Source organism: Pangasianodon hypophthalmus, chromosome 27, assembly GCF_027358585.1.
Source record: "Pangasianodon hypophthalmus isolate fPanHyp1 chromosome 27, fPanHyp1.pri, whole genome shotgun sequence".
Classification (NCBI taxonomy): Eukaryota; Metazoa; Chordata; class Actinopteri; order Siluriformes; family Pangasiidae; genus Pangasianodon; species Pangasianodon hypophthalmus.
Genome location: NC_069736.1, coordinates 10,346,357 through 10,615,288, shown reverse-complemented (window position 1 = coordinate 10,615,288; position 268,932 = coordinate 10,346,357). Strand labels below are relative to the sequence as shown.

The 268,932-nt window shown below is 38.9% G+C and overlaps 7 protein-coding genes and 1 long non-coding RNA gene across 20 annotated transcripts in view; 4 read left to right on the top strand and 4 right to left on the bottom strand.

Annotated features, from left to right (window-relative positions):
• Positions 1-43,721: 43,721 nt before the first annotated feature.
• Positions 43,722-47,940, top strand: ungb (uracil DNA glycosylase b). The gene is made up of 7 exons (XM_026922417.3): positions 43,722-44,020; positions 44,154-44,323; positions 44,435-44,530; positions 44,665-44,762; positions 44,991-45,079; positions 45,351-45,529; positions 47,543-47,940. Exons 1-7 carry the CDS (start codon positions 43,861-43,863, stop codon positions 47,681-47,683), a joined length of 933 nt encoding a protein of 310 aa, XP_026778218.3. The 5' UTR covers positions 43,722-43,860; the 3' UTR covers positions 47,684-47,940.
• Positions 47,941-63,800: 15,860 nt separating this feature from the next.
• LOC113531306 (uncharacterized) lies at positions 63,801-75,447 on the bottom strand. Its single transcript, XR_003403244.3, has 5 exons — positions 75,324-75,447; positions 71,893-71,960; positions 65,653-65,802; positions 64,824-64,861; positions 63,801-64,496 (listed from the first exon to the last, which is right to left on the bottom strand). It is a non-coding gene; the product is annotated as an uncharacterized LOC113531306 (long non-coding RNA).
• Positions 75,369-94,075, top strand: ppp6c (protein phosphatase 6, catalytic subunit). Of its 2 annotated transcripts, XM_026921938.3 has the most exons (7): positions 75,369-75,511; positions 79,994-80,089; positions 80,201-80,266; positions 81,936-82,077; positions 82,177-82,256; positions 83,745-83,954; positions 93,153-94,075. In XM_026921938.3, the coding sequence occupies exons 1-7, from the start codon at positions 75,437-75,439 to the stop codon at positions 93,399-93,401; spliced, it is 918 nt and encodes a 305-aa protein (XP_026777739.1). In that variant the 5' UTR covers positions 75,369-75,436; the 3' UTR covers positions 93,402-94,075. The 2 variants fall into 2 exon arrangements, with proteins under 2 accessions (XP_026777739.1, XP_034156727.1); XM_034300836.2 differs by lacking the exons at positions 79,994-80,089; positions 80,201-80,266 and having other exon boundaries at positions 75,381-75,511.
• Positions 94,076-94,221: 146 nt separating this feature from the next.
• On the top strand, positions 94,222-174,264 carry scai (suppressor of cancer cell invasion). 7 transcript variants are annotated; one of them, XM_026921925.3, is made up of 18 exons: positions 94,222-94,572; positions 95,082-95,103; positions 113,952-114,063; positions 125,107-125,202; positions 125,917-126,003; positions 126,095-126,193; positions 133,946-134,042; positions 134,250-134,348; positions 138,459-138,611; positions 140,777-140,917; positions 141,011-141,112; positions 154,682-154,760; positions 155,287-155,386; positions 155,523-155,604; positions 155,998-156,070; positions 157,204-157,377; positions 157,535-157,635; positions 166,310-174,264. In XM_026921925.3, the coding sequence occupies exons 3-18, from the start codon at positions 113,957-113,959 to the stop codon at positions 166,454-166,456; spliced, it is 1,737 nt and encodes a 578-aa protein (XP_026777726.1). In that variant the 5' UTR covers positions 94,222-94,572; positions 95,082-95,103; positions 113,952-113,956; the 3' UTR covers positions 166,457-174,264. The 7 variants fall into 7 exon arrangements, with proteins under 7 accessions (XP_026777726.1, XP_026777725.1, XP_026777727.1 ...); XM_026921924.3 differs by having other exon boundaries at positions 95,040-95,103; XM_026921926.3 differs by lacking the exon at positions 95,082-95,103.
• Positions 174,265-174,716: 452 nt separating this feature from the next.
• Positions 174,717-187,400, bottom strand: arpc5lb (actin related protein 2/3 complex, subunit 5-like, b). Its single transcript, XM_034300544.2, has 4 exons — positions 187,059-187,400; positions 180,112-180,184; positions 179,813-179,989; positions 174,717-176,754 (listed from the first exon to the last, which is right to left on the bottom strand). Exons 1-4 carry the CDS (start codon positions 187,199-187,201, stop codon positions 176,692-176,694), a joined length of 456 nt encoding a protein of 151 aa, XP_034156435.1. The 5' UTR covers positions 187,202-187,400; the 3' UTR covers positions 174,717-176,691.
• Positions 187,401-197,548: 10,148 nt separating this feature from the next.
• Positions 197,549-205,631, top strand: zmat5 (zinc finger, matrin-type 5). 6 transcript variants are annotated; one of them, XM_026922337.3, is made up of 6 exons: positions 197,549-197,826; positions 198,242-198,396; positions 198,492-198,554; positions 200,954-201,034; positions 202,709-202,817; positions 203,822-205,631. In XM_026922337.3, the coding sequence occupies exons 2-6, from the start codon at positions 198,270-198,272 to the stop codon at positions 203,961-203,963; spliced, it is 522 nt and encodes a 173-aa protein (XP_026778138.1). In that variant the 5' UTR covers positions 197,549-197,826; positions 198,242-198,269; the 3' UTR covers positions 203,964-205,631. The 6 variants fall into 6 exon arrangements, with proteins under 6 accessions (XP_026778138.1, XP_026778137.1, XP_053086303.1 ...); XM_026922336.3 differs by lacking the exon at positions 197,549-197,826 and adding an exon at positions 197,833-197,989; XM_053230328.1 differs by lacking the exon at positions 197,549-197,826 and having other exon boundaries at positions 197,833-198,396; positions 202,712-202,817; positions 203,893-205,631.
• Positions 205,632-213,182: 7,551 nt separating this feature from the next.
• On the bottom strand, positions 213,183-233,592 carry cabp7b (calcium binding protein 7b). The gene is made up of 5 exons (XM_053230656.1): positions 232,794-233,592; positions 222,618-222,761; positions 221,500-221,654; positions 217,152-217,305; positions 213,183-214,310 (listed from the first exon to the last, which is right to left on the bottom strand). The coding sequence occupies exons 1-5, from the start codon at positions 232,900-232,902 to the stop codon at positions 214,183-214,185; spliced, it is 690 nt and encodes a 229-aa protein (XP_053086631.1). The 5' UTR covers positions 232,903-233,592; the 3' UTR covers positions 213,183-214,182.
• Positions 233,593-268,533: 34,941 nt separating this feature from the next.
• taok3b (TAO kinase 3b) overlaps positions 268,534-268,932 on the bottom strand; it is a 12,258-nt gene continuing 11,859 nt past the window's right edge. The window contains exon 8 of the mRNA XM_026922013.3: positions 268,534-268,932. This exon is cut by the window's right edge and continues 1,925 nt beyond it. The gene's annotated coding sequence lies outside the window, so the exon portion shown is untranslated.

Sequence of the window (268,932 nt, the reverse complement as noted above, 5' to 3'; positions counted from 1 at the left end):
CATTACAAGGTGTTGTGCTGCTACTTTACGAGCATGGTGAAGTCTGACGGAGGGACTGGACATAGTCAGGGATAGTCACGGGTGTCGAATGTTCGGCCAACAGCTGCTCACTCAACAATTTTAGTGGTCCTCGCACCACATATCCGAAGACAAGCTCTGCTGGACTGAATTTTAAAGACTCTTGCACTGTCTCTCTCACAGCAAATAGAAGAAATGGAAGACCTTCGTCCCAATCCCTTCCTGTCTCAATGCAGCTAAGGTAAGCACTGGATAACTGATGATTTATGCCAAGCTCCTTCAAAATCTGTTCAAACATTCTTGAAGTAAAGTTAGTGCCACGGTCAGTTTGGATTATTTTTGGCAGCCCAAAAGTGGAACAGAACTTGATCAATTCTTTCACAACTGCTTTGGCTTTCAGGTTACGTAAAGGAATTGCTTCCGGAAAGCGTGTTGCAGCACACATGATGGTTAGTACATACTGATGTCCTGCCTTGGACTTTGGTAATGGGCCAACGCAATCAATGATCAGACGTTCAAATGGCTCACTCATGACAGGGATGGGAGTAGGAGGTGCTACAGGAACCTTTTGGTTCGGCTTTCCTGCGAGTTGGCAAACTTTGCAAGCCTTGCAGAAGGCAGACACAGCAGACTTAATACCTGGCCAGTAGAAGTATCTGGAAACACAGTAGAATGTCTTCGTCACTCCCAGATGACCAGACATTACATGTTCATGAGCCAGTTTCAACACGTGTGCGATAACCATAAGGCAAAACAATCTGCTGGACCTCCTGACAATTCTCATCATCGATGTCTGGTTTCCATCTTCGCATCAACAGTCCATCATCCCAGAAATACATCACCCCTGATTTAGGTGCGTGCCCAAGATCTGCAGCTTTAACACACTTCGCTAGCGTTGGGTCTTCTCTTTGTGCCATTGTTAAGTGTTCTCTGCTCACTTTTAAAGGGGTTTTTGACTCTGAACTGGAATCAGGCTCAAGCTCTGTGGACAGTGTGCACTCCAATGGGGCAGATTCAGGAACTAGAAAAGAGTCATCTAGATCCACCACTTCCTTGAATTTTCGTGCCTGTGCACGAGTCACTGCACATGCAGGAAAAGCTGAAGGATACAAAGTAGCAAGGTTAGTCAGTTCTTTTACAACTGGGGTGTGTGTCACGATTGGGGTAGGGAAAACTTCACCACCTGCTAAATCATTCCCTATGATTAAGTCTATACCTTCCACAGGTAACTGTTTACGGACACCCAGCTTAACAGGTCCACTGACAAAATCAGACTTCAAGTGAACTCTGTGCAGAGGTACATTAACACAACACATCTCAATGCCCCGGACCAACACATCATGTCCAGTATACGTATCAGCAGAAAATGATGAGATGTTCGAGAATAAAAGATTGGGCAGATCCAGTGTCTAAGCATAACTACTGGCTTAAACTCAGTATCAGGGAAAATAGAAACCATGCCCTCTAGAAGAAACGGCTGGTAACTTTCTACATCAGCTGTGCTTAGTTTTGGTAAAAACGGAGCAAGGGCTACACTCTTAGTTTTAGAGTTCAAATTTTTCTGTTTCCACAGTTGACAGTCTGCAATCAGATGTTCAGGGCTCAGACAATAGAAACATTCCCACCTCTCACTATTCGCCGATTTAAATTTACGAGCACTCTTCAGGAAATTTTCTGCTCTAGCAGGGCACACAACACGAGGCGTCACATTCAGCGGGAAAAACAGCGCGATGCGTCAACACAAACTCAGCCACAACGGCCGTATTCGACAAACAAGCAACTTTTTGTTCATTCAAATGAACCACTAGATTTTCTGGTACACAATTCTTAAAGTCTTCTAGCAAGATCAACTCCTGTAGCTGTTCCAGGGTCGTTATCTTGCTAGCCAAACACCATTTATCAAAGAGAACTCTTTTCTCCCTCGCAAACTCAACATAAGATTGTCTGACTGTTTTCGCGTGTCGTCGGAATTTTTGCCGGTAGGCTTCAGGGACAAGTTCATAGGCGCGTAACACTGCCGTCTTAATTATGTCATAGTCGAGAGAAGATTCGACGGGCAGAGCCGAACAAACCTCCTGCGCGTTTCCAGTGAGGCTACACTGTAACAAGAGAGCCCACATATCTTTTGGCCAGCCTAACTTACCTGCGACTCGCTCAAACACGATAAAGTAAGAATCTACCTCCGCTTCTCGAAACGGCGGTACGAGCTTAATGTATCTACTGGGGTCAAAAGGAACAGCAGTAGATACCTGGGTATGCCCTCTAGGCAAGGGAGCTACTGGCGGTACAGGAGAGGAAACTGAAGAGATTTTGGTACGCGGTGAAGGGACTGGTCACAGCCTAATATCCCCATCAACCATCGCTTCAATAACTTTTAATTTGATCATTTGAGTTTCACACTCTTGCTTTTTTATTAACAGGTCCAGTTCCTTTAACCTCACAGCTAACATAGGGTCTTGCACAGCAACAGAATCAGTGTCAAGTGGATTCACATTTTTACCTCCTGCGAGTTCGAGTTGTTCTACCCCCTCACCATCATCGCTTTCTTTCGGCAAAATTCCCCCTCTTACCAAATTGGCATACAGCTCCTCTTTAATTACTTGTTTAGTAGATTCCCTGGGAACGTCAATATGAAATAAATCCGCTATTAAAAGGTATTTATTTATTTATTTATTTTTTTTTTTTACAGCGGCTAAAAACTTCGACAGTCGGCGCTGTAGGTAAAAAAAAAAAATTACCTACCAACACTCCCCTCCCTCACCCAAAAAGAAAACAGCCAGCAATCCAGAAGAACAGTATATCTATCAAAGTTGCTTTGCTTGCAAACGCATCCACTTTAGTAACGCGAAGCTAAATCGCCAGTTTGAATCAGACGCCGGGGAAGAAAAAATGAAGCGTATTACACAGAAGAATGCAAGGACGAGCCCCCATTTGTTACGTTCTCTCCTTAGTCTAGGGGTTGGGGAGGAAGTAACACGAAAAAAAAAATAATCAAAATGTGGCTCTAAAAAAAAAATTAGCCAACGAAAAATTTCAGCAAAACTCGCGTGGAGAAGTCTCCTTTTCCCCTATCCCAGCTCAAGTTTACACCTTCAACACTTAATTAACAGCACCCAAACACGGAATATACTCAAATGAAGTGGTTTATTTGCCGGCTTAGCAAACCAAGTAAATGACAAACAGAGATCGATAAACAGAAAACAGCAAAACCGTCAGGAGAGGGCAACGCCAAAATAATAAACAAAACAAGATCTTCCTAAAGAATTTAAACTATATAACTTACCTACCAAAAGAAAAGCAAATCAAAGACAGTTATCTTACCTCTCTCCCTGACTGACGTAAAAACAGAAAGGGTATAAAACCCAAATGAACAGGCTCCCGTCTCCCTACACGGTGTTACTGTTCAATTCACAAAAAGGTCAAATGACCACTTCATATACACACCACAGATTCACCGATTACACGTTTGCTCAACAGCAATTACACAACACGTTGTTTGGGATAGCAGAAAAGGGACTCTCTCCAAGCTCTGCTTCCCTGCCGCATTTATATCTGCTGTTACACCCGCTTGACAGAAGAACCACGCTCTCGCTTTATAAGCTTTATAAGTATAATTCAGTAGAAACTAAAATGCGTAAGATAATACTGATATACAGTCCCCCTAAGACAGGTTACATAATTTGTAAATTAAAAAAAGAGTAGACTGACATTTTAAAGGAACTAGTAAAAATTAGTAAGAACCTAAATATGAATCCGTGGTAAGTGAAGCACGTGTCTAGTGTAAATAATATTTAATGTCATATTATTTTTGTTATTTTTTACTGTCATGTTATTTTTATGTTATTGAAAGCTATGCAGTATGCAGAGAAGAATAGGACTTCTGTTTTTGTCAGACATACAAAATGTGCCACAGCTCTTAATGTAATTTAGCTTAAGTTGTTTAACATATGTGTAGATCTATGAGGTTTTCCTAGCATACAGACCTTGACCTTGGTGCGGCAGTAGTTGCTTGTCTGACTGTCATTCATTGTCTAGGAGGGTGCACAGTTTTATCAGTGCCATATGAAAACCATCTCAATTGTCACTTTAACTGTACTTTTTAAAAAATTGATTTCACTTTGTTTACATTTTAAATTATTTGTGTACATTGTCTTGTTGCTGTATTGCTTTAAGCTTCAAATACGCAAAAAGGCATGTGCAATAAGTGTAAACCAGAATAACAGAGGGTTATTGTTATAGAATATTTAGTTCAATTAGAATATTTAGTTCTAACCCTGTGGTATCTGGCACCACGACGCTAGCAGCAGATCCTTTAAGTCTTGTAAGTTGCGAGGTGGGGCTTGAATCGGACTTGTTTGTCCAGCACATCCCACAGATGCTCGATCGGATTGAGATCTAGTGAATTTTGAGGCCAAGTCAACACCTTGACCTCTTTGTCATGTTCTTCAAACCATTCCTGAACATTTTTTGCAGTGTGGCAGGGTGCATTATCCTTCTATTTGAGGCCACTGCCATTAGGGAATACAGATGCCATGATGGGGTGTACTTGATACATGTCAAAGTAAAGTCCACATGAATGCCAGGACCCAAGGTTTCCCAGCAGAACATTGCCCAGAGCATCACACTTACTCCGCTGGCTTGCCTTCTTCCCATAGTGCATCCTGGTGCCATCTATTCCCCAGATAAGCGACGCAAATGCACCCAGCCGTCCACAATGATGTAAAAGAAAATGCGATTCATCAGACCAGGCCACTTTCTTCCATTGCTCCATGCTCCAGTTCTCATGCTCACATGTCCATTGTAGTTGCTTTCTGTGGTGGACAGGAGCACTTTGACCGGTCTGCGGCTATGCACTGTGTGTATTGACACCTTCTATCATAGCCAGCATTAATCTTTTCAGCAATTTGTGCTACAGTAGCTCTTCTATGGGATTGGACCAGATGGGTTAGTCTTTGCTCCCCACACGCATCAGTAAACCTTGGGCGCCCATGACCCTGTCATCGGTTCACCAGTCGTCCTTCCTTGGACCACTTTTGCTAGATACTAACCACTGCATACCTGGAAGACCCCACAAGACCTGCCGTTTTGGAGATGCTCTGACCCAGTCGTCTAGCCATCACAATCTGGCCCTTGTCAAAGTCACTCAGATCCTTATGCTTGCCCATTTTTCCTGCTTCCAACACATCAACTTCAAGAACTGACTGTTCACTTGCTGCCTAATATATCCCACCCCTTGACAGAAGCCATTGTAAGGAAATAATCAACGTTATTCACTTCACCTATCAGTGGTTTTGATGTTATGGTTGATCGGTGTATATCTGCAAGACGCATACAATATATGTGGAACCTGGCAAGCCTTCTTGCAGAACAAAGAAGTTTGTGATACTAATGGGAGATGTAAGGAGTCATGTAAGGAGGCTGAGATGGATGTAATTGCATGTAATATGGCTTTAGTGAGAGATAGTTCAGCAAATCCAAACAACAGGTCAAACAACAGGCAGAGATCAGGCGATTGGCAAGCAGGATTAACTAGGCAAAGGCAAGAAACGTGAGTCCAGAAACTTAGCAAGGACAAACCAGAACAGTGAAAACACACTGCCTTACTCAGCTCCAAATTAAAGAATTATTTCTACCATATTTCTGTACAAATAAAGGAAATATGTTTTTTGAGCTGCTGCTCCATATAGCTCAGACAGACTATGTGCTGTGAACAGGGCATATTGTCTTTACCTCCTCCAAAAAAATCATTTAATTACTTTTAAAAATATTGTAAAACTTGTATATTCATTTCATGTGTTTTTCATTATTCCTTATTAAAAGAAGAGCTAATCAGAATATCATACAGGTATTATAATGAAATCCTGCTTAAAGGATCCAGTGTCCCAGCTATATAGTAGATTCTGATAGTGTGTCCAGCTAACTTTTCTGATCTTTATAGGATGTAACAACCCCAACATCTGACATAAATCTGATATAATTTTATTAGATGCCTACTGACTTCAACTGTAACCTAAAGAACAGTTTCTTGATTTCGGAAAGACAACACTGCTTTGAAGTTACCTTGCATACTCGGTCACGTTAGATAGAAGATAGAAAGATAGAAAGATAGAAAATTTTTCCTCTCTCTCTTCTCCCTCCCTCTCCCTTTCTCCACAGCTCTCTGCCCAATTGGTGGGCCGAGTGTCAGTCATCGTTACTGCTGGCCAATCAATCGGGCCATGCGCCAGAATGGGAGGATCCCTATCTTTAAAGCTTGGATGGAGACGACGGCGAGTTGCTTTGGGTCTCTCACCAACACATGCTGCTTATTGATTTAGTGCTCTGTTTGCAGTTTCTCTGTGTTTGCAGTTGTGTGCTTTGCTAAGCTCCTTTGTTAAGTTTCTGTGCTAAGCTTCTGTGCTTTGCACTAACTGTGCTGTTTCTGCTATTTGTTCTGTTTGCCTATGTGTTAATATTTATATGTTAGTATTGTCTGTCCCATAGCTACACATCATACAACCCTAGGGAGGACGAACAGGTCAGCAGGTACATACACAAGCGCAAGCACATACATAAGCACATGTAGGCAAGTGGGCAGGTAGTGTAGTAGCTAGTGTCATCTTGGCAGTTAGGGTGAATCCAGAGTAGGGTGGTGAAGCGTTTCTTTTGTTCCTTCCTTTGGTACCATCTAGTTCTCTCCCTAGGGGACAACCTGCTATATTGGTTGTCATTCAACATGTCATTTGTTAAAGCTGTTTTACAAAGTGTCTTGTGTGCGTAACTGTGTATGTGTAATTAAAACGTGGAATTATAAGTATATTTTAGGGCTGTGAATTTATTAAAAAAAAAAAAAACTAATTAATCACACAGGTTGTGGATCAGTCCATCTCAAGTGGTCCAATAATTGTAAAATAGGTTGCTTGACCATTTTAAATTTTTCACTTTTATTTGAGTGATTACCTCTATGTATTGACACTGCAAAACCACCAGTTTTTTGTTTTTTTTTAAATCTCACTTGGTTTAACCATGACGACCTTGTTTGTGTCATGGGACACAACAAATTTTGGTTAAACAGCCGTTTACTGAAACATCAGTATCTCAGCTCAGGATGGTCTTAGCTCCTTGGAAAAAAAAAACTGATCTCTATAACACATTACAAGGTACATGTAAATATATGAACATTTTGCACATTCTTGTTCCTTAGACTTATAACTCAATGTCCTAATGTAATGCTCAAGATTGCTCACAGTTCCACTATTAGGGTCAATTTATAATGGGAAGGGTTCAAGTCTCAGTCTTAATATTTATTAGGGGGTACTTAGGTAAGTATAGTGTGCATGCAGAATATTTCAGGTTTGAGACTTTTTTTATGCAAGCTAGAAAGTGCAGAAATCTTTTAAAATTCCCCTAGATTTTGGGTTGAATATCTTTGGTGGGGGACCTGATAGGATGCAATTTCCATAATGTAAATGTTAAGACATCATGAAGATGTGCTCAGTATGCATTATTAATGCTTTTAAAATTGTTTATTTGTCAATGTAACTACTGAACAATAATGTTTTTAATAAAATAATGAAAAAACAAATCATATTAATGCAAACAGTTACGAGGATTTTTTAAATGTTACATACTATCGAAACATTGTAACATTATTTTTTGAAGTATAATATCAAATATGCATTGCCATGGATATGGCAGAGGAGCTTTAACAAGTTGAAAATGATCATTTATTACCTTTAATGCAAACATCAGCCAGTAAACACATACTTGATAACTAAATGCCACAACTATATGGGAGAGCAAACAAGTTTCTCTGGAACAATTTTTATAGTTGATCATTCATAGACAGAAAAGGTAGAGCAAAGTAGTCAATTAAACTCATGCACATTGAATTTCCTAATATCATGAATGAGACGATCAAGAATATCTGTGATTCCTTGCCAGCCAGTATTCACATTCAATGACTCTAAGGTGTTCTTTTAACAGCTGTGTGGTAGGATTCCTTCGATGGTGCCAAATATCTGTTTTAAGTCTGCCATGCTCACTCTAGATGTTGTGTGTGGGCTCTTGTGGTAGGATGTACAAAATGTCTTTTGTGACACACAGTGTGATAGTTACAGCCTTCTTCTACCAGAGATCTATTTTCTCACCATTCATCAGTCACAATGCTTGTGCCCCTTCTAACATGCCAAATTATTATAGGCATCAGGTCATTACTTGAGTTCCCTCTTCCAATCTTAAGGACTAGTCTTCTTGTTGTTTGGCTAATTTCCAGGATATCCAGGACCCACTTGTTGCTTTTCTGCCAGGCTGGTCCAGTTTTTCCACGATTGTACTGTAAAATGATACAGTATATAGGATTCTCTCAGTTAAACATTTGTAAATGTTAATTATGAAATATCTAATCCATTAGCTTTAAACTGGGAAGATACTAACTTTCTTTTATGTGAAAACCTGCTTTCATCAAGCATTACAAAGGATAGAATAATAAAAATGAACAATATTTGTAATTATGTTTAATAATAGCTTAGGCTTTTCAGTGAGGTCTAAAATGTTACTACACTTGATATTGGCAACAGAGAAGCATGAACTATAACAGGGTTCTTCAAAACTGCATAGTTTAGTTCCAACTTCCAAACTCACCTGCCTGTAATTTTCTAGTAATCCTGAAGATCTTGGTTAGCTTGTTCAGGTGTGTTTGATTAGGGTTGGAGCTAAACTCTGCAGGACAGTGGACCTTGAGGGCCAGATTTGAAGAACCCTGATCTATCATGTTGGTACAGGTGTACAGTTGGTATGCGTGAATAGATTTTTATCCAAATATGGAATTACATTGTTCAGTTAAGACAGCAGCTAGAAGCAGAAAAGGAGAAAGGTGCTTTAAAAGATGAGATTTTTCACTTGTTAAAGGAGGACATGGCCTGTCTTCAGTCTGAATTGGCTTGTAAGGAAGAATTTATCTGGGAACTCATTTCTACCAAGAAGGAGGAAATCCCTGGTCCAAGTAGATACTCAGGTGGGTGGTGAAGTTTTTAACTTCATACGATGTTAATGTAATAATCAGTATCTTGTGGCCTTTTTAGGTTAAAAATGTTTGTTGTACCCAACAGATATGAATCAAACGCAACAAAAACGAAAGCGAAAGCCACTTGAAAAGTCTGATGAATCGGTTGATGACTCTTCTGTACTGACTCTTCTGATGAACTGCCAAAGAAGCCCACAATGCGGAAACACGAGGCAAACCCCAGTACCCAAAAGTCACTACTTATCAGGGATGCACCAAAATTTCCACAACTGAAAAATCACTGTCAATTATACGGTACTACTACCACATCAGATGTGGTATCAAAGTGAGATATCAGATATCAAAGTGTAATCACTGAGCAAGTTTACATGCATGTTATTACACCAAATATGCTTAATCTGCTGACAACGTGTGTGGTCATGTAAACACATTAAAACAGTTTTCCTTTATTAATGCAAGATACTATGAAACTATGGACACATTTAGGTTAAAGATGTATGTAAGGAGGAATGTTTTGTTCATTCAATTCAATAGAGCCTTAACCAGTGGCATAACTTTGCACCGTTTTACTTGCTCTTCGTCCTCCTTAGTGGACATTTCACTTAAAAATTGCAGTGATAGGTATAATAAATCAATGTTAGTTTGCAGGAGAGCTTTATGAAAGCTGCCTTTCAGGGCATGGGACTGGATCGAGCTACTGTTGCCCATACAGCGGTAGTAGCTGAACTGAAACTAGCTGAAACTAGCTGAGGTCTTTGACACCATCACTTCATGGAATGAGTATGGAGAAGCTACATGTTAGATGGAGAAGATAGATGTTGTGCTGCAATCAGCAGTGACATCAAAGAGACAATTTCCCAGATGAAAATTGATAGAGAACTTTTGCCAATAGCCAACACCTTCGGAGACACATAGTGTGTCAGCCACTTAATGTACTTGTTCATCTCTGGCATTTCTAGATGTCAGGAATTTGTCTGTCAAGCACTTGTTTGACTAGAAATTTTGACTTGTTAAAAGCTTGTTAAAAGTTGTAGCTCCTTTGACTTGTTAAAGCTCCTCTGCCATATGCATGGCAATGCATATTTGATATTATACTTCAAAAAATAATGTTACAATGTTTTGCTAGTATGTAACATTAAAAAAATCCTCGTAACTGTTTGCATTAATATAATTTCTGTTTTTTCATTATTTTATAAACCATTATTAACTACTGAACAATAATGGTTTATAAAATAATGAAAAAACAGAAATTGCATCCTATGCTTTCACTTTACTTAAAGCCATCAATGATGCATTTATAAAGGTTAGTAATTGTATTATCACTCTCAATAAGTATTTATAAGGCAGCACAACACAACTATCTACAACAATATAAAATAATTCACTTATTGGACATTGAAATAAATCTGCATTACTAATAAGTCAATATAACTATAATATAATAACAATATATTATATAATATAATAACAACACAATGCAAGCTTCATCTTTATAAATAGATTAATGGAGTAATGGAACAATAATATAAATCGAACTATAACTGTTACTATAATGAAGTATAGGTCTTGATTTGTCTTTATAAATGTATATATAGAACATGAATACTTGCTTATACATAATTATAAATGGGGCTACAATTCATTCTGAGCATGGGCTTCACAGAAAGTGTTACCAAAAAGTTAATTGGACTCTGCTAATGCACACACTGGGGCTGGAGTTGGTTTCCCTCCACTGTCCCCACCAGGACAGGGTTTCCCTCTGCAATATAGGCAGCTGCCTAGGGCGGGAATATGCTCAGGGGCGGCATGAGGTGCCACCCACACACACAGATTTCAGACACACTCTTCATTTCTTTCATTCTTTGGGACAGTTTCAAACAGGATTGCTCCTGGTCTTTGTTGTGCGGCTCCTTGTGGTTCACCTCCCCTTTCTGCTGCCCCTCACACCTCTGCTGCTGTCTGTCTGCTCATGAAAAGTCACCTGCTAGAAGCCTCAAATAGGTGTAATGGTAAACTAAGAATCTGTTTAGGCTGTATTAGTAATGGATAGTGACGTGTGTCCATGCGCAGTGGATATGGGGAGGGCAGAGCTCTGTCATACAGCAGAGTGCCGCATGTTGTTTCGCTGTTCAACAGTTGGCAATGAAAGTACTGGAAAGGAGCAGTTCATTTGCTGCCTCGTCCTTATGAGCCATTCTAACATTACATGGTGTCAGAAGTCAACGTGGCGACAATGCAATGTTTTCTCTGCCGAAACTTTTGACTTCAGGCATCCCAAGCTCTAGGCCAGAATGGAAACATCGATTCCACAGATTCTGCATAGCCAGGAAGTTAGATAAAGAGTTGGGTGAAGTGCAGGTCTGTACCCTCTTATATTCTCTCGGAAAGGAGGCAGAACACATTGTAGACAAAGACGATAAGAACAGGTATGATAAAGTTTTGGAAAAGCTGGATAGCTACTTCATGCCTAAAGTCAATGTGATACACGAGCAAGCAAGATTTCATCAGCGTACTCAAAAGCAGGGAGAAAGCATGGAGGAATTTATCTGCAGCTTGCATGAACTGGCTGAAACTTGTGCATTCGGAGATGATAAAAATGAAAATATAAGAGACAGACTAGTGATTGGTGTTCTTGATAAAGGTATATCTCAGAGACAAAAAATGATGTCTGATTTATCACTGGAATGCAGGCATGCACGTTAGTCAGAACAGATTAAAGGTCATGTCTTGGAGCAGAGTGACACCTCAAAGCTACACGAAGTAGTATGGAAAAATCTCAGCACATCAATTTCGACCAAAAGGCGCATTCAAGCCAGAAAGGAAGGATAAAGGAGGGAGACCAATTAGTCAGAAATACACAAGCACAAGTGACACATTTGATGTGAAATGCATGCGATGTGGCAAACAACATCCAAAGTATGTCATCTGCCCAGCAAGAAGAGCAGAATGTCACAAATGTGGTAAGAAGGCCATTATTCTATTGTGTATTGCACCTTGCATGTTAGTGACGTAAACACAGTACATAAAGAGCATGAAGACACATTCTTCCTCTGTGCAATCACAGTAAAAGACTCAAATGATGCATGGCCTATAACTTTAAGGATCCAAGACACAAATGTAGAGATTAAGATAAACACTGGCTCTGACATTAGCGTCATATCTGAAAATACTTACAAAGCCCTCAACACAAAGCCTAATTTGATGCAAGCAAATATGCCACTGGACTGCCCTGGAGGGAAATTGAAAAGCATAGGGAGATTTGAAACAAGGAAACAACTACTGCTTCAGTGTGTTTGTCATAGAAGTTCATTCAGTTAACAATTTACTAAGTTGTGAATTTTCAGCAGCCTTAGGATTAGTTCAGCGGATTGAGAATGTTGCAAGCTCACACTGCGAGTCAGTCGGACTCCTGAATACCTGAAATATTTCAGAGATAGATGAAGAACCTCTTAAAAGATCATGAAGGCACAGCAGCATACATGGATGACATAATTGTCTATGGTGAAACGCAGGAGGTTAAAGTTCTGAAAATGCTCTCCAATGCTGGACTGAGGCTTAATGTGGGAAAATGTCTGTTATGACAAATGCAGATACAGTTTTTAGGCCATGTCATTGATGCTTATGGTGTTAGACCAGATGTGAAAAAAGGTCAAAGCCATAATGAATATTCAACTCCCACAGAATGTAACAGAAGTGAAAAGGATACTGGGGATGGTTCATTATCTGGGATGATACCTACCTGGTCTGGCTGAGATAACATGGCCTCTCAATGATCTCCTGAAGGACGTGGGGCCATGCACAGGAGCAAGCGCTCACAAGAGTTAAGCAGCTCATGTCTGAGGCACCAGTCCTTTCTTTCTTTAATGTCAATAAGCCGAGCATTATGCCGATGTCAGTAGCTACAGGCTTGGAGGTGTCCTTTTCCAACAGCACAAGGGATGTTTGCGACACATAGCTTACTGTTCAGGTACACTAACTGAAACCGAAACAAGATACGCTCAGGTAGAAAAAGAGTGTCTAATCGTAGTTTGGGCGTGTGAATGGTTTTTCAAATACCTGTATGGCCTGGACAGCTTTATCATCCACATGAAACACAAGCCATTGATTCCATTCATCAACAGCAAAGAGACTGATATAGTACCACTTAGATGAGATTCAAGGCTAAAGCTGAGTATGTACCTGGCAAGTTGTTGGTTGTTGCTGACATCCTTTCGAGGCATCCATTCTCAACCCCACAATTGAGCAGACAGTTACCACAGTTGAGCTGACTGATGACATCACAACCCTGGAGGAGTCCACATAATAGGCTTGGCCGATGTCATGTTCACGACTGAACAAGGTTATACAAAACACAAAGAGTGACCCTGAGTTACAGGTGGTAATGAAGTACGTTACACAGGGATGGCCCAAGTACGCTTCCCAAGTCCTGGATGGTATTAAGCCATATTTTGCTGTGAAGGACATGTCTGTATGTCATGACGTGTGTCTGTATGTCGCTATTCCATGTGTCATGCATGCTGAGATCATGAAACAGCTTCACAGTGGTCACATGGGAATCGTCAAGTGCAGGGAACGGGCTAAACAGAGAATCCAGGTATACACAGAAAGCTACACAGACTGTCAGACAACTAAACCAGCACAAAGTCGAGAACCTCTTATGACTACTCCATTACCAGACAGACCCTGGATGAGAGTTGCTGCTGACATCTGTGAGGGTGACAAAAGAAACTACCTCATAGTGGCTGACTATTTTTCAAGGTTCACTGACATTGCTTATTTTCAAGACATGTCAGGAAACACAGTAAGATTGCGTTTGAGCAACATGTTTGCTAGATGGGGTTGCCCAAGTGCCCTTATCACTGACAATTCACTGGCCAACAGTTTTGAGACTTCACACAAGCTTATGGTTTCCATCACATCACCATGAGCCTGCATTTTCCACAATGTTGCAAAGCACATTCCTAGGCAAGAGGATCCTTTACTTGCTCTTCTGACAACAGAGCGAAAACTAACTATAAACTCTATCATGATATGATTATGATAGGTCATGTCTGCTGACCATTGCCTGAACTTAAGCCTGGAGATCCCGTCACAGCCAAAACATTTAGTGGGAAAAGGCTGTATCAATATGGCTATAGTCTAACAAAAACAGTACCCCAAGATCACACATAATTCACATGGAAAATGGAAACGTAAGGAGAAACAGAAAACATCTGCATTTCTTCTTCTCACCTTCACATCAACTTGAGCCTGTAAAAGAGAAGAGTGTGGACAAAGAACAGACACAGGCTGGCCATCAACAAACTGCTCAGCAAGAGCAAGAGACCCCAGAACCATCCAAAACTGTCATCATGTCCAGAGGAAGAGTTGTTAAATAATCCCCATCTATGCATCTATGTGAAAAAACTGAATGCTGTTATGCCGTTTATGTTTACAACTGCGTACATTGTTAAACATTTGTGTGTTTAGTATTTTTTTATGTTGCTTAAACTCAAATGGGGAAGATGTAATGGTAACCTCAGAATCTGTTTAGGCTGCATTAGTAATGGAGAGTGATGTGTGTCCTTACATGACATGCGCAGTGGATACGGGGAAGGCAGAGCTCTGCCATATGGCAGAGTGCCACATGTTTTGCTGTTCAATAGTTGGCAATAAAAGTACTGGAAAGGAGCAGTTCACATGCTGCCTCATCCTTACAAGCCATTCTAACATTACAATAGGGGAGGGATGATTTTAATAGAGCCATGCAAAAAACTACCTGAAATTTCAAAATACTCCTGATGTATATCCAGTGATGTACAGTTGTAATTTCCTTGGATTATTGTAAAACATTAATAAATGTGTAAAATAATAAATGTAGAATGGTTGATTGACTGTTGATTGGGGCAGAATGGGATGGGTGATGCATTTACAAGCACATTATGGACGTTTTCACCTAGGGTACCAAGTAAGCCAGAACTGCCACTGCTGCCATCAAACCTATTGGTGGTCCTGTAGCTTAGTGCTGCTAACATGGTCAAGTGGGTTTTCAGCACTGTACCACAGGCTGTTCAGTGCTGAGTCTGCTACATTACTCAGATCCACAATCACACAACACTGGGGCTGGAGATGATTATAGATGAACCATGCTGCAAGCCAGCTTAGAAATGCATTGTCTGGCTTGGACATTCTCTGTGCTATTGATACTGAAATTGCATGCCCAGCTGGCAGATTTAGACTTATAATTGTTTCTGATCCAAAAGCTGCAGCCTAAACAGCTTGCAACAACTAGTCATAAATGCCCATGTACAGCAGTAGCATAGTAAGAAGCCAAGGAAGCAGTGAAAGTCACTTTTTAGGCACACAGATGACCTGTCAACAGACATACACTATATGGCCAAAAGTTTGTGGACATTTGACCATCACACCCATTTGTGGGCCTTCCCCAAACTGTTGCCGCAAAGGTGGGAGCAGACAACTCTAGAGAATGAGTCTGTATGCTGAAGCATTACAGTGTCCTTTCACTGATACTAAGGGGCCTAGCCCAAACATTTTCCAGCATGACATTGCCCCAGTGACCAAAGTAAGGTCCATGAAGACATGGTGTGGCCAGGTTGGTATGGAAGAACTTGAATGGCCAGCACAGAGCCCTGACCTCAACCTCACTGAACACCTTTGGGATGAATTGGACAGCTGACTGTGCCTGAGGCTGACTGACACAAGTGCCTGACCTCACTAATGATCTGGTGGCTGAATGGGCAAATGCAAAAAAATGTCCTACGTGAAATCAGACATGATGCCCCCAATCCCCCCACCAACGCTTTTATTGCAGAACTATATATAATAAATAATAATAATGCCCTAAAACTATATATAATAAATAATGATGCATGTATTGATTCTGCAATTTAGGTTACTAAAATTGTTATAATGCACAATCCAAATTTGGTCTCACACCTGTTGCTGACTATTATGGCCTTAGCATAGCTAGCACCAAGATCCAAGATCCAAGATGGTGGCGCGGCAGTAGCCACTCCGGATACAAAATGGTGCTATTTTTGTCTTTAGCCCGACTTTTAACTGCACGTGGACATCAGAGCTACTGGTGTTTGTGTATACCACCGCCAGACACTCACAAATTTCAGAAACAACACTACAACTGTTCTGCATGATGATCTGCTGGAGAAGCTACGCGATCTCAGCTTGCTGCGGGGACCAGGCCTCCAGCCCTTCGGCGTCGCCTAACGCCGGTGGCCGGGGGAGGGGACATCGCAAGCAGCGCGCGAGAAAGCAGAAGTGCGGCAAGAGGGCGGGGGTCCGTGCTAGGCTAAAAACAAACCCTAGCCGGCCGGCTCTCCTGTCCATCCTGCTCTCCAATGTCTGCTCCTTGGACAATAAATTGGACTACATCCGACTCCAGCAAACTACACGGCGTGAGTTTAGAGACTGCTGCGTCTTTGTTTTCACGGAGACGTGGCTCAGCGACAGAGTTCCGGACGCTGCCATTCAGCTAGATGGGCTAGCCTCATTTCGAGCCGACAGAAACACAGCTCTGTGCGGGAAGGCTTGCGGCAGCGGCTTGTGTGTCTACATCAACACGGAATGGTGTAAGAACTCGGTGCTAGTTTCTAGTTACTGCTCATCGCTGATGGAGTTTGTGACTGTTAGATGTAGACCTTTTTATTTACCACGGGAATTCACCACTGTTCTCATAATCGGTGTATACATTCCCCCCAGCACTAATACTAAAGACGCGCTCTGTGAACTTTATGGGGCTATTAGCGAGCTGCAGAATTCAAACCCTGACGGACTGCAGAATTCAAACCCTGACGGAGCCCCGCCCCCACCTCGGCTACTCAGACGGCTACATCTCTGTTATGCTAATCCCAGCATACAGACCGCTAGTCAGACGCTCCAAACCAGTTCTGAAGCAGGTGAAAACCTGGCCAGCAGGAGCCATCTCTGCTCTTCAGGACTGCTTTGAGCACACTGACTGGCACATGTTCAGGGAAGCAGCAACTGACGGCGACTTCACTGACTTGGAGGAATACGCGACATCAGTGACTAGCTATATCAGCAAGTGCACTGATGACGTCACTGTCTCCAAGACCATCACCACATGCTCCAACCAGAAGCCGTGGATGACTGCAGAGGTGCGTGCGCTGCACCGCCTTCAGAGCAGGAGACAAGGCGGCCCTAAGAACAGGGAGGGCCAAACTGTCCGGGCCATCAGAGAGGCAAAGCACACACGCTCAGACAATCCACAACCACTTCAAGGCCAGCAGAGACACGCGGCGCATGTGGCAGGGCATCCAGGCCATCACCAACTACAGGACATCACCACCTGGCTGTGACAGGGATGCCTCCCTCCCAGATGCGCTAAACGACTTCTACGCCCGGTTTGAGGCACAGAATGGCATGACGGCAAGGAAGACCACCCCTCCTCCCAATGACCAGGTGCTGTGTCTAACCACGGCCGATGTGAGGAAGGCTTTACACAGAGTCAACCCACGGAAGGCTGCTGGACCAGACAACATTCCTGGCAGGGTGCTCAAAGGATGTGCAGCCCAGCTGGCAGATGTTTTCACAGACATCTTCAACATCTCCCTGAGCAGCACCGTTGTTCCAACATGCTTCAAGGCCACCACCATCGTTCCCGTGCCAAAGAAGTCTCCAGTGTCCTGCCTCAATGACTACCGTCCCGTTGCACTTACACCCATCATCATGAAGTGTTTTGAGAGGCTCGTCATGAGGCACATTAAGACCCTGCTGCCCCCGTCACTGGACCCCCTGCAATTCGCTTACCGCCCCAACCGCTCAACAGATGACGCCATTACCTCCACCCTCCATCTGGCCCTCACCCACCTGGACAATAAAGACACCTATGTTCAAATGCTGTTCATAGACTTCAGTTCAACATTCAACATTCATTCCTCAGCACCTGATTGGAAAGCTGAACCTGCTGGGCCTGAACACCTCCCTCTGCAACTGGATCCTGGACTTCCTGACTGGGAGACCTCAGTCAGTCCTGATCGGGAACAGCATCTCCAACACCACCACACTGAGCACTGGTGCCCCCCAGGGCTGTGTGCTCAGTCCACTGCTGTTCACTCTGCTGACTCACGACTGTGTAGCAATGCACACCTCGAACCACATCATCAAGTTCGCCGATGACACGACCGTGGTGGGTCTCATCAGCAAGAATGACGAGTCAGCATACAGAGAGGAGGTGCAGCAGCTAACAGACTGGTGCAGAGCCAACAACTTGTCTCTGAACGTGGACAAAAGAGATAGTTGTTGACTTCAGAAGAGCACAGAGAGACCACTCTCCGCTGAACATCGGCGGCTCCTCCGTGGAGATCGTCAAGAGCACCAAGTTTCTTGGTGTTCACCTGGCAGAGAACCTCACCTGGTCGCTCAACACCAGTTCCATAATGAAGAAAGCCCAGCAGCATCTCTACTTTCTGCAAAGGCTGGGGAAAGCACATCTCCCACCCCCCATCCTCACCATGTTCTACAGATGGACTATCGAGAGCATCCTGAGCAGCTGCATCACTGCCTGGTTTGGGAATTGCACCGTTTTGGATCGCAAGACCCTGCAGCGGATAGTGAGGACAACCGAGAAGATCATCGGGGTCTCTCTTCCCTCCATCATGGATATTTACACCTCACGCTGTATCCGCAAAGCCACCAGCATTGTGGATGACCCCACACACCCCTCTCACACACTCTTCACCCTCCTGCCGTCTGGTAAACGGTACCGAAGCACCGTAATGTCTGTCCCAGTAGTCACTGTACTGTCTTGTACTGTTTTGTACTGTCTTGTGCTGTCTGCACATGTTTGCACTTGTGCACTTTATTGTATAATTTATGTAGCACCTTGGTCCTGGAGAAACGTTGTTTCGTTTCACTATGTACTTGTATATGGCTGAAATGACAATAAACTCCACTTGACTTGACTTGACCACAAAATTACGCATTAATAAAGTTACTGCAAAATGTTGTATGTTTCTCATCATCCTCCTTTCTCTTTTTCCAAAATTGAAATCCTGATGGCTTTGATATTTTCATTCTCAGATGTTTTTATTCTTATTCACAGTTTCTCTTTTCATCATGTCACACACACACTTGTAAACATCACCCATCCCATTCTGCCCCCATCAATCAAAGGTCAAGACTAAACCATTCCACACTTGTGGTGTGCCGTGTATCAGTCTCTCATTGTCATTTATTAATGTTTTATAATAACCCAAGGAAATTGCAACCGTACATCATTGGCTGTACATCAGGAGTAGGGAAGCATTTTATTTTGTGATTTCCCTTAGTTATTTTTTTTTTGCATGGTGCTATTAAAATATCATCCCTCCCCTATTTGAGGCTTCTAGCAGGTGACTTCATGAGCAGACAGACAGCAACAGAGGTGTGAGGGGCGGAGGAATGGGGAGTTGAACCACAAGGAGCCACTAAATCATTCATTTTCAATGAGTGGGGCGTGCCCTATGCACCGCAATAAACAGAGAGTGGGCACAATCCTGTGTGAAACTGCCACAAATGATCTATAAAAAGGTGAAGAGCGTGCCTGTAAGCTGAGTGCACAGGCGGTGCTCCATGCTCCCCCTGAGCATGTTGCTGCCCCAGGCGGCTGCCCATATGACCTATGCCAGGATCCACCACTGAGTGAAAATTATTAATCACTCAGTGAAGGTTGTTACTGGAATGGGATGTTCACATCTATTTCTCACATGTGCCACTGACAGACTCTAAACTAGCTGTGACAGCCATCCTCAATAACATTGGATAATAACCTGCATGAGCTCTTTTGCACAGGGTCAGTTGCTCAACCATACCCAGGATCTGTGGTATGTGCTTTGGCTATTATGATGGATCATAAGCAGGTTGATCTGTGTGATATGCCTGCCATTTGGTGCCTGTTTTACATTGCTGGTGATCTTACCAGACAAAGCACTATGTCCAGATACTTCCTGCCCAAGCACTGTATGCAGATACACTAATGATGTTCTAGTGAGAACCTCATTGCCACATGTATGGCACACACTGGCAATACGTTAACCAATCTGCAGATGTTGATCCCTCTGTGGGTAAGCTGATTGACACCCCCCTCCTAATGGTGGGACATCTAGGTCAGGACATGGGGCAGTTCTGTGCCAACTGGGTTTACATACACAATCAAGTGGGGTAATGTGTGTCAGATAAGTGGAAAATGTGAAAAAAAACTTTCCTCTGTGTGTCAAAGAACTCTCCTGGAGTGGAGAGTGCCGATTTTACAATCATAAAACCTGCATGACCAAAAGGATCCGTTATACGGCACTTTTAGGTCATTGCTATGCGCTGTTTCTGTGTTCTAATGCCCACAGAGGTTCTATCAGCCTTGTGTAAGCCCTAGGGAGTGATGCACAAAAGCACCCTGCACTCATCCATTATGGTGGACTGTAAACAGCATCCAACCCCATCACTGCAGAGTACATGCATGAGGGGCACCAATGGGGTGGATTACAGCTAAAAACATTGCTCATTGGACAGTAACTACATCAGATCAGTAGGTCCTGATGACAGTGTTGCAGGGATACATGCTCCAGTTCCGGCTTCGTCAACAAAGCTGTGACTCTGACTTAAGAAGTTTATTCCCTCTTGGGCAGAGGTGGGATCAAAAAGGTAGACTCCATGGTCAGAACAAAGAAGTCTACACAATGTAGTTTATTGTTCAGAATAAGGATGGTGATTTTTTTCCAATTCTAGATAACAGTTGCAATCCGTGGCATGCAGCCACAGGACTGGTTCTTGACCACTGGTTCAGTAGATTGTGTGATGCCTATTCTCATGTTCCCATTGCACCAGAACGCAGATGCTTTCTCAGATTAATCTTCCCAGCACCAACATTACGGTTCTATCCTTCAGCATCTCTAGAGTAGCACAGGTATTTTCAAGATGTAATCAAGCAGCCATGTCTCCTCTGAGAACTGTGGATCACTGTGTACTCAGAAATGAGTTCACTAACCCAGAAAGAAGTCAGAATATTCATCTGCATGAAGTGCAATTTATTGAATATGATAGCCACCCTATGTAGCTAGTCATTCCAATGTGTGGCGGATACTCATCAGTCACATTCAGCCAAGTGGCTATGTATGGTACCACCACCTTTTGAGGTTGTGAGGACAGTGGGAATCCCCTGTCTACACTAATGGTCTTTTAAATAAATCAATTGACCTTGCAGCTATTCATTAAGGTGAGCCTATACTGCATTCCTTTTTGTGCCAAGTATGTGCCCTATGGTACTATGTGGACCAAACGTTGATCAACTGATCCTCAGACCTCAAACTTCTATTCTGTCATGGATGAAAGACACTGCGGGCTCCCTTTTCCAAACAGTCTGTGTATGTAATCCTTAATGTCATAACATTTCTATATGACTCAGCAGATCTGACATATACAAATTGAAACAAAAAATCAACCCTGTTACATTTTTGTGAAAACATCTTTAGTTGTAAATAAGACATTACAGCAAGACCAGATCAGTCATAGAGTTACACACATAACTAATTAGCATTGATGTATTCCAAATTATTCGGTGCTACTTATTCACTAGTTGCCAAATTGTGGACACTGTTTCTTACACTGCAATAAAAGTTTTTCTGTACACCTGGAAGCCAGTTCATGAAATGAAATAGGAAAAATGTTTTTATCAAAATAAGAACTGATTTGTTCATCTTATCTCCTATAGAACAGTCCTCTGCCATTTTGTTCTATTTTTGTTGGGTGTATATTTAAATTATGATTTTATTTGCACTGCACATACTATACTCTGTTGATGCATCTTGCACTTTTTTTGTAATAAAGTATTATTAATGAGAAATAAATTGTCTATTGTCTGTGATAGCAACAAACCTAAGTCTTGAGATCAGAACTGTAATGATTATTGCGATCATTATACTTTCATGGGAAAAAGAAAGTATACTATCCTTCAATTGTATGTTTTTTTGTGTGGACCCCTGTTTATTTCTATAAATAAACAAATAACCTCAGGTGACAACAAAAAACACAACATTTTCCCCCAAAAAGTAATCCAACATTCATAAACCAGGTGGGAAAAATAAATGAATATGTATAATACAAAGGAGAGTTGAGGAAAAGTCAAAAAAGGTGGAGTCTTTGAAGCCAGACACACCAGCTACACTGACAGGAACATATGCCTACTTCATCCATCTTTTATCACTGATAAAAAAAGAAGAGGGACTACAACTGGAAGGAGATATGATGATTTAAATGCTTGGAAAGACCTGTCCTAGGCGACTGTCTGAGGGGCAGGCCAAGGTGACGTGAGATCAAAAAGAGAACAAACCCCACCCTCAACCTCTCCATGCCAGCAGGAGCGACAGGATGTCAGCTGCAGAGAAACTACTGTGGGAACATGCTGTGTCCAAAAGCAACCACGATGGCATCAGAAGACACCGCTGGTGAGGGTGCCTCTACAGATGATACAGAAGTAACAAATGATGTATGGCTATTGAACATAATCTACTTTAGTAATACTAATCACCATGAAAGAAAGGAAAAAAGATTTAAAAGAAAACTTTTAATATGCACAGGAATGTATTGTGGGATGTTATAAAGGAACAATACCCCACTGAAAGGGACCCATCAAGACTGGAACACTGCAGGCTGGCAGAACATGGAGACAACCTGGAATTCAACAAAGCTTTTCAAACCAAATGGAAACAATTGACTGGTGAGCCATGGGACCATAGCAACACAATGAGAGCACTGATCTTAATGTCCTTAATAATGTCGGTAAATAAAGTTTAGGAGGACTGAACCAAGTTGTGGGCCTGAAAAAGAAACCATGGCCTGAAATTAAAGAACACATCATCCATCATGTCAACAGATACAGACAGAAGAAACAGGAAGAGAAAGATAAGAACTGAACTGTTAAACTCACTGCTAAAGAAACAGCTGGCTGAAATGAAGGAAAGTAAGAACCACATACCCCATCACCAGAGGAGTTGCATGTGTCAGTATCCCCAAATACCACTCCAGTTACAGCTGCTTGCAGATTTGAAATGGGGAAAACCTGTACCAAACCTGTTCCGGGTACGTCTACTATGTTTGCCACACAAATGCTGCCATATGGGCTTCAAGAGGTTTCCACACAGTTCAAGACAAGCCCATAGCACATCTGAATGAAATCCAAGAACTACTGTCAGCCATTCATGAACCTTCTCAGTTAGCAATTGTGAAATGTGTCACACACTGTACTGGAGCTGATTTTACCACAAGAGGTAATGCTGCTGCGGATCAAGCTGCAAAGGCCAACACTAGACATGAATCTGTACCTGAAATGGTTGCAAGAGCTGAAAATCAGATGCCACCCAGTTACCCTGGCCTGTCAATCCAAGGCTTAATTGACCAGTTGACAGTGGCTACAGAGGGGGGTGGCCTCAAACCCACAAATGGGCCTGTTTAGTAGCATAGTGTCAGGAAAAGTGGTAGTGCCAGTGAAATTGTTGCCTTTTCTTTGCAGAATGGCTCAAGTTGTGCCCCAACGCCACTGTTGCCTAGCTCCAACATTTCATGTCTCCAGGTTAAAGCCAGTCACACCAGGTCCCCTGGCCGAAGGCCTCCCCCCTCCTCACCCCCAACACCCCTCGACATTGAGGGAAAACCTGCCTATACAGTCAAGGAAATCCTCAACTCTAGGAGGTACTCTGGTACCTCACAGAGTGGGAGGGCTACAGACTAGAACAAAGATGTTGGATTCCAGCCAACAATGTTCTTGACTCACTGCTATGTCAGGAGTTTCATGCTCTCCACCAAAATCACCCAGGGCCAAGGGGTTTCTGTCACGTCAGTGCTGGAATGGGTATCACACTACATCTCCCAGAGAATAACACAGCCTACAAACATAGCCATCTTGCTCTACAACACCCAACACCCACAAACTCTGTCACCTTCCTACTGATCAAAGACACCTGGACTCAATAATAAACCATGCTGTATACACACACAACCCAACAGTTCATCGTGAATTACACACTCTGTGTTTTTGTTACCTGTCAATACCAAGCCTTTGTATTTTGTGATTCTGACATTCTGGTTTTTGAATCCTGCCTTGCTTAGTTTATGCTGTTTGCTGATCGCCTGACATCTGCCTGTTTCCTGTTCCTGATTTTTCTATATGTATTGGATTTGTTGCAAGCTTTGCAAATAAAGCTTTTGTGTACTTGCACTTGTGTCCATCCTTGCTGCCTGACAGTATTTAGGAGTATATCTGGAAAATTTAGTTGTTCTGAACTGGGAAGAGACTATCGAAAAAGTAAAAGGTAGTTTAGATAGATGGAAATCCTGGTAACTAAAATGTTTTGGTGGGGGCACACACTGGTAAAAATTCAGCCAATTTTATTGGATTTTTTGGGACAAGCTACACTGCGTACCTCACAGTGTTTTATATTTACCTCAAGAAGAGCAAGGCCTTCTGCATCTACAGATTAGAACTGCTGCCTTCCATTTACAGTTTTTATAAAGGTTTTTAACTAGTTCAATTGTTTTTCAGTTGGAAATCTTTGACCAGTGTTACCAGATTAAACACCTCCAGACTATCTGTTTTTTTTATCATAATTGTAGGCAGAGTGTATTCATAATTATAGGCAGAGAGTATTCCCAAGTCTTGACTTACCACCTGGGACGCTTTTGCGGACGCTTTGTGGACCTTCAAAATGCTGATAGAGTAGTTGCCCAGCTAGGACTGAGGTCTATAAGGATATAAATACTCTATAACTACTCTAAAATGGAATTCTGTCCTTTCACATAAGGACAAAGAAATGATTGTGGAGTATTGTGCAGAAATGGAGAGGCTTGATGAGGAGGATCCTTTCCCTGCATTGACACTGCCTCCAATCCTGGAAGCACGGGTCACTTTTTTAGAATGGAAAAATATCGTGAATATGAATTTGCATATTATTTCTGGCAATTACTAAGAAATGGTTGAATAAGTTTTTAACAAGAAATCACAATAGAGAGCACTGTATAAGCCACCATTAACTACATGAATCTTGCATGGAATTAGCACTGTTAATGTATTTCTTTCCATTCTGTGTATTTTCTGTTGTTTTAATGAAGGTTTATCAAACTACACGTCAAACTACAAGGCAAACTACACGTCTAGTTTTAGACTTTATTTTTGAGTCAAGCAAATGTGTACGTTTATATTGCATGAAAAATAAAGTTGAATATAAAGGATTTGGTACCATGGAGGAGCACGGCTGACGCAAGAAATGAGAAGTGAGGGGGCACAACCCAGAATGTAAATGCACTAATTTCAACTTTTTGCTGGATAAATGGTTGATCAGCTATTAAAATATTAAATTTGCAAAATTTCCCCTTTTGAGCTGATCTGCTCAAAATGTGGGCAGCTTAACCCAAACAGCTAATTTCCTACACAAGAGTAGATTGAAATGGGATGAGCTTGGTAGCAGAGTGCCAGAGAGAGTTTTGGGCATACTAGGCCCATGGCAGGAATCATGCCCACCCCCCAGTACGCAGGACTTGAATTGAGCTTTCTCGTCACTCAATATGTCCTCCAGGATGCCAAAGTACCTGAATACTTGGGTAAAGATCTTGAAGACAGAAGGAAGTCAACTGCCAAAAGTGAAGGGACTTGGAAAAGTGGCCTACTACCATAATGACTGTGTTGTTCGCATACGCGAGTACTGTTCCTCTCACACATAGCTGCACAACCAACCTGGAGCTCTTGCCTGTCTAATGTCACTGTTTCTACCTTCCTCAGAAGCCATGGGTGGATAAAACCATCCACAATGCTCTGAATTCTCGCACCGCTGCCTATAACACGGGGCTTGCACTGGAAACATGAATGAGCGTCCTACAACATGCTCAGAGCAGTGAAGGAAACAAATTGGCAATACGGGAGGAAACTAGAACACAGTTCCAACAGGGTTGTGGTACTGATCTCTGATAATGACAAGAAGGCCTACCTGGAGGAGATTAAAAGCCTGAAGAACTGGTGTCAGGAGAACAACCTCCTCATGAATGTCAGCAAGATGTTCTATTGACATAATTCCTGTTTTCAAATCATTTTCTGGGAGTTTCTTGCCTGTGTCTTTGTTTAAACTATACCTTTTTTGTTGTATTCTCACATCCCACATTTCACATTTTCTGCCACATTTTCATTTTCCTGAAGAACACTTTTGTTTTTTTTTGTCAAAAGACAGCAAGTGGAGGCCATACATTTTGTCTAAAATAATCTCAACAGTCTTTGACTAAGGTAGGTTTAACATTCAACATGGCAAACATTTAGCTTGTTCAGTGTGTTGAGTGCAGGATGGTTCGTCATTCTTCCTCTGTCATTAGTAGTAGCTTTATTTGTGAAAAGTGTATATCAGTTGGCATTCTGATGGAGAATATTGCAGCATTAGAGGTACGCATCCAGCCTCTAGAGAGGGTTAGCGAGAGTGAGAGCAGCGTAGTTTCTGTAGGGGAAAGTCTGGATGCCTTAGGCTGACTTAGCAATCCCCCAACATCAGAGCCTTCAGAGCGGGGTGAATGGGTGACAACTAGACAGCATAATTGCAAAGCCAAAGTTAACACTAAGGCTCACCCACTGGAGCACCACTCCTCTCCGCTTAATGTGTCTAACAGGTTTACATAGATTTTCAGCATCGATTCAGCATAGATAGCATAGATTTTCAAAGATTGTGTTTTACATAGAAGCTAACGATATATGCCTTCGTCAGTCAGAGGTTACTAAGAGTAATATTGTAAAGGTGTGTAAATTAGTGAAGGCGACAGCGATGCAGTAATATGATCTGGTGTGGCAATGTAGCTTACAGCAGGTTATGGTCGCTGAACTGCTGGATGTCCAGGTGGTGCTCTGAAAAAAGTGTGGGCTTTATAGATGAATGGAATAGTTTTGAGGGTGGCCTCAAAGCAAGGCTGGCCTGTTAGGGCTGGACGATATCCATCCAACTTGAGAAGGTGCTGCTCTCATTTCTTGGTCATAGACTTAGAACAGGCCTAGTTAATCGGTGACAATCTAGAGCCAAGGCCAGGGAGCATAGAGTGTTTTGGTGAGCTGGGATGTTTGGATGCTGTCTCGCGTGTGCTACCGGTGTGAGTGAGCTTTCTCCCGTTTATTCTTAATTTTCACTGTTGGTGTGGACATTTTGAAAGTGTTATTATTATATTCTAAGAAAGCAGGTTAGGGAGTTTTTTTTTTTTAGGTAAAAAGAATGCCGCTATCCAGAGCTTGCTGGTTGGCAATGGCATCTTCGGAGCGGGTGAGTCTGGACTGGTTGTCATGCAGACATGGTATCAAACTCACGCCTTCGATTAATGTTTCAGTGGCTTGGCTGTAGAAAAAATTGTCGGTTTCGACAGCATACTATCTGCTTCCTGTATGAACAGTGGTGTTGTTGTTTTCCTTGACACTATTGAAAAAGTAAACAATTTCGTACAGAATGGAGTTGTTATACAAGATACCTTCACCCCCGTAATGCCACTACTTTAACTAGCGAAAAAGTTATTCTGTCCAATGTCCCCCGTTTTTCAAAGACGAACTCTTGATTAAAGAGATTTCAACGCAAGTAGTATCCCAAATGAAAAAGGTCAAGTACTCAAGCACGTTGTTTGTTTTAGATGCCAAGTGTATATGATTTTATAGAATGATGTAGATGAATTCAAGATTCAAAATTTTTATTTGTCACATACACAGTTATTTACAGTTGTGGAAGCGGCGGCGTGGTCGAGCGCTGATTTGTGAATGGAGGGCGGGGTCGGAGAAGGTGGGAGGTAAGGAGTGCGCACCTGCAGGGAATTTGACTAACGAGCATTCTGTGTTGCAGTGAGCGGAGGCAAGGATAAGAGAGAAAGAGAGAGAGAGAGAGAGTGAGTGAGAGTGAGTACACGAACCAGCCCAGAGCAGTGTGCCTGCGGGTATACGGGTGTGTATAGGTGGGGAACAATACGTGGCCGCTGAGAGCGGGGAAAACAAAAGCGGAAAAAGGTTGCGAATAAAGAGCCTCTGGGTTGTTCTAAGCATGTCTCCTGCTTCCTCATTTCAACCCAACACAATGAGCTTGTCACACTGGTGCCGAAACCCGGGAGAATTGAGGAAGACGCCGTCATGGAGTCCTCACTACTGGCGGACATAATCTCGTCTCTCGCCAGCCTCCACCAGACTCAGCATCAGGCTCTAAAACTGAACCTGGTCATGCACTCCCGTGTCCAAACAGCTTGTTGTTATAAGGGAAGTGGTAGCTCAGTGGTTAAGACGTTGGACTTATGATCGGTAGGTTGAGAATTCAAATCCTATCACCACCAAGCTGCCACTGCTGGGCCCTTGAGCAAGGCCCTTAACCCTCGATTGCTCAGTTGTATAAATGAGATAATTGTAAGACGCCCTGGATAAGCGCGTCTGCCCAATGCCATAAATGTAATGTAAATGTATAATTGTAGTGTCTAATTGATCATTTGAATCCTAACAACCCCAAGAATTAACTGATGTGTGTGAATTGTAATCATTTACAATACCACTGTAGAATGTTTTCAGGATCACTGTGGAGACCCTGAATTTACTCAGCAGTCTCAGAATTGAATGTGGCCTTTAGCTTTGATGGTTTTTACTATTTGGTTTTTGCTACATCTTATATAATGAAATGAATAAATAAAAATATGTATGTATATATATATATATATATATATATATATATATATATATATATATATATATATATATATACATATATATATATATATATATATATATATATATATATATATATATATATATATACTCACACATACATACATATATTATGAAGGGCCAAACAGGAAATAATTATATGAAATCTGAATATAAAGTTATAATTGTGAATATATAAATGTAAATCAGAATATATATTGTCTACTTCTAAATATAAATATATCTTTATGATCAGGCATGTCAATAGACAGATGTTCTTATTGAATTTTTTATGAAAACAGTAGGCCTATACATCCTGTAAACATTTATAAATGCAAATATTGTACTATTATATAATTATTTTAAGTGCACATCACTTATCTGAACCAAAGGGAGTATGTTCCTCTGCTTTATTAAACGCTGGCCGTAGAGCCAAAGGGTCCTCACAGTCCGTGAACAATGTTAATGCTATGTAGCTTTTCTGCAGAATTCAGCATGACTGAGAGGGCTAGAGAAATTGTCAACAATCTGTTGACAAACAAAAACAAAAACAAGCATGTTTATTGGTTTAGTCAAATATGGAAAAATTAAGAGGTTGTCTATCAATATGGCTTATAAAATATATTAATATATAATCAGAGTTTATAACTATATTCAGGATTTATATATACATTCATGATCTACAAATATAAATTCAAAGTTGTAACTATATATTCAGGATTTACATTTACATATTCAGGATTTATAACTATGTATTCAGATTTAGAAATATATATTCAGATTTATTAATTATTTGCTGTTTGGCCCTTCATTTTATATATATATATATATATATATATATATATATATATATATATATATATATATATATATATAAAATGAAGGGCATTATATATATATATATATATATATATATATATATATATATATATATATATTATGTTTATATTATACATTATAATACATTATATATATATATATATATATATATATATATATATATACATATCTCAGTCATTATATATATATATATATATATATATATATATATATATATATATATATATATATATATATATATATATATATATATAATCATTCACCTGTCAAAATATCGGTTGTTTTGGGCTTCCAGTGACATGGGCTAACATACAGTGCTTCTAGAATATATATATATATTATGTATATATTATACATTATAATACATTATATATATATATATATATATATATATATATATATATATATATATATATATAATCATTCACCTGTCAAAATATCGGTTGTTTTGGGCTTCCAGTGACATGGGCTAACATACAGTGCTTCTAGAAAGTTTGTGAACCCTTGAAATTGAAATGAAACCTTTGAATTGAAACCGTTGAAATTTTCTGTACTTCTGCATAACTTTGACCTGAAATGTGATCAGATTGTCATCTAAGTCCTAAAACTAGATAAATAGAACCCAATTAAACAAAAATTAAATATCTTTATTAGACAAAGGATGTGAATCTCTAGGAGTATGAGTTAATTTAAAGGAGTAATTGAATTCAGGCGTTTCAATCAAGGGGCTGGCATTCAGGCATGAATTTAGCAGGCCCTCCCATGTTTCATGAACATAAACTTGGATCTTCACTATCAAAGTCTGCTCTTCACCACAAAGATTTATTGAATTGTGACATGCCTCAATCAAAAGAGATTCCTGAGGACCTCAGAAAAAGAGTTAGGTTACAAAACCATTTCTAAAGAGTTTGGCCTCCACCAATTCACTGTGAGGCAGATGATATACAAATGGAGGAAATTAGTCCAAGGGAAACAATCAGTCCAAGGGCATGGTGAATAATATTATAGGAAGTCACAAAGAATCCTAGGGTAACATCTAAGGACCTACAGGCCACTCTTGCATTGAGTAATGTCAATGTTCATGAGTCAACCAACAGGCAAACACAACAAGAATGGTGTGCATGGCAGGATAGCAAGGAGGAAGCCACTGCTCTCCAAAAAGAACACCAAAATGTTAAATTTCTTCTTACATACCCTGACATTCTCCTGTAGAATTTGCTGGTCCAATCCAGGATTCATAGGTCCATCAATAATGGCAAGCCATCCTGGACATGAGGCAGCAAAGCAGTCCCAAACCATGATACTGCCACGCCCATGCTTCGTGGTTGGGATGAGGTTCTTATGTACCAGCAAATTCTACAGGAGAATGTCAGGGTATGTAAGAAGAAATTTAACATTTTGGAATGTCAAATTCCAGACCTTACATGAATAGAAATGTTGTGGAAGGACCTGAAAAGAGCAGTACATGCAAGGAAGCCGACCAACATCACTGAGTTGAAGCAGTTATGTTAGGAGGAATGGGACAAAATTCCTCCAACCCATTGTGCAAGATTGATCACCAGTTACCATAAATATTTGGTTGAAGTTGTTGCTGCTCAAGGGGGTCTCACTAGCTACTGAAAGCAAAGCTTCACATACTTTTTTCAACAAGATTTTTTAATGTTGGATTGTTTTGCTCAATAAATAAATGTAAAAACTATAATGTTTTGTGTCATTTGTTTAATTGTTTTCTCTTTATCTAGCTTTAGGATTTAGATGAAGATCTGATCACATTTCAGGTCAAATTTATTCAGAATTACAGAAAATAGTAAAGGGTTCACAAACTTTCTAGTGCCACTGTATGTGTTTCATAGGCTGCTGGATTACCAGTAAGATGATGGGAACAGACATAAATCTCCAGCTCTGCCAACACTGGCTGCACTGAACACCACAACTAGAAGCAATAATGACTGAAGAAGCATCACATCCAACAGAAGTGACAACTATGGATCCTCTAAAACTGAACCTGGTTATGCACTCCCCTGTGCCCAAACAGCTTGTTGTTATAACTGTAGTGTCTAATTGATCATTTGAATCCTAACAACCCCAAGAATTAATTAAACTGTGATCTGTGTGAATTGTAATCATTTTAACCATTCCTTTTTGAAAATATATTTAATACAATTAAAAATATATATTCAGTCTTATTAAAATTTTGAATGGTAATGGGTACTGGGGTTTGGTAGAACTGTGTGAAGTTATCCCTAATGAGCAAGCCAGAGGCGACGGTGGCAAGGAAAAACTCCCTGAGACGATATGAGGAAGAAACGTTGAGAGGAACCAGACTCAGAAGGGAACCCGTCCTCATCTAGGTGATAACGGATAGTGCATTTATAAATAAATCCCCTCTAGAATTGTGTCCTACCTATCCACTGTCCACTGATGGAGACCTGAGTGCAAAACTGCTTGCAGCAACCGCAGCCCCAAAGCCACCACAGCAATCGCAGTCCCAAGCCATCACAGTACAACTCCCCATATAAGATCCCCAAGCCATCTCCACAGCCCACAAGCAGCACCAATCCCAGCAATCCCATGATGTTCAGACCATCCATGTGGGGCCACCCCAAGCAGCAACAAGTGATCTCCATCTGATGAGACCTCCAACCAGATGTAGGGCATCAGGATGGATCAGGAAGGTCCGGAGAGCAGAAGGGGTCAGGATCACTGGTATCTCAGGAGTAGCATGTGTAGCTCAACAGAGAGAGAGAGAGAGAGAGAGTACTTTGCATGCAGAGTGCAAGCAGGAACTCTGGCAAGACTAGCTGTGACAGCATGACTAAAAGGGAGAGCCAGAAGCTAACACAGACATGACGGCACCCTGAGACATAAAGCAGCCAGCCACTCCACCGTCGACAAACTTGAGTGAACGCGTGGGGGGGGGGGGGGGGGCAACAGCATCCAAAATTTGATTGGGAGCCAATGCAGTGTGGATAAGATAGGGTTGATGTGGTCATATCTTCTGGTTCTAGGAAGGACTCTTGCTGCTGGATTCTGGACTAACTGGAGCTTGTTTATGCACCTACTGGAACATCCACACAGCAAGGCATTACAATAATCCAACCTAGAGGTAACAAAAGCATGAACTAATTTTTCTGCTTCTTGTAGTGACATTATATTTCTTATCTTAGCGATAATAATATTCATCATGTGAAGAAAATGATCCAACTGAGTGCAGATTGAACCTCTTGTTGGGTGACCGATCTAAATGCTACCATGGACGTGGCAAGAATAGAGTCTGTGGAGTGCTTTAGTGTTGGTCAGAGAGATGTAACTAATGATCCAACTGTGGAATGTGGAACTGAGTGGGATGGAATGACTGTGTTTTAGGAAAGTTCCAACAGTCTATCTGATCTGTCCACATCTGTATTTTGTGTGATGTTTGATGATTCTTCTGTGTTGGCCGTTCTAAGTGATGAGTATTCTTCCAAGATTGGCAAATGTGACGGCTCTACTGTTATAGAGACACCTATGAGGGACACCCTTGAGTGTACAAGAACCTATTAATAACAGAGTACCTTGTGTACAAGAGGTAGACTCATTAAGCCAGTTACTAGACTAATACAGACTGTGTCTATGCAGAGATTACAACCTTCTTGTGAGGGCTGAACGTTAGTAGGAGAATTATGGAGGGTGTAGAGTAGAACTATGTAAAAGGCATGGTTTTCTATGGGTAATTTGGGGATTAGCTACCCCTGGGTTACCTTAATCTTAAAAGAGATAGTTTGATGCTGAACAGCTCTTAAGTCTTCTCAGAACATTTGAATCAGTAAGAAATCAGTAAGAACTTGAATGTGGTTTATAATCTGGTGGAAAACAGTGGGGGAGGATGATATGTTGTTACACCAGGTTAAGAATTCATTTTGTTATTATTTGTTATGAAGTATTTTATTTTGAATGGGGTTTGCTGCGTATTACTGGAGGTAATGATCACAGCATGCACACTGGCTGATGGCATGCGTTGAATAGAGTATTGAAGCTGTAGCGAGATCCAGGTTCGGCCTCTTTCCACCTATACCATCAGAGAGGAGAGGTATGATTCCGCTGGCTCGGCTAATTTGTTGTAATGTCACTTCTTTTAATTGTTCATTTAATGTTTATATGGTTACATGTGAGAAGGGGTTACATGCACTGTCATGTTCGATCATTAGTTTACAATTTGCTATATTGATTTTATTCAAGTTTTACTGTGGGGGAATGTCTTATTGCTGTAACACTGTGAGGTGTGTGCTGTATATATATATATATATATATATATATATATATATATATATATATATATATATATATATATATATATATATACATGACACAATATATAATCACGTAAACAGTGTATTGTGTGTTTTATAATTATCTTTTTGGTGTATTAAAATTGTATATTCTGTGGTTAACAGGCAGGGCAGAGCGAGCATGTAAATGCTAATAGAGAGGTATGCTAATATGTATTTAAGGGACACTGTATTGTTTGTTGTTCTTTTGAATGCATTGTACATGTGTATTTTGTATGGAAAAATGTCACTTTTTTTATCATTATTATATACTGTATGTGTATGGCTTTGGCTCACACTCTTTCCAATGATGCCATTACAGGGGAGAGGCAGGGCAGAGCAAGCACCACTGATGTAAATGCTTGTCCATTTATGTTTTTTGCTACACAGGCTTTAAGAATAAATCAGGAGAAAACAGCTTTGTGTGGGAATCCCTTTATTAAATATCTTTAACATTCACATCACAGAAGAACAACCACTACACACAGAAGAATTCACTGACATTAAGTCTTGAACAAAACACCACGCCCCCAACGAAGTATTGGAGAATTAGAAGAAGTCTTTATTTGTCACATATGCTGTACATTACAGGACAGTGAAATTCTTTTCTTCACATATCCCAGGTTGTTAGGAAGCTGGGGTTAGAGTGCAGGGTCAACCATGATACAGTACCCCTGGAGCAGCTAGGGTTAAGGGCAGCTTGGCAGTGGTGGGGGTTGAACAGCTGACCTTCTGATCAGAGCCTTTATAGGTCTGAATAGAGGGGGAGAACCAGAACCTTTTTGCACTGAATCACACACATAACACTGTGCAGCATATTCATTGTGCGGGTGGAGGATTCTGTCCATGAGATGCTGAACCATCTCGGGGGTCCCAAACAACCCAAAAGGAACTGTGACAAACTGGTGTAAACTATACGGTGTGGAAAAGGCTAGTTTTTTCACGAGTCAAGAGAATCTGCCAATACCCCTTGGTTACATCCAGTGCCGAATAAAAGCGAGCCGCACCTAACCAATCGAGCAGTTCATCAATGCGAGGCATTGAATATGCGTCAAATTTAGACACCGTGTTGACTTTTCTAAAGTCCACACAAAAACAGACCGACCCGTCGGCCTTGGACACCAAGAACACCGGGCTGCTCCAGTCACTGTGGGACTCCTCGATTACCCACATGTTGAACATAGCCTTGAATTCACCCCTAACCACATTTTTCTTGCGTTCGGGTAACCAGTATGTGAGCCAACACCCCTGGAGGAGTCTCAATGTGGTGCACTATAAGGTTTGTCTGACCGGGTAGAGGTGAAAACACATCTGAAATTTCCTCCTGCAACCTGGAAACCTGTGCTCTCTAGAACTTTTAGACTTACCTACCCGCTTACCAGTCCCAGCTCCTCCCTTTCAAGAACCACCATTGCCAGACCCACAGGAACCACCTCTCCACAGGTTCAGGAGATTGAGGGTGGTATATTTGAACTGCATCACCTCTACCCATTCGACTCTCCTCATAGTTGACTTCTCCGACTCACCGTGTGACCTAAAAGGGGACCTTGCCACTTTGCGAGTAATTTAGAGCTTAATGTGGGTAGTAAAAAGAGTACTTTAACTCTCGGTGCAAATTCCCATAGCTGAGTACCCAAGTCGTTCTTAGGCCTGATGCAGATTTTCCTGTGTTAGCCGACTTAAGGTGTGGATTTTGCTCTCAGGTCCAGAATGTACTGAATTTCATTTTTGCTGTTAGAAGGTCCCTCCTCCCAATTTTCCCTAATGACATCCAAGACACCATGTGGCTTGACACCAATAGGCTATGGCAATTATTTGAGCTATACTCTTGCCCTTTTGTGTTTTTGAAAAATGGATGCAACATTTTTTTGATGATAAGGACATAATGCCTAACATAGCAGTGAGATTTTCTTTTTCTCTTCTTCTTTCTTTTTCAGGGGAAATATATGAGGGAAATATATGAGGGACATCATGTCAAGACAAATTCACAACCTGACAAAGCAGCTTAATTGTAAGTGGTGTCTTCTAATTCAGGTGCCTACTATAAAATCTGTCATAATACCTAGCTAGATAAATAAATGCCACAATCTGAAACTGGTGTTAAGTTTGAGCGTAATTAAATAATTAAGCATATTTACTATGAGTTGTGATGGCTCTAAGGAAGATGATTCTTCTGTGTTGGCCGTTGGAAGGAAGAAGAAGGAAGCTGGCAAAACGTGTACAGAATTAATAAATGCACGCAAATGCATACATGCCGCACACACCAAACAGTGCACTCTTATGTTTAATAAAGGTATTTTAACGAACATGACCTTGTCTGTCTTTTTTTTTTAATTAAATTAATTTAAATAATCTCAGCACTGTTACCAAAAAAGCAAATGGCCTAGCACTCTAAAACTGACTAAAACTGAAGAATAGGAACAGTTAAAATATCAGTTTGTGCTCAGTCACTTGACAGGTTTAGCCTGACGGGCTGGGCTGACATTCTGTTTTCTGACTTTGGTCTGACACTGATAGAGTCAGAATGCAACTTCACATCAGCTTCATGTCAGAATTACTTATAACTACCACTTATAACTACTAATACCTAGCTAAACAAATAACCATTACTGAGGTATTGTGGTATACTGTGTGCACCATAGATACCTGTCTCAGCAGCTGCATCACTATAATCTGGGCTTGTTACTGTCGCAAACAAGTCTGTAAATTTGGCTCATTTACTTGCATCTTCCTCTAACTCCTGTCTCTTCTGTAATCTTTCCACTTCTCCTTTTCTTTTTTGGTGTCCATATTGATTAAAGACTAAGAGGGAACTCTGGTCTAACTGTAAACCCGTACATTTGGCACGTGAACAGCCTGGAATCAGTTGACCAAATAGGTCATCCTGTATGAGGAGGCAGGGGCGTGATCGATAGGCTACCAATGTGTGTGTGTGTGTGTGTGTGTGTGTGTGAGTATGCAGCTCAGAGCCTAGATGTCTGCAGCCTATGCTGCAACAAGTAGTTCTGAGTTATAACAATAAATTTATTGCATCACCAACCCGCGGCAGACTCGGAACAGGACTTTGCCCCAGCATCACTCCAGCACTACTTGGCTATCTGGGTAATTTGTCCCTTTTCCCCATCCATAATGGTGATGGCTCAAAAGTAGGAATCACGCCATGAAGACCTGCAAACAAACACTCAAAACTCAGAAATATTCACCAAAGCTAATGGCACTGTTCACTTCAGGAGATTCACATGGTCATCTGTTAGCGCCCACAATTCCTTGTGGACTGAGCATGTGCTTATATCTCCTTTCATTGGATTTTCTGAATATGGTGTTTATGTGCAACAAATTTCAGATTAAAACAGGCATATTCCAGGGGTGGGAATCTGAATTTGGGGAATCAGAATATTGTCTTAATCTGAATTGGGAAATCAGATTGCGGCATTTACACAATTCAATACTAATTAGAATATTGCCAAGTTCCGATTAATATTGGAATATTGATGTGCATGTAAACCTAGTCAGTGCTTCTCTAGACTTCTGAATTAATTCTGCTGCTACCTCATGAGTTAGATCATCAATAAAGATTAGTGAGCCCATTCCTAAAGCAGCAAAAAAAAGCCCCAGCCATGACACTATCTCCACCATGCATGACCAATGAGCTTGTATGTTTTGGATCATGAGCAGATCCTTCCTTTCTCCACACTTTGGTAGAGGTTAATCTTGGTTCCAGAGGTTTTGTGGCTCACCCAATTCTTACTGCTGATGAGTGGTTTGCATGTTGTGGTATGGCCTCTATATTTCTGCTCTCTAAATCTTCTTTAAATGATGGATTGTGATACCTTCACCCCTTCAATTTGTTGTACTTGCTATGCTTGTGCAATGGCTCTGATCAATTTCCCATCTTTTCTCATCTTCAAAATGGCTTGCTTAAAATCAATTTCCCCTCTTTTCTAAGTTTCAAAATGGCTCTTCCATAGAAAGCTCTCTATTCTTCATGTTTATCCTTTTTAACAACAATTTGTCTTCACATGTGAAACAAGAGTAGACATTCAGCGTTATTGATTGTTTATACAATCAATCTAACAGGGCACACCTGAGCAACAAGAAACACCTGTGAGTCACATGTTCTAGTATTTTTGATCACTTGAAAAATGGATGAGTTCAAACAAAAGGTGGCAAGTTCTAAGTTATTTAATACATCTAGATGTAAATATCAGGAAATGGAAACTGAAATTCTGATCTATTGTCTCAAATTTTCAAAATCTTTTGATCTCAAACCCAAATATCCTCAATGTACTGCAAAAACAAAAGAATTGACCTTGCTGTTCTAAGGTCAAGGAGGGGACTTTATATGACAATTAATATAATATCTATAAACATGCGTGTGTAAAATCAGAGAAAAATAAAAATAAGAAAATAGCTATTTTAAAATCTAAAGAATGTCATATATGTTCACAAGTACTAAAATTAACAAACTTAAATCCCTTTCAAGTGAATGGAGAACAGATGAAAATTTCCAAAAACTTTACAGAAGCACACTTCTCCAGATCAGACCGGGGAGTTTGAAGTTGGTTTGGTCTAGCTTATGCTTCCGAAACACACAAAATAATATCAGAACAATTAGTGTGTTGTTTCAGCAACACATTAAATAAAATTGGAACACACTAAATACTACTACTACTACTACTACTAATAATAATAATAATAATAAATTGGAGAATAATTGGTGTGTTGCTTCCACAACACACTAAATAATAAGAAAACACCTTCGGTGCTTGGCCCCCTAATAAGAAAACATGAAATCACTATTGGGTACCTATGCACCTTTGATATTTGGCTCCTTAATTATGTCAGACGTTTTTCCATCTTTAATGTAGCAACATAGCAATCAACAAATAGAAATGTTTTAGGAAGAAACAGAAGCCAGTGCTTTGGTGACTTGGATTTCTGCTTGTGTTTTGGGTTGTTTTCATGCTGGAAGGTGAATTTTTTTTTTTTTCATCTTCAGCTTTCTAACAGAGGCCTGCAGGTTTTTCCAAAGTAAATTGGTATTTGGAGCTACTCATGATTCCCTCTATCTTGACTACACTCCCAGTCCCAGTTGAAAAGAAGCAGCAACATAGCAGTATGCTGCCACCACTATGCTTCACCGTGGGTACAATATTCTTGGCAGTATCTTGGTTTTGTGGCAAACATATCTTTAAGAATTTTGCTTCAAAATTTTTCCCTTGGACTTAACACATTTTGCCACATAGTTTGGGATGATTTAGACAGGCCTTGCAAGATATTCCTGCAGCTCCTTTAATGTTTCCTTAGGTCTCTATACAGCTTCCCTGATAAGTTTTTTTATTGCCCTTTTGTCCATTTTGGACAGGCATCCTGTTCTTGGTAACATCACTGTGGTGCCCCATTTTCTCCTCTTGCTGATAATGACCTTTATAGTGTTCTATGGTACATCTAATGTTTCGGAAATTCTTTTGTACTCCTCTCTGATTGATACATTTCAACAATGAGATTATGCACATACTCTGCAGATCATGGCTTCAGCAGTTGGATGAAACCAAGAAGATGTCAAGAAATTCAGCTGATTTTAATTAGGGCTTAAACAGAATCACTTAATTGATGGCAGGTGTATGACAATTACTTTTGAACTTTAGAGTTTGAATGTGTTAATTCTGAGCACTTTCACATGCCCCATTATCAAAGGGTATGCACACTGTGCAACCAGGTTATGGAAGTTTTTTCTTTGTTTCTAAATTATTTCACTTGGCAAGGCCAGTTATTTTGGTTTAGCTTAAGACATTTGATGTTGAGATCAAAGATGAATGAGACGATAGATCAAAATTTCAACTTTCATATACTGATATTACATCTAGATGTGTTAAACAGCAAGAATATGGCACTTTTTGTTTGAACCCACCCATTTTTCAAGTAATGAAAATATTGGAACACGTGACTGGCAGGTGTTTCTTGTTGCCAGGTGTGCCCTGTTAGATTGATAAACCAACATGAAGATCAGAGAGCTATCTATGGGGGGGGGGGGGCGGGGGGAGACAGCGATGAGCCACAAACTTTCTGGAAGTTTATCCTCTAAAAATGTGATGGAAAGGCCAGAGTGTGGAGAAAGAAAATAGCTACTCATGATCCAAAAACATACAAGCTCATCGGTCAAGCACAGTGGAGGGTAGTGTCATGGCTTGGGCTTGTATGGCTGATTCTGGAACAGGCTCACTAATCATTATTGATGATGTAGCATGATGATAGCAGCAGAATGAATTCAGAAGTCTACAGAAACAGATTGTCTGCCAATTTACAGAGAAATGCATCCAATCTAACTGGGAGGAACTTCATCATGCGGCAAGACAATGACCCAAAACCCATGGCCAACACAACAAAGGGTGTGGCAGGTGGGGACATGCTTATGCGGGAGTCTGCAGAGGAAGCATGGGGGGAGGAATGGGCAATTAACGTGGCACACCTGTGCTTATCTGTGTGGGCTATATTATAAGCTGTTTTCTTTTTTCTATAAAAACAAGCTGTTTTTGGAGCCCGATATGGATGCTGGGAGGAGAAGCGGCGTGTCGGAGTGGAGAGCATGGCACACGGGCAGATCCAGAAGTCCTCCACCTCATCTAATTTTATTTTTTCCTTTCTTCCTTTTCCCCCAGGGTGCCACGGAGGCCTAAATAGCTGGGCTAAGCAGGTCTGTCAGGGCTGCAGAGAACTGGGACATTTCCAAGCAGTGTGTCTACGGAAGGATGTTGGGCAGAAGCACTGGATCTCTGTGGTCCCTAATCTGGAACAGACATACCGAGTGCCAGTTAGGACTCAAGGGGGTATACATCAGGCCTTGGTGGATTTGAGCAGTGTGCAGACCTGCAGTCAGTCCACCAAAGCCTGATTCAAGACAAAGCTTTGGGAGAGATGCTGGGAGGTGATGATTCAGGTGTATTCACAGGGGATGTGCACACATATCTTATGGTCCCTGTCGTCATCACTTATGAGGGACAAAAGCATAGTCTAAAGGTGATGGTTAGTCCCCATCTCCCCCACCCAGTAAATTTGGGCATGAATTGGCTGGGGTTTAGGGAATTAATGGCGGATTTAGGACTGGGTGGGTCCCGGACTTTAGCATGCTGTGAGGTCTTTGCTGCCTTGGCTGGAGAAGCACTTCAGGTACGTCCATGATCAGGCAGGGGCAAGCGGCACGATGGCGGGTCCATCCAAGGAGGTGGACCTGCCTCCTCTCCTTGAGCCTCTAGCGGATTTCCCTTTGGAGCATTCATATGATGATATATTAAAGCATGCATTCAAGCAGGTGGTGGTGATTGACAGGTAAAATGTTCTGTAGACTATTCAATGGGATATCCTGAAGCAGTGCTTCTGAGGACAATCTCTGCAAAATACATAGCAGAGCACTGTTTTGAGTCTCCTGAGCTTGGATCCCAAAAGAGATCCTAACTGACCAAGGCACATCATTTATGTCATGTACACTATGCAAAGTGTATGAATATTGGGGATTAAAGCAAACTGATGGGGTTAGTGTTATATTTTAATTAAGAGACATGAATTATAAGTTCATACACAATGATAGCCAGAATTGGGATAAATGGTTGGAAGCCCTATTATTTGCAGTTCCGGAGGTTCCCCATGCCTCCACAGGGTTTTTCCCATTTGAATTATTATACAGTTGGAATCCCCAGGGCATGCTGAATGTCATTAAAGAAAACTGGGAGGATGGTCCCACACCCAGTAAAAATGATGTGCAGTACATTCTAGACCTGCAACCAAAACTCCACACGCTGGGCCACTTATCACAGAAGAATTTGGAGAGACAGAGAGACATTCCTTCCTGATACAATTTGTACCAGAAGAAAAAGTCCTTGCATTGCTTCCACCTCTAGCTCGAAATTACTCACTAAGTGGCAAGGGTCCTTTGAGGTCACATGGCAACAGGGAGAAGTTGACTATGAGATTGTGCACACAGACGGGGAAATGCACGGCAGATATACTGCCTTAACCACCTAAAAGAATGGAGGAAAGCGTCCCTGTTGCTCTGGTGATGGCAGTGGCAAGAGAAAGCGTGTCCAAACCAGAGTGTATCGTTCGCTTTTCAGTGTTATTCCTTCAACAAAAACAACATACACACCATTTCATGCAGCTCAGCTCTCTCCCCACGTTTGTGTCATTTCCTCCTTTTATCTCCTCCAACTCCTTACTTTTAACACAGAACAGTCATTAGTACGATTCCCCCCCAGGTGCATGCACTTTCAAACCACTCATTCCCCCAACTCCACCCTCCAATTACAAACCAATGCTTGGCCACAAATTAATAAGACTGCTGCCTGTCCGAGACCAAAGACTAAAAAGAAGGTGAGACAGTTTCTGGGTCTGGTGAGAATATTATTGCAGGTTTGTACCTAATTATTCAGACCTCACCAGCCCACTGTCTTATCTCGCTAAAAAGGGGGCACCAGATTCAGTCCAGTGGTTGGAGCAGTGCCAGCAGGCCTTTGTGAGTGTTAAAGTGGCTTTCTGTGCATCACTCCCCTAACTTTTATACCTTTTGTGCTGCAGCTCAACGTGTTGGACAGAGGGCTGGGGCCATTCTGTCCCAGGTGGTGGGGGGGGGGGGGGGGGGGGGGGGGGGGGGTACGTCAACAGGAAGCTCTCAGTGCAGGAGTCGAAATACAGCATTGTGGAGAAGGAGTCTCTGGCCATCAAATAGGCAGTCTTCACATTCCAATATTACTTACTGGGGCACCTACTCACTCTCTGTTCAGACCATGCCCTCCTGCAGTTGCTCCACCGCATGAAGGATGCCAACACGTGGATCACTCATTGGTATCTGGCATTACAGCTGTTTAAGTTCAGTTAAGGTCCACAGGCCAGGGGCACAGATGGTAGTGGATGACTTTCTCTTCCCAAAAAGTGGAAGGTTTTAGACTGGCTAAGTTAATAACCAGATCTTAACCCAAATGTGCATACATTTCACCTCCTGAAAGGAGAAACCCCCAAAACAAACAAAATAAACTGAAAGAAACTGTGGTACAAGCCTGGAAAAGCATCACAAAAGAAGAATGCAACAGTTTGGTGATGTCAGTGGGTCACCAGCTTCATGCAGTTATTGCAAGCAAGGGATATACCACCAAATATTCATATAATTTACATTAATTTACTTTAAGTCTATCTGTTCCTATACTTTTTCTCACCTACAAATTGAGTGATATGCCACCAAAGGTGCCATGTTTTAAGTTGTTTAACACATCTAGATATAAATATCAGGAAATGAAAGCTGAAATTCTGATCTATTATCTCATCTTCATCTTTTGATCTCAAACCCAAATGTCTTCAGTGTATAGGAAAAACAAAAGACTTGGCCTTTCCATTCCAATACTTTCAGAGGGGACTGTGTAGTACATTAAAGGCAGAAAAATAGTCTTAAATGATTTATCTTGGTTTCATTGTTTTACATTACAAAAACTTGCAATTTTAACAGTGGTGTGTAAATGTTTTGTATATACTGTAGTTTTTGCTTTAAAAACAGGAAGCAGCATCAAGTGCTGTAACACTTCAAAGGTTTTGTGGTCTCTGAGGAAAACAGGAAAGTGAATAAGATATAATATGTTTTAATAAGCACAAAGATGCTCTCCTATAACTTGGTCAGTCAGTAAACTTACTGACAAATTCTGACAAATTATTTTTAATATCAGTATACACCCTCACATGAAACTGATGGCAGTTTCTACAGAGAAAGTGTTGTAGATGCAGATCTGAGAGTGTACTTTTTGATGCATAGCTGCAGCATTTCATAAAATTGTGTGGAAACAGAATTAAAAGCCAGAATATATACTTCAATAAACTCAGTATATACACTCTGGACAGAAAGCAGAATGTCTAATTTGTTCAGGTGACACAGGAACACTTGCAAGCTAATACTAATTCTTGCACGTTAATGCTGGTAATTTGTATCCCACTCTTTAACATACACAAAGCAGGTAAGAGGGTGACAGATGCAGCTATGGTTTAAATCTTACTGCTATTTCAGGGTTGGCTTGAAGTTTCACTTTCGATTCTGTGACTTGCAGAGCATATATATTTGCATGACTCATGCAGAGTGCAGAAAAATTTCCAGCTCAAATATAACACTCCTTATGGAACTAATGTCACAAGGTATGGAAATAAATATGGACATAGATTAAGTTAAGCTGCACTGGACATTATAGAGAATGGTGATTTACCTTAAATCAATGTCTTTGATATATTTGATGTTTTTTCTTTGTGGAATAACACTCTGTATCAAAAGAAAAAAATTGTAGCAGTGGCCAACAGCTAACTGTTGAGCAGCTGAAGCGAATAGAGCAGAAGAGATGTGAAGCTATGAGGAGGCTTGCTGCTCGTAATGATCCTATGCCCATTGGAGAGAGCTGGCGCAACCACATCGGGACTGAATTCACCAAACCTTACTTCACTGAGGTATATGACAGCACACGCTCAACAGACACTTCACATTCAAAGTCATGAGCCATTGTACTGTTATGAGTCACAGTGTCAGAGTTCTTATATGTAGTGGCTTCTCTTCTTTAGCTGATGTCTTTTGTTGCTGAGGAGAGGAAACATTTCACTGTCTATCCAAGCAAAGAGCAAGTCTTCTTTTGGACAAATGTGTGTGCATTTGAGGCTGTAAGTTTTTTAATGAATATATATATATATATATATATATATATATATATATATATATATATATATATATATATATATATATAAGTTGCATATGAGTTCATTAGGTTGGTAAATTGTTTTGCCCTTGTATTCAGGTGAAAGTGGTCATCCTTGGCCAAGACCCGTATCCCAGAAAAGGTCAGGCTCATGGTCTGTGCTTCAGTGTACCGAAGCCTTCACCACCACCTCCAAGGTACACATTTTACACACAAAATAGCCAATAATTCATTGACAGTCAATAATTTTTTTTTTTTGGAGATGAGTTCATTTAGAGTACATTCTTTCATCCCTTGAAGTCTAACTTTTCACAACATTTTGTGAAAAACAGCATTTTGTCCTTTCCATAATTTTCTTGTTAATGTATTAACCAACTGGATATAGCTCAAATCTGTATTCACTGTTTACTATCCATTTGTTTCAGCTTGGAAAATATATTCACTGAACTTGCAATAGATATCAAGGACTTTCAACACCCTGGCCATGGGGACCTGACAGGATGGGCTAAACAAGGTTAATGACATTACATTCTGTCATTTACATCTGTCACAAGATAATGCAAACATAAATACTTCACATCTAAATTAGCATACCAATATTAATGTGAGTGAAAATTGTGTAATAAAGTGTTAAAGTATTTAATTGGGGGGGTAATAGTAGTACAAATCAGAAGATTTAAAATATGCCATTTTCCAGTGCTAAACTAAAAACCTCAAAGCCTTTCCTAAAACTCAATGTAAAAGATGTTACAACTCTATGAAAGTCATTTTTCTCCTGCTGCCAGGTGTTTTGCTTCTGAACTCCGTCCTGACTGTGAGAAGCAGAGAGCCGACATCCCACCAGGGTTGGGGATGGGAGGAGTTTACTGATGCTGTGGTTCAGAGCCTAAGTAGGAATTTAAAAGGCCTGGTCTTCCTTCTGTGGGGATCATATGCTCAGAGAAAAGGCAAATTCATTGATAGAGTAAGTATACAGAACCAGATAAAACCAGATAAAATGGTGTCCATGTTTTACTAACTTCTACAATTCAATTTTTGTTCACTCTTGACGTAGATTCCACCAAGTGTTATCTAGAATTCACAATTTAAGTGACATAATGTTACTTTAAAAAAAAAAATTCTATTTTTTTTAGGCTTCTTGTCCCCAGTAATGGACTGATCATTTCATAAAATTCAGTTGCCATCTAGTAACTTTGGGCCACATTCTGAGTTGTTGACTTAAGTCCAAGAGTTACACCAATATTTATGTGGGGAAGGTTACTTATACAGAGAATGCTGATGCATGCTTAAATCAATGTTCTGGGTGCCCCATTAATATGTGCAAATGATCTGCATGTAGATCAGACCTCTGAGGCTGCCACATTTTAGAAGCATCCAAGACAAGGTTTTTAGTATTATATAAACCGCTCCTTTAAAAAACAAGTGCTTACCTTTAAACCCAACAAACCCAAAAAAAATTAGGGTTAGAAAATGCAGACTGAAGAAGCAGATCACTTTTTTCTTTCAAATGTAAAAGAAAGTGTAATAAAATACTAATAAAAAGACTAATAAAATTATGTACGAATGACAAGATGGCAACAACTTAGTAATGCGAGGGAGCAAGAAAATAAAGTGCAGCCACCTAGTAATAAGGTATGATCATTACGGGTTTTGCGCAAACCACCACTCACTTGGAGGAAATGAACTACCGTGTATATTACGGAAACCACCACACGCTTGGAGGAAATGAGCAGCCACTTGTCTTTTGGTTAAGATTCAGAGACTAGAAAAGTTAAATTTGTTATTAATTACTGAACAGAACATTTTTTCCTGTAACATTTTTAAATAAAACTATCGTTTTTGTGTGAATATAATATACTAAATGAACACATCAGTTCTATCATTTACAATAACTAGATAAAACAGACTCACTAGTAGTAATGTTAACTCTCTCTGTTGTTCTTTAATATGAAGTCATACAAATTTTATTGAAACATAGCTTTTTATCAGCCTTAACACTGTAAAATATCTTTATTCAAAACTATATTTTCCTTGCATGTTGTTGTTTTGGCTGCTCCCATTAGGGGTCGCCACAGCGGATCATTGGTCCCTTTTGGACCCTCCCATTTTATCCGGGATTGGTACCGGGCACTGAGAGTATACTCTCAGTGGCTGGGTTGGTTCCATGTACATCGTCTATTTTATTTAGTTATAAAAGATAGAACTGAGAGGTTAATTGGTTTGTATATTATATTTATATAAAAATCAGTTGAACAAACGTACGAAAACCACACATTCTATTCCAGGGAAAAAAGATGTTACGTTCAGTAATTAATAATAAACTGTGCATGTAAATTTTTATAGTATCTACATAAGACATGAGACGAGCTTTAGCACACACTCCCCCCAAGCGTATGGTGGTTACCGTAAAACCCGGGAGGGGAGTCAATGATCACACCTCATTAATGTGCAGCCGCGCTTAATTTTCTCGTTCCCTCACGTTACTAAGTCGTGGACACTAATTAATTTTTTCGTTCTCTCGCGTTAATAAGTAGTGGCCACGACTTAATAATCTCGTCCCCACGCATAAGTAGGCATGTCACCAGCGGAGCTGTGTAGAATTGTGCGTAACTGAGACACCTCACTGTTTTAGGAAAACTCCGCCCCGCACACATAGCTGTCCGTTCCCAGATAGCAAAATTGGTTGTGGGCCTTATCTGGTTGAATTTAGGCCCACATACCACCATGGCCCACTTCCCCCATTGGCCCTTAAGCTCCAAACTCATGCCAGAGCTCAGCCTACTGCTGTTTCACACAAGACTGTGAAAAAAAACTGTGCCAGAATTAAACCAGAAGGGCCTAAAGTAAGCCAGATCTCGCCCAGATTTTGTTGCTATCTGGGTTATATCTGAGGTCTGAATATGCTCACTATGCACGCAACACTGAATAAGGTCCTTTGCTGTTCAACTGTGGCTAATAATATTTCTCTTATTTACAGTCGCAGCATCATGTCCTTGAGACAAGCCATCCCTCACCATACTCTGCTCACATGGGGTTTTTTGGATGCAGACACTTCTCAAAGACTAACATCTTACTTAGGGCATCTGGAAAGACACCAGTTGATTGGAACGCACTGTGACCAGAGTACTTTTTGAAATATTTTTAAATGTTACTATGGGTAAAAATGTAAACATTCAGTATAATCATAATGTTAAATGTGTGGGAAAATGTTACTGATGGTATATACAGTGGATATAAAAAGTCTACACACCCCTGTTAAAATGCCAGGTTTCTGGTGATGTAAAAAAATGATACCAAGATAAATCATTTGAGAACTTTTTCCACCTTTAATGTGACCTATAACCTGTACAACTAACCTGAAAAACAAACTGAAATCTTTTAGGGGGGAAAAAAATAAAAAACCACAATAATGTGGTTGCATAAGTGTGCATACCCTCTTATAACTGGGGATGTGGCTGTGTTCAGAATTAAGCAATCACATTCAAACTCATGTTAAATAGGAGTCAGTACACACCTGCCATCATTTAAAGTGCCTCTGTTTAACCCCAAATAAAGTTCAGCTGTTCTAGTAGGCTTTTCCTGACATTTTCGTAGTCGCATCTTACAGCAAAAGCCATGGTCCACAGAGAGCTTCCACAGCATCAGAGGGATCTGATTATTAAAAGGTATCAGTCAGGAGAAGGGTACAAAAGAATTTCCAAGGCATTAGATATACCATGGAACACAGTGAAGACCATCATCATCAAGTGGAGAAAATCTGGTGCAACAGCGACATTACCAAGAACTGAACATCCCTCCAAAATTGATGAAAAGACGAGAAGAAAACTGGTCAGGGAGGCTGCCAAGAGGCCTACAGCAACATTAAAGGAGCTGCAGGAATTTCTGGCAAGTACTGGCTGTGTGGTACTTGTGATAACAATCTCCCGTATTCTTCATATGTCTGGGCTATGGGGTAGGGTGGAAAGATTGAAGCCTTTTCTTACAAAGAAAAACATCCAAGCCTGGCTAAATTTTGCAAAAACACATTTGAATTCTCCCAAAAGCATGTGGGAAAATGTGTTATGGTCTGATGAAACCAAGGTTGAACTTTTTGGCCATAATTCCAAAAAGTATGTTTGGCACAAAAAGAACACTGCACATCACCAGAAGAACACCATACCCACAGTGAAGCATGGTGGTGGCAGCATCATGCTTTTGGGGCTGTTTTTCTTCAGCTGGAACTGGGGCCTTAGTCAAGGTGGAGGAAATTATGAACAGTTCCAAATACCAGTCAATATTGGCACAAAACCTTCAGGCTTCTGCTAGAAAGCTGAAGATGAAGAAGAACTTCATCTTTCAGCATGACAACTACCCAAAGCATACATCCAAATCAACAAAAGAATGGGTTCACCAGAAGAAGATTAAAGTTTTGGAATGGCCCAGCCAGAGCCCAGACCTGAATCCGAAAATCTGTGGGGTGATCTGAAGTGGGCCGTGCACAGGAGATGCCCTCGCAATGTGACAGATTTGGAGCGTTTTTGCAATGAAGAGTGGGCAAATATTGCCAAGTCAAGATGTGCCATGCTGATAGACTCATACCCAAAAAGACTGAGTGCTGTAATAAAATCAAATGGTGCTTCAACAAAGTATTAGTTTAAGGGTGTGCACACTTATGCAAACACATTATTTTGTTTTTTATTTTTACCAACCTAAAAGATTTCAGTTTGTTTTTCAATTAAGTTGTACAGGTTATAGGTCACATTAAAGGTGGAAAAAGTTCTGAAATGATTTATCTTGGTCTCATTTTTTTACATCACAGAAGCCTGGCATTTTAACAGGAGTGTGTAGACTTTTTATATCCACTGTATATATGTAAGCCTACAACATGCCAAAGAAATAATGTTCCTTCTATGCTGTGCTACACTATTGTCAAGAAAATCATTTTATTAAATAAGCAGTGTTGGATAAATTGTACGATTTGGCTGCAGGTTGCCTTAGTAGTCTGCCCTGGGAAATTGTTAAGTAATTACCAACTTTCTTTTTTGATTGAGTGGTTTTCCTTCCTTCCTTAATGTGTATATAAACATAGTCTTTTTCCTCTGCACCATGTCTATGGCAAGTTTAAACATTTACAAAATATTTACCATAAAATATTTGTAATGAGACGCTAAATCAATAATGCACACGGAAAAATTATACTAATAAAAAATGTAAATACTTCATATCAAGAAACTGAAAAATAGAAACATTTGAACACTTATGTAGAGTTAGTCTCATGTACTACAAACAAACACATGCTTTATAAACATAACTACAAAAGTGAAAATCAAAAATGCATACACCACTTCTTTCTATCAAGTTTGGATCGGTGATGTCATGTAAGTTCTTTATAGGAAAACTGTAAGCTGACACAAATCATTTATTTATTATAAGGATTAGTATAATTTTTTGTGGGCCTCTCTTTAATTATTATAACTACTCATGGGTTTCATGAAAAAAGATAATGATAGAAAAATATAAACTTATTCATACTACATCATAGACATTTCACTGTTAACACATTGTCTCTACATTTTATCTACTTACAAATGATAAAACCGAGATGTTAATTGTTTTGTATATTATATTTACATAAAAATTGATTGTTTTAATTGAACAAACCGCACATTCTCTTCCAGGAAAAAAAGATGTTACATTCAGCAATTAATAATAAATTGTCCATGTAAACTTTTTCGGTATAGACACTTCTCAAAGTCTAATGTTGCAACTGCAAAGTTGTAAGCTGCAAGCTGCAACTTGTATTTCCCTGTCCACAACAAATAAAACACCCCCTCAACATGAAATTTCAAACTGTCAACTTGGCGTAGTCTTCTCAACTACCAGTTTTCCTCACTGTTTATGAAGTGATATTGTCATGGCAAAAACTTCTTCAATTCAAAATAAGAAAAAAGATTTCCAAAGACAAGGGGTTCTGGATACCAAAAATTAATAGACTTTATTGAGTCAAACAACAAAGCTGAGATGGTCTGCAGAGCATCTGATTTACGTAGTCGTGGCTCATGCTTTTATACAATTCTAAAACAATGATCTCATTGGATGGAGTTGTCTCTTTTTTCTTTTAATCACACACCTGTCTCACGCCACAATTATTCCACTTTCCCTTTACCTTAATTTTAACCGTGGAGAGGGGTCTGTCAGTTTATTTTTAAAAACACTAGCCTTCAGACGCTAGCCTTCAGACACTAGCCTTTATCTTAAAAAACACCACCTGCAAGGTTACACCAGTTTACACCAGTTTGTTTTCACAGAAATATCCTTGTAAAATCACATGCACAGAGATGATACAGTGTAGTGTATAAAAGATCACAATACTGTTGCATAGATACTGATTGACACAATACTGATTTCAAATACTGATTGACAAACATATTGATAAAGACAACAGAAAAATTCCTTCCATAATATCAATTTAATATGGCCATGAACAGTGTAACGCACCCATTCTCTACTTTTAAATTAGTTTATAACAGTATTGGCTTTAGATCAATTAATATAAAGACACAGTACTTGGTTAAATCTATAACAATAACCATACTAACAGCTGTTTTGAAAACTGAACAATCAACGTTAGAGCTATCATGCTACATTAGCCGGCTAGCTTGTTGCTAAAGCTACACAGTATTGTCCGCTGGATGGTCCTTCTTCTTCCTCTTCTGTTGTTTATTGGCGGTTGGCAAACATTTTATAGGTGCATTACTGCCACCTACTGGAGTGGAGCGTGGATCAGGATGGCAACCTACCACTAACTACTACTAAATCCTTCTAGAGAGTTCAGTACTTTCTAAAAACTGGAAAATAGCTTTGTAAACTACATCTCCAGAACTCCTTCTTAGGATTTCTTTTATATCGAGTACCATTTTATTTGTTTTAATACAATTCTTAAGTCTCTCTCTGTCCTCCCTATATTTGGGACAAGGTACAAACACATGCTCTACAGTTTCTGATGCTTCACAGTAGTCACACTTGCCATTAGCATGTTTCTTCATTATTTTAAGTGTACTGTTCAGTCCTGTATGACCAAGCCTCATTCTAGAAATCATATTCTCCTCCCTCCTATTTCTATAACTATTTCTTGTTTCACCTACTTTCCTTTGGATGATATAGTAGTTTCAACCCTTACTTTCTGCATCCCATTCCTCTTGCCATTTCCTTTTGACTCCTGATTTGATTATACTTTTAACCTCAGATTTGCTATATTTTACTGTTAGTTCTATTTCTTCATGCTTAATTGCACTTTTTGCATTTTTGTCCGCTAGTTCATTGCCTTCCACTCCTATATGTGCCGGAATCCATATGAAATTGATTGTTATACCTGCACGTTTGCACCTAAACACTGTATTAATAATATCAGTCACTATGTCCTGTCTTGAGTGAGACTGCATATTTTTGACACTAACAAATGAACTACTGGAATCAGAGCACAATAGAACTTTTGATGGTTTGACTTGTTCTACCCAGATCAGAGCAATTAGAATAGCTAACAATTCACCTGTATAGACTGATAAGTTATCATTTACTCTCTTGTTTGAAACTATGTTTATCTCTGAAATAATAAATGCTATGCCTACTCTGCCATTTTCTGTTTTAGATGCATCTGTAAATACTTTCATATATTCAGAGTAATTCCTCTCTATATATTTATTTACTTCATCTTTATCATTATACTGATCTTTTCTTTTTTCTAATAGGGTCATATCAGCCCTTACTTCCTCCAGGATCCATGGAGGGACACTAGAGAATGGCACTGTTGGACTTAATTCTTTGTCACCCAAGCCTGTAATTATTTATTTTATTCTCTATTGTCCAACCAAAACTTCTTAAGCTTCCCTTTTCTTTCTCCTGACATGGGTTTAACACTGTCAGAGTGGGATGATTTTGATCATGGCCCTCTAAGCTGGCCCAGTATGTTAATGCTAGTTGCGTTTTTCTCAACTTTAGAGGCATTTCACCCATCTCCACTTGTAGAGCTGGAACTGGAGTTGTTTTAATAGCACCACAGCACAGTCTCAACACTTGATATTGAATACAGTCCAGTTTTTTCAACAATGTTTCCGATGCTGATTCGTATATCATACTGCCATAATCGAATGTTGATCTGATTAAACCTATATAAATGATTTTCAGGGTTGATTTATTTGCTCCCCACTCTCTGCCTCTCAAACATCTAATAATATTCATTACCTTTTTACATTTTTCTACCATTTTCCCCATATGTACTGACCAAGTGAGTTTCTTATCAAACCAGATTCCTAAATACTTGAAGTTATTTACGTTTTCTAAGTTTTTCCCATATAATTTAAGGTTGAATTGATTATCAGTTTTCCTTTTTGTAAAGAACACAGCTTTTGTTTTTGCTACTGAAAACCTAAAACCCCACTCCAGTGCCCATTCCTCTACCTTCCCTATAGCTTCTTGTAATTTTTTGACTATATATTCTATATTTCTACCCCTTTTCCACATAACTCCATCATCAGCAAATAAAGCAATCCTGACAAATTTTTCTATATTGCTAAATACTTCATTTATCATTATTGAAAACAATACTGGACTTATTATACTTCCTTGAGGTGTTCCACTCTCTACTGGATAATTGCCACTAATGTTATTCCCTATTCTTACTGAGATTTTCCTATCAGTTAAGAAGTTTCTTATCCATTTATCCATTTTTCCTTTTATTTCTGTATGTAATCTTATTAATAAACCTTATTTCCAGAGCATATCATATGCTTTTTCTACGTCAAAAAATATTGCTACCACACTTTCCTTGTTAACTTGGGCTTTTCTGATTTCGTGTTCTAAACATAGAGCTGGGTCTATCGTAGTTCTTCCTTTCCTAAATCCACTCTGATAACATTTTAATATACCTTTAGTCTCCAAATAATAAACTAGCCTTTCATTAATAATTTTTTCCATACTTTTTCCTTATATGGGATGTTAAAGCTGTCGTTATTATCACAGTTATTATTAAAGCTATAGGAATAATCACAGACTCTTTCCATTGTGAGGGCAAAACCCTTTTTTCCCATATTTTATTGTACATCATTATTAATATTTCTTTACTTTTCTCACTAAGATTTTTAAGCATGCAATAACTTATTTGGTCTTTGCCTGGAGCTGTTTTCCCAGATTTCCTTAATGCATTTTCCAGTTCAGTCATTGAAAACATCACATTCATTGTATTTCCATATTCCTTTTCATCTTGCAGTTCCTATATTTTCTTTTTGTTTTTTCTCTCTCCCTTTTTCTTTCAATACTCAAATTATTTATACTGTGTACTTTAACAAACGTTCACGCCAATAATTCTGCTTTATCTTTATCGTCTACAGTCATATTTGTACCATCTTTCATTATAGGATATCCATATTCTTTTCTATTTCCAGACATTCTTTAAATCATGCTCCAAACTCTTTCTAATGGTGTTTCTCTGCCTAATGAGTCACAATACTTTTTCCAATATTCTTTTTTAGTCTTCTTTATTATGTTCCTTACAATTGCCTGTTTCCTTTTATAATAAATTAAATTCTGACAGCAAAGTGTTCTTTTTTAACTATTTGAAAGCCTTATTCCTACTTTGTATTGCTTCAGTGCACTCTTCTGTCCACCATGGCACTATTTTCTTCTTTGACTTACTGCATTGTTTTGGAATCGACTCTTTTGCTGCTTCTAATATAGCTCTACTAATTTCTGAATTAATAACATTACTCGGGTGTTCTATATCTATGGTTTGTACCTTTTTCTCACTGAGTATTCTACATTTATTCCAATCTCCTTTCTCAAATTTCCATCTGCCTTATCTTTTTTCCTGTTCTATTTCATTTATAATTCCTATATTTATGAATACTGGATAGTGGTCACTACCTATTGTGCTCTCCCTAGATACATCCCAAGTACTTATCCCAGCTAGTGATTGTGATACAAGCGTCAAATCAAGTGCTGACTCTGTGCCCTTCCCCAAATTCACTCTTGTGCCTGATCCATCATTTAAACACACCAATTCTTTTTCATCCATTAACTCTACTATTACTTCCCCATTTGCATCTTCTTGATCCCCCCACACTGTGCTGTGCGCATTAAAATCTCCACACCTGATGATTTTCCCTCTCCAATGTTCCAGAATCCTCTCTAGTTTTTCTTTCTCTAATTTCTTGCATGGGGTGTAAAAGTTTCTTATTTTCACATTTCCTTCCTTGGTCCAGATTTCAACAACTATTAGTTCTAAGTCTTGTGTTGTTTGCACCCGTGAATGGTTTATTCCTTCTTTAATGAATACAGCACGTCCTTCTCCGTTCCCACTGTCTCTATCTTTGCGATTTTGGTTTAAGCCAGGTTTCCTGTATGCATATGATGTCCGGTTTCCCTTTCAACTTGATGAACCCTTTGAATTCTTGACCATTTGCTAATAGACTTCTGGCATTCCACTGAAGTATTAACCTTATGGTATTAATTGAGATCAGCCTTCTGAGGTTCCTTCTCCTGGACTGAGATCTGCATGTAATTTCTCCCAGGATAATTCTTTCATGTTCAAAAATTTTGCTGCTGCTTTCACTATTACTTTAATTTTGTCAGTTTTGGTTTTTGCTTGATCAGAGCAGTTGATAACATATGCTAAGAACAGCACTAATTTATCCATTGAGATTCCAGTTTGATCGTTCTGCACCAGTCCAGATCCTGCACTTGTTACTTTGCACTGGATCAAGTTCTCATCCCTTTTTCCAGTATTATAGATCTTCACTGCCTCTGCATACCTTGTTTTCCGCTCCGATTTTAGTTGCTGGATTTCCCCTGCCTGCTTTCTGACTACGCACCCTCCATATGCTGCTGTGTGATTACCCCCACAGTTACAGCATTTCACTGCAACATTGCTCCCACATTCTCCATATGCATGCTCTCCTCCACATCTTCCACATCTTTGCTTTCCCTTACAAACTCTGGCAGTATGATCATATCTCTGACATTTATAACATCTAATGGGGGAGGGATATATGACCTTACACTAAAACTCAGATATCCCACCATCACCTTACTAGGGAGAACATCTTCCTGAAACTCCAGCAGAACAGATTTGCTGTCAACTTTCTCTCCATTTCTGAATGCTTGTAGTCACCTAATTCCTGTGATTGTTCCTCCCTTCAACCCTTTTTTGAGTTCTTCTAGATTTTCTCCTACAGGTATTCCCCTTATTACTCCTTTCACTCCTGTCCTTTGACCAAGTACTCTTTTATCTACAATTTCCTTTTTACAGACACTTTGAAGCTTGAACGACTTGTTTCTTTGCTCTGCACTTTCACACTTTACCAACAGGCTACCGTTTTGCAATACTTTAGCCATGTCGATATCACCAAGTGCTTTTCTCAATCCATTTTTTAGTGAAATAGGACTTAGTGACAACACTTCACTTCCTGCCTTGAATTTTAGAATGATTTTATACTCCTCCATCATTATTTTCTTCCTGGTATCATACATTTCCTCATCTTCCTTAAGTGCCCTTTTACCTGACTGTGTTGCCTGTGTCATCTGAGTTCTTTCCTTCCTTCCTCCTCCTTTCCTATTATTCACAATTCTAGTCCATTCAATATCCATATTATCATCATCGTCAGACAAACCAACTGAAACCTCCTCTGCACGACCACGACTCTCGTGAAGGCAGAAATGTTTTCCATCATCCTGGACAATGTTACTAGCCAATAGAAACATTCAAACACTTGTGTAGCGTTAGTCACATGTACTACAAACAGACACGTGCTTTAAAAACTGTCATGATATGTCCTAGCACTACATAAGGACTCACCCAGCATGTGCTCATCGCCAGATGGTCTCTTTGGTTTACCTTGCGTACCTGAATAGCTATCCTGCCCTGTTTCCTGTGTCAGTCTTCCCGATTTTGACCCTGCCTGCCTTCAGTATTTCAGTTAAGTCTGCCCTGTGTTATCGTTTGTCTGCCTGTCGGTTTTGGATTATTTGGAACTATTCGTACTTGGATTTCTGCCTGCCCTTTCGGATTTGTCTGTTTTCGGAAATTAGCCTTGTTATCGCTAGCGAGTCAGTCAGCGGCTGTCACAACTGGACTCTGTAATCCGTACAAACAACTCGAGTATGTTGAGCATTCTGTTAGTGAGTAAAGACTGTTGTGACTGTGAACTCGCTATTGTTTATCTGCCTGTTCCTTGCCCTTCGCATCTATTCTGACACCATTGACTGTGTTTAAAACGCTGTGCTCATTAAAGACTTTTATATTTGAACCTCTGTCCATGTTCTGCATTTGGGTCCAACTCGTCTCTCTGACAAAAACATTATAACTGCAAAAGTGGAAATCAAAAATGCATACACCTTCACTTCTTCCCACCCAAGTTTGAATTGGTGAAGTAAATTCTGTACAGATAAACTAAACTGACATAAATCATTTATTTATTATTAGGATTAGTGCAATCTTTTATGAGCCTCTCTTTAATTGTTTTAACTTGTCATGGGTTTCCTTCAAAAAAGGAAAAATAAAAATAAACACATTCATACTACATCATAGACAATTCACTGTTCACCTGCTGCAAATAGAAAATAATGTTGCATTATGAATTTACATCACAACCAAGTGTAGTTTGCCTTGAGCATTTGGGAATGAGGACTGAGGAATGAGGACACTGGATGAGGAATGAGAAATGAGGCCACTGATACCCTTTCTGCAGAGCCTCTTTTATGGGACATCCATAAATCCAGGTGCTAACAGCATAGCAAGCCATGCCCAATTCCGCACTTCAGAGACCTTGCTACTCTATGCTGCATTTCTGCTACCTGAGCCTCATTTATTGGTGCTTATCCACCTGATCTAGACCAGGCTGAAACATTATGCCTATGTCATATCAAAAGATGATCTGAAAGTTAGGAATATTCAGCTCTTTAGGTAAAGCTCTACACACAAATAAAAGTCAGACCTCCTTCTTCACATATGAGTTTTGACCCTAACCTATTTTTGTTTGGTCAGACTATTTTCTGTATTCCAATTTTTACAATTCTGATAAAAGGTAAAAAAGGTCTGGAGTTGATTCCAAGCATTGAATTTGCATCTGGTAGCTGTTCATGGGAACTTTTAATATGCAGTCCAAGGAGGTGTCGAGGCAAGTGAAGGAGACCATCATTAAGCTGAAAAATAACAGACCTATCAGAGAGATAGCAGAAACTTTAGGAATAGCTAAATCAACAATTTGGTACTTTATTAAAAAGAAGGAATGCACTGGCGAGCTCAGCAACACCATGGAAGACAACTAAAGTGGATGATCGCAGAATTCTTTCTTTGTTGAGGGAAAACCCCTTCACAACATCTAACCAAATCAAGAACACTCTGGAAGAGGTAGACATATCATTGTCAAAGTCTACGATCAAGAGACACCTTCATGAATGTAAATACAGATAGTTTACCTCAAGATGCAAACCACTCAAGAACAGAAAGGCCAGATTAGACTTTGCTATTAAAAAAACCCTCTAAAATGCCTGACCAGTATGGGAAAGATGGGAAGAGAAGAGTATTGAGAAGGGAAGGAAGGGCTCATGTTCCAAAGCATACCACATCATCTGTCAAACATGTGAAGGAAGTGTTACGGCATCGGCATGTATGGCTGCCAAGGGAACTGGGTCACTGGTGTTTATTGATGATGTGACTGCTGGTAGAAGTAGCAGGATGAATTCTGAAGTGTATAGAGCTATATGTTCTGCTCAGATTCAGTCAAATGCTGCAAAACTTATAGGACAGTGTTTCACAATACAGATGGATAATGACCCAAAACGTACTGCGAAAGCAACCCAAGAGCTTCTTAAGACATAGAAATGGAATATTCTTAAATAGCTGAGTCAATCACATGACCTCAACCCAATTAAACATGCTTTTCGCTTACTGAAGAAGTGAAGTGAAGGCCAAAAGACCCATAAACAAGCAGCAACTGAAGGCAGCTGCAGTAAATGCCTGGCAAAGCATCTCAAGGGTGGAAACTCAGCATTTGGTGATGTCCATGAGTTCCAGACTTCAGGCAGTCATTGACTGCAAAGGATTTGCATTTGTAATTCCTAAACGGTTAATGCAATATTTTTGTTAAACCCCTTGAATTAAAGCTGAAAGTCTACACTTCAAGCACATATTGAGTAATTCATTTTAGATCCATTGTGGTGGTGTACAGAGGCAAAATTGTGCGACTTTCCAAATGCTGCAGTGGAAGCATTTCAGCATCAGTAGCATGATTCTGAATAATGATGGAATCCTACAATTACAAACACTGGGATTTGTGAAAAAAGTATTTTCTTCCACATATCTACACTCGTGTGATGACCTTGAACCCACCTGAAGTCTTTAAAAAAAAAGGCACAACAGTATGTCTTTCAGAGTTACCCAGCACTAGGTGAAATATTTAGCTATGCTGGCTATGAGGGTGGCAAATCAATGTGATAGCTGACAGTGTAGTCCAAATACAATCATGGAACACTTTATTAGGAACGCCTGTACACCTACTCATTCATGAACTTATCTAATCAGCCAATATCAGTGAGTTTGACCCTGGCATGACTGTTGGTGCCAGACGGGTTGGTTTGAGTATTTCTATAACTGCTTATCTCCTAGGATTTTCTTGCACAACAGTCTCTAGAGTTTACTCAGAATGGCGCAATAAAGAAAAAACATTCAGTGAGCAGTAGTTCTGCAGATGGAAACGTCTTGTTGATGAAAAAGGCCCATGGAGATTGGCCAGACTGGTTCAAGCTGACAGAAAGGCTACAGTAACTCAGGTAACCACTCTGTACAATTGTGGTGAGCAGAAAAGCATCTCAGAATGTAAAACCCATGAATGGGCTACAACAGCAGAAGACCACAACAGGTTCCACTTCTGTCAGTCAAGAAAAGAAAGCTGAGGCTGCAGTGGACACAGGCTCACCAAAACTGGAAAAGACTGGAAAAACATAGCCTGGTCTGCTGAATCTTGATTTCTGCTGAAGCACACAGATAGTAGAGTCAGGATTTGGCACCAATAGCTTGAATCCATGGACCCAACCTGCCTTGTGTCAACAGTCCAAGCTGAGGGAGGTGGTATAATTGTATTGGGAATGCTTTCTTGGCACACTTTGGGCTCATTAATAAAAATCAACCATCACTTGAATGCCACAGCCTATTTGAGTATTGTTGCTGCTGACCATGTGCTACAATATACCCACAATTTATGCTTCTGGGCCACAATTTACCCATCTTTTAATGGCTTCTTCCAGCATGATAATGTACCATGTCACAAAGCAAAAGTCATCTCAAACCGGTTTCATGAAAATGACGATGAGTTCAGTGGTCTTCAGTGGCCTTCCCAGTCACTGGATCTGAATCCAGTAGAACACCTTTGGGATGTGATATAAAGGGAGATTCACAGCATGAAAGTGCACCTAAAAATCTGCAGGAATTGCATGATGCAATCATGTCAACATGGACTAGAAACTAAAAGGAATGTTTCCAATATTTTGTGAAATGCATGCCACGAAGAATACCAATGCCCTTCCCAGTATTAGTATAGTGTTCCTAATAAAGTGCTCAGTGGGTGTATATTAGCTAATACTGTCTGCCTAACGATAGCTTGGCTGCTGAAACAAGATCAACAATAAAAGCCAAGTCAGAGTTGTTCTGAGAGTTGAATTTTTGAGATTTGAATTTAGGTTTTTGATGTTTTATAATCTAAAAACCTGTAACCTGTAAGTTTGAATTGCATGTATTTAAAGCCAAATCCTACTCCTAGCAAGTTCAAAACAAAGAAAAAAACACTGCTAAAATGTACACTCTGTTTAAATATTAAATACTCCAGAGAAATTTTTTTTAATGTGACCTGTACATAATTCAATTATACATTTTTTCCCAAATACTTTTGTCAGCTTTCAAGCTCAATAGTTTCATGAATAAGGTTGGGGAATGATGGTGTATGAAATATCTGTTAAGACGTATGAATGGCAAATGCTAACAATAAAAATTTTGATATATTTAGAAGGTGCTCAATTAATAATGTTATGTAAATTTTTAACAACGTTCATTCCAGTGTGTGCTGGAGCACAGAGTCCATTTGCCTTAATAAATTAAGGATTACGACCAGGTGATATTTTTCCAATCTTCACCTGTCCAGTTTCGATGAGCCTGTGCCCTCTGTAGCCATAGATTCCTGTTCTTGGCTGTTAGGAGTGGAACACAATCACACAGTGTGGTCTTCAGCTGTTCTAGCCCATCCACCTCAAGGTTCAGCGTGTTGTGCATTCTGAGATGTTTTTCTGCTCCCAGGAGATCAGCAGTTTCTGAAAAACTTAAACCAGCCCATCTGGCACCAACAATCATGCCACTGTCAAAGTCAACATGATCACTGTCTTCCCCCATTCTGATGTTTGACGTGAATTTTAACTGAAGCTCTTGACCTGTATCTGCACGATTGTATGCATTTTGCTGTATGCAATCATGCCACATCAACTAATTATATATATATATATATATATATATATATATATATATATATATATATATATATATATATATATATATATACAGTTGAGGTCAAAAATGTTAATTATTTTACCAAAATAAGAGGGATCATACAAAATGCATGTTATTGTTTATTTAGTGCTGACCTGAATAAGATATTTCACATAAAAGATGTTTACATATAGTCCACAAGAGAAAATAATAGTTGAATTTATAAAAATGACCCCGTTCAAAAGTTTACATACCCTTGATTCTTAATACTGTGTTGTTACCTGAATGATCCACAGCTGTGTTTTTTTGTTTACTGATAGTTGTTCAAGAGTCCTGAACAGTTAAACTGCTTGCTGTTCTTCAGAAAAATCCTTCAGGTCCCACAAATTCTTTGGTTGTCCAGCATTTTTTGTGTATTTGAACCCTTTCCAACAATGACTGTATGATTTTGAGATCCATCTTTTCACACTGAGGACAACTGAGGGACTCATATGCAACTATTACAGAAGGTTCAAACGCTCACATATGCTCCAGAAGGAAAAACCATGCATTAAGAGCCGGGGGGGTGAAAACTTTTTGAATTTGAAGATCAGGGTAAATTTAACTTATTTTGTCTTCTGGGAAACATGTAACTATCTTCTGTAGACTCTGAAGGGCAGTACTAAATGAAAAAATATGATATTTAGGCAAAATAAGGAAAATGTACACATCTCCATTCTGTTCAAAAGTTTTCACCCCCCAGCTCTTAATGCATGGTTTTTCCTTCTGGAGCATCTGTGTGCGTTTGAACCTTCTGTAATTTATATAGGCTGAGTGTTAGTTTATAACTGGTGTAACTGGTGTTGAGGGTTGCCAGGTATCTGCAAAATTCCCACATCTCAACTCAAACACTTCACAAAAGTCATGAAGCTAGCCAAAAATGTTTGGCCATGGGAAAAGGTATACATATTTTTCTTTGTTCTTTCCATCTTTTCAGGGGAAAGTATCTAACAGTGGTGTGTATGTCTAATTTGTAATATATCTGTAATACACTGACATTATGTGTGGAACATTGCAACCCTGCTCAGAGAACAAGTTCATTAACATGGTATGAATGAGAGATGCACTGTTGGGTTTTAACCTGACTGAAACACTGCCTTACTGAGCTCCAAAATAAAACCACAATATTACAGTATTTCTGTACAACCAAAAGAAATATGCTTTCATATTTGGCACTGTTGCTCCAGTTCACAGAAACAGGGTGCTGTGAAAAATACCAAGTGAAAAATGTTATATTGCAAAAAAAATAATCTGAGAACATGAAAAAGTATGACCACTGAATTTCTTTGACTCTGTAGGTGGGTTGGGCTTCAATTTCTAGGGGAGCTGGGGGTGATGCTACCTTAGCCAGGGGACCGGAAATGATGGGCTTGAGGTGTGATACATGAAAGGAGGGGGCTAAGCGTCAGTAATGTGGTAGATTACAAGTTACCTTATTGATGCATCAGAGGATCTTGTATGACCCTTGAGATCTCTGGTGAACAGCCAAACTCCATCCACTGACGACACTGGGGCTCATCATCCTCGTTGTTACTTTGGGCCACTTGTTCAAGATGTTGATGTACGTTCTCCCACACTTGTTTGCACCACCTGAACAACTCTTCCACTGTAGGAGAATCTGTGGGGTTCATGATCCATGCGAACAATGGTGGCTGATGCATAAGGACACATTGGAAGGGAGTGAGCTGGGTGGTCACATGTCTCAGTGAGTTTTGTGCATACTTGGCCCATGGAAAGAAACAAGACCAATCTTCCAAGACTAAGAGGTAGTAGAGTTAGGTGCTAAGTTGGCAGAATCTGACCCGGAGTGTGGAAGGTTAAGAAGGAGTGTTACGCCTTAATAGCCTGCTGGCAATAGATGGCACTGCAACTCAGTTGGTGTGGATAGAAACAGCTAAGAAGTCAGGCTTACCCACTATGGAAAGTGGTGAACTTCATTTAGAGAGACCTCACTGCCTACCAGAGGCCCTGCACATCATGATTCCCTTTCACATGGTGTAGAAGGTGAGGAAAGGGTTGTGTCTCTGGCCTCCTGAGTTTGGGGAACGGAACCAAGACCAGGTCATAGGCATATACTAGCTGAGATCATGTGGCAGTTGTGTGAACTTTGCACCCTAGGGGTAATGTTTTGACAAGTTTCTCCTTTATATTTTTTTCTCCTCCTGGGTCTTTGGGATTTTGAGTTTCTGCAAAAATTGGCTTTATGCTTTCTGTTTTTTTGCTTCAATTCTTCAATTCTAGAAAACATGGCATAATTTGGAGGTGTGAGTTCAGTTACCAAATGGAGGCATGTCCAGAATATTCTTCATGAGCTCCAAACTCCACAATAAAGCAACATTGACCCCAGTGTCACCAGTCCCTTTGAATCTTGTTGGGCAAATTGTGAAGAAACACATGATGAAAACATGACTTGTGATACCATCCCAGTAACTGAAGACAACAATGACAATGACATAGACAATGGCAGTGACATCGACAACGATGACGATGGCTATGACAGATTCAGTGACTGTCTTAGCAACTGCAATGATTTTTTCAGTGACACTCATGACAAAAGAACTGCGTCAGTGGGTGGTACAGTCTGGAGTGGCACAAAATGCAGCTGACAGCCTACTTAAAATGTTAAATAAACACATCCCCACACTTCCAAAAATGTTCAAGAATTTTAATGAAAACATTACATTCACATGAGGTCAAAGCAATTGATGGTGGGGAGTATGTCCATTTTGGCATACTGGAACATTTGCTCCAAAACAAAGGGGGACTGCTGTCACAAACTGATACAGTCACATTGGAGGTGAACACAGATGGACTGCCATTGTTCAAAAGTTCTCTAAAGCAACCTTGACCAATTTTGGGTAAATTCCCTTTTGAAAGGGATCCATTTGTGGTCACACAATTTGCGCTAGACTATATGCATGTTGTTTGCCTTGGTGTTACAAGGTAGCTGTTCACATTTTGGATCATACAAATACAGACTGGGCTCCCTTAAGATCAGTTCCATCTTAGAAAAACGTTTAGGGATGTCACAGTACTTACCTCAGCACGAAGGCCGAGATCTGTCTCAGAATTATACCCCTGGAAAGCTACCAAGTTTAGGCGATTTCTTCTGTACACTGGTCCAGTGGTACTGAAAGGAGTCCTCCCAACTCCACTTTATGTTAACTTCCTTACACTGTCTATCAGCATCTATTTGATGCTTTCTCCTACCCTGTGTGCCCATTACTGCAATTATACAGATAATCTGATTTGGTACTTCCTTGAACAGTTCAGGACCTTGTATGGGGTTGAGGAGATGTTGTACAATGTTCACTGTCTGTGTCATCTGGAGAAGGTTTGGTCCATTAGATCATGTGTCTGCATTTCCTTTTGAAAACTTCCTGGGCCACTTTAACAGAAAGGTCAGAAAGTCATAATACTCCCAAATCACATTTTTATAGGTATTTGCAACTTCGGAACTTTATAGCATTGAATTCTAATTATTTTCCGTGAGGCCCTCCAATTTCTTTATTAGACTCAATTTTTGAATGTAAGTCAGTCCAAAAACAGGCTATAAGCAGGATCTATGAATTACTCAGCATGTATGATTCAACTCCTTTAGATCTACTCAAAAATAATTGGGAGACAGATTTAGGTGAACTAATTTCAGTGGAAGTCTGAAATTCCATGTGTGGTTTCTGAAGTTCCATGTGTGGTTTCAACAGTAGCTACTTACGTGATTCAGTTTTTCAGTTGTACTATGTTGGACCTCACCTGATTTTGTGCAAATAAATAAATAACAAGATAAAATTATTAAATAGGCTGAGAAACAGAAATGACTACAACATACACAGAGTGTATATAAATATGCAATAAATATTTAAATGAATAAATTCTACATTATTTTGTTTTAAAAACATGTACACTTCACTCAGCTAAATCCTGACTGACCTCCCCTATTTTGACTTAAAGGACCAGTGTGTAGGATCTGGTGGCACCTAGCGGTGAGGTTGCAGTTTGCAACCAACTGAATACCCCTCGCCTCACCCTCCTCTTCCAGTCGTATAAGAGAACCTACGGTGGCAGCTAAAAATGCAAAAAAAAAAAAACGCAAAAGGCCCTTTTTAGAGCCAGTGTTTGGTTTGTCTGTTCTGAGCTACAGTAGAAACATGGCGGTGCAACATGGCAGACTCTGTGGAAGAGGACCCACTCCCTCTGTAGATATAAAGGGCTCATTCTAAGGTACCAAAAACACAATGATTCTTATTTTCAGTTGATTATACATTAATGAAAACTAATTATGAATATTATACTCCATTTCTGCCAATAGATCCCCCTAAATCCTATACACTGGGCCTTTAACAAATCATCTACTCACATAAATCTCAATGACTTGACTCATCTATCCACGCAAGATGCCAATCTAAGCTGGTTTAAAATTCAAGCTACTTATTTATCAGAAGTTATTCTACTTTTAAATGTTTGCCTTTTTAAATAATGTACATTAAATAATCATTCTAATTAACAATGCCTTATCATTTCTTTATTACATAAGATGAACTCACCCTTTTCCTATGTCGTGGATTTCTTGGGACAGGGAGAGGTGGAAGTGGTAAGCACTATGTGGATGGCTGGAAAGGATGCCCACTATTGGCCTCCATATAAATTCCCCAATTACATAAAGTGAGCTCAGCTGCAGCATGAGAAACCAGGAGCTGAGTGGGAAACATACAAAGAGCGCTCACTCTACAAAACACGTAAGTCATTTAGAAAATGTTCCTGTTACATTTGAGGTACACTCACTGCAGCAGTACCCTTTTGAAGTAGTGCCAGTGCCATTTCAAGCTCAACTTGTACCCCTACCATAACTTAAATTAGATATGGACATGCTCCCACCTGATTGGGAAATAGGTGCATGAATTTTATGTCAGGGTACAGAGGTGGAGTATGGTATGTACAAAACAGGGTCCCTGTGTGTTTGACTCAAAACAGAGGCCCCTGATCATATATGGCGAGTGGTATTTGTGCCAAACTACAGAGCAGTTGTTAGGGTACACAGTCAAGGGGTCCACAAACAGCCATTTACTGTAGTTCATCAATGATAGAAATATGTTCTGTATGTATGTATAGTTGAATGACCTATTGTGACCATTTGCAAAACTAGGTAACAGCTTTTAAAATTTATCTTGCTCTATCTTAGAGTATCTAAAAGTGTGTGAAGAATTTTTCATTTCTAAAACATGATAAAAAAAAGTTCAGCTCAACATAGTGCCAATCAAAACAACCCTGAAACTGTGCATATTTTTCTTCTTCTATAACCGATCATGAGAAAGCCAGACAGAAAGCCAAAAAAGGCTGAGACAAGTTTTTGTCTCAATTCTGAAAGTGACAGCATGCTAGGGAAATATGATTGAATAAGGCAGTGAGTTTCTTTGTTTTTGCAATGATTATTTAAGACTAACACTTGTGGAAGATGTACCCAGATTCTTTACTTAAGTAAAAGTATAATAATACAACATTGTAAAAAGAAGTAACAAGTTAAAGTCCTGTATCCAAAATTATATTATATTATTGGATTATTATTAATATTGCATCAATGTTGTACTATTGTGAATGTTGTGTCGAGGTGGAGAGAGCTGTAAGTAGTTGTCCGAGTAGCATGAGGGACAACTCATGGGGATACACCCCTCACATATTCACAGAAGCACTTATTCTGTTACTCCAGCCCTGAATAGCTAGCAATGTGCATCAGGGCCCTGCACCTTTATATATGACCGACACAGCGTTCCAGTGGCTGGAAAGAAAAGGCATGAAGCACTTGAAGTTCAACAATCTGGCAAGGAGTGAGTGGGAAGGAAACTCTCTCATCGCTACATTGGGCCATTCAAGATTCTACAGAGAATCAAAGAGATAACGTACAAGCTGGACCTACCCTGTCATAGTTGCCTAGCCCTGATATTTCATGTCACACATCTGAAACCAGTTACACAAGGGCCCCTCGCCAAAAGCACAACCCCTCCCACCCCTCCAGCACCCCTCAACATTGAAGGAGAGCCAGCCTATCCAGTGAAGGAAATCCTGTATTCATGGTGCAGAGAAGGCAAACTCCAATATTTCAGTGAATGGGAGGGTTACAGACCCGTGAATTCCAGCCCATGATGTTCTCGACCCCATACTTTGTCAGGACTTTCATGCTCACCAGGAGGCCCAGGAAGAACCCCAACTCTAACTCCCATCACACACGGTCTCTAACTCCCATCACACACGGTCCTTCTCACCTGATTACTGATCGACACATCTGAACTCTATCACACACAGTCTCTCAGGTTTTTTGATCCAGTGCTATATTGTTGATTCTGATTTTTGCCTTGCCCTGTTCATGTTGTTTGCACATCGCCTGACCATTGCCTGTTTTTTTTATTTTGTCTCTGCCTAACATTTTAGGATTGTTTGCAAGCTCCCTCAGTAGAAATACTGAGTACCTGCACTTGCATCCGTATCTGCCGCCTGACATAACCATAACCAAGTGTCTGTCATTCTGAGACTATTTTTGTCCTTTTGGACTGGTTCCCCACTTATTAGAATTATTATTATCAATAATAATAATTTCTAATATATTAATTAATAGTGATAATTCACTCGTAACCCCTACAAAAATAAAATTTAAAAAAAAATCTATGAAGTTTGTGAAAACTCACAACTTTCTGAGCAAATGCCTTTAGCCCTGTACTTAGTCTCTGGAACGATGAGCTGCTTTCAGCTAAATAATTTACATAAATGCCACAACAGGGGGTCTGCTACAAAAGCCCATATTCAGAAAGTTGGATTTGATTCAGAAAGCCAGGTTTTTTTTTTTTGTACATTTATTGGCTCTTTTAGATTTTCAGTACATGGTCCAGCCCCAGCTTTAGTGTGTTTAGAAATACACTAATGTGTTCAGTGTTTCATTGAACTGTACCTCTATGCATTACTAAAACATAATTTAATTTTTTTTTTTTTAAATGTTTACAATGTTTCTCAGCCCCCTCCTATACTCTCTGTTCACAAACAACTGTGCTGCCAAACACAGTTCCAACATCATCTTTAAATTTGCTGACAACACATCAATCCTGGGTCTCATCACAAATGGAGATGAGACGGCCTACAGAGATGAGGTGAGAGCACTATCACAGTGGTGCAATGACAACAACCTCTGCCTCAACGTCAGCAAAACCAAAGAGATGTTTGTGGACTACAGGAGGACATAGGAGGTCAGCCACGCCCCCTTATGCCGGACTCATTGTGCAGGTGGATCACAGACTTCCTGACAGACAGACGGCAGTTTGTGAGGCTGGGGAAGTATGTATCGGACTCCCGGATCATCAGCACTGGATCCCCCAAGGCTGTGTCCTCTCTCCTCTGTTATTCTCCCTGTATATCAACAGCACATCTGAACACCAGTCTGTTGAACTCCTGAAGTTCGCAGATGACACCACCCTCATCGGCCTCATCTCTGATGGAGATGAGTCAGCCTACAGAAGTGAGATGGACCGTCTGGTGTCATGGTGCAGCATGATCAACCTGGAGCTCAACGCTCTCAAGACAGCGGAGATGATAGTGGATTTCAGGAAGGACCCAGCCCCCCACCCACCCGTCATCCTCTGTGACACTCCGGTGACCTCTGTTGAGTCCTTCCGCTTCCTGGGAACCACCATCACCCAGGAGCTTAAGTGGGAGCAGAACATCAGCTCCCTCACCAAGAAGGCTCAGCAGAGGCTGTACTTCTTGTGGCAGCTGAAGAAGTTCCACCTCCCTGTGAAGATGGTCAACTTCTACACTGCCATCATCGAATCTATTCTCACAGGACCCGGAGACATGCAGCCAGGATTGCAGCCGACCCCTCTCACCCCGGACATGTACTCTTCCAGCCCTCCCCTCTGCCACAAGTACAGCTTCTTCCCCGATGCAGTCAGCCTGCTGAACAGTGCCCCAATTCCCCCGGGTGACAACCCCCCCCCCCACCCCCAACCGACAGTCACTCTCCCCTCTGAAGCTGCAATATTTTTTCTATTTCCATGTACACTCACTTTTTCTGTACATAACTATTTATATTTTTATTTAATATATCTTAAATTAAGATTCTATCTTGTTTACTGTTTACATATTTCATACTTATATATAGCATGTTGACTTTATATCTTTGATTCTGTGTTTGCACCTGACATCAAGACAAATTTCTAGTACTGTAGAGTGTCCATTACTGTAAGGGGCAATAAATTGTTTCTGATTCTGATTCTGATTATACATCAACGGTTCTGCAGTGGAAAGAGTTAAGAACATCAAGTTCCTTGGTGTGCACCTCTCCGACGACCTGTCCTGGTCTCTGCACACATCAGTAGTTAAATCTGCATGCCGGCGGCGCCATTTCCTACGGAAGCTCAAAAGCTTTGGTCTCCCTCCCAATATCCTTACAAACTTCTACAGATGTACCATTGAGAGCATCCTGACAGGGTGCCTTACTGTATAGTATAGGTGAAGTCATCATCGGCAACAAACTTCCATCCCTTCAGGACATCTTTCATCTGCGATGTCTGAGGAAGGCCCGAAAAATCACAACTGACCCTAGTCGCCCAGCACACAGTCTGTTTATCAAACTGCCATCAGGCAGGTGATACCGGAGCATTCAGTCCAGAAACAGCAGGCTGAAAAACAGCTTCTACCTGCAGGCTATCAGAATCCTTAATAAACTGTAAAAATTGTCTCTAAAATTGCACTATTATCCCCCTTCATATCATATCAAAGACTACAAAAACATCATGTCTTTTTTGAATCTTGCATACTTTGCACAACTACATTACACTACCTCAAAGCAAAATCTCCACCTCAACCTTGCACCTGCGCACTTTCTATTTTTTTTTTTACTTTTTTTGTTATTGTATTGTATTGTGAATCTGTTGCAATCATTATTCTACATTTCTGTCTCTTAAATTTCTCTCTTGCTTGCCCCTTTATTATTTATTTCTGTTGTTATTATTGTACTGCTGTAGACTGCCTAAGCCTCAAAAAAATGTACATTGTTACTGACACTTGTATATATGACAAATAAACTTGAAACTTGAACTTGAAACATAGACTATAGAAGATTTTCAATCTTAGTTTTTCACAACTCCACACAGTTCATGTTACCATACAATGCTTTTTGCAAGTCAATTAGCATCTACTTTGTTCACGTCAAAGGTTTAATATCATATCAATGTCATAATTAGGAGTTAATTAGGAGCACAGCAGTGACTGTAAAAGATCCTACCTTTAGAGACAGAGCCCTTTTCCCCCTTAATACAATTGGAAAGTCCAAGCAACTAAGCCTAGACCTCAATAAAAATTGTCTCCATAAGTCCAATTCTTACTTAGGAGCAATTTCCAAACAACTGAAGATACCAAAAGCATCTGTACAAACAATTGATTTAACAATTAATCTGAATTAATCTGTGAAGCATTTGGGTGGCAGCTTCATGTTGTGGGGGTGTTTTGCTGGAAAAGAGACTGGTGCACTTAAAAGATAAGAGGTGGCATCATGAGGATGGAGTATTATCTAGAAATACTGAAGCAACACCTCAAGACATCAGCCAGAAAGTTGATCTTAAGGCTGTGTTCGAGGCAAGGTTGCAATGAGTAATTCCCAGTCTACAACCGGTAAAACCACCAAAAACAGCCCATAACTTGCAATTTTGTTTTGTCAACTTGGGGTAGTCTTCACATCTACCAGTTCCTTCCTTGCAGAAACTTACAGCAAAGTACTGTGAGAAGCCCCTTGAAGGCTATCCCAAGCATTTGAATAATGCTCATGCAATTAAAAGCAATGCCACCAAACACTAACAAAGTGTATGTAAACTTTTGACCCACTGAAAATCTGATATAGTAAATAAAAGCTGAAATAAATCTCTCTTAGCTATTATTTTGAAATTACCTCTTACAGAAATAAAGTAGATTCCCTAATTGACTTAAAACAGGAAATGTATGCAAACATGAAATGTATGGAATTGTGAAAAAAATAATTTTGAATGTCTTTAGCTAGGTGTATGCAACCATTCGGCCTCAAATGTACATTTACACATTTGCTTATTTTGTATTAAAGCATACTTTAAAAGGAATTGCTTTAATATATATATATATTTTTTAAATAATACACATAGGTTAAAATGACAATTAGATATACTTCAGCAGGGGCGGCTGGTAGTGATATTAGATGAGAGGGATAAAATCTAATACCTGTATTTATCAAAAGCTTGACAATTAAACTCTTAGAGTTGACCAATACATTATATAATAGTAATAATAATAATAATAATAATAATAATATAGACTCTGCATTCATGTTTACTTACGCTGATCAGCCATAACATTAAAACCACCTGCCTAATATTTTGTAGGACCCCCTTGTCCCACCAAAACAGCTGGCACCAAGATTTTAGCAGCTGATCCTTTAAGTCCTGTGAGTTGCGAGGTGGGGCCTCCATGGATCAGACTTGTTTGTCCAGCACATCCCACAGATGCTCCAAGTCAACACCTTGAACTCTTTCTCATGTTCCTCAAACCATACCTGAACAATTTTCGCAGTGTGGCAGGGTGCATTGTCCTGATGAAAGAGGCCAGTGCCTTTAAGGAATACCATTGCCACAAAGGGGTGTACTTGGTCTGCAGCAATGTTTAGGTAGTTGGTATGAACTGAACAATAGCTATGGTTTTTCATTATAGCTCTTATAGTTCGTCTTACTTTTCATATTATCAGCATAGTATGGTATGTAATTTTCAGACTTAATACTTACTTTTCACTCTTAAATCCTCAGCTTTGCATCTTGGTGCCATCTCATCCTCAGGTAAGTGACGCACCCGGCTGTCCACATGATGAAAAAGAAAATGTGAGTCATCAGACCACGCCACCTTCTTCCATTGCTCCATGGTCAAGTTTAAAAGTTTGGTGATCTTAGAACTTTCCCTGAGCTCTTACGTTAAAAATTTTCCTGAGATCTGATGTTAGAATCTACAATGAGATCTGACTTTAGAATCACCCCTGACATTTGATGTTAGAATCTCTCCTGAGATCGGCTGATAGAATCTCCCCAAGATCTGTTGTTAGAATCTCTACATGTAGTATACAGGATATATATGGAAGTCTCCCCTCTGAACTGAAAGGTTGCAATCTTATATACATCTGATCCTACTCTGAATCCCTATGTTGTTATTGATTAGTCCATCCAATGGGAACCACACATCTGGATAAAAATTAAAGAGTTTCTAATGGCACTATAAACTCAAGACTCCTAGAGAGGAATTCCCAATGTATGATCAATTGACTGGGAATTGAACTTTAGGGCAGCCCATATGGCTTTGGCATACATGTGTTTGGCATAAAGTAGAGTATAATGTAATATTCTGGAGATGGTATTTCCTGAATCCATAGGACCTTACAGAAATCACCACATTGTTCACCATGAAAGAAGTATACACATGATACCAGACATACCACAGAAATATACAGATATAACATAAGAACAAATGAACAGATTTAAACCTTGAATTAGTGAACCTCATTCTCACTGATCCACATTCCTGATTGCATTGTTCTGACCAGACCAGTTCCAAATTAAAATCTTATAAACCAAGTACAGTATGCACTTTCATTGAATATTATACAATTAGTATACATGTTAATAATATCATTATTATAAAATGTAATTGCATTTGGGTCCCTGGAGGACTAGTGGTTAGGCCACAGCGCTCTCACGTTTGATTCGGCCAGGGAACTAGCCCCAGCCACTGAGGTTGCGTGCAACAGTGCACTCTCAGTGCTCATCCCAAGCCCGGATAAAATTGGGGAAGGTTGTGTCAGGAAGGGCATCTGGTGTAAAAACTGTGACAAATCAAATATGCAGACCAATGATCCGCTGTGGCAACCCCTAACGGGAGTGGCCGAAAGAGGAACAATAACAACATATTATATAAGTGCATTCCATCACCATCATCAATGGTTTTATATGCTAATGACATCAGATTTACATTTACATTTATGGCAGTTGGCAGATGCCCTTATCCAGAGCAACTTAGAAAAGTGCTTTGAAGTCTCTATCAATAAATACATTCTGATACTGGTTTGCTAGGTCAAACTAAAAATACCATCAGTCCAAAAACTCTGTTGGGGAGGTAATATAGTAACAAGCACTCAGACAATACAAAGTTTTTTTTTTTAAGTGCTAATATAAGTACTTTAGGAAGACGTAAGTCTTTAGACGTCGTTTGAAGACTGCCAGTGACTCAGCTGTTCAGACATCTAGGGGAAGTTCATCCAACCACCTAGGTGCCAGAACAGAGAAGAGTCTCGATGAATGCCTTCCTTGTACCCAGAGAGATGGTGGGACCAGTCGAGCAGTACTAGAGGATCGGAGGGAGCGTGGTGGAGTGTGGAGTGTGATAAGTCCAAATTGATTGCAAGTCCAAATTGATTGCAAAGATTTACGATCAATTTGGTGAAATTGCTTATTTCTTCAGACAAACAAGCACGGCAAGAGCCTGGAGGGGCACATAAATGCTACAAATTCAGAAAGTAGGACACAAAAGAAAATCAATCACACAACTACTTAAGTTGCTTGAGCCCAGTTCAAATGCGCTCTGCAGGGCTCCATCTCTCATTGGCATCTCAGTAGCCTACTGAAAAAGAGAGAGCACATAAATAGGCTACATATGTAGACACCTGATCATCACACCCATGTGTGGGCCTTCCCCAAACTCTTGCCACAAAGCTGGAAACACACAATTGTCTAGAACGTCTTTGTATGCTGTAGCTTTAAGACTTCCCTCCACTGAAGGGACCTGTTCCAGTATGAAAATGCTTCTTAGCAAGGTCCATAATGACATGGTTTGCCTAGGTTGATGTGGAAGAACTCCAGTGGCCTGCAGAGAACCCTGACTTCAACCCCATTGAAGACCTTTGGGATGAATTGGAACACTGACTACATGCCAGTTCTTATTGCCCGAAATCAATACCTGACTCCACTAATGCTCTTCTAGCTGAATGGGCACCAATTCCCATAGCCACATTCCAAAATATAGCATAAAGCCTTCCCAGAAGAGTGGAGGCTGGAATAGGATGTTCAAGCACATATAATGGTTAGGTGTCCATATACTTTTAGTCATATAGTATATCTCATCTGTTCAGAGTCCATGGCACTACTCAAAAGTGGTAACACCACAAAACATATCCACTTCAGATCATCTTATTGAGACCAATAAACTAATCATTAATAGTGTCATCACCATTCATGTTAGCTGCTTAATCAGGCATTTGTAAGCAAGGAGTTTTATGTGACTGGACTTTCACAATTTTTTTGTTGAATATCCATGGCCTAGTCCAACAAAAAGACCGCATTCCAGGAGGCATATTCATTTTCAAATACACACTAATTGCTATAGGGCTAACTACATTGAGTAGCATGAGAAGGTCACTAATATTTTTCTTCTACATTGATGAACTTGATTGGATGGTAATCTGAAATGATTGGATGCTAAACTGAGCCCATTCAGTTGATATATAGCATACAATAATTGGCTGGATGGGAGAATGGGGGAAAAGAGGCCTTCGATACTTGTAACAAGTACTTTGAAAGTCTAAATAGAATTGTTAGGAGTAAAAAGTAAGTTTTTTTTTCTTGGAAATGTAATTAAGTAAGAGTACAAGTATTCAATTTCAATAATACTAAAGTAAAAATATGCCAAAATAATACTTAAGTATAGTAACAAAGTACAATTACTCAGGTATTTTCACCTCCTGGTTGTCAATTATATAAAACAAGCCGCAATAGTTCAAAAAAGAAAGGAATTTATTTGCTACTGTGTCTACATGGGTTTTATGGTTTCCCCCCACCTCCCAAAAACATATGAAATGGTGGTGAAATGGCAGAAGTGGCTACCCTTAGGTGAGAATGAGTGTTTGAATGTGTGTGCGTGGTGCTCTTCGATGGACTGGTATCCTAGCCAGGATTCCTGTCTAGAGTCTAGTGTTCTCAGGATAGACTTTGACCTCAGTGACCCTGACCATGATGGGGTTACTGAAGATGAATGAATGAATGTATTTTTGTATTTCTCATAACAATTCTGTCTGCAATAGCCATGTATGCATAATAGGTATCTTTACATGAAATATATAAAATAATGGCTTTTAAATCGTATTTTATTGTGCACTATTTAGTGTATGAAATAATACCTTCTAATTCCCATCAAATAGTCTACTTTATGTCCAATAGGGCGCCAGATCAGCCTCTGAGTTGTGACGTAGTTGCACTTCCGTACGCTGTAGAATGAGTTGTTGTTCTTAAAATGGCGCCGTTGGACCTGGATAAGTATGTTGAAATTGCAAGACAGTGTAAATATCTTCCAGAGAACGACCTAAAGGTTAGTTGAACCTTCGTATTGTCTCGAGCGTTTAATAATAACCGTACAGCCATTAAAAATCAATCTTCAATCTAATCGTGGGTAAAGCATGCCAGACTGCTAAGTATTAGCTAGGGTTAGCTAGCTAACCGAGCTAACAAAATGCTAGAGTAGGGATGTTGCTCTCGCAGCATTATTTTTACCCCACTCGTATTCTTACGTATAATACCGCCTCTAACACTAGATATACAATGCGCTTGTTAGCTTATTGGATGTTGTTCTTGAGTAGCCAATCTCACCGCAGGGGCGGAACACTTGTAGCCAATCTAAAGTAGAAGGTGGATTTCACGGAATATGGTTATGGAAAAAACTAGCAAGTTAGTGTTCCAATGCGTTTTTTTTTTTAAATGATTGGTGTTGCTTAAAATTATTCCACCACGAGCATTCCGCTACGAGCCTACAAAATGATGGCTTACTTTTAACAAAACAAAAGTGTTAGAACTAGACAATGGTGTCCTGTCTTACCTATTTTTATTTTTATAATAGCTACTTCATGTTAGCTAGCTAGCATTAGCTAGTAATGTTAGCTAGCTAGTTAAAACGTTGGATCCTGACGTCTTTCAAATGTATGGTCACGCAGCTGCGTAGTTTTGTGTTAGCATTGCCGATTTTTTTTTTTTTTTTCACTGAGCTACAGGTAAGCCAGCATTGTGCTTTTGGCCGTCTAGGTAGCTAGCATTAGCCGTGTAATGGACTACTGACACACCTTCTTGCTACCTTCCTGATACACAGCATCCCTGACCCAAGACAATAATCTTTTTTTTCCTCCCAAAAACAACAAGTGTTGAAAAACGAGGACGGTTTAACGTCTGAATGCAAAAATAATTCGAACGGAACACACTTTTTGTATGCACTAACGAATCTATTACAACGGGATATGGCTAATGTAGCCTGTCGTTAATATTGTATTTCCGAGGTGAGCGCACATGAACGCCACCATAATGTCGTAATTACAACTCTGGAACTTGTCTTTTTCGATATGCCCCCACTTTCCGAGTTGGGGGTGTTTCAATCATGGTGGCCCCAATGAATATGATGTCTAGAGCAGATGGTAATGCTGCGTTCACGACTAAGTGGGAACTGGGAAATTTCCGACTTCCCAGTAGGAAAGATTGGTTTGAACAGCTCTGTAACTCATACTCGGAAAGTTGGAGTTTTTCGAGAGCTCCGAATTCACCGAGTAGCGATTCCGTGACGTCACGTCAACATGGCAGCGCTCTTTGAAATTACAAAGAAGAATTAATAGCCAGATTTAAATTTTTAATCGGTCTTTTAAGTTTGCGTATATATTTGAAATAGCCAATGATAATGGCAATGGATAGTGATACTTTGATAAGTAAAATGTTAATTCGCTTTCTGTAAGTTTATCAGATTGCTCTTTCATGTCATTTTTGGCGCTAATAACTGCACTATTACGTCCACTTTAAAAATAAATTGAGCACTAACCAAACAACTCTTTAATTCGGTGAGTATTAGTTGTATTTGCGAATTCAGACGGCTGAGTTCGTGTGAACACTAATTTGGGAAGTACACTGATAGAGGAACACTGTCAGTGCACATAAAGCTAATAAAAAGCTTCTTTAAAAGCTTGAACTTGTTCAGAGTTACAGGCTACGGCTACGGTTCTCATGTTGTGGACTGAATTTGCAATAGCAAGTAGCTTAGCAAGTAGCTTAGCAACAAGCTAGCCGTACGGACAATAGTGAATAGCTTAGCAATAAGCTAACCGGCTAACGTAATTGATAACTCTAATGTTGATGATTACCTTCTCAAAACAGTGATTAGTATGGTCATTGTTATAGATTTAACCAAGTACTGTGTTTGTATGTTAATTGATCTAAAGCCATTACTGTTATAAACTAATTTAAAAGTAGAGAAGTAGTACTTTACACTGTTCACAGTGTGCGTGGCCATGTTGAACTGATGCCACTTCATAAACGGGGACGGAACTGGTAGTTGAGAAGACTACCCCAAGTTGAGGGGGCACTTTAGGTGGGTTTTACCATTTGTAGGTGGGGAATTACAATTAAGCAATATGATATGTTGCTGTACTGAATATCAGCATGGCTGTGATTTGGCTGTAGGCGCGAGGCACACGTGCTGATATTCAGTAAACCGTGGTTTTGCTCATGTTATATTGCTTTTATACAACAGCTCCATAAACTCACTGAAACTGGACATTTGACGACTAGAAAAAGACTAGTTGATTTTTTTTTCTAATTTTCAGCTGTCCAGTTTGGGTGAGCTTGTTCCCATCTTAGCCTAAGATTCTTGTTCCTGGCTGATAGGAGTGGAATCCGATGTGGTTTTCTGCTGTTGTAGCCTATCCACCACAAGGTTCGATGTTTTGTGCAAGCTGAGATGCTTTTCTGCCCACCACGGTTGCAAAGATTGATTATGAGCGTTATTATATCCTTCCTGGCAGCTCAAACCAATCTGGCCATTTATTTCTGACCTCTCTTATCAACAAGGCATTTCCGCCCACAAAACTGTCACTCCCTCAACATTTTTTTTTTTTGCACTCTTCTGTGTAAACTCTAGAGATTGTTGTGTATGAAAATCCCAGGAGAGCAACAGTTTATGAAATACTCAAACCAGCCCATCTGGTACCAATATCCATGCCATGATCAAAGTCACAGAGATAACACTTTTTCTTTATTCTGATGTTTGATATGTACATTAACCGAAGCTTTTGACCAGTATCTGCCTGATTTTTTTGTACTGCACTGCTGCCAAATGATTGGGTGATTAGAGAAGTGCATGAATGTACAGGTGTTCCTAATAAAGTGGTCAGTGAATGTACATTACTACACGTACTTATGACTTTGCAAGTGGCAAATAAGGCATGGCACATGAAATATTTAGTGTTTAGTTAAATTGAAGACGATGTCAAAAACACAGTTTTTAGTTTTCTAAGGTTTTGCTATAACAAAGAGCCAACAAAAATGTGGCGCCACATTATGCAAAGCCACAAGTTCAAAGATAGTTGAAATTCATCTTTTACCAAAAAAGAATTTAAAGTAAAATAAGGAGAAATGAAACACTTATCAGATTACAGTGTTACAGTGCGCAGCAGTGGAATTATAAAAGCATCAACACCTGACTATACTGGCGATACTTAGAAAGGAGTGTAATAATGTTAATGTAATATAGTTTAATATCATTATAATATTATATTGTCCAGCTGTATCATCCTGCAAGTAACAGGTTTTGCTCGTATCTTGCAGTCCTACTTCAAATCAGTGGCTGCAGTGATAAAGGTGTAATTATAAAGTTTTTGTTTTCATGTGCACTGCGAATGTTAGGTACTTAACTAGCTTGATTTGTTTTGGCGTCTTCCTAACATTTCTCCTAATGTAAAAATTTACATAATGTAACCAGCAGAGAACCAGGGTTTATGGCCTAATCGTGATCATAAAAGGGTCAATCCATGTGAAATCACTGGAGGCCTTCCAACTGGCCATCTCAGATTTGCTTCATATTTTCTGGAAAAATTTCACTATTCTCAATAAATAGTGTGCAAAATTTCAGGCTTGTGTCTGCATTAGGTTTTGAGATATAGAGGCTTAAATTAAAACTTAATGAGCCTGTACACATACAAGGTAGACATAAGTGGGCAATATGCATTTGAAATACAGGTGAAAAATGATTTTCATTCTAGACACCATGTAAATGAGAAAGTTTGAGTTCTTTTAGATATCTACTTTTTAAAAAGAACTACAACATGAGTAATAGCTATGACAGTTTGAAACATATGATATGCTTTTTGTGGAGATGCAGAGAAAAAAAATTTTTTTCACCAGGCCATAAATTGGCAAATATGAAACTGTGAACCTTCTGTTTTAGAAGGCATTTTATACTAGACAACAGTCCTGGAAAAAATAACATGCATCAAGCTTTAATAGTTCAAAAGTAACAACTTGCGGGACTATTTTCTGCAGTACTCCTTTTTACAGGGCCTGTATACCTCAGAAATTAAGATGCAAGCCTGAAATAGTGCACATTATTTTTTGTAAATAGTGACATTATTTCCAGAAAGTATGAAGCAAATCTGAGGTGGTCAGTCAGGAACATTTATAAAATCTAAATAAATAGAGAATTGCTCATCGCTGAAATCATCCATTTCTCCTTGATGAAAGAATAGTAATATGTTTAAAATTATCATTATAATTACAAAGTTGTATTTTGTATTATCTGAAGAGATGCATCACTTGAAGATATGTAATTATCACTTTTTATAACAATTTGTATGTTAAATTGCTTGAATGTAACTAGAAAAGTGGTTACTGAAGATGAATGAAATAAAATAAATCTTTGATTGTAATCTTTCAAGCAGACCAAACTTTGCATTAGTGCTGAGTGTAATGCACACCAGAATGCCAGTTTTTGCCATCAGTTTATACAAATTTCTAAATTAACCATAATTTTTATTTGCCTTTACAGAGATTGTGTGATTATGTATGTGACCTACTACTAGAGGAATCAAATGTACAGCCAGTGTCCAGTCCAGTCACTGTTTGTGGTGACATCCATGGACAGGTGACCACAATAAATATTTTGTATCATATCCTGCTTAGATTTTTGTTATGCCTATCTGTTTGTGATTTCAATGACCCTCATGGTGAAACTCTCTCTTCTTGCACCCCTTAGTTTTATGACTTGTGTGAACTTTTCAGAACTGGAGGACAAGTACCAGACACAAACTACATTTTCATGGTATGATGACAAAGGAAATATCAGTGCATGTTTTTAGTAGTCACTACTACATGAGTAATCATATTGGTATTTGAGGATAAGTGTTCACATCCTATAATGAGTTACTGTATTTTCCAGACTACTGAACACTTTTTCTACTTCTATGAGCAGTGACTTATGCTGTGATGTGCCATATTTGTTTGCATTTTAATCTGCCTCAATCTGTGAATGATCCAAGTGAACTCGGATCATCTTTGGAGGTGGTCTGAGTAAGGTTTGTTTCAGGTCCATGTTGTGGTTTTGTTTTTTTAACACATGGTCAATGAATAGTGTAGTTAGAGGAGGAGACAATGGCTCTCCAACATTTGGAGTGAGATTTATATAAAGAACCAGTAAGTGACAACTCATAAAACATCAAAGTGTTTGAACAATTTTCTGGAAAAAAATGAAGCGAAGGAGTTTGATAGGAGCAGAGGCAAAATGTAGAGTTTGAGTCTTTTTGTTAAGACGTCTGTGTATAGATGACAACTGAATCATGTATACAAGCCTGATGGGTTGGTATGAGAGGTATGTGATCGGAAACTTGGGTGTTGTATCTAATGACCAGTGGGAAAATGGCACAAAGCTAGCATGCTTCTGGGTAGTTACATTAAAGGAAATAAATATTGCAATTATATTTAGCGACATGAATAACAAACCTCGTGAGCCATTTTTCTTCACACACAAAAAAAGGGGGCAGTCGTGGCCTAATGGATAGAGATTGGGCTTGCAACCCGAAGGTGAACCTGAAGGTCGTAGGTTCGAGTCTCAGGTCCGGCAGGGATTGTAGGTGGGGGGAGTGAATGACCATCTCTCTCTTCCACCCTCAATTCCTCCCCGGGCGCCGCAGCAAAAAAAGGCTGCCCACTGCTCCGGGTGTGTGCTCACGGTGTGTCTGTATGTTCACTACTGTGTGTGTGCACTTGGATGGGTTAAATGCAGAGCACAAATTCCGAGTATGGGTCACCATACTTGGCCACAAGTCACTTCACTTTGCTTTTTTAACATAGTGTGTTGCATAAGGTAAATAGGAAACATAGCTGTGGTAGGCCACATGTCGATAATGTTCTGCTCATGAACTCTATGCACTTCATTGTGCCAGTGCAGCTCATATACAAATAAGGAATAATGCACAATGGACCATGCTGTAATACAAAAAAAATAATCTTCACTGGGATGGAGTGAAAGGGCCCAACACACAAACAAGACATGGTGGACATTGAAAATTGTGCCAGTTGCCTCACTTGCAGGTTTGGTCGGAGAAATCAGAAAGTCAGAAAGCTCTCAAAATCCACACTGTTAGATTAATGTGAACATTTTTCTGAATGAAAGGGTGATATTAATTGTGACTTCCACAACAAAACATGTGAACTAGGAAAACAGGTTGCATCTTGGACTCCATTGCAACTTATTGTCAGGAAAATATGTTGCAGTGGATTACAGGATGCATGAAATGATTTGACAAATGTGCTGTGCTGATGTTATCTTGTTGTTAAATACCATTTTCTAGTTTCAGTGTTACTTCAGTTATGTACACCCCATTGTGCATTTTAGATTATTATATTATATAAGATTATTGTGTATATATAAGATAAGTTATAAGGATATATATAGATCTTTATGGATATAATATGGATCTTTCTTTCCTCAGGGTGACTTTGTGGACAGAGGGTATTACAGTTTAGAAACTTTCACATACTTGCTAGCACTTAAAGCGAAGTGGCCGGACCGCATCACACTGCTGCGTGGGAATCATGAGAGTAGGCAGATTACACAAGTGTATGGCTTTTATGGTGAGTATTATAAAAAAAAAAATAATCATAAATGCACACTATGTAATGCTTCATAGTCATTACATTCTCATTATTTACTTTTTTTTTTTCTTTCCCTAGATGAGTGCCAAACTAAGTATGGAAATGCCAATGCTTGGCGATACTGCACAAAAGTGTTTGATATGCTGACTGTTGCTGCCGTAAGTACAGTGTTTTCCCTGTTTGTCTTGTTTTGTTGACTATAATTAACTGGCTGTTTTAAAATTTATTTTAAATCTTAAATGGACTTGTAATGCCACAACTCTAGGTAAAGTGCATCTCCTTATTTTAAAAGTATTTTCACTTATGATTGGCTGATAGTAGACATGGTTGGTTGTTTGCATGTCAAATGCCTCTTAATGTAAAGTAGACCATGTTTAGTGACTAAAAATACCAGACCATGTAGTGAAAGCTAAGTCTGTCTTGTGAGTATAGAGGTTACATAAGGGCATGCTTTTGTCATTTTTTAAAATTTTACCAGTTGACAATTCACGGCACAATATTGACAAAGGTGGAATACTGCAGTTATATCGCAATATGTGGTAATGTAATATGCCTTACACTATATCAAAAGAAACTGGTAAACCCATGGTGTTGCTCATGAGGTTTTAATTTTCTTCAATGCCACAGTTTAATAAAACACCCACAGAGTTTAACAGAACACAATAACAAAATGTTGCAATCAGTATGAAACAGGTATTAAAGAGATAAGGTTGTATATGAGTAAATGTATAGGTTATACAGGGCAGAGAAATAGTCTGCTACATAGTAAGCGAGTTCACGCCAGTGCACACTACACAGTTTTAGCCCTGTCATACAACAGGAGTTATCCCATACATGCCAGTAAATCAACACCTGAATGGCTAAAGAAAATTGAGGTGTTGGAATGGCCAATTCAAAGTCTAGACCTCAACACCTTTGAGATGCTGTTTTGGGATCTTAAGAGAGCTGTGTATAAATGAATGCCCTCAAATATCACTGAACTGAAGCAATGTTGTAAAGAAGAGTGGGCCAGAATTTCTTCAGAATGATGCGATAGACTGATAAACTTACACTTCAAGTTATTGTTTGCTAAAGGTTGTTCTACATATTACTGAATTATAGGGTGTACTTATTTTTTTCCCCACCTGGTTTCTGAATGTTCGTTTATTATTTAGGCACTGGTAAATAAAAACATAGAATTGATTACGACTATAATTACAGAGTGGTTAGAACTCTGTTTTGCTGTCCTGCACGAATCAGCATGGACATGTTCAAACTGCTGTAGTTTCCAGGTGGTCCTGATATGTATCAATTTTTTTTTTTTAAATATTCCATGTATTCTGTCTATTTTTCTGCCACTTTGTTTGCCATCCCTGAGCTCACCAATCCTTTCTTTCCCTCTACACTCTTGTTGTTTATAATGTAAAATGTGCCCCAGAAGAAACTATAATTGTTTAATGTGCATTATAGTGCATGATAGTGCTAGTCATTTGTGAAATTTATGTGTACAGTACAAGTGGCCATCTGAAATGAGTGAAAATGGGCTTCCAAATTTAAATTAAAGTGTGGCCATCATTCTTATATGAACTGAAACAATAAAGGCTATACATATTTCCCCAATCCACTGTAAAAATTCACACTGATTATGTGCTTCACTTAATTCACAGTTGATAGATGAGCAGATCCTTTGTGTGCATGGTGGCCTTTCACCTGACATCAAGACTCTGGACCAGATTCGCACCATTGAGCGGAACCAGGAAATTCCCCACAAGGGGGCATTTTGTGATCTCGTCTGGTCTGATCCAGAGGATGTTGACACTTGGGCTATCAGCCCGAGGGGTGCTGGCTGGCTCTTTGGCGCCAAGGTCACCAACGAGGTAACAATATTAACTTCATTAGACACCTATGTGGTTTTTTCTAGCTTTAATGATAGTACATAGGTTGATATAAATTAGTGATTTCTATTCAGTGAACTCACTCACAGACATTTTGACACCAAAACACACTTTATACAGTTTAAATTCCTCAACTGCTGTATAAGGTGGTGTTAAAACCTTCTTTTAAAAATTGCCAGCATTTTTTGGGGCAGGAAATAAAAATGCTTTATAATATGATGATTTTGAGCTGCTGAGTCGCCCTGACAATCCTGTAATGATAATTCAGTCAGCGGTGTGTTGGGGGTTGTGGGGGAGGAATTGGCAGGAAATTTGTATGCATACAGTACTGTGCAAAAGTCTTGGGCAGATGAAAAGCAATGCAAAGATAACTTCAAAAATCTAATTAAATGTTAAATGTTTTTGACATTAGAAAGTATTTTCTATAAAGAGCAGTGGACAGTAATATACTAAACAAAGTCAATATTTGGCATAAAAACCCTTAGTCTTGAAAAAATGAATCAGCAGGCTCGGGTACACTTCATTACATTCTCTGAGAATATTGGCTGGTAGAGTTTTCTAAGCATCTTGGAGAACCTGCCGTATTTCTTCTGGAGACTTTGTGTCACATTTCTGTTTTTTCAGGTAATCCCTGACATTATGTAATGAAGACATTACAGCCTTCATTATGTTTTTTGTCTGAAAAGACATTGAAATATGTTACCACCTTTAGTGACGTACAAACATTTTTCTGTAACATTTAATATTTTTTTCCAAAAGTAATGTTTGGAAATATAAAATGTCTTTTTTTCTCACAGACCTTATAATGCAGATGTCATAAAATAAACATCTAGGACATTTGTAATTAATGTATTGATTTGTATTTAAAAAATTAAGGTGCCCAAGACTTGCACAGAACAATCTTATGCTAGCCCAAAACGCCAAACATAATCACACCCTAACTTTAGACATGAATGAAGTGGGACTACATGATGTGTGAGGGAGTAAAGTAATGGGATTCAGAGTGTGTGTCAGTGTGATACTGGTTTATCTTTTTTTCTGGAATTTGTATTGTTAGCCAGTTTTTAAGTTGTATTAGCTGTAAAACTCATGATAGCTGGCTGGTGACTAATGGAAGGGGTTAGTGTGTTTCTCCTATATTTTTGTATTTCAGCGAAGTGAGTCATTCGGGGCATCTGCTCATCTTGGTGTGTGTATTTATTACTCTGTATTTTAGCTAGAGAGCTAACACTGCCCGGCTTGTACTGAAAAACACATTGGACCATGTGATCCATCAGCCTCAAGGCATGGAGCCATTTCTGATTCAGATAGACATGAGCCAACACAACTGCTTGCTGTCAGATTACAGCAGTGCAATCAAGAGGTTTTGCTCTTTTTAACCTTGGTACTCAGTAACTGACAGTCAAGTTTATGTGCAAAATAAAGTTGTTTTAACGTTCATAATTCTTTGATAATTTTGAGGAAACAGCAGATAATTATACACTATATTTCCAAAAGTTTGTGGACACCTGACCATCAAACCCATGTGAGCGTTCCCTAATCTGTTGCCACAAAGTTGGAAGCACAGAGCTATATGGGATGTCTTTGCTGTAGCATTGCATTTTCTCTTCACTGAAACTAAGAGGCCTAACCCAAACATTGTCCAGCACAACGGTGCTACCGTTCATAAAGTAAGATCCATGAAGACATGGTTTCCCGAGATGGGTGTGGAAGAAATCTGGTGTCCTGCCAAAGCTCTGACCTCAACCCCGTTGAACACCTTTGAGATGAACTGGAATGCTGACTGTCCACAAGTTTTTGTCCATGTAGTGTGTCTTCAAATTTGCGAATACTTGAGCTGTGTCCCAAACTGCATACTACCGTGCTAAATAGTTTTTCAGTACACCATTGGTGCCGGTATTATTTCAGAATAATAGATAGTGAATATACCACATATAGATAGATATGTGGTTTGGAATGCAGCCTTAAATTCTTTCTGAATCTGTATTGACTTGGCACTCATAGCTGTGAGAGTAACTCACAAGGACGGCCCACATTATGAAATTTTCTTACGCAAGTAACTTGCACTTGCAATTCTCTCTACCAGAAAATGTGAAATATCAAAATATCCAGTTCATTTCATGAAAAATCTAATAAAATCATCATATCTCTTAGTTCATATTATGTTTTGTGACTATAAATAGAAGTAACCAAGTTAGCAAAGACCCCTTGCTATGGTGATACAGGATACACCTGAAAACTATGCTTTCCTGCTCATTTCCTGAGCTTTGATTTTACTTAGCATATAAATTTTCCCTCTTGCACAACTCAAGGTCACTCTTTTGACCTTGTGTGCTCACTAGGTATTTCACCTCTTAACCTCTGTGGGACAGATTTTATCATCACTACTTACAAGGCTGTACTCTTTGATTTACCTCTTCCCTTTCTGTCACACAGACATCTAACACATTGAAATATTACTTTCAGGAACATTAGCCTTCCTGCCTTAATAATCATAGTTAATCAGTTTCCAATCTGGAGTCACCAGCTCCATCTCCAGAGGCCCAGGTCAGCCACTGTAGTGATATTCTCTCCTACCTAATAGGGGTTACATAGGGTAAATGTCTAATACATTCACTAGTCACTGCTGTGGAGACTTCAGCTAGTTAGGGTGATTTGGGGGTGGTTGGGGGGAACAGTGAAGCAGAAGGTAAAGATTTTATTTTTAATTGTACATTTAACTTTAAATATACACTAGTAAAAATGAGTAGTCATGCAATCCCTACTATCTAAAATAGCTCACTCACCTCAGAACATTCTGTGACCTTCACTCATCCTGCCCCATGGTTTACTCCTGAGCTCTGAGGTGTGAAAGCTAGTGGTTGCCAAGAAGTGCTTCATGAAGAAGATGGACTTGACTGTATATGCTTGCCTTCAAAGATCATGTTTTACAGTACAGTGAGGCACGTAAGAAAGCAAAGACTGACTATGAAACCACTGTATCAGTATGGACCAGAGAAACACAAGAGCTCTTTTTCCCCCCCTGTCAATAAACTGTTGCAGCTTACTAACAGTTTTTCTCTCCGACTCCTCTTCCAGATCACTGTGGTAATTTTTTTGATAAAGTAGAAAATATCTATCTGCAGTTCCAGCAATCTTCCACTCCTGCATTCAAGCCTATTTCATATCCCCCACTTGGTAATAGTAAATTCTCTAGTTTTGTGTTTCTGGAGGAGAATTCTGTTCCAAAGTTGATCAAGGCTTCCAGAGCTACCGCTTGCCACCTGGATCCTGTACCTACTCTTTTGGTAGAAACATTTCTTCCCTCATTATACCCTCTCTTAACTAAGGCTAAATGCTTAATTTTGTTTTAGTTCTGTTCCCACCAACTTGAATCTGGTTGCAATCACTCTAGTTCTTAAAAAGTAAGGGCTTTATCCTTAGGAGCTCAGAAACTACAAATCTATTTCTAACCTGTCTTTTCTGGGTAAGCAACTCAAGCAAACTCAACTGTAAACTATTTAGCAATTTCAAGCACAGTGACTTTAAAAAGACTGACAAGCTCTGTTTGTCTTTAAACTTTCCACTGTTGCTGGGATTTTGTCATGAGCTATGTCTCAAACCAAAAATTCTGACTTTACCATCAAAAGTATTTATTAATTTAGGAACTTCAGAAGACTGGTATGCGAAACAGACCTTTTGATATGTTTGAAGGCTACATGAGAGATTTTTAAAACCTGTAATAGGAAACCCAGTTCTCAGTAATGGTGTAGAATAGTGTGTGCGCGATTTGAGACATAACCCTAGTTTGTTTAGTGGAGGTAGATGGATGGGGAAATTTTTATTGTTGAATTCCTAAGCTGCTGTGTGTCAGGATAGTGGAAAGACTAAAGATTTAAATGTGACAGTTAAATGTGACTCCCAGTGACCTTTCAGTATAGTCACACACAATCTGTCTTGGTAGTTAGAGCAATATTTTTAATATTAATTTACATAAACCTAGGGTAAAGATACTCAAGCTAAGTTTTTCACAACTCCACACATTTCATGTTACTATACATTTCAAGTTAATTTGTATATCTACTTTGTTCACATCAGAGGTAATTTTAAAATAGAGACAGATTTATCAGAATCAGAAACAGTTTATTGTCTGAGTTATGCTCACAGGAATTGGTTTTGGTTTGGTGCTAGTGTGCAACATTAGACAGTACGTCAAACATACAGTGCAGTAGCAACAGACAATGCAACAAACAGTGCAGCAGGTAGACAGTGTAGTAGACACAAATGATTACACTGAAAGGACAAGAGACATAAGACATGGTGTCAGTGTTTGCAAATAAAATTTTCATGGTTCAGTAAGAGTTGCCATGGACTGGGGCGGTTGAGTAACTGGATAGCGTCCTGGCATCTAGACTGGGTGATGATAGATCTGTAGCGCCTTTGTGATGGTAGCTTGTAAAGAGGTGGTTGCTTGGATGTTTGGTGTCAGCAGCAATTTTCACTGCCCTTCTCTTTGCCCTGATGGTGTATAGGTTTTTGATTTTGGCAAGTTTACAGCTGATGACCTCTGCTGAGTGAACCACACGCTGCATTCTGGTCTTGCAGATGGAAGAGGCAGTGGGGAACCAGACTGTGATTGAGATAGTGAGCACACTTTCTATGATGGCTGAGTAAAATCTTTTCAGGACCAGTTGAGATACATTGAGCCTCCTGAGTTGTCGAAGAAAGAACAGTCTTTGCTGTGCTTTGTTGAGGATGGTGGTTATGTTGTTGGCCCATTTCTGTTAGTTGGTGATGGTGTTCCCTAAGAATTTGAAAAACTCAGCCTTGGACACAGCTAAGCCTTTGATTGTCAAGTGTTGGCAGGTAGAGGGATGCTTGTAGAACTCAACCAGCATTTCAACCATCTTGGCAGCATTAAGCTCTAGGTTGTTATGGGCATACCATGCTACAAGACGGTCTGCTTCACTTCTGTAGATACTTCTCATCATTGTTGGAGATGAGACCCACTGCAGTTGTGTCATCCACAAACTTGATTTTTATGATGCAAAACTCTGTTGTGGTTCAGTCATTGGTATAAAGGAGTGGCGAGAGAACACAGCCCTGTGGTACTCTTGTGTGGATTGTCATGAAGTCTGAAAAGTGGGGGCACGACTTCACATACTTCTTCCTTCCAGAAAATTAGTGGTCCACTGACGGGTGTTGGAGGGTATGTTTAGCTGGATGAGTTTGCTGTGGAGTAGCTCAGGAACAACAGTGTTGAAGGTGGAGCTAAAGTCTATGAACAAGATTCTAGCATAGGTCATAGAGTTTCAGCTATAATCACTATATCACAATTCCAGTGGGTCAAATGTACACAAAGCTGACAATCTAATTAAACAGTCTGGACGGTGCCTTATTGCCCTTGATACTAGTGCCTTATTGCCCTTGATATCATGGGAAAATCCAAGCACCTCAGGCAAGAACTCGGGGAAAAAAATTGTGGACAAGCAATTTCCAAACAACTGAAGCTACCACAAGCATCTTTACAAACAATTGTATGCAAATATGAAAATCTTGGGACCATACAGACACTGTATCATTCAAGATGGAGGCACAAATTTAGATACACAAGTATAGATACACTTTTTAGTATTTGGTGGCATTGCCTTTAAATTGCTTTTACTTAAAGGCAATGCCACCAAATACTAAAAAGTGTATCTAAACTTTTCACCCACTGAAAAGCTGAAATAAATGTCACTTAGCTATTATTTTGAAATGACCTCTTATTATAATAAAGTAAGTACCATAATTGACTTAACACAGGAAATGTATGAAATGTGTGGAGTTGTGAAAATTTGGGTTTAAATGTCTTTAGCTGTATTTAAAAAAACTGCAAATCAATAAAACAAAAGAGGGAGATTCAGAGTTTCTCCCACAGCCCCATTTGTAAATCCAGTGACCTAGGTGTGGCAACCCCTAGTTTGAGAATTCCTGTTTTACATGTATTCATATTGCTCACACTGCAATACGTTACATTTCCATGTTCCAAAAATGAGGGACTTTCTTACCATCGCAGGTTTTGTAAATGTGATGTGGGCAGTAGAATGTAGCCATAAAATTAAAAAATATAACTTTTGTATTTACTTCTTAGACAAACGACTTGTACAAGTGCCAATTTTTTTTTGTTTTGTTTTACTCTACTTTGTGTAACAGTATCTCTACTTCATTGTCAGTGAAGTTCGTCTTCTTAGATCTTTTGTCATACTCCATGTTATCAACATGCAGTACAATGAGCAGGCTATTGGGCTTTTTAAATGGAAGTTTCTACAATAGATGGTGGGGTGTTTCTTTATGTAAATGGATGCGACCATACATGAGCAGAGCAATTTTCAATGTTTGGGATACATCAGCGTCCACTGTGTACAGCTTTGTGCATGTAAGTGTGAACTTACCTGAACGCACTTGAATGTTCAGACATTCACCTGCTTGCTGCCCCTTCTTCTTGGCTCAACACCACAGGGGCATAGGGCTTTTAGTATTGCTGCTCAAAAACTGCAGAAGACTCTTCCCCTATTTCTGAGCCTGTACCTCCTTTCCCCATAGTAAACACCCACTTTTTCCACCATGGTTTTTCATCCACCTAATAAGCCTCTGTCATATTGTGTCCTCTACAGTTTAGTTTGCTATCTGTTTTACCTCATAGTTACATACATGTAGTTTTCTTTTAGCGTTATTACTGTTGTTTTAATATGCATTATTTGTATTGTTGTTTATTTATTATTATTTATTGTCTTTATTGTTACTCTATCACTTTTATTTAGCCATGTCAAATGATTCTTGTTCTTATTTGCACACTTTCTGTGTTTTACTTTTCACACAATTAATTGCATATTTAATCACACTGAGATTTCATGAAAAACCGTAAACTATAGCAGTGTTTACCAGCAGGAGCATTACTTATTCTTAACCACAGATCTTAGAGACCAACATCACAGAAAAAGTAAATACATATATAAATTAGGGGTCGTTATATGCGTTATTGGATTGCTTGAAACGTCGATGATGCATTGAATACAACCAACCAACCAATAGTTCTGTAGTCTGTCTCTATGTCCCACTTGCAGCACTATTGGAGTGATAGAAACGTGGACCACATGTTGAGTAAATCCAATCAAACGTGCTTTTCAGTGTTTGTGAGAAACACGAGAATTAAGCAGTGCCCATGCTCCACAGTGAGAGCAAAGGTTGAACAACGCAGTTGGCAAAAAGCACAATGCATATAATTTCACTCACTCAATCTCGCGCACACACCTTCAGATGACTACTGTCGTCAGTATACATTTCACCCAGTTTTTTCTTCAAAGCACTTTATTTTTTGTGTTCTAAGTTTTATGTTTTAATGTTCTAATATGTTCTAAATTTATGGTAAATGAATATCGGCCTCGAATATCAGTTATCAGTGTCCTTGATTACTAATAATTGCTGTCGGTATTTGCCCTGGAAAAACCATATCGGTCGACCCCTAATATAACATTTTATCTAATATACATTTTCAGTGCAATAACATAAGTGTTTCACAAAGGTATTTCCAGTGGTAGAAAATAATGTATAACTACACTGGCAGATTGTTGTTCTGCAGTTGGCTCTGACATGATATGCTGATAATATTCACTAGTGCAATAAATAACATGCACAACATAGGGTTCCAATCCTGGTCATGGAGAACCCCCTGGAAACGTTTTGGAAACGTTGACATAAAGACATTAAACACATGCATTTCCATGGCTAGAATACCCAGTTCAACTATAGGGAATCTAGTCCAGGATCCAGTTACAGAGCAAGGTGCTGAAACCTAGCAGGTCCAGTTTATCAGTCAGCTGCTGGGGGATAATGGTGTTGAATGCTGAACTGAAGTCTGTGAACAGCATTCTGACGTATGTATTCTTCTTGTCAAGGTGGGTTAGTGCCAGGTGAAGAGTATGAGAGATCACGTCCTCTGTGGAATGTTTGGGGTGGTATGCGAACTTCAGAGGGTCCACTGTAGTGGGGAGTTCTGATCTGAGTTATGACCAGCCCCCTCGAAGCACTTCATGCTGTTTGGTGAGAGTGCTATGAGGCGGTAGTCATTGAGGCTTCACACCGCCTCACTGACTACAAATAAGATGTTTGTCTTGCAATTTGTTCTGATATCCAGCAGCATCCAGTGATCATGGATGAGTTGATGGCCACTTCTGACGCACATTTGCTTCTAGACGACATTCACGAACGCGTATAGGCAACAAAAATAGCACCTTTTGTTGGATCCAAAGTGGCTGCTGTGACCGAATGTGCCACCATCTTGTAGTTAAAAAAAACAAACAAAAAAAACTACACATCATGTAGTGTTAATATAAATATATAACAGCTGTAGTTCATTATAATAAAAAGTTTAATCACACATTTTAATTTTTCTTTCTTCAAATAGTCTCCTGTGTAGGTGACAGCAACCACAGCAACTCAATAAAAAATGAAAACTAAAGCTAAACTAAACCATGATCACTTGTTGAATCAACCACTAGATATGTTGATACGAGATATGCTTTGATCCGTGTTATCTTCTATTTATTGTTCCTAGAGTGAAACACTGAACCCGCATTGTTTTCAGCCCTTCACTATGTAATTCAGTAAATTCTGGTATGGTTCTTGTGACAACACCTCCTAGAGGACGTGCTCACATTACATGCAAGCATGAATACTTCACCTAGTACGAGCATCCACACATGACGTCCTGATGTGTTCAAAGTGACGTTCTCTCAGAAGTATAACTCAGCCCTAACATTCTTGGAGTAAAGCGCTATCTGCTCTCTTCCACATACATGAGCTCACAGATGCCCACGGTTGGCTAATGTCAGGTTAAAGCTCAGTGGTTAAGTCGTTGGACTATTGATTGGTCATGAGTTCAAATTCCAGCACTGCCAATCACTGCCACTGCTGGGTCCTTGAGCAAGGCCCTTAACCCTCAACTGCGGAGTTATATAAGTGAGATAAATGTCCTTTCACTTTCAGTTTTTTTTATTATTATTTGGACATGGACTAGACAGCAAACACCTCTGACTTGATTCTTAGTAAAAATGAAGTGGGGTATTTTTGATGGATACCAAAATGATTTTAAATGCACCCTACAAGCAGTGTAAAATGTATTTGAGTAATATGCATGTTTTTTTGTCCCTTTTTTTGCAGTTTGTCCATATTAACAACCTGAAGCTGATTTGCCGTGCACATCAGCTGGTTCACGAGGGCTACAAGTTTATGTTCGATGAGAAGCTTGTGACCGTGTGGTCAGCCCCCAACTACTGCTACCGTTGTGGCAACATTGCCTCAATTATGGTGTTTAAGGATGTGAATACACGGGAGCCCAAACTGTTCCGTGCCGTGCCTGATGCAGAGCGAGTCATTCCGCCCAGAACCACGACGCCCTACTTCCTCTGAGGGCGAGATCTTCAGTGCCCACTGTGTCCACCCTCCCCTCTTTCTCATCTTGGTCAACCTCTCTTTTTTTTTTTTTTTTATTTTTTTTTTTTATATATATATATATATATATATATATATATATATATATATATATATATATATATATATATATATATATATATATATAAAATATGCATCCCCTCTCACCACCCCTTCCCCTGAGATTAGATTATGAGGAACCCTGAGCATGTTGCTAGCCATTTTCAAGAGAAGTGCAAGCTTGTCATGTAGGAATTTGGTGGAAAGTAAGCAGTGCTCCTCTTGGTGCTGTTTTTTGTTATTTAATCATACATGGATTAATCATATGTGGTACTACAACTCCTATAAAAAAAAAAAAAAAAAAGTACACCACCTAGTCAGACCAAGAGTTGAAGCCTTTGAATTTTGGTGTACTCAGATTGTTTAATCTGGCCCTGTTGTCTTGAAGACTGAAGTGCGTAATGAAATTGCAAGATGGGAGTGAGGTTGGACCAGGTGATGAGACAGAGGAGGCTGTGATTATTTTGTACATTTAAAAATTGTATTGATAATTTCATCTTTTTTTCAGATTTGTTGTATTTTATTATTGTAGAGATGGTGACCTACATACCAATTAAATATTGAAAAATAAACCCCTTTATTATTAATTTAAATATTTGGTGTGTTTTGTGTGACATTTTCTTACCAGGACTTAGACGTGTATCATAGTGCGTGTTAGTGTGTATGTCTCTAATAAAGTGACTCAAAGTGGTCATAAGGTGGCGTACGTTAACATGAAAATGGGTGTATCCAAATAAATATCTGCCCCGCCCCTTAACGGTGTTGTTTGGTTGGCAACACTGAAAGCCAATTAAATGCTTGGCTTTATACGACGTCATCAAGATCGGCTGAGCAGCACGTTAGTGTGAGAGGTGTTTTTCAATGGAAATTGTACAGAAACGACGGGAAGTCACCGACAGAGCGGTAGTCACAAATGCACTGACGGAACAAAAAAAAACTAATTTTGTCTTGGAAATAAAAGCTAAATGAGGTTGCTTTTAAATGACACTGACGGAACGAGTGTGGTATTTTTGAGATTTTACACAACTGCATCAACGTAGAAGAATTTTTTTCCCCCTTGAGGGTTCGAAGAAGAAGATACAATACACAGGTGATGTAACGTTAACGGTTATCTCTCTACCTGTCTGTTTAAACGGGGTTTTCTTTTCTAATTGCGGTTATCATCCTAAAATGTATTCCAGTTTTTCGGCTTGTATTGTAGAGTTGTGCAGATTAGACTGTTTAGTTAGCTAGCGCTACCTGTGCAGCATTGCGTTAAATTGTCCAAGCTTTTTAAGGAGCTGTCTTAGCTGAGCATTAGAAATTTATTCTCCATTAAACCTGCACAAACAGACTTTCTTATTAATTTATTAACTACATAAATACTTAGCGAGCGTACTAATATAACACAGTGTAATATAATAACAGTGACAGGAGAAGCTCTACCTAGTTAGAGTGACTCAAATAGCGCTTTATACCGTATATAATCCCCATAGATCTCTCTCTCTCTCTTTTTTTTTTTTTTTTTTTTTTGCTTAATTTACACTTTTCCTCTTCCACATTTTCCGTCTTTGACAGAACCAGAACCTCAGGGGCATTGCCACTGTGATATCGTTGCAGGCGAATTGAAAAAGGCATAGAGGCAAGTCCATTTTATTAATATTCATTTTATTAATCTAATATTTCTGTGTTGGTTTGTACCTAGTATACTAGGTATCCTTGGTATACTGAGTAAATAGTACCGTAATAACAGCTCTGAACTATACGATAAAACGGTTGCTTGACCATTGGGTTAGATTATTAGTTTAACTTTTAATGGTTGGCTTGCTGGTCCTGCATGTGACCGTGTGCACGGATCTGTGTGTTTGAAAAGGGAATTGTGAATGTTGAGACCCAAACAGCCTCACGACATGGCTACGTCAAGACAGTATACTATTGTACTAAATATAGTAAAATAGTACGCCACAAAAGGGACAAAGTATTTATTGTGATGCTATTTATAACGTATAGTCATGGAATCAGTGATGGATAGTGGCGTTATATACCGTAATGTTGTTTAGTGCGGTAGTATGCAGTTACCTGTGGTGGCATTCTGTCTGAAGTATCATTTAGTAGGAAGCGGTATGGGATTTATCATTTGAATCGGTTACGTATGGTAGCGTGCTATTTTGACCTCTTCTTTAGTACTGTGGTATGCAGTTTGGGATGTTAGACTACTGCGTGTGTCCTGTTTTTGTACTATTATGGATATCAGCACGGTTCGAAAAACATTTAACCTTTTAATGGGACTCATTTTAAGGTCACCGCATTGAAATAACAGTACAGGACTGAATAAACCGTTGTGCTGCTCGGGGTGTTTATGCATTACGCGGGATTTGGATTAAAGTGATTCTAAAGATAACGCATATATACAGAGACAGCATGGGATTTATCTTTATTTGAAACTAACATAAATCGGAGATTCGGTCAGGGCATTTAGTAGAGACTTTGCTAAGTGTGTGTGGATTTTTGTTGCAGAAAACGTGATTCAATGACGTCATCCACTCTGACTGGTTTATTGTGGAATTATTAGCTTAATTTTTTAAAAATTGAACATTGCATATAAATATATACACTATATGTAATGGCCAAAAGTATGTGGATACCTGATCAGTCGGTGGTCCAATTCATCCCGAAGGTGTTCAGTGGGGTTGAGGTCAGGACTTTGTGCAGGCTACTTGAATTCTTCGACTCTAACCTTGGCAAACTATTCCTTTATGGACTTTGCTTTGTGCACAGGGGCATTTTCATGCTGGGACAGGTTTGGGCTCAGCCTTTTAGTTCCATTGAAGGGAAATCTTAATGCTACAGCATACAAAGACATTCTGAACAATTGTGTGCTTCCAACTTTTTGGCAACAGTTTGGGGAAGGCCCACATGTGGGTGTGAGATTCAGGTGTCCCCATACTTTTGGCTATATAGTGTACATATATACACACAGTCAGGTCCATAAGTATTTGGACAGTGACACAGTTTTCCTGGTTTTGCATCTGTACACCACCATAATGGATTTGAAATGAAGCAATCAAGATGGGATTGGAGTGTAGACTTTCAGCTTTGATTCAAGGAGTCTAACAAAAATATTGCATTAACTGTTTAGGAATTACAGCCATTTTTTTTTACATCATGTCTCAATTATTATATGTCTCATCATGACAATTGACTGGTAGGCCACACCTGGCCATGAAACTGCTTGTTTCCTTGTTATTTCATGACAAATTATGGAGATAAAAGGTCTGGAGTTGATGCCACGCGTTGAATTTGCATTTAGTAGCTGTTCATAGAACTCTAACTATGCGGTCCAGAGAGGTGTCGATGTGAAGTGTAGGAGGCCATCATTAGGCTGAAAAAACAAAACAGACCTATCAGAGAGATAGCAGAAACTTTAGGAGTGGCAAAATCAACAAATTGGTACATTCTTAAAAAGAAGAAATGCACTGATGAGCTCAGCAACACCAAAAGGTCTGGAAGGCCATGGAAGAAAGTGGATGACTGCAGAATTCTTTCCTTGGTGAAGAAGAACCCCTTCACAACATCTAGCCAAGTTAAGAACAATATGGAGAAAGTAGGTATATCATTGTCAAAGTCTACAATCAAGAGACACCTTAATGAATGTAAATACAGGCAGTTTCCCTCAAGCTGCAAACCACTGGTAACACTCAAGAACAGAAAGGCCCGATTAGACTTTGCTTAAAAAAAAAAAAAAAAAAAAAAGCCTAACCAGTTCTGATGCAAAATTAATTTGTACCAATATGATATTAAGAGAACTGTATGGAGAAGGAAAGGAAGGGCTGCTGATAGAAGTAGTAAATGTAAAGAGCAATACTTTCTGTGCAGATTCAGTCAAATGCTGCAAAACTGATAGGACAGTGCTTCACAGTACAAATGGATAATGCCCCAAAATATACTGCAAAAGCAACCCAAGAGCTTCTTAAGGCAAAGAAACAGAATGTTCTTAAATGGCTGAGTCAGTCACCTGACCTCAACCCAAATGAGCATGTTTTTCACTTACTGAAGACAAAACCAAAGGCAGAAAGACCCGCAAAAAAGCAGCAACAGAAGGCGGCTGCAGTAAAGGCCTGGCAAAGCATCTCAAAGGAGGAAACTCAGCATTTGGTGATGTCCACAGGTTCCAGACTTCAGGCAGTCATTGACTACAAAGGATTTGCAACTATTCCAACTATTAAAAATAATCCTAATATTTATGATTGTTAGTTTGTCAAATTACTTTTGAGTCTCTGAAAATGGAGGGACTATGAAACAAATGTTTGCAATTCCTGAATGGTTAATGCAGTATTTTTGTTAAACCCGTTGACTTAAAGCTGAAAGTCTTTCTTGTTACATTGGCACCTGTCAGGGGGTGGGATATATTAGGCATCAAGTGAACAATCAGTTCTTGAAGTTGATGTGTTGGAAGCAGGAAAAATGGGCAAGCATAAAGATCTGAGCTACTTTGTCAAGGGCCAAATTGTGATGGTGACTGGGTCAGAGCATCTCCAAAATGGCAGGTCTTGTGGGGTCTTCCTGATATGCAGTGGTTAATACCTATCAAAAGTGATCCGAGGAAGGAAAACCGGTGAACCGGTGACAGGGTCATGGGCGCCCAAGTCTCATTGATGCGCATGGGGAGCGAAGGCTTGTCCGTCTGCTCCGATCCCACAGAAGAGTTACTGTGGCACAAATTGCTGAAAAAGTTAATGCTGGCTATGATAGAAAGGCGTCAGAACACACAGTGCATCGCAGCTTACTGCGTATGGGGCTGCATAGCCACAGAAGCCTGTTCACTGCCGAAAGTGGCTACAATGGGCACGTAGGCATCAGAACTGGACCATGGAGCAACAGAAGAAGGTGGCCTGGTCTGATGAATCACGTTTTCTTTTACATCATGTGGATGGCTGGTGGTGTGTGTGTCACTTACCTGGTGAAGAAATGGCACCAGGATGCACTATTGGAAGAAGGCAAGCTGGCAGAGGCAGTGTGATGATCTGGGCAATGTCCTGCTGGGAGTCCTTGGGTCCTGGCATTAATGTTGATGTTATTTTGACACGTACCACCTACCTAAACATTGTTGCAGACCAAATGCACCCCTTTATGACAGCAGTATTCCCTAATGACAGTGGCCTCTTTCAGCAGGATAATGTGCCCTGCCACACTGCGACAATTGTTCAGCAGTGGTTTGAGGAACATGACAAAGAATTCAAGCTATTGACCTGGCCTCCAAATTCTCCAAATCTCAATCCGATTGAGCATCTGTAGGATGTGCTGGGCAAACAAGTCCGATCCATGGAGGCCCTACCTCGCAACTTATAGGATTTAAAGGATCAGCTGCTAATGTCTTGGTGCCAGATAGCACAGCACATTTTCAGAGATCTTGTGGAGTCCACGCCTCAACGGGTCAGGGTTGTTTTGGTGGCACAATTTGACACAATATTAGGCAGGTGGTTTTAATGTTATGGCTGATCGGTGTACATATGTGTACTATATTTTCTTGCATTCATATAGTGAGCATTACAGTATGTGCCAAAATCAAATAATGACAAATGGTACTACTTACAAAAATATAAAATAAAAATTAATATGATAAAGAAGCATAAATTATAACGTAAATTTAATAAGAAAATTTTAAAAACCATGTACAGTAAAACAAATTGTAATTAAAAGTATTAAATGATGGTTCAATAATGGGTAAAAATAACCATGATATAGGGCAGCACAATTAATTGATTATTCTGTGATGATGGTGAACTAAAGTTAGCTAATAGGTCCAGTTTTCTTTCTCTTATTGGTGGTACATTTTCTTTGTGGCCACCGTTTATTTATTTATTTTTAATCATACTGTGGTGGATCATTTACCAATTTACTCTAATTACATTCATATTTAGGATTAATATTAAGGATTCATATTAAGAATAAAACCTTTTTTGATTAAAATATTTATACTTTTAAAGAATTAAAGACTTATGTATGCTGTGAAAGAAAAGGCTAATCTGTTTATTTAAAATAACTTAAAATTATTTTCACAATAAAATAATAAAATTACTTTTCCCTACGTTAACTATATTATTGTGCTCAATAATCATAGCTTCAGTTTTAAGCAAAATTGACTTAGCATTTTAGCCACTATTGTGCCATATTATTATTATTATTATTATTATTATTGTTATTATTTATATGCTAAAGAAAAATATCTGTTTAAAAATCATTTTATTAAAATAATAATAATAATAATAATAATAATTTGTACTATGCTTTTATCCTAGATGTATTATACACATTTTTTTTTTTTTTGTTTCATGAAAGTGTTTGTTTGTATCCCCTTTATGATGTATGATTAATTGTTCCCTTAATTGTATCCCTGCATAATTGTATCTTGCAAATTGTAAATTGTAATGCAAATCGTTTTGTGTTTTAGTTGCATAACATTATGGAGAATTTTTAAAATCCGTGTGTTTGTGGTATATGTGTTTAGCCACTATTTGAGTATGCTGACGCTAAAAGGTAGATTTGTTAGCATTAGCAATGTAGCTCCCATTTAATTAATTGCGTGCTAATGCCAATAAAATAATTATTTCTTCCACAGACAACTCATTCATGGTTGCAGTATTAAATTATTATTGTTTTAGTTTGTGTCTTTTTCCATCACATTTGTGTACCCATTTTGATGTTTGATGTGAACACTAACTGAAGCTCTTGACCTGCAGCTGCATGATTTTATGCATTGCGCTGCTGCCACATAATTGGCTGATTGGATAATTGCATGAATGAGCAGGTATACGGGTGATCCTATTACCGGAAGTAAGCGAGACTTCCTTGCACTTGCTTGTAAATGTAGTAAAGTAACAAAAGTACTGTGAGTTATTGCTGTGAATTGTTGTGATGATTACTGTTATTAGGGGCCAAGCACGTAGTGCTTGTAATCCTTTTTTTTTTTTTTTTTTGTTTAGATTCTTCTTCTTCTTCTTCTTCCTCCTTCACCAAAACTGTTCATGCAACCATAGGTACTACAGACATGAAACTTTGCCAGTATGTAGTACTTCCTCCTGTTACTCAGGCAAGAGAGGTGAGCCCTATCAGCCTAATGGTGGTGCTATAGTGAAGTATTTTATGTTTTGTTTCATATCTTGAATATCGTAAGTCCTACAGTGAAGATTATTTTTGCTAGTTATTCATTGGGTTCTCCCGAACAAAAAAGCCTCAAGAACCATTTAGCTCTGCCCACTTTGGTTTTTAGCTAATTTGCATAATATGCCAAACCTACTTTTGAAACAATTACTTTTTTGCGGAGTCTAATTTACTTAAACAGCAATAAGATAGGTTTATCATTGAAATATTGCCACTAAATTTGTTAGTTAGGTCCCATATCCCACCCCCTGCTCAGGTAAATGAAATGACCCATACCTGCCAGGAGTGGGCGCTATAATAAATGAATTTACCTTTTCGTTTATATTTTCACACCTGACATCCTTTCTGCCCTTTTTTTTTTGTTGTAATTTTCTAAAAAAAAAAAAAAAAAAAATCTTTTTCAGACTAGTCTTAGGCCATTCATCTGAGCAGCATAAAATAGGAAATGTATTGTATTTCATATTGTATTGATGTATTTCATCAAAATAGAGACTTTGATGAAAAAACATACTAAAACAATTTTGATTGGTCAAATCATTTGGCTGCTACAGGTTAGTTAAATTTTAGGCCATTGTATGTATGTACTAAAAGAGCCGTATTGCCTAAATGCAAAGTCAGATTTATACAAATATTTTTACAATACATTGTCAGTAGGACACTGTCTGGCCACTCTTCAAATCCTAAAACAATTGGCCCATAGGGGTTGAAAAAAAATGCATATATCTCCTCAACTGTTTGACATACTAAGATGAAATTTTCCCTAGTTATTTTTCTAAGTAATACATTTGGGGAAGTAGTATAACTTGCCAAATATTGCATTCTGAGAAAAGGACAGACATTTGGAAGTGCGTATGTGCACCACCAGGAAAAGCGAGAGATGGGAGTCTATGGACATGTTTGTTCTTAGCAAGACAGAATTTGAGTTTAACAACCATGGTTTATATGGATCCTAATCTAGACATTCTATGTAAAATCTGTGTTTTTTGTATGTGAAGCTATTCAAAATTATGTGTATGCGTAGAGCAAGCTTTAGGAACATTTTTATCTGAATCAGATAACACTCTGAAAGTCAGATAGTATCATTCTAGGAAAAAGAAGAGTCTGGTGAATGCATTGACCTTTTTAACCATACCAGGGTTTTAACAAGTTTTAAATTCTTTGAAAAGTTATCCTAGTGTGATTATTAAATAGACAGCCATGTAAAACATTGCATCAAATTCTTTTCACAATCCCAGTCAGCATGTGTGACCTGCACATATGTGTTTGAGTCATGATGCACTCCTACATTACAATAGTTGTATAAGAAAACACAGTTCATCTTGCAGACTTTAATTGGGGCGGGATAAGATTCAAATAACTGTTTCTCAGGTCATAAATCCAATCAAGCTAAAATCTGTTGTGCGGCATTGTTTTGCTAATCTGGGAAAGGATTTTTACTGTTGACTAGGTTACTTCAACAACATAGCGGCCATTAGCCAATCACATTGCAGCACACATTTCACAGTTTTAGCATTAAGCTACCTTCACAAAATTTTAATAGTATTTTCAACTATGATTGCTTTAGTGTTCTATGCAAGTTAGTGAGAACTACCTGTGGTGCAGTCTGCAAACAGTGCTTGGCCACCGTGGGTCGCCACTTGTGGCTATTATTATTATTATTATTATTATTATTATTATTACCGAAGGTGCATAGACACCCTATTATTATTCTATGTTTTCTTCTTTTTCTTCTTCTTCTGGCTAGGGTGTCTATGGCAGCCCATAGAACCGTCTGGTAAAAAGTTGTGAAATTTGGCACACTGATTGCAGAGGGTCTAAGGGACATCCTGACCAAATTTGCTCTAGCACCACCATCGGGTCAAATTTGGGCCTAATTTGGAAGTACATTTATGGTCATAACTTTTGAGCCGTGTGTCCAAAATTTAAAATCACTGGATTCCGTGGGTCACAACGAGTTCAGTGCACCCTGTGACGTCAGTTTCTGCCTGATGAGATTTTCCGCCATCTTTGATTTTTCAGACAGTTTTTTCGCTGCTCCTCCTACAAATTTTGTCCAATCATCACCAAATTTGGCACACATCATCTTCAGAGAAAGCCTCATAAAAGTTATCAAAAGAATTTTGAATAATCCAAAGAGTTTGCCCGTAATGGGACAACGATTCTGATGGCGAAGCCTCCAAACAGGAGTTGAGGCTGTATCTCAACAAAGACTTGTCTGTGCGCTAACAGAAAACTTCTTCAGGACCATGATCTGAGGCTATGCAACAAATTTCGTGCCACCACCACCTGCTGGTCAAATGTTACAATAACATGCCATCTAATTGCTATTTTTGCTACTTCTCCTCCAAATCTTATCCAATCTTCACCACAATTGGCTCACATCATCTTGAGACCTGTCTGAACAAAGGTTGTCAAAGGAATTTTGATATTCAAGCCCGTTCTGCTGGAACATGCTGGCAAATTCAGAAAACAGGATGTGATAGTGTATCTCAGCAATGCATCTACGTATCATCATGAAACTTGATGATTATTTTCAGGACCACGCCCTGAATGTACCTCAGAAGTTTTGTGACTGCGTGACCTTCTGGTCAAGAACTGTAACTTTCATTTTTTCCCTTATATCATTTGAAGAGTTTGTGATAAATTCACAGTTATTTTTTCCCTATAATTCCCTGGAGTATGCAGAAGTGAATGCACACCAATATCTGAAATTCAAGTGTACTTCCTGCCAAACATCTAACTGCCATTTTTGCTACTCCTCCTCCAAATTTTGTCCAGTCATCACCAGATCTTGACACCTGTCTAAACAATGCATTTGTTCATCTAGACCTTTTCTCCTACAGTCAGAGAATTCCACACTGTCTGTGGTCAAAACATACACATCATGAGTGAAACTACAAATCACTCTTGAATCCCTTTGGATCATGGCTCTGTTTTCCCGTGATTGCTTAGACAACAATTGTAGCGCGTCTGTGAATGTGTGGCTCACCGAATCTTGGTACTTGGCCCCTGAAAATCCTGCTTGCAGCTTTAATTATTATTGTTTTTTTGTTTTTTTTCCTGTTAAGGAGACTTGTGTGGGGAAGATATGACAAGCTAACTCATGCCTGCAGTCACTCAGGTTAATAGAAACTGTCCATTAATTGCAATAAATCACAGTACTTTATGTTTGGATTTGTACTGACATTTTCAAGTATTTTTAGACATTGATGCATGTAGAAAAATTAATAGATAACCTCTACATTTTTCAGGTACAAGATTTTTTTTGCCTTTTGTTAGCTGCTAATTCTGAACTGTGATCATAGCTATTTGACCATGCAAGCTACTGTTATGAACAGACGTACCTAATATTAGCTTGCTAGCAAGCCAGTCCCACGGTTATATCCCAGAACAAATGACTCATAAAATAATTTAATCCTTGTTTGCATCAGTTGCTGTTTAGGGACACTGGACAACTTGGCTATCAAACAACTAGCTAATCTCAATAACATTTAGCTTTGTGCACGCACAGTTTACTTACAGTTATATGCTAATATTCACCTGACAAGACGCCTCTGAGTTTTCACTGGAGCATCAGAGCCCAAACACTTCTCTGGATACAGTACTCCTCCCTGTATCTTGTGTCCAAGTGAAAAGAGCAAATATATGGTCACTTCTGTGTTTTCTTTAGATTCAAAGCTTATAGCTAAAACTGAAGAGCTTCTTCATTTTGGGTGAGCGCATGGAGATTTTATGGTGTCTCACATACCCTCTACAGAGCTCTGGTGAGCTGTTTATGGTCAAAACACAGCTGTTCTATGAAAACCTTTTGTTTATTGTCAGTTATTAATGCAACTCCTAACTGCACACACAATACCAGTTTTCCGCCAATCCATAATTATTAACTATGAGACTTTAACTGACAGTGTTGATAAATGCTGTGATGAATACAAACAAGTCAACTGAAATAACCAGAAATGGCTGCCTGGAAGTTTTACACAAAAACCTTCAAACAGGCCGAGTCCATTGGAATGCTGAAAATAAGGTGGATAAAAGTGGCCAGTGAATGTATACTGTGTGTAGTCTATAGATATTGCAAATCCATTTTTGTATGCCTCTGCCACTAGGTACTAGTTCTGTTTGATAATTTGTATTGTATCAATTCAAAAGGCTTGTGCTGTGCATCATAGCACAGGGGTAAGATGTAATAGCTTGTGATTACCATTTGAGCTTCAGCTATGAGTTATTAGATTAATCTATGTGGTGCTTACCATGCAGTTATAGCTGGGGCAGCATCCCTTGGCATGCCAGGCTTTCAGGGTATCACAACATGTCAGAAAGCCATCCACTCCACCACACTCATGGCCGTGTAATTCCACACTCATAATGAGTCACTAAGTTGGTGATCTTCTTTAACTTGCATATAAAGGTTTGAGTGCATCACCCTCCATTTTCCTGTGTCAATGCAGAGAGAGCAAAGCCTTCGAGGCAACTTCCATTTTGGGGCTTCAATCACTTGTAGCTGACCTACTTCAGCATGGGATCTTTAGCAGCAAATTGAGTTTGAAGACATTTCTGAGTTTATTCTGGTTTGTTCAGTGATTGCTTCAGTCATGGCAGCCTACAGATTAGATTAGCAAGTACAGTAGCAACACTGTGTCTTTCTTCATCAGTGCTGCATTGCAGAAATGATTGCCCTCGGAATAGCTTTCTTAATAGTGAGTTGTAGAACTACTGACTCCACTATTTATAGTACACTGATTTTCTTATTTTTGCTGCATTGCTGAGAGGGTTGCCCTCAGAATTGCACTTTTAGTGTTGACTCATGGAATTGCAGACCCCAATATTCACAGTACGACTCCGAAAAAAAAGGAAGTGTAATATGCAGGGCTCATGCTTGTGTGGACTATATCTAAGCTCTCAGTTGTCTGAATGGACATTTCATGCACAGTAAAGCCAATACCAGCACATTGCACTCACCAGTTTGGAGTCAGAGATGGCCTGAACACCACAGCCCAGGAAGGATGACATCCATAGTAAAACACTGAAGGTGAGCTCGGAGGCTCTCAAGGCCAGGGGGATGGTCTAGTGTCAGATGTGGCTCAGCTGAAAGCTGTCATGTTGAAGCAGAAGTTACGCAGATGAAAGAAAGCTCACAGCCAAGGGTGAAGCAAATGATGAAAGCTTTGAAGCCAAGTTCTCCTCCTGTTTCTCATCTGAAGAGGAGGAGCTGTCAAAAAGGAGACAGATGCCCTGGCATCAGAAGTGGCTTAGCTGAAATTACTGATGTTGAAGCAGAAGCTACATACAATGGAAGCTTGCACCTGTTGGCAGAGTGCTGAGTATAGCAGGAGCAATTTCTCTCTCTTGCTCCATTCTTTGTTTGCTGAACCATTCTACTAGCACAGTGGGTACCAACAGCTATGATGGGCAGCTTTGGTTACAGCAGTATCTGCTGAGCCACACCTGAGCTCACAGCATGTGCTTACAAGCAGCTTGGTTTGGCTGTATACCTGACATAGTTGCTCACAGCATGTCACTTGTGGCTTCAACAGTAGAAGCTCTATGTTTAGTCATACAGTGCCATAACATTGAATTGCCTCTCGCACAGCACACACAAGTAACTAACTACTGCTACTTGCTTTGGAGTGGTTATTTCAATCTGAAGCCATGGATCCCTCTCTTAGTGAGTTGATCAAAGCCTTTTTCCTGGCAGTGAGATACCTAGGATAGGTGGCAAGACATATTGCCACCAATATTTACGTGATTTATGGATGATGCCAGATGTGTGGTTTTGACCTCACTGAATCACTTCGTTCAGGCATACAATGCCAAACCACTGAATACGGATGTACTTTCAATATCCTGGTGAGGTCTTATGACTTGATTTATGGAAGACACCAGGTATGGTTGGCACAGACTGTGCCAGGGCCGTTCATTAGCCTTACAATCAGTGGAGCCCTGGAAGAAGGAGAACAGGCATCAAGGTCAAAAACCAGTGCATCCAAATGAATAGCACCCTTGAGTGACCACCATGTAGCTTATCAACTAGGTGCCCACATAAGGTTTGTTGGCTTCATAAGAGCACTAAATGGACAAATATCATGCTCTCTGACTCCTGACAGTCATCTGAGCATCTGTCTACTTAACCGAAGGTGGACCTTCCATAGATGCCCCCACCTCACACCCCCATCTGGGCTGCAGATGGGACATTTATGGCCCAAAACTTTCTTTACAGGCATCTGCATCAGACAGGAGAATTCTAACAACTAACTGCCATCAACCCAGCTGTTGGGGCTTAGGGCCAAGCCATATTCCAATCAACAAACTGTGTGTCCCAAGAAGGTTGTTTTCCTCTGGACAGAAACACAATTGGAAAGCTAGATCCCAAATTCAGAACAAGGGATTCTACTCCACATGCTTCCATAAGGAAAGTGGTCCTCATCTTCAAGGCTTTATGCACACTTCATGCCCTCATTGCTCTGGAACACAGTTCCTTTCGGGGTTGACTTTTCAATGACTGGGATTTTGAGGCATAAGGTTATGGTACGGCCATAACCTTATGCCTCAAAATGCCAGTCATTGGCATTGGATGGTGGGTTCCAACAGGTCTCCACCAAAGAGCAGGCCATCCGAGATTTCTCCACCTTTCTCTTGTACATTATGGTGCTCATTCACAAGGCGAAAACAGGAGACTGTTAATACTGAAGTAGCTCATAGGATTCATCATGTGGAAACTTGATTCAGTGGGAATACTAGCCACCCCATCACCCCAACGTGTGGGAGACATTATCGCTCCATTACCAGTTTAGGTAGGCCACGGTGGCTGCTTGGACTGTTAACTGCATTTGTGGCAGTAACCCTCTGAAGAGTGACTGAAATTAAACAGCTCTCAGAAGTAGTTGCAGTTAACCCCAAACACCACAGACATGCATATATTCTCTCCCAAGGGGGAGAAGGGCATGAGTGCGAACTGTCTGGAAGCATGAGGTTTTTTTTTTCCTCAGAAAGCAAAGAAAAAGCCAGATCAGCCTGTTGGAATTTAGGGCAGTTTGGATGCCCCTCAAATATTTCCTACATTTTTGTGACACTGACACGTCATGAGCCGTTCTGACAATGTGGTGACTGGTAGGTCCATAAATCATGAGAACGGCATAAGTTTGAAGAACGTTCTGCCTTACTTAGAACCTCTACAATTGGACTCACCAATGGTTAGCCTCACAACTTACCCACCAGATCAGTATAATGGTGCAACAGTCTTGCTTTCAGGTAAGCACATATGCCCAGGAGAGTGGCGCCTGTACCCTGAGGTGATGCGGCAGATCTGGGAAATTTTTCAAGACACAACTGTTGCTATGTGAAATATGGATTTTTGAAATATGGTTCTCCCTAGGGCTCTCTACTTGGTGTACTCGGTGTGCAACAATGTTTAGGTAGGTTGTGCTTGTCAAAGTAACATCTTCATGACTGACAGGACCCAAGGTTTCCCAGCAGAACATTGCCCAGAGCATCACACTCCCTCTGCCAGCTTGCCTTCTTCCCATGGTGCATCCTGGGGCCATCTCTTCCCCGGGTAAGTGACGTGCGCCCGACCATCACCGGGATGTAAAAGAAAATGTGATCATCATCAGACCAGACCACCTTCTTCCATTGCTCCCTGGTCCAGTTCTGATGCTTACGTGCCCTTTTGGCGGTGGACAAGGGTCAGCATGGGTACTCTGACCGGTCTGTGGCTACGCAGCCCCATATACAGAATGTTGCGATGCATTTTCAGGGCTCTACGCTTACTTTATTTTTTTTATTTTTTTTTTAGGAGGAAAAAAAAAAAAAAGAATTAGGAGTTTAAGTTTTTTAGAGGCTGCAACCTTAGTGTGCCACAATATAACATGCACAAGTAGGGGTGAGAAAATTGAACTTATCAATTATGACAGAGTTCAGGAACATAGTGTGAGTCATGACAAATCCGTTTACCTTCTGATAAACCAAATTTTATATTTTTGGTATAAAAAAAACAATTTGACAGGCTGTCTGCAAAAACAGCCACCCATGTTAACCTGTTTCACCTTGTAAACATAAATGCACAAAAACACAATTTTCAGTCTTTGATGTGTAGTGCTCAAATATATTTAAGAGCTCTAAATTGGCATCTGCACTGCTAAACCCAATTCATGTTGCTGTCACACATTATACAACAATCAGATGCTGCATATTTCAGTTGGTCAGGCTTTCTAATATGATCTTTTGCTTGAAGACAGCCAGTTCTCTGCACATTTGCTGGAATCAAAACTTTCCAGAGAGGGCCTCTCTGTGCTGAATCTAATCTGATTTTCTGTTGTGGATACGTGCAGACTGCTTCTCATGGAGTTTTTGACGCGGTTCTGTGCTGAGAATCCTCTCTCGCACTGTGCAGCTGATATAGGTGGAATCAGCATCATCTGGACAAGGTGCAGTATGTTCTGGAAAAACAGCAACAAGTGTACTGATTAAATTCAACCTGAGTTGGCAAACTGTTACATTAAGAACTGTAGAAATGGGCAAAAGAGTAGTGTTACCCACTACAGCTTCCGTGATTTCAGGGAAAAAAAGTGGTACTTACCCTCTGCATGGGCATGTTGAAGCATCTGCTGGCCAACACGGTTTGCCGTCTTCTAGAAATAGCACAATGAACTACCTCACACTCTGTATTGGAGATGTCTGTATCCCTGTCAACAAGAACAGACAGGTAATGTGCAACTTGAATTGTTTCAGCAAACTTGCCCCTGATGTCTTCAGCGATCTTGGCTATCATTTCTGCACATCTGATATCATTGTCATAGGTAGCGTTGATATCCACACCATTTTTATTCTGAAGTAGAATTAGTGGCCCAAATTTGGTAAATGGGATCTCTTCTTTCGCTATCAAGTATGCAATGTTGAATTTGTCGCTCAGATCCTTACGCTTGCCCATTTTTCTTGTCTGAACACATCAACTTCAAGAACTGACTGTTCACATGCTGCCTAATATATCTGACCCCTTGCCAGGTGCCATTGATTCAAGATTTTATTTGTCACACAGTTATATACAGTATATAACTCGCAGTGAAATGAAAGCCTGGCCTACTCTATAGAATGTGCATTTAAATACTAAATTAAAAAATCAGAAACGAATTAGAAATAAGAAGAATGAACAAGAAGGGATGTACAGAAAGCAAGGAATGTGCAAAAAATGGATGTACAAAATATGCGACTATGTTATGTGTAGTAACAATGCAAAGTGCAGTGTGTGGAGTTTCATTGGAGTGCAGAGTGACTGGAGAGTCTTTATGGAGACTTACGGGATCTGTATGGTGGCCTGAAGCTCCCCCTGAGCCTCTCGGTTTTAGCCGTTAGACTAAGGAAGCACTTGTGTGATTGCAGCAGGCTGAACAGACATTTACCGGGGTGGGCAGAGTCCTTGATTTTAGCAGCTCTTGTACTGCATCGTCTGATGTAGATGTCATGCAGAGAGGGGAGAGCAGACCCAAAGATGCCCTCAGCTAAATGCACCACTCTCTGCAGGGCTTTGCGGTCCTGGGTTGAGCAGTTTCTCTACAACGCTGACATGCACTGAGTCAATAAACTTTCTATAGCCCCAATATAGAGCATTTTCAGGATAGCTGGGGAGACCCTGAATTTCCTCAACAGTCTCAGGTGGTACAATCGTTGTCTGGCTTTGTTCTCCTGCACTTGGATGTGATGAGTCCAGGTCACGTCCTCGGAGATGTGTACTCCAGGGTACCTGAAGCTGCTCACTCTCTCCACGGGGGTCCCATCAATCTCGAGTGGGGTGTAGTTCCGCTGCTGCCTCTTCTGGAAGTCCACAACCATTGTAATGAGATAATCAATATTATTCACTTCACCTTTCAGTGGTGTTCATGTTATGGCCAATTGGTGTAAAGAGTTAAACCTATATAGTATGTACCATATACATCTATAACTATGCTAAGTTGCAGGAAGTACAGTATATCGTGTTGCAGTTCTATACAGTGTAATAGTTATGTATTCAGTATTATCCACAGATGAGGTAGTATCCACAGATGAGGTTGTTACATTTGCCATATTGTGTCTGGTGCAGATAATGCATAGATGTAAAGTGATGCATGGATAAAAAGATGGATTAGAGTGCGGAGGTGTACAGTCTAATGGCTTATGGGAGAAATGCCCTGCGAAAGCGTTCCTTCCTGCAGTGGGGCAGGAGCAATCTGCTGATCAGTATACTCCTGTGTAACTGTAGTGTTTTATGCAGTAGGTGGGAGGGGTTCTTAATGATCACTGATACCTTTGCCAGCATCCTTCGTTCTGCCACTATCTCCACTGTGTCCAGTTATGTGTTTTAAACCTATGAACCAGGTGATTGTCTTTACAATGTCCTGAAAGGGTCAATTTGCAGAACGTACCCTGTCGTGTCCAATACACACAATGTCTGTGTAAGCAGAGTTTTTTGAGACCAGGTGAATGGCCCCATTATGCTGTGGCAGGATCTTAAGAGAGCTGCGCATAAACAAATGCCCTCAAACATCAATGAACTGAAGCAGTGTTGTAAAGATGTGTGGGCCAAAATCTCTCCAAAACAATGTGAGAGACTGAAACTCTGCAGATAAAATTTACTTAAAGTTATTGTTGCTAAAGGTTGTTCTACATGTTACTTATTTTTCCCACCTGGTTTCTGAATGTTGGGTTACTTTTTGGGGAAAAATAAGTACATGTTGAAATCTGTTTTGTTTTTTATTGTCACTTGAGATTACTTGATTAAAGAAGTTGGTGAGGGCCACACAATTGTTATTTAGGCCATGAAAAATAAAAGCATAGAATTGAAGAAGAGTGTATTTTCTTTTTCCCATGAACATAAGTATGCATACTCCTTAACTGATACTTTTTAAAGCACCTTTTGCCTGTAGTACAGCACTCAGTGTTCTGGGTAAGAGTCTGCCAACTTGGCACATCTTGGCACAACTTTATTCCACTGTTCCTTGCAAAATTGCTCCAGATCTAATTGTGTGGGGATCTCCTGTGCACAACCCTCTTCCTCCTGCTGCTTTTGTCAGTATTCATATCAATAAATACAAGGGAACCAGTTCCAGTGGCAGCCATACATGCCCATGCCATAACACTACTTCCACCATGCTTTACAGATGCGGTGGTATGCTTTGGATCATGAGCATTGCCTTCCCTTCTGCATGCTCTTCTATTCCTATCATTCTGGTTCAGGTTGATCTTTGTCTCATCTGTCCATAGGATGTTGTTCCCGAACTGTATAGGCATTTTATATTATTTTTGGCAAACTCTAATCTAGTCTTCCTGTTTGTGAGGCTTACCACTGATTCTCATCATGTGGTAAACCCTCTGTATTTATTCTGGTGAAGACTTCTCTTGATTGTTGACTTTAACACAGATACGCGTACCTCCTGGAGGGTATTTTTGATCTGGCCAACTGTTGTGAAGGGCTTTTTCTTCACCAGGGAAAGAATTCTTCTGTCGTCTACCACAGTGGTTTTCCGTGGTCTTCTGGGCCTTTTGGTTTTCCTGAGCTCACCAGTGTGTTCTTTCTGTTTAAGAATACACCAAATAGTTTATTTGGCCACATGTAATGTTTTGATCTTCAGCCTAACAATGGTTTGCTTCACTGACAGTGACAGCTCCTTGGACTACATAATGAGTTTACTGCAACGGATTACAAATGTAAATTCCACGTTTGAAGTTAGCTCTAGACCTATAACTGCTTATATATAAGTGAAATAATTAAAGAATAACACACCTGGCCATGGAACAGCTGAGCAGCCAATAGTCCTATTAATTTTGGTCCCTTAAAAAGGGGATGGGGGGACCACATATAAAAAGCACTGTAATTTCTACACCATTCAACTGATTTGGATGTAAATACCCTTAAATTAAAGAAAGTATGCACTTTGAGTTGATATTCATTACTTAATTTCAACTCCAATATACTGTGGTAGACAGCTAAAATAACAGTAACTTTGTCCCCCAGTTGTATATTATTTGTTGACAAAAACGAAGATGAAAAATGATTGTTAACTAGGTCTGGACTAAAACAAACAAATACCAAATGACTAAAATATTTAAAGCTATAGTATGTAAGATTATGGATTTTCACCATCTCTGGTAGAAAAATGCTGTTACAAGCTACTAGTGGAAGAACATGTTGTGGGTTGTCTCCCACATGTGTGCACATATTTAGTTAGAATTACGGCTATGTCCTAAACAGACTAATGCACAAGTAATATGCCTAAATACTAATGACACCAGTGACTATTTAGTACAGTTTTATGTTTTGGATGTAGTAAAGGTGTTCAGGACATGTGATTGCTCAGTATTACAGAAGTGTTATGACAACTGTTTTTGCATATCAGCGTGACCATCACAGCTACAATGTATCAAGTGGAAGAGCAGAATGTCTTGACAAGAGCTTGTCTTTTACCTACTGTCAACTGGTTAACTGTTACTGCCTGTTGGTTGGTTCAGTTTGTGGATCATAATCTGTTTATTTGGAAATATGAAACAATTCTAAACCCATATCTTACAGAGGAACTGTGTTCAAACAAAAAAATCTAAATCAGAACATTATGAAGAGATATTATTTAAAGATATATTATCATATCAGCATGATTTCCACTGATGCCATTAAGTTTATATTGGCTTGTTGTATCAGTCAGACCTAACGCAGATCTTTCACATACAGGCACAATTTTGAGTTTTATTCCACCATGTCAGTGACAGATTGACATGAGTCAGTGTAGAAGTAAAGGCATTGTGTATTTATTTATACATAATGCATAACACATAACTACTTGTAGTTGACATGGTTACCATCATGCTGCATGATTTTGATAAGGTCAGTTCTGTCATTCTACAATAGACACTTATTTATCACAGTACACATAGACTTTACACAAAAATAGGAAAAATTAATTTTTTTCACTTTTGCAGTGGTTTTGCTTCCTTTATACAAAACATGTAGACATTATTTGCTTGTCTATGTCATGTAGACATAATATCACGCCTCGAAGCCTAAGCAGGAAACAGTTAAAAATATCTAGCATCAAGCTGAAGTGATATACATACAGAGGCCACCACCATATGTCCAGCAAACAATTTTCAAAGAACCATCCTGCAGCCTTTTTGCCTTCTTTTTCTCTAGAGTCTGAGTCTAGCTTGTGCTACATTTAGTGTCTGTGTCTTTCTAATTGTTTTGCTGCTTTTGATTACAGCTCTGTAGTCTGCAGTGACTCACATGTCTGCATGCTTTAACAGTCACTGATGATGCTTTGGTGACAATCTCCTTTGAAAGTGAGTTTCTCTCCTTTAATATCACAGCTGTCATGACAGGAGTGGGAGCTGATGATGACATCCCACTTGGTGAGAGGAAAACTGTGACGGACTTCTGCTATTTGCTCGACAAGTCCAAGCAGCTCTTCAATGGCCTGAGGTCTGTATGATGGGGTACTTAATTTTTCTTCTGTAAGTACTTTTGTCCTTCTGATTGAACATCCAAAAACATAAAGGGAAAACCTATGAACGACTTGACTATTAATAATTTTAATTAAATTATGATCCTCGGTAGTGTCCAAGTCTTATTTTGTACTGAAAATCTGAGTTAACTGTTAGTTTAAACTAATTTCGCTGACATTTGTCTATTTTCACTTTGGTTAATGGTTTCCTATATTACCCACAATGCTGTTCAACTACCTGCTGATAGTGGTGCCTGTCTGTGCAGCTCTCTCATTTCCTCATCTGTACACTCTGCTCAAACAGATCAGGTCCCAAAGCTTCAACTTTCATAGTACTATTGCCGTCAATACCACTGAGCTCGTCATCTCATAGATTGCTAACTAGCTGAGTCGAGTCTCTGCCGTAACTTGTAATGCTGTATTATATTCCAGAAATTTGAGTCCAACATTTGCTTTATCCATCACTTCTATGATGAACTGGAAAATGGTGAGAGAACAGAAGCAATTGCTCTTTTGTTTTTTATTTTTTTGGAATTAACAGTGAAACCTGCTTGTTATGCCTTATGCTTGAGATGTTAAAATTTTTTCTCCTGCTTTACAGCGTTACTGCACTAGCAATGTCCACCTGTGACGTCAGTGTGGTTCACAACCACAGTCACTCTCATGGGAATAATACAAAATACAGTATCAACCAACAAATTTTCACTGGAATTGCTAAGCACCTCACAAATGTTTCAGTATCAATACATGTAATGTTTCAGGCTGGAGTTGTACTTTCAGCCTAAACATGGGTCTGAAGATTGTTCATTATTTCATTATATATTTGTTTTTGTGCTTTCTGAGACTGTATGGCACAGTGTTATCTATAAAAATGAAGAAAAAAAAAAGAAAACACATCACTGATTCATTCATTAATTCATTCATTTTCCTTCCATTTTTCCTGGTGGGGGCCATGGTGGCGAAAGTCCAGACTTTTCTATCTTCAGCCACAGACATCCTCAGACATTCCCAAGCCAACTGTGAGATATAGTCTCTTCAGTGGTTCCTGGGTCTGTCCTGAGGTCTCTGTTCAGTGGGCTGTGCCTGAGACATCAAGAAGCATCCTTGTAAGGTGATCAAACCACCTCAGCTGGCTCCCCTCAATTAGGTAGAGAAGCAGCTCTATTTCTAGGAGCGTAAGCCCAGCAACCCTGCAGAGGTACCTCATTTCTCTCATCTGTACTCACAACATTAGACTTTCAGTCAGTGACCATAAGTGAGGATAGGGCTTGTAGATTGACTGGTAAAAAGAGAGCGTCATCTGTAAACTGAGCTTCTGCTTCAATTCATTTGTCAATCTCATACTTGCTTTTTCCATACCTCCTGAATAAGATCCCAAAATACTTGAACTCATTGACCAGGAGCAAGGTCTCTCCTTGCACCTGAAGGGACCATCCCACTGTTTTCCAGGAAAGAACCATGGCCTTGGGCATGGTGGTGCTGATTTTCATCCCAGTTGCTTCACTGAAACGTTCATGTGTGTGTCAGAGGTCCGGTTTGGGTGGTGCCAAAAGAAAGAAAAACATAATGTGGAAATAACAGGAATGTTATTTCTAGCTCTCCCAACTGCATAAGTCTCAAAGCTTAGCTGTGTTTTGATATCCTGTCCATGAATAACATACAGGAGTGGAGACCAGACCCACCCTTGACAAAGTCCAACACTCATATTAAAGATTTCGAAATAGCTCCAAGAGTGTGGCTACACTCGTAAAGAGACAAAACTGCACAAAGTAGCAAGCCAGGTGATCCGTACTCCTGCAGTACCTCCCACAACAAATGTTGAGGCACATGGTCATAGACCTTCTCCAAATCCACAAAACACATGTAGACTGAATTTAGCATACTCCCATCACCTCTCACCAACTTTGCAAGAGTGAAGAACTGGTCCAAAGTGCCCTGGCCTGGTTGGAACCTGCATTGTACCTCTTGAATTCTAGGTTCAACAATAACTGAACCATACACTCTGTCCCTCCTTTTTAAAAATTGGGACCATCATCCCAGTTAGCCAGTCCGAGGGCACCGCCTCAGATCTCACATGCTACATTGAAGAGGCGGGTTAACCACACAAACCCAGCTTTGTCCAGTGCTGAATCTCATCTATCCCTGCAGCCTTGCTTCTATGAAGGTTTAGAAATGCCGTAGAAACCTCAGCCACAGAGCTGAACGTCAAAATACCAGAGTTTTCTGGTGTTATCTCTTAATGGGAGGCCATGTTCACTGGGTTAAGGAGTTCCTCGAAGTGCTCTTGCCGTCAAAGAACAGTTTGCCAAAACATTTTTGGGGCTCCTGTGAGCATTACTCTGATGACCTCCTTCTTTAATTTAATGGATACCCTCAGCATTGGTTTCACCAGTGCATCCAATCACCATGACAGTCTTCCAGCCACAGGCACCATCAGCCTTGCGGCCACAACTTCTTGCAGCTTCCTCTATTGTTTGAGAAATTTGATCCATAAAGCCTTAACGTCCCTGACCTCACTCAGTGCATGTCATTCAGAGGTGCAAGTAAGCACTGGAAGGCTCTCCTGGGTTTACTAGGTAAATCTGGCTGATGGCCTGTGCAATGAATGCAAAACATATGGTCTCATGTCTGATGATATACTCCCAAAATTGATGACTGACCTCTAGCCCATGGTGCTCTGGTGTCAAGTACACATATGAGTAAACTTCTATTTGAACAAAGTGTTTGTTATTGACAATCTGTGGCTTACACAGAAGTCTAATAATATTTTGCCCCTTGGTTCACATCCAGGAGGTTGTTCCTCCCAATCACACCAACTCCAAGTCATTGCCATAATTTCCAACATGAGCATTGAAGAGACCCAGAAGCACTGTGGTGTCAGTAAGAGGTACCCTCTCAAGCACCTGCTTGACCTGAATACTCAGAACTGTTATATGGTGCATAGCCACAGCAACAGCAATCAGAGTTTTCCATCCTGAGGCTCAAAATCTCATGGAGGCAACTCTATTGTCCACAGGGAAAAACTCCATCTGTGAAGCCCTCAGCCTGAGACTGGTGAGTATCCCTATACCCACCTGAGACTTATCTGCCGTGGGAACTCCAGGAGTAGGAGATAAACCAACAGTAAGGAAGTACTGAAGGCATCCTTACTGTGTGTGGATTTAAGGCCAACAACATCTAGTCCCTACTTTTCCATCTCACATACTAACTCAGGCTCTAGCTCAAGTGGTGGCTGTATATTACTTATTCTGCTATTTTTATGAAACTATTTATGAACTTATAACTCTAAAAAATTGGCAGTGAATTTAATTATTGATTAGTTGAACTGTGTTATGAAGCAGGATGCATGATGCTATGTCATTCATATAGAGTTTTGATAGAAATGGCAGAGCAAGGTACAACAGAAAACAACCTGAGAACGATTAATGCTAACTTACCTTAACTAACTTAATGCTAACTTAATGGCTTACCTGCTTGAATCAGGCTTCTTAACTGCCACTTAATGAATAAGCTTATCGAGTTTTCTAGAAATATCATTTATTGTCATATTTATGAATCTTTCCTGCCCTAGAAAACATTATTTCATACTACTTTTGCCAAAAGTCAGCAGTTTGTATACCAGTTTGCTGGGATGAAAATGAATATTGTCTCAAATGATCAATTAGTCTATGATACAAATGTTTTCTCATTTTAAAACTCCTGCCAATGTGAGTTGATAGCATGTGTCAAAGCTGTTTGAATCAATTAGCTTCTAAAGAGTTAAAAAAAAAATAGTTTAACCCAGTAGCATTGATAAATGCTACGTTGGGTGTCTCATTTGATAAGTTTTTTTTTTTTGCTTTTTTTTGCACAGCTCTCCTAAGATCCTGCCACAGCATCTCAGTGTGATTGAGGTCTGAACTTTGACATAGTCATTGCAACACCTTGATTTTTTTTTTTTTTATTTTGCCATTTAGATGTCAGTTTGCTGGTGTGCTTGGGATCAGGGTCCTGTTGCATGACCCAGTGTTTGGCCCAGCTTAAGCTACTGAACAGATGGCCTCATATTTGTCACAAGAATATTCTCGTATAAAGTGAAGTTCAGTGTTGTCTCAATGACTGCAAGTTTCCCAGGTCCTGTGGCTGCAAAATAAGCCCACCCTCTACCACCATGCTTGACAGTTGGTATGAGATGTTTGTAGTGATATGCTCTGTTTGGTTTTTGCCAGACATGGTGCTGTGCATGATGACCAAACATCTCCACTTTGGTCTCATTAGTCCAAAGGATATTGTTCCAGAACTTTTGTGGTTTGTACAGATGCAGTTTTGCAAACCTAAGTCATGCTTCCATATTCTTTTTGGAGAGAAGGGCTTTTTCCTAGCCACGCTTCCATGGAAACCATACGTGTTCAGAAGTTAAACGTTTAATGTGCTTACAGTGCCCTGTAGGTTACATGATGTCGCTCTTGGGTTTGTCTTTATATCTCTGAGCATTAAATGATCTGACCTTGGACTGAATTTGCTGGGATACCCACTCCTGGGAAGCTTGGCAACTGTCTCGAAGGCTCTCCATTTGTAAACAATCGTTCTTACTGTGGACTGATGAATTTCAAATTGTTTGGAGATGGCCTTATAACCCTTCCCAGATTGATGAGCAGAAACAATTGTTTCTTTGAGGTCATGGCTAATGTCCTTTCTTCTTGGCATGTAGACACTGTGACAATCTGTCACAGCATGGGAATATTACCTAGTGCTTATGTCAATCAAATGAGACACCCAAACTAACATATTGTGATGGTATTCTGTACATTTTTACTGATTGTTTTGCAACTACAGTCATGGGAAAAAGAAGGTACACCCATCCTATTTCCGCAATCATTAACAGAGTAATTAGCAGCCAGGTGTTACAAATGCACAAGATTAGTTAATCATCAAGAAGTGTGACTACCTCCACAAAAACTGAATTTTGGCAGTTTGGTGTTCTGGAGCACTGATACTCCCAGGATGACAAGGGGCCAAATCTGTTAGTGACTTAGTCCATAAGCATGAAGGAGTATGGGAACCCTTTGGCCTGCAAAATCATCAGAACTAAATCTCGTAGGTCTTTTTGTTTCCACATACCTGCGTGAGTGGAGCAAGAAAAGGGGAGCAGCTGCCTTTCTTCTATTAACAGCCTGAGCACAAATGAAATGTAACTAGTGAAACCAACCCTCTCTAACATTAATGTTCGTTAACAGAGTCACATAAAATAATTTAAGTCAATAATTGTCAAGCTAAATGAAAATGCAATATTTGTGTGGAATGTAAAACAATTGCATTTATTATTATACATTACTGTTATTGCTCTCAAAACAAAAAACAAAATCACCACAAATGTAAATTCACCTACTTGTGATTGAATCAAATAATAGAGTTGCCAAAACAGATTAAAATTAAGTGCGCTGCTGCATTTTCTCCTGCTTGTTCTTCAATTACAAAACTAAATTGAATATTCCATTTAGCATTGTGCTTTAGCTAAAGACCTAGAGGAATGGTTAAGTACAAAATGAAATGTACAAACCCTTTACCCTAGCCAACACATTTGTGCTTCTTTATTTTTGCACTGGTGATACAAGGCTGTAGAGAAGAAGTAAAGGATGTTTCTCACCCAAACTCTTTTCTATACCTACATGGCTAAAGTCATACTGGCTTAAAATGACATTGTTAGACTACTGGCAAAATATCAGGGATGGTCTTTCATAGATTAAAAACCATCTACATTCATCTTTCAAGCTACATGGAGAAATGTTTATGCTCATGTTTATAGATTTCAGTAAGTTATAATGTGTCGTAAACCACATCAGAGAGTCTGTGTGATGCTACGTAAGCCCCTGTCAACTTATTTTCATAAATGGCTTTTGAATATTATCTGTAGATTCTGCTGTAAAATTTTATTAAAAAAATTTAAAAAATAGAATAATGTTGGTCAGTTTCAGTTGAGAATTGCTTTGAGTTGGGCAGAACTGTCAGTAACATTAGATAACATCATGTATGAGTGATCCATGACTATGCTTGTGTCATCTCCCAACTTTGTCCCAGCACACAGAAGCTATTTCTAGGCCTGTAAAAGGCAGTGTATATTTAAGAGCACCATGCTCTTAAAATACACTATATTACCAAAAGTATTCGGTCACCTGCCTTGACTCACATATGAACTTAAGTGCCATGCCATTCCTAACCCATAGGGTTCAATATGATGTCGGTCCACCTTTTGCAGCTATTACAGCTTCAACTCTTCTGGGAAGGCTGTCCACAAGGTCGAGGAGTGTGTTTATAGGAATTTTTGACCATTCTTCCAAAAGCGCATTGGTGAGGTCACACTGATGTTGGACGAGAAGGCCTGACTCTCAGTCTCCGCTCTAATTCATCCCAAAGGTGTTCTATCGGGTTCAGGTCAGGACTCTGTGCAGGCCAGTCAAGTTCCTCCACACCAGACTCTGTCATCCATGTCTTTATGGACCTTGCTTTGTGCACTGGTGCACAGTCATGTTGGAAGAGGAAGGGGCCCGCTCCAAACTGTTCCCACAAGGTTGGGAGCATGGAATTGTCCAAAATGTTTTGGGATCCTGAAGCATTCAAAGTTCCTTTCACTGGAACTAAGGGGCCAAGCCCAACTCCTGAAAAACAACCCCACACCATAATCCCTCCTCCACCAAATTTCACACTCGGCACAATGCAGTCCGAAATGTACCGTTCTCCTGGCAACCTCCAAACCCAGACTCGTCCATCAGATTGCCAGATGGAAAAGCGTGATTCATCACTCCAGAGAACGCGTCTCCACTGCTCTAGAGTCCAGTGGCGGCGTGCTTTACATCACTGCATCCGACGCTTTGCATTGCACTTGGTGATGTGTGGCTTGGATGCAGCTGCTCGGCCATGGAAACCCATTCCATGAAGCTCTCTGCGTACTGTACTTGGGCTAATCTGAAGGTCACATGAAGTTTGGAGCTCTGTAGCAATTGACTGTGAAGAAAGTCGACGACCTCTTTGCACTATGCGCTTCAGCATCCGCTGACCCCTCTCCGTCAGTTTATGTGGCCTACCACTTCGTGACTGAGTTGCTGTTGTTCCCAAACTCTTCCATTTTGTTATGTTAAAGCTGACAGTTGACTGTGGAATATTTAGGAGCGAGGAAATTTCACGACTGGATTTGTTGCACAGGTGGCATCCTATGACAGTTCCACGCTGGAATTCACTGAGCTCCTGAGAGCGGCCCATTCTTTCACAAATGTTTGTAAAAACAGTCTACATGCCTAAGTGCTTGATTTTATACACCTGTGGCCAGGCCAAGTGATTAGGACACCTGATTCTGATCATTTGGATGGGTGACCGAATACTTTTGGTAATATAGCGTATGTACAAAATACACCAATTTCTCATGTAACAATATTGTCTTGTGATGTAGGCAAAAACAAAAGTTCATTCCACCATCTGGATTCCAGGACAGAGAAGAGTCTTCTTGCTTGTCTTGGTATGGAGGGTGAAGTTGAGACATGCTAGAGGCTAATAGGGAATGTGGTATAGAGCGGGGTGTGATGAGTGCTTTTGCATAGATGGGGCTTTGTAGGTGAGCATCAGTGTTTTAAATCTGATGCAGGCTGCTGGACATCAGTGGAAGGAATGCAGCATTATGGTGATGTGGGAAAAACCTGAGAGATTGAAAACAAGTCATGAAGCTGAATTGGATCAGTTCGGATGTAGGGTGGATGGCATGAAGGAGAAAACTTGCTGGTGGAAAGTTATAATAGTCCAGTCTCGAGATGACAATGGACTGAACAAGCACCTGAGTGGCATCCTTGGAGAGAAATGGTTGGATCTTTCTGATGATGTGTGAACGTCAAACTGCATGAAGAAGTCAGATTAGCAATGTGGGGAGAGAAGAATAGTTGGTTGTCCAGAACTACATATAAAAAGTGCTTTAATTCCTACATTGTTCACTCACTTTTAAATGTAAATATCCTTAAATTAAAACTGGGTAATTCCGTGTCAACTCAACCAGAGGTCCCCAGCAAAAAAATTTGATTTTGATCATTTTATTTCTGTTGAAAGAAATACATAAATGAAGTCAAAATATTAAATGCCATGGATGAATATCTGAGTAATCCACTGTTTTGTAGAGGGGGGTCAAAATGGCAATTTTCACCTATGATTTTGGAGCAAAACCACAGATAAAATATAACCTTAGAAAGCTGGCAGCATCATTTTATTTTTACACAGTGATAGGCAGGTCTGTTAATAAAATCTGTTGATTTTTAGCAATCCTTGTTGCATTATATGCAAATGGTGTGAGTCCAAAAATTGGACAAAGCACTTTTTTGTGATCCCCCCAACGTTGGCATGCATGTAACTCAAGAAGTATTAAAGATAGATTAATATCCTTCCAGATTCTGGTTCTTAACAAGCTTTTCTTTTGGTATCTTCATTTATAAAGCCCTATATGGTTCAATCCCAGAGATATGGGAATATCAATGTGGCGCCATGTGCAAATTGTTGAATTTTACCAATTTTCAATGGTTGAAAAACAAATGTGGGTCACTTTGTATCAATCTGATACTTATTGTATTTAAAGAGGAATGTCTGAAGAACAAATAATGCTGAAACTATAAATGTACCTTTAATTATTCACATAAAAACAATAATGTCAATATCTTGATTTTTGAGAGTCAGAAAATACAGTTATTAAGAATTAGGAAAACATAGCTATTTAGCTGATGCAATACCTTTATTTCACTTTTTTCTTCCAAATGTACATCTACAAAGCTTTAGAAGGCATAATTTATCTATTGAATATCTTCTTCCTCCAAGTGATTCTGCCTACCAGTGGTGGTTGAAGGCACAGGAAGATGACAGAATGTGGCTGACTGGTACATAGCACTCATCAGCATGTCCTGGGCACTTGAGTGATGTGGCAGTACCCACTTGGGTCATGAAGGACACAAGAACATCCTGCCTCTCATCACACTCCACAATGCTGCCAGTTCTTCTGATTCACTTTTGATCGTACGCTGCAGCAATGTATTGCTCAGGCATATACTGCTTCATGTTGGGCAGATCTTCAGGAATCTGGTCTAAAATGCCAGTGGTGTCAGCAGAAATTCAAAGCATGTGAAGTTGACCTTTTGCATCTGGCATAAAACAGTGGTGACCTCTTATCCCTGGAATCTTCTTTGCTATGGCAAAATGAAGTTCTTGAGCCTCTATCGTTTACTCTACTTGCTCCTTGGAAACATAGAAACGTGATCCCTTGGATATGATTTTCAGCCCACTGGAACAATTGGTGGCTCATGATCAGTTTCAGGAAGATAAAAAAAAGTTTAGTAAGTCTACAATTTCTGGTTAAACTCTTGGTGTGGCACTCATCATCTTTATACAAGTGTATTCCAATGCTACAATTGTCTCTAGTGAGGTGTTGAAAATATGTTTCAAAGTTTGAGGTGATATCAATGATTCCATTAAATATACCCCTTAGCAGTGGATATTACTTGATATAGCGTGTCTGACTGTGTGTCACATTTCATAACCAGAGCAATTTCTAATTATTAAACAATCCAGGTGAGGCAAATCTTGGTTTATTGAATACACATGTGTGGAGAGAGCTACCACACTGCCCTAAGAGGCATGCAGTTGTTTCAAACGTGTAGCTATGATGCTGCGTTTTTGAACTCTTGATAGCTCCAAAAGCAGTTAAAATGAACAAAATCCCTTCTTCCAAATTTCTCTGAAACAGATTGAAATATAGAAAGTTATGAATACATTATTGAGTGCAAGTGAATGTGTTACAGCTTGACCATTTCAGTTTAATTGTGGCACTCAGATATTGTTAAATATAGGTGTGTTCTATGCAATTGTTTTGATAGAGGGAAACAAGATGTAGTTCTAGTTTCAACATTGTTCTTCAGACATTATTCTTTAAAAGAAAAAAGCTATACGCAAAGTGACCCACATTTGGTGTTTGACCACTGAAAATGCATACAATTTAACAATTTACTCATGGTGCCATGTTGAGATCCCATATGTCTGGGACTGAAGAATATAGAGCTTTAAAATGAAGATACCAAAAGAAAAGTTTAAGAATCAAAATCTATAAGGCACACCAACTATGGTAAAAGAACACAAAAGGTGCTTTTTCCCATTTTTTAACTGTCACCATTGGCAAATAATGCAGAAAGGATTGCTAAAGTCAGCAGATTTTACTAATAGACCTCTCTGTGTTAAAATAAAATAATGATGCTGCCATCTTTTCTAAAGAGTTCTCCACCATTCTCCTTCAGATGACCCTCATATGTCTATCTGTCTGTCTGCCTGCCTGCATCCACCACCAATGTGTGTTGTCATAGCAACTCTGTGACCATTCTGGTGGAAGGAGAGAATGGGAAAAAGAATGAGATAAGATCAGAGAGAAAGAATGGAAAAGAGAGAGGAGGAAAATAGTGGTAGAGAGAAGGGAATAAGAGTGACTAAGGAAATGCAAATGAGGGAGAGAGTGAGCAAGTGAGAGCAAAAGAGTGAGGGAATGTTGAAAGTTATAACTAGTAAGGTTCCATCACATCACAACTATGAGTCACCACAGCTTTAGCTTTGTCACCCATCCACACTCTTACTCATCTCTCTCTCTCTCCCCCTCCCCCTTCACCTGCGCCTCTTCTATCAGTCTTCCTGCACTTTTTATTTTCTTACCTTTGCTTTACTGCCATGTTAATAGGACTGATAAAAATGACAGTTTATTTACACACCCACCGTTATCTGCTGTATTGCCTCCTCCACAATGCTATGTATTTTTAAAAAGGAAAGAGATAAGGCATTTCCCAAACCTGGCTCACAATATGAAGTAAATAAAATAGATGAAAGAGGGAAAATTTGATACAGAAAGAAATTCCTGCTTCCTCTTTCACTCTCTTATTGCTTATACCCAGTTTACAGTCTTGACTTCTTAATAAAACATGTATGCTGCATAACATGATTAACGTCTGTTGTAGACACTCATGTTTTTTTTTCAACTTTAGAGATCTTCCTCAGTATGGACACAAGCAGTGGCAGTCCTATTTTGGCCGTACCTTCGACGTCTACACCAAACTTTGGAAGTTTCAGCAACAGCACAGGTCAGCCATTAATTCTATTTTATTAATTAAAAATAATTTAACGTAAGAAACTAATAATAATGATCATGTGCAGCAAATACTTTTTTCTGTGATTTTCCAAAAATGCATTTTACAAAAACAGCTTGAACATCTCTATGTTCTTACCCTAATTAAAAAAAAGCCAGGATCTTGGATACAATTTGGGAGCAATGCCTGCCGTTCCCAATTGCTAGCCAGTGAGCTAGCTGCTAGCTAGCTTGCGTTTGATAAAGGTGGATTGCACTATCTGAGTGTAGATCATCATATGTATCATCATAATGTGAAACACATTGTTCAAAATATTTTGAACAATGTATTTCACAGTAGCCAAACCACAACAGCCAAATTTGTTTTATGATTGGCATTAGCTGACGTAACTAGTTAGCTGACTTAGCACATAGGTTTTGCTGTGCAACATTTCCTGATACCATGTCATTCTCTAATATTGTAGTTTGTCCAAATCCATAGAGCTTAGAGATATTTTGATATATATTATATTTAATATTTTGGCTTATTTTGTGAGCTCACCAGCTGAGTTCATATACAATGCTCTCGATGTTAGTTTTATATGGAATTACTGAGAATATTGAAATAAAGTAAAAATAATAATAAAAAAAGATGTCTCTGTGTGTGCCCTCAAAGGTTTTGTGTGTGTATGTGTGTGTGTGTGTGTGTGTGTGATAAATGGGAGAACAGACAGGTGCTGGACAATCGATATGGCCTCAAGAGGTGGCAGATCGGCGAGGTGGCCTCCAAAATCGGCCAGCTCTACTACCACTACTAGTAAGGCTGCTTTTCCTAAAAGCCTTGGTTTGTTCATTGTAGGACCTCAGAATGCTCTGATGAGTGTATTCCTCATGCTGTCCTCCCTCAGCCTCCGTACCTCAGAAACAAGCTACTTAAATGAAGCATTTTCCTTCTACTCAGCCATCCGCCAGCGCTCATATTACTACCAAGTCAACAAGGAGGACAGGTGAGAATGGACTTGTTGTTAAAAGAACAATCAGGCATAAAATGAAATATACAAAATGTGTATATTTTTTATATATGTATATATATATATATATATATATATATATATATATATATATTAATTATCATCTGAATGACATGCTAACAATCAATAACATACCATTCTACCTTCAAACCTTTGGCAACACCCCCTACCTGAGACTGAAGTTTAAAAACTGTCTGTCCATTTTTATAGAAACCACATATACTCACCATCCACTTTATTAGGAACACCTACCAGTGTTTGTTACCTGTGCCCACTGTAGCCTCAGATTCCTGTTCTGTTATTGTAGCCCATCTGCCTCAAGGTTTGGCATGTTGCACATTCTGAGATGCTTTTCTGCCCACCCCGGTTGTATAGAGTGTGGTTATTTACTGTAACCTTCCTGTTAGCTTGAACAAGCCTGGCCATCCTGATCTCTCATCAACAGGGCATTACTTACTGGATATTTTTTTCCTCACCTTTATATAGGCACATAGGTAACAGGATGAAACCATGTTAAATCATGTCATATCTTTTTCCATTTTTAGTATTTTATAGCAACCAACAAAATTCAAGTGAAAAACAAATCTGCCAAGAGACCTATATCTACATGAATGGACCTGGCATTATTTTGGAATGGCCCAGTTAGAACCCAGATCTAATCTAATGTCTTATCAAAAACCTGTGGAATAACTTGAAGAGGGCTGTGCACAGGTCATCCCCTCTCAATTTGATAGACCTGGAACATTTTTGCAAGGATGTGAGATGAAAATTGCCAAAACAAGATGTGTAGTTGGTAGACTCTTACCATTTGTTGGTAGACAAGCCAAAGGTGTTTAACAAGTTAACAGGAGTGAACAAATGTACAACCAGGTAATTGTATTTAAAAAAAAAAAAAAAAAAAAAAGAAACACTTCTGCTTGTTTTTCCCCTTGAATTTTGTTGGTTGCTATATTACATTAAAGGTGGAAAAACAGCTCACATGATTTATCTTGGTTTAATTTTTTACATCACAAAAACATACACTTTTAACAGGGGTGTATAGAATTTTTATAGCTACAGTTTCTCTGCTGCTTGTGGGCATTATTGACTGTATGTAATGCTGTAGCTCAAATCACCAGGACTGCGCTTATAAGCTTATGATTGTATAAGTTTTCCTCATAGTGAAACTTGAAAAAAAAAAAAAATTGAATCTAATCTTTAAAAAAAAAAAGATTCAAATATTATGAAAAATAGATGAGATTCAAACAGACAGCCATTGAAGGAACAGAGGTGGGACAGAAGCAGCATCTTCAACCCTATACCAAAAAAGGGCTGTTTCTGTGTCATGTGATTTTCCCCCTCTGTGTGTGCAGCTCTCAGCATGTGTTGCGGCTCCGAGCTTCTCTGTTTAAGGGTTTGTTTACATCACGTGATTGTGTCTGGCCATATGCATCTTGTTTTGAAATGTGTTTGGTGTTCGTACGGTCCTGTTATTGGTATAGATCCTGATTGTTCTCACCTGTTTTCAGTTCACCTTTAATTAGTTAATTTCCGTTTTTCAGTATGAAGTCTGATCATGCATTTCATGTCTTTATGTCCGAACCGTTGTTTCCTTGTTCTCCTGTTTCCCATTTCTCTGTTACTTACGTAACTATTTTTGTTTTTACTGATTATTAATTATGCTTTTTTCATGCTGCCTACCTGTGTTTTGACCAATATTAAGGAATATGATTACGATTTTTGGATATGCCCAAATAAACACAACAATGACTTTACGCACCTGCTTCTTGTCTCTAACACACAAAACATATTTCATTCTGGATGAAGTGACCAGTGTACAATCAAATCCCTCTCTGTCTATATGAATAAAATTCCAAATGAAGTCCTTTGTTATCTTTTTAAATTACTTGAAATATGACAAAGGAATTTGTAACAGGATTTAGTGATATAGATCATTTTGGTTAATTTTCATTCCCTGAGATGGACAAATATAGAGTGACTATCTGTTTGAATTTTGAAATTCATTCTTATTAAATCATTCAACAGTGGTGGGAATGGACATGCATAAAATGAGAGAGAGGGTAGTAGCATTATGAATTATTGGTCTTCAATAAGTGGGGCACAAGTGATCTAACTGGGCCAGCAACAACAACAACAAAATAAATCAGCATGAGTTTATGCATGTGTTCATCCACTGAAACATCCGGGAGATTTCTTACAGTAGCTTATAGTATAGTAGAAAAAACTTCCTCTTAAAGCTTTCCACATTACTCCTATCTATGACACTGAAGCCAGATTTGTTCAACATAAAAGTTTATTTGTGTCTATAATGTTCCCCTGAATGTAGAATCTGGAAGAGATTAAATAAAACCACCACCTATGTCAGTGTATTTATTTATTCCAGGGTACTGGCTCCAAAACAAACACAGCCATGATCTGAAATAAAATTAAAATATGATGTTTCTATTATTTTAACTGCATTATTTTAGCACTTTGGAATAAGTGATTTTAATATTAAGAAACAAAATTATCTCGGAATATATCTCATGTACCACTGAAAAAGGTGCAATCATATCAAGATAGATGTAAAAGCCCATGCATCCTCACATTAATCTTGCTTTCAGTGTTCTTGATAATTGATTGATTACTGCTCTGAAGACTGAATCCATTAACAAATAGAAATTCCCTCCATAAATACTATCAGGAATTCCCAGTGCTTGTATCTAACAATCAAACTCAGTTTAAAAAAAAAAAAAAGTTTGTCCTGACTGAGTGCATAAATACTAGCCAGAATCGTTGTGTTACATTCCAATTTTTATGTGTAAGACTAGACATAACTTTCTTTCTTTTTGTAGGGTGAGACAGTCCTTTAATGTTCCAAAAAGTGTGAATCATACTTTGCTCACATTAAAAGATTCTACACCCTGAACTATAGGTGTACAGAACATCAAGCAATACACTGACACATGGGAGCCCCTTTTAACAAGAAAACAAAAACAATGTGCATGAACCTAGCACACAAAAACCCTTTGACCAACAGGCCTGCCCTATGTATTTGTCACTACTCTCCTCACTTCTGATGCTACAAAATTATTGTAGTATATTATTAATTTTTAATTTTGTGTTAAACTAAACCCTCTAGTTTCCCCCAAAAGTATTAGAACAGCAAGAACAGTTCTTTTCTTTTTGCAATTTGGGTTTGAGAGCAAAAGATGAATATGAGACAATAGATCTTAGAACATGGCGCCTTTGGTGGCAGACCACCCAATTTTTAGGTGAGCAAAATTATAGCAACACTTAATATTTGGTTGCATATCTCTTGCTTGCAATAACTGCATCAAGCTGATGACCCTTTGACATTATCACACTGTTGCATGCTTCTTTTGTGATGCTTTTCCAGGCTTGTACTGCAGCTTATTTCAGTTGTTGTTTGTTTTGGGCACTTCTCTCCTCTTCAGGAGGTGAAATGCAGGTGTAACACTTTCCCAAGTTCAGGCAGATAATGGGGAAGTGGGAGGCAGGCTTGAGAGAACTCAGAAAGCACCTTATTCTTTCTATCCTTACTTTTGCTTTTCAGTGAAGACACAAACACACACACAGCTCTGTGCTGGTAGCTCTCTCTTTAGGCGCTCATCTCTCCCCTCTTTATCCTTGTCATCGCTCACTGAAATACATAACAGTCATTAATGCCGAGATGTTATGGAGGGGCACTGCTTCCGGGTATCGCATTGCGTAGTCCACTAAAACTAACACAAAGCGATGTCCTCGTGCAGTCCAATCTAATGGCTTGACGAGGTCCATACCAATACTTTTGAAGGGGACCTTGATTAATGGGAGGGGGCGGAATGGCACTTTTGGGGTGGCTGGCAGATTCACCTGCTGACATTTGCAACAGGCTGCACACCACCTGCGAACATCGCCACTAATGCCCGGTCAATAGAAATGGGCCATGAGTCGGGTTAGCGGTTTTTTTTTTTTTTTCTGTTCTAAGTGCTCCTCCATTGGATTATGGTGAGTCACCTGGAATAACAATTCGTGATAGCTCTTTGGGACCAACAACTGGGTCATTTCCTCTTGGGTTTGAGTGTCCTGAGTCACTCGATATAGTCTGTCTTTAATGATTGCAAAATTGGGGTGGAATAGCGCAGCATTGCGATGGACACGCTGACCATCGATTACTCTTACTTGGTAGAAGGCATGCTTTAGGGTCTTGTGGCACGACTGCTCCAAGGGGAAATCCCCGAGGGGATGCCCTCCAAGAGTGGAAGGGCGGAGCCCTCCCCACTGTCTGTGTCCCCGTGAGTTGGCATCAACGGCCCTGGCACCACCTCCCCAGCCAATGCTGCGCACATTCCACTCCGTCTCTTGCTACTGCAGGACCCATTGGTGAATTGAGGTCTGGTTACAGCCTGAATCCACCAATGCATGGTATTTACCCCCTTGAACACTCACCGGTATAAGGTACGTCCCTGCTCGATCCGGGGAGGACAAGAGAGAGAGAGAGAGAAGATAGGGGTTCTCCTGCCCCCGAATACGCCGCCAGGTGATCCTCTGCCAGCTGGACCACCTTGTCGAGTGACGCCGGTCAGTGGCACTGGACCCACTCCGCCATCCCTTCCAGTAGTCAGACGATAAAATATACCAGCACCATGATCGATCACTTCTTCAGCTTCGTGCCCCTTAGCCAGCAGCCATTATTGGCAGGTGTCCCTGAGCTTCTGGGTGAACACGAACAGGTGGCTGAGCTCGCAGAGGGTCAGTGAGCCAAAGTGCTGATGGTGCTGTTTAGGGGTGCGGCTGACCCATTGCCAGTTTCAGGTCCAGGTACTCCAGCATGTTGGTGACCGGCAGCTGCTGGGCCACAAGTTGGGCTTCTCCGGTCGGGAGCGGCAATGTGCGGGCCGCCCACTGGGCAGTATAGCTCCAAGAGCGCTTCGGGATCATCCTGCAGTCTCATTTTCACTGGGGCTACATGGGCTGCGGCTGGCGTACCCGCCTGTTGGACTAGGCTCTGGAGAACCTGCTGATCTGCCACCTGGGCATTGAGCAGGTCCTGTATGTGCTGTTCCTGGTCTTGGTGCAGCTGGAGAAAGGCTTGATGCTGGGTCTGGTGGAGGCTGGCAAGGGACTTAATGATCTCGACCCACGGTGAGGACGCTGACGGCATCTCTTCCTCAATATCCCGGGTTTCGGCACCAGTGTAACACTTTCCCACATTTGGGCAGATAATGAGGTCCTTGCTGCATGATGTCTTGCTGCATGATGAAGGTCCTCCCAATTAGATTGGATGCATTTCCCTGTGAATTGGCAGTCAATGTTTCTGTAGACTCTTGAATTCATTCTGCTGCTCCCATCATGAGTTACATCATCAATAAATATTAGTGAGCCTTTTCCAGAAGCAGCCATGCAAGCACAAGCCAGGACACAACCTCCACCATGCATGACTTATGAGCTTCTATGTTTTGGATCATGAGCAGATCTGTTCTTACTCCACACTTTGGCCTTTCCATCACTTTGATTTAGGAACTTTTGTGGCTCTTCTCTGTATTTCCTTATGAATTCCAATGTGGCCATTCTTATTGCTGAAGAGTGGTGTGCATTTTGTGGTATGGTCTCTATTTTTTCAAATGGTGGATTGAAATACCTTCACCCCTGCCCTGTGGAGGTTGTTGGTGATGTCATGTCAGGGCATACCTGGGCAACATGAAACACCTGTCAGGCACATGTTCCAATATTTTTGATCAGTCATGGGACAAAGTACACCTCCTTCAATGCTATCTTTCAGGGCCTAAAGAACAAGTGTATGGTTCTCACCAACATCTATAAACAAACAAATAACATCAAGTTGCAACAATAAAACACAACAGATTTCAATATGTAGTTATTTTCTCCCCAAAAAGTAAATGAACATTCAGAGACCAGGTTGGAAAAATAAGTACATCCTTCCTACTTCCACAATCATTAAGAAAATAATTAGCAGCCAGTTGTTACTAATGAAATGCCTAAGATTAGTTAATCAAAAATAAGTGTGACTACCTCTATGAAAGCAGAACTTTTGGCAGTTTATTCTTCTGTCTATTGTACAGCATGCCATAAAGAAAGGACATCAGTCATGACCTCAGAGAAGCAACTGTTGCTGCTCATCAATCTGGGAAGGGTTATAAGGCCATCTCCAAACAATTTGAAATTCACCATTCTACAGTGAGAAGGATTGTTTACAATTGGAGAGTCTTTAAGACAGTTGCCAAGTTTCCCAGGAGTGGGTATCCCAGCAAATTCAGTCTGTTTAATGCTCAGATCAGACTGTTTAATGCTCAGACATATAAAGAAAAACCCAAGAGCCACATCATGTGACCTACAGCTCTCTGTAAGCACATTAAATGTTTATGTTCATGACAGCACAATCAGGAAAAGATTGAACAAGTAGGTCTTTCATGGAAGCGTGGCTAGGAAAAGCCCCTTCTCTCCAAAAAGAATATGGCAGCATGACTTAGGTTTGCAAAACTGCATCTGAACAAGCCACAAAAGTTCTGGAACAATATTCTTTGATGAGACCAAGGTGGAGATGTTTGGTCATCATGCACAGAGTGTTTCACTACAAACACCTCATAAACAAACACTGTCAAGCATGCTTGTCCCATGACAAGTATGGTGACCCATACTCAGAATTTGTGCTCTGCATTTAACCCATCCAAGTGCACACACACATTAGTGAACACACACCCAGAGCAGTGTGCAGCCTTTTTGCTGCGGTGCCCAGGGAGCTGTTGGGGGTTTGGTGTTTTGCTCAAGGGTCTCACCTCATTTGTGGTATTGAGGGTGGGAAAGAGTGCTGGTCATTCACTGCCCCTACCTACGATCCCTACCAGACCTGAGACTCGAACCCACAACCTTCAGGTTCCAAGTCCGAGACTCTAACCATTAGGCCACTACTACCCTCTTCAGTTCTGGTTTTATTTATCAGGGGCTAAATAACAACTGTGTGGTCCTCACCAAATTCTATAAACAAACAAATAACCTCAGGTGACAACAAAAAAAATCACAACAGATTTACTGAATTATAGGGTGTACTTATTTTTTCCCACCTGGTTTCTGAAGGTTGGTTTACTTTTTGGGAAAAAATGAATACATATTAAATCTGTTTTTTGTTGTCCCCTGAGGTTATTTGTTTGTTTATAGTTGGTAATGAGGACCACAAAATTGTTATTTTGGCCCTGATAACATAGAATTGAAGGAGGGTGTACTTTTATGTTTTTATGTACTTTCTTTTTCCCATGAAGGTATATGCTGTCACATCTGGAGGGTTGCTGTTGGATTATTCTGAGCCTGTGCCGTTGCTAGCATTAACATGGTCAGAGCCCTGTGAACCCGAGTGCCTTTTTATGTCTCTTTAGGATTTTAAATTGTCTTGACATCATTCTCATTTAATGTATAGAAAAAAAAAAAAAAATCAAAACTGTTGACACATAAGGAATTGTTAGTCTCTATCCCTTTTGTCTGTCCTTTTGATTCTGTTTGATGTCACCTTCTCTCTGTCTTTCTCTCATCTCTGTCTCTCTGGTCTTTGCTCTTCATCTTTCTCTTTCCCCCTTTCTCATTCCCTTTCCCTGTGTTCTTTCCTGGTCCCTTTTCCCCATTCCCTACTATCCCCCATATATTTCTCTGATCCTATTTCTCAATCCCTTCTCCTATCCAACTCATTCTCTCTTTCCCACCTTCTCCTTTCCTCTCTGCTTGCTTTTCCCCCAGGCCTGAGTTGGTGGTGAAGAAGTTGAGGTACTATGCCCGTTTCATTGTGGTGTGTTTGTTGCTCAACAAGATGGATCTGGTGAAAGTTTTGGTCAAGGTAATTTCCCAACTGTGGGCCATTTCAGCATCACTCTGATTCAAATGTAGAGACATTTTTTCCATCGTTTTTAGCAGCAGTAGTGCAGTGTTAATCACATTTCATGGATTAAATCTCATCATCATCATTATCTTGCTGCCCTCACACTCTCTGCATTAGTGTTGGTAGAGTTCAAAATATATGACACAGGGTTCAACGCTTGTGCAGGAGCTTTCTGAAGAGATTGAAGACTACACACAACGCTTCAACACGGAGGACCAGTTAGAGTGGAACCTGGTGCTGCAGGAGGTCGCTGCTTTTGTGGAGGTAAGACTTTTGGATAAGGACGCAAAACGTTATATAAAGGAAGTCTGTTTCATTGAAAACAAATCATTCAATTTCTTTCAATGTCTACATTTAGATGTAGTGTAATAATTCAATAATTCATTAATGACTATCAATTGTAATGAAGAATCTTGATGTGCAGCTAAATGTGTAAGTGTATGTAAGTGAACCAATTGTGGCCAGTTTGAATTAAATTTCTATTCGATCCGACTAACCAGACTGGATTATTGAATAATTGACATGTAAATTGGAATCACTGCCTAAAGTAATTTGTGTCATTTTGCTGGTCAACATGACAGCTACGAAAAAACAAGGCTCTTATTTCAAGAATTAAAAATATTTGCACATTTGAATGGGGGTCAGAGTGGTGGGAAAACTAGCATTTTGATATAGAATTATGTCAGATTTCTTCTGGCTTTCTTCTTTTATATTTCTTCAAATTGTGAACATTCCCCCCTTCTTAAGGCTACCAGACAACTTGAATCTTGAAATTAAGTATTTCCATATGTTGTGTACTACTTAGTTCTTTGAGATACATTTGTAGCTGGAGAATACAAGTGTAGCTGGAGAATCGGATTTCCACAACATTAATGTAAAGCTTTTAGCAGTTATCATACCATATGTAATGGTTGATTGTACAAAGTTGGCAAAGTTTTGAAATGACATTATCAAATAGTGTCTTTTCTGGATCAGGGATTATTCTGAGATTATGCAAATATGAATATATCATCTAAATAACATGATTATATGAACAGATAAAAGCATTGAATCGGGATTTTAGTAGAATAATGAAATCGACATATTAACTTAAACTGAAGAAGCTGGTGCCAAGTATTAACTAAATGTGTGTATTCTTTGAGTTTAAAAATCTGAGGCTATCATGAGCACAGGCTCACCAAAACTGGACAGTTGATGACTGGAAAAAAATTAGAAAAAAACCTTTTTTTTCTAATCTTCAACTGTCCAGTTTTGATGAGCCTGTGCCGATGATTCCTGTTCTTGGCTGACAGGAGTGGAACCCAGTGTGGTGTTCTGCTGTTGTAGCCCATTCACCTCAAGGTTTGATGTTTTGTGCATGCTGAGATGCTTTTACATTTACAGAATTTGGCAGACACCCTTATCCAGAGCGACTTACAGAAGTGCTTTGAATCCTCTATCAATAAATACATACTGACAGTCCAAAGTCCAAAAACTCTGTTTGGGAGGAATTATATTTAAAAAAGCACACAGACAACAATGTTTTTAATTAAAGTGCTAATTTAAGTACTTCAAGAAGATATTGGCCTTTAGTCATCATTTGACATCTGCCAGTTACTCAGCTGATTGGACATCTTGGGGAAGTTCATTCAATCACCTAGGTGCCAGAACAGAGAAGAGTCTTGGTGCATGCCTTCCTTGTACCCTGAGAGATTGTGGGACCAGTCTTTTAAATCTGATATGGACAGCTACTGGAAGCCAGCTGCCTTCCTAACAATGGGAGGATGTGGAAGAACTTAGGAAGTTTGAAAGCAAGTAATGCAATTACATTCTGGATTGGTTGCAGAGGTCAAATGGCACTCAGAGGCAGACCTGTCAACTGCAAGTTGCAGTAGTCCAGTCTCGGAATGACAAGGGACAGAACAAACACCTGAGTAGCTTGTGTGGATAGAAATGGACGAATCCTTCTGTAAAGGAGAAATCCTTCTCTTGTAAAGGAGAAATTGGTATTGGCGTATCAGATTAGCAACGTGAGAGGAAAAGGACAGTTGACTTTCCATGGTTACCTCAAGGTTGCTTGCAGTGACAGATGGTGTGACCTGAGAGTTGTCCAGGAAGATCACAAGATCCTGACAGGGAGATGAATCACCTGGGATGAACAGCAGTTGAGTTTTGCTGGGATTAAGTTTTAGCTGATAAGCTGCCTTCCAAGATCTGGGCAGAAATGAGGGAGGAAAGGAGAGGATGAGTTGAGTGCCATATACATAACAGTGGTATGAAAACCCATGTGAGGATATGACCTCACCAAGAGATCAAGTATAGAGGGAGAACAGGAGAGGACCAAGTACTGAGCCTTGTGGGACACCAGTGGAGAGTCTGCATGGAGCAGATGTGGACATCCATGTCACCTGACCGACCCTCCAGGTAGGAAGCAAACCATTGCCATGCTGAGCCATGAATTACAAGACTCATGAGGATGGACAAGAGAGTCTTGTGGTTGACTTTCAAAGGCTGATGAAAAGTTGAGGAGGATGAGGACTGATGACGGTTTGGCTGATCTAGCAGTATGGAGCTTGTCAGTGACGGCCACAAGGGCAGTTAATGTGGAATGTACCACTTTGAAGCCAGACTGGTTACGGTCTTGGAGGTTATTCTTTGAGAGATAGAGACAGTTGATTGTAGACAGTGAGCTTGAGGATATTAGAAAGAAAAGAGAGAAGTGATACCGCTGGGTAGTTGCTGATGTCTGAGGGATCCAGAGTGGGTTTCTTCAGGATGGGAATAACCCTTGCTGTCTTGAATGCAGTTGGTACCTGACCTGATGTTATGGAGCCAGGAGATCTTCTGAGATGGTCTGGAGCATTGTGGAAGGGATTGGATCCAATGGGCAGGTGGTAGGATTGCAGGACAAGATGACTTTCAGGATCTCTTCTGTTGCTAGATTAGACAAATGTGCCAGTGAAAGAGAATCCTGAATGTCTAATTTAGGATTTGGGGTAGGAGTGAAGGTCTGGCATATTTTTTCAATCTTTGCATCATAAAAATTGGCAAAGTCTTCAGCAGTTAGAGAGGAAGGAGCAGAAGGAGCCGGTGGGTTAAGTAGTGAAGAAAAGATGTTGTGGAGCTTGCGAGGATCTTTTTTTTTAAATTTTTTTTTAGAGCTTGTCCTTGTAGAAGGCAGTCTTATCAGTAATCATTTCAGATGAGAATTTGGACAGGCTAGCACAGTAAGAGACAAGATCTGTGTTGAGATGGGGGGGCATTGATGTCTATAGCTGGAAACAAGGTCTAGGACATTTCCTCCCTTGTGTGGGGGAGGGCAGCTGTTGAATGTCAGGGAGAAGGAATGCAGAAGAGGGAGAAGGCAAGAGGAATGGAGCTTGTCGCAGGAGAGGTTGAAGGTTCCGAGGACAGTAAGAGGGGTGCTCTTTTCTGCTCACTATAGTTTTAAGAGTGATTATATGAGTTACTATATCCTTATTGGCAGCTGGCCTCTCTTATCAACAAGGTGAAAGGTTATTGTTCCAGAGCTTTGTGGCTTGTTCAGATGCAATTTTGCAAACATAAGTCATGCCGCCATATACTTTTTGGAGAGAAGGGGCTTTTTCTTATCAACTCTTCCATGAAAGCCATACTTGTTCAGCTTCTTTTTCTGATTGTGCTGTCATGAACATTTAATGTGCTTACAGAGGCCTTTAGGTCACATGATGTAACGCTTAGGTTTTTCTTTATATCTCTGAGCATTAAACTGACATTGGACTGATTTGCTGGGACACCCACTCCTAAGAAGATTGGAAACTTGCCTGAATGGTGAATCTCAAATTGTTTGGAGATGGCCTTATAACCCTTCCCGATGGATGAGCAGCAACAATTGCTTCTCTGAGGTCATGGCTGATGTCCTTTCTTCTTGGCATGATATAGACATACACCTGCTCCAGAACACCAAACTGCCAAAAGTTCTGCTTTTATAGAGGTTGTCGCACTTGTTAATAATTAACTAATCTTGTGCATTTCATTAGTACCACCTGGCTGCTAATTATTCTCTTATTGATTGTGTAAGTAGACTGGGTGTACTTATTTTTTCCCCACCTGGTTTCTGAATGCTGGTTTACCTTTTGGGAAAAAATGACTATTGAAATCTATGGTGGGTTTTTTTTTTTTTTTTTTTTTTTTTTTTTTTTTTTTGTCACCTGAGGTTATTTGTTTGTTTATAGTAGTTAATGAGGATGACACAATTGTTATTTAGGCCCTGATGAATAAAAACATAGAATTGTAGGAGGGTGCACGTTCTTTTTCCCATAAATGTATATGGAAATTTTAACTGTGTGCTTTATAAAATTCCATGGTTTATTTTGTTTGTCTTTTTAGCTAAAGAGTTTTTGCTTGGTTCTTTAGGCAGATCCAGTTATGATCCTGAATGACGACAATGCAGTGGTGGTTAAGTCAAATCGAATGCAGGAAGGGGGTGTGCCCCAGCTTGAGCCAGGGATGGTGGTTGGTCAGCTGACATTGGCCGACGCCCTCATTGTTGGCAATTGCAACAGTCAGGTACACTGTAGGGACTGAAACCTCTTACATTCTGTGCATTAAAAGACATTGAAGCAATCTGTGGAAAATTTCCTCTTGTTTTAGTGGTTAGAAATATACACTATGGCCAAAAGTATCTGGACACCTGACCACCACACCCATATGTGGGTCTACCCTAAACTTTTGATACAAAGTTGTAAGCATACAATTGTCTAGAATGTCTTTGTATGCTATAGCATTAAGATTTCCCTTCACTGGAAGGAAAGGGCCCAAACCTGTTTCATCATGTCAGTGCCCCTGCGCACAAAGTAAGGTCCATAAAGACATGGTTTGATGTGGAAGAACTCGAGTGGCCCAAGCCCTGACCTCAACCCCACTTAACACCTTTGGATGAATTGGAACCCTGACTCTGCACCAGGCCTTGGCACTTGACATCAGTGCCAAACCTAATGAATGCTTTTGTGGCTAAATTAGCACAAATCTACTGGAAGCCTTCCCAGAAGAGTAAAGGTTATTATAACAGCAAAAGGGGGCCCAACTTCATGTGAATGCCTGTGGTTTTGGAATGGGCACTTATGGTTTTGATAGGTAACCATATACATTTCCACATCCACATACTTTTGGCCATATTGTGTCGAAACAAATATTATTTGAAATATAATTATTTATTGGAAAAGTGAATTTTCTATTGTGGAAGTTTGTTCAAGTCATGGTCCATGGAAATGTAATTCTCTGAAGCAGCTGCAGTGGTTCATACAGTGATTAGATGTGTACCTACTAAAATGTGGTTATCCATCTTATTCTGCAACGTGGAAATAAGTAATCACGTGTTCTTCCTCTTTTTGTGTGAGACTTCCAGGTTGATTTGTAAGCAATTGCTTGTAAATCTAGTAAAGTAAAAAAAAGTACTGTGAATTTTTGCTGTTATTTGTTATGATGATGCCTTTATTGTTATTATTCTTTTTTTTTCTGTTAAGGAGACCTGTGTGGGGAAGACACTACAAGCTAACTCGTGTCTGCAGTCACTCAGGTTTCCTTAATAGAAACTGTCCATTATCTCCAATAACTCACAGTACTCTATGTTTCGATACCTAAGGATATTTCCAAGTATTTTTGGACTTCAATTCAAGTAGAAGTAGTAGAAAGCCTCTACTTTTTTCAGGTACAAGATTTTTTTTGTGTTTTGCTAGCTGCTAATTCTGAACTATGAGCTTTTTGACTACACAAGCTACTGTTATGAACAGACCTACCTACGCAAGCCAGACTCATGGTTATCTCAGAGAACAAATGACTCATGAAATAAATTAATCGGCATCAGCTGCTGTTCAGGGACACTAGTTTAACTTACATTTATATGCTGATATCCCCCTGAAAAGATGCCACCTCTGAGCATTGGCGCCCAAACACTTCTGTGGATACAGTACTCTTCCGTAGGGCTTCTGTCCAAGTGAAAAGAGCAAACATACTGTCACTTTTGTGTCTTTTTTTAGATTCAAAGCTTAAAACCAAAACCGAAGGGCTTCTTCATTTTGGGGGGGTGGATGGAGATTCTATTGCAGAATCTCACAGCTGTTTTGTGCCATTTATTAAGGCAACCCCTAACTTCACAAACAATACAGCTTTCCATGAATCCATAATTATTAGCATTAACTGTGAGATGTTAAATGGCAGTGTTGATAGATGTGATGAATACAAACTAGTCAGCTGAAATAACCAGAAATGGCTAACAGGAAGTCTTGCACAAAAACCTTCATCGGAATGGTGAAAATAAGGTGGATACCAATGACATTATGTTTTTATGTGATTGTTATTTGTATTATTCTCATAATGAAAAATATAGTTCGTTTAGTTGTATAGTTTTAAATATAATAATCTTTTTATTTTTATAACGTGTGTTTAAATATTTTAATTTAATAATTTAAATATTTCTTCATTACTACTACATAGTGCAGATTGATTTTTCTCTGAATGTGTATCACTTACAGCAGTGAGATTAATTCTTCCTTTAATTAGGTAATTCTTCCTTTAATTCTTCTGAGATTAAAGTCTTCCTCAAGTAGCTTGATACAGCATTTTTTTTTTTTACCAGAGAGAAATTCCAAAATATTATATTTAGCAGCTTTAACACACAAGCAATTATATTTAAAAACACAAGCGATGTGATTTAAAAAAATCTCTTTGCTCAGGTGAAGTTCAGCGAGTTGACCATCGACATGTTTCGCATGCTCCAGGCCCTCGAGCGAGAACCAGTGAATCTTGCCACCCAAACCACCAAACCAGGGACACTTGTAAGAGAAGACTCTTGCACTCTCCCCATCTCTCTCACCGTTGAGTGTTCTTTTTCGTCTCTTTTTTCCTCTCCCTTTCATCACTTTCACTTTCTCTCACTCTCTTAGGCTTTCATCTCTCTCTTTTTCCAGGAGCCCAGTGAAAAGCCAGCCAAGCGGGAGAACCCTCACAAATACCTTCTATACAAACCCACCTTCAGCCAACTTTACACCTTCCTTTCGGCCTCCTTCAAGGTCAGCACACATTTTCTGCACACACGACCTTTGTTTCTGTCTGTCTTACAGCCTGTCTGTGTACTTGATGCTTACATAAATGAACCAATCAAACTAATACAAATCTACAGTGAGTTTGGAAAGTATTCACACCCCTTCAGTTTTGCACATTTTATTGTATTGTGTGGACTGGAGTCCCCTTGTGGCAAATTCATTTGATTGGACTTTATTTAGAAAAGCACACATCTGTGTGTATAAGGTTCCACAATTCAGAGTGCATGTCAGACCAAAATCTAAGCCATGATGTCTTTGCAGACCTCCACGATCAAATTTTGTCAAGATACAGATTTGGTCAAGGATATAAAGCTTTCTAAAGCTTTTTATGTTCCCAGGAGCAAAATAGGCTCCATTATTGTTAAATAGAAGATTTTTGGAACCACCAGGACTCTTCCTAGTAGTAGAGGGAACATTCCAGGGAGTGGTCACAAACCCAGTGGCCACTCTAACAGAGGTTTAGAAGTTCTCTGCACAGGTGGGGGAACCTGATAGAAGGACAACCATCTCAGAAATGCTCCATCGATCAGGGCTTTATGGTACAGTGGCTAAAAAAACAAGGAAAAAAGCAGGTGGTGCTCATCAGTTGGCTAATACTATCCCTACGGTGAAGCACAGTGGTATCAGACTCATGCTATGGGGGTGCTTCTCAGTGACAGGGATGGGGAGACTGGTCAGATTTGAGGGAAGTATGAATACAGCTAAATACAGAGACATCCTTGAAGAAAACCTGCACATCTTTCAGCACACCAACAATCCAAAGCATACACCCAAGACACCTCTGGAGTGTCTTTAGGTTCGGTGACACCGACTGGCATCCTTGGACGAAGCCATCCAGCTACCGGAGGATCACTTGTTGGTGTCCGCAGTGGCAGCCGGCTCTCCTGTTTCTCTCTCTTTGTGTCTCTCCCCCTCCTCTCTCTCTTCCCTCTCTAGTTCCAGCTCCTCCCTGTGACTGAGGTACCAGGACACCAAAACCGGCCCCCAACCCAGTTTTCGTCCTGCTTTTTGTCCCTTCCTTCTCGTCCAATCCTTCTCCTTCTTCTCAAAAGTCTTCCCCAGCTACCCCTCTCTCCATACAGGTAGAACCTACCATGCCCACTAGGACCAGGGCAAAGCCCAGGCAGGATTGCTGGTGTGGTGGCATCAAAGCCTGATTCAATACGGGGCAATGAGAAATGAATGGTTAAGGTGAGGTGTATGCACGGAGATGTTCAGGAGTATCCACCACGAGCCAGTCTTGATTACATTCCGGGGCAGAATCATAGAGAGTAGAGGTGGTGGTTAGTCCTCGCCTCACCCATCCACTAATTCTTGGGACAGATTGGCCAGGGTTTTGGGCATTTGTATGAGAAATGTTTGTGGTTGGGTAGTGCAGTAGTGAGGCACAGCATGGCTGGGGAGGCAGTGACCATCAGTGTCAGCTCTGCATGAGTGGGACACGGAGGGTGGGGAGGGCTCCGTCCTTTCACCCTATGTGGGGATTCCCTTGGGGATTTCCCCGTGGAGCTGTGAGAGTAATTGATGGTAAGCAAATTCAGCCTAATGTTGTGCTATCCCACCCATATTTTTCAGTAATTAAGATTATATCAAATGATGCAGGACACTCAAACCAAGGAAGAGAAGACCCAATTATTGGTACCAAAGAGCCGTATGAAAATGTTATTTCTTGCGGCTCGTCATAATCCCATGGCTGGGCATTTCGGGCAGGATGAAACACTAAACTGTCTCATGGCCTGCTTCTATTAGCCGGGCTTTCGTGGCGATGTTCGCAGGTGGTGTGTGGTATGAGTGTTAGCTGTTGAACCCCCAGCAGCAGTGGGCGATCTCAACCGATGAGAACTCCAACCAGAAGTAGGGCATCAGGATGGGTCAGGCAGGTATGGCGAACAGAAGGGGTCAGGATCACTGGCATCTCAGGAGTAGCATGTGTAGCTCGAAAGAGACAGGGAGAGAGAAGGAGAGATTGTTAGGTAGGCTTTTGTCCTCTAATGGTTAAGGAGAATGTACTTTGCATGCAGAGTGCAGGCAGGGACTCTGGCAGACTAGCTATGACAGCATAACTAAAAGAGAGAGCCAGAAGCTAACACAGACATGAGGGCATCCTGGGACATAAGGCAGCCATCTACTCCACCGTCAACAAACCTGAGTGAACACATGAGAGTGGGGGGGCGACAGCATTCAAACATTCAAACATTCCAGTTCACCACAACACTTTATGCCTGTGAACACTCCAGACCTGCTCCTTTGCCTAAGGAAAAGCTATTCACAAAAGGCTTGACTAAACAAATTTGTTTTCACTCTAGACTTAAACACTGAGACTGTGTCTGAGTCCCGAACACTAAGTGGAAGGCTGTTCCATAACTGTGGGGCTTTGTAGAAAGCTCTACCCCCAGCTGTAGCCCTCACTATTCAAGGTACCAACAAATAGCCTGCACCTTTTGATCTAAGTAGGCTTGGCAGATAATAAAAGACCCAAAGTTTGCTCAGTTACTGTGGCGCGAGACCATTTAATGCTTTATATGTCAATAGTAGTATTTTATAATCAATACGAAATTTGATTGGGAGCCAATGTTGTGCGGATAAGATAGGGGTTATGTGGTCATATCTTCTGGTTCTAGTAAGGACTCTCGCTGCTGCATTCTGGACTAACTGGAGCTTGTTTATGCATCTACTAGAGCATCCAGACAGCAAGGCATTACAATAATCCAACCTGGAGGTAACAAAGGCATGAACTAATTTTTCTGCATCGTTTAGTGACAATATATTTCTTATTTTAGCAATATTTCTGAGATGAAAGAAAGCAATCCTAGTTATATTATCTACATGAGCTTCAAAAGAAAGACTAGAGTCGATAATCACACCAAGGTCTTTTACTCCTGCACATGATGAAGCAGAAAGGCCAACCAGAATTATGTAATCAGAAAGCTTACTTCTACCTGCATGTGGTCCTAGTACAAGTACTTCTGTCTTGTCAGAATTAAGTAAGAGTAAGTTAATAAGCATCCAGTTTCTAATGTCTTTTACACATTCCTCAACTTTATTAAGCTGGTGTCTGTCATCTGGCTGTGCTGAAACATACAACCGTGTGTCATCAATGTAACAGTGGAAGCTAATACCATGTTTAAGAATAATTTTGCTCAGAGGTAGCATATATAAAGAAAAGAGCAGTGGGCCTAAAACAGAGCCTTGTCACCATTTACGTCTACAAACTGATAACAATTAGTCAAATAAGACCTGAGCCAAGAAAGGGCCGTTTCCTTAATGCCTACTACATTTTCTAGTCTATCAAGGAGAATAGCATGATCAGTGGTATAACCCTGATCAGAGGCCAGTAGTAAGTCATTTACCATTTTAACCAGTGCTGTCTCTGTGATGAGGCCTAAATCCAGACTGATACATTTCATGAATGTTATTCCTATGCAAGTATGAGCATAGCTGCTATGCTAGCTGCATAGCTGCTGTGCAACTTGTTCTAGGATCTTAGAAATAAAGGGGAGATTTGATATTGACCTAAAGTTAGACAGCTGACAGGGGTCAAGGTCAGGTTTTTTAATCAAGAGCTTGATAACTGCTAGTTTAAAAGATAGGTACATAGCCAGTGCTAAGGGAAGAATTGATTATCTTTAAAAGAGGTTTGATTGTTTCAGGAATTATCTGATTGAAGAAACATGTAGGTAAAGGATCTAGTATATAGGTTGATGATTTTGATGATGAAATTAGTTTGGTCTCTCGAAGGGGAGTAAAACATTGTAATTGTTGATCTGATATTATTATATTATCATCTACAGGGTTAGTTTTAAAACTGTCTGGTTTTAAATTAATAGTCTGAATTTTTTGCCTGATATTTTCAATTTTACCATTGAAAAAATTAATGAAGTCATCACTGCTATATAATGATTGTGTGCGTGTTTGTATTGTGGTCTTATTCCTAGTTAATTTTGCTACAGTATTAAATAAGAATCTAGGATTATTTTAGTTATCTTCAATTAGGGTGGAGAGATACATTGATCTAGCAGCACTAAGAGCTTTTCTATAGCTCAAAAGGCTCACCTTCCATGCTATTTGAAATACTACCGATTTAGTTTGACACCATTTACGTTCTCATTTTCGAGTGGTCTGTTTTAAAGTTCGTGTGTGATCGCTATACCAGGGTGCTAGCTTTTACTCTCTAATTATTTTTCTTTTAAGTGGAGCCACCTTATCTAGCGAGTAGAAGAACATTGATTCTAAGCATTCAGTTGCCTGGTCAAGTTCTTCGGGATCAGACGGTGATCCAGTCATGGTTGATAAATCTGGGAGATTACTGTTTAAACTTTGTGCAGTTGCTGATGTGAAAGTATGTTTGACGCGGTGCGTATATTATGATTAAGACACATTTTAAATGAGACGAGGTAATGATCTGAGATAGCTTCAGACTGTGGAAATGTGACTATATTTTCTATATTTAATCCAACTGTTAGTATTAAGCCAAGCGTGTGACCACCACTATGAGTGGGTCCTATTACATTCTGATTGACACTTACTGAATCGAGAATGGACACAGCTGCTGTTCTCAGAGGGTCATCTGGATTATCAAAATAAATATTAAACTCCCCAAGAATTAATGCTTTGCCTAAGGAAACAACCAGGTTAGAGATGAAATCCTCAAATTCACATAGGAATTCCGAATATGGCCCTGGGGGTCTGTAAATGATAATTAGTGGAATCACCTGGGTAGACTTATTTTTAGTTGCTACGTATGTTATGTTAGTATAAAGAACTTCAAATGCATTGAATTTATCACTAGGTTTTTGTGTGACGCCTAGATTATCATTATAAATGACTGCGACACCTCCTCCTCTGCCAGTTAGATGGGGCTGATGTATGTAACTGTACCCGGGAGGACTAGCTTCATTTCATGCTGCATACTCGCTTGGTTTAATCCACCTTTCTGTTAAACACAGTACATTAAACTCCTGATCAGTAATGGTTTCATTAACAATAAGCGCTTCAGACATAAAAGATCTAATATTCAACAGTCTTGGCTTCAGATCAGTGGTGCTAGCTACGTATTCGGTTTGAGTTAATTTTGTGTTAATTAGGTTACTAAAACAAACTGTCTGAGTATTTCTACATTTTTGTTTAGCTCGGGGAACAGACACAGTCTCAATACAGTGGAACATAATTGCCGACTCAGTGCAGCTGGCAGAAGGTCGCTTTAGCCTGCTTGTCTGCTCCCTGGCCTTGGCTCTGGATTGTCACCGAATAACTAGGCCTGTTCTGAGACTATGTGCTATGCTGCAACAAATGAGAGCAGCACCTTCCCAAGTTGGATGGATACCGTCCTGCCCTAAAAGGCCAACCTTGCCTTCAAAACTAGTCCAGTTATCTATAAAGCCCACATTGTTTTCGGAGCACCACCTGGATATCCAGGCGATCATAACCTGCTGTAAGCTACATCGCCACACCGCATTGGGATGGGGCCAGAGCATACTACAGCATAAATGGCACAATCACCTAAATTAAATGCCTTTTTGGGCAGTTTGAATAATGTCTGCACAACAGTAAATGGTTAAAATTGCTCTGGTTAAAATCAGATCCAAACCTCTGCTGAACGTCACCCTTGGAAAAATATCAAAATCTTAAATGCAAAAAGAGAATGCAGACATGCAGAACATAGGTGGAAATACTCAAGACTCCAGGTCCATTATTTACACATAAAAGACTTGCTGTCTTTGTACAACGACATGGTTTCTGTTTTAAAGATTTGATTTCTTTTAATATACACAACCCTAATTTTTTTTTTAAAGACGCAATTGATCACCTAATAAATGGCACCCCCTCAGCTGCTCCTGGTTTAACTGTGGACGCATTTTGAAGCATTTTGTTAGTAAAATTAGTCATATTCAAGCAAGGATTAAACCTCTACTTGTTCACTTGAACTTGTTTCCATAACATGGTCATGTGGACACCCTCAGTCATTACAGTCCTATTTCCTTGCATAAACTAACGATGACTGTACTTTTTCCACCATCCTGTCCTTATGACATCATCCCTGCTACATTTTCAAAAAAGGTTTTAGAAAGTATGGCCTTTCTTTTTTTTTTTTCTGACCATCATGATTGCGTTTCTGTCATCTGGTTTTGTCCCTGACTTCACCAAACTGTTTAGTGTCCAGCCTGGTCTGGATCCCAATGACTGTATTAATTGTAGGCCTATCTCCAAAAATGACATTTCATTCATATGGTTTCCAAACAACTATCACATCAGGTGGCAAATAACCTCTTTGAAAAATTCCAGGTTGGCTTTTGTAAATGGCACTGCACAGAGACTGCACTTCTTAGAATTTTAAATGATATTTTAATGCAGGCTGATCAAGGGGACATTTCCATCTTGATGCTGCTAGATCTGAGTGCAGCCTTTGATACTATTGACCATCATGTGTCAATAGAAAGGCTTTAACAATTTTTTTTTGGGGGGGGGGGGGGGGTTGACTTTTTATAATCTCAGAGGATGACAAGACATCTCTGACTGATCTTAAATATGGGGCTCGCCAAAGGTCTATACTAGGCCCCATTGTATTTTCTCTTCATATGCTTCCTTTAGGTTTTTTAATATGACATTTTAATATTTTCTTTCATTTTTATGCTGAAGAGACACAGTTATATTTATATTAAAAGGAACAACTTAAACAATTTAAACCTGTTAACTGAGTGCCTTGATGTCTCTTAGTTTCCTAAGACGACGACTAAACAGAGGTCCTTGTCATTGGTTCTAACAATGTTTCAGATGGGTTGCACCCTGTCTTAGTTTCCTTAGCAGCTAATGCGAAAGCTTCCATTAGGAGCCTTGGTAACATTTTTGACTCCTGCCTCAATTTCTCTGTCAATACAAATGCTCTTGTCAAAACATGTTTTTGTTATCTTATTAGGACAGTGAGACATGAATCCATGCTCTTCACCAAATGAAGGGCTAGTATCTTGGCTTCAACTTGCAGTTCAAAATAAAGCTGCACGTCTGCTCACTAAGACCAAGCACAGGGAACGCATCACACCGGTGCTGGCCCTTCTTCATTGGTTTCCAGTGCGATTAAGGATTGATTTTAAAATCCTGGTCCTCACTTAAAAGGCCCTATGGTGAGGCCCCAGAGTTCTATCTGAACTGGTTTCCTTGCACAGCAGTGAGAAAGGTCTTTGAGGTCGTCTAACCAAGGTATACTATCTCTGCCTAGGAATTGGCTGAAACTAAAAGGCGATCATGCTTTTTCAGCCTATGCTCCAAATTTTATATATTAGACTTGTCAGCTCAACTGAAATGTTTAAAAAGCAGCTTAAAACCTATAAAGCAGTTTATGGATACTTGTGTGTATTTTTTATGTATATATATTCTAAATTATTTCACATTTTTTAATTCTACATTATATAATTCTAATATAGTATTATACAATTCACTTTATTTTATCCTATATTACTTTTTTGTAAGCTTTGGTTTTGGACAGTGCTATATACACTCACCATCCAATTTATTAGGAACACCTGTACACCTGCACATTCATGCAGTTATCTAATCAGCCAATCGTGTGTCAGCAGGGAAATGCATAAAATCATGCAAATACAGGTCAGGAGCTTCAGTTAATGTTCACATAAAACATGAGAATGAAGAAAAATTGTGATCTGTGACTTCAGTCATGGCATGGATGTTGATACCAGAAGGACAACAAACTGGACAGTTGAAGATTACGGGGAAAAAAAATCACCTGGTCTTTTCCAATCTTCAGATGTCCAGTTTCGGTGAGTCTGTGCCCATGATTGTAAAGAGTGCTTATTTGAGTTAAGAGAGGCTTCCTGTCAGCTCAAACCAGTCTGGTAATTCTCCTCTGACCTCACTCATCAGCAAGGTGTTTCAGACTGCAGACCCCTCCACTCACAGTATGCTTTTTGTTTTTTGCACCATTCTGTGTAATCTCTAGAGACTGTTGTGTGTGAAAATCCCAGGAGATCAGCAGTTTCTGAAATATTCAAACCAGCCCATCTGGCACTAACAACCATGCCACGGTTAAAGTCACAGAGATCACATTTTTTTCTTTATTCTGATGTTTGATTTGAACATTAACTGAAGCTCTTGACCTGTATCTGCATAATTTTATGCATTGTGCAAATGTGCAGGTGTCCAAGTGTTCCTAATAAAGTGGATGGAAAGTGTATATATAGGTGTACTTGGTTACTTATTTTGGGACAAGTCTCTGAATGTCATTGAATGACCCAGCCAAAGCCCTGACTTGAACCCCATAGAACATTGTTGGACAGACGTGAAAATTGCAGTTCACAGATGTTCTCTATCCAGTGTGATTGAATTTGAGAGGATCTGTCAGGAACAATGGGAGAAACTGTCCAAATCCAGGTGTTCATAGCTGGCAGAGACTTATCCAAGAAGATTCAAAGCTGTAATTGCTGCCAAAGCTGATTCTACAAAGTACTGAATAAAGGGTCTGAATGCTATATAAATTAGATTTTTTTAATTTATTTATTTATTTTCCAAAATCTTGTTTTTGCTTTGTAATTATGGGTTATTGTGTGTAGACTGATGGGCAAAAAAAGTTAATTTAATCCATTTTAAATGAAATTTGTAACACAATAAATGTTAAAAACTGAAGTGGTCTGAATACTTTACAAACCATCTCCATATGCAAAACATCTTATAAATATGATGATCCAAGCTGTGCCCATATTTTACAATTTGATTTCTGTGTTTAGTCAATAACAATTGTAGTGAATTCCATGTTTTCATTGACCTATGTTTCAGGAAATTAGTTCTTGCTTTGGGGAGTGAAATCCTGCCTGACTGTAACTCTAAATTCAACTTTAATTGACTATACTGCTGTGATGGGACTTTATATTGTAAAACTTTCCATGTTGCTAGTAAAACTGGCAGTCATCTTGTCTTCCACTTTCAACCAGTTAAGGTGGGAATGCATGCTACTGATATTTGTGCTATGCGGACACTGAAGAGTAAGCCGCTGACGTTTACTTAAATCTTTTTTTTTTTTTTTTTGCAGCATTAGCCCAAATTATCTGGCAATAATCTAGCTGTGAGAAAAAAGAGTACCTAATACAAGTTTCAATACCTCAGATGTAAAATATTTTCTGCATCGTCTTACTACCGCTAACATGTTGTCCATTCTATTAACTGTATTGTCAGTGTTTTTTGTCCAGGACAATTTATTATCAAGGATGATGCCCAATAGCTTAGTTTCTTTAACTTGCTGAATAGGTTTATTATTTATATAAAGTTTAAGCTCAGGTTCACGCCTTAATGAATAATTTGAACTTTCTATAATATCTAACTTCTGGTTCAAAATAGCTGTCAAATCAGCAGATGTTGTGGCAGATGCATATATTGTAGTGTCATCTGCATACATTGTTAATTGTTAATTGTTAAGCTTTATTTAGAACGAGAGGTAAATCTTTTGTAAAAATGATACATAATGGTCATAGGCAGCTCCCTTGAGGAACTCCACATTCTACAGCCATTCTGTCTGAGTAGCTTCCATTAAAAAAATACTCTTTGCGATCTGTTTACCAAGTAACTCTCCATCCAAGCAACTGCAGATAATCTAAATCCATAACACTCAAGATTTTCTAGAAGAAGCTTATGATGAATAAGATCAAATGCTGCCATAAAATCTAATAGGACTGCTCCACATATCATTTTATTATCCAAATCCCTATACCAATCATCTGTCATTTGCACTAAAGCTGCACATTCTCTTGGCCTCATCTCACTGAGACATATAAGCCTTTAACTCCTTATCAACCCACGGAGCTCTACAGTTCCTCATTGTCAGTTTCCTAATGGGTGCATGCTTGTCAATAACCGGTTGAAACTTTTTAAGAAATAATTCAAGTGCACTGTCTGGTTCTTTTTCATTATGGATATTTGACCAATCTATATTACCAACACCCCTCAGAAAAGCATCCTGAGAAAACCTCCTATATGACCTTTTATACACAACTCTTTGCTTAGCTTTTGGTATTGTATTTTTCCTTGCACTTACTACATTACTACATTATGATTACTACAACCTATTGGTACTGATACAGCTTTGGTATAAAGATCATCTTCACTCAAATAAATATGATCTATACAAGATGATATGCTGTTTCCCTTGTTATTTGTACTTATTCTAGTTAGTTGTCTCACCATTTGTTTCAGACATCATGCACTGGTAATAGTAACTAACTGATGTTTTAAGGGACAATTTTATAGTAGCCAGTCAATATTCAAATCTCCTGTAACAATAACTTCTATATTCAATTCACAAAGCTTATCCAGCATCTCACTCATAGCTTCTAAATATTTATGATTTGAGCTTGGTGGCCTATAACAGCAGCCGACTTGTAAAGATTTACTATGAGGTATATTAACTTGAAGCCGTAATACTTCAATTTCATTACACATAATATCCTCCCTGATTTTCACTGGAATATGATTTTGAACATAAAAAAGCTATACCTTCCCCCATTCTTAGTTCTATCCTTGTATGGACACAGATTCATTATCAAATGTTTCATCGAAACAGGTTTCAAACATTTTATTTAAAAACAATAAATCATTAATTTAGTGCACTTTGTTCCTCAAACTACAAATATTCCAAAGAGCAATCTTCAAACTTTTTTTTTTGGAAGTAGAACAGCAATAGACATGATACATCAAAACATGTCCATTTCCAACAAGCTTCTCAATCTTTCTCAGTGCCGTTTGTGAACAATAAGTTTGTCATACCTTAAAAAAAGCAATGTCCCCTCTCTCTCTTGCAGCTTTCTTAGGAATCAGCTATTTTCTCTTCTGTCGAACCTCATTTATAAAAATTTTCGAACCTTTCAGCATTTTTGCATTGCCCAATACTAATATTACCTAATGTCTCTGTCATTGAGGCTTGAAAACTTCACCATTATTGGTCGAGGTTGAGGTCCACCACTAGAAACTCCATCCGCTGCTTTAGATACCTTGGATCCCTTTCCAACCCGTTGAACTCTCCCTATCCCAGTGGTATGGGGATCCACATCCAATTTGTCCTTAAAGAAGTCAGCACCCTCTCCTCTGATTCTGACCACCTTTTGTTCTCCTTCTCAGGAATACCATCAATAATCACATTTTGCTGCTTGGGTCTGAGCATCCAGAAAGTCTGCTTTGGCATCTATTACTACCATTGATTCTGCCAGTTTGTGTATGTCGTCTTCATTGGATGACAAACTAATACTAGAAGCTTTCAGGTTTCATCAACCTCCTTTTGTGTAAATTGGAGGCTAACTTTCAGTTCTTTCAAAATGGCATCCATCCTTATATTTGTTGAATCCATAAAGGTGCACTTACAAACTTTAAAACTGCTTTCTTGTTGTTGCATCAGTTCTTTATAAAAGGCTTTCTGTTGCTCCATTAATTCACGCACCTGCTCCTTTGAGATATATTGTACATTGTCTTTTTCTTTCTCCTTGCGACCCACCATCTTTTGAGATTAGAAGAGCCTTTTGTTGTAGACTGCAACTTCACTGAAGGAACAAAAATCTGACTCAATCTATTTTCAGTCAAACAATTTCACTTTTATATATTACAGAAAAATAACGAAAAATAATCAGGATTAAAAAGATAGTAGATTCTAACTGAGGGGTGTAAATCAGATAAAGGTCACTGGTGAAATGTTTCCCCAATTTGGTCAGCTGCCAATTTCCACTTACCAGCCAGCTTACCCCTATCATACAACAGCTATCAAACCAGGCAGGGTGAAGGCTAATACATGCTTCCTCCAAGAAATGAGAAGCCAGCCAACTGCATCCTGTTGAACTGCTGCTCCTGCTGTGTCTTAGGGCAGCGTAACACACTTGAAGCAAAGTGCTGTCTGCCCTCTTTCACATACATGAGCTCACAGATGCCTGTGATTGGCAAGTGTTTCTGTGATTGACAGGGGAGAGAGAGAGTATATCATCCTTCCCACCCAGAGAGCACGGCTAATTTTGCTCCCTTGGAGCAACAGATGGCTGTGGTATCATCAGGATTTGAATCTTCCAGTGATAGGGTGAATATTTTCTGTTGCACCATTTGGGAGCCAGGAGTTATCATTTTAAGAGATTATTCTCTTTTGTTAAAAAAAACTCAGAGTGGATTTTCTCATAACTTTACTAAGTCTAAAATTACTTTATTTGCTTACAAGTAAGAAAAGTGAAAGTCATCTTGTGAGCAACATTTGTGCTGATGTTAGAGTGTGTGTACGCTAGTGTCTTAGCAAATTAGTATTTTAATATGTTAGTATTGTAGATTGTTGGTATTCTGTGTGCTAGTATATTCGTATATACAGTATGTTGGTACACTAGTGCAACATTATTGTGGTGTGGTAGTACACACACACTAACCAAAGTAACATGATAGGACAGATTTCCAGCTAATCTGGTGATGGCATGCCATCATGTCAGCCTGTTGCCTCTTGCTCATTTGCAATGATATATGTGTGGCGCAGCTAGAGAGGTGTTAGCGCATTACTAGCCCTCTTGTGTTGGATCATTGCACCTCTCTTGGAAGACCAGAAGAGAGTCCTGTGCATGTGTGACCCACATGTTTGCAATTACTAAGCCAGATCTTTGCACACAATACTGTATCTCCTCTGACAGTGCTGTTGGAAAGTCTCTCACTTCATCCATTGTGTGGGTGTATTTTTCCTTTCTTTGTGATTTGTCATTATCTATACAGAGCCACAGAGAGCTTGCTCTGGTCATGTTTTGTTATCACTGTGTTCACAGATATGTGTATATGAATTTGTGTAATGCATCCTGCTTTGGCATGAAAATGGAATCTCTTTTGAAGTACCTTCTTTGTTGCCCTATAGTACTATAGTAAAAGCTGTTCTGAATGAAAAAGTCAAACTATCAAATGTATAAGGTACACAGGAATTTGACTTGGCAAATCTTCAGAATATAATACAATGTATGTAACAGCATAAAGCATATACTAGAGCTGTCTTATTTCTTTGTTTTTTTAATTTGAACTTGAAATATTTAACTGAGTTTGGATATAAATACATTAAATACCAATGTGTCTATAATTTTATATTGCAACAGAGAGTGCAGCAGCACTACATTAGCACTACAGTATGTGTTCATATCACCTAAATGACGGAAGGTGAAAACGGTGTCATTTTAAGGCTGAGAAAGTAGACCATAGCAGAGGGTTTTACTTTAAAATATTAATAGATTTAATATTATAGATTTGTTTGTATTTATTTTAAAACAAATGTAATGGTAGTTGCTGAGATCCACCTAAACATGAGCTATCTTCAACTCATTTTCATGCAGGGATATTTAAAAAAAATACTGTTCAGGAATGGGGGCTTAGGGCCCATGACTCCTTTTAAGAAAAAGCATCTCAGAAACCTAAATGTAATGTGATTGACAAATGTTTTAGGGCCTGAAATGGTCAGCTGTTTTTTAGATATTTGGGTGTTTATCTATGTGTAGTTTTGTGTGTTCTATTTGCTGATCTGGTCATTTTTGGTTTATTTAACAGGAGCTACCTGCCAATAGTGTTCTCCTGGTATATCTGTCAGCTACTGGGGTCTTTCCCACTGGACGTGTTGAATATGAAGGTATGTTCCTTCTACTGTTTTCTAGTCATTCTGTTTGTTGCTTTCTCTGAATAGCCCTTCATTTTAATTATTGTTTGTAAGATAATTTCCAAATTCACTGTTCCACATACACTGTAGTTAAATGAAAAGACAAGTGGGATAATGTTTCTCTGTAACTCAGTGATAATGACAGCTCATAAAAGGTTAATGCATTAACTACCATCAAGCTTCTCATTCCTGCCAGCCAGCCAGCCAGCCACACAAACACACACAATGTCCCTCACCCACTCATTCAGCTTATGATCAATAAAGTTCCCTTGCTTACATTAAGTAGACAGTGTTACGAAGAAGTACTGTTCACTCTTCTTACTAGGCTGTTCTGTAACATAACGAGGTCAGAGTCTTAAACTCCTCAGAGACCCATCCTCTTTTGTGACCCAAAAAACTCCTCCCAAAATGCTGCTCTGAAATTAAGGTCTCATGAGCCACAGGAAGAAAAGGTAGGCTGAGTGCTTTATTAATTCCTTATTATTTGTGATCTCCTCAGGACCCTATGACTTTGGAGGAGTTCTAACTAACACTAATCGTGATGTAGTAAACGGCGAGGCGGTTCAGAAGAGAAACCAGGCCCAGAAAGAGATGCACTGGTAAACAATCCCACCCAGTCACTGAATACAAAACATGAATCCTTCAGCAATCTTTTTTTTGGGAACCTATGCCTTTTTAACATTTCTTTCATGCAGTCCTAATAATGCTGTTTGTGTTTTTATGCGCAACCATCAGCCTTCACCCTGGAGACTTGTACCCCTTTACCAGGAAGCCCTTGTTTATTATTGTGGACTCATCCAACAGCACGGCCTACAAGGTAAATTTAATTCATTAATACAGACTCAAAGCCAACCACATGTACCTAGTTTATTTAAACTGGTGACCTACAGTATCTCTAAACCATTTTTAGGGATCATATGGAGATTTATAAATATTCGTAAAGGTGCATCTAAATAAATAAAATAAAATATCATTAGTAGAAAGGAGCTAGCAGTAAAGTGGAAAGCTTAAAAATAGGGAAAGAATTGCCTCCATCTTTCATTGATGGTTTGACAGATACCAACAACTGCAGAAGAGTGCCTCCATGTGGCTGTTTGAAAACATCATAAAGTTGTTTTAAATATGAAGGGTTATTGCACTGTTAAATATTTCTTAATTAATATTTTTAAACAGATACTAATATGTTGTTTTTCTTTGTCTCTCTCTGTAGAATTTCTGTAATCTGTTTGGCCAGCCTTTGGTGTGCCTACTTTCCCCTACTGTGTATCCAAAGAGCATGCAAGGTTCTGTTCCATTTTATTGTTTTTTTTATTGTTATTTAGTTTTATCATGTATCTTATTAGTGCTATATGTGTTGTTTTCTTCTCTGATAGTGGGTATGCATCGAATGTTAAACAAGCAAAGGGATTTTTCAAATGACTTCCAAATAATTGGAAATAAATGTTAAGAACTGCTTAAATGAAAGATTCAGTGAAAAATCTAATTTACCTCTTACCCTAAATGTATGTAATCAGCCAGAAGATGTATGGTGATGTATGTATGGTTTCGCTAATTCCTCAATCCCCATACATTTCTTCAGTTGTCTCACAGACTTGCTGATTATGAATCCTTAGTGCAGTTTGGTATCTCTTGCCCACCTAGACACTGCCTCCCAAGTGTGAAGAGTTGAATTATACTGTATGTCATGAAACTACACTAAATAGATCATATATAATATTGAAGTGGGAAAATCAATATTTTTTGAAAACTTATTTATAAATAAAAAATGTACAAGTGAAAGTACAATTTATTGTATACATATTCAGCTTCATTGCTGAGAAACCTCTAAATTATTTCTGGTGTAACTAGTTGTCTCTATATGAATACACCTGTTCCTGGAAGGCCTAGGTCTGGTTCTGGTAAAATATCAATCAGGGTTTGATTCTAACAAACTTTAAATATCCCATTAGAAATAATTAAATCCATTATTAAACACCGGAAAGAATGTGACATGACTGCAACTCTGCCTAGATGAGGCCGTCCACCAAATGTCACTGAATTGGTTAAGGATGGCATTCATCACAGAAGCAACCAAGGCACTGTAATTCCACTCTGAACTTAAATTTGTAAAAAACAAATTCTCCTTGCTATTTTGTAAAGAGATTCCATAGCTTAAGGATGTCATTTGAGATTAATTTGACAAGGACTTCCATTATTGTTAGTTACATGATCTAAATAATGAAGGAAACATCAAACATGAAACATATCTCAGCTGATTGATGTCATTTGGGGCACATGTAAAATTGTATAAATTAGATTTTTCACCTTATTGTTTCTTTAAGGCTGAGTGGTTAATCTTCATTATTATCTTGGCATTTTGATTTCAGCATAATTAAAAAAAACTTATTCACCCCTAATGTTGTCATCTGCATTTTAGACCAGTCTCAGCGTGGGAGTGTCTTCACTCTTTTTCTCTACAGTCCCCTAATGGGCTTTCTGTCTGTCTGTGGGCTGACCAGTATGCGCCAGGGTTTATGGGAAAAGGCCCAGGAGTTTTTGCGCAAAGTTTCTCATGACATTGGCCAGATGCTCACCAGCTCTCGAGCCATTGGTAACCACAGAACATCAGAGCTTTGTTATTTTCTTATCAAATTATTAAGGATTTTATGTAATAAACTGGAAAATAAACTGCAGCAAGTTCTTTAAGCAAGTGGATAAATGCAGGATAAGGGCATGAATTAATGTTTATTATTGTGTTTTCATCCCAGATCAGGCTTTTTTGCAGTTCTATGGTGATGAGTTTTTGAGGCTGCTGATGATCAGGTTCGTGTTCTGCTGTGCCACTCTCCGACTACACAAGCTCTTCCGGGTAAGACAGCACTCCAGTTTGGATATCCATCTGAACACTCTATAATATTTACCTGACTATTTTTTTATATGCTAGCTAGATCTGGGCCTAGACTCAAAACAGACTTAAAGAGGTTCTCAGGATGCTTTCACTTTCACAGCATTTAGTCCTGTAGGTTGGAAACCTGGTCTGTTTTCCCCCTCAGTGCGGTTTGTTTAGGTAGGTGAGAACAAACAACCAGAGTAAATGCTGGATGCAATATACTAAATGTTGTAACTTGTTATTTATATAGAGTACCAGTCAAAAGTTTGGACACACATCCTCCTTCAGTGGTTTTTCTTTATTTTTATTATTTTCAGCATTGTACGTTAATACTGAAGACATATAAAACTATGAAAGAACACATATGAAATTATGTAGTAAACAAAAAAGTGTTAAACAACCCAGAATATGTTTTATGTTTTAGATTGTCCAAAGTAGCTACATTTAGCTTTGATTACAGCTTGGCACACTCATGGCATTCTCTCATCAGATTCACGAGGTAGTCACCTGGAATGGTTTTCAGTTCACAGGTGTGCCTTTTCAAGAATTAATTTGTGACATTTCTTGCCTTCTTAATGTGCTTTAGACCATCTTTAGACCATCTTCCTCTTGTGCAGAGGAAGGGTGAGCACAGACTCAATAGCCCTATTAGTGCTACTGCAACTACTGTACAAATCCATATTATGGCAAGAAACACTCAGTTAAGTAAAGAGAAAAGACAGTCCATCATTACTTTAAGAAATGAAGGTCAGTCAATCTGAAAAATCTCAAGAACTTAGAATGTATCCCCAAGTGCAGTCGCCAAAACCATCAAACGCTATGATGAAACTGGATCTCATGAGGACTGTCCCAGGAAAGGAAGACCAAGTGCTACCTCTGCTGCAGAGGATAAGTTTAATAGAATTACCAGCCTCAGAAACCACCAATATACAGCACCTCAGATTACAGCCCACATAAATGCTTCTAGGAGTTCAAGTGGCAGACATATTTCAGCCTCCACTCTTCAGAGGAGGCTGCGTGAGTCAGGCCTTCACAGTTGAATTGCAGCAAAGAAACCAGTACTTTGGAGGAACAACAAGCAGAAGAGAGGCTCACTGGTGTTTATTGATGATGTGACTGCTTTATTGATGATGTGACTTTTGATGTGATGTTTATTGATGATGTGACTGAAGTAGCAAGATTTATTCTGAGGTGTATAGGGCTATACTCTCTGCTCACATTCAGCCAAATGCTACAAAACTGATAGGACACCGCTTCACAGTGTAGGTGGATAATGACCCTAAACATACTGCGAAAGCAACTCAAGACTTTTTGAAGGCAAAGAAATGGAATATTCTTCAATGGCCAAGTCAGTCGCCTGATCTCAACCCAATAGAACATGCTTTTCACTTACTGAAGACAAGACTGAAGAAAGACCCACAAACAAGCAGCAACTGAAGGTGGCTGCAGTGAAGGCCTGGCAAAGCATCTCCATGGAGGAAACTCAGAATTTGAGTTTTGAGAACATTTTGAGACTTCAGGCAGCCATTGATTGCAAAGGATTTTCATCCAAGTATTAAAATTATGGTTATATTTACAATTATGTCACTTTGTCCAAATACCTTTGAGCCCCTGAAAATGGAGGTACTTTGTTGAAAATGGCTGTAATTCCTAAATGGTAAATGCCATATTTTTGTTGAACCTCTTAAAATAAAGCTGAAAGTCTATATATATAAAATACAGATCAGTCATAAATTTAAAATATTTTGTAGGTCCCCCTTGTGCCACGAAATTGGCTCTGACCTGACATGGACTCCACAAGGCCTCTGAAGCTGGTGCTGTGGTATCTGGCACCATGATGTTAGCAGCATATCCTTTAAGTCCTGTAAGTTGCGAGGTGGGGCCTTGATGGATTGAACTTGCTTGTCCAGCACATCCCACAGATAATCCATTGGATTGAGATTTGGTGAATTTGGAGGCCAGGTCAACACCTTGAACACTTTATGTTTCTCAAACCATTCCTGAACAATTTTTGCAGTGTGGCAGGGTGCATTATCCTGCTGAAAGAGACCACTGCCATTAGAGAATAGCGTTGCCATGAATTGGTACACTTGGTCTGCAACAATGTTTAGGTAGGTGGTACGTATCAGTGTAGCATCCATGAATGCCAGGAGCCAAGTTTTCCCAGCAGAACACTGCCCAGAGCATCACACTGCCTCTGTTGGCTTGCCTTCTTCCCATAGTGTATCCTGGTGCCCTCTCTTCCCCGGGTAAATGATGTACATGCACCCAACCGTCCACATGATGTAAAAGAAAACTGGTTCATCAGACCAGACAACCTTCTTCCATTGCTGCATGGTCCAGTTCTGATGATCACATGCCCATTGTAGCTGCTTTCTTCAGTGGACAGGGGTCAGCATGGGCACTCTGAACGGTCTGCAGCTATGCAGCCCCATACGCAGCAAGCTGCAATGCACTGTTTGTTCTGACACCTTTCTATCATAGCCAGCATTAATGTTTTCAGCAATTTGTGCTACAGTAGCTCTTCTGTGGGATCAGATCAGATGGGCTAGCCTTCACTCCCCTCACGCATCAGTGAGCCTTGGGCTCCCATGACCCTGTCACCGGTTCACCAGTTGTCCTTCCTTGTACCACTTTTGGTAGGTACTAATCACTGCATACTGGGAACACTCCACAACATCTGCCGTTTTGGAGATGCTCTGACCCAGTCATCCAGCCATCACTTTGGCCCTTGTCAAAGTCACTCAGATCCTTACACTTGCCCATTTTTCCTGCTTGCAACACATCAACTTTGAGAACTGACTGTTCATTTGTTCACTTATATCCCATCATTTGACACGTGCCATTGTAACGAGATAACGTTATTCACTTCACCTGTCTGTGGGTTTAATGTTAAGGATGATCGCTGTGTGTGTGTGTATGTGTGTATGTACATAGGTTCACTTTATCTGAGATCTGATGACTCAAGGCCAGTGTAGTATAGTGTAACTTTTCATCATTTTCATACTTCAAACCATTCAGTGATCCCTCCTGCCTGTGGATATGGGGTCATCCTAGAAGAGACTATTCCCATCAGGATAGAAATTTTAGGATAATGGATAAAGGTGATCAGTCAGAATGACTTATATTGATTTGCAGTGACTCTTCGTGTTGATTTCTGGTGACAAGTGGAGCCAAACCATGCCAGCAAAATGCAGCATAACACTATAATGACAGGAAATTCAGAAACATAACAGCAAAACCAAAAGCACTATAGCAAATTAGAAACGCAACAGCAAATTTATAAACATGACAGCAAAACCAAAAAACACATCAACAATACTTCAAAACAGAAAGGGTATGTCCTAATTGAACAACACATGCTTGTGGCTAATTGGCTACAGCATGTGTCAATCTAAGAGACCATGGAAAATGGAGAGCTGGAGGATGTTTACAGTAAGAAGAAACATAAGCCAAAATGAATCTAATAATCCATTTTTGTATGAGTGTGCTATCTTTGAAACCTCACCTAAATAAAGCTAAGTTATTCAGAAGAAAGAATTACTCCTCTCTATAAAAACATAAGTAATTTCCTATTAAATATTTTTCACTAGGCTAACTAGATAACAGACTAAAAAATGATTTTCCATTGTGATCATCATACTCTGTGTCCAATCAGTAATGAGCATGTGTTGTTCAATAAGGACCTACCCTTTTAATGTGTAGCTGAATTTGCTGTAATTTGCCATTGCATTTTTTTGTTAGTGTGTTTGCACTTATGGTCCATATTACTTCACCAAAAAGCAGACATTTAGTGCATAAGTATTCACTCCTCTGGGTGATTTGCATCTTTGGCTGCAGTTAGAGCTACAAATCTTCTGGGGTATGTCTCTATCAGCATTGCACATGTGGATTTCTTCACATTTTTGGGGGGCAAGATTGATTAGGCTCTGTGCATAACTTTGTCCTGGAGTTGTTTTTTGATAGCTCTGTGGTCTTCATTATGCTGTTTGCCTAAATATAGGTATGTTTCCCAAAAACTCTGGGGCTTACCATAAACAAGTGCATATTGAGATCATATGACACTTTAATTGCACACATGTGGACTACATTCTGTGACTTGTTGCACCAGTACTAATTTAGGGATTTCAAAGTAATGGGGGTGAATACTATCACCACATTTTTTTATTTGTAAATAATTTTGCAGACTATACTGACCTTCCCCTGACTTTTCTATGTAGATTCATGACATATAATCCCAATTAAGTCCATTTCACTTCCAGGTTGTAACCCTACAAAATATGGAAATGTTCATGGGGAGTGAATACTTATGCAAGGCACTTTAAATGGCAGTAATAGCTTAGTTGGTTATGGCAGTAGGTTATTGCAGCCAGTTGCACTAGCTAAACGTAAGCATAGTTGAATGTAAGTGGCCACTACATTGGAGTTTATACTACTAAAAAAATTTGGTAGTTTTGTGCAGGCATTCAGGAAGAACAGCTGTTTGAGTAAAAAAGCTCTGCCCAATTTAGGCTGATTGGCATGTGTCGGCCATACTGTTTACAAATTTCAAAAGGTTTTTTAAAAATTCTAGGACTAGTTTGCAAAAGGAGGTTTCACATATTATGCAAATGATCATAAATTGGAGTGGGCAGGGCTTAATGGTTCAAATGGCAAATGGCAAACTTAGGACTAACAAGAAATTTCACTGTGCCTCTTATTTTCCAAAAGAAAATTATCTCCCAGGTGGGAGGCCAATTTGAGTAAAATTACAAATGATAGTAGTGATACCCTACCAAAACCTACTATTAGAGTTTTGTGAGGATAACTTAATGGTAACCCTGTGAAATGCACATCTTGGACCCCTAATAATCAAAATCTGAACAAAATCAATAGAGTTCAGTGCTTGGACCCCAATAAGAAAAATCCTAACAATTCCATTAGGGTCAAAAGCACTTTCTGCTTGGACCCCTAAATATAGCTGCATATAGCAGTCTTCGTGGTAAAAGCAAACTTTGCAATTAGCTCCCCAAAGTGCCCAGTGCTTGCCAATTTATAAAGAATAAACAGATAAGAGATGGTTGACATAGTTATGAAGTTCTGTAATGATGCATCAGTGGTAAGCCAGTCAAATGCCTGCTGAAATCTGACTGGCCAATGGTGAACATGTTTTTTAAGTAGTCAGGTCATCAACAAAATGTAATATTTAGATTAGCATAGGCGCAGCATACCATTTCAGCTTGATCAGACTTACGGTTCCTGAGAATCAGTTATCTGAGCTTAGCTCTACCTCCTGGGTATGGCCATGCCACTAACTATTCATAACAGCTCACAGTCCTGTCTATGCCTTTCATGCTTTGTCCAAATACATGCAAGCAATAATGAGTTACAGCTGTTTGAGTAAATTGAATTGTGGCAGCTATATTGTTTACAAATGTCAACACAATTATTGATGTTCTCACTCTCTTGAGAAGTTTGCTGTCAATTTTGTGAAGACTGGCCAAAAAATCCTAGCAGAGTTTTCAAAAGCACTGTGTGCTTGTACCCCTAAAAATCCTAACAAAAACAGTAGGGTTCCAGCACCTTCGGTACTTGGACCCCTAATAAAATATTTAGATGTCCTCAGAATTATTTGAAAATAAAATCTATCTATATGCACTAAATATCTAAAATTTGCTTAACTGATAAGTATTCACCCACTCAGTGTGAACTGTTCTTTCACAGCAATTACAGATTTGTGTTGTTTCAGCTATGTCTCTATGAGCTTTGCACGTTTTGATTTTGGGATTTTCTTCCATTCCTCAAAGCAAATTCTCCCCAACTCTGCAAAATTAGTTGGACAATGTTGGTGGACAGAAATTCAAGTCATGCCACAGATTTTCAGTTGGATTTAAGTCTGGGCTCTGCCTTGGTCATTCCTTTGTAGTTGTTTTTTTTTTTTCAAGTGATTCCTTTGTAGTTTTTACCCTGTGCTTTAGTTCATTGTTCTGTTGGAACAGATATTTTCACCCTAAATTCAGATGTTTTGCTGACTGGAGCAGATTCTCTTCAACAATTTGCTTACATTTGGCTCCATTCAATTTGCCTATGATGGCAACAAGCTTTACAGGTACTCCTGCTGAAAAGCAACCCTAGAGCATGATGCAACCACCAATGTGCCTGATCACAGGAATAGTGTTACCTAGGTGTTGGGCTGTATTTGGTTTAGGCCAAACATTATGCTTTGGCTTTAGACCAAATGGCTCAGCTTTAGTCTCACCAGACCACAAATGTTTTTCCCAAAAACTTTCAGATTTTCTAATATGGCCTTTCTCAAAGGTGGGTTCTGTCTTGCCACTCTCCCATAGAGGCCGGATCTGTGAAGAGCTAATGATATTGTTGAGGCCTGCACAGGTTCTCCTATTTCAGCCAGTAACTCTGTAAGCCCTTAAGTGTTGTAGTTGGACTCATGGATACTTCTCTGACAGTTGCCCTTCTTGCCCAAGCACTCACTTTGGATAGACCTTGGTAGAGTCTGGGTTGTGCCATATTTTTTCCAGTTTGTTATAATGGATTTCACAGTGCTCTTAGGAAGGTTTAAAGCTTTGCTGATCTTTTTATAACCTTCTCCAGCTTCCTTCTTCCTAAAAACTTCATCTCAAAGCATCACAGGCAATTCCTTTGTGCTCATTACAGCAAGACTAATCTGATCTACTGTTTTAACTGTGAAACCTCCCAAAGTCAGTGATATTTATTGTGCAACCATACAATTGGACACAGGTTGGTTTGTAATTAACACAGATGTCCCAAGTTTAACACATTGTGTGAGTGCTCAAGAAAATTAAATGCTAATCTTAATTTTGAATACTTCAATTAAGCAGTTTTTAGGTTTAATCTAAATCTAGATAATTTATTTAATTTTATTTCTGAGTCACTTCAAAAGGAGCAGAAAAAACTCCCATTCAATATACTTAAATTTGATGTTGCAATGCAGCAAAAAGAGAAATAATCACTCCGGGCTAAAAACTTTCTAGAGGCACTGTATATCAATCATCATTTTATTTACATTTCTGTTCATCACATCCAGTCAAGTACATAAAAGTAAAAAAATGCTAATTTATCATCTGTGGTGACCTTCTCATGCTACACAAGGTAGTTAGCTCTATAGATACCGGCGTGTTTGAATATGGATAAGCCATTGAACTGTACCAGATTGCTTGTGGACGAAAACCCCTGCCCCTATCTCAGTAAAATTTCAATATGCTGGAATAAGCAAAGACTTATATAAAATGGGATGTTTGCCTCCATAGAAGGCATGAACTCTACTTGGTAAGTTTTGCTAATTTGCTAACATTAACTGGCTATATTTAGCTAAGTTAGCCAGTTTTCCTTGCTAAAGCCAGCTTAGCTTGGCATTGGTTCTAGTAGCTAAAGTAACTGGCTAGGCAGCAAATAAAATTCTAGTTAATGGTAAATATTGGTTATTTAGAGGATATTTTACATTTTTTACATACTGATTAATTCAGTAGCAAAATATTTAGCATTATTCCTGCATACATTTGGGTTCAAAAGAGACTACTACTGAAAATGCTTCTATTTAGCAGTCTTTTCTAATTTAATACAACAATTTTCATTACAAATTATATTACTGACAACAACTTGAATGAAAAGTAAAATCTTTGAAATAACTACATGAATTTCAGAATGTCTTAGTATTCAATATTCAAGATATTGAACATTTACTTTCTTTGTTTTAAATATTCCAAAACTTTATTTCCAATTTTAAATAAATAAAAAAAATCCCAGATTTTCAGTGTAGTCTCAGACTTTTGGAACCCACTGTATGAGCAGTAAACTTTGAGATTGGATGATGTTTTCAGGCAAAATGGTGTAGCAGTTTTACATAAGTAATAAAAGTTAGTTTTCACCTGAAACATGACTTATTTTCACCAGTTAAAATATTGACTTTTTAATACTTGAGTATACTTAAAAGTAGGGACCTTTTTATTTTCACTTGAGAACATTTTTGCCTAGATATTTCCAATAAGACTTCTCATTGTACTTAAGTGAAAATGTTAATAACATCTCAGTACTGTTTCCACCCAAGTACTGAGGAATGTAAACAATTCTGCTGGAAAATGTGAGAGCTACACTATTTCACAATAGAAAATACAAGTAAAAGAGAGGGTCACCACTTTCTTACAGATTTATTACTTATTTATTACTTACATATTTATTTATTTATTAGTTTGTGTAAAGCACAATCCTTTTTGATTTTGTTAATTTATCTATGGTTAAAACACAACTGATTTGAAGTAAATAGATTACTGAATTACTGAATAAAGGTGAACATTAACCACTTCCCTGCATGTCGACATGTCTTGATCGTGGATGTAGTACGTGGTGTTTGTCGGATTATGTTAGTGATTGGCTGCAGATGTTGAAATACATCACTCTGGGCAACAATCACTTTCTGCACTACTAGTTTGAACATACTTTAACTGTCTGTTGTGCAACCAAAACTTCTCTAAACATATGTTTTAGGATCGACTTTATAACTTGATTTTTATGACTGAAAAAAAAAAATTGGATTTCAAAAGATGCTTTGTGTGACTTAAATAATGTAAGTGTTTAGGTTCAAGCACAAACTGTGAAACTTGTCTTTATTTTGGCTGTGTGTTTTCTCTGTAAACAGGAAGCACAGAGTTTTCCAGAATCGTACCCCCAGCTGCCCAAACAGGAGATGGTGGAGAGCAACCTACTGCAGAAACACGTAATGGAGCTGGCAGCCATGCTGGACGTGCAAAATCTCTTTGTTGATGGCATGCTGGATAACTACTGACTTCATTGTGGCACAATAGCACTGTGCCGACATACATGCTTATATGGGCACACACACACATCTGGTTTGTAGGTCCTCCCAAATGAAGTTGCTGGTATTTTGTTTAACTTAACCTCTGTATATTTAGATCTAGATAGTTTTTAACAATTTAAGAAGTGTCTCATCTTTGTGGTCAGATAGTTAAAAAAAATTTTCCACATATATTGGAAAGAGTTACACAACTACATGTCAAAAAGCTCCCATAGTACAAGATTGTATATTGTTTTATACCTGCATGTGTTATTCTGCAGCTGCAGAGACATAAAATCTGATAAAGGCAGCTGTTGGTTTTAGAAAGGGAGACCGTAGGAAGTGAAATACAGAGCACTTAAGCTCAATCAAGAAAGACTGAATAACTTCACAGTAATACTGACTGGTAGTTTGCTTCTCAGATTCTTCCACAGAAAACTACAGCAAGGGCTGGGAGACATGACTAAAATATCAAACTGCAATACTCAAAGATATTTTCACAATACATGATATTTATCACAATGTTTAGATTTGCTAACAAAACTGCCAGTGAACATTTTAAAAACTGCTTCAATTTTTTTTTTAATCTACAAAGCATTATTTAACAAAGAAAACGAAGAAAATTTAAAGATAAAAAAAACCTTAACTTGTTATTGTAACACTGGAGTCAGTCAGAGTTACTAAAGTACTGAGGATACCTGCAATATCTCAGTAAATCCCATTGTGATGTAGTTTATTGCAGTATGTTATACTGCACAGCCATGATTTCCTGTTTTGTCATTGTTCAAGTTATTCTTCTGAAACTTTCATGTGTTCTGTCAATAGCGCAGACCACACATGCAGTTTTAGATATCTTGACTTGCTTATTGGGATGTTTTGCTTACAATCTACCTGCATTATTTGTGTCATGTGTACTGTGAATTCAAGTCTGGCCTTCTGAAGCTGGTTTGAAACCGAATGCCTTTTTTGGGCCAATAGCATTTTAACAAATTAACAATTAACAGTTTTGCATGTCTTAGTAGTGTGTGGTCCGTATAGCCTATACTTACAAACTGATTTCTAAACTCGTGTGTGGCGGACACCTATAACACTCACTGTGTGTGTGCGCGTGCGCAATCAGCCATAACATTAAAACCACTGACAGGTGAAGTGAATAACATTGATTATCTCCTTGTGGGGTCTTCCTGGAATGCAGTGGTTAGTACCTACCACAAGTGGTCCAAGTCCGATACATGGAAGCCCCACCTTGCACCTTACAGGACTTAAAGGATCTGCTGCTAACGTCTTGGTGCCAGATACCACAGCACACCTTCAGAGGTCTTGTGGAGTCCATACCTCGACAGGTCAGAGCTGTTTTGGTGGCACAAGGAGGACCTACACAATATTAGGCAGGTGGTTTTAATGTTATGGCTGATCAGTGTGTGTGTGTATACACACACATATATGCACTCAGCATCCACTTTAATAGGAGCACCAGCTATGAACACCTGGATTTGGACAGTTTCTCCCATTGTTCCTGACAGATCCTCTCAAATTCAATCACACTGGATAGAGAACATCTGTGAACTGCAATTTTCAGGTCTCTCCAACAATGTTCTATGGGGTTCAAGTCAGGGCTTTGGCTGGGTCATTCAATGACATTCAGAGACTTGTCCCAAAATAAGTAACCAAGTACACCTATATATACACTTTCCATCCACTTTATTAGGAACACTTGGACACCTGCAAATGGCAGCAGCACTATCCATAAAATCATGCAAATCCAGGTCAAGTGCTTGAGTTAATATTCACATCAAACATCAGAATGGGGACAAAGTGCAATCTCTGTGACTTTAATCGTTGCATGGTTGTTGGTGCCAGATGGGCTGGTTTGAGTATTTCAGAAACTGCTGATCTCCTGGGATTTTCACACACAACAGAATTTACACAGAATGGAGCAAAAAACAGAAAACACTAAGTGAGCAGCAGTTCTGTGGGTGGAAATGTCTTGTTGATGAGAAATGTCTTGTTGAATGTCTTGTTGTACTCATCCAAAATGGACAGTTGAAGATTAGAAAAAAAAAAAATCACCTGGTCTTTTTCCCAGTCTTCAGCTGTCCAGTTTCTGTGAGTCTGTGCCCTCAGACTCTTGTTCTTTGCTGGTCTTCTGCTGTTGTAGCCAATCCAGTTCGAGCTTTCATGTGCATTCTGAGATGCTTTTCTGCTCATCATGGTTCTAAAGAGTGCTCTCTCATCAACAAGGTGTTTAAGCCTGCAGACCCTCCGCACACAGGATGTTTTCTGCTTTTCATACGATTCTGTGTGCCATAGTTAAAGTCACAGAGATCACATTTTCCCCCCAATCCCAGTGAATGATGTGAATATTTACTGAAGCTCTTGACCTGTATCTTTATGTCTGCCACATGATTGCCTTATTGGATAACTGCAGAAATGAGCAGGTGTACAGGTGTTCCTTTTAAAGTGGACGGTGTGTGTGTGTACAGTACTTTGCAAAAGTCTTAGGCACATGCAAAAAAAAAAAAAACTGTAGGGCAAAGATGCCTTCAAAAATAATGAAATTAATTGTTTCTACATTAAAAAATACTATAAAGAGCAGTAAACAGTAATAAACAAAGTCAATGTGTGGTGTAATGACCCTCTGCTTTTTTTTTTTTAAAAAAAAGTAGTCTCAGGTACAATTTGTGCAGTTTTATAAGGAAATTCATTGTAGGTTTAACTGAGCATCTTGCAGAAGCAGCTACAGTTCTTCTGGAAACTTTGACTATCACACTTGCTTGTTAAAACAGCAGCCTTCATTATGTTTTTGTCTGAAAAGTGGTGTTTTATGTAATATGCTGCTTTCTTTACTGACATACAAACATTTTCTGTAACATTTAATTTTGTGCTGGAAAACTAATGTATGGAAATTTAAAATGTTTTTGTACTGACTCAATAATATAGAAGTCATAAAATAAAAATCTATAACAAAGTTTGGCCCCAGTAATGTAGGGTGCCTAAGACTTTTGAACAGTACTACACACACCCACACCCACACAGACACACACACACATTTTATATATATATATATCTATAATCAAACCCAAGATGCAAACCACTCATCACTCATCAATAGTAAGAATCGCCAGATTGGAATTCACAAAGAAGCAAAGAAATACAGAGAAGTTGTGGAGCCAAGATGCCAACAAGGCCAAAGTGTGAAGAAAGAAAAGATCTAATTAAGTTCTAAAACATACAAGCTGATCAGTCAAGCATGGTGGAGGTAATGTCATGGCTTGGGCTTGCATGGATGCTTCTGGAACAGGCTCACTAATCTTTCCTGATGGTGTAACTCATGACGGTAACAGCAGTATGAATTCATAAGTCTACAGAAACATTCTGTTTGCCAATTTATAGAGAAATGCATCCAATCTATTTGGAAGAAAATTCATCATGCAGCAAGATTATGACCTGAACCATACTGCCAACTTATGATGACTTAAGGACTTCATCAGGGGAAAAAAGTGGAAGGTCAATCACCAGACTTTGAGCATTCATTTCACCTCCTGAAGAGACTGAAGGGGAAAAAAAAAAAACCCAAAAAACTGAAAGAAGCTGCAGTACAAGCCTGGAAAGAAGAATGCAACAGTTTGGTGAGGTCAGTGTGTCGCTGACTTAATGCAGCTATTGCAAGCAAGGGATTTGTAACCAAATATTAAGTGTCATTTACTTTAATGTGCTTTAAGACTATCTGTTCCTATACTTTTGCTCACTAAAAAATTGGGTGGTCTGCCACCAAAGGTTCCAAGTTATTTAACACATTTAGATGTAAATATCAGGAAATGAAAGCTGAAATTCCGATCAGTTGTCACCTATTCATCTTTTGGTCTTGCTGTTCCAATTCTTTCTCTCTCCTATGTATATATTTGGTACATAAATATATTTGGACATTGACAAAGTTATTGTTGACACTGACAGTATATTGGAAGTGAAATGGGCTTTCAGCTTTATTTTAAGAGTATTTGCATCCAAATCAGGTGAACGGTGTAGAAATTACAGCATTTATATGTCCAACAAACCACTAAACAAACTATTATATTTTTTCCAATTACAAAATGTAATTGGACAAACTATCTTAATCATAAATTAAATTGTCATTTTTTAATACTTGGTTGCAAATGCTTTGCAGTCAATGACTGCCAGAAGTCTGGAACCCATATACATCACCAGGCACTGCATTTCTTCCCTGGTGATGCTTTGTCAGGCCTTTACAACAACAGTCTCAGTTCCTGCTTGTTCTTGGGGTGTTTTCTGTTCAGTTTTGCCTTCAGAAAGTGAAATGCATGCTCAGTTGGATTCAGGTCAGGTACATTCCACTTTGCCTTAAAAAAATCTTGTTTGAAGTATTCTTTGGGTCATTTTCCATCTGCACTGTAAAGCATAGTCCAATGAGTTTTGAAGCATTTCGAGCATAATATAACCTTAAACACTTCAGATTCATCCTGCAGTTTTTGTCAGCAGTCACATTATTAATAAATATAAGGGAACCAGTTCCACTGGGAGCCATACATGCCAACACCATAAGATGAGGTGGCATTCTTTAGATCATTAGTGGTACCTTCCCTTCTTAATACTCTTCTCTTCATCATTCTGGTACAAGTTGATCTTTGTCTCATCTGTCCATAGGATGTTGTTCCAGAACTGTACAATCTTTTTAGATGTTTTTGATAAACTCTAATCTGGTCGTCCTGTTTTTGGAGGTCACCAGTGGTTTACATCTTGTGGTAAAATCTCTGTATTTACTCTGGTAAAGATATTTGACTTTGACACAGATACCTCTACCTCCTGCAGGGTGTTCTTGATCTGGCCAACTCTTGTGAAGGGATTTTATCAAACATAACGCTGTAATCCCGAATTTGGATGTAAATATCATCAAATTAAAGCTGAAAGTTTTATTCATTATTTAATTTTAACTCCAATATGCTGTGGTGGACAGCTAAAACAACAATAATTTTGTCAATGTACAAATATGTATGTACAAATATGTACCTGACTGTATATAAAGAAATTTGATGCAGAGAGGTGTATCCGTCCATCTGTGTGGGGAAAAAATTAACCACTGCATGTTGCAAAGTTTGTGCAGTGTTCATGAATGGAGCAGATCTAGCATTAGAATCTGCCTGTCCTGCAGACAGGTATAAACCAGTCTGTCTTGTGATGTGATCATTATTTTATTTGTTTCTCAATTCAGTCTTGATTATATTTATTGTGATGCTGATAGCATTGCAATTTTTTGAAGTGTGACCTTGCGTTGTGGATTGTTAGGACATGTCTGAAATGACATTGCGTGGCAGACTCTTTTTATCCGCTTCTCTAAACGTTTTTATACATCCTCAGAAAATAAAACTCCAAAACAAATAAAAAAACCTATGAGCCATGTTCAGCACAACATTACGGCTTGCGTAATTCTTATTGCTGGTCTGAAATAGAGTGTAACAATTTTCATCCCTTTTACTGAACTTGACTACTTTACTGTGAAACTGGTTGAGTGATGAAAGTTACCAACCTAACAGTTGTTACATGAGACCACCAGATTTTTACCCTAAGAAAGCACATGGCCCCAATATCTATGTTCTAACTTCTCTTTCGTGTCATGGAGCCATTTGACCATGGCATTAACTGCAGAATTTACAAGACTCTCCCTGTTCCATGTACTTTAGGTGATGCACTGGCTATGTATGAGCAGAGCAGGCTGTTTCTGAAAACAAAGCTAGGCAGCATTTCTGGGAAATAATCAGTGACTCTTTACACTTCTGCCTGATTTAAACACATCTGTTGTTTGTGACACAAAGATCTGCTAGCTTGTTTTTAGCTACAGTTTCCTCCAAAAGTATTGGAATTCTTTTGTTTTTGGTATACACTGAAGACATTTGGGTTTGAGATCAAAAGATGGATATATGAGACAATAGATCAGAATTTCAGCTTTCATTTACTAATATTTAGATGTGTTAATGTATCTGGATGTGTTAAACAACTTGGCAGATCCTTTCTTTCTCCACACTTTGGCCTTTCCATCACTTTGGTAGAGGTTAATCTTGGTTCCAGAGCTTTTTTGGCTCATCTTTGCATTTCTTTGCGAATTCCATTCTGGTCTTCTGATTCTTACTGCTGATGAGTGGTTTGCATCTTGTGGTATGGCCTCTATATTTCTGATCTCCACCCCAGTCTTTTTTCAGTGATGGATTGTGATACCTTCACTCCTGCTCTGTGGAGGTTGTTGGTGATGTCACTGACTGTTGTTTTTGGGTTTTTCTTCACAGCTCTCACAATGTTTCTGTCATCAACTGCTGTTGTTTTTCTTGGCTGACCTGTTCGATGTCTGGTTGTTAGTACACCAGTGGTTTCTTTCTTTTTAAGGACATTCCAAATTGTTGTATTGGCTATGCGCAATGCTTATGCAATAGCTCTGATCGCTTTCCTCTTTTCTCAGCTTTAAAATGTCTTGCTTTTCTCCCATAGACAGCTCTCTGGTCTTCATGTTGGTTTATCCTTTTTAACAATAAATGCAGTAGTTACAGGCAAAACCCAGGGCTCAAACCAAGAGTAGACATTCAGAGCTATTAATTGTTTAATCAATTAATCTTACAGGGCACACTTGGGTAACAAGAAACAACTGTCAGTCACATGTTCCAATATTTTTGATCACTTCAACAAAACAAAAGGTACCATGTTCTAAGCTGTTTTAAGCTGTTCAACACATCTAGATGTAAATATCAGGAAATGAAAGCTGAAAGTCTGATATATTATCTCATATTCATCTTTTGATCTCAAACCCTTCAGTGTATAGCAAAAACAAAATAATTGGCTGCTGTTTCAAAACTTTTGGAGGGGACTGTATCTCTAAATTGAGCTCCCTTGTATTTACAAATCACTGCCAAACAGACACATCTGCAGAGTAAAAAAGTTTTAATTGATCCTGTCACTGCCAGGTTTACCGAACCCACTCTTGCAGACACAGCACAGTGTCTACACCAACCTGTCCTTGTAAATTATATCTTTAAATCACTAAAGGAAATAGTTTAGAGTGCACTGCACTGGGAAACAGACAAAGGGCATTTCTATTTCCTCCACTTCCACATGGTCATGTCTGCTTAACCTTCATTTAAATTTCATTAGTTTGTGTGCATGTGTCAGTGGTGTTGATTTAGCATGTGGGACTCTGATGTTACATGAAACAGCCCTCTAAATTTGTGGATCATCTTCTGATGCTTGTGTAAGTCAGAGACTCTGTAGCACTTAGTGAATGAGAAGCATTAAGTTAAGAAAATTCGGACAGAGCCTAACTAAAATATAGGCCCTAAATGGCAAAATACTGAAGTGGGCTAGTTACATTTAGGGCATTTTCCTGCTGAAACTGTGACATATGTGGTCATAATATCTGTGATAATTAGCTGTCAACCCTTTATTATTGTTAATGTGCATATACACCATGGTAGTGAGATGAAAAGGTGCCATTGATGCCTAAGCTGAAAGATTGCTTGGGTTTGTTTTTTCTTTTGTAGCAGTTCCTAGTGTTGTGGGGCAGGATGATTTGAAATGTAACAAAATGATGAGAATACGTTTTCTTTATAAGTTAAGGGGTATTATAGTTGTCAATTAGCTTGAATTGTTTTCTCCAACTGTCATGTTTTCAATCACGTCATATCTTTTGCCAATTTGTACTTGTTCAGAAAACAAGGACAAGGAAAAAAATGTCATACCAAACCAAGCATTTTTGTTTTTCAAAATGCTATTTAAGAATATTAAATGATTGTTTTGTTTAATTTGTGCTGGGACCTGTTGACATTCTACATGCTTAAAGGAACAGTTTGTAATTTTCTTTGTTAGCCCTGTGCTGTCTACGAGTTGAATTGCACCTGACAACCTGATCTCTTCACTCTAATGAACGGAAGGTACCTCCTCTGCTGAAACTAGATCTCATGTGTTTAAGGAAAAGAGACCATGTTGAGGATATCTGTTCTGTCTAGGGGCTAATTTCTGGGCTAGAACATTTTAAATAGAAACCTTAAATGAAAAATCTAGCCAGATCTAGTGCATAGCAATTTTATAAATCAATTGTCTGTTATTATAGCTCTAGAAACACTTTCTAACATTATAAACTGCACATTTAACATTTCTGTGTGCAGCCTAATTTCATTACAAATTCTGTGTTGATGTTGATTACAAAATGTCACTGAAACTCTTCAGAGTCGAGACAATGAAGGCTTTAACCACACAGGAAAATCCAATATCTTTATTGTAACAGGCACTTCATAGTGATCCCCTTGACTTTTTTTTGGTGTGACCCCTCTGCTTTTTCTGTGAATAACTTTTTCTCTCTCTCTCTCTCTCTCTCTCTCTCTCACACTCTCACACTCTCACACTCTCACACTCTCACACACATACATACATACATACATACATACATACATACATACATACATACATACATACACTGTGTGTGTGTAATTATATATATTTACATTATATATAAAACACAGATCAGCCACAACATTAAAACTATCTGCCTAATATTGTGTAGGTCCCCCTTGTACCGCGAAAATGGCTTTGACTCGAGAGAGTCAATGGCTTTGACTTGAGTCGAGGCATGAACTCCACAAGACCTCTGAAGGTGTGCTGTGGTATCTGGCACCCAGACGTGAGCAGCTGATCCTTTGAGTCCTGTAAGTTGCGAGGTGGGGCCTTGTTTGTCCAGCACATCCCACAGATGCTCGATTGGATTGAGATCTGGGGAATTTGGAGGCCAAATCAACACCTTGAACTTTTTGTCCTGAACAATTTTTGCAGTGTGGCAGGGCACATTATCCTGCTGAAAGAGGCCACTGCCATTAGGGAATACTGCTGCCATGAAGGGGTGTACTTGGTCTGCAACAATGTTTAGGTAGGTGGTACATGTCAAAGTAACATCCACATGAATGCCAGGACCGAAGTTTTCCCAGCAGAACATTGCCCAGAGCATCAAGCTGCCTCTGCCAGCTTGCCTTCTTCCCATAGTGCATCTCTTCCCCAGGTAAGCGATGCACATGCACCCAGTCCTCCACATAATGTAAAAGAAAACGTGATTCATCAGACCAGGCCACTTTATTCCATTGCTCCATGGTCCAGTTGTAATGCTCATGTGCCTATTGTAGGTGCTTTTGAGGGGGATGGGGTCAGCATGGGCACTCTGACCGGTCTGTGGCTACGCAGCCCCATACGCAGCAAGCTGCAATGCACTGTTTGTTCTGACACCTTTCTATCATAGCCAGCATGAACATTTTCAGCAATTTGTGCTACAATAGCTCTTCTGTGGGATCAGACCAGATGAACTAGCCTTCACTCCCAACATGCATCAGTGAGCCTTGGGCTCCCATGACCCTGTCAGCGGTTCACCAGTTGTCCTTCCTTGTACCACTTTTGGTAGGTGCTAATCACTGCATACTGGGAACACTCCACAACATCTGCCGTTTTGGAGATGCTCTGACCCAGTCATCTAGCCATCACTTTGGCCCTTGTCAAAGTTACTCAGATCCTTACACTTGCCCATTTTTCCTGCTTGCAACACATCAACTTCGAGAAGTGACTGTTCATTTGTTCACTTATATCCCACCGCTTGACATCATTGAGCGCCCATGACCCTGTCACAGGTTCACCGGTTGTCCTACCTTGGATCACTTTTGGTAGGTACTAACCACCACACACTGCGAAAACCTGTTATTTTGGAGATGCTCTGACCCTGTTGTCTAGCCATCACAATTTGGGCCTTGCCAAAGTTTTTTTTTTTTTTTTTTTTTTTTTTTTAAGAAGGTGTTGTTGCTCAGATCCTTACACTTACCCATTTTTCCTGCTTCAAGAACTGACTGTTCACTTGCTGCCTAATATATTATTCACTTCACCTGTCAGTGGTTTTAATGTTATGGCTGATCTGTGTGTGTATATATGTTTGTACACACGCACACACACACGCACACACACGCACGCACACGCACGCACACGCACGCACGCACACACACGCACGCACGCACACACACAGTACTTTCACATTATTTCTACCCAAGAAAAGAAAGCTTAGTTCTCAGTTTTAGCACAGCCCTCTACACCACTTAAAATAATTCACAGACTTCTTCTCCTGTCAAGAATGAATCAATAACAATATTTTTCCCTTCTGTAAGAGAACTAGTCTTTGCTGAGGCAGTGTTTGTGATTCACTGTCATATGGTCTTTCTGGATGTCATAACTCGGATGATGGAGCCAAGTCCTCCAACAGCAAAGGCCTGGGGAAAGTGAAAGATAACATTACAACAGCAATACACTGTCACAAACAGGTAAATCTGTGGATGGATTGATACAGATGAACATGCTCCTAAATAATGTGATTTCAGACTGCTGTGAGTATAAGTGTGATTATAAGGTCACAAAATACATGGTTTAGTGCATTGTATCCTTTAGGTTTTCCTTTAAAAAAAAAAAAAAAAAAAACTCTAGAGACTACTGTGCATGGAAATCCCAGGAGATCAGCCCATCTGGCACCCATTGTGTATACAATTATAAGGGTGAGTCAAATGAAAACCTTATTTTAAAATAAAATAAAATAAAATATGAACTGTTTATTACAAATATGTGTCAGAAAAAAAATCTTTTCTCTACATAATCTCCATTTTGTGTTCCAGCAGTTAACAAGTGCCCAGATTCCTCTAGAAAAATAATTTGATTCAATTCTAATTTCATCATAGCGAGGATTAGTCAATATCAGCTAACTAATTTTTTTGCAAATTACTGCTGAGATAAACTCCTTCCATAATGTTACTAGCTAGCTAAAAGCTATGAGGCAGCATAAAAAAGGAGGATCTGCTGCACTGCTACTTATTGAAGAGACATAGAAAAGTGTATTAGGGCCGTTTGTTATCAGTATAAATGAAAATGAATCTTCTTAATAGAGCACAGACACAATAACAGTTGCAATCAGTTCCCTATTCAGTCCTCAAATTGGCAGCAATTATACAGTATGACATCTCATAAGCTACACCATGGGGTTTTGTTCACGTTTATAAATTACAGTACATCACACTAATCCGTATTGTCAATCTGTGTGATATTACCAAACATATCTTGGCTAATATACTACATTTCAAAAGTGTGACACCATGATCTACTGAAAACTGTGACACTGGGTTTCAGTCATTAACCATGAATACTTCATACCAGTCCATCCCTAGCTATAAACCATTTGGCTAGCCAATAGACCCTTTTACTGTTTGTAAATAGAGATGTGTGCACAACCTGGTTGCAAAAAGGCCCGAGTAGCCTAGAAACCCAATGCTACTTGGTTATATCTGACTGGAGAATTGATCAAGAAATTTATTTAGATATTTAGATCAAGAAACTGATACTTGTTAATTGTTATCCACTTATTTTTATGGAATACTGCCAGGGCTGTAGTGATTAAAAAAAAAAACTATAAAGTTCAGTTGTTCATATATAGGACTAGATATACTATAATCATATAACCTTACATCTAGCCTACTTTATAACAATTATTGTTGTTATTATTGCTATTATTAATATTCATATTATTGTTTGTTTTTGTTAATTATCTGGTGTACTGGTGTAGGCTACTTTTGATACAAATCATTATGACTGAGTAATCAACAGTTAATCAACAATCATTAGTCAAATGTACTTTATTTTATATATTGGATTTCAGATGTTATCATTGCAGATAGAGAAAATCAAAGCAAATGTCAATATTATTTACAAGACTGTTCAAACTATTCACAGTGACAAAATATCACACTAGTCAGCCAATAGTTCTCATAGTGCCACCTGTTGGTTCCCTGGTTGTGCTGCAGGTCGAGTTTGTGTGTCGTGCGTTGCACTGTTTGCTGTTCTGTGTTGCAGTAACGTTTCACGATTTTGCATGTCGTCCTTGAGCTAATGTAATTTTTCAGCTTCCACTTGTTGAGAGGTGGGCCATTCAAATTCACAAACATGAGTGATGAGACATTCTCTCTTGCAGTGAAGAGGATGAACTGTGTTCATTAAACTAAATCCATACATTCACACTCAGCACTGCTGACAGGAATTATGTTTAAGATATTCAGTAACAGGGCCAAGTTTTCTGAAATGTCTTTGGTTTCTTTGTAATCCCTGAATCCCTCAAAAGTGTTCACCTTGTCCAAATGAAACTGTCCAGCCAACTGTTTGATACTGGCCTCTCCAGACCTTTGTGGCCAGTCTGCTTCATCTGTGCTTGACACTGATCAAGTAAGCTTCTTTTGTCAGATGTAGTTGAATTTGTCATCGATGGAGCAGTGTTCCTGCTGAGTGATTCAAGGAACTTTGCTGAATCTATTTGCCTAAACTTTGGATTGATTGTTAAGGAGATATCACGGAATTCTAGCATCTGTGAAGCAATGATGGCTTCCTGTCTTTTCCCCCCCACCTAGAACAACTTAGCATAAAAGAGAGATTCAAATTATTGCTGGCAGCCCAGCACACATCCAGCACCCTTCATATTTTCTGCAGACTCACGTCAACATTTCTAACACACACAGCAATCTAACAACAGTTTTTTGGTGATTGATGGTAGAGACTGTAGAGCTTATCCATAAATGCTGTGAAATGATTCACATCATTTACCTCCTTGACAGCACCCCCAACCGCTAACACAAGCCAAGGTTTAAGGCAGTGCCAGACAATCAAATCTGGGTACGTTTGTTGCAGGCGGGTGGCTACACCCAAATTGCAGCCAAACATTAAGCTGGCACCATCATACCTAAAGGCAAGCAAGTTTAGTTTGATGAAACTCTCCTCCAAACCCCACTGGTAGAGGCAAGACAGCAAGCATTTTAAGAATTCTTAGTTAGCAAGCCAACTTCACTTATATGATAGTTAGCTGCTTAGCTCAGATGAAATGGTCACTGCAAAGTTGGAGAGCCTTGGACCAACAATACCTCCTAATTGCCTGTAACAAGTGTCTTCTGTTGGGTGTCCACCTTTCCAAGCCAACAGCACAACATATTTTAGAAAACATATTCTGGCTTGCTCTTAAAAATCACTATAGTCTGCCACTTTGTTTTTGCAACCAGGAGGCGTGGCTGATGTCACAGCGACATCACTCAGGGGCCTACTGTCTGATTCAGACTGGTTGGAAATTAGCAGATTGCTCAATAAAACCCACCTTTCAAAGGAGAAGGTGATTGCTCCCTTCTTGATTATTTATCAATCAATCTTCATCACAAAGAAAGAAACTATTAATGCCCTCAGTGAAGATGATCTCAAGATCAAAAAGATTCTTAATACAGAGGTTAAGAAACTTAAAAAATAAAAAACCTTTTCATGCCACTGCAGCAAAATGGCACTGCTGTTGTCTGAAGGCTTCTCAAATCCTCTGTAGATGTACTTCATGAGCAGATCGATGCCATTCTTGTCCAGGGATTTGACGGCAGGCTCTATGTCGCTGCTCCTAAATGACATCAGCACCTTCAACACAACTGCCTGTGCTTTCTCCTGAGAGATAGTTAGAAAGCGTACCACACAGAAAAACAATGATTTATGCCATGACAGTCAGCAGAATCAGATAACAAAATGTGTTACTTAACCTAACTGATGACTACAAAGAGAAGCTGTACCTTTATTGCTGGATTCTTGCTGTTGATTGGGGGGTTTCTTAGTGCAACTTGGAAAGCTGCAATCATGTCTCCAGTACACTGCAGCAGGTTAAGGAACCTGCTAATATGGTCAAGAACATGAAGATTAATTTATCTCTAGCATAAAAAAAAGCAGTTTACCATGTTAAAGAAGCAGTTTGTCATGTTTAAAGTCCACAACATATCCGTTGCAAGTTGCATTTTAGAGAAAAGGGGAAGGGCTGCTCTATTCCAGCTGGGGTGAAACTAGTTTCTGGGCCAGAAAAATGTGAACAGAATAAAGGAACGAAAAAGATTCATTGATTAGCAATATTATATGTAATTTTTTCTGATAGAGGTGGTAAATATACACTGATCAGCCATAGCATTAAAACTTAATATTGTGTAGGTCCCCCTTGTGCCACCAAAACAGCTCTGACCTATCGAGGCATGTACTCCACAAGACCTCTGAAGGTGTGCTGTGGTATCTGGTACCAAGCTGTTAGCAATAGATCCTTTAATAGATCCTTGCTAAGTGGGGCTACCATGGATCAGACATTGTCCAGCACATCCCACAGTAGCTCAAGTGGATTGAGATCTGGGGAATTAAAGGCATGTCAGCACCTTGAACACTTTGTCATGTTCCTCAAACCATTCTTGAACAATTTTTGCAGTGTTCCGCATTATCTGCTGAAAGAGGCTACTGCCATCAAGGAATGCTGTTGCCATGAAGGGGTGTACTTGGTCTGCAACAATGTTTAGGTAGGTGGTACGTGTCAATGTAACATCCACATGAATGCCAGGACCCAAGGTTTCCCAGCAGAAAATTGCCCAGAGCATCACACTGCCTCCGTCAGCTTGCCTTCTTCCCATAGCGCATCCTGGTTCCATCTCTTCTCCAGATAAGCGACGCATTTCTTTTACGTCCACATGATGTAAAAGAAAACGGGGTTTAATCAGACTACCTTCTTCTGTTGCTCCATGGTCCAGTTCTGATGCTTGTGTGCCTATTGTAGGCACTTTCAGTGGTGGATAGGGGTCAGCACGGGCACTCTGACCGGTCTGCAGCTGCGCAGCCCCACATGCAGCAAGCTGCGATGCATTGCGTGTTCTGACACCTTTCTTCATAGCCAGCATTAAAATTTTCAGCAATTTGTGCTACAGAAGCTCTTCTGTGTAATGAGATAATCAACGTGATTCACTTCACCTGTCAGTGGTATTAATATTATGGTTGACCAGTGTAGTTGGTCTATTTGTGACTCCCTTCCCCAAGCACACATACAGCATCAAGGAGTTGGGTCATGATAAAAACTCTCACATTTTCTGGAATGTTTTCCATGACTTAGATACAGAACTAGAGGATCTCAGTATGGAGGAAAAAATTAAACAGACAAAAGAATGCCTCCAGACATTCAACTTTTTAACACATCTGTTCCAAAATATTTTAACTTACAAAGAAGACTTTCCTCAGCTCACCAACAACTTAGTTAGAAACTTTTCACAAAACGTGTAGGGGCAAGGAAGGGAAGGTAAAAGATGATGAAAATGATTTTACAAGCTGATGGGTTCTGGGGGTCACAATTTGAATAAACGTTTTAATACACTACTTAATCTCCAACTGTTAATTTCATGTAAAATTTTAATGTTAAAATAGCAAGTCTCATGGGACCAAAAAAAAGAGAAGAAAGTCAAGCTCCTCATGCTTGCTGTAGCAGTTCTCAATGTGTAGCAAATTTGTGGAAACAATCCATGATGTTCTTTTAAGGATGATAAATACTTATATCTTATATTTTTACTAGCATAAACCTGCCTAAAATAATCACTGCATTAACAATGGCATTGTGTTTAAATCTAATGTTCTAGTAAAATGCAGTGCATGCTAGGGAAATGCAAATGCTGCAAACCTGAAGGAATAAACACAAAACCTACTGGGACCCAGTACACTGCCCTGAGGGACCTTGTATTTTTAGATTAATTTCAAATCAACAACACACCCTTAACACCTGCGAGTTCCCCAAGATAGCTACTGTAGAGGCAAATAATTCTGCTGCAGTAGGGCTTGTGTCCAGCAATGACAGAATGAAAATAATATTTTATTATGATTTTATCCAGTCTGCAATGCCTGGTTTGCAAATAAGAGGATCAAACAGTTTTATTTATTTCAGGTGTGTGACTAAAAAGAACATGAGAAAGAAACAATAGTTTTTGCAACAAGTAGATGCTTATCATTTGCATGTAAAGTTTAGTTGGGGCTTGACTTACTTGTCTCTGAAACTATTTTATATATCAGTGTTATGTTAATTTTCAAACTGAATGTTTCTTCACAAAGTACATTTTAAAAATGTGCTTTAATGATTATTAGTGTCATGATGTTCTTAGTCAATTGTGGGTTTGAATTCTAAGGGTTAGTCTATATTGCTTGAGATACCATCTAGAAGGAACTAACCATACAGGTTCAGTGGCTGATGAGAGCAGAAAAAAACCTTCCCTATGCAAAGCAGAAGACTTCACCACAATGGAGGTACGTGTCCGGCAGTTTCTGGCTCACAATTGAAAATATGCCAAGAATGTTCTTTTTAGTGCCTGATCCCACAATAAAGGCCAAAATAGTAACATACAGCCTGAAATAATGCGATTACTCGCTGCAGCACCAAAGCCAATAGCCAGACTGCCTTTACTGTGGCAACAATACTGTCTCTGTAAAAAGCAAACACATTCATTACGTGGTTAAATCCCCTATGGGGTATATTTGTTGCATAACTTACAAATAAAAAGTTCCACAAAAATAAAACCACAAATAAACAGTGTGTGATTCACAAATATAAAATGAAATCCACAAATAAATAAAATGAAATCACAAATATTTGGTTCAAAAATATGTTTGAAAAGCACAGCCGCACTCACCTTATGGTTTATTTGTGGAATCGGCTGCAGTTGTTTGTCAAAACTACCAGTTAACCTATTACAATTTCCATAAACATTTTTCAATAATTTATTTTGATTTTTCAGATTTATTCACATTGTGACATTTCTAAATAACTCATATACTGTATGTGAAAGTATATTAAAAGCATTAATTATCACAGCAATTTCTCTTTTAGTAACTGCAATAATAATATAATAATAATAATAATAATAATAATAATAAGGAAGACTTCAGGAAGTGAGTAATTTAATGTGTGTTTTGGCTAATCAAATAGACAGCATTAAATTACTGAAATAAATGTAGACCATTCCACAAATGCACATGGAGCGACCTAAAAACAAATGCAGCTGACTCCACAAATAAACCACAGGGTGTGCGAGGTTGTGGGTTTCAAATATATTTGTGAAGCAAATACTTATTTGTGAATTATCAAATATTTGTGCATCTCATTTTATATTTGTGAATCACTCACTGTTTATATGTGGATTTCGTTTTATTTGTAAGTTACTCCCATAAATCTCATGCTTAAAAAGAAACACATCTGACTGTCGGCATCTCAAATGAATGTAGTACTGGTAAGCTTTCGGAAACATTCTTTGTTAACAGCCTGTTTTGTTGAACATCTTTATTTTTATAGTAATAAGCAGCTGATGGTGGCCTATCTATTGGTGCCAGTTCTTATGCCATTATCCATTCAACTATGGGTAAACAATATTCAAACACATTTTGAACACTCTGAGAGGTTCATACATTGGGCCCCTTGCTTTCCCCTGGTCCCTTTGGGTTGCCTGTCTACACAAAGCCCTGGAAATCATCCCTTAACATGCTCCATGTCGTAAAAGAAGGCTGCATACTAGGTCTAACTAATAAGTGTCACCATAATGCTTTCAAACAGACACATAGAAATTGCATGTCCCATCCACAGTGTATTCCTACCTTGCACCCAGTGTTACCAGAATACATTCTGGATCCGCAGCGACCATGACTAGTAGTTACTTCCATAGTTACTTTTTCCTCTAAAAACCTTTATGAGACATGACACAACAGAATTTAGAGGAATATCATGTACACCACAGGTTCCTATCCCTGGTTCTGGAGTACCCCATTCTGCATGTTTTCCCTGCTCCCAACACACCTAATTCAATTAATCAGCTTATTACCTGTGATGTAGGCTCCATATTTATGCATTCATTCCTTGATCTTCAGCAACCACTTCATGGGTTGCGGTGGCTGCAAAGCCTATCCTTGTGTAGGTACCAGGCATCCACAGATAGGGGGCGCAGTTTTATTAAAGTACTTTTACAGCAACTAGTAGTAGGTAAGACGAGTATGTGTCACCCCCGCGAGTCATCACAAGGACTTCACCAGCTTTTGTCTGGTCTCTCTGGATCCAACTGGCATCCAAGAGAAAAGTTCTCTCTTAGGCTGATCGACTAAGTAGGCGAGGAAGCCTGCTGAGCTCGTAATGAGAGAAATGCTCACCTCTCCCAAAGGCATGCTCTCCCACGGTAAGCTTTCAACTTCGTTGGACAGCCGAACTCCGCGAGTTATGAAGCCGACTGAACTTCGTCACGAAGCGAATCCATAGACGGATCAACCTGCAAAATGCACGTGAAGACTAAAACACGCTATATCGCCATTCACCTACAGCAGAAGCAGCACCGAACAAACTGCACTGCGCAAGGACAACTCTTTCAAAGGCCGCATCGGCGCCCATTCACAAAACACGCTTCAAAGGCTCGAGCCGCATTGCTCTCGTGCTCGCGACGAACTCCAGATAAGACTGATCTGTGCAGCAAAGATAGTGTTCACTATTGTTTCTTACTGAGTTTTACTGTGCTGCGTAATTTGAAGCCGCAAACAGTTCGTTAAGTCAGTATTCTTTTAAACTAGAGAATCGCGCGCACCACCGCGAATATCTTTTCTCGTCTGTGATCTCTCTCTGTTCTTACGAACACGGTCACTCAGTCAGTGATCTCCATTTATGGTAATTTCGTAGCGTTATTCACATTAAAGATAGTGTGCTTTGGAACTTATTTTGTCATTGGAAATATTTTATAGTTATCGGTGGCCATCCACCACCCCAAGTCTTGAAAGGCCCCGCCATATTTCTATTCCCTATTGTTCTCCTTGTTTCACATACCTGGAGGCATGGCCACGTATCTCACCTGGTTCGCGGTTAGTTTTTATGAGCTCAGCGCGAACGCGCACACGGTCACGCGAGCTCTAAAGCAGAGCACGCGCGCGCGCCCTTTCCCCTCCCTTTCCCCTCCCTCGCACTCACGCGCGCACATCCGCCCCTCACTCTCACGCAAGTCTTCTTTGTCTGTCCCTATTTAGAATTAGGTTCATAGTTCAACAGTTAATTGTTGTTTATTCTTTTCTATTTCACTAAATGCTACATCACTGAACATCTTGTTGCCTTGTTGTGGTTATTACTTTGATATTGCAAGAAGTCAAACTATTCCAAACTATTCAGAACTAAGCCTTCAGAAACCAAGTCGCTAATTATTATTGTTCTCAACTAAAATTGAGGTTTAAATAATTTTGACTTATTTGTAAGTTGGCAATTTTAATTTCTAATTAAAATTCTAAGTTAATAAGAGATAGAGATTAGAGAGGATTAGCGAGTGATTAATTTAATTTACAGTGAAGCACCTATGTTGCTGGCAGGTACCTTGCATTTCCAATGCTTCCTGTATAAACAGAACCATTTCTGTGGGAGATCACAGAGCGCGCGTGCCCCCCACACACAAAGGGGCAATGTAGCATAGCCAAAAAAGAAGAACCCCAGAGGAAATCCATGTGGACACTGGGAGAACATGCCAAACTCAAAACAGACAGAAACACAAGCTCAGTAAACTGGACAGTCTGGAGCTGTAAGGCAGCAACATAAACAAACCCACTCTCGCAGCATATAATATCTATGCATATTAATAATTTTCTGTAAAACAAGTATCTCCCATGTGCAAAAAGAAACCTATTGCTGTCTACTAGATGAGTTTACTTTTACATACTGCAAAATATATATTAAAAATAAAATATCTATACACATCAACATGACAGGAATTTCACTGATTGAAATTTCCACTCCTCGCTGAAAGTAAGTTTGAGGAATTTGATAACTCTCGCTATGAGCTGTGGGTATTTTTAGTCAAATTAACATTTTTATCAAGTTTTAGTAATAATTCTGAAAAGCAGTCAACTAACAAGTGTGCCTCCTATTCGGCTGGAATGAAAGCCTGCAGCCACACGGCCCTTTGCGGATAAGACTGCTTTAGATGGACAGAAAGACCTGCTGGACAATGTGGCTTTATGGTCCTTCTCCCCTTCTCCCCAGAGTATAGCTTAAGGTTATGACTGGACAGTGACTGCATTTCACCGTGGCAGTATTGTAACGCACTGATCAAAAGGAAATGCAGTGCAACGGGAGAATACACGAACTTCTGTCATCAAGTCAGCATTTCATTTAAAACAAGCACTCCAAGCGACGTAAGACCCATGCAATGAGGATTTTGCTTTTGATTGTGACACGCTGTCCGCACGTCGCAAATGATAATCAATACAGTTCTGAGGATTGAATTTTTTTTTAAAAACTGGTTTTTGATGTTACGGGCGCTTCTCTATGGTATCCAAAAATGCAGCACAGTCTGGTAATTTCCAGCACCTGATTCAACTCCACAGCTCATGATCAAGTTCAGTGGATGATTTAGAGCAGGAAAATCATCACGCTGTGACTCTGTTTAATGTTATGACATATTTTCATATTTTCATATTTCCATATTTTCCATTTGTCTAGTTCACTTAAAAAAACAAACAAACAAACAAAAAAAACCCCTAACGAGATTAAAGCTGCTGAAAACCAGGAGTGCAAAGATCATACTAAAACAATGATCATGAACGATGTGTGGACAATCCCATGCTGTACGCAACATAATGAACCAGAATGTGCGGGTTTATGCGGTACGGGTTGCGCTTATTTAAAAATTGTTGTCAAATGACTCTGACCATTCTGAAAGGATATTGTCGGATAAGATCGTCCACCTCAGCTGTATCTGGTCCTTGCTGTTCTGCCGCTTCGTCCTGCTGCTCCTCTACAAAGCGATTCTCATCGAACTCGTCCACGTCCACCTTCCTGAAGCGGGAGGACAGTGTGTTCTTCGCCATCGACTTTACGCCTTAAAATGGATCAAGTTTTAAACGCAACAACAGATAAAACTTGGAACCCCGTTTAATGCAGGTCACTCCAGAGGTCTCAGACGCATGGGGGAAGTCAAGCTGCCTCCATCACGCTACTTGTGGCTAAAAACAAACAAGAGCTTGCCTCGAGAGGCGCAAGGAGACGGACGGCGCCACTTGGTGGACGGAGTGTAGTGACGTGTAATTTACACAAGACAAACGAATGCCCTCAAACATCAATGAACTGAAGCAATGTTGTGAAGAAGAGTGGGTCAAAATTTCTCCAAAACGGTTTCTGCATGTTGGTTTACTTTTTTGGCAAACATGACTATTGAAATCTGTTGTTTTTTGTTGTTGTTACCTGAGGTTATCTGTTTGTTTATAGAAGTTGGTGAGAACCACACAATTGTTATTTAGCCCCTGATAGAACTGATGGAGGCTGTACCTTCTTTTTTCCATAACTGTATGGACATTTGTTTATATACATACACATACAGACATACATACATACATACATACATACATACACAGTGAATATATTTACAATGTTTACAATTTACAAATATTTGGACATTGACAAAGTTAGTGTCATTTTAGTGAAATAATTTTGTCAGTGTCCAGATATTTATGTATCTGACTGTACATTCTTCTTCCATCTGATTTTTTTCCACTTTATTTTTGAACCTTTTTGTTAATTCTGAGATTAATTTACAGACTGTAGGGCTTTCTATCAAACAAATGGCAAAAAGAGAAAGCTAGTATGAACCAGTATGAAACCATTAATGTGGGTGAGTGCTGTAAGTGCAGTGTAGGCGATAATATAGCCAGTGTTTGTTGACACCACACTGAGTTGGGAATCAAATAGATAAAAACTAGTGCAGTTCAATTCACTTTAACCAGTTTGTCCAAACGTAAATCAAATCACACTGAACTACCCAGTTCTGATTTTTAAAGCTTGGGGGTGGGTTCATTCATTCATTCATTCTCAGTAACTGCTCTAGTCAGTGCCATGGTGGCTCTGGAGCCTATCCCAGGATCACATCATGCTGTCACTTAGCATAAATACTATTAAATATAATTACATTTTGCTAATTTTGTACATTTACAAGATAGTACATCTTTTTAAGAGTATGACTGTTTCATTTCACACATGGTACCAATGACAATTTTGAGTACACTCACAGTTCTGAGTTATAGTAAATTATGTCTCTAAAAAAACCTTGAGATTCCGATGTAATCTTGCAGTTAGCAATCTACTGGAACTTATGTCATTTTAGTATAACTTTTGTATCATTTTAGACAAATTAGTAAATGGATTTGGATTCATATACTTGGCCAAGCTTGACATGTATAAAACTGTATTTGTGTATTTACACGCGCTTCACAGTAAAAGTTTTACAATTCATTTACAAATTATAAAATTGATCGTGCAGACCAAACTGTAAGGCCTAGAGACTTGAAACTTTGAGGGATGGTAGTACTCCATCGGTCTACAAAGGCACAAAGTCTCACGCTACAGTGATCAAAACAAAAAAAAATTTACATAAATGGCTGTAACTTTTGAAACGTTTGTCACAGACTCAATTGCCTTATATCATTTGAATCCTTGGCTCAAGACTAGCAAAACATATATCTCCAATTTGACTTCTATTATGAAAACTTTTCCGCCATTTTGAATATTTGAAAAACCTACTTTTGCAAACTCCTAGACTCTTTGTCGAACTACACCAAACTTTGCTCAGACCATCTTCAGACAATGAAGACCAAAAGTTACTCAAAGATTTTTGATAGCCCAAACCTTTCATGTATAACGTGTCACTACTGAAGCTTAAGTGAATGAGGACTATGAAAATGCACTGTGTACATGTGTCTGAGCAGCAGCCATTATGAAATGTGGTAGAAAAAAACAGTCACATGGGTTGAATTTCAAATAAACCGACTCAGCCAGTGGAGTGCTCTGATGTAGATCAGCGATGAGTGACAGGAGAGGGGCACTTCAGGTGCCAAATAGATTTTAGCTGGATAACCCCTGGATCCGTCAATGAAACAAAAAGAGGAAATTTCATACTAAACAGGCTGTAACTTTGTAACTTTTAATAAAAGTAATTCCAACTAAATTACCCAGTGTGTCTTCATCGCTCTTGGTTTCGAGCTAACGTATGTACTTCTGCCCACCTTTTTTCACTACCCTCTTCTCCTCCTCCACCTGCAACTATTTTGACTTTTGAATTCTGAGTGACCGATCAGTCAAAACCAGCCATTCTAGTGTTCTGTACTGCTATCACCTGAAATTTGTATCCTGTGGTAGCGGGTGTGCGTGTGTGTGATGAAGCAGTGGAAAAATACATTCTTATAGATAATTTTTATAGTAAAAGGCAGTAATGTCAAGTTATTTGTATGGCATATTTTAAACATAGTTAGATTCTGTGGATCATGCTGAAAACAATGATTTTTCTGCCATTTTGAATTTTTTGAAAAATGTACTTTTGCGAACTTCTCCTAGAGTGTTTGTCGGAACTTCACCCAATTTTGCTCAGATCATCGTCAGACAATGAAAACCAAAAGTTATTCAAAGATTTTTGATAGTCCAAACAGTTTGTATATAACGCGTCAACGAGTATGATGGCCAGCACGCCAAAATGAACGTGAGGTTATATCTCCACAACGCTTTGGCCTGTTGACACCAAACTTGGTGTGTCTTATAACAACCATGACCTAAGGGTACATGAGCAGTTTCGGAACAGCACCATCTACTGGTCACGAGATAAGAAAAATTTATATTTTTGCTTATAACTTCTGTGTAGTTTGTCCTAAAATCAAGAAAGGTAGTATCTTTAGATTCAGTGAGGCATACCAAGTCGAATGATACCCAATTTTACTATGTTGGCCATTTTGAATTGTGTGTTAAGATGCTGTATTTTACAAACACTTTGGAGTATCGTTACGAAACTCGGTCATCGTCGCCATGCCCTGAAGGTACTCAAAAAGTTTGGGGGCAGTGCCACCTTGTGGTCAAGAAATATAAGAAAACATTTTTAAATGCTAATATTGTCATGAAACCAGTCTGGTTAGATACCATAGATCATGTTGAAAACAATAATACCAAATATACCTTGGTCAGCAAAAAATTTTTCTTCCACTGAGAATTTTTTGAAAAACATACTTTTGCGAACTAATAATATTAGTATGGATTTAGAACTTGTTCTTTATCCTCACCTATACTCAGATGAGAGCTTCATCCTTTTCTTGGACTTCCATAAGGCCTTTGATAGTGTTGAGCACCAACTTATTTATTCTGCCCTCAAAAAATTGGATTTGGTGACTACTTTTTTTTTTTAAACTATTAAAACTTTATACTCAAATGGTAATTGCTCAATCAAACCGCGAAATGGCACCTCACCTAGATTTAATCTCAGTCGAGGTATCAGACAGGGATGCCCTATTTCACCATATTTATTTTTACTTTGTTTGCAACTATTTGCAGATTCTATTAAACAGGGCAGTTTAAGAGCAATTAGAATTGCAGGTAGTGAAATTATCATTAGTCAATTAGCAGACGATACAACTCTTTTTAAAAAAGATGCAGGAGAAAGGCCTTTGGCTATATATTATCCGTACATTCTCCAAAGCTTGGAGGGCTTTACCTGAGTATTAACAAGTGCAAGTCAATGTCTCTTAAAAAGCATAGTCTTCCGTCAATCTGTAATATTCCCATAAAAAAACTAATTACATATTTAGGGATAAAGATTGTAAAGAAAGAAGAGGAGAGGTGTGAGCTTAATTTTTCCCCAATTATTGATAAGACTATAGGAAAAAATTAAATCAATGGCTACTGAGAGACTTATCTTTGAGGGGGAGAGTATTGATTACAAAGGCAGAGGGTATCTTGAGACTCACCTATGCACTCAATAATAAGATTTGCAAGACTGTTGATAATATGCTTTTCAATTATTTATGGAAAAACAAAACCCATTATATAAAGAAATCTGTGGTTATGAATACAACTGAAAAATGGAGGTCTGAAATTCTTAGATCTTCCCACGCTTAATTATACTTTTAAAATTAATTGGATTAAGCAATTTCTGAGAAAACCAACATCTATTTGAAATATTATACCTCATTTTATTTTTTCACGGGTTGGTGGTTTTCAATTTCTTTTGCTCTGTAACTACAGCATTACCAAATTTCCGATAAAATTACCTAACTTTCACAAACAGATGCTTTTTCTTGGAATTTAATTTATAAACACAACTTCTCACCTCACAGGTGTTATATCTGGAACAATAAACATATTTTGCATAAATCTAAGTCTTTATTTTTTTGAAAAATGGGTTTCTAATGATATAGTTTTGGTGAGCCAACTTTTAATCATTAAGGACTTTTGTTGACCTACTTTTAATTTTTATCTACATTTAAAATTCCAGTTACTCCTAAAGAATATGCTGTAGTTAAAAACTGCAGGAAAAAAAAAAGTTTCTGAAAAATACCTGTTCTCAGCTTCCTCTGCTGTCATTGGATCCAGCTGACACTTCAGTTGGTCAAATTTGTTTCTCTTCTTCCCCCATTAAGAATAATAATAAATGAATTCTGGCTCTTTTTCAAAGGGATATTGTCTCTAACCCTGCTATTGTAACTTTTTGGAATGGCTGTGTTGATGGACTGATGTGGGAAAAAATTTGGAAATTACCTCATAAATATTTAATCACAAATAAAATCAAAGTAATTTCTCTTAAACTAATTTATAAATATTACCCCAGCAATTACTACCTTGCAAGCAGACATACAGAAACATGTATTTTGGAGTTGTCCTCATTCGGCTTGTTTTTGGTCAGATTTATGCTTATTTATTAAAGATCACATCATGCCCAGTTGGCAGGTGGAGTGGAGTGCTCCTTATTAACCGAGATTGTTATTTTTTCAAATGTTCAGCTTCCAAAGACTGTGATCTAAGCCTGTGCTGAAAATATTGTACTATGTTGCTTACATCTATGACTAGAACCACATTATATATATATATATATATATATATATATATATATATATATATATATATATATATATATATATATACACACACATTAGTTTATATTTATCAAGTTATTTTATTTACCAAGCATCACCAGGTTTTTTGTGAAGCAGTACAGGAATTAATGCACAAACACTGACAATCACACATCCAAGCAAAACTTAAATTGAAACTGCCTGCTCTGAAATCCTGTTATTTCATTTGATTCTGAAGGAAATGGTTTAGCTTCAAGGTTTTGAGCTCATGATAATTTTAATAGACATAAGTGTCTGACTAATTAATATCATTCTATTAATAGATCGGTGTGCTAAGAGTAACATTAGAGTCTTTTTACATATTGTTGATTAAGCAAGAGTCTTGTGACAAAAATGATAAGATATTATAGCCATAATAAATCATAGAACTTTGGATACTTAAGTACATTTGAAGGCAAATACTTTTGTACTTTTACTCAAGTGAAAGTGTAAAGGGAGCACTTTTACTTCTACTGGAGTAATATTTTACCTAGTGTATCTCTACTTTAACTCAAGTACTTGGTTTGTGTACTTCGTCCACCACTGGTGAAGGAAGAGATGATGAAGGAGAGGGTCTTAAAGCAAGACTGTTTAATGTAGTGGTATGATTTGAAGGAGAAGGGGGAGTTAAGAGAATGGATCCACTTAAGTTAACAAAAGTAATAAGAGGGCAAGTAGGAGAAGTGAAATATGCAAGAATATTGGGAGATGGAAATCTACTTATAGGATGTAATAACGAGGGGCAGATGGAGAAGGCAAAGAAAATGAGGTGCATTGGAAAAATTAAAGTAGACAAAGTAATAAGAGTGGGAGAAAGAAGAACGGGTGGTAGTAAGAGAGTGATATATGGAATTCCGCTTACTGTAAATATGAAAGAGCTAGTGGAGAACATGAGAGTATGAAACAGTTCAGTTAAAAGTGTCGTAAGAATGACAACAGGAATTGAAAAAATAGAAACAGAATCTGTCTTGGTTGAGTTTGAGTCAAAGGATGTGCCAAAAGAGGTATATTATGGATTCATGAGATATAGTGTAAGGGAATACATTCCTAAACCAATGAGATGCTATAAATGCCAAGAATTTGGACATGTGGCTCAGGTGTGTAAAGGAAAAAGAAGGTGTGCCAGGTGCAGTGGGGATCATGAGTATGGAAAGTGTGGGGAAGAAGTGAGGCCAAAGTGTTGCAGTTGTGGAGGAAATCACAGTGTCGCATTTTGGGGATGTGAAGTGATGAAAAAAGAAGTGAAAGTGCAACAGATAAGAGTGAAGGAAAATATTTCGTATTCTGAGGCTGTTAAAAGATCTCAAAGAGAAAAGGAGAGTCAGAAGAGGGAATATATGAATAGGGGGACAAGAGAAGTTCAACAAGAGCAGAAGGAACAATGGGAGGAGAAGAAGAAATTGGTGACATTTATAGCAGGAGTGATAAATGCTACAGCTGAAATCAGATCTAAAACGGAAAGAATTCAGATTATTGTAAAAGCAGCAATACATCATCTAGATATGGCAGGTTTGAAATGGGAAGAGGTGAGGGATGAACTAAAGTGTACAGACGAGTCAAGAGACAACATGTGTGGGTTAATAATTTTAGTAATGTTAATCCTTCAATGGAATGCAAGAAGCCTGATTGCAAATGGACAAGAGTTTAAGCAGTTTATTGCGAGTAGGAGAGAAAAACCAGACATAGTATGTGTTCAGGAATTCTGGCTGAAGCCTAATCTGGATTTTGTTATATATGGATATGTAGCAATAAGACAAGATAGGGTAAATGGTGGTGGAGGGGGTTGTGTTACATTTGTGAAACAGGGGATCCCACATAGGGTGTTAGGCATAGGGAGTGAACATGAATATGTAGTAGTGGAAGTATGGGGAGTGGGAAAGAAATTTGTAGTCATAAATTATTATAATCCATGTATAAGACTGCAATTAAGACAGATTGAGGAAATAGAGGGACAAGATAGCAGTAATATTGTATGGTGTGGGGACTTTAATGCGCATAATACATTGTGGGGAGGTGAAAAAGTGGATATTAATGGGCAAGTGATAGAAGAGCTGGTAGAGGAGAAAAACGTAGTATGTCTAAATGATGGAACTAAAACAAGGATAGAGGTTAATACTGGAAGGGAGTCTGCACTTGATCTTACCTTGGTGTCCAGTAGTATGGCAGCAATATGTAGTTGGAGTGTGTATAAAGAAGGAACAGTAGGAAGTGATCACTATCCAGTTCTGTGTAAAATCAACATAAATGTAACTGAAATCACTGAAGGAAGAGTGGGAAGATGGGTATTTGAAAAGGCTGATTGGGAAAAATTCCAGAAGGAAAGTGACAAATACCTGAGTCAGATTGAATATAGTTGTGATATAGAAATTCTGGAATCTAAAATAAGACAGGGTATAATAATAGCAGCGTTAGAATCTATTCCAAAAAGTCAAGGTAATAGAAAGAGAAAAGAAGTGCCATGGTGGAATGATGATTGTAAAAAAGCAGTTAGAAACCGAAATAAGGCATTTAAAGTAATGAAAAGAACGCATAATTTCATGCATATGATTCAGTATAAATATGCACAAGCAATAGTAAGGAAAACAGTAAGACAAGCAAAAAGAATGTATTGGAGGAATTACTGCAGCTCAATTGGGAACACAACTCAGATAGGAGAAGTGTGGACGATGATTAAAAAGATGGGTGGGGAGAGGAGAGATTGGAATTACCCGGTTTTGTGTAATGGAAACGAGATCGCAGTGACAAGTAAGGAAAAGGCTGAAATGTTGGTAAATACATTTGTTAATGTGCACAGTTCGAATAATTTATCTGAAGAAGGGAAGAGGGGCAGAGAGGAAACTAGATCTGAAAATTTGGAGGCGCTGAGGGGGGCGGGAAATGAAGAAGGTGAACAAAATGTACCATTTAACATGGGAGAATTAAGGAGAGCATTGGCAAAAACTGGGAAGACTGCACCAGGGAAAGATGAAGTATGTTATAGCATGCTGAAGCAGTTAAGTGAGGAGGGGAAGAGGAAGTTATTGATGCTATACAATAAAGTGTGGGAAGAAGGAAGAGTGCCAAAGAGCTGGAAGGAAGCAGTTATTGTTCCAATAAGAAAACCTGGGAAAGATGCTAGTAAGCCAACAAGTTATAGACTCATTGCCCTGACTTCTCATATCTGTAAGCTAATGGAAAGAATGGTAAATGAGAGATTAATGTATATTATGGAAAAGCAAGGTATGGTGACTGAATGCCAAAGTGGATTTAGTAGAGGAAGTAGAGGAAGGGGTACTATGGATGCAGTGGTATGTTTGGAAGATGAAATAAGAACAGCTCAAATAAATAAAGAGATGGTAGTAGCAGTATTTTTTGATGTTGAAAAAGCATATGACATGCTATGGAGAGAGGGGTTGATGATTAAGCTGTATAAAATGGGAATTAGGGGAAGAATTTTTAACTGGGTTAAGGATTTCTTGAAAGGAAGAACAATACAGGTTAAAATAGGAGCAGATTTGTCAAGTAAGCATGTAGCAGAGAATGGAACGCCCCAGGGGAGTGTAATAAGTCCCACATTATTCTCAGTAATGATAAATGACATATATGTAAATGTACCAGCGGACATGGGAAGATCCCTATTTGCGGATGATGGAGCAATATGGAAAAGAGGAAGAAATGTAGAACATATAGTTAAGAAAGTGCAAGATGGTATACAGCAGGTTGAGAAGTGGGGAACAAAATGGGGTTTTAAATTTTCTGTAGAAAAAACTAAAGTAATGTTTTTTACAAGAAGGAAGATCAATGAAGGCTTTAATTTAAAACTATATGGAAGTAAATTGGAGAAAGTTAATAAATTTTGCTTTCTAGGAGTACATTTTGATCCAAGGTTGACATGGGTGGAACATATAAGGAATGTGGAGGATAAATGTAAAAAAAGTAATAAATACAATTAGATGTTTATCAGGGTTAGAATGGGGAGCGGATTATCAATCAATGAAATATGTATATATGTAAGTTTAATAAGGTCAAGGATAGATTATGAGAGTGTGGTGTATGGATCAGCAGCCAAATCTGTACTTGCGAGATTTGATATAATACAGGCTAAAGCATTGAGACTATGTTTAGGAGCAGTAAAAACATCGCCAGTATGTGCACTACAAGTGGAAGCGGGAGAAATGCCACTGGACATTCGGCGTAAACGATTGCTGGTAAATTATTGGATTAATCTAAAGGGACATAGAGAGGGTCATCCTACTAAGAGAGTGTTGCAAGCTAGCTGGGAAAAGAAAAGGGCGCATAAGTTTAGTTTTGGATGGATAGGAGATGAGGCAGCTAGAGATTTGGGGGTGAGTGGAAAAGAGTTCTGCCCAACTGTGGTATGGCCGAACTTTCCAGTATGGAAGATTGAAACCATGGAAGTTGATTCTGAATTACATCAAATCAAAACAATAAACAATAGTGCAGACCTTGTAACTGAATTCTACAGATATGTGGATGATAAATACAGAGATTATATTCAGATTTATACAGATGGGTCGAAAGATCCTGAAACAGGAAGGATTGGATCAGCAATTTTTATAGTTAATCAAGGAGGTGAGGAAAGCAAATGAACCACGAATGATCTGAATGTGTACACAGTTGAATTATATGCTATCATGATGGCATTAGAATGGATTAGAAAGGAGGACAAAATAAGTAAAGTTTTAATTGGAAGTGATTCATTGTCAGCGCTGTACAGCCTCAGTACAGGTATGTCCAATAGCCGTCAGGACCTGTTATATACAAGAGTAAAGGAAAAATGCAATGAGATTCAACTGATCTGGACCCCAGCTCACATAGGTATTCTGGACAATGAGAGAGTGGATAAATTAGCTAAACAAGCAATTAAAAAACAGAATATTGAAGTAAATATAAAGATGTCAAAATCTGAAGGAAAAAGTATAGTTTGGAAAGAAGCCGTGAGAAAATGGCAATGTCAGTGGGACAGGGAAGCTAAAGGAAGACATTTGTATGCCATTCAAAATAAAGTTGGTACAGTGAGGAACTGGGGAGGGGCTAGGAGAGAAGAAATAGTGATGACAAGATTAAGAATAGGACACAGTAATTTAAATAGTACATTACACATTATAGGGAAGCATCCTACAGGTTTTTGTGAGTATTGTCAGACATTAGAAACCATAGAACGTACTTTTTAAGTTGCAGAAGATATGAAGAACAGAGGAGAAATATGATGGAAGAATTAAGAAGAGATGGGTTGGCAGGGGCAGGTATAAAAGATATTCTGCAAAGTGGTGTGATTAGACAAGGCAGGAAAAGTATATGTAATTTCTTAATTAGTACGGGTTTGATGAGGAGAATATGATCGCGGAAAACAAGCTGAAGGAAATAAACTGGAGTAACATCGCAGGAGAATGATCCAGAAGATGGCGGTAATGCAACGCTCTTGGATGCAAGCTGCCGTTAAACCTCAAAGAAGAAGAAGAAGAAGAAGAAGAAGAAGAAGAAGAAGACGTTCACAGCAGTACGCGGGCTTTTGGAGCATGCGCATTACGACCTTGTATCGTCGACACCGTATCCTGCTCCAGGATTGGCTGGTGGGTGAAGGGCTTCCATGTTTTGTTAGCAACAAGCTAGCCAGATAACTGTGACGAGTGGTGTAAATTTTCTCCTCAAACAGTGAACTGGATAGTCAATTTTACATATTACCGAGCGAATGTATATGTCTGTTGATTGATCTAAAGCATAACTCATTTAAAGGTAAGAAGCGCTACTTACTCCTGACTTTGTGTGCAGCCATCGGATGTCAACGTCACGTGTTGAATTAGGACTTGAGGAGACCACTCCGAGTAGGAATTAGGGCTACATTTTCTTTGTGTTTTTCTCGGTTGGAGATTACGAGTTACGCCCGCTAGTCGAATGCTGCATAAATGTTGTTTAATCCAGCTGTAGAACGCAGTTTAAAGTTGTGGTATGTTAACGGATCTTTCTGAAACATTACACTGTCTGCAGTGTGTTTTTACAGTTGATTTTAAGAGAAATGGGAAAGCGGTATCACTGCGATTACTGTGATCGCAGCTTCCAAGACACGCTGCACAACAGAAAGAAACATCTGAATGGCGTCCAGCACCACAGAGCCAAAAAAGCCTGGTTCGACAACTTCCGAGGTAATGAGCAGTGTGCGCTAATAACCCGCTCACGATTTTTCTTAGTCTTTTCTAGTTCTGTATGTTGTGTCTGATACCCGATATCTGTATTGTAGATGCAGCTGCAATTCTTCAGGACGAGAGAGCAAAACAAGCATGCAGGAAGTTTCTGCAGACAGGTAAAGCTCCCGGAGAATCAGACGCAGCTGTTGTGATGCATTTCCACACAGATCCGTGACCAGACATACAGTGGATACTAAAAAGTCTAAACATCTCTGTTAAAATTGTAGGTGTTGTGTTTTAAAAAAACAAAAAAAAAACAAAATCATGTCAGATATTCTTTCTGCCTTTAATGTGTTATAGCGACCAACAAAGCTGAAGTCAAAAACAATTAGAAACTTTTTAGGGGAAAAAAAGAAAAATGTACAATAACCTGGTGCACAAGTGTGTACACTCCTTAACTATTATTTTGTTAAAGCACCTTTTGCTTGTAATGCAGCACTCAGTCTTTTTGGATAAGAGTCCACCAACTTAGCACATCTTGATTTAATTTAAATATATATATATATATATATATATATATATATATATATATATATATATATATAATTTCACACAAAAATGCTCCAGATTTATCAAATTGCGGGGAGATGTCCTGTGCACAGCCCTCTTCAAGTCATTCCACAGGTTTTCAGTAGGATTTAGATCAGGGCTCTGACTGGGACATTCCAAAACGTTGATCATCTTCTTCCAAAGCCATTCCTTTATAGACTTGGATTTGTGCTTTGTGTCACGCTGGAAGGTGAAATATTTCTCCAACTTCAACTAACAGAGGTCTGAAGGTTTTGTGCCAAAATAGATGTAGCGGTCCCATAGCGTGATGCTGCCACCACCATGCTTCACCTTGGATAAGGTGTTCTTTGGGTGATATGCTGTCTTGTTTTGTGTCAAACATATCTAGAATTTAGAATTATGCCCAAAAAAGTTCTACCATGGTCTAATCAGACTATAACACATTTTTCTACATGGTTCGGGGTGATTTAGGTGGGCTTGGATTTTTTTTCTTCCATCTAGCCACCCTACTACATAGCCCAGATATGAAGAATACGAAAGATTATTGTCACATGCATGGAGTGACCAGTACTTGCCAGATATTCCTGCAGCTCCTTTAATGTTGTCATAGGTCTCTTGGCAGCCTCCCTGATAAGTTTTCTTCTTGGGTGCATCTCAGTCGGTTCCCTAGTTCAGTAGTCAGGGCACTGATCAGGGAGTTGGCCATTTTAAGGGCTGTCTTAAAAAATCCTTAGACTGCACTGGAACGTTCGCTCCCTAAAAAAATCCCACAATGCACCGCAAAAACCAGAGAGTATCGATGCTCGCTATGTTCCCTTACTGGAAACTGACATCATATTTTCTGAAGCCTCTCAGCTCAAAAAAAAAAAATTAGCGGACGAACTCTCAGCCGACTTTGTCTACAAATGTAAGTAGCTTACTATCATTGTTGTAGCTCTCAAATGATTATTTACATTAGCAATATTAACTTTATTTGATATTCTTTATACAGTTTGTTTGAGTCTAATGACTTTTAAGCGTTTAATGATTAAAAAAAAATCTAGCTAGCCTACGATCCTGCTTGAAGTACCATTACAGAAACGTGTGATTAGGCTAACAAATTTATATGACATATAATGTCCAAAAATATCGGTACTGCCTGTTGTTGATGCCAGTGGTGAAGTTTTAAAAGGTGAGGAGTTATCAGTCTCCCAATGTGTAGTGAGCCAGGGTCCTTAAAAGTGCCCGAATCATAAACTGATTCATGACCTAGGGAGCTGATGGAGACTCACCCTCTTGTCTTTTCTTCAGTTTTGGAGGGATGTCCTGTTCTTGGTAATGTTACTTTGGTGTCCCATTTTTTTCCACATGTTGTTGATGGTCCTTATATTGTTGTATGGTAGGGCTAATTCTTTTGTCTCTCTCTCCTGATCAATACCTTTCAACACTGAGATCCTCTACATGCTTTGTAAGCTCTTTCCAGACCATGGATTCAGCACTCAGATAAAACCAAGAAAATGTCAAGAAAATTCTACAGAAATAGCTGATTGTTATTTGGGGTTAATCAGAATCACTTCACTGAAGACAGATGTATGATAATTGCTTTTGAACATGAGTTTGTGATTTGGTTAATTCTGAGAACAGTCACATGCCCCATTATAAAAGGGTGTGCACACTTGTGCAACCAGGTTATTGAAAGTTTTTTGTTTTTCTGTTTTTCCTAAATGTTTCTATTTGTTTTTCTCTTGAATTTTGCTGGTTGCTATATTACATTAAAGGTTTAAAAAGGTCTGACATGATTTATCTTGGTTCACATTTTTTTACATCACAAAACCTGCAGTTTTAACAGGGGTAAGTAGACTTTTGCACTGAAGCTATGATAGTTAAAAACAAGACAAGAAAAAAGAATGTCTCGGCTGATTACATATTTTAGGTTAAGAGGGGGAATTGTGTAAATGTTAACCACTGTGTGAAATTTTGTTGTCTTTAACTGCATTCTGATAATAGACCTCTGTCTTACTTTCAGGTCAATGTGTGTTTGGCCCCAGCTGCCGGTACTCACATATGTCTGAACAGGATATGAAGGATTTGGAGCAACATATTCATGGTGAGATTCTTATTTGTTACACTGTATTGCCAGAAGTTTGTGGACACCTGACCATCAAACATTCCATTCCAGATTTAGTCCCCCCTTTTTGCTATTATAATAACCTCTAATCTTCTTTCCACTAGATTTTGGAATGTGGCTGTGGGAATTTGTGTTCATTCTGCCACAAGAGCATTAGTGAAGTCTGGCTCTGATGTTGGGCACGAAGGCCTGGCACACAGTAAGCATCCCAATTCATCCCAAACGTGATCAGTGGGGTTGAGATCAGGGCTCTGCGCAGGCCGCTCAACTTCTTCAACACCAACCTTGCCAAACCATGTCTTTTATAAACCTTGCTTTGTGCAAAGGGGCATGGTCATGCTGGAATATGTTTAGGCCTCTTAGTTCCACTGAAGGGAACTCTTAATGCTACAGCATACAAAGACATTCTGTACAAATGTGTGCTTCTAACCTTGTGGCAACAGTTTGGGGAAGAACCACATATGGATGTGAAGGTCAGGTGTCCACATACTTTTGACCATATAGTGTATTATTAAACCTGTTGTTATTTTTAATTTGCAAAAGGGCATGTAGGCATATTTGGCTGTTGTAAGTGGGGTTTGAGCTCAACATAACCAATAAACTTGCTCAAACTGGAATAGACAAACATGTGACTGTGCAGACTGAGAATGTTGAACTTGAATGATAATCATACTACCAAGTGATTTTGCTAACTTGCATCTATACTAATTTGAATATGTAGAGAAGCAAGAGCAGACTCTTTTCCTTATTTTATTTACATACTCTGTCCTAGCTGAAAAGTCTTTGGTGTCTGCCACTCAGCAGCTTCTGTCTGATTAAGACCATCTGCTGGCACACACTCCCAGTCCACAACAACTCTGTCATTGCAAAATGAATGAAAGCAACCTGAGACCCATTAATTCTTACAAGTTGGCAGGTGATGAATAAAATGAATTGGTCCAGATGGTTACCCAGCTTGGAAGTAAGCATGATACGTTGATTTGTAGAGGGTACCACATAGGCTCACATGTAAGCTAAGCTCTGTCACCTCAAAGTGCTAAATAAGAAGCTAAATGCTAAATAATCGGAGGTGGTCTGGGACGCATAATATTTGTAGTGCGAACTCAAAAGCTTCTCAATACACCCCAGACAGCAGTGAAGACCGCCAACTGTGTCATTGCCCTGCCGAAAAAAAAATGGCATTATTGCAAGACTGTTTGGAAATCACACTGAATGGTAAAATCTCCACTGCTAGGCTACCATGCAATCGAAGTGTTTGATAAAGCCCATACAGGTACATAATATAGGATTCACTGGACATTTCTGCCATTTCATTAAAAGCAAATGTAACATGTTTAGATGAGCAAATCCTGCACAAAATGCAAAATGAGTATAGTGTTAGTCTATGTGCCATTGATTAACTAGGAAATGCCACCTGACGGTTTGATATAAACACTTTGTTTGCATTTTATGTTTGGTAGTGGTTAGTATTTTTTTCTCTAGTTGTGAAGTGACATTGGGTTACTTTTGGCAGAATCTTGCAACCCTACTAATGAAATGTGATCGCAAGTGGTTGAAGACGTTTTCGTGACAACACCACACATTATTTCATTTGAAGTTTAGATATTCACAAATTCACTGAACAGTAAATAAGCAATCCCTCTGTGTTATAAGAAGAAAGACAGCAGGGGGTGGACTTGGACCAAGAGGAAGCCACCACTAAACCTTCACTAGAGGAGTGGCTGTCCAGGAGAGAGAAGAGGGCAGCTCAGTCATCAGGAAGGTATGTACTGAATCCTTAGAAAAGCAGGATAGCTTGTCACATCTAAAAGTGTTTCTCTATAGTGGTGCAATTAATTGAAAGCCATGTGTTTTGGGAAACCATAAGCATTTTAAATTTGGTACGGCTTTTAATAATCTAGAACCTCACTAAGGTAAGTATCCACTCAGGTTCTTGAGGTTCAGTTTCTTTCCAATTTGAGACCTTTAACTTTGCAAGTATGATGATAAATTACAGAAAATTGGCAGTGGGATAAAATTGGCATTTAATAAAACAAAACAAAACAAAAAAAAAATGCAACCTCTCATTTTACAGAGAAACCGGTCCTGTTTTGAATACTTTTTCCATGGCGAAAAACTTAGACTGTTACAAAGCGCTGATACTCTTCTCCCTATAAAAACTTAATCAGATGAATTATTAGACATTTTTCTTTGTTAAATATGAGCATATTTTTAAAAATCTGTATAGGCTTATATTATGCAGAGTGTTCACATAATACATTGTTCACCATACAAGTCCCTGCGAGTTATTAGCAAACAACAGACTTTAATGTGCCCATTTGAAGCACATCAATAGCCAAAAGCTCCTAACAGCAAAACTGGGAGTCCTCATAGCAAACATTTTCAACTTTTACAGTTGTTAATATGAAAAAGTCAGTATCATTTTGAAAATAAGATCAGTTCAACCCTGATTATTTACCTTTATTAATCAAAATATGAAAGGGTTTTGCTTGTTCAGTGTGATTCAAGAACAGTCAAATGGCTTTACTCACATTAGTGGAAGATTGATTATTTGTTTACCTGTAGGAACACTGATTTAAAACCATTATCATTTAAATGACCATGAAGGTCAGTTTAAAGGTGACATGATGTATGAGCACGAAATGGGTTTCAACCACACTCATTTTCATAATATCCCCTCATAAGTGACTTGCAGATTAATCCTTCAGTTTGGCACAAGAAACCAGTGGCCCTCTTTAACATGACCTGGGCCTTTTTGTGTTTTAGTGTTTTAAAACTGGAGGAGGAAACAGCAGCTAGAGGTATTGAAGTTCCAACATATCTGCTTTCCATCCCAGATCTCCCTCCATCACTTCTGCCCCTGCATCCTGGAGGATGGAGAGGCAAAGTCCATACCGACTGGGGCTGAAATCAACTTTGTGTGCCGAATACAACGTTAATACCCTATATGGCCAAAAGTTTATGGACACATGATCATCACATGAAAATCTGTCCTTGAACACCCCATTCCAAAACCATGGGCATGAATGTGGACTTGGTCCCCTTTTTGCTGCTGTAACAGCCTCCACTCTTTTGGGAAGGCTTTCCACTTGATTTTGTAATGTTGCTGTGGGGATTTGTGGTCCTGCAGCTACTATAAAAGCTTTCCTGAGGGGAGGCTCAAGAAGGCCTGGCATGCAGTCATTCCAGTTCATCCCTAAGGTGTTCAGTGGGGTTGAGGTCAGGCTTCTGCGCAGGCCACTCATGTTCTTACGTGCTGACCTTGGCAAACCATGCCTTTATGGATCTTGCTTTGTACATGGGGGCATTGTCATGCTGGAACAGGTTTGGGCCCCTTAATTCCAGTCAAGGGAAATATTAATGCTACAACACACAAAGACATTCTAGACATCTGTGTTATTCCAGCTTTGTGGCAACAGTTTGGGAAAGGCCAGTGTATGAGTGTCATGGTCAGGTTTCCACATACTTTTGGCCATATAGTACATGTGTTTATGTATTAATACTCTTGTATTAATTATTGTTTTTAGGCAGTGGGCTTGTTTTTGAATGCTAATATGTTAGAGTTTTGTCATTTAATGTACTGATAACTAATAGCTCTGGGGGTAAAAATAAACAGAAAACAGTGGGGCATTTCAGAGAGTGAGTCCTTTTGTAGATGTTTCAGTCATTTGAGAGAATGGTATGTTCTTAAGCAGGATAGAGAGTCCTGGGAAAATTCTAAATTTTAAAGTGCTTTTCCCTAGTGTGCTCTGTGCATTTATTTCATCAGACATGTCTAGTGAATGTCATTAACTGTCTTGCTCTAGCTAGGTCTCTGTCTAAAAGCAATTGATATAAAGTTATGTACAAGAATTTGTAGTCTAGCCTCTTTCATGGTTGCTAGCTTAATTGGCTGTTGTTTCAAGTGTATTTGGCCTTATTGTTGAGGCCACTGGCAAGCTTTGGGAGAACAATGGCCCCCAGTGCAAGTCAATTGCTTTTGTATGCCTTGTGTATCTGATGGCTCTGATTAAAAATCCAATGTAGAGGACCATTTTCAATTGATATATATTACAGTAGACTTCTGCAGGCTATGATAAAGGACAAAGGTAAATGACTTGTCACAGAGTCTCTTTATCCCCCCATAACATCTGGAGGTCTTGTGCAAGCTGCTTGCAGCCCAAAGGAATGATTGTCTTATTAGCATCAGCCTACATTAGAAAACATAAGACATGATTGTAAGACAGGAGAAACATTTTCCTGTAGTAAAAACCCATGTTAAAGCATAGACCAGTGATCACCAACCCTGTTCTTGGAGTTCTATTTTAATGCAACAGAGCTGATCATTTTGACTGATTATATCGAGTAGAGTTGATAGAGGGTGAGAAGTGAATTATGAAGGACAGGGTATAATTGCTATGCAATTATTATTCAAGCTTATGTATTTATGTACCTTGTGAATGATTGTGTAGTAACAGCAAAAATTTATTCACTTGTTTTTAATTGAGTAGTTTGTACACCTGCTTCAAAAAGCATTCCAGGGTGCTTTTTACTGTCAGGTAATGAATCAGTCAATAAAAGCAACTGATGAACACAACCAGTTTAATTCATTTGCTCACATGATATTTACATGTAACATTAGCACATTTTAGCACACTATAGTTCTAAGATTATTGTTGTTATATCAATACAGTTGACATACATCAGATGTACATGGTATAACAATACTGTCATATTACATGTGATTATATGAACTTGGTTACCATATGATGACATCTTTGTTCATTTAAAGATGCTATAAATTTAAATCTATATAAATCTTGATTTATATTATACTTGTAGCTAAAATATAGGTTAAAATGTATGAACAAAATAAAGTCACTGCATTTTATATTATTACCTAAAGATTTATCTCCCAACACCCGTCTCGCCTGTATTAAAATATATGCATGTTTAAATAATATTGCTCACGCTGATGAATAAAAACAACGTTAATATTATTAATATTGAATTTTTGGAACTGAATTGTTTTTGAAGTCCTGACATCTTTTTAAAGTGTATTAAATATAGCTGTACTTCACAGTAATTTTTCATACAAGTTTGCATATTTAAATACAAATGCTAATTCTGACAAGCATCACACAATACATAATATTAGTCAAAATATTACAAACACGTGCAGCTGCAAACATTTTAGCATAGATAACATTGTGATTGCATCAATCAATAAAACCCCAGTAGTACAGTATCATCAGTATGCGGAGAACATCAAATGGAATTCATGGTTTGCTGACTTGACTGATTTGGTTTTAGTTATCTTTGATCTAAGACACCTTATTGTTTGCACCCCAAATGTTAGGGTTCTTATTAGAATGAATTCCAGCAACTTGAAAACGTAGGAAAATATTTTGAATAGCTGACATAAATAGTGTATTAGTATTAGAATCATTACAACCAGGAAGCTTAGTGCCAAGATTTTGATTTCTAACACTCCCACAAAAAAGTCAAACAAACAAACAAAACAACCAGACCATCTTGCTATGCTTCACGGCCCACTGGGGGTCAGTGCACCTAAATTTGAGAACCTCTGCCCTAGACATACAGTGGATATAAAAAGTCTACACATACCTTTTAAAATGGCAGGTTTTTGTGATGTAAAAAATGAAACTAAGTTAAACCATGTAAGAACCTTTTTCACCTTTATTGTGAAATTGCAAGGTATAAAAAAATCAAGTGACAAACAACTAGTAATGTTTTGGGCGCGGGGGGGGGGGGGGGGGAGACAAAAAACTTCAAATACCCACACCCTTTTATAATTGGGAATGTGGCAGTGTTCAGAATCAACCAATCACATTCAAACTGGTGTTAAAAACTAATTAGTATACTCCTGCCATCAATTAAAGTGACTGATTAACCCAGCTGTTAATAAGTATAGCTGTTCCTTTAAGATTTTGACATCATCTTGATCTCACTGTTGAAAAATATTAATATGGAGAGGGTTACAAAAAAAATTTCTAAGGCATTGGATATACTATGGAACACTGTAAAGACAGTCAACAAGTGGAGAAAATATGGCACAACAGTGAGATTGCTAAGAACAGGACGTCCCTCTAAAATTGATGAAAAGACCAGGAGAAAACTGGTCAGGGGGGCTGCCAAGAGGCTTACATTAAAAGAATTGCAGCAATTTCTGGCAAGTACTGGTTGCTTCCTACATGTGACAACAATCTCCATAACTCTTCATATGTCTGGCCTTTTTTAATTAAAAAAAAAAAATATCCAAGCCCTGTAAAAATATATCCAGTCTCCAATGTGGAATAATGTGTTATGATCTAATGAGACCAAAGTTGAACTTTTTGGCCATAATACCAAAAGTTATATTTGGCACAAAAAAACAATCCACAGCACATCGCCAAAAGAACACCATCCCCATGGTGAAGCATGGAGGTGGCAACGTCATGCTTTGAGGCTGTTTTTCTTCGGCTGGAAGTGGGGTTTTAATCAGGGTGGAGGGAATGATGAATAGCTACAAATACCAGTCAATTTGGCACAAAACCTTAAGGCTTCTGCTAAAACATTTAAGATGAAGAGGAATTTCACCTTTCAGCATGACAATGACCCGAAGCACACCTCCAAATCAACAAAGGAATGGCTTCACCAAAACAAGATCACGATTTTGGAATGGCCCAGCCAGAGTCCAGATCTAAATCCAATTGAAAATCTGTGGGGTGACCTTAAGAGAACTGTGCACAGGAGTTAGAATGCTTTTGCAAGGAAGAATGGCAAAATATTGCCAAGTCAAGATTGTCAAGAGTGCCAAACTGATTGACTCTTATCCAAAAAGACTGAATGCCGTGATTAAATCTAAAGGTGCTAAGTATTAGTTTAGGAGTGTGCATGTTTATGCAACCTGTTTATTGTGCAGTTTATATTTTTATTTTTTTTTCCCCCTAAAATGATTCTTATTGTTTCTTACTTTAATTTATAGGTTGCAGTTTCACAATAAGGGTAGAAAAGGTTCTGACATGATTTAGCTTGGTTTCTTTTTTTTTTTTCAACATCACAAAAACCTGCCATTTCAAAAGGGGTGTGTGGACTTTTTATATCCATCGTATGCTGCAGATCACATAGCCAGTTTTAAGCCTTACTGCATTATTACAATCATGCCAGTTATTTCTCAGGGTTACAGTCGATATATACATTATAATTAATACAGATTTTTTAAAACACAGTCTCTTAACACCTCAGACTACACAAGATGAACTAAAACACTCAAGTAAGAACCAACTAGATATGAATTCTAGCATTTGGGGAACAACCCTTGCCCAACATTTCATTTTTTAAATAGAATCACACTAGAATGTTCAGTTTTACAAACATTACACTGCAAGTTTTCTTAATGTGGCAGTGAACCCAAAGCCATGCTAGTGTGTGCAACTAGGTACCTAGAACACCTCTGTGAGCCACTAAGAGGTAGCACCTTCAAGAAAGACATCACTAGTATTTCTGTATGCTGTACCTGAGCTTCACAGTTACTAGCTTAGAAATGTTACTTTTTTCCCTTTTATGCCAGATTGCGATTATGAACATTCTACAGCGTGTCCCAAAAGTCTTCATACATAGGGGAAATTAACACTTTTTAGCAAAATGTCTTCATAAAGACAAAATTTTTCATGCTTAGTTTATATTATATATCTACACACACACACACACACACAGTTTTATATATATATATATATATATATATATATATATATATATATATATATATATATATATTTTTTTTCAGATAGCCTTTAAGAATGCCTTTGACAAAAGAATGTATTGAAATCATTCTCATGGCTGGATCGGGAAGCTGTCACAAGGTTGGGATGGACTTTAACAGGAAACATGGCAAGCATATCACACACGACAGTGTTGCCAAACCTATTAACAAATTCAAAAAGACTGGAATTGTTGCGGACCAACTGAGAAGTGGATGTCCATGAACATGCACTGATGAAGGCACAGCTGACGTGGTGCTGGCGTACATAGTCCCCTATGTATGGAGACTTCTGGGACACCCTGTATAACTGTCTTCTATAGCTCTGCCTAAGCCATCTGACAAATATAAGAAAAGTATCCTTATACATTAATATAAAAAGTCTACATACCCCTGTTAAAATGGCAGGTTTTTGTGAAGTAAAAGAATGGCACTAAGATAAATCATGTCAGATCTTTTCTCACCTTTAATGTGTAATTGCAAAGTATACAAATATAGTGAAAAACAATCAGAAACTTTCATAGGGGAAAAAAAAAAACTTACAATAACCTAGTTAGTTGCATAAGTGTGCACACCCCTAAAATTATACTTTGTTGAAGCACCTTTTGATTTTATTACACCACTCAGTCTTTTTGGGTAATTGTCTGTCAGAGTGACACATCTTGACTTGGCAATATTTTCCCACTCTTTCTTGCAAAAACATTTTAAATCCATCAAATTCTGAGGGCATCTCCTGTGCACAGCTCGCTTCAGGTCACCCCACAGATTTTTAGTTAGATTCAGGTCTGGGCTCTGGCTAGGCCATTCAAAAACATTGATCTTCTTTTGAAAGCCATTCCTTTGATGATTTGGATGTATGGTTTGGGTCATTGTCATGCTGAAAGGTGAAATTTCTTTTCGTCTTCGGCTTACTAGCAGACACCTAAATATTTTGCACTAAATCGACTGGTATTTTAGCAATTCATTATTCCCTCCACCTTGATAAAATCCCCAGTTTTGGCTGAAGAAAAGCAGCCCTAAACCATGCTACACTGTGGGTATGGTGGGTATTTCCATTCTCTCCACTTGTTGCTGATGGCCTTCTTGGTGTTTTATGGTACATACTATGTTTTGGAAATTTTTTTGGACCCCATCGATTCCTTTTGACAGTGAGACTCTGTACAGGCTTTGTCAGCTCTTTGTAGACCATGGCTTCAGAAGTCAGAATAAACCAAGAAGATGTCAAGAAAATCTTACAGAAACAGCTGGTCTTTATTTGGGGTTAATCAGAATAATTTCACTGACGACAGCTGTATGATAATTATTTTTGAACGTTAGAGTGAATGCGATTGGTTCATTCTCAACGCAGCCATATCCCCGATTATAAAAGGGTGTGCACACTTATGCAACAAGACTATTGTAACTTTTCTATTTTTCCTATTTTTCCCCTAAAATGTTTCTTTTCTGTTGTTTTTCCCTTAATTTTTATACACTGAATTATTATTTCACATTGAGGGTGGGAAAAATTGTGACATGATTGATCTTGGTTGCATTTTAAAGGAGTGTATAGACTTTTTATATCCACTGTATAATGAGAGTGATACATGAAGACATGCTTCAATTATGACTGAATCTATTATGACTTTTATGGAAAAAACAAAACAAGACATGAATATGTTTTAATTAAATCATAAGCAATTGTCAGTATGTTAATGAGTTACTGGACCTAAGATTTAAGACAAATACAGTCCCCTTTGAAAGTGTTGGCAAGGCAAGGCCAATTCTTTTGTTTTTGCTTATATACAGTACACTGACGACAGTTGAGTTTAAGCTCAAAAGATGAATGAGATGACAGAATTTCAACTTTCATTGAAATTTAAATCTAGATGTGTTAAACAACTTAGAAAATGGCACCTTTGATGGCAGACCACCCATTTTTCAAGTGATAATATTCGAACATGTGAGTGACAGGTGTTTCTTGTTGACTAGGTGTGCCCTGCTAGACTGTTTAAACAGTTAATAACTCTGAAATGTCTACTCTTGGTTTGAGTGCTGGGCTTCGCCTGTGAAGATCCTTGTTGTTATAAAGGATACACCAACATTAAGACCAGAGAAGCTGTGGAGGTTGTATTGCCACTCCAATACTTTCAGAGGGGACTGTATAAGAACACTGTTTCTCTTCGGTGAGCCACAGAGATTACAAATAGAGACTTAAGTGACCATAATATGTACAGATAACTAAGAGGAACCTGTATTTTATGCATTATAACGAGGTGAGGACTAGATGCATAGTCAATTTCACAGATATTATTAGATGAAATATTGCTTCTGTTTATATATTTTTTAAAAAAACAAAACATTTGCTTTTATATGATGTCAAGCCTACTTTGGATTGATTGATTGATTGATTCATTTATTCATACATTTCAGTGGGCATCAGATACAGTAGTATCAAGTAGTATTTCATTACTACATTCTATTACTAAGTATACAGGTGAAATCAGCTTTTTTAGTCAATAAATAGAATAAATAGCTTTGGCCAATTTAACAAGGATCTGTTAAGAAGGTAGAATAAAGCATATTAGTAAGTTGTGTTAAGCCTGTCTTCACAGCCTTTCGATAATGTCTCATAAATCTCCAATAAAGTACGGTAATTAATTCATTAATAACATCATAATATTCACTGTTTGTATCTATCTTCTGCACTAATGCTACAGCCAGTGATGTAAATCTCAGACCTCAAAGCTTCAAAGATGATTATTTTAGGAAATGTCAAAAGTCATGAAATCTCAAATTTAACCACAATTTGATTTCATCTAATTCATTTAGATTAGTCTGGTATGATTCAGAAATGTTTCTGAAAACAAACAAAAGTGACTGGAAGAACTGTTTACACAGGAGCGGAAGATCTAAACTTAGTGCATTTTAATGTTTATTTTGACTATAAATATTAGAATAAAAATTCTAATTATTTTTGCGAATATTGCAAAGTGCAGTTGAATCAGCAACTTCATATTGGTGCATTTTTACAAACATAATTCTGAATATTAATGAATTGTGTACAATATAAAGCACTCTTTACTAATATATTGTAGTTATTTAAGAATGGCATTATTTAGTGCTTCAAGTAAAGTAAAACATCATATCACACAACATGATTACTATTTACTACCATTTATAGTTTATTTAAAACAGGGAATGTATTCCCCTCATGATATGTTGCTTGTAATGTGCCATTAACCTTTAATGCCTAGCATAAATATTAGACACAACATAAAAAAAAAATCAATATGTCAAGAAGAAACCTGAGAATCAATAATCAATATTATTTTGGTCAAAAAATGACTGTACATGTAAGGACGTGATGCACTGTGAATGGCCAAATTTATATTTAAAATCAGAATAGGGTAATATCATTCCATCAAGATATCTGACACATATGCTATGTTTTTCCAGGTGCTCAGACTATTTGATGAGTCTTTACGGAAACAATCTGATGAAGTATCTATGGGCCAGTTTACATACATAAAGTTTCCCCAATTTGTCTCTTCTGGGATAATAATTTAGATTTTCATTCCTCTTTGGGCTAAGTACCTCTTGAAGTATGGCTATGCAGTATAATGCCTTTCCATAAATTATGAGTGATCTAAGCTGTCAACTAAGATTTGAAAACATGCAAACTACATTATCAAGACATTAAAAAGACTTTCATCAATTAAGGAGTCATTTCATCCCACATTATAGCCATAATCAGGGACTGTAAAACACCAGAAGGGCAGGGCAGTGCAGTGCCAGGCATCAGCCAGAGCCCCAAAGTGAATTTTAGAACAAAAATGGTCCAAAGTTCCAGATTTCCCACTCAGATAAAACAGCTGTATTTGGAAAATTCATTATGTAAAAAAGTTTTATCTTCGAAATGCAGCATTAAACTGATACCTGAATTAACTTACTAATATGTAAATAATTTATTCTGTACATATGCAGTCTCCTCTGAAAGTATTTGAATGGCAAGGCCAATTCTTTTCTTTTCTAGGCTTTTTGTTTGGGGCTTTTAGGCCTTTGTGTTATAAATGTATAACTTAGAATGTCCACAACACAAACGGACATAAACTTCAAAAGCACATATAGCCCCTGTCACAGGTGCCTGAGAGTTGTTCTTAAAGAGTATCCAGGGCAAACTTTATAAAAATAAATAAACACAAAAATAATCAAGACTCTACAGCTTGTGAAGACACTGCCAAATGGATCGTTCCTGCTGCTTGAAGCTGTGCACTGTTTAATAAAACAAAAAGAGCTAAATATTTCTATTGTGTACCTATGTAGCACTACATACACTATTTTAAAATGCTTAAGTTTAACTGATTGAGTGATGTTGTTTTTCAATTAGTAACACAGATTTTCCAGTATTCTTCTTTACCATGTAGGTGACAGTTGTTCCCTATGATGATATTCAAGGTCAGCTGCACTGATAAAGAATTAGTCCCTATGGAAACGCTTAAGTAAAATAAGTACATATGATTTTCTGATGTGTATGTTGTTTGAATCATGTGACACCATATTTCACAGAGCTTTCTGTCTGCACTGTAAATAAATATTATGTAAACAAATTCCTGAGAAATGCGGATATATGGAATATATAATGAAGAAGTTTACATTTCTGCAACAACACCAGAGGGGCTCTGACTGGACCTTGAAGTCTCTGCTCCCTGAAGATCCCTTCTAATTCACTGCCCTAATTATGGTTACCACCTGTTTCTTGTCATTTGTCTTTTTGTGTTCTTTTTAACAGATGTAAATATACCATGTTTGTGGTCATGCATGTGCTTATGCAGCAATTCTGAGCCATTTATTTGTTGTTTACTAGTCTTTTTCTTAGTTGATTTCTATATTCCTCGTTTTATAATTTTCAGTGTGTATTTTGTATCTGCTGGTTTTTGACCTCTGGCTGTGTTTTAACTTGGATAGATCTACCCTTGCTAACCCTGCCTGCCAGTACAATGACCTCAGCTCTGGATGATGACCAGGGTTTTTGGAAAAGCCCTAGGAGATTCTGCAAATCCATGCAAATCGATCCAACTGATTCTTCTTTATTTGTTACAAAACCATGAGCTACTTCAAACATGTTTAAGCAACATATAGATATTGTATCTATATAATGATGAAATAATACACACATGCTTTAATATGACTATAACTACTTGCATTAATATTCACTAATTTTTAAATGACACAAAAAAAGGTAAGGGCCTAAAGGCTACATAAAGCCTACAGTTATCCTTATCTTAATTTATCTCTTTCTTTACACCAGGGTCAGTATGTGAGCTGCAAATAATTTAAACATGAAGGGGAACATAGAAATGATTACACTAGATTTACTGAAGCGACAGAGATGGGGAGGTTGACTCACTCACTTCATCCCTCGTCGAAGCATCTGATTGGCTGCAATAAGCATGACACTGATGATGAATGCAATGGCGAAGGCACAAATCAAGCTCTTTCGCACACATGTATGCTTGACTTGTTGCATGGGGCTTGCTTTGAGGACAAAGAAACAGAGTGAGATCAAATATTTTAACCCTGTACATTATTTTTTACACACATCTATCTATCTATCTATCTATCTATCTATCTATCTGTCTGTCTGTCTGTCTGTCTGTCTGTCTGTACATCTACATACTGATCAGCCATAACATTAAAACAACTGACAGATGAAGTGAATAACATTGATTATCTCTTTATAATGGCACCTCTCAAGGGGTGGGATATATTAAGCAGCAAGCGAACAGTCGGTTCTCGAAGTTGATGTGTTGGAAGCAGGAAAAATGGGCAAGCGTAAAGACCTGAGCGACTTTAATTTGGGCCAAATTGTTCTGCCTAGATGACTGGGTCAGAGCATCTTCAAAACAGCAGGTCTTGTGCGGTGTTCACAGTATGCAGTGGTTAGTACCTACCAAAAGTGGTCCAAGGAAGGACAACTGGTGAACCGGTGACAGGGTCATGGGCGCCCAAGGTCCATTGATGCCCACAGAAGACCTACTGTAGCTCAAATTTCTGAAAAAGTTAATGCTGGCTATGATAGAAATGTGTCATGAAGGGGTGTATTTGGTCAGCAGCAATGTTTAGGTAGGTGGTACTTGTCAACGTTATATCCACATTAATGCCAGGACCCAAGGTTTCCCAGCAGAACATTGCCCAGAGCATCACACTGCCTCTGATGGCTTGCCTTCTTCCCATAGGTGATGCACATTCACCCAGCCATCCACATAATGGAAAAGAAAACATGATTTGTCAGACCAGGTCCAGCTCCATGGTCCTGTTCTTATGCTCACGCATTCATTGTAGGTGCTTTCGGCAGTGGACGGGGTCAGCATGGGCACCCTGACCAGTCTGTGGCTACGCAAGCTGTGATGTACTGTGTGTTCTGACACTTTTCTATCATAGCCAGCATTAACGTTTTCAGCAATTTGTGCTACAGTAGCTCTTCTGTGGGATCGGACCAGATGGGCTAGCCTTCGGTCCTCACGCGCATCACTGAGCCTTGGGTGCTCATGACCCTGTTGTCCTTCCTTGGACCACTTTTAGTAGGTACTAACCACTGCATACCGGGAACACCCCATAAGACCTGCTGTTTTGGAGATGCTCTGACCCAGTCATCTAGCCAGCACAATTTGGTCCTTGTCAAAGTTGCTCAGATCCTTATGCTTGGCCATTTTTCTTGCTTCCAACACATCAACTTCTGTTCACTTGCTGCCTAATATATCCCAACCCTTGATAGGTGCCATTGTAATGAGATATTCAGTTATATATACACACACACATATACATACGCTGAGGCTGGTCTCTTTTCAAAATGTTCACAAATGCAAACTTTGTGTACTATGCTGAATTTTTAACACACACACACAGACACACACTATATGGCCAAAAGGTACTATGTCACTATGCTGCTACAGCAGACCAAGACATTCTGGACAGTTCTGTGCTTTCAAATTTCTGCCAACATATGGGTGTGATGACCAAATGTCCACATACTTTTGGCCATATAGTCTGTATATACCCCTGTTAAAATTGCAGGTTTTTGTGATGTAAAAAAATTGAAGTTAAATCATGTCAGATCATTGTCCACCTTTAATGTGATGTGGCAACCAACAATTCAATTCAGTTTTATTTGTTAAGCACTTTTAACAATGGACATTGTCATAAAGTAGCTTTATAGAAATATATAAATTCTAGATATAAATTTTAAATTTATAAATTTATCCCTTTAACAAATTTCAAGTGAAAAACATGGTCCACATGGTCCTAGAAAAGTGGGGCGAAGACGTCCAAAGAAGGGAAAACAAAGGGTCATCCCAAGGTTTGAACCTACAGTAGGGCTGGAGAATTGCAAGACCAATGTGCAGCCCAGTGAGCTACCAATCCAGCACAAACAAAGAACTGGGGTGGGCCTAGCCAAAGGTTTTAGAACAGTAAATGGAAAAACAAAAGGTCAGAAAGGACTGACTTGGGAAGGAAATAAGTAAACTCAAGTTTTGTTTTTTTAAAGCAAGGAAGAAAGCCAGAGAAACCCCAAGAGAGAAGCTTCAAGAGGTTTGGTCTCACGCAGCCAGAAAGCTCGAGGTAAACCTGAGAGATAAACTCAGGAGTTTTTTACCAAATTACTGGCTTAGTCTTAGTACAGCACTCAACAAGGAGAAGTAAAGACTGAGTGTTTGCACAACCTGTATGTAGCCCTTAAATAGGCCAGTCACAGGTGGAGCCGGTTGCTACTAATTACTGAGTGACAGCTCTCTGTCTCCCACTGGTGGCAGGCCTGGGCTATGGCAGCCTATCCCTTACAAGTAGGGTGTCTAAACAGATCTCAAAAAACCTATCTCAAAAAAAAAAAGTCCACCTAAATCACCCCACATCAAGTGGAAATTGTGTTATGGTCTGATGCGACCAAGCTAGAACTTTTTGGGCATAATTCTGAAAGATATGATTGATGCAACACCATACCCACGGTGAAGCACAGCGGTGGCAGCATCATACTAGGAGGCTGCTTCTCTTCAGCTGGAACTGGGGCTTTGAAATACCTAAAATATGTATTTTGGCACAAAACCTGTAGGCCTAAGTTAGACAGCTGGAGATTAAAAAAAAAATTCACCTTCATGATAATGACCCAAAGCACAATTCCAAGGCAACAAAGAATGTCACATTAAAGGTGGCTATATCACATTGACAGTTCAATTTGATTGACATGATAACTTTGTGACACTTCATAATGACATAGAGGCCAGAATGTGACCACACATAAACATTAATCTATCTGAAATGGCAGATTTTATTATTAGGTTATTATTGTCATGATGGAATTGTTGGTGTGTGCAGTCTTACTGTCAATGTGAACTTGACACTCAGGGCTGTTCATATGGCTCTCCTCAGTCATGATGATGTTCTCAATGTCTTTCATTGTCAAATGGTCACAGAATGTGTCGTACAGGAGTCTCTTTAGCTCATCCACTGTCAGCTTCTGCATATCACACTGATTAAATAAATGTCAAAGAGAAACATGACCAACACCTTACAGATAACCAGTGAGGCACTTAAATGAGGTTTTGGTTCATAATTGTTCAAACCAAAGTGCTAGAAAAGATATATTACACTTAATTTAGGGAGCAGTATATTGCTACTCAAATGCAATAACCAAGCAAATGCTTTTGGCAATTTAAATTAGCATTCTTAACCAACCTGGCCATCACCTTCAGACAAGACAACAGGCCAGACTGACCACACTGCTGAAATATGTGCAACATTCAAAAAGATGTAATTGACCTGTGTGTGTGTCAGATATTCTTGTTACTTTCTACATTTTTTATGCTGAGAATTTCTGTGCTTTTCTTCATATTCTTTATTAGCTGCTGCATTTTTTCCATTCTGAAGAATGTGGAAAATATTCTCATTTGATCTGCCCAAAATCCTCCATCAAGAAGCGACTGGAAGTTCTGCGTGCTTTAGGCCACAGCTTCAAAAATCTGGTCCTGGTTTACCTATCCTGCACATTTTAGTGTTTTACATGTGCCTAACACACCTGATTAAATGAATCGGATGATTAACAGCCCTTCCTGAGCTGGGTGTGTTAAAGCAAGAAAATCACTAAAATGTGCAGGACAGGCGGTACTCCAGGACCTGTGCCTTAGGCAGAGACTGTGAGCAAACAACTCCAGCATTAAAGCCCACAATGGGGTGACTTTTATACCACGGTGCAGTTCAATACTTGAATCTGATTGGTCAGAAGGTGTGCGTTGTTTTTGTATAACAGCACGGCTTAGACAGTAGTTCTGGTTGTAACGTGAATGATATGTTACTATTAATGCACTCGTTCTAATATGTTATTGTTTCTATAGTAACAGCTCATACACAGGCTCATACATGATCTAAACTCTAATAATAAATGGATTTTTCAAAACATGGTGTTTAAAAAATAAATAATCTTTGATGTTTTGATGTTTTTGTTGGGAGATATTTTTATCAGTTGTAAGTGCTTTTCCAGTCACAGTGCTTTGCAAAGTTGCTCAGCACAGGTGAGTCCAAACTGTTCAAACATGTTTTAACTGTTAGTTGTGCACTTTTGCAGCAAGATTGTGAGAAACCATGGACGCGAGAGTGCATAAATATTTTTCTTTTCTTTTTTTTTTTTTTTAAATCGTAGTTCATGCATAGTAACCCTACACCATACCATAATAATCACGCTTATCCATGATTAAAAATTAACATTTTTTTAAACAACAAAAATAAAAGTAAAATGTCTCTATAAGCTGCCTACCTCTTCCTGAAGTACTTAAATTAGCACTTAAAAAAATTGTGTTGTCTGTGTGCTTTTCTTACTATATTGCCTCCCCAACAGAGTTTTTAGACTGATGGTATTCTTAGTCTGTGACCTAGTGAACCAGTATCAGGATGTATTTATTGATAGAGACTTCAAAGCACTTCTGTAAGTTGCTCTGGATAAGGGGGTCTCCCAAATGCCATAAATGTAAATGTAAATAAGCTCTGCACCATCAATCACAATCCATTTGTACAATACGATTGTTCTGCATCTGCTTCTCTGGATGTGTGTAATGATCAGTGATCTTTTGTAAATACTTCATATTTTCCAAGCTTTCCTCAAAGGCATATCACATGCAGTAGTGAATGCATGTTGGTTTAACATTGATTTTCCTGATGTACATGTAAGTTTACAGGGTTCTTAAGTGGTATTACAATTGTGAGTACAGCTGTAACATGGGACTCCTTTTGGTTTCAGTGAAAATGCACAGCACTTTCTGACGATATGGGGAAATTTGCACTTGGTAAAACAGGTAAACATATGCATGATGTTATGTGGGATGTATGAAGTCTGTAATTTAAATCATCGTTGAATAATTTAACACTGAACCCAAAAATGTTACAGTTGTGCCAGCTCTCTCCTACCTATTCCGTTTGGCCAAATGACTGTATATATGAGTGGACTACAGGAGACCATTTACTAACATTGTGCAGTTTTGAAGCCTTTTTTGGTCAAAATGGGAGTTGCCATCTTGCAGAAATTACTGAGCCAGAGTCTGCACAATACAGACTTGAGGCCAGAGCATGGGCAGAATATATGGCTGGTGGGACAGTGGGTCTGCCTCTTGCCAGCCCATATTGGTGATGGACACGGTACTTGTTCATGTCAGGAATGCACATACTGTGAGATATTACCTGAAGTGTAGTTAATATCTGAAGTGTTTTTAGAGCTTTGAGTCATGACTGACTGAGCTACCATTTGCTAGCTTGCTGATATATCCATCATTTTAATCAAAAGAATGTAAGTATAAGTTTACTCTGTTTAAGTTTAAGTTAGTCTCACTGGGGACTACGAGCATGCCAGACTTCCTCTCAATCCAGTTTGATCATTTTGATTATAATTCATCTACTGCCTGTGATTCCTCCTTCAACAAAAGAAACAATAATGACATCAAATCCTCAATGTCCATCATTTTAAAACAAGCACATAGTCATAGTATTATATTATTTATAATATTTATCATATTTATCTGAACTGCTTTCCTTACATAACCCTGCTCGAGCTCTTAGATCTGGTAGTCTTAGATTGCTCACTGTTCCTAGAGTTAAACTAAAGAAAAGGGAGGAACGTGCCTTTGCTGTTTTAGGCCCTAAACTCTGGAATAGCTTACCAGTTCATGTTAGATCTGCTCCTACTTTACAGGTTTTTAAATCTCTACTCAAAACACATTACTTCTCCATCACTTTCAATGTCCCTTGATGTTTCATCTCTGTTTTTGACTTGATGGCAATCCTGGTTCTATTTCTTATATTTTGTTAAATTTTAAAATAGAGTTGTTGATGTAATTTGGTTTTTAGCTGTGATTTTATTTATTAACTTTATGTTTTATTTACTACTTATTTTATTTGATGCTGTAAAGCACATTGGTCAGCTGCTGCTGTTGTAATATGGTGCTATATAAATAAATTAAACTTGAAACTTGAAACTAGTATCATAGTATTCTCGAAATATTGCAACTTTTTTCTCGTAATATTATTTCTTTTTTTTATCAAAATCTTACAATTTTATTTCTGAAATATTATGACTGTATTCTTGCAATATTGTGACTTTATTCTCAAAATATTGTAACTTTATTCTTGAAATCTTGTATTTTAATTTTTTAAATGTGCCTGAAACGCTGTCGTAATACAGCGGTTTGGCCATAGGTTTAAATACCTAGATGCCACATTCTCTATTTAGCCCTGTTTTATGAAGCACATCAATTGCTGAGCGAGATCCGTTATCTTGTTTGAGTATTTGCTGCGATTTACACTGTTAACACAAGATTGATTTGTTTGGAATTGCTCCACAGTGTAATTCATTTGGTTTGTTGAAAAAATAAGCACATACAAGACAGTTATCAGCAGGAGTAACTAATAATGACATATTCGTTATAATATACAGTACAGTCATTACTTTTATAACATTAAGTAGGCCTACACAATATGCTTTAAAGTGGCTGTGCCCAATTTGGCTGTTAGAATATGTTTGGCTCCATCATTTTTGAATGTTATTCTCCCACATTTGTGAGTGTGTTTGTTCTTGATAATGAACAATATCTCAGTTAGTAGGCTAAACTAGAACTCAAAAATAGAAAATACATTGACTCATGCAGCTATAGTCTCACTGACATCTATTGGCTGTAATATGACAGCACTATTTCTAGACTATACTAGTCAAGTGATTAGAAAATGTCGAATGAGCGTGCTAGAATCTATAAAATAGGAAGAGGTCATCGAGAAAGGGCCGGTGTAGGTGCAGGCTTGTATTCCAACCAAGCAGAAGCCACACCTGACAGTCTATTGAAAGCCAAGATTAACTGATTAAACAGGTAAAAGCAGGTGTGGCTCCTGTGTGATTGGAATGAAAACCTACATCAACACCGGCCCTTCGCAGATAAGATTGGACACCCCTGGTATATACAATCACTCAGGATTGCTGAAGGTGGAGCAGCGGGATGCTTTATTTCCTGTGGTGCCCTCATGCCTGTGTTACCTTCTGGCTTGCTCTTTTAGTTATGCTGTCATAGTTACACCTGCTGGTGTCCCTACTTACATTCTGATCACAGTGCACAGCCTTTTAAACCACTGTAGGATAAAACTATACCTAATATTTCTCTCTCTCTCTCTGTTGAAATGTATGTGCACTCCTGCTTACTGATGTGATTCTGATTCCAGATCCTGACACACTTCTACTGCTGTGATTCCTCTCACCCTCTGGACCTCCCAGATTCATCCTGATGCCCTGATTCTGCTCTGTTCCACCTGTTTCTTCATCTGGAGCTTTCTGCACTTGTGACTCAGCTCCTGCTGCTGTGGATGGATACCCTAATTATTTGCACTTCCCCAAAACTTTTCATGCCATATTTAAGACCATATTTTGCTTCAGTGGATAATTTTATTAAACTATATATTTATACCTCATAAGAACTGTTACTGTAATCATGTAACCAATATGCTTATACCAATATGCTTAAAGCACACTTAATATGTTTTGTTTTGCTTCTATACCTATATAATGTAACGATCTATAATTCTACTATCGGATGAAGCCCAGAAGAGGATGGGTTTGTGTCTGATGATTCCTCTGAAAGTTTCTTCCTCATATTGTCTCAAAGAGTTTTGAATGTTATTCTCCCATATTTGTGTGTTTATGTTCTTGATAATGAACAATCTCTCAGTTAGTAGGCTAAACTAGAACTCAAAAATAAACTAGAAAAATTGGCTGTAATATGACAGCACTATTTCTAGACTATACTAGTCAAGTGATTAGGAAATGTTGAATGAGCGTGCTAGAATCTATAAAATAGGAAAAGTACAAAACTGAAAAATAAAAAGTGACAGTAAATGGTAAAAGAGAAGAAATGTAAAATTATTTTAATTTATTTCATTGACTGTTTGAAACTAAAAAGAGTTTTTAATGTTTTAAAACTTATGATGTAATCAATTTTTGAATTGAGTTATATTTTTGGTTCATTATATAACCTATTAATGACTTTTATCAGGTTTATGATTTCATAACAAGACTCTACTTCTTTGTTTTTTCTTTAGCACTATTGCATCTGGCTTGCTCATTAGGGACCTAGATCAGCATCTGGATTTCTGTAAAGGTGCTTTGTGTCAATTGTTAAAACCACTATACACATAAAATGGAACTGAGCTAAATTAAAGAGACTCTATTACATTCACCCTCTGCAGGTTCCCATTGTTTGCAGCATCTCATGTTGTACTTCAATATGAGTAAAATAAAAAGCTTAAAAAAGTTGAGTAATGTACCATCCATGTCCAGTCTCTTGATGATGACCTCCAGCTCCACCTCATTGGGCATATATCCCAGAGATCTCATGGCCATGCCCAGCTCCTGCTTCGAGATGAATCCATTTCCATCACGATCAAACACTTTAAAGGCCTCTCGGATCTCTGTGGATGTGCACATGATCAGTTTCTCATGATCAGTCTAAACCTTGAATGGCACTGTAAGTGATCACATAAAAGATGCATTTAACTTATTTCCTTGGACACAACTCTGCACATAACTAATAAAATAAAGAGCAGTAAATAAAAATGGCAGTAGATTCAGTGATTTTTACAGATTTAACCTGCCACTATCAACTATTAAATTTTCCACAAAACTGAAGTCACTTCTCTGCATGTATTAATCCTCAAAATAAGCAGTGGAGATACTCAGCACATGATGTTTAGCACACAACCAAGTATCCTGTGTCAAACTACCACTTACAAAGAACACAGTTCATTTATCTACTATGAACCAAATGCACCCTAAAATATTATTTAAGACAGGTGAGGTTAATTTAGCACCTGGGATTTTAATGGCAATCTGACAATGTGTAACATTTAGTTCAATAAGTTATTAACTAAATGAATACCTTGCCTCTAACTGGAATGAGTTAGATACACAGTGAAATCCCCAGTGTGAAACTGAGCAATGTTGTTCATGCAGCACATAATGAGGGGAACTAAGTATACAGACACGTTTATTTTTGTCTAAATTCACCTCTAGGTGGCACAATAATTTGCAAATTTGTAAAACTGCACATAACGTTTGAACCTCTCAACATCCAATCAAGATTCTTGTTTCTATTGATTCTCTTGAAGTGTTACTGATCTAAGGAATTTGTGATTTCTCAAACAAGAATTTACCATTAAGTTTTAAAAAAAAAAAAAACATTTTTTTTGCTTCTTCTACCACAATTTTTTTCGATAAACCATTACATTTGGAAGAGCGCATACTCTTTTGTTTGGGAGACTCTTTTGTTTGGGAGACTTTCTCAGATTTCTGAAATAATGGATGGTTCATCCATAATGCTCAAATAAATTTGACAGTTGTCACCAAACAGAACATGAGGGCATATCTCAGCAACGGTGTGAAGGATTTTGACCAAACTTTGCATATGAGTAAATGACCTTGTCGTAAGGGACTCCAAGAATTTTTATTTAAATTCCCTCTAGGGGACGCTATAATTCACAAATTAGTAAAACTGCTCATAACTTTTGAACCACTTAACCTGCAATCATGATTCTTCTTTCTCTTGATTCCTTGGATTAAAATTATATTATATTAAAATTATATTAAAATTCGATAAAAACAGTTTTTATTTGCTTCTTTGCTTACAGATATTGTTCAATCATCATAAAATTTGGATTATGGCATTGTGAGATCAGTCCAAAAACCTCTCTGATTTTTGATATCTGTGATGTTTCATCCACAATCTGTACACAAGCACTGATAGTCCCAATGGCTTCTGATCTTCCTCCATTGCTAAGGGGTGGGGACAGAAAGTGCTTGGCCCCCTTAACTGCTGCTTGCCTGCATTGAATGATTAAAACAACAAATATGTGCCATCACCGCTTCTACTGCTGTGTAGTATCAACTCAAAATCACACTTTTCAACTGAACTGTACAGGTCAGCTCACATGGTGATTCTATTTAGTATATTTCCTTATCCCTCATTCCTGGATCCTGCCAACACCTAACACTATTCTAAATCATTTTTAGACAAGGGTCTGATTTGTATCAGGTGGAGCAGATTGGTGCAGCAGACTGATTTTAATCAGTGGTTCAGCGCTGTGAGATGAAGCAGTGCTGTACAGTGGTACGTCCAGAACGCGGGCGGTTGCTGCAGGTGTGGATTATGGATAGTGTGAAAATAGTATAGTAGTGTACGACCTTCCATTTCAATATTATTATTTTTTTATAGTTCATGCAAATGAAACGAGGCAGTGGGTCGTTTTTGGCAGGGGGCCGTGAGTTTGACACGTGTTTTAGAGCATCTTACCATTAGATGCTCTTCTTCTTGGCCTTACAAGAGATGAAAACTTTGATAGTCCATATCTCTAACCATCCAGGGACATGCACGTCAGACGGCTAAGTGTCTCCTGTCCATTAGCAGACAGCAAGCAATTTTTTTTTAAATTAAAGGCAGTTTAGAAAAGGAGTGCTCTCCTGACACATTAGTAACAGGCAATGTGAGGTGGGGCTATATTCACATTTGGAAAAATATTTAGCAGATTGCCTGAAATTATTAAAAAAAATAATTCAGAAATTATTCAATGAGTGGAAAGCAGATCAATGTCAGTATGTAGACACTGTAATTCTTTGTATTCTTGCTTTCTCGTGCTACAATTAGGGTACTTCTTACTTGTCAATCACTCAAATGACACAAGCAACAGCCAACCAGGGCCCCCTCTGAGCTCAGGCCCTAGGGCTTCAACCCCACCTAGCCCCTATTATAATCCAGGTCTGGATTTGTTAAATGCGTTTCGTTGCACATCTCCATGCTTCTTTTTTAGCAGAGAAGTTGCATGGGGCAGAGGAACTGCTGGTGTTTCACTTACCTTCCTTATTGCTGGGGTTTGCTTAACTTTGTCACTGTCACCTACTATTTTGGTTCATACTCCACCTGTGGTCATTGTCAGTAGAGCTTAGTCACTTTGGTCTGGTTTAGCTCCACCTTATCACCTGTCAGCCTTTAGTTACCCTGCCTTTTCATTAGTTAGTCCCAGATGTTCCTTGTCAAACTCTGTATAGCCGTTCTCTGCCTCAGCCTTTTGTGTGACTTTGCTTGTAAGTTTGATGTTTTTCTGTGTGTTGCTCATGTTTGTTGTCACTGTAGTTTGGAAGTTTCTTGTTTTTTTTTTTTGAAGTTTAATTTTGGATTAACATCTGTATCATGGATGTTCCTGGTCTCAACTGTGTCACCTGTCTGATGTACCCAGTCTTGTCTAAGTTAAATAAATGTGATATGTGTAAAGCTGACATAGGCTCAAGAGTTGAACCGCATATTTCCACCTGCATATTATCCAAATAAATGTCCTGACAGGGATGTTTAAGGTCTTTGTAGCGTTTTCCATTTGAGTATTGTTTAATAAAGTTTTCCCCGAAAACTTTAAGAAGCTCCTTTGCCTTCTTAAACTTGAGTTTACACAGAATGGCGCAAAAAACAAAAATCCTGTGTGCGGAGGGTCTGCAGGCTGAACCTTGTTGATGAGAGAGATCAGAGGAGAATGACCAGACTGGTTTGAGCTGACAGGAAGTCTATAGTAACTCAAATAATCACTCTTTACAACCGTGGTGTGCAGAAAAGCATCTCAGAATGCACAACACATCAAACCTTGAGGTGGATGAGCTACAACAGCAGAAAACCACATCAGGTTCCACTCCTGTCACTCAAACAAGAATCTGAGGCTATCTCATCGGTACAGACTCATGGGTACAGGTGATTTTTTATTCTAATCTTCAACTGTTCAACACATCTAGATGTAAACATCAAGAAATGAAAGCTGAAATTCTGATCTATCATTTCATATTCATCTTTTGATTTCAAATCCAAATGTAGAATTCAAATACTTTCAGAGAGGACTATATATACAGTGCACTTGTTCTAACACATTATTACTCATTCACTCAAGGATTTGGAGTCTAAGACTAATAATAAACACAGTCAATTGATTTTACCGTATGAATACAGTTAAAGGATGTTTTTTTCCTCCCTGACTTTTGGATTAAAATCTTGGCCTGCCCTCTTGCTTAACTTTCAATGTCTCATAAGTATGAGCATCAAAAGTCTAAAGTCATGTCTGTCATTTCATATGAAAAAAGCAGCTATGCTGTTAGCTGAAGAAGGAAAGGACGGCTAACGAGCTCGATTTATAAACAACAAATTTCAGAAACGAATGCAAATAACCAAACAAAACTTTATGCTTACAGTTTATTTATTGATATTCACAAATTACACCTACAGCAGGCTCCAAATGATCCCAACTGCCACAGACATATTTAAGTGTCACTCTTGTTCATTCTTGATTTACTGATTGGCAGGTGGTTACAGGGTTCTGCCCATTTGATGGGTGTCTACAAATCATCATAAGGAAAAGCCGTGCATCCAGGCGGGACAAGCAAAGGGCGCACTGTTCTATTTTCTGTTTTATTTTCTGTGCAAAACACACCTTCCCACACTCCATTCACTCCCAGTGAAGCTATGCCTCCTGACTCAAAATGATGCGTTAAAAGCCTGTTGTCCAATGAGCTTTAATCTTTTGTCCCATTAAAACCACAAGTACATGCACACCTAACACGCAATAATGACGCATGGGCTTCAATAACTGTCTGCTAGCTCTGTGTGGCTGCACTGTCTGCCGAAAAGAGTTTGAGTTTAATGAATGAACAGTGTGATATTGCAGTGAGATATTTGATCATTTGATATTGAATTTGACCAAGGTAAGCATTGCACTGCCGCATTTTAATGAAGTTTTAGGGGAAGCCAGGCTTCCCGTGTAGTCTTAAAGCAAGTAACTGTGCTATATACAGTGGCTTGAAAAGGTAGTCAACCCCCTTAAGTCATTACATTAATCTGTATTACAAATGACTCTTGCACAGACTGTTCCAGGCAGTATTTTTTTAATTTCAATCCAATATATTCTTAAAGTAAATTTTCAAAGTCAAAATTCATTATTTGTCAGCAAATGTTTAAAAAAAAATTAAGAACTCAAAAATACTGCATGCATAAGTTTTTAAGCCCTTGAGACTAGTACTTGGTAGAACCGCCTTTTGCTGCAATAACAGCTTTAAGTCTGTTGGGGTAAATTCCTACCAGCTTTGCACACCAGTTGGGAGTGATTTTCACCCATTCAGATGTGCTTTTCTGCTTGTTGATTTGCAGCAATTCAGACCAAAAGATAATGTGTCCTAAACAAATATGAATACAAATCTGAACAGTACTAGGAAATTGTTAGTTTTTTTGTTTTTGTTTTTTTTTTTTAAAGATTTTTTTTAACTTAAGTATGTCACCCTCGTGGGGAGGGTTGCCAGGTTTCAGCTAAATTTCCAGCCAAACTACAACAAATAAACTACACAAAAAGACTTAGCCCAAAATATTTATGACTTATGAAATGGTAGATGAATTTTTTCTTCTTTTTCTGTCTTTTTGGGGGAAAAAAATTAACAGTAGTGTGCATGTCTGATTTGCAGTATATATCTGCAATACTTGAATATTATATGCAGAACCTGGTAACCCTGCTCATGGAATAAAGATTAAGTTTATTAATGTTATAAAAATTGGAGATGCAGTATTTGTTTCGTCAGTGGTTTGCTCCAGTAGCCCGATCTAAAAACTGCCTTATCTGAGCTCCAAAATAAAATCATATTTCTACCATATTCTGCAGCCACATGAAGACTGCACACTGTGCACAGAGCTGCATATTTCTGCTAGGCTCTCCAAAAATAATTATTTAATTAATTTTTTAATGTATAGTCATTGTGCATATTTTTCATTGCTCTTAAATGAACAATGTTCTTCACTGATATTAAAAGAAAATCTTCCCAGAAAATCGTATGGTCATTATAATGAAATGCTTAAAGGACCTTATAAGCACTCTGAGTGTGTCCAGCTTTATAGAAGTGAACTTTTTTGATCTTTTTTGCAATTTAACAAATTCATGTCAAGTACATTAGTACATTATTGCAAAACAGTTTGTCTCATCAAAATCCTTTAGTTTTTTTTTTTTGTCAGGATTGTCTGAAAATGCTACTTGCCAAATGTTTTTGTAATCGGATAAACGGCCTAGAAGGAGATTTTGAAAGCATTTTTTAAAAATCTAATATGGAATTTTTTTCTTAATCTAATATGGAAAATGACATCATTGGGTCGAATGAACTCAGCACAACCCAAGGATTCATGTGGAAAAGAATTTCATCTCTACACAAAATGGGCATAAATGTACATTGAACTTTGTCCTAATGGTGGCGCTAGAGACTTTGAGGGGCAGAGCCCAAATTGGTCAAATGAATCATGGCACTATCCCCAATCAGTTTTTTTCTGTATGTTTATAGGGACTGTCATGGAATTACATGGCAAAAGAGTATTATTATTATTATTATTATTATTATTATTATTATTCATTAGTGTTTTTACTGCCATCTAGTGGTCAACTGTTACTGTAAAATCTATGTGAAATAATATTTCACCTTTGTGAAAAACATGAATTTCTTAAGACACAATTGATAACTGTCTAATATATATGATACAGCATTGGAATTGTGTAGAGTGCATTCTGTTTATCAACACAGATATAACCAATTGAAATGTTTGTAGTGTCTGTAAACACTGAGATTATGCATTAATATAATATAATATAATATAATATAATATAATATAATATAATATAATATAATATAATATAATATAATATAATATAATATAATATAATATAATATAATATGGTAATGTTACCATAACTGTACTTTTTGGTATGGTTGGACTTCTGTTGACTCTTATTTTCTTTTGCATGTGCAGTGCAAGCAGTATAGAGTGTGCAAACATATGATTCATATTATTTATGCCTACAAAGGTTTCACCAGTAAAAACAATCATTACAACAATCATAGAAATTCAAGTATTTAGGAGCCAAGGACCTTCCGTAGAGATAATGGTATTGTGTTACACCACAAATATATACACTCACCAGCCACTTTATTAGGAACATCTGTACAGCTGCACATTCATGCAGTTATCTAATCAGCCAATCATGGGATTTTCTCCTCTCTTATCAACAAGGCATTTCCATCCACAGAAATGTCACCTGTTTTCACCCACAGAAATGTTGTCTGTTTTCGGCACCACTCTGCGTAATTTCTAGAGACTGCTGTGTGTGAAAATCCAAGGAGAGCAGCAGTTTATGAAATACTCAAACCAGCCCATCTGGTACCAACTTCCATGCCACGATCACTGTCACAGAGATCACACTTTTTCTTCATTCTGATGTTTGATGTGACAATTACCTGAAGCTCTTGACCTGTACCTGCATGATTTTTCGCATTGCCCTGCTGCCACATGATTGGCTGATTACATAACTGCATGAATGTTCAAGTGTACAGTGTTTCTGAATAATAGTGGTGAGTGTCTGCCACCAGCATTGTGGATGATCCCACACACCCCTCACACACACTCTTCACACTCCTGCCGTCTGGAAAACGGTACCGAAGCATTTGGGCCCTCACAACCAGACTGTGCAACAGTTTCTTCCCTCATGCCATCAGACTCCTAAATACCTAGAACTGGACTGAAGGAACACACACACACACACACACATACATATACACACACACATATACACACACAACTGAACTGGTCCAAAGGAACTCACGCATACATACATACATATATATACACACAACAGAACATCCTCTATGCACATGCACTGCACATGTTTTGCACATGTCTTATTATTGCTGCTACTTCTACGTTTACACTGTTTACACTACCTCAGCTGTAATATTTGCACTACTGTCACTTTATCACTTTCAACAGGACTGTGTACTGGTCGGCGTCGTAGTTATGTACTGTCTGTTCTGTCTTGTGCTGTCTGCACATGTTTGCACTTGTGCAATTTACGTTTAATTTATGTAATTTATGTAGTCCCCGTAGTTCTGTGTTGTTCTGTGTTGTCTTATGTGGCACCTTGGTCCTGGAGAAACGTTGTTTCGTTTCACTGTGTACTTGTATATGGCTGAAATGACAATAAACTCCACTTGACTTTACTTGACTTGTAGGTTTAAACAAAATTCTTGGTTCCGGTAGATGCATTTTTCTTCTTTTTTTCAGTCTTTTTAGAGGAACAAGTGGTTTTATTTCTGTGGTGACATTTCTGATTTGTAGTACATAAACCTGGCAACCCTGGTTCTGCAAATTTGTTGTTATACAGATTTGTTCTTGTTATATGCTGTATGGCAGAAAGTACTACTGCTGTCTTGCCACACATTTCTTAGTCTTGGTATCAGACACTGAAGCTTACATGAGACTGTGACTATGAAAAGCCAAAAGGGTGACACTGAAACAATCCACAGTTTTGTGTGATATATGTATAGAAATATATACATCCTAATTGATTAGTTTAATAATGTAACTCTAATATGTGCATTATTTATTTTCTACATTGCAGTAATGCATATTGGATGTGTTGTCTATTTAAATATTATATCACATTGATAAAGTAGATTTTTCAACAAAAAGTAAACCAACATTCAGAACCCAGGTGGGAAAAAATAAGTACACCCTTCCTAGTCCCACAATCATTAAGAGAGAAATTAGCAGCCAGGTGTTACTAATGAGATGCACAAGATTAATTAATCATCAAGAAGTGTGATTACCTCTTTAAAAACAGAACGTTTGGCTGTTTGTTATTCTGGAGCACTCAGGTGTGTGTCTACATCATGCCAAGAAGAAAGGACATCAGCCATGACCTCAGAGAAGCGACTGTTGCTGCCCCTCATTCTGGGGAGGGTTATAAGGCCTTCTACAAACAATTTGAAATTCACAATTCTACAGTGAGAAGGACTGTTTACAAATAGAGAGCCTTTAAGGTCATTGTCAGTCTTCCCAGGAGTGGGTGTACCAGCAAATTCAGTCCAAGGTCAGACTGTTTAATGGAGATATAAAGAAAAGCCCAAGAGCCACGTCATGTGAGCACAATGTCTGTAAGCACATTAAATGTTTATGTTCATGACAATACAATCAGAAAAAGAATGAACAAGTATGGCTTTCATGGAAGGGTGGCAGGAAAAATCCCCTTCTCTCCAAAAGCAATATGGTAGCATGGCTCGGGTCTGCAAAATTGCATCTGAACAAACCGCAAAAGTTCTGGAACAATATCCTTTGGACTGATGAGTCCAAGGTTGAAATGTTTGGTCATCATGCACAGCACCACATTTCGAAAAAACCAAAAGCAGCTTATCGCCACAAACACCTCATACCAACTGTTAAGCATGGTGGTAGAGGGGTGGTGATTTGGGCTTGTTTTGCAGCCAAAACAACTTGTAGTCATTGAGACAACAATGAACTCCACTTTTTACCAGAATATTCTTGAGACAAATGTGAGGCCATCTGTCCAGCAGTTTAAGCTGGGCCAAAACCGGGTCATACAACAGGACAATGATACTGAGCACACCAGCAAATCGATATCTGAATGGCTAAAGAAGAAAAAAAATCAAGGTGTTGGAATGGCCAACTCAAAGTCCAGCCCTCAATCCCATTGAGATGCTGTGTATAAACGAATGCCCTCAAACATCAATGAAGCAATGCTGTAAAGAAGAGTGGGTCAAAATTTCTCCAAAACTATGTGAGACTGATAAACTACAGAAAAAGGTATTCTTCAAGTTATTGTTGCTAAAGGTGGTTCTACGTGTTACTGCAGTACTTATATTGTGTACGTATTTCTTTTCCTACCTGGTTTCTGAATTTTGGCTTACTTTTTGTTTTTTGTTGTCACCTGAGGTTATTTGTTTGTTTATAGAAGTTGGTGAGAACCACACAATTGTTATTTAGGCCTTCATAAATAAAAACATAGAACTGAAGGCGGGTGTACATTCTTTTTCCCATGACTGTATATGCAAGTGAATGTTTATGGAGCCACAGCTAATCATCCCTGGACAGGTGCACAACACATTTAATCTTGGTGAATCTGGAGAGAAGATGGACATTTCAACAAGACAACAACCCCAAACATGCAGCCAAAATAACTCAAAAAGGCCTTGATTGGCCTAACCAATCATCTGACCTGAATCCCACTGAAAAATTTATGGAAGATTTTGAAATTGCAAGTCCATCAGAGGGACCCTTCCCCCTAGGGAATTGGAGAAGATTTGCCAAGTGAAAGGATTTGCCAAAACCACATTGCTTCAAAAAGCTAATTACTTCTTACCATAGACACATCAAATTTGTAAATGCCAACAACAGCTTTGCAACAAAGTACTAATATTTTTATTGCATGGAATATTTTTCCCCCTATCCATTTTTTTTTTAAAACATATCTTTGTTTATGCTTATGAATACATACTTTTTTGGTCATATTTATAAGTATTCTAATAATTAAATAACAAAAACGAAACTGTCTACATGTTTCCCCTCACTGTATATCACAAACCCCGAAGTCACTTACCTTCCACTTCATCCTCGGGGAGGCTGACAGGAGTCCTGTAAGAGAGGATGTCTGGCACCGAGCAGAGTCCCCTGTACATGAACCTGGAGGGCACGGCGCGCACGGGCATCTCTGCGATGACACAAGCTCGGACTTCACACAGCGCGCGGCGCTTTGGACATTGCGGATTCCCTACATGGCGCTCGGTGGAAATCCCACTAAGCAATGATTTAGTCCCTCGGTTTTGACGAGGAGAAGACGCACTGAGGGACGCTCACTCCATGGAATCGGCTGGTCTCTGTGAATCTTTCGGGGTTCAGTCCGATAAAATGGTGAATGGATGCGCAGGGCGATTAGGATTGAGAAGCAACCGGATCGAACGTGCGCGTTGCTCGGATGTTAGCAAGGTCCAATTTTTATGAGGCTTTATTTGTTTCTTTGGAAAAGATCACTAGACATATTAAATCGAAAGATGAACGTTGAAGACGCTGCGTAAAGTACAAGATGTGTGTTTATATACTCCTTTTCTCCTGAACCGCTGAAATCCTACAGGTAGTTAAACGTCCTCTAGTTACTGCAGTTCGAGTGTCTAGAATCGTTCCAGACGACCATGTTTACTCAAGTTTCCCCACCAGCCGTCTTAAAAACCTTCTTCCAATGTTGGATGCAATGAAAGCACCGCGATGGTTACACTGATTTCCTAATAAGGCGCTGCCAATCGACTCTACAAACGCTGTCCCTGACGCCAAAGGGAAATCGCTGCGTCTTGCTTGCATTATCTTGCCAGACTGCTCCTCTCCTCTCCTCTCCTCTCAGAGCCCTCTCGTCAAATGCACACAGGTCTCTGCTCGTGGCGCGTGCGTTCACACGCATTTAAAAGGGTCGCGCACTTTCTTTAAGCATTCGGTGCCAGGATTACACGTGCGAGGATGAGCATGCTGCATGCACGCAGTGCTTTTTTTTTCTTTCTATAGATGCAAAAGAACAGAGACATTTCTGATAAATTTAGTATGATGTGTTTAAGATTGTATGTGGGGGTATCATGCTTTTCTCATTTTGTAGGTACCTAATGAAAAATGGCGTTTTAACACCTTTGGCTGGTAAATTTGTGCTTGTTAATTTCAGGTGAAAATAATGAAGGGAAATCTCGGCGAAATATATGACCTCTAAAATGATATACACTCTCCCACAAAACAGAGCTTTTTAGAGTCCACTGGAGGTATTGCCCCAAAGGTGCAGGGCTCTGAGGTACTGAAGAGTAGGTCTGGGGTTCCAGCCCCAGCACTGCCAAGCTGGCACTGTTAGTCCCTTGAGCAAGGCCCTTAACCCTCTCTGCACTGGGGCGCTGTATCATGGCTGACCCCAGCTTCCTAACAAGCTGGGATATATGAAGAAAAGAATTTTACTATGCTGTAGTATATGTGTGACAAATAAAAGCTTCTTAAGTGTACTCCTGTCATGCCCTTCATTACTCAACCTCCTGTAATGCTCTGTCTAACAGTGCCAGCCTGCTTGACAGCTTTATCTTCCCTCTGGCCACTCTAAGGTTTTTATCTGCAGCTCAAGAAACAACTGCAAGTAAATATATTGAAGTGCTGTGATATTCCTTTGGCTGAAAAGTTTAAGATTCTCCTCTTTCCTGCTGATTAGTAGCACACTGACATGGAAATGTTAATAGACTATTTCAGACACCTTAAAGTACCCAGCCGTACCACACTCACAATGGTGGAGTCATATAAGTGTCATAGTTTGTAGGTTTTATTTTCATAACATGGGGGACATGAGGTATAAAATAATGTAATTAAATGCCAATATTGTGAACTGATACATGATGCTGCATTTATACACTGTGTCATAATGCTCTGATAACTGCAGATTACATTTTGTCAATAATTCATCAGATTTCTTGATTATCTTGATCAGACTTCTTGATTTTTCTTAAAATTCTTTATCAGATTTGTGAAGAAGATATTGTATCCTGCAGTGCAAATGACTACTTGACTAATCTTCGAAAAATATGGTAACTGTTGGAAAAAGATCAAAGCATTCATGTGCATGTAAACACACTGACAGTCTCTCCTGGCAGATTTCAGTGCAAATTAATTCAATTCCATCTTAGTGAACAGAATGTCAGTATTTTATCCTGCGACAGTATCCCAGTTTAATTTATTCACTGATGCTAATCAGTCTCTTTATCTTTGTCTGTCATTGTGTAGATTGACCTGGAAGTCTTATTAAGTAATTGTAAACATATTTGTACCTATTTCAGAACCTGTTTTCTAAGACATTTATCCTTTAAAGAGCATTAAGTACATTTTAGGTGTCAGTCGTGGTTTCTATATTGTGTATAATTATTCTATATAATTAAGATTCTATATAATAATTCTCTGCCTTTATGTATTGTTTTGGTTTTAGCATACAGAAGGACGTTTTCTGCCTAATAGCATTTATTTTAGATCAGAAAATATTTAAATAGACCCATAAACATATTTAGTCAGTTGGCAGAACCATATCTCCTAACATGAAAAAAATGTAATCTTTTAAACCTGCAGAGCTGGAACTGCTGAAAATATCATCAGTGGAACCTGCAGGGCTACAGTTTGCCATCCAAAATTCTATTGGGGATATTGATTGTCTCTGAAATTGCCTTGGACAACATCTATGTGGATGATTGCTCATTGTGGCTGTTTTCATAGAAACTAGTATGTGATCAAAATGTAATCAGTTTATCAGCCACAGTGGTAATACGATGTACACAGTGTTGAACACTTAAGTGAACACTTACATGTTTTGAAAGGAACAGAGACAACAGAATGTTAAAGCACAACCTTTGTACTGAGGCGCATTGAGTTGTATAGTCATATCTTCTACACACTCCAAACAAAGGCAAATTCTGTTGAAAACAGGAAAACAGGGAACACAAGAAGTGCTAGAAACTACATTAGAGAAAACACCATGAACAGTATGGCATACAGATCAGAAATCATAGTAAAGTTAAACAAAGGGGTACATATACACAGGCTAGACTTGCAATACAACTGTGCTCCAGAGGTCTAGGATCAAAACAAGTACTGTAGATTTTTTCCCTGAGTTTCCCTTAAAGGAGGCACAGTGGTCCTTTAGAATTAAAATAAAATTTAAAGATGAAAGATATTTTTTTGAGATTGTTTGAATTGATGTATTAACTCTACAGTGTTGAATATCTTTTATAGTGCTCACTGTGCCCAGCTGGACATGCATGGGTAGCAGTGCGCATGGATGTGTGTTTCTAATTAATTTTTGGGAGCATGTAAAAATATATCTAATCATGCTTATTTACATGAGGTTTAGGACCATAATGGAGGCAAGTAAAGGCCCAATAATAATTTGTGTTTATATCAAACACAGCTTCAGAGTAACTGTGAGTTCTGGACATCTTTCATAAAACTGGCACTAATCTGGATTGTTAAGAAAAAAAAAAGCCTTTCTGTCTACAGCTATGAGCATATTTCATGAGTCATACTATGAGTCATAGTTTGTAGGTTTCATGTTCATAACACGAGGAACATGAGGTATAAAATAATGTAATTAAATGCCAATCTTGAATTGACATGATGCTGCAATTATACATTGTGTCAAAGTAAATAGTAACATTCTGTGACTTTCAGAAGGGTTTTATTAAATGCAAAATGACATTAACTTACCCTCCTTTTTTTGCACAAGCCATTAAGATGCCATGTGCAGTAAAATCATCATTAAATTATACAGTGACGGAGGACAGACTATAAAACAATTAGAAGATTCTGATCAGTGTAACTCTGGCCCAAATATTTTTAACTGAAATGTCAGCAAATTGAAAATTAAGGCTAGCTAACCAGTTGCCAGTTCTTTTAACTGTCCAGTTTTGCTGAAGATTCCTGTCCTTGGCTAACAGGAGTGGAATTTGATGTGGTTTTCTGCTGTTGTATCCCATCCACCTCAAGGCATGTTGGCATGTTGTGACATTAATTTCTGCTCACCACAGCTATAAACATTGGTTATTTGAGTTATTGTAGACTTCCAGTCAGCTTGAACCAGTCTGGCCATTCTCTTCTCACCCCTTTCATCAACAAGACATTTCTGCCTTGCAGAATTACCACTCACTGGATGTTTTTGTTTTTCGCACCATACTGTGTAAGCTCTAGAGACTGTTGTGCAAGAAAATCCCAAGGGAATGGCAGCTTCTCAAATACTCAAACCAGCCCGCCTGGGACCAACAACCATGCCACAGTCAAAGTCACTGAGATCACATTTTCCCCATTCTAATGTTTGTTATGAACATTAACTGAATCCCTGTATCCCTGTATCTGCATGATTTTATGCATTGCGCTGATACCACACGACTGGCTGATTAGATAATTGCATGAATGAGCAGGTGAACAAGTGCTCCTAATAAAGTGGCCAGTGAATAAAAAATTGAATTTATACTGATTCTTATGTAAGTGGATTTTTGGAAGATGTTTTGAATTTTTTTTTTGAAGCAAATTTGAAGCTCAGAACTTCAACAATCAACAAAGCCAACTAATCTCTGCCAGGGGAAAAGGACTGTGGAACATCATGCAAATGAATTACTACTGCAATCAGTCATTCCCTGAAATCAGGCTGGCATATGAAAAATACATATATTCATGTTCCAAATGCCTCCATATCCTAAGGGCATTTCAATTAAGAGTTATTTAAGGTCATTTAGGTCACATTTGAATATCACCATCATATCAGCAAAGTTTTCTTTTGTATTACTTGAGTACATGACAGAGCTAGGAAAAGAAGTGAGAAATTGTGTTAGACATAGTGGTTCAATTATCTGCAGTGAATAGTACAGACTAAAATTGTACGTTATAGTAGGAAGGGAAAAAGACAAGAATATTTATTTACACCTGCATTCACTGTCCTTGGCAGCATGATACAAAACTTTGGTCTTTTTATGCTCTATCTTTTAGGTACCACACATATGACAGCATCAGTCAGAGAGGTCAGATGGTGAGCAATTAGTCAGGCTCCTGAGACATATGAAAGGTGTTGCTCCACAGGTCAGCATTCTCTCGTGGTCTTTTCCTTGGTGCAGCAGCAGTGTGAGGGGTGTCCTTGCTTATCCTTGTTTACTGTCAGCTCTGTTTTCCTGTCATGAGTTCTGGAGCACTGAAAAACCCTCACTGTCTGGATGTAATTACAAAGGTTTGACACATTACAATAACTCACTTAGCATCCCTGTGGAATGTCATAGTTAAGTTAGGGATCACATCAGCCCTTTCAGAAATGATTGCTCCTGATGTTAATTCTGTTTCACTTAACTTCAATGGTGTATCAGCCCACTTTGAGTTTAAAGGAGGGGCAGGAGAGAGAAGGCAGGTTACCTGAGAGAGGGAACAGACGCTGCCTCATCAGCTAGACACATGCTGTGTCCAGGCTGGTATGAACACCGGAGTGACTGGGGAACTGTGTGCTGCACTTTCAGCCTCCGGCCACAGAGTGTTTCATGTCTTTATGCTGAAGTGTGCTGTCCAGTACAGGTATTCACCCTGAAGTTACCACCCTCAAACCTAAAGCTCTCCCTAATTGTTCTCTCTGCCATTAATGGTCAGCGGCTCATACACACACACACACACACACACACACACACCTTTTGCCACACAAATTCATTTACACTCACACATTCACACACGCATATTGCTCAGAGTGAGCGTATTGCGTTGATCATTTTTTTGTTTCCCCTTCACCTTCAAATTTTTAAATACAGTTTTGTGCCGTATTTAAATTAACCATTCTTTACTTTTTCTTTCCTTGTTTTTATTTTTGATAATGCCAATCAGTTGAGAAATGGACTCTCGAATCTGCTGTTGTGAAATACAGGTGCAGGAACAGAGCAGCTCCAATGGCAGAATTTACAACATTTATGTTGTTTTATTTGTTTCTTTGCTTGTTTTATTAGTTTCTTTGTTGTCAGATTGACTTTGGCTTAGGTGTGGGCTACGTAAGCAGCTGTCCTCTGGCATACATGTATAAATCATTGTCCAAATCTGGCCCACATCACATTTTAAACAAAACTACACAAATTTAACTTTTATCATTAATTTAATCTACCCTTGTCCACAGTAAGACTTCAAATTAGAGTAAGACTACAAATTAATTTCTTATTAATGGACGTTATATCATATAAAATGTACATATTCAGTAAGACCTTTCACTAGTGTGGTGACCACAGAGTGGCTGCTGTTAAGTGTCATGTTGTTAATACCGACTGCACCACCTAAGGAGGATCTGCTGAATGACAGAATATAGCTGTCAATAAGCCACAAAGGGGTAATCCCCAGACATGGGTACCTTAGGCAATGTAAAACAGAAAAAAAGACATGTACACACACATACACACACACCACAAACTTACACAGTAAGGCAAACACAACTGCTTTACAAATATGACTGTGAGTTCAGAAGAGACAAAAATAAATAAATACCATACAGCATATGTGTCAAACAAAAGCCAGCAGTCTCGTTTCTTTTGGCCCATGTGAAAAAAATTATACTGATGCAGCCCATAGTACACAACTGCTCAACATTTTCACTCTATGCAGAACTGACAGCAGATCTGTAGTGTAGTGACTGCCATTGTACAGCATGTGAGGGCTCACATCTCACACTGCTGCTAGTTGTGGTCTTAGTGTTAAAGGATTTTTACTGCTACTGTTTTACGGTATCTTAAAAATAGTGTAATATTGGTTAACAAGATGAAATTGGCCATGTAGATAAGGGTACCTCTAAAAGGTTGCATGGTGTCTCGTTTTTAAAGTAGGATTTTGATGGCTGATACATGGTCAGGGATGAGAATATATTATTAGATGACATTTAAAATGTTTTGTAAAAATGCAGCTATGAAAAATACTGTTTTGTTAAAAGAAACAGCAAGATTTTACTGAACAATTTAAGAGACATAGAGGAAAACAATCGGTCATAGGTCATAATATCACCAGAATATACAGTCCCCTCAGAAAGTATTGAAACAGCAGGGCAAAATCGATTGTTTTTGCTATACATTGAAGACATTTAGGGATGGGGGGGGGGGGAGGCGTCTCCCTTCAGTCTCCTCTGAAATGCATGCTCAGTTGGGTTAAGCCAAGCTTGTCTACAGGCTAAATATAGGGCTTGGCACCTGGTGTGAACATAACTTCTAGGTGAGAACATAACTTCTATATCTTCTTCAGGCTGTAAAGCCAAAAGGAAAACATGGCGCAGAGAATTGGTTGAAAGAGCATCTTCAATTTGCCACACATCACTTTGTGATCACTATCAAACTCTACACTTCACATCACATGGACATTGCAGACATCTCTCATGTCACATGTACAGGTGATTATGCAGTGAACCGTATGGCCATGCTTAGACCTGGGATGAATCCATGTGACTTTTATCTTATGTTTTTGGTGGGAGAAAGTGTTGCAGTTGGCTAGATGGAGGTAATAGTGGGAGCATATACTGAAATTATGGTTATATAGCACCCACATGACAGAGGAAGTCCCCTAGTGTGGTTATTCAGACTGTATGGGTGCTCTAGGCCATTTCTCAGAGTTGTTTGAAGCCAACACCTCCGTGTCTCCTCATGGCCTTCACTTTCCCAATCTAGAACGATGTGTAGCCAGATGTCGATTCAATTAGTTGATCCTCATCAAACAACCTTGGAGCGCTGCTATATTGATGTTGAATCTTTCAAGCTCTTTTGTGACATGAGCTGTTCTAAATTCAGGTAGGCTGAATCGCTCTTGATCCAATAAGGTTCTAATTTTCTAGCATGGCGCTGGGGGTGTACAGTGGCTTAGTGGTTAGCACTGTTGCCTTGGACCTCTGGGGTTGGGAGTTTGAATAGGTATGCTTCCATATGTCATAAGTATGCAGTGAGATTAGTATATATCAGGGGGCACAGTGGCTTGATTCCTGCCTCTGCCATGTGTGCACCCTGTGCACTGGGTCTATGTACCTACCATGCTACCAGAGGGCATCCTCCTCAAACTCCTGTCTTCTGGTACCTCTTCCTAATGTTCCTAATAATAAACATCCAAGATCATCTGAGGACATTATATAAGTATGGCATGCATTCTGTAAATGTCTCAATATAAATGTCAGTCTGTTTGCAGGTTATCAATGGTCAAATAGAATGCCTCTGTCACAACTGTCATGGAAAACTCTTGTCTGTGCTCATGGACTATGATTTTTGGATTGTGTATCACTGAGCTTATTCTGTGTATGACCCAGATCTGCCCACTGTTTTTGATTTTTGCATCATGGACATGTTTACATTAAATCTCTCACACATAGATCACCACAAGAAATGATCAGATTCTGTAGATTCTTGACCACCTCCACCTCAACATCCAGGTCCAAACATGAGTAACTCAGCCCCATTCACTTACCCAGAAGTAAACCGCTCATCAAATACGATGAATCTTCGGACAAGTTTTTCTCATGCATTGTGTTATTTTGTTTGAAAGTACGCCCTCTGCTTTTCCTAGGGAAGCGGATAAAATCCATCAAGTTCCTGCCTTGTAGCATGTATAGAATTCCACCATTGTACCTATACCATAGAAATCTATGGTAACCTGCTTGAATGACTGGCGACCTGCTGCTCTGACCCCCAGTGTCAGCAAATGTTTATACACCTACAACTGGGTGGCCACACATAGCTCCAATGTCATCGTCAAATTTGCAGATGACACAACGGTAGAAGGTCTGAGAAGAGATGCACACTCTGACCCAGTGGTTCCAGGAAAACAAACTCTCAACCTTAAAAAGAGAAAGGAGCTTGTAGTGGACTTTAGGAGACAGGACAGGGAGCACAACCCCATCACCATCAACGGGACGAGTAAGTCAACAGCTTCAAGTTCCCCTGTGTTCATATCACTGAGGACCTCACATGGTCCACTTACACCGAGGCAGTGGTTCTTTAGCTATTATGTTTCCATATTTCTCTTTTGACTGTCTGTTTGGGCCTCTCCCAATAGGAGAAAGGACAAGTATTTTTTCTATTATTTTGCCACCTGGAATTATCACATTTGTAACTGTTGTTTGGTTGTTTCACAAACATTACCCAGTTGGTGTCCTAGGTAATGTGGAGGGCTCCTTTCTGCAGTGCCTGGGGTGACAGTATTGTGTGACTTTGTATTGTGGTTAGTACGTGGTGTGATCAGTGGGAAGTGGAATTTGGTAATGGTGTTCATTTCAAAAAATTGAGTAAGTAGAAATTGCTAGATTGCCCCCTAGCATGTTGGCGTTGGACCCCTCCACAAGTAGGTTGGGGCACAGCTGGAACTACCTGAGCGGCTGATATTGTTAGATCATAGTAGACTTGTATAGAGTTTTTAATTATTGTTGATGCGATTTCCTCATTGTATTGGATTTTAAATGTTTTTTAATGCTTTTTCCTTGTAATAAATATGTATCTGTATTGTTCTATCTGTTACTGGGTCAAACCAATAGAGTCCTGGTTTTCCCAGGGTGACGTAGTCACTACAGTGATTTTATTCCAAGTTTGTATAGGCCATGGCCATTGTGGTCCCTGCCCACACATACAAAAGATCCAGTGTTCTGTTTTCCCATGTAGTGCAGTCAACAAACTGGTGGAAAGTTAGGAGAATGGAGTCCAGATTTACATGGTTAAAGTCTCCAGTAATGGCCACAAAAGCTTTGGGGTGTTGAAACTGTAACTTAGAAACAGTGGTGTGTATTGCATCTCGTGTCGCCTCCTCATCGTCTGACGGTGGAATGTAAATACCAATCAGTATGGTGGAAGAGAATTCACATGGCAAATAACAAGGACGCATTCTCACAGCTAAAAGTTCAATGTCCGGGGAGCAGAGTTCCTTCATGGTAGTATGTCTGGGGTTGCACTTTCATTCACAAACACTGCAATCTCTCCACCTTTCTTCTTAACATTCAGCGTAACATTCCTGTCTGAAGCTGGATATGGAGGCACTATGGTCTGGGAAGTCCAAGGGTTTAAATCTCCTCCCCCTCGTGCTCAGTTTTGCTCCAGTGTCCAGACGCCACACCCGGCGTCTCCTCCTGAGCTCTGCTGGGATTGTAAGTCTAGCTCTGGGCAGAAGCTCTGTTTTGGAGAGCGCTATCAGCTGGTCTTGTGTGTACACAAACACAACACCACTCTACTCAGTGCGACCCCCAACCATAAAAAGTGAGGAAAATAGCAGAAGATGTCTGAAGGAACACCTAACCACGCATCCAAAAAATGGGGTGGGGTGATAGTGTAAATGTCATCAAATCCTGCCTTCTTCTAGAAAAGTATTACCAAGGGAGAGAAACTATGATGTGGAGAACCGGGAACTGCTTGTTATACAAGCTGCACTAGAAGAATGCTGGCACTGGCTTGGATGAGCTGAACATCCATTTCTCATCCTCATGAATCATTGAAACTTGGAATACTGTCCTGAAACATTCATTGATCTTTTTTCATCATTGATCTTTTTCCATCACTGATTGATTGTTTTTCTAAATCCTGTCATCTGGTACCTCTCCCTAAGCTTCTTACCACCATGGAAACTGCCAAGATGGTCTTCAAGGAGGTTTTTCCAATACTACAGGCTCCCAAAAAACATGTCAGTCTGTGCTCAGGTTATCACCCCCAGTCCAATGGTCAAATGCCTGTCACTTGTTCTCCACCATGCCACCAGTAGGTACCCTCCCCGAAATTTTGAACTCTTCCTCATTGGTCATGTTCATTTCCTGTCTGCATCATATATAAAACACACAAACTTCATACTCACTGTGAAGCCTTGCTGCTTGAAGAGTCACTTGAGTAAGTTCTGAGGGCCATTTAAATTCTGCCCTCATGTTTGCCACAGACCCCTGCAATCCAACAGGAGATTCTCTTGGCACGATCAGACACGTATGTTTCCATGTATGCAGAACATATAACTTATGCAAATGGCCCATTAACATGCAGCATATAGCCACAACCAAATGGGACATAGTGTTGTTAATAGCTGCCTAATTTATGGCTGTTTCTGTAGTTACTGTGATCATCAGACCACAGAGGAGGCAGAATCCCAAATGGCTCCCTGCTCCCTACATTCATACACTACATAGGACAAAACATGGCTTCTACACATTGGCTTCTACACAATATGTAGTGCACTATATGTCCAATAGACCATATTAAATTATATTATTTTATACTTTCTTACTTTTTCTTACTTAACCTCTTAAAGAGAATCTTCACCTTCAATTTCTGCTAGTCACTGTCCTTTCTGCAGATTTGAAAAATGAGCTTTAGGAGACTGGTACTAAGCATGTGTGTGGAGTTGGGATGCAGTGCATGACAGGTGTAGAAGTGCAGATGGGAGAGAGGAACAATGTAATGTAATCATGTACTGTCACTTTAAGTGTATCCCAAGTGGCAATAGTGCATTTTGTTTGTGAAACAAACTATAGGCCAGTTTGCAAGCTGTTGTGTACCACCTGTTCTCTCAGTAAAAGCTACTTCGTTCACCTTTTAACATTTGTATCATCTATCTATCATCTACCTCCTAAGCTGACCATTAGCCATTACTAATATCAGAGTTACCACAAGGACCCTGACAAAAGGTGTCTGTGGACTCCTGTGGTCCATTTCCTTCAGGTGACCATATTCTTGTCATCATAGATGAATATGCCAGGTTTCCATTCATAGAAATAACACCATCCTCCTCTGCGTACAAAGTAATACCACTCATGGATAAAGTGTTCTCTGCAATCAGAATTCCGAGAGAAGTCAAATCAGATAATGGTCCACAAGTCAAGATTTTGCAACCTATCTTGCTTTCCATCATCACAAAATAACCCTCTGCTGGCCTCTAGCCAATCCTGAGATGGCGAGAAAGGTGCCACACAAATAGTCTATTTGACCATGCTGGCTTCACGATTCTTGAACATATCCCTCATATCCAGGGCCGTTTGACAGTAGGCCCAAAGAGTGACCCCAGCAGGAAACAGGAAAATTCTGCAGGGTCAATATCCACACATCAGGCAGATTGCATTTTCCTAACCACACTTGGTGATGTATATAAACCAAACTACCAGAGATCTTGATATGCCCTACCAGAGATGCCCCATATCCTGCCCAAGGTATATCAGCTTGAAGGTATCAACAGATTAGAGGGACTGTTCCAAAGTTAGCAGTAAAAAAGCTAACATATTGCTAGTGCGTGCCACACATGATGCAATATTTTATTGCATGAACTTCATCAACAGTAGGCCTATGACCACACCCAAAATGTTAATTAATCAAATTAACCAGAATGTGATCCACAGAGTTTGAGTGGGGGCCAGATTCAACTCTGAGGCCAGGTCCAAATCTGCCAACTGAGTGCATTGTGTCAACAAGGGCACAGTCAATGCGAAGTTGTCAAAATCAGACACAGTGTTCTTTTTATGGTTAGTGCCAAGGCAGTGACCACATAGCTGAAATCTTATAGTTATTAATCTATTTGACTTGTCACATAAATGGATTTAATACAAATGTCAAGAACTCAAACCAAGTAGACTTATAAATAATATCAACTCTGAAGTAAAAAACTCTATGGTGCCAGAAAATAGCCAGAATATTATTGCACACATTTGAATAATCAGCCTATATTATTTGCATAGTTGGATTATGTTCATGAAATATAGTGAGGGGGTCTGCGGAATTTATTTGGCAGATAAAGGGGTCCCTGGCAGCAAATGGTTTGAGAACCCATGGTCTAAATAACCCCGTTTTTATGGATTGTGACAATAACAATAATGTTATGGGTAAAAAAAAAGTCTTGACATTTGTATATGTATTTATCTGTTGATCACTGTAGTTAAAATAATTAGCTAACAAATATCTGGCTGATTAGTTATCTAGTAGGCTAACTACAGACAGTAAAACATTAACGTTAGTTATATATGACACAAAACAAATAGTAGCAGTTGTAACGACAGAGACTCATAACCAAATCCAAACAGGAAGCCAAAGTACAGAGAATCCAGACAAACATCAAACAAAGGGCAAATCCAACTGGGAAGTCACAAATTAGCAAGGGTTAATACACAAGAATAGCAAAAAGAAAAGAACAGCTCAGAACTTACTCAGTGAATATACACTGATCAGCCATAACATTATGACCACTGACAGGTGAAGTGAATAATATTGATTATCTCGTTACAATAGCACCTGTCAAGGGTTGAGATATATTAGGCAGCAAGTGACCAGGCGGTTCTCGAAGTTGATGTGTTGGAAACAGGAAAAATGGGCAAGCATAAAGATTAGAGAGACTTTGACAACGGCCAAATTGTGATGGCTAGATGACTGGGTCAGAGCATCTTTAAAACGGCAGGTCTTGAGGGGTGTTCCCGTTAAGCAGTGGTTAGTACCTGCCAAAAGTGGTCCAAGGAAGGACAACCGGTGAACTATCGACAGGGTCATGGGCGCCCAAGGCTCACTGATGCATGTTGGGAGTGAAGGCTAGTCAGTCTGGTCTGATCCCACAGAAGAGCTATTGTAGCACAAATTGCTGAAAAGTTAAAGCTGGCTATGATAGAAAGGTGTCAGAACACACAGTGCATAGCAGCTTGCTGCGTATGGGGCTGTGTAGCCACAAACCTGTCAGATTGCCCATGCTGACCTCTGTCCACTGCCAAAAGCGCCTACAATGGACAGGTGATCATCAGAACTGGACCACGGAGCAATGGAAGAAGGTGACCTGGTCCGATAAATCACATTTTCTTTTACATCATGTGGAAGTCCGGGCGCGTGTGCATCGTTTACCTGGGGAAGAGATGGCACCAGCATGCACTATGGGAAGAACGCAAGCTGGCGGAGGCAGTGTGATGCTCTGGGCAATGTTCTGCTGGGAAACCTTGGGTCCTGGCATTCATGTGGATGCTATTTTGACACATACCACCTATCTAAACATTGTTGCAGACCAGGTACACCCCTTCATGGCAACGGTATTCCTTAATGGAAGTGACCTCTTTCGGCAGGACAATGCGCCCTGCCACACTGTAAAAATTGTTCAGGAATGGTTCGAGGAACATGACAAAGAGTTCAAGGTGTTGACCTGGCCTCCAAATTCCCCAGATCTCAATCTGACTGAGCATCTGTGGAATGTGCTGGACAAACAAGTCCGATCCATGGAGGCCCTACTTCGCAACTTACAGGACTTAAAGGATGTGCTGCTAACGTCTTGGTGCCAGATACCACAGCACACCTTCAGGGATCTAGTGGTGTCCATGCCTCGACGGGTCAGGGCTGTTTTGGAGGCAAAAGGGGGACCAACACAATATTAGGCAGGTGGCCATAATGTTATTTATTCACCGGCTGATTGGTGTATTGCATATATAAGTCCTTATACATTCCAAAAAGAGGAACAAAAAGTGTGTACTAGAACTAGGGCTGTAGGACTCATGTCTGGTCTTGACAAGTTTTCTGTATTGACTTAGAATTGCCTTGGACGTATTGGCATTTATACTTGTACTTGTCTTGGACCTACTGGAATTTGTCAGTTTGTAAAAATAAAATAAAAATAATGTTCAAGTCTTTTCTTTCTGCATCCAAAAAGTTTGATAAAAAAAGTTATTATATTATCTCTGCTCAATTCAATGCACCTCACACTGTCTGTTAATAAGCACGCTCTGTATTACTATTCTGTGCACTCTGGTTGGCCACCATTGTGCTCTCTAGTAATGATACTGTTTTAAAGCGATATAATAACATCTTCTAGAAAACAATCATTAATCTATCAATGACTAACTAACTAACTAACAATCAATAACTAATCATTAGTGCAATGCAAGAATTATAATCATATAATTATAATATAATTATATAATATATAATATGTTTATAATAGGACTCGAGAAGGGAGCCCTCTGTTGGTATGGAAATGTTGTGGCATGACTGTGAGGCATAGAGTGCAGGTCTGCAGCCAGACCTCTTGATCAAGCACCTGATGAGCTGGCAGTGTTAATTCACAATAAATCATCTTTGCAAAAAAGGTTGTGCTATCAGTTTACTTACTTTACTCTCTACTGCAGTACTGAATTGTCTTGCATCTCTAAAACTGTGTGCAGGCAGATCAAATGTAAGGCAAAGGTCTGTTTATAGTAATGACAAACATGTCACTCACAAACATGAATACAAACCATCAAGACAGAAAGATTGCATCAGAGCAAAAAATCTCAATTGATCAATAAGGCTTGTAATGTGAACACATTTACATTTAAGTAGCTTTAAGTAGTGAGCATGGGGTCAACTGGTTGCATTCTAGTATTTAATAACAATGGATCTTCATAGGTGAATTTAATGGGTTTGCATATATCTCTCAGGCCAGAATCAAAGTGGACACTTTCAGCTAATAGTGTGTTCATCAAGACGACCCAGCTGCCATAAAATAACATGTTTTTAATCTTTTCATTTTTTGAAGAGTGTGTGCAAATACAATTAGTTATTGCATCTATTATAGACCACTAATCTTTGCCTTAAAAGACTCAGTTAAGGTATGTTCTTTGCTTCAGGCTGTGTGGATATGATGGGCAGGATATGCTTCACTTTTCTCTGCATCTGCTCATTTTCTCTGGGTGAAAAAATACATTATGAATTTCCGCTCCACATGGAATGCATTTGCTTCAGGATGTATTAGTGTATGGCAGGTACAGCTGATCTTACTGTTTTTTTTCTATTATTTTAGCCTTGCAAAGTTATGTCTAATACAGTGTTTTGTTTTAGATACAGGGCTTTATTTGCCTCTATGAAAAGGATACTGCACTTTCCAACTTGACCTTGCATCTACAAAACAAGTCTTTGCTCCTCCAACTCTGCTCCTAAATTACTTCAATTACCTTGACACATTGTTTGACCAATTGTTCTTTGTCTACAAGGATTCACCTGTGACATATTGACCAAATAAATTTGGAATTTATACAAGCGGTCTGACTGTTATTGTTCCCTGCAAGATGACCTCTGGGACATACGTCATGATTTATTCACAATGAGCTGGACAGAGCAAATTAGGTAGAAGCAATGTCTCTGCAATTATACTTATGTCAGTGTCATGCTTATAAAAACAGTTGTCACACAGATTTAATTTGCTCTCTCATTCCCTTCAATGATTTGTATTAAATTCATGTAAATAATGTTGGGTATACTGCATATAGTGTGCATAATTTGATTTTTATTTCATTATGTCGATTATGTTTGGGCTATCATTTATGAGCTATTATCATATAATAATAATAATAATAATAATAATAATAATAATAATAATAATAATAATAATAATAATAATAATAATAATAATCCATGACAGTCCTAGGCTGTCATGGATTATTATTATTATTATTATTATTATTATTATTATATGATAATAATAATAATAATAATAATAATAATAATAATAATAATAATCCATGACAGTCCTAGGCTGTCAGTAATGAAACTCTCACTAATCAGCAACTGAGCATGTTTTGACACATTTCTTTGTTGCAACTTTGGGATTATAATCAGCAGGGGCTTGATAATTATTGTCTGTCTCTCCACCCTGAATCTTGATTATTACAGCTATCATTTCATAAGGTGCTCCATAGGGTGCCTGTGTGTATATTATAGATATGAATGAAACCCCCATGGGCACCAAGAAAGAGCACCTCCTTTCCCAATAAATCTATAATAGGCTTGGTTTGCTTTAAAGTGTGCCCTTAAAAGTGCTAATGAATCCTCTACGTGGACTTTTCTATATGAGAAGTGATGATTTTATAAGAGCTGGAAACCACTAGGCATGGAGGACTCCTTAGACTCCCTGGATTTGCAACCAAGTGTGTACATGATGCAATTTATATATATACATAAATACACACACACAGTCACTGTCCATTTTATTAGGAACACCTGTACACCAGTTATCTAATCAGTCAATCAAGTGGCAACAGCACAATCTAAAAAATCATGCAGATACAGGTCAAGAGCTTCAGTTAATGCTCACATCATACATCAGAATGAAGAAAATGTGATCTCTGCGACTTTGATTGTGGCATGGATGTTGGTACCAGAAGGGATGGTTTGAGTATTTCAGAAACTGCTGCTCTTCTGGGATTTGCACACACAACAGTCTCTAGAGTTTACACAAAATGGTACAAAAAACAAAAAACATTGAGTGAGCAACAGTTTTGTGGGTGGAAATGCCGTGTTGATAAGAGAGGTCAGAGGAAAATTGCTAGATTGGTTCTAACTGCCAAGAAGGATATAGTAACTCAAATAATCACTCTTTACAACTGTGGTGAGCGGAAAAGCATCTCAAAACAAAACAAAAAAAAATCTACTTTATTAATGTCCCCCCCTTTCAGTTCCTCTGTTAAACTTTGGATACCCCTGCCATAGAGGAACTGAAAGGGGGGAACATTAATCAGGAAATCCCCAGGAAAGACTGATGTGGGAAGGGCATTTCACTAAAGTCAATGTATCTAATTCAGAAGGCTGCTGTTGAGTGATAACTCTTGTTCTGACCATGAAACAATATCCCAATTTAATTGGGAGTATTGCATGTGATGAATGTAAGTATTCACAGTTTGAAGAACTTATTGTGTCTACACAGACACAATAAGTGTTATCATCATACATATGGTGGATACATGCATTTGAGACACAGTCATTAAATCCAGCATTCTTAGAAAGACACACACATGTTCATATCCCATTCTACAATGTTAAGGCTGTGGTGTTGGAACTTTATCTTCTATTCTGAGCCCAGCTTTCCTCTTGGAACCCCCTGCCTTTGAGAAGAGCCAAGTGCACCTGTGGGCCAGGGCATCAAAATGTTTCTTTTTTGGTTATATGTCATCTGGCAGTATTTCAAAGCATTCATCATTCCTCAACAAAGCTGCAGAATAGCTCCAAGTCCCTATGGCATTATAATGTGTGCTTCACTCTTTTGGCAGTGTATCAGGACAACAATTCTATAAAGTCCAGTGAGGAAATATATGCATTTATGCATTTTCATTCTGTTATGACAGTAATGTTCGTATTAGTGTAATAGCGTGTATGTTTTTTAATTGTATTGCTGAATTTACAGATTTTGCTTACTACTTGACCATTTTGGATGTGAAGTTCTTTATTTATAACATGGTTGCCAAGGTGTGATTATTCAGGGGTATTTATAATCGTCTTGTATGACAGTACTACCAGACAAGACAAATGTCAGCCTGTGCTTCCACATGACAGTGAAGACCTGCCATCACTGCATTGCTAAACAATGAGCTTTATATGCACCAAGGGGTCGAAGATCCATTCAGCTAATTCTGATGCAGTCTATTCTCATTCAAAAAGAGTCTAAGCCTGGATGCAATTTACTGCACCATTTTTATGACATTAATCACTTTTTGTAAATAATTTTAAAAATATAGCATACAGAGGATGGTGTCATGTCACCACTGGAATCGGCGTCCAACTACACTATCCATAACATCACATGGCCTACAAACATGACCACCAAGGACTCCAATTCCCATCACACACGGTCCCTCTCACCTTACTGTTACACTCACCTGAACTCAATCACACACACATACACACACACACACTATATAAGGACTCTTGTTTGCACTTATCAACTGTGTAGTATACGCTCTGTGTTTCTATACCAGTCATTACCAAACGTTGTATTCTAGTCATAGTGTCTCTCTGGCTTTTGATCATAGTTCTGATTTTCACGATTCTAATTTTTGCCTTGCCCTGTCTATATTGTTTGTACATCACCTGACCATTGCCTGTTCTATGACTTTGTCTCACGTCTTGGATCTTGTTGGAAGCTTTCTGAATAAAGTTGTTGTATACCTGCATTTGCATCTGTATCTGCTGCCTGACAGATGGGTTGATTTCTATTTGATTATAGATATAAATCAATGCTTTATTAACACATGACAGGAACAGTGTAAAACAAAGGTGGAAGTAAATTTACATACTGTGGAAAAAACTGTGGAAGTAAATTTACATACATAAAACAATTTAAAGCCTTGATAACTTCCAAGTCCAGTAATATGTTTACCTGCATACTACGGACTAATCTGATCCTCTCATCTGTTCTCTTAATAATAACACTATAGTAACGTTTTATAGCTAAGTCCTTATTTTATATGTTATATGACATTCTCTAGATGCAACAGAGAATATATATACACTAATGGATGTATTACTCATCTGTCCTGATCTCAACTTAGCCTTTAACCTTTTGTGGATGAGTTTTACATATTTCATTCATCCCAAAAGCTAAATTACCTTTGAGACATTTCACTCACTCATTTAGGTCTGACTTATAATGGCTCTCTGAGTAGCCTTAAATTCCCTGCAACTAAATGATGTACAAGTCTCATAAAACATCTGGAATATAGAATTGTGCATTTCTGGCTGTTAATACCAGAATAAACTTTAGAAACAGAAATAGTTGCAGTTATCAAGCTATTTAAAAATATTATTTAAATTGGTTAACTCTCAATACCAGTTGTGTTAAATTGTCCCTCAAAATGTCCTGTAAATTATAAAACCCTGTTATTAAACATGAATCTTAACCTTCAAACCAGGGTGGGGGGTTAATTACATCATTAGAGACTGTATCTAGGCTTTGTATTAAGTCATTAGTCAATCTTCCACAGCAGTGATTTTGGGAAACTAGCTCCTCAGTCAGTTTTGTGGCACAGAATTTTGGACAGATTGATTCAGGAGACATCCCTGTGACTGAGTCAATTAAACATCCCTTTTTAATTGTGATGGCATCTTGTTTGTCTAAAGAATAAGGTGCTCTGAAGTGTAACGAATCTTCTATTTTCAGATTCTTTGCCATGGTGTAGTGCTCAAGGACATGATGTCCACTCCTATCTAGAGACAGCCATGTAACTGACAGAGAAAGAAAGCAGCTCTCTGCCTGTTGAATATTAACAAAGGTCTGCATGCAGGCCAAAAACAATTTGAATTTTGTAGCAGAAAGACTTGATTTAAGTTGACATGGATCCTAGAAAAAAAGACATTGTCATGATACATGCTTTCCACAACCAACAGTCTGGTTTGTCAAAACTCAACATTAACATTGGGGTATGCACAAGTCGGAACTATTTTGTGCCGTTAGTGTGACACTCCCATCTCAAATTGACTGGAGATGTTTTCTTTTTTAAGATGACACATGGATGTGAAGAGGTAGAAGCTGGATGTCTGCCATGCACAGGGGAGATCCTCACTTTCTTGTCTGCCTTCAGGTCTTCAACAACAGCTGCTACGAATGAGACCTGGGGCTATTGAGAGCATACAATGACTTTCTTTACTGGTGGGGGCAGCTGAGGCGTGAGTAGCATGACAATGTTGCTAAGGGCCAGAAAGAGAGAATCTGCATTAGAAAATACATATTCATGTTTAGCAATTATGGCATGAAGTATTAAGGATCTCTACTGATTCTCCAGTATTTATACCTGCTTTCATACAGATTGCATATGCTAACATTCTGTTAGAAAAGTCAAAAGCTAATTATACAAGTCAGTCCATAATTGTAACTTATTTACATTTTTTATAATTATAATGTAATTAGTATCATTTTTTTGTTCAAGAACATATGCCTTGGTACATTTTTACCAGATTTGTGTCACAATTGGGAGAAGAAGATGGATGCAAGTGCAGATTTTATTTAAATAAAGTGCAGCCAAATAACCAAAACCATGAAAACAAGAATCAGAACTAGAACAGAGAATACTAGGCAAAAACATCCAGGCAATGAAAGAGACTGTGGCGCACACAACACCACACGAACATGACAACAACAGAAGCGTCACAATGAGATGCTAAAACACAGGAACTAATATAATGGTGCTAATCAGGGTGAAACGAGACACAGGTGCAAGTGATTGAAAACATGTGAAATGGTCACGTGATGTGCTGGGGCTGATAGGTAATGTAGTTCAATGCTGGATTCAGCATAACCATGATTATCTCCCCTTTACCAATCTTTAATTAATAATTTTTAGCAAATAACAATGAACTACAAATATTTCACTTCGAAAAATTTGTTATGTGGTATGTTTCAGTACACTAACTCTGTACATTAGAAATCCTTGTTTGAAAAAAAAAAAAATGGCAAGATGCTCAAATACCTGAGGCAACAGGTCCTTTAAATACACAATCCGGCTTCTGTACTGCAAATTATGCCACAATTTATAGTCTTAATTTTCCAGACACACAAGTTCTAACCCTTAAGATTTTTTTCAGCTCTATACAGAGTTTCGTGTTTGGTACATTCTTTATGTCATGGGCTGCTGGTTCTGTGTGAGGTCTACGATATTGTTTTTGTTTTCAAACTACATTCCTACCCAAAACTAATCTTATAAATATTCACATGGATGATACAGTTGTTTTCCCTTATTTCAGTGATTATAATCTTGCTGTCATTTTGACTTGTCTCGTTAACTTTGACCCTCAGGATAGGTCTGTGGTCACTTTTGTAATATTGTTGAACTGAGAGGTTGTCTCTCCTATTCTGCTGTCAAGTATCTTATGTCTTTGTTTCTAGCCTCACAGATTACTGCAATTCCCTTCTCATATCTTTCAGTTCTAGATCCCCCAAAAGCTTTCTTAAAACAAGTTGGGATCACAGACAGAGTAATTATTAGTATATAGTTATCAAATTTAGCCCATTTGTTTCTCTGCAAATTTTTTCAGCTTCCCTCTATGCCATTCATCAGTGAAAAGGACTATGGCTGTTCAAAACTTTTTTTGGGCTGTGGACTATTCTTAGCACAGCAGTGACATTGACATGGTGGTGCGTATAGCACTGCCACGTCATTTAATACCCATTCTAAGACCACCTTATAGGTGCACAGTTAGACCCCAGCTCATATTTTTTTGCACTTGGTTTTATTCTATTTTGATCTAACAACAACAACAACAACAACAACGAATCAAATAATATGATCTTATTTCCCTGAGAATATGACTCTGGTCATCCCAGGAATTAGATAGAATCTCATGTATGTGAGACAATGGATGTTTCATGATCTTGCTGCCACCATGTGGAGTTTTTAGGAGCCAAATCATAGGTGCTGAGTGTAAGTGTAACATCAGACCACCTCTGACATAAAACTACTGCAGAAATACATGTGCCTTTTGTTTCAGAAATATGTATTGTTGCTGAATATGCAGTCAAAAGACATTCCTCTGTTGGCATAACATGAAATTAAATTGCATATAAACGTATATTTCTGTTAAGCTTGGAATTCTTATCAACTTCAAGACAGTTACACAACTCATTACACATATGGGCTGTTTACTGAATATAATTAAATTGCATTATTACAATAATTAATTGCATTTGTTATATGAAGTATGTATTTATTCCTGTAGGTTTCTATTATATATCTGAATACACCAATCTTAACATATAGGCCTTAGTTCTGGGAGACATAGGAGGAAATTTGATTTGTCAAACAATGGGGCAACATAAGAATCATGAAACCTGAAGCCTGTGGCTGTCTGATTTAGATGGTATAAATCTGTTTAATGGTATAAATCCTTTTAATAAACATAACTGTCAATATGTCTATACTTTACCTCTAACACAGAGGTAGTGAGACTGAATGCAATACTATGCAAAAATAATTTTTACCTCTTTTAGGTTTGTGTACAGGGCTGTCATGAATGGTCACTTTAGTGGTAACTTCTGCTCAATTAATTAGTAATTATTGCTAAAACTTAATTTGGATTAATTTTTAGATTCACAGATGGCTTGAAGCAAAATATTTTTCTTAAAAACTATCTCAATGTGGTTCACTAATACATGTGACCGCAATGAAGACTACACCTCAAGAGCCCAGCAGGATCTTCATAGGAAGGCACACAATCAAAAATAATAAGTAGAGGTTAGCTTATACCAGTATGTGGAGTTTGTGATTTTAAGAGATAATTTTACTGGAGAGGTTATCTCTGTTTGCTCACAAAGAAATCAAACTGTTTTTATTTTTATTGGAATATAAAGAATTTATGGTCCTTTTCCCCCATGCAGTCAGCGACATATAGTCACTGTATCATGACTCACAGAGGGCATATTAAAATGCATTTAAAGATGTTTGTTTACCTCTTAACCAGTGAAGGCTCCTGAATCTATTTGGAACGCAGACTGCACCTTATTGCTTGTTTTATTTTTCAGTTGAATGAAAAGTCTACACACGCATGAGGAAAGAAAAAGAAAAATACCTTACAATAACCCGATCATGCAAGTGTGCATACCCTTTTATAATGGGGCATGTGACTGTGCTCAGAACTAACCAATCACATTCAAACTCACATTCAAAAGTAATTATCATACGCCTGTTATAAATGATGTGATTCTGATTAACCCCAAATAAAGATCAGCTGTTTCTGTAGGGTCTTCTGGGTGTCATTTGACTGTTGAAGCCATGGTCTGCAAATAGCTTACAAAGCATTTATAGGATTTCATTGTTGAAAGGTATTGATTAGGAGAGGTGTACAAAAGAATTACATTAGGAAAAACAAAAGAAAAACATTAGGTGTACCAGGGAACATAATGAAAGCCAACATCAACAAGTGGAGAAAATGGGGCACCACAGTAACATTACCAAGAACAGCACATCCCTCCAATATTGACAAAAAAATTGACAAATCCATGCCAAAGATCTGTGAGCCTGGATCTAAATCCTATCAAAAACCTGTGGAATGACTTGAAGAGGGCTGTGCATAGGAGATCCCCTTGCAATTTCATAGATATGGAGCATTTTTGCAAGGAAGAATGAAATAACATACATTACATATATATATATATATATATATATATATATATATATATATATATATATATATATATATATATTTGGTGGTGTTGGAGATGCTGCACCCATCATCATGAAGAGCCTCTCAAAGCACTTCATGACCCTGAAGACTTCTTTGGCACAGGGACGATGGTGATGGCCTTGAAGCATGTTGGAATGACGGCGCTGCTCAGGGAGGTCTTGAAGATGTCAGTGAAAACATCCACCAGCTGGTCTGCACATCCTCTGAGCACGCTGCCTGGAACGTTGTCTGGTCCAGCAGCGTTCCTTGGGTTAACTCTGTGTAGAGTTTTCCTCACTTCAGCTGTGGTTAGACACAGCACCTGTTTGTTGGGAGGAGGGGTGGTCTTCCTCGCCGTCATGTCATTCTGTGCTTCAAACTGAGAGTAGAAGGAGGCATCACTGTCACAGGCAGGCGATGTTTTCCTGTAGTTGGTGATGGGCTGGATGCCTTGCCACATGCTCCGCGTGTCGCTGCTGTACTTGAAGTAGCTGTGGATTGTCTGTGCGTGTGCGCACTTTGCCTCTCTGATGGCCCAGGAGAGTTTGGCCCTCGCTGTTCTTAGGGCCGCCTTGTCACCTGCTCTGAAGGCAGAGACTCTGATCCTCAGCAGCGTATGCATCTTTGCAGTCATACACGGCTTCTGGCTGGAGCGTGTGGTGATGATCTTGGAGACAGTGACGTCATCAATGCACTTGCTGATGTAGCTGATCACTGATGTTGTGTACTCCTCCAAGTTGGTGAAGTCACCGTCGGTTGCAGCTTCCCTGAGGGGTTTGATTTGCATCCAAGTATTAAAAATAATCCTAATATTTATGATTATGTAAGTTTGTCCAATTATGTTTGCAATATTATTGCAATATTTCTGTTAAACTCCTTGAATTAAAGCTGAAAGTCTACACTTCAATCACATCTTGATCACTTAATTTCAAATCCATTGTGGTGATGTACAGAGGCAAAATTACAAAGATTGTGTCACTGTCCAAATACTTATGGACCTGACTGTAGGTTGGAAAGGAATGAGGTCTAATGTAATTTTTACCCTTTAAAGATACCTCAGCATTGCAAATTTGTCCATCAGAACTTGGAATGAGGAGAGCAGTTTTGCCTATAGGCCACATGCCTCTGGATTGGTGAAGGTCTATTACAAGCACCACCGTTAGGGGTGCTGGATTATTAGTGATTACTTTCCATTTCTGCCTCAGCTGCAGGTTTGAGAGATATTCTCTAATGAATTGGGGCCAAAAGTGGTCTGTTAACACCCGACTCTGCTGCCACCACCTCTATTTCAACATGTTAGAATTTGCATATACTGCTTGGGCTAGTGATGCATACCTCTGCCCCATGAACAAAATATTGGGAGTGATAGGATCCAGATCCAAGATATCTGCTGATACATAACCAATAGGTTTATGTGTCAAGAGTTTAGCATACCTTCAATCTCAGTAAGTACTGTTCTCAACGCCTCCTCTGGCACTGACTGGTAGCCTAGGATGGCATGCAATGCTGCTTTGATGGAGCTCTTTTACCTTTCCCATATTCCACCAAAAGGAGGAGCATTAGGAGTGTTAAGAGCGTTAAAAACGTTTATTTGCTGTTTTGCCTACTGTGCCTTCAAAGTAGGGCTGAGAGTTTCAGTTAATTCAGTGAATTCTTTACTACCTCCTTTGAAATTTGTTCCTTGATCAGACCAAAGCTCGTAAGGATGTCCTCTCTTGGCAATGAATTTTTGACGTGCCATTAAAAAACGGCCTGTATCGAGACTGTTAAGCAAGTTAATGTGAATGCATCATGTGGTTTGAAACTTGAAAATAATACCCCACCTTTTTTCAGTTTCATGGCCATATCTAATGGTAAAGGGTCCGACGCAATCCATTCTAGTAGACCAGAAAGGAAGTTGTCATGTTTGTAGGAAAGAAGGTGATAGATTTGCCATTTGAGATGTAATTGGTTTTGCTCTCCATTGCTTGCACTGCATACAGGCCCACTGGTGATTGCGCACAGCTTCTTGTCCACATATGATCCAGGAATACCTAGGGAGTTCTGCAAACACTCTTTCAGAACCAGAGTGGAATAAAGCTGTCATAATGCTTAATCAGAAGTTTGCTTAAGGTTGGGGTCTAAAACTACGTGAAGGATGATGTCAGATTCAGCATTGATCAGTTGGTGCAATTGTCCCACTCTAATCAGACTAGTATGGGTGCTAAAGTAGAGAGTTGGCTGCAGTGTGAAATCAGCCAGTTTGCTTTGAGGGCTTTCATCTCCTCAGGAAAGCTTTCAATTTGAATTTGGGATAACAGGATTGCTTCCACCTCTCTCCTAGTGAGGTCTGTGACTGTGGAGGAAAAAGACTGATATATTTCCTCAACGAAATCAGTCCAACTGGAATACTTGGTGAAATCAGGTGTTTGGTTTAAGGAATCAGTTATTGCAGGAAAGAAGGACCATAATTTCATCTGGAGGAAGCAGTCAGAGAAGCTAGAATAAGGTTATGTCATCTGCAGGCCTGCATTTCGAACCTACATAATGCCAGTCCTCTGAGCTTGTGTGCTCCAAGATCTCTGTTAAACGATTGACGACAAAGGGTTTGTAGTGATAGGATTCTGATTTTATCCATGTTAACACTACCATGGAGTCAGATCATAAGATGGTTTGATCTATTTTCACAGTTCATTCAGTCCAAAGGAGCTTTGCTTATTGCACCCCAGATACAGCAGCAAGCAATTCTAATCATGGAATGGATATTGTTTTCCTTGGAGCCACTCTTGATCTGGCCAAAAGAAAGGATACATGAATATCTCCCTGAACACTTTCCATGTTCATATATGCTACAGATCCACAGGTTCAGATGCATCACAGAAAACATGCAATTCATGTGTCCGATCATGACTAAATGATCCATACCATCTAGGAAATAAGATTTGGTGTAGTTCTCCCTCCCACTGAAGCCACGACTGCTGCAGGGCATTTGATAGGATTGGGTCTTCTCATTCTCTCCTTTTCAAATGTAATTGCTGGAGGATGACTTTGGCTCAGGTGAGGAAAGGACTTACTGTAGGTAGCCCAGTGCATCATATTGGGTGGCTAACACTTTGTATACAAAATTTTCATTGTTAAGGTCTGATAATTCACATGATGACATACAAAGGTACTTCGGTTTTCTGGTCAAACCATAGAAATTGAGTGAACAGTTTGTCTTCTGGAAAAAAATCAGACTTGGTGGAACATTTTGGTGGGCCCTGATATATCCACTGATTGCTATACAATGCTCACAGAATCTGAGTAGGACACCTATCAATGTAGGACCAAGGGTGGGCCCTGGGAGGAGAATCTGATTCAGAATAGGAACAGGAGAAAATAAACACAATAATATTTTTGGTTATGTTCTACCAAGTGGTGAGGACTGTACCAAGAAACAGTGGTTTGCTGTTCTTCTTCTGGGGGCAGCAAAGAAATAGCCGTTGAATCTCTTTGGCATAGACCTCAGTTAAATGTGGATTATTTTGGAGCTTTCACTCTGCGCTACAGTGCAATGGCATTACTGCCTCTTTTGTTGATTTGAAAGCAGGAAATCCATCCTTCCATAAGGTATAACATTTATATGGTATAACATTTTATACCATCCATCTCATCCAACATATCTAAGGCTCTTTTTTCCTGTGTTGATCTGGTGACTTCTTTCTTATTTCGATGAGGTAAGACACCGACTTGCCACAATCTTTCAAAATTTTGCAGGAGTTCAGCAGAGGAATATGTGGAAACAAACATGCATTTGGCACCGTTCTTAACAGCGTGCAGATACGTTGGACCTTGTAAGGTCCAGCCTAACATGGTGTGCATGGCAACAGGAGTTCCAGGTGTTCCAGCTCTGACCTGTTAAAGTGAGTTGTAGGGATGTAAATGCTCCTTTCATCACATACTGTTTGCAAAGATCATCAACAGCTGCAATATTGAATGTTACAGATGAACCTTGTACTTGCTTGATGCCTTGGCAGATTATGTGATGCTCTAGAGCCTCAAATGTTCCTTCAAGCTGCAAAGAGACCAGAGGATCTATGTTCTAAGCCATCATATAGCAGATCATAGGCATGACAAGACTGGCATCTATGACCAGAAAGACTTTCAATCTGAAGGAAGTTGCAGAATAGAGGATATTTCTCTCAGGGCCAGGTGGGCTGACCATACTCAAGGGCTGGTACAGACAAAGAATATGGGCGTGAGTCATAAGCATATAATAGTGCTATATGGCGAGCAGATGGTAACAGGAGGTGATCCAACAAGATGTGATATTTGAACATCGCAGATTCTTCAGGAGGGATCAGATTATCCAATGCCATTTTCAGCATAACGAATTCATATGGGTCATCATTTCTGAAATCTAAAAAGGAAGGCATTACTATATGGGATACACTTATATAAGGTTCTTTAGGGTTTGGTGGCACATAAAGGCTAGGGTTTAGATATCCATTAGACATTTTACTGTCTCTTTTAAATTTTGCATCTCGTCCTTCAATTGCTTTAATTCTTCTGATTGTAATTGGGAAAGTGGATGATCCATGGAGGCTGCACCTCTAGGTTCAGAATAAGTGGCTGAAGAATGTGGTCATGGTAAACTTGCAATTTGCGTGCTTACAGTTCTCATAGAATCCAACTGATACTGCTGAAGAACCAGAAGGCTTTCTCTGATGCGTAGTATGTCTGTTCACGCCATCCATCTGTCGTACAGAGGATGAGGTTGATGAAAAAAGATGAAGATGAAAATGATGATAATGGTGATGATGATGATGGTTATTACATATTTATGCATCCAAGTAAAGCACAATTTAACCCAAAACAGTCCTCAGTCCCCAGGGCAGTGCACATTAACAAAATGGCTGCCTGTGACCTTTAAACCCTTTCCTGTGGCAATGGTCTTTGGAGTTTGTGCCTGCCCTCCCCAGGGAATTTCCAACAGGAACTAACTTGTCTCTCAGATGTTCCACAACATTAAGTGTAACTATAAACTGTTAAAATGTGTAACGTTTTGTACCTTAAACATTGTAATTGTTGGAAAATCACTGTGGTATAACACATTCCAGACTCCAGACTGTGAGTACATACTGTCTTATTTATCAAATATGAATATTTTGCTAAGATGCATGTACCTTTGAAATCAAATAAAAGACAAAACACTTTCAATGCAAGCAAAAAAAAAAAAATTCGTTCTTGTGTAGGAATGCTCAACCTCTCAATGATTCAATCAACAGTGGCATACAAATATTTAGTGTCCAGCAGATGTTGATATAGGGCTGGGTGTCAAATGCTTTGATGATATAAATCATTTTCCCTTCAAATGTTTTAGTGTCTCAAAAGCTTAATTCTGCCCATCACTATTGAGAAGTCAAGCACAATTTATAGAGCACAAAAGCAACGCATGAGTAAGCATTCAGCTGCTGCATCCACTCTGGAGGTTTCTTGAATCATCTGCTTCGAAGATGATGTATTAGGCAACTGCATATGGAGGGGAGATGATGAAGCATGAATCAAGAGGTTAGAGTGCAGCAGGCAAGTGAATTTCCAAAAGGTAGGACAGCAGGGGAAGCTGATTGATATTTATGAAGGAAGCTCTACGTGGCGGTGAAACATTTAGGTTCTGACCAATGACTATATATGGGTGGCCATAGTAACACAGGTTTAAAAGTGAAGCCAAAATGTCTCTGAGGCCCTCTAGTGGCTGGCTGCAGGAACACAAAACAAACAATTTTAAGTTACAGCAGTAGTGTTGTCATTTTTACAAGTCCAACTAACCTTGATATCTCCCCCAAATTTTCCTTATGATAAATACATTTTAGAGGAGTTATTTGGTGATAAATAAAAGGGTGTGGTTGATGAGGAGTTTCATGAACGCGCAAACACTTTCCAACATGCACCTGGAGCTCTTGACAGTTCTGTAGCAAAGCCATGTCTTGTGCTTTAGTTAACTGTTTTAACAGACCCTCAGGGTGGAGTCTAAGCTAGCTTGTTTTACTGATATTATAACTAGCAAGCCAACATGAGTGAACAAAGTGAAGACATAAACCAAGGCAGTTAACACTAGCTAAATTTTGGAATGAGTGGAGCAGAAGAGCACTTCTCCATTTAGATGGGTAATGTACTGCAGATGTCAGAGCTAGAGGAAAATCATGGAGAGCAGTGATTTTTTTCCCTCTACAAATATGCTGTGTTGAGTATTTGACTGTTGTTTATCAGTATATTTTCAGTGAGTACCATACATTAGCTACTTATACTTACATTACTTTGATTAACATGATGGATGAGACACTGAATACATTTACATGCACATCAATATTCCAGTATTAATCGGAATTTGGCAATATTCTAAGTAGTATTGAGTCATGTAAACGCCACAATACGATTGCCCAATTCAGATTAAAACAATATTCTGATTCCCATCCCTGTAATATGCCTGTTTAAATCAGAAAGTTTTTGCATGTAAACACCTTATTCAGAAAATCCACTGAAAGGAGATATATGCACATGCTCAGTCCACAAGGAATTATGGGTACTAACAGATGCTTACCTGATCCCTTTCCTTCTTGAGGCATTTTTGATGGTGAGAAGTGTTAGAGTCCTAATTAAATTTGTGTGAAAAAATAGTATAAATCTATTAACTGAACATACTCTATAACCAATAGCAGCATCTTGAATCTCCCGGGCAATAACAGTGGGAAAGGAAAGGCACATGTGTAGATCGGCATACTTACAACCATGTATACCGGAATATTCTGATGTCTGTACACATGTAAACATTGTATTCGGAATACGGCTGCAACCCGAATATAGACCTTAAACTGAATTTAATGTGCATGTAAACGTAGTTAATGTGAGCTAGCTAGCAAATTGTAACTCAGTCAGTCAGGAAGGGACTAATTATTGCTAATTAGAGCTGGGAACTCATTAAAATGTGCAGGACAGATAGTACTTCTATATATTGTCTTTATGTCAGAACCATTTTCACCTTTATTGTCGAATTGCAACATATAAAAATCAAGTGACAAACAACCAGAAATGTTTTTGGGGAAAAACAAAAAACTTTTAATACCCAGCTTGTATAAGTGTGCACATCTTTTTATAATTGGGAATGCGGCAGTGTTCAGAATCAACCAATCACCTTTAAACGCATGTTAAATACTAATTAGTATTAGCACTCCTGCCATCTATTAAAGTGACTGATTAACCTCAAATAAGGTACAGCTGTTCCTATAGGATTTTCCTTACAGCCATGGGCTGTAAAGAGCTTACATGCAGGGATGAGATCTCATTGTTGAAAAATATTAATTAGGAGAAGGTTACAAAAAAAATTCCAAGGCACTGGATATACTATGGAACACTGTAAGTACAGTAAACAAGTGGAGAAAATATGGCACAACAGTGACATTACTAAGAGCAGGACATTCCTCTAAAATTGATCAGACGACCAGAAAAACGGTGAGGGAGGCTGCCAAGAGGCTTACAGCAACATTAAAAGAATTGCAGAGAGTACTGGTTTTATCTCCATAACTCTTCATATGTCTGGGGTGGCAAGATGGAAGTGTTTTTAACCAAAAAAAAAAAAAACATCCAGTTTCCCAAAACCATGTGGAATAATGTGTTATGATCTGATAAGACCGAAGTTGAACTTTTTGACCGTAATATCAAAAGATGTGTTTGCTGAAAAAAACAACAACATATAAACAAAAGAACACCATCCCCACAGTGAAGCATGGAGCTGGCAGCATTGTGCTCTGGGCCTTCTTTTCTTCAGCTGGAAGTGGGGTTTTAATCAGGGTGGAGGGAATGATGAATAGCTCCAAATACCAGTCAATTTTGGCACAAAACCTTAAGGCTTCTGCTAAAACATTTAAGATGAAGAGGAATTTCACCTTTCAGCATGACAATGACCCGAAGCACACCTCCAAATCAACAAAGGAATGGCTTCACCAAAACAAGAGGCTTACATTAAAAGAATTGCAGCAATTTCTGGCAAGTACTGGTTGCTTCCTACATGTGACAACAATCTCCATAACTCTTCATATGTCTGGCCTTTTTTAATTAAAAAAAAAAAATATCCAAGCCCTGTAAAAATATATCCAGTCTCCAATGTGGAATAATGTGTTATGATCTAATGAGACCAAAGTTGAACTTTTTGGCCATAATACCAAAAGTTATATTTGGCACAAAAAAACAACCCACAGCACATCGCCAAAAGAACACCATCCCCATGGTGAAGCATGGAGGTGGCAACGTCATGCTTTGAGGCTGTTTTTCTTCGGCTGGAAGTGGGGTTTTAATCAGGGTGGAGGGAATGATGAATAGCTACAAATACCAGTCAATTTGGCACAAAACCTTAAGGCTTCTGCTAAAACATTTAAGATGAAGAGGAATTTCACCTTTCAGCATGACAATGACCCGAAGCACACCTCCAAATCAACAAAGGAATGGCTTCACCAAAACAAGATCACAATTTTGGAATGGCCCAGCCAGAGTCCAGATCTAAATCCAATTGAAAATCTGTGGGGTGACCTTAAGAGAACTGTGCACAGGAGTTAGAATGCTTTTGCAAGGAAGAATGGCAAAATATTGCCAAGTCAAGATTGTCAAGAGTGCCAAACTGATTGACTCTTATCCAAAAAGATTGAATGCTATGATAAAATCTAAAGGTGCTATTAGTTTAGGGGTGTGCATGCTTTTGCAACCAGGTTATTGGACATTTTTTATTTGTCATTTTTTTTCGCTAAAATGATTATCGTGTTTCACTTTAATTTATAGGTTGCAATTTCACAATAAATGTAGAAAAGTTCTGACATGATTTATCTTGGTTTCATTTTTTTGTTTTTTTAACATCACAAATCCTTCCATTTTAACAGGGGTGTATAGACTTTTTATATATTGTATGTCCTGTGTGCTTATGGGTGAACGGGTGTCCTTACATTAATCAAAATCTATAAATAAATATTTAGGTTGAATATATACAAGGAAATATTTCCACTGGCTCATCCAAGTTCAATACTTTGTTGAAACAGGTGCCTTGTTTTGTCTAGTTGTACGTCAGTCATATTTGGCTTCTGTTTATTGATTTATGTTTTGACAATGGGAGAATTGGGAGCTCAGTGCAGTGGGTTTTTGGTATTAGTTAGAGTTGGACAACATTAAATATGATATTGGAGTACAAAAAAGAAAAAAAAACATTCAAAGGTGGAGTTCTTAAAGGTAAGGACTTATTTATTTTAGGGATTTCATTTGGACTTTTTATCTATCTACACTATATTGACATAGTTATGTGGACAGCCATCCTAATAATTGAGTTCAGGTGCTTCAGCCTCACCCATTGCTAACAAGTGCATAAAATCAAGCATATAACCACGCAATCTCCATAGACAAACACTGGCAAAAGAATGGGTCGTACATAAGAGCTCAGTGAATTTAAATGTGGCAATGAAATATCTGCTCTTTTACATCTGCCCCTGTCAACTGTAAGTGCTATTATTGTGAAATGGGAGTGTCCAGGAGCAACAAAAGCTAAGCCATGAAGTGGCTACACTCACTACAGAGTTTCAAACTGCTTCTGGAAAATACATCAGAACAAAAACTGTGCATTGGGAGCTTCATCAAGTGGGTTTCCATAGCCGACGTGCTGCAAGCTTAAGATATGTAATGTCAAGCATCAGCTGGAGTGGTGGAAAAAGCACACTGGAAAAAGCCATTGGACGCTGAAGCAGTGGAAATGTGTTCTCTAGAGTGCTGAATCATGTTTCACTAACTTGCAGTCTGATGGACGACTCTGGAATACCTACTGGAATGTATTTTGCCAACAGTACAGTTTGGTGGAGGTGGGATAATGGTCTAGGGCTGTATTTCAGGGTTTGGGCTCAGCCCCTTAGCTTTAGTGAAGGGTATTGTAAATGCTACAGCATACAAAGACATTTTAGACAATTTTATGCTACCAACGTTGTGGCAGCAGTTTGGGGACGGCCCTTTCCTTTTCCAATATGACTGTGCCCCTGTGCACAAAGCAAGGTCCATAAAGACATGGTTTGATGAGTTTGGTGCAGAGGAACTCCAGTGGCCTGATTTTAGTAATGTATTGTGGCACATGAGGTATGAAATGTGAGCGACACTAACTGACTTCTGCCCACACAGGCAAACTATTTAGATGAATTTTTCAGAACATGTAATTAGAACAGTAGCTCCAAAATCAGTTGTACAACAAAAATCACTTTCTACAACAATCACTAGTTGGCTCATATTTAACCTCATTTTTGTAATGAACATGAAATGGATTATTGAATAATTCTAATTATTAATAATTGATACTGATAGAGAAATCGAAAAAAAATATTGGATACAATTAATGTATTATAGTGACTGGGTAGTTTGCCTTTATATCATAAATTTTCTGCTACTCCCTTGTCACCATGCATTTTGTATTCTTTTGTATTTTTGTACACGTTTGTATTCTTTTCTTGTGATGGCTATTATAATTAGAATTAGAACTTTAGACTTTGCCATTACACATGATTCTCTCTGTTTATAATCTCTAATTGTGTTGTAACAGTTTCTGTGCTTTACTGTCCATAATGTTTGACATAGTCTTTCTCTCTCTGTTCAGTGACTACTTGCTGTTTTCTTGCCTCTGCCATTACGTGGTGGAGGCGTTATGGGCCTGTGAAGCTGCATTATACTAAATGTTCAATCAGTGAACTTCAGAATAATCCATTAGATACATTTGAGGTCTATCTGCAGTTACTATATATTATACTTGGCCTTGCTCTGCCTGGGTAATTTGTGATTAATTTGGTAAAGTCTTTTTAAATACAAGTAGAACAAACTTATGAACCTTAGATCCCCTTAATTTCTAATTTTATGAACACACAAATACACTATTCAGATTTATCAAATAGAGGTCTGGAGATTTATACATGCAGGGCTGCAAAAAGAGTGTACTGTAGCTACTCTTACAGTGGTGAACAAAACATGCACACCTGATCACTTTTGGTGCTTGGATTTTTTTTTTCTGTGTTCTCCATGCATTTTAAGGGGATGGATTAAGAACACATTACATGGTGCCCTATGAAGGATTTGCATCCCATCCAATTCAGTACACTTGTAACATGTGTATTGTATGTCATGCTTTTAATATTCTATTTTGTAATGTTCAGTTCATAAAATAATAGCAGTGTTTGGAGTGTGGCTGTTTGGATTTGCCCACAGTATTAATTGTGTTTTTTTTTTGTTGATGATTCCATAATTTTTTCCTCAACATTGAGTGATTCCATAATTTTTTCCTCTACTTGATTTGGAAAAAGATATGCCATTAAAAAGATATGCCATTAATAAAAAAAATGTCCTTGAATTTTTTTTATGTATATTTCACAAACCAGAATGTTAAGCTATTGAACAAAACCTTTTTTGTGTCATATCTGTGATTTGTTTGTTTGCTATAAAGTAAAAAAGCTGGGTGAACCTCCTGTAAGTGTGGTGATTCCATAATTTTTGCCAGGGGTTGTATTTATAATATTTTTTTCAAGTACATGTTGGCATAAGTTTTTTTCCTCTGCTCAGCTGCAGTGTTAAAAGGAATATATTAACTTTGTTTTGGGATTCTGTACTTTTTCCTACTTTTCCAGCTGAATGTTTTGGGAATGTTATAGTTTCTACACAGTAAAAAAAAAAAATGTTGGATTGTTATTTTTAACCCAATTGCTCGGTTACACATATCAGGTAGTTTAGTTGGGTTATTTGTTTCATTATTGTGTTAATTTGTTAACAACCCAACATGTTGGTTTAGATTCTGGTCTTGTGACAGCATTTTAAATTTTAATGGTCCAGCTTGTAATGGACAGAACAGATCTGATAAATGAATAAACTCATTCCCAGTCGGTTACATAAAGTTAACAGATTTTATTTTTGTAAGCTTATTAGGTCCGTTACTGTAGTGCATATACCAAAATAGCCTCTTACCCAATTAAGATAAAATTTAAAATGAGTGCATTTTCGTGTATAACATCTTTTCTGTTAGTTACTGTTAATCATTGTTAAGACATAACATTATTCACAAAAGAGCACTCTCTATTAGGGTAGCTCCAAACAGCGCATGAAACCTCATAGTTATATTTATAGTTAAAATTGATTGAGCACTAAACTATGCACCATTACATGTGACATTTTCTATTTCTGTATCAGAATTTGTACCTCATAACACTTGCTTGTTTAGCCATTTCCAGTGGTTACTCATTTAACTCTACTATTCTTTTGTATGGACCCTTACTTTTTTCATGTGTATCGCACATTCAGAAATCCATTATCAGT

Excerpts from the sequence above, each read along its gene's own strand:
- ungb (XM_026922417.3), top strand. The coding sequence starts at position 43,861 with ATGCAGCTATGGTTTAAATCTTACTGCTATTTCAGGGTTGGCTTGAAG. Across the intron at positions 44,021-44,153 it reads TATGGAACTAATGTCACAAG|AAAAAAATTGTAGCAGTGGC; the intron begins GTATGGAAATAA and ends CTGTATCAAAAG. Across the intron at positions 44,763-44,990 it reads CCTTCACCACCACCTCCAAG|CTTGGAAAATATATTCACTG; the intron begins GTACACATTTTA and ends CATTTGTTTCAG.
- ppp6c (XM_026921938.3), top strand. The coding sequence starts at position 75,437 with ATGGCGCCGTTGGACCTGGATAAGTATGTTGAAATTGCAAGACAGTGT. Across the intron at positions 80,090-80,200 it reads GTGGTGACATCCATGGACAG|TTTTATGACTTGTGTGAACT; the intron begins GTGACCACAATA and ends TGCACCCCTTAG. Across the intron at positions 83,955-93,152 it reads GCGCCAAGGTCACCAACGAG|TTTGTCCATATTAACAACCT; the intron begins GTAACAATATTA and ends CTTTTTTTGCAG.
- scai (XM_053230321.1), top strand. The coding sequence starts at position 100,377 with ATGATTACTGTTATTAGGGGCCAAGCACGTAGTGCTTGTAATCCTTTT. Across the intron at positions 140,918-141,010 it reads CTCTCCCCATCTCTCTCACC|GAGCCCAGTGAAAAGCCAGC; the intron begins GTTGAGTGTTCT and ends CTCTTTTTCCAG. Across the intron at positions 154,761-155,286 it reads TGGACGTGTTGAATATGAAG|GACCCTATGACTTTGGAGGA; the intron begins GTATGTTCCTTC and ends TGATCTCCTCAG.
- arpc5lb (XM_034300544.2), bottom strand. The coding sequence starts at position 187,201 with ATGGCGAAGAACACACTGTCCTCCCGCTTCAGGAAGGTGGACGTGGAC. Across the intron at positions 179,990-180,111 it reads GCAAGAATCCAGCAATAAAG|GAGAAAGCACAGGCAGTTGT; the intron begins GTACAGCTTCTC and ends ACTATCTCTCAG. Across the intron at positions 176,755-179,812 it reads TGCTGCAGTGGCATGAAAAG|GCCTTTGCTGTTGGAGGACT; the intron begins GTTTTTTATTTT and ends CACTTTCCCCAG.
- zmat5 (XM_026922337.3), top strand. The coding sequence starts at position 198,270 with ATGGGAAAGCGGTATCACTGCGATTACTGTGATCGCAGCTTCCAAGAC. Across the intron at positions 198,555-200,953 it reads CAGGAAGTTTCTGCAGACAG|GTCAATGTGTGTTTGGCCCC; the intron begins GTAAAGCTCCCG and ends TCTTACTTTCAG. Across the intron at positions 201,035-202,708 it reads TTTGGAGCAACATATTCATG|AAGAAAGACAGCAGGGGGTG; the intron begins GTGAGATTCTTA and ends CTGTGTTATAAG.
- cabp7b (XM_053230656.1), bottom strand. The coding sequence starts at position 232,902 with ATGCCCGTGCGCGCCGTGCCCTCCAGGTTCATGTACAGGGGACTCTGC. Across the intron at positions 222,762-232,793 it reads CCCCGAGGATGAAGTGGAAG|AGATCCGAGAGGCCTTTAAA; the intron begins GTAAGTGACTTC and ends GCACATCCACAG. Across the intron at positions 217,306-221,499 it reads CTGGAATCAGAATCACATCA|AATCAGTGTGATATGCAGAA; the intron begins GTAAGCAGGAGT and ends TGACATTTATTT.